Source organism: Rhododendron vialii, chromosome 2a (genome assembly GCF_030253575.1).
Source record: "Rhododendron vialii isolate Sample 1 chromosome 2a, ASM3025357v1".
NCBI lineage: Eukaryota > Viridiplantae > Streptophyta > Magnoliopsida > Ericales > Ericaceae > Rhododendron > Rhododendron vialii.
This window is the reverse complement of record NC_080558.1, coordinates 43,102,931-43,389,616: the sequence shown is the minus strand read 5'-3', so window position 1 is coordinate 43,389,616 and position 286,686 is coordinate 43,102,931. Positions and strand designations below refer to the sequence as shown.

General features: G+C 39.9%; 15 protein-coding genes, 4 long non-coding RNA genes and 1 other non-coding gene across 29 annotated transcripts; 9 read left to right on the top strand and 11 right to left on the bottom strand.

The window, feature by feature from the left end:
- Positions 1 to 10,870: 10,870 nt before the first annotated feature.
- Positions 10,871 to 13,773, top strand: LOC131317571 (uncharacterized). Its single transcript, XM_058347109.1, has 6 exons — positions 10,871 to 11,725; positions 11,792 to 11,986; positions 12,137 to 12,376; positions 12,461 to 12,708; positions 13,048 to 13,471; positions 13,618 to 13,773. Exons 1-6 carry the CDS (start codon positions 10,871 to 10,873, stop codon positions 13,771 to 13,773), a joined length of 2,118 nt encoding a protein of 705 aa, XP_058203092.1.
- A 6,686-nt stretch (positions 13,774 to 20,459) lies between these two features.
- On the bottom strand, positions 20,460 to 25,308 carry LOC131316148 (protein neprosin-like). The gene is made up of 8 exons (XM_058345424.1): positions 25,264 to 25,308; positions 24,780 to 24,943; positions 24,489 to 24,581; positions 24,209 to 24,406; positions 22,127 to 22,282; positions 21,904 to 21,957; positions 21,668 to 21,805; positions 20,460 to 20,941 (listed from the first exon to the last, which is right to left on the bottom strand). The coding sequence occupies exons 1-8, from the start codon at positions 25,268 to 25,270 to the stop codon at positions 20,564 to 20,566; spliced, it is 1,188 nt and encodes a 395-aa protein (XP_058201407.1). The 5' UTR covers positions 25,271 to 25,308; the 3' UTR covers positions 20,460 to 20,563.
- An 11,774-nt stretch (positions 25,309 to 37,082) lies between these two features.
- Positions 37,083 to 42,997, bottom strand: LOC131315560 (B3 domain-containing protein At4g34400-like). 3 transcript variants are annotated; one of them, XM_058344690.1, is made up of 5 exons: positions 42,049 to 42,997; positions 41,397 to 41,486; positions 39,755 to 40,211; positions 39,511 to 39,653; positions 37,083 to 37,627 (listed from the first exon to the last, which is right to left on the bottom strand). In XM_058344690.1, the coding sequence occupies exons 2-5, from the start codon at positions 41,454 to 41,456 to the stop codon at positions 37,331 to 37,333; spliced, it is 957 nt and encodes a 318-aa protein (XP_058200673.1). In that variant the 5' UTR covers positions 41,457 to 41,486; positions 42,049 to 42,997; the 3' UTR covers positions 37,083 to 37,330. The 3 variants fall into 3 exon arrangements, with proteins under 3 accessions (XP_058200673.1, XP_058200672.1, XP_058200674.1); XM_058344689.1 differs by lacking the exon at positions 41,397 to 41,486; XM_058344691.1 differs by lacking the exon at positions 41,397 to 41,486 and having other exon boundaries at positions 39,511 to 39,638.
- Positions 42,998 to 43,170: 173 nt separating this feature from the next.
- Positions 43,171 to 46,221, bottom strand: LOC131315559 (uncharacterized). The gene is made up of 4 exons (XM_058344688.1): positions 45,983 to 46,221; positions 43,795 to 44,761; positions 43,515 to 43,718; positions 43,171 to 43,306 (listed from the first exon to the last, which is right to left on the bottom strand). Exons 1-3 carry the CDS (start codon positions 46,034 to 46,036, stop codon positions 43,597 to 43,599), a joined length of 1,143 nt encoding a protein of 380 aa, XP_058200671.1. The 5' UTR covers positions 46,037 to 46,221; the 3' UTR covers positions 43,171 to 43,306; positions 43,515 to 43,596.
- A 1,906-nt stretch (positions 46,222 to 48,127) lies between these two features.
- On the bottom strand, positions 48,128 to 53,580 carry LOC131316189 (probable aquaporin SIP2-1). Its single transcript, XM_058345486.1, has 3 exons — positions 52,991 to 53,580; positions 48,576 to 48,833; positions 48,128 to 48,471 (listed from the first exon to the last, which is right to left on the bottom strand). Exons 1-3 carry the CDS (start codon positions 53,297 to 53,299, stop codon positions 48,304 to 48,306), a joined length of 735 nt encoding a protein of 244 aa, XP_058201469.1. The 5' UTR covers positions 53,300 to 53,580; the 3' UTR covers positions 48,128 to 48,303.
- A 173-nt stretch (positions 53,581 to 53,753) lies between these two features.
- LOC131316190 (uncharacterized) lies at positions 53,754 to 58,026 on the top strand. Its single transcript, XR_009197033.1, has 3 exons — positions 53,754 to 53,914; positions 54,022 to 54,118; positions 57,717 to 58,026. It is a non-coding gene; the product is annotated as an uncharacterized LOC131316190 (long non-coding RNA).
- Positions 58,027 to 66,039: 8,013 nt separating this feature from the next.
- Positions 66,040 to 67,538, top strand: LOC131315657 (protein ENHANCED DISEASE RESISTANCE 2-like). The gene has a single exon (XM_058344838.1). It carries the CDS (start codon positions 66,186 to 66,188, stop codon positions 67,167 to 67,169), a length of 984 nt encoding a protein of 327 aa, XP_058200821.1. The 5' UTR covers positions 66,040 to 66,185; the 3' UTR covers positions 67,170 to 67,538.
- Positions 67,539 to 93,435: 25,897 nt separating this feature from the next.
- LOC131318268 (small nucleolar RNA snoR100) lies at positions 93,436 to 93,540 on the bottom strand. Its single transcript, XR_009197596.1, has one exon. It is a non-coding gene; the product is annotated as a small nucleolar RNA snoR100 (small nucleolar RNA).
- A 1,275-nt stretch (positions 93,541 to 94,815) lies between these two features.
- LOC131316730 (uncharacterized) lies at positions 94,816 to 108,830 on the top strand. The gene is made up of 3 exons (XR_009197255.1): positions 94,816 to 94,884; positions 107,149 to 107,725; positions 108,301 to 108,830. It is a non-coding gene; the product is annotated as an uncharacterized LOC131316730 (long non-coding RNA).
- Positions 96,973 to 103,929, top strand: LOC131316726 (aspartyl protease family protein At5g10770-like). Its single transcript, XM_058346158.1, has 3 exons — positions 96,973 to 97,188; positions 97,756 to 98,083; positions 102,711 to 103,929. Exons 1-3 carry the CDS (start codon positions 97,005 to 97,007, stop codon positions 103,633 to 103,635), a joined length of 1,437 nt encoding a protein of 478 aa, XP_058202141.1. The 5' UTR covers positions 96,973 to 97,004; the 3' UTR covers positions 103,636 to 103,929.
- Positions 108,831 to 116,364: 7,534 nt separating the features above from the next.
- On the top strand, positions 116,365 to 119,774 carry LOC131316725 (aspartyl protease family protein At5g10770-like). Its single transcript, XM_058346157.1, has 3 exons — positions 116,365 to 116,706; positions 117,276 to 117,603; positions 118,546 to 119,774. Exons 1-3 carry the CDS (start codon positions 116,523 to 116,525, stop codon positions 119,468 to 119,470), a joined length of 1,437 nt encoding a protein of 478 aa, XP_058202140.1. The 5' UTR covers positions 116,365 to 116,522; the 3' UTR covers positions 119,471 to 119,774.
- An 18,156-nt stretch (positions 119,775 to 137,930) lies between these two features.
- Positions 137,931 to 206,322, top strand: LOC131316724 (aspartyl protease family protein At5g10770-like). 2 transcript variants are annotated; one of them, XM_058346156.1, is made up of 4 exons: positions 137,931 to 138,357; positions 138,884 to 139,211; positions 154,846 to 155,803; positions 206,274 to 206,322. In XM_058346156.1, exons 1-3 carry the CDS (start codon positions 138,174 to 138,176, stop codon positions 155,777 to 155,779), a joined length of 1,446 nt encoding a protein of 481 aa, XP_058202139.1. In that variant the 5' UTR covers positions 137,931 to 138,173; the 3' UTR covers positions 155,780 to 155,803; positions 206,274 to 206,322. The 2 variants fall into 2 exon arrangements, with proteins under 2 accessions (XP_058202139.1, XP_058202138.1); XM_058346155.1 differs by lacking the exons at positions 154,846 to 155,803; positions 206,274 to 206,322 and adding an exon at positions 140,161 to 141,317 and having other exon boundaries at positions 138,042 to 138,357.
- LOC131317570 (uncharacterized) lies at positions 158,938 to 161,938 on the bottom strand. The gene is made up of 3 exons (XM_058347107.1): positions 161,518 to 161,938; positions 161,062 to 161,414; positions 158,938 to 159,444 (listed from the first exon to the last, which is right to left on the bottom strand). The coding sequence occupies exons 1-3, from the start codon at positions 161,936 to 161,938 to the stop codon at positions 158,938 to 158,940; spliced, it is 1,281 nt and encodes a 426-aa protein (XP_058203090.1).
- LOC131316729 (uncharacterized) lies at positions 163,026 to 171,737 on the bottom strand. Its single transcript, XR_009197254.1, has 3 exons — positions 171,329 to 171,737; positions 166,081 to 168,406; positions 163,026 to 163,308 (listed from the first exon to the last, which is right to left on the bottom strand). It is a non-coding gene; the product is annotated as an uncharacterized LOC131316729 (long non-coding RNA).
- On the top strand, positions 176,451 to 177,755 carry LOC131317569 (aspartic proteinase nepenthesin-2-like). Its single transcript, XM_058347106.1, has 3 exons — positions 176,451 to 176,562; positions 176,895 to 177,105; positions 177,317 to 177,755. The coding sequence occupies exons 1-3, from the start codon at positions 176,451 to 176,453 to the stop codon at positions 177,753 to 177,755; spliced, it is 762 nt and encodes a 253-aa protein (XP_058203089.1).
- On the bottom strand, positions 199,928 to 205,284 carry LOC131316727 (uncharacterized). 4 transcript variants are annotated; one of them, XR_009197251.1, is made up of 7 exons: positions 204,591 to 205,284; positions 203,494 to 203,535; positions 203,361 to 203,404; positions 203,189 to 203,238; positions 203,010 to 203,091; positions 201,914 to 202,923; positions 199,928 to 200,183 (listed from the first exon to the last, which is right to left on the bottom strand). It is a non-coding gene; the product is annotated as an uncharacterized LOC131316727 (long non-coding RNA). The 4 variants fall into 4 exon arrangements; XR_009197252.1 differs by lacking the exon at positions 204,591 to 205,284 and having other exon boundaries at positions 203,189 to 203,404; positions 203,494 to 203,888; XR_009197250.1 differs by lacking the exon at positions 204,591 to 205,284 and having other exon boundaries at positions 203,189 to 203,888.
- A 2,268-nt stretch (positions 206,323 to 208,590) lies between the features above and the next one.
- On the bottom strand, positions 208,591 to 211,955 carry LOC131316320 (aspartyl protease family protein At5g10770-like). The gene is made up of 3 exons (XM_058345642.1): positions 211,747 to 211,955; positions 211,292 to 211,613; positions 208,591 to 210,001 (listed from the first exon to the last, which is right to left on the bottom strand). The coding sequence occupies exons 1-3, from the start codon at positions 211,925 to 211,927 to the stop codon at positions 209,062 to 209,064; spliced, it is 1,443 nt and encodes a 480-aa protein (XP_058201625.1). The 5' UTR covers positions 211,928 to 211,955; the 3' UTR covers positions 208,591 to 209,061.
- A 3,250-nt stretch (positions 211,956 to 215,205) lies between these two features.
- On the bottom strand, positions 215,206 to 219,008 carry LOC131315707 (aspartyl protease family protein At5g10770-like). The gene is made up of 3 exons (XM_058344910.1): positions 218,788 to 219,008; positions 218,086 to 218,413; positions 215,206 to 216,498 (listed from the first exon to the last, which is right to left on the bottom strand). Exons 1-3 carry the CDS (start codon positions 218,969 to 218,971, stop codon positions 215,568 to 215,570), a joined length of 1,443 nt encoding a protein of 480 aa, XP_058200893.1. The 5' UTR covers positions 218,972 to 219,008; the 3' UTR covers positions 215,206 to 215,567.
- Positions 219,009 to 223,846: 4,838 nt separating this feature from the next.
- LOC131317568 (uncharacterized) lies at positions 223,847 to 227,636 on the bottom strand. The gene is made up of 4 exons (XM_058347105.1): positions 227,597 to 227,636; positions 225,561 to 227,110; positions 224,501 to 225,460; positions 223,847 to 224,421 (listed from the first exon to the last, which is right to left on the bottom strand). The coding sequence occupies exons 1-4, from the start codon at positions 227,634 to 227,636 to the stop codon at positions 224,098 to 224,100; spliced, it is 2,874 nt and encodes a 957-aa protein (XP_058203088.1). The 3' UTR covers positions 223,847 to 224,097.
- Positions 227,637 to 269,434: 41,798 nt separating this feature from the next.
- LOC131315706 (UMP-CMP kinase 3-like) lies at positions 269,435 to 285,788 on the top strand. 4 transcript variants are annotated; one of them, XM_058344908.1, is made up of 8 exons: positions 269,435 to 269,468; positions 270,483 to 270,563; positions 282,720 to 282,768; positions 283,944 to 284,061; positions 284,190 to 284,346; positions 284,514 to 284,594; positions 285,175 to 285,285; positions 285,604 to 285,788. In XM_058344908.1, the coding sequence occupies exons 2-8, from the start codon at positions 270,501 to 270,503 to the stop codon at positions 285,703 to 285,705; spliced, it is 681 nt and encodes a 226-aa protein (XP_058200891.1). In that variant the 5' UTR covers positions 269,435 to 269,468; positions 270,483 to 270,500; the 3' UTR covers positions 285,706 to 285,788. The 4 variants fall into 4 exon arrangements, with proteins under 4 accessions (XP_058200891.1, XP_058200892.1, XP_058200890.1 ...); XM_058344909.1 differs by having other exon boundaries at positions 269,442 to 269,468; positions 285,178 to 285,285; XM_058344907.1 differs by lacking the exon at positions 269,435 to 269,468 and adding an exon at positions 282,304 to 282,324 and having other exon boundaries at positions 270,486 to 270,563; positions 285,178 to 285,285.
- The last annotated feature ends 898 nt before the right edge of the window (positions 285,789 to 286,686 follow it).

Below are 286,686 nucleotides of genomic sequence, written 5' to 3'. Positions count from 1 at the left end.
TTTATACGGACAGCGACTCCCTCTGGGCAAAGGTAGTCAAAAGCAAATATAATTTGGAGCACGGATGCTGGTTACCTAGCTTGCCTTCTTCTGGTAAGGTTTCTAACATTTGGAAGGACATTTGTTCGGTAGGGGATTTATCCTCTGGTATTGGGTTCATCATCCAGGAGGGATTTAGGATAGAGGTTCACTCTGGACAGGAGGTTTCTTTTTGGAATCAGGCTTGGTTAGGGGACACAACTCTTAAAGAGGAGTTCCCTCGCCTCTATCTTATCTCTACTCAAAAAGATATGGTGATTAGTCATTTAAAAAACTCAAACGGTGATGGCAATTGGAATCTGTTATTAATTCCAGAGAAGATTGTGGGTTTCGGAAGATCAACAACTTGATGATTTGCTATTGAGATTACAGCCGGTGATTTTGGATCAGTCCAAGCGTGATGCTTTAAGCTGGAGATGGTCTTCTGATAAATATTTTTTCGTGAAATCCGTCCATAATATATGGGAACAATTGAGCTTCACAAGCAATCGGGTGATGGGATCGATCTGGACAAGTGTTAGTCCACCCAAGGTGGAAATCTTTTTGTGGTTGGCACTTCAAGACAGAGTGGCAACGAGGTCGGTTCTCCTCCATAGAAATTTGATTCCCGAGGGCGAATCGAGTTTGTGTCCCTTCTGCTCTTTACACTTAGAAACGCCAGAGCATCTCTTTCTTCATTGTCAATTTTCTTGGGGTGTTTGGTCATTGCTTCTTGATTGGTGGCATCTCAATTGGGTCTGTCCTGCTTCACTATTAGATCTCTATACTTGGTGGCTGGATAGTTGTTTCAAAAATTTGGAGAAGTTTTTGTGGGAGACAACGTTCCAAGCAATAATTTGGTCCATATGGTTGGCTAGGAATGGTCTGGTGTTCAACAATGATTCTTGGCGAGAGGAGGATCTAGGGGAGCTGATTACGACCAGAGTAGCAATGTGGGTCAATGTGAAGTTTGTTATTAAAGTGCACTCGGTGGAAGATTTTAAGGGCTATCTCGATGGAATGAGAAAGGTGAAAGTGTAATTCTTTTTATTTTTATTTTTTTGGAGGAGTGGTGCGGTCCAATTATCTATTGGATGGTTTTTCTTTGTCATTCAGTTTTTGTTTCCTTTTCTCATTAAGCGTCTGTGCTTAGGGAGTTCCCCACTCGATGTACCCTTTTCGAGTCAATAAATCTTCGTTTTGCCGAGCAAAAAAAAAAAGTTACAACTGGGAAAAATTTTAAAATGAGAAAATTGCTTTCTCAACAACAGGTGTTTTGGAGAGAAAATAAATGTAGAATCAAATCCAGCCTAGCTGTGTTTTTTTTTGGATAAGTAAAGAAGATACTTTCTAGCTGTGTATTTATTTATAAATGATGTCAATCAATATCCGATTATGTCCACAATCTTATGCATGCTCAAAAAGGTACTCCCCTCTATCCCAAAATATTAGTCCACTATGAGAACAGATATAAGTTTTGGTACTAAAGTATTTTCGTGCATAATTTTTTAAAACTTTTTTCGCGCCAATTTAAAAAAGTAAAACAGATTTTTAATTTGGTGCAAAGGAAATCAAACAAAAAAGTGCTCTAAAGTACATATTTTTACCAGCCTTTCTGAGAGGAATTTTCTAGCGAGGATGTCTATTTCCTCACTAAAGGAAGAGTTTTGGCGAGGAAATTATTGTTTCCTCGCTAACGGTGTTTTTTGCGTGGAAGTTATATTTTCCTCGCTATTTACTTGTCGCTAAAGAGTATTTGCAACGAAGTTTCAAAAATCCTCGCTAATTGTTATCGCAAAAAATGTGGCGGGATTTTTTCATATAGGCGGGAAAAATGAATTTGCAAGGAAATACAGTATTTGTCGCCAAAAGCCTATAGTGATTTTTTGTGGCAAACTTATTGGGACGCTAAAATTGAAAACTTTTTGCGAAGAACTAGTTTTCTCGCAAAAACATTGGTTATTTGCGAGGAAATAAACAATTCATCGCTAAAGACTATGGTTACTTTTTGCGGGAAATTTTGTTCCTCGCAAAAAACCAATTTTTTGCGAGAAAATAATAAATTTGTTGCTATAAGTCTAAACTTCCTTTTAGTGGCTATGTTAGTCCATGCAACAATTAAAAGCATAGTTTGCGAGAAATCGGTGTTATTGCAAAAAAAAAAAATTAATGCTTCAAAGAAATTAAAGTCTTATAGTGCACGGCATGAGGCCTTCTTTTGCGATCGAAAATCGTCTATTTTTTACGTAATATGGACTAAATCACTTTGTACCAAGAATGAAGTTGATCATGTATCGAAAATCATCTATTTTTTTACGTAATATGGACTAAATCACTTTGTACCAAGAATGAAGTTGATCATGTATCGAAAATCATCTATTTTTTACGTAATATGGACTAAATCACTTTGTACCAAGAATGAAGTTAATCATGTATCGTTAAACACTTGATCAGACTTAAAATTTTCATTTTATTAACAATTTTGCATACCGATGAAGGGGGTTTTCTAAACCGATTGAGCCAAAAATTCATGTGAATGATGTAATCGACAAGCTCAAGGAAATCAACAGTATCGATCGTCATGATTGTGTTGTAGTTACGTGGCTATTGTACATTCACCTACAGCACATGACTAGTTTACTATCAAGTAAGTTAAACGTATAGATTCTAAAGGTCATTGTTGAGTCTATTATTATAATGGGCGATCTAAATCATTAGAATTTCATATTCTTCCAATTCAATAAGTGTCACCCAAATGGAAGATCATCGGATATCATGCAACTACTTGATCAGAAGACATTCAATGCATCCGGAGGTATTAAAGTCTCATAATACACCACCCAACACCACTCGAGGTATTTATTCGCGATCAGGTTCTGTATATATATTGGAAAATAGTACGGGTAGGGTTCAATAGCAGTACCTTCAAAGAAGCTTGTATGCAAACACACTCTGCGTTTTCTTTAACAGTTTGAAAGTGCGCGCAAACTTAAGAACAAAATTTAAAGTGGCCGCGAACATATCTTTTTTTGGGAGCTATATGAAAATGTCATTTGTAAAGCCTTGCAGATTTAACATGTGCTAATTAATATTCTGATTATAGATAAAAACATATGCTGTATGAAAATGGCATTTGTAAAGCCTTGCGTGGGTTACTTCCCTTTTAGCCATCTAGGTTTCCTAGCTTTTGTTTGAACCCACTTTGTGTTCAGTTAGAAATAATTTTCTCTTGCTTCTTGAAAATTAACTTTCTCCTTTTATAGTTATGTCACAACTGACAAGTTTATATACTGAAAAAGATAAATCATCTATTATACGTGGAAGAGTATCAATTACTGAAAGTTCATTTGCATCTCCACCATGTACCGACGCCACATCTCCACCATGCACCGGTGCTACATCTCCACCATGCAACACCACTCAGCACCAAAAGGGCTGACCAACAACGAACACCAATTACCAACACCGCCGAAGGGACCGCCCGCCCCCTTCCTGATTGGGGGTCACACTTTGAAGAAGGTACGCAGCACTAGCACATTAGCCCCCATAAGTTGGTATCGTTTCCACATGAAACAATAGATTACAATTTGGTAGGCAATGGCATAGAAAGTACCTGTAATCTCTCTTTTTTTAGTGTAAATAAATTTTTACGCAAAACTGGGGGTGGCACCCCATCTCCCATGTACGTTCGCCCTTGATCTTTTCGTGCACAATCATTTTTGAAACTGTTTTGTGTGGCTTTAAAATGTAGAACCTAACAAATTTGAATTAAAGACATGTACATATCTAGAAGTAGAACTTAGGGATAAATATGCAACCAATTAATGAAATAAATTATAAGCATAAGGTAAATTGCACTGACCTCTCGTCAGGTTTTTGACAAATGTATACTATGTTGCACCTTCCCTGTCGTTCTGAAAAATACTTTTTGTTTCCCTACTTTGCAAATTATTATCCTGACTTCCATGGTAGTCTTAATTATCAGTTTTCGAGGTTTTAATGAAAATATGAGACGAATTACACCCTCATTTTTGGAAGCATTTTTTTTTTTTTTTTTGAAACTTCGGAATATTTTTTGGAAGCATTTGACTTACCATCACTGTGAACTTCATTCCACGTTTCAGAAAAAAAAAAAAAAAAGAAGAGAGAGAACTTAATAGTACTCCTTCCGTCCCTTTTTAAGTATCCTGCTTCGTAATTCCAACTTATTAAAAAGACATCATCATTATACCTTTCACATCAACTTTTTCCTCCACTTTCCCTACTTACCCATCATCATTACACTTTTACTCACTTACTTTTTAAAAAGAAATCTACTTTTAGGGATAAAATAGGCAATACACCAACTTTTACCCACTAATTTTACAAAATGGACACTTATTAAGGGACAGCCCAAAATGGAATACTGGACTCTAAAAAAGGGACGGAGGGAGTAAATATTAACAATAACATTAGTAATAATAATCTGATAAAAAAAGAAGAAGTAACAATAACAGTGGTTGAAGTACCTTCAACGAAGCACCAAATTAATCTATATTCAGATTCTGCTGAGTTTGGAAAAAGAACACGAAAATATAAAGTTGCTTTGCGTAATTAATTACAATTGTCAAATTTATTATGTTCCAACTTCCAAGTAAACTGGTTGGTAGGGGGAGAGGAGAAGCTTCTTTTGCAATAAAGATAAAAAAAAAATCAGTACTAATTAACAAAAAGGAAGTTAACTTAAGAGAGAGAAGACTTATCTGCAGAGAAGTGCTGAAGTTAAAACTATATAAAATACAATGTTAAATAGTACTCCTCCGTCTCGATTTGTTTGTTCAATTTCGAATTTCCAACTTATTAAGAGAACCAAATCTAATTCATTGATTTAAAAATTTACATAATCTCATCTATTGATTTTAAAATTGGACAGTCAATTTGGGACGTGTACAAGTCAAAAAGGGGACAAACAAATCGGGACAGAGGGGGTAGTAACAAAGAGACAAATTAAACCCTGTAGTTATAGGGGGAAACGTGGGAACTCTCTGCTAAGCGGGAATTCGTTGTATTATTGCTTATCTACAATAATAATAGAACCCTTTATATAAAATGTAATAAAACAAAAGAAAGTACTACCAGTTGAGAACGAAGTACCAATTTATTGCTGATAAATAAATAAATAAATAACGTAGTCCCAATTTATTTCTAACACATACTTTGTTTTTTCCAATTTTCAATTCAAGTTCAACTTTATACACTTGTTCTGTGGGCCACAATATGCCTCTCAGACCATATATCAGTGCAAGCAAAGCAAGATAAAAACGATGATGTCCATTCGATAGATGCAGGTGATGCTAAAGGCTTAATAGTAATGGTTGTAGTGCTCGTCTCCCTAACAATTATTGTTTTATTGGTCGCATACTGTTATAGACGCATACGATCAAATATTAATCGGCGGTTAATTAACTCGTTTCACGTAGTTCACTACCCCACTGATGCTGGGGTTGGCTTTGGTGCCACCCTGTGTACCATATGTCTAGAAGATTTCATTGAGGGAGGTGGAGTGAGTATACTCCCGATTTGTAAACACAGTTACCACCATTATTGCCTTCGCAAGTTGATGACATCCAGCATCTTTAGATGTCCTGACTGTCGGCAAGAGTACACCGCAGCATGGCGACTGCGTGATTGTTTACCATGAGCTATTGTGCTCACTTATCTATTAGTACTACTAGTATGTTTTTTTCCGTTTCACTTGTAAAGAGTAAATGCAATAAAATTTTCATGATTTCCCGGTAGTTTGACAGATTTTTTTTTTTAGAACAAATACTTGTCGTTTTAAAGGTTTTTTTTTTTTTTTGATCGGCAAAGAGAATTTTATTAGAATCTCAATAAGGGATACATCGAGAAGGATAGGGCGAGAGCATCATAAAAACAATATATCATGTGCAAGCCACAATCCAGGGGGAGAGGAGAGAACCAACCAAGAGTTGGTAGAAAATTAAAAATACAATAAAAGTAAATCAAACTTCAAATGAAGGTCCAACCATGCCAAGCATTTAAATCTTGTGTCTTCTAATACCATCCAAGTGATTCCTCAAGTCTTCAATCGAATAGGAATCAAGCCTGCATCTTCCTTTTACCCAAAAAGCCACCTTGAGTTTGATTAAATCAACGATATTGCTTACCACAGGTTGAATATCCTTGAAGACAAGATCATTCCTAGCCTTCCACACTGACCAAAGAACTGCATATAAAGTGGTATTCCAGCAGGATTCTTCAAGATTTTGAAAAGGATTGGAGAACCAGAATTCAATCAACCCAGGAAGTGCAGAAGGGCAAATCCATGTTACCTGCCACCAAGAAAGAATAGCAAACCAGATATTTGAAGCAAACAGACACTGCAAAAGGAAATGGACAGGAGTCTCAGGGAAAAGAGCACAAAATGGACAGGAACCAGCAGTAGATGGGTGATATTCCTTCTAACAAGAACTGATCTAGTAGCAATTTTTTCCTGAATAGCTTGCCAAACGAAAGCATCGATTATTGCTGGCCCTAAATTTTTCCAAATAGAGTTGAGGCAATTGTTAAGTAGAAAGGTTTGTTTCTCCCAGGTTGTGTAAGCTGAATTTACAGAAAAGAGGCCAGATGTATTCCATTATCCCAAAATCTGGTAGCATTACCAGCATGAACAGAGATTTTGAGACCTTCATAAATTATCTTACCAATCGGGGAGTCTTCATTGCAGATAGAACAAATATCAGACCAAACCTTGGAAGCTCTAGAAGATATAGGCAAAGATGGCCACCATTGTGACTCACCCAAGTTGTATTTTTTAGAGACCAGTTTGACCCATAGAGACTGTTTTTCCGAGCTGAACCTCCACCACCATTTTGCTAAGAGAGCAATGTTATGCTCAATGAGTGTTTTTGTAGCAGGCCGAGCAGAATGGCTCGTTCCATTCCGAACGTGATCTAGTAACCGTGGCCGAAGGTCGGCTACCGTGGCCGAGGGTTCCTCTAATTACGTCTTCTTTTATACTCCATTCCCTCTACCTGCTCGGGAAGGAGGATACGATCGTTTCGATAGCCGCCGAAGGTCCCAGAACATGCTCGGTGCCGAGCATGGCTTGGCCGACGGTCCAGCTCATCCGCGTCAGAACAGCATCCATGGCTATGATGATGGTCGTGACGTCATCTGAACGGTTATGAGAACAATGATGGTGGCACGTGAAGGTGCCAGCTCATCATGAAAACGGTTGCAAAACCCTAAACGTGATGCAACAATGACATCAGCCGACGCGTGTCGAGCGTTGGTGCAATCTTGGGGACCAAGCGAAGGGTTTCCTATAAATATCCCATTATGCCTTCTTGGAAGAGGTACGCACAAAGAAAAACCCTAGCTCCCAATCTTTAACTCTTCCTTGCAAGAAAACTGACTCTTGCACCGGAGGGCCATCCCGGAGAACCTCCGGTGTGGTCTCTTAGTCGTGCTTCGTTTTGCAGGACTGGGAGAAGGAGACGAGAGCTAACCTCGAACCACCATTCAAAAAGGACGAACCACCTAACATGGAGCCCCACAATTTGGTGAACCCGACGTGAACCTTGATTTTCAGATCCACGGCGGCTCCTCCACCACCAGTCTCCTCCTAAGAAAAATGGGCGGAGCACCACCACCACCTCCTCTCTTTCAACCCCTCAGCTCCTCTTTGCACATCACCTCTGAAACCGGTATCAACGCTGCCTCCCCATCTCACCCTCCTGGATTTACTCCTCCAGGCGTAAGCTCTTCCATCCAGCGTCCAGTGGGCCTAAGTGAAGATGCTCTAGCATACGTACAAATGCTAGAACAACAACAAGAACAGACCAACGCCGATGTAGCCATCCTACGAATGGAGATCGAAAAGATTAAGGCCAAAGAACTTCCAACAGTTTCCCACTCTGGATCTCAGGGTCGGCGCCGGAAAGGAAATTTGCCGCCCCCTCCACCTTTGGGTACTGATGCACGGCCAAAAAGAATCTCAGTCCACGACCGCCTGGACCCACCATTGACAGACCATCGAACTGGGGACAGCGCTCGCCTTAGGCAGCAGCTCTCACCAGTTCATAAACGTCTCGGCAATGGTGCGGGACATACGGGCAGAGAAGGACGACGAGAGGGGAGCCCGCATACTGTCTTCTCCAGTTCATCGGCTGGAGACGAATACTCCCAGGGCTCCCAAAGCTACGATACCGTGGAATTCCAAGACAACGATCAGGCTCTCATCCCATACAAATTCGAACGACGAAGAAGCCGAACGCCGAGAAGAAACGGGAAAGGACCCCAGAGCCATCGGATCGAACAGAATGAAGTCCCTCGGGAAAAGGCCTATGAAGGACGAGCAACTAATTCAGTCAGCGCTCGGAGGCTAAACCGTGAAAGAAGCGTAAGTGTCGTCGTTCGGCAAGACGATCGCCCTAGCCGACGAAGAGTTTACCATACCGAAAATCTTCCAGAAGAAGACTACGGGAAGGTCACAATAGAAAAGAGGGAGAGGCGGCAGGATGAGAACGAACGAAAACAAAGAGAACAGGAATGCCGAGCATCAAAGAAGTCTCGAAACGCTCGGGAAGGTCTTCCCCCTCGGCCAACCCACGAGTACCAATTGAAAAAGCTGACAGAATCACCCTTCTCGGCAAAGATCCAAGCCACCTTGCCAAAGCCAGGTCTACATCTTCCAAAATTCCAGAAGTTCGATCCCAGCACGACCGAGGCATACACCCATCTCATCAGCTACAGAAGCACCATCTCATGCGTCACCGACGATGATGCCATCATGTGCAAAGCATTCCCCTCAAGTCTTGGGCGCCTCGGCTTGCTTTGGTTCAACCAATTGGAGGCTGGATCGATCCATAGTTTCAAAGAGCTTGAAAGAGCTTTTAACTATCGGTTCATCACTAGCAACAAGCAAGCTAAGGAAGAAGATGCCTTAGCCCAGATGAGAAAGAGGCCCGGCGAGACGCTTCGGAAGTATGCCGAACGTTACTGGCAGCTGTTTAACGAGATACCCGGTGTTGATCAATACTGGGCGGCAAGGAATTTTAAGAATGGTTTGGAAACTGGAAGCAAGATCTTGGATGAGCTGGCAATAAGGGCGCCTCATGGAATGAATGAGCTAATGAGGACGGTAGAGCAGTTCTGTTCCTACGAAGAGTTCCTCGCCGAGCGAGAACTCCAAGGAGGACAAAACTCAATTATACCTCAAAGCCTTCATGTCCCCACGCCCCAAATCGCACCACCGAAGCCTGTGGTCGCTGTCCAGCCAAAGAAGCAGGTCAACACAGTCAAGGTGGCAGACAAAAAGGGGCCGAAAGCTCATGACTATGTGGCTGAAACTACGGTTTTCAAAGAGCCAATTTATTTCCTCCTCCGTACGATAGAGAGGGAACCGTTCTTTGTCTGGCCGAACCCTCCCAAATTGAACACCGAAGAAGGAAACAATAACAATCGGAAGAGATGCTCGTACCATAATGAGCTCGGTCATTACACCACAGCTTGCGCTCCCTATAAGACACTTTTGGAAAATCTGGCGGCACAAGGACTTCTTGACGATCATATCGATTGGACAAAGACGCCGAGGAGACAGCCGAACGCTGTCGGACAAAACCTTATTCCGCGACCAGTCGGAGTAATCAACGTTATTCATGGATCAACAACAAAGGAGGCAGCAAGGCAGCTTCGGCAAGAGCTTGTCAAAGCTGAGAAAGTTACCCAAATTTTTTCCATCAATCGTGCTCCAAAAAGGGTCAAAATGCTTGAGCATCCTTGGTCAATCACATTCACCGAGCAAGATTTACAGCGTGTCCAAACACCCCATAGCGACGCTCTGGTGGTCACAATCCAAATCTCAACTCACTCTGTCAAAAGGGTGTTGATTGATCAAGGAAGCTCAGCAGAAGTAATGTACCTGTCTCTCTTTAAGGAACTCAAAATTCCTGAATCGTGCCTTCTCCCCGCTGAAGTTCCTCTGATCGGATTCAGTGGCACTCCCGTTTGGCCTCTTGGACGGATTACCCTCCCTGTTGTTACAGGCTCGGTTGCTTCTAATTTAGAGTTTGTCGTTGTGGACGCGCCGAGCCCATACAACGCGATCCTCGGCCGAAATTGGCTTCATTCAATAAAAGCCGTCGCCTCAACCTACCACCAGGTGGTCAGGTACATCGGCGCCAACGGTAGACAAGAAGACCTATTTGGAGATCAATTACAAGCCAGACAGTGTTACGTCTCGGCCATTGGAAGGTCATCATGCACCAGAAGAGTACATTGGGTTGAAGTCCCTGACAAACCTGTTCTTGAAGACGTCGGATCTCTTCCTGAAGAGAAATCAGTTGAGGATCTTACCAAATTCCCTCTTAACGAAGATGCATCACGTTATTTCATGCTCGGCGCTGGTCTATCCCAAGCCGAGAGTGAAGAAACCTTGCAGTTCCTAAAAAGTAACATCGAAGTTTTTGCATGGACCCCGTACGAAATGCCAGGCATTGACCCAAAGCTTATCCAGCACTCCCTCAAAGTTTCAAAATCAGCAAAACCTGTAATTCAGAAGCCTCGGCGGTCAGCCAGCATTCATGCCGACGCAGTTAATGAGGAAGTCGGCAAACTCCTCGAGGCGGGCGCCATCAAAGAAGTACAATACCCCACTTGGCTCGCAAACCCTGTGGTGGTGAAAAAGAAGAATGGAAAATGGAGAGTTTGCGTGGACTACACCAACTTGAATGATGCTTGTCCGAAAGACTGCCTTCCCCTTCCAAAAATTGATCAACTGGTAGATGCAACAGCGGGTCATGCTCGGCTGAGTTTCTTGGATGCTTACCGAGGTTACCACCAGATAGCCATGGATCCCGACGACATGGAGAAGACGGCATTCATCACACCCAGGGGCCTCTTCTGCTACCTAGTTATGCCGTTCGGCCTTAAGAATGCTGGTGCCACATTCCAAAGAATGGTATACTTGTTGTTCGGAATCCTCATCGGCGAAATCATGGAAGCTTATATCGACGATATGGTGGTGAAAAGTCTCAAGGCTGAGAATCACCTCTCTCATCTTGCCGAAGTCTTTGCAATCTTGAAGAAGCACAAGCTACGGCTTAACGCCGACAAATGTGCCTTCGGAGTCAGCTCAGGGAAGTTCCTCGGCTACTTGGTTACTCGGCGCGGTATCGAGGCAGATCCGAACCAGATCCTAGCTATTCAGCAATTAAAACCACCGTCCACTCCTCGGGAAATTCAGAAGCTCACTGGGATGGCAGCGGCTCTCAACAGGTTTATCAGCCGCTCGTCGGATAAGTGCCATGTCTTCTTTCAAACGCTTAAGAAGCAAAGCCGACGAAGTTTCAAGTGGACGGAAGATTGTGATGCAGCCCTTGCCGAGCTGAAGTCTTATCTCAGTTCGGCCCCTCTCCTTGTCAAGCCGGTAGCCTTCGAAACTCTTCATCTCTATCTAGCTGTCTCTCCACACGCTGTTAGCTCGGCACTTGTCCGAAGGGAAGGCCTTGAGGACCAACCAATCTACTTTTCTAGCCGAACCTTGCTCCCGGCACAAACTAGATATCTGCCACTGGAGAAGCTTCTTCTAGCATTGGTTACAGCAGCTCGGAAATTGCTCCCTTATTTTCAAGAGCACCCCATCATTGTTCTCACGGAGTTTCCACTTAAGAACCTCTTGAGGAAGGCTGATCTATCTAGCAGAGTATCTCAATGGGCGGTCGAATTAGCAAATTTTGATATCCACTTTGAGCCTCGAACTGCAATCAAGGCACAAGTATTGGCAGACTTTATTGCTGAATTCACCCCTGGAAGCCCGGACGAGGAAACACTGGTAAAGCCTAATTACGGGATGCTGGAACAACAAGAGGCTCGGAAAGTTTGGAACTTATTTAGCGGAGACGTTTGGAAGTTGCACGTGGACGGGGCATCCAACAGCAACGGCTCGGGCGCAGGGGTCGTTCTTGTAAACCCTTGTGGCGTCCTTCATGAAAGTGCTATCACAATCAACTTCCAAGCTACAAACAACGAAGCCGAATATGAAGCTCTGCTTGCTGGTCTCCGAGCCGCGGCTAGTTTACAAGTTGAAGATCTACAAGTATTCTGCGACTCTCAGCTGATCGTCAATCAAATAACAGGTGATTATGAAGCTCGGGACCCAAGAATGATTAAGTATCAGGCTACCGCTCTAGAGCTAATCCGAGGGTTCAAAGGATTCCGAATCGAACAGATCAACAGAGAGAACAACGCTCATGCCGATGCTCTTGCTAGTCTTGCCTCGGCAAGCAAAGCATCTGAATACCGACATATCAGCCTCGGCGAGATCCTTGAGCCGAGCTTTGAAGTATCGGAAGAAGTATACAACATTTCCCTCGGCCCAAGTTGGATGGATGAAATCATCTCATTTCTCAAAGATGATACTCTTCCCTCTGACAAAAAGGAGGCCCACCGTGTACGCAGCAAAGCAGCCTACTACTGGATCTCTGAGCTCGGCCAACTATACAGGAAAAGCTTCACTGGGCCATACCTTCGGGTAGTTCACCCAACCGAGGTCCCGATTATTTTAACCGAGCTCCACTCTGGCAGCTGCGGTTGTCACTCTGGCGGCCGTTCCCTATGTCAAAGAGCTCTAAGTCAAGGATACTTTTGGAAAGGAATGAAGAAGGATTGTGAAGAAGTGGTCAGAAGGTGCAAGCCTTGCCAACTTTTCTCCCCCATACCAAGGCAGCCCGCTCAGTCACTCCAACCTATCACTAGTCCATGGCCCTTTGCTCAGTGGGGCTTGGATATAGTAGGCAAACTTCCAACTGCCCCTGGGGGCTTCAAGTTCTTGATCACTGCAACGGATTACTTCTCCAAATGGGTGGAAGCCGAACCGTTAGTCACAACTACCGAAACTGACGTTCGGCGATTCGTTTGGAAGAACATTGTCACAAGGTTCGGCGTGCCTTATGCTATTGTATCGGATAACGGCTCACAATTCGTCGGTAAGGAATTAACTGGACTCTGTGCTGAATTTGGAATTAGATTCTTCAATTCAACCCCATCCTACCCCCAGGGCAACGGCCAGGCCGAAGCCACTAACAAGACTGTTTGCGCTGGCATCAAACGTCGGCTGGACTCTAAACGAGGAAAATGGGCCGAAGAACTTCCTAGGGTCCTCTGGGCCTACCGCTCCACCCCCAGACGCTCTACCGGCCAAACTCCCTTTGCAATGGCTTTCGGCATGGAGGCTGTCATACCACTGGAATCGAAGTTCCCGACCCTGCGCACCGAAACCTTTGATCTAGAATCTAACAATGATGCAGTGGCAACCGAGCTAATCTTAGCCGAAGAAAAACGAGACGATGCTCAGCTCAAGTTAGCCAACTATCAGCAAGAAGTCGCTCGGGGCTACAATCGAAGAGTAAGGCTTAAGAAGTTCAGAACCGATGACTGGGTCTGGAGGAAGGTTGTCCGAGCCAATCAAAAGACAAAATTCAAACCAAATTGGGAAGGACCCTACAGGGTGATTAAAGAGGTCGGCAATGGCTCGTACAAGTTAGAAGACAAAGATGGAAGGGAAATTGAAAATCCTTGGAATGCTCTGAACCTCAGGAAGGCCTACCTCTGAACACTCTCGTCGGTCGCACTCTATCACACCACCTATCAAGTCTATTACTTTTCCCTTACCAAAGTGCTGTACTTGTCTTGGCAGTCTTTTTAATGAAAAGTATCTCCTACTTCTGGAGTATCAGTGTTCTTCATATTTGATTACAATGATTCAAAATTTCAATCAGTACAAGCTCGGTATTCTAAACAGCTACAGCTACGTTCGGATTTCTTTACTGCAAACACGATTATGGCTCGGATAATTCGATTTCCAGCCACAACTCGATTAAACAAATTGGTTCGGCGATGACCACCCTTAGAACATTTACTTAACATATTGCCTTGGTACAAGGCTGGCATTTTGAGCCGAGCCTTATACCAGCATTGGGGCTGTTTCAAGTAAATCATAAACAACTCGGACAACTTAAAGTCCAAACAGAAAGCAATAGATGAACTCGAAAGTTTATCCTTAGTACGGCTATGTTCATAATTTGACTTGAACTAAATGGCCACATCAAACAATTACTCTACCTATTACCTTGGCATAAGACTGGCATTTTGAGCCGAGCCTTAAACCAAAGTAGGGGCTATCATGAGTAACTATCAAAACTTTCAAAGCAAGCCAAGGTTGCTTAACCTTCGGCAGCCAAAATCAGAAAATATTTCTAAGGCATGAAGAAATATTCAGTGCAATAACAAAGTTGAAAATTTTTCTAAGTCATTAAAACACAAACTTGAACTTGAAATTCAGAATCTCCTACCAAGAGGGCTCGGCTTAGTAAAACGTTCGATGCCGACCCCCTTTAAACTATTACATCTGGCATGGCAAAATCCCAAATGTTCGGTACCATCCAGTCCAAAAGCATAGTTCAAAATACTTTGAAAACAAAATAAAAACCTAGGGGAAATCCTAAACTGGGGTATCTTGAGCAGCCTTGTTTTGAACCTCGGCATGGCTCTCATCTCCTCCAGCCTTCTCCTGAGAATTTGCCACAGCCGCTTCAGCCATCTCTTCATCTTCATCGTCATCTTCAGGAGGCAACGGTAGGCACTCATCCTCGGTATACGGAAGCTCCAAATCAGGCACGGTCGGCTCCGGAAGTTGCTTTAGAAAGCCAGAATCGGCCTGAATGGCCATTACAGCAGCCATCGCCTCGGCTCCTGCAACATAACCCAGCTTGACGAAGTCAGGAAGCCGAGCCTCGAGCTCGTCATTCACCATCTTGTGAGCAATCTGGGTGTACTCCAGCGCGGCTCGGTTTATTCCGGCCTCATAGCCTTTGGCGTCGGCAGCCTTGAGCTTCTCTTTTTCTTCTGTCCTCATCCGAGCAACATTGGCCTCGGCAGCTGCCTTAATGTCGGCAAGCTCCTTCTTCAGCTTTTCCACCTCTGCTTCAGCATCCTTTGATTGCTGATCAGAGATCCTCCACTTGGTTCGGTAGGAATCTCGATCAGACCTGTATCGCTCTCGCTCGGCAGTAACTTTGGTGGCCTTGTCATATGCTTTCAAGGCAGCTTGCCCAGCCTGGCAATAATACAGAAGAAAAGACTTTCACTAAGAGGTTCCACTGTTAGTTGACAATAAACAAAGCAGAATGCAAATGATACCTGCACCAGATGAGAACACATCTCACCAAAACCCGGAAGAAGGTCGGTTGGAACTTGATCGTAATCCCTCGGCAAAGCCAGCCCTCTCAGAAGTGTGATAGCAAGGTTCGGCTCCTCCTTAACCGAGTCATTGTGAAGCAGAACCCTGCCATCAGGCATAGTGTATGAAGGGCTGAATTGGCGAAGGACAGCGGCCTCGGTGGCTGGATCAGTAAGATCAATGTGGGGTTCAACCAAATTCCCCTGATCCTTTGTTGAAGGGGCTTGAAGAGTGTCAAGAGGCACGGGTTGTGAGATGGTCGGCAGAACAACGTCCTCTGACGTCTTCTGTCTCTTCTCCCTCTGGCTTTGCTGCTCGGAAGAGCTTCGGCTTCGGCCAGGATTAGCCGTCTTCGTTGGAATCGCAGGCCTTGGAATGTTCCTTCTTGACATATCTTCGAAAGAGGGCTGGGGAAGTTCGGCAGAATCAAACGGAGTAAGCCACTCCTCTGCTGTAAATCCGATCTTCGGCAATCTCACCCCTCCTTGTTGCCTCTTCTTTCGGAGTCCGACAGAAAAGGAATCTCCTCTCTTCTTTTGAACAGCCTCGGCAGCGGGAGCACTGGATGTCTTCTTCTTGCTCTGAGCTACCTCCTTTCCTTTCTCCTTCCTCCTCAGCACACCTTTGTAGGAGGGTCGGTAATCAAGAAGGGTCGGAGCGTGTCGACAAACCTGGGCAAGCAGCGTCTCGTTTTCCTTCTCCCGAGAGTTGGTGTTGAGTACCTTGGAAATAGGGCCGAGCTCTGCAAAAAAACGTAGCAATTCAAGAAATACCCAAAGCAGAAGAGAAGAGAAAATAAAGCGTAATAGATAACTTAAGCACGTTCGGTCAAGTTACCTCTTGTATCAGCCACTTTTGGAACGGCGAACCGACGAAGTCCGTCGCCGAACTCAAAGTTTCCATGCACTTCAAGGTAAAAGTCAGCCCATTTGTCGGTGTCCGAGAGACCGTCTATCAGAGGCTGCTTTTTGGGACGCGTCGACAAATACCGACGGCCAGATTTCCCGTGTCTGGACATGGTATATGTGAAAAAGAGGTCCGTCGGGGTAAAGTCTAAATTGTGACTCTCGATCAAGGCAATCACCGACATAATGATTCGGTAACTGTTGATTGCAAGCTGGTGGGGTGCTAAACTAAATTTCCAAAGAATTTCCCTAAGGAAGGGGTGAATGGGGAACCGAAGCCCGGCCTCACAAATGGCCATTAAAGGCACGGTTATATGTTCGGGACGGTGATCCCTATGGTCTTTTATGTCTGTGCTTCTGACTCTATGAATCAGAACATCCTCGGGAATGTTGTATTTCGTTCGGAAAGCTGCATACTCTCCAGGGCTGCCGCTGAAATAATGAGCATAGGGACATAACAAGCCCTTGTCGAAAAGGTCGGCATCGCTTACAACCGATGTCGAAGCCTCGGCTCCTGACATAAGCCTTGACTTGGCTTCTTGACCCACTTGTGGGTCGGTTTCGGATTGGGTTTCTGGAGAGAAGCTTATCTCAGGCTCCGTAAGGAAGTCGTCGGCAGCGTACTCATAATTTCGCTCGGCGTTGGAATCGTCGGACACAGGAGAAGTTGCCGACATCCTTGTTGAAGAAGATACTACCGCTCGGCTATTCCTCAACCTACGCCACTCGATGAGTTCGCTGAGGAACTGACGATCGGATTCGGTTTCCGAGCAACCCGAGTCTGAAGACACGTCGATGACCTCGTGAGCCAGACCTAGGAAAAGAACAAAGGGGAGTTAAGCTATTGAAATATTCGTCGGCAAATGAAGCCGTTTGGAAGTTCGGTTCATCTTATCGGCTCACGAGTCATATTCTGATCTATACTGGGCTCGGTACTCCTACAAAGACTCCCTACGTTCGGCAAAATAAGAGTGTTGGGGAACGTTCGGTAATTTACCCCAACAAATAAATCGTTCGGCTGAGCCCCAGATGTCCTATGGGGGCTCGGAAGAACAGGATGAGTTCAGGGATGAACATCATCGTTCTCCCCAGAAATCCACTATTCACTAAGTACAAAAAACCCCAGAGTCATCCCAAAAACCCAGAAAATAAGCATGGAAAGCAAGAGAAAGAGTAAAACGATAAGAATCGATGACATACCTGGAGATTTCAGTTGATTTGGGGCTTGAAGTTGAGGATTTGGATTCAAGCTGAGCTCTGGAACGGAAACGAAGAGAGAGAAGGTCCAAGCGCTAGAGAGAGAAAGTGCAGAAGAACTTTCTCTCTCCTCCCTCACCGGTATTTATAGACAAAGCAGGCCTTTTCGAATTTCCCGCCCATCATTTCACCGCCGAACCCTTCGCCAACCTCTATGTGACACGTGGCGACTGGAGCCCTAACCCATGCCAGCCGTCTCCTCGTCTGCCTAGATGTCTTTTCAACTGACACACCCGTTCGAATACTCGACAGCTGTTACCCAATGTGGGGCTCGGATTCTTCTGCCGAAGGCTAAAGCTCGGCCAAGTTTTGAATCAACCCATACCGAGTGAAAAGCTTCGGCACGGGTTGAGGGGCTATTGTAGCAGGCCGAGCAGAATGGCTCGTTCCATTCCGAACGTGATCTAGTAACCGTGGCCGAAGGTCGGCTACCGTGGCCGAGGGTTCCTCTAATTACGTCTTCTTTTATACTCCATTCCCTCTACCTGCTCGGGAAGGAGGATACGATCGTTTCGATAGCCGCCGAAGGTCCCAGAACATGCTCGGTGCCGAGCATGGCTTGGCCGACGGTCCAGCTCATCCGCGTCAGAACAGCATCCATGGCTATGATGATGGTCGTGACGTCATCTGAACGGTTATGAGAACAATGATGGTGGCACGTGAAGGTGCCAGCTCATCATGAAAACGGTTGCAAAACCCTAAACGTGATGCAACAATGAGATCAGCCGACGCGTGTCGAGCGTTGGTGCAATCTTGGGGACCAAGCGAAGGGTTTCCTATAAATATCCCATTATGCCTTCTTGGAAGAGGTACGCACAAAGAAAAACCCTAGCTCCCAATCTTTAACTCTTCCTTGCAAGAAAACTGACTCTTGCACCGGAGGGCCATCCCGGAGAACCTCCGGTGTGGTCTCTTAGTCGTGCTTCGTTTTGCAGGACTGGGAGAAGGAGACGAGAGCTAACCTCGAACCACCATTCAAAAAGGACGAACCACCTAACATGGAGCCCCACAGTTTTGATACTCAAACCTCCAAATTTCTTGTTTCTTGTAATAGACTCCCATTTTACCAAATGAAGTTTCCTTTTATCCAAAAGAATCACCACAAAGGAATTGTCGTTGGATTCTCTCAATTGTTTTGGCAACAGAGGGAGGCATCTTGAAAAGGGACAAGTAATAAGTTGGGAGAGAAGAGAGTGATGAATTAATGAGTGAAATCCTGCAAGCAAATGCAATGTGCCTTCTCCTCCACACATATAAACGTTTTTTCATTTTGTCAATGATAGGTTGCCAAGTTTGAGCTTTCCTTGGATTAGCTCCTAGAGGTAGCCCAAGATACTTCATGGGCAGAGAACATTTTTTGCAGCCCAGGATTTGAGCAAGGGTTTCCACTTCCTGATCATTGATCTTGATACCACACAACATGCTTTTAGAGAAGTTGATTTTCAGACCTGATAATAGTTGAAAGTACCTCAGAATTCTTTTTACGTCGAGGATTTCATTTCTGTCATTATTACATAAGAGAATGGTGTCATCAGCAAATTGAAGGTGAGAAATAATCATGCCATTTCTGCCCACTTGAACCCCTCTGATCAGTCCACAGGATCTAGCTCTTTCCAAGAGAATGTTGAGAGCCTCAACCACAATGTCAAACAAAAATGGAGAGAGAGGGTCTCCTTGTCTAAGACCCCTAAAAGATCGATTTGAATTCAGATGATGGTGATCCATTGATAAGGACAGAAGGATAAGAAGATGAAATGTACTCAAGAATCCAGTCACACCTTTCTGACCAAAGCCCAGATTTTTCATCATTGATATTAAAAATTTCCAATTTACACAATCAAAAGCTTTCTCAAAGTCCAGTTTCAAAATGAGGCCTCCACCTTGTTGTCTCTTCCAGTGATCAATGATTTCATTAGCCATAAGGACACCATCAATAATTTGTTTTCCACCAATGAAGGCAGACTGTGATTCACCAATGATAGTGGGCAATGTAACTTTCAGTCTGTTAGATAAAACTTTGGAAAGAATTTTGTTCAAAAATCCAACAAGACTGATAGTTCTAAACTCGTTGAAGGAACTGATAGGTTTAAACTCGTTTTAATGTAATTTAATGTTCCACCACTTTTGCCCCGGTACGTAGTTATTAGCGTTTTGCCTGTTCGATTTCGATGCAAGGGCCGGGACATAAAAAATTAACAGTGGGATGAAAAAACCAACAGTGGAAACTTTTTCCTATTGTCCTGTACATTAGTGATTAAGAAATTTTCACAACAATAAAAAAGTAAAGAAATGAAGAAAAAGATAGGTTTCAAGGAGTATTTGACATGTTAAAAGATATGAAGAAAAAAGTTAGGAATGAAGGGGAAGAAATGCGCATTTATGTGTATATACATATATTTATACATGCATAGACCCTTGGAGAGAGGTCAATGCATGAAGGGAAAGAGAAGCACAATTATGTGTCGTTAACAAAAACCTGAGGGTGAGTTTTGTGGGTGTTTTGTGTGGAGTACTTCTATATCTCGGTAGGACTCTGCAAGGAGTTTGGAGGGTAGGTCATTCCATGTTAGAACCTCTTCGCCTGCTTCGCTATTCTCTCTTTCAAGAAGAATGTGCCTTCGATGTACTCTCGATCTTTATTATCAATGAAATCTATCCTAAACTTTGGCAAAAAACAAAAAAAAAACAAAAACCGGAGGGGACATTTTAGTTATTGTTGGAAAACTCAGGAGAGATAAGTAAAATTTACCCTAAATGTTTGCAGTTTGGGGCTCAAGGTTTAAAAGTATTTTGGCTTTTCAAAATTCTTAATTAATACAGAGAAATTTAGCACAAATTTCCAACTCAATTAGATTTATTTATAACCATATCTTTGAATGCTATATAGAAATGTATACGTAGCTTCCATGTTACACCTCCTAACTCCTAATATCATAAAACTAACAAAAGTTTCCACATGCATTTCTCCATGTTCATGTCAATATGAATTGCTTCATAACTACAATTTTCTTTTTGCATTTTTTTTGAAATGGAAAAAATATTATAATTTTCTTTTTGCTTTTTTCCATTCTGTCTTTCTTATTCATACGATGAAGTCAGATTACATGTTGTTATCCAAGTTGATAACTTCAAAAGTACTATATTAAACTTGAGTACTCTTCCCACCAGGACCCCCATAAACGAAATAATGTCCATATTGACCCCCTACGTTTCCTCTATCCACCACTTTATACAATTTATTGTTGTCAGAGAACTCTTCTGTGTTATCAACATCCACAGTCTGACCATATTCATTGAGCACATTAACTAGCCTGAAGAATGCATCAAATTTGGTGGTGCCTATCGGATAATAGCCCCCGCCCATTGGTGGTGTAGTTGAGCCCGGTGGACCAAATGCCTCGCCTCCCCATTCCACATGATTAGCCAAGTCTCCTAATCCGGTAAATATTCTCTTCGGCCAAAATCCAATCTCAGAATAGTTATCTCCATCTAAGAGCCACCAATTTCCATTAGCTTTGTCCTGATATGGGTAGTAGTGGTGGTATCAAGAAATTTGGTCAATGCATGTGAACAAAATGTAACTAAGAAATACAGAGAAAATATAATATTTTCTCTATTAACCACCATTCTATATACTGTTAAACAATTCAAAATCAAAATGGAATTAGATCTCCTACATAGAAAAGAAACGGGGACAAGTTAAGCAAATGAAATAGAAATATCAGTAAATGATGTAGATAGAAATATGAGGAAAAATTAAATAGAGTGACGAGCAAATTTTACTTTGAATTCTAAATTAGGGACTAACAATTTGCAACATCTTAAATGAAATCGCAAACAACTAACTTGAAATAGATGGAACAAGATTTTAAAATTTTTAACAGTGTGCCTTCAATGGAATGGAATGATTAAGTTAACCACTGGTGTGGATTGGCCGCAGACGCCTTAGTGTAGCTACACCCACGAATATAAGGTTCCAAAACTAATACTCCCTCCGTCCCTAAATAAGTGTCTGACGCGCAAATCTATGCCTTCAAAAAGATGCATTTGTTTCGTTAAAAGAATCAAATTTTTTTCACAAATCAATAGATAGCAATAAGTTCTATTAAATTGTGAAAAAAATTAAATTTTGTAATGAAAAATATGCATATTTTGTAAGACCTAGTTTTGCTCGCCGAACACTTATTTAGGGACGGAGGGAGTAACACAAAGAAAAATATGTCTGAAATGACATCATAACTTTTACCCTGGCGATGTAGGTTTGCATGATGAATCGTTGTCCACCAGGAACACTAACATTGTAAAAAACTGATTCAAGTGGTTCATCTGATTTCACTATAACAAATCCAGGACATCGAGTATTGAAACAATGAGATTGTCCAGCCTGCCAAATGTACAAATGGAGAATTAACAAGTGTAAGAAATGTTTGATACACAAATAATTAATGTCGACATGCCGCCTAAGTTGCACATATAACTTACATCCAAACGTATAAAGAATCGAGTGCGAGTATCACCATACAACGAAGGATCAACCTGAGACAAATAATAAAACAGTAACATCGAAGAAGTTGCTGATCCAAAAAAAGTCCAACGAAGAAGTTTTCATCACCGGATATGAATTGTTCAAATCTTAATTTACACAATAAGGGGAAAGGAATTAAAGTTGGTCAAGAAATGAAATGAGCAGAGGAGAAAGAATTACCCTCCACCCAGCTTCTATGCTATCAGGACCATTTTGAATCTTCACTTTTGCTGCACTATACTGCCTACCATCAACATGCGGATTGTGTAAACTAATTATTGCTCCAGCTCCAAAAAACTTCTTTTTTGAATCAGCTCTTGTTCGAATTACGGCATTCTGAGCAACAATATCAATACAAAAATTATGCAAATTAAATACTCCCTCCCTCCGTCCCAAATTGTTTGTCCGGTCCGCAAAACGATAACTTAAAAATAATACAACTTTTTAAAGAAAAAATTCAAACTTTTTTCACAAATTAATAGAACTCAGTGATATCTAGTAAGTTATTAAAAAACTTTTGAATTTTTCTTGCAAAAATCGTATTATTTTTAAGACTCCGTTTTGCGGACCGGACAAACATTTTGGGACGGAGGGAGAGTAACAATATATTCAGTATGACTGCCTTCCTTTTCGTCATTCCTGTTTGGTATTCTGCATAATGTGGGACAATGACTATGTATGTATGCATCAATGTATGCTAAGTACCTTAATACTATTACTTTTCAAGTATTATATGTTGAAGCTTCTAGAAGAAATACGGAGTAAGATTTTAAGAACAAGGTAAATATTGAGGGCAAGCACAACTCTAGTAGAATTGAGTCTATGAAGTACTAAAAAAATACCTCTCTTCTGAGGACAATTTTTCTCATTGGAAGGCTCCGGATCAGGGATGTTACAAGATCAATTGCGACGCAGCAGTTACAAGCCAAGGAGGGGATGCTGTGTTTGCCTCGGTTCTTAGGAATTGGAAAGGCAGTTTGGTGGATGGAAGAGTTGGTAGAGCAAAGGTAGCTAGTCCTTTACAAGGGGAGTTGCTAGCTATTCGATTGGCGTGTGAAATGGCCCGAGCTCTTGGGATCTCAAAGGCTTGCATCGAATCGGACAACCATCAAGCTATCAAGTTAAGTGTGAATGAGTTGGATCCGCCGTGGGAGGTGCTGGCTTTAGTCTCGGATATCAGGCAGCTTAGGGAGTTCATGGGGCTGAGCTTTTCCTGGGTTAGGAGAACTGGAAATCAGCTTGCTCATACTGTGGCCAACAAGGCTCATAGGAATTTGCTTCCATTAAGTTGGGTGGCTGCGCCCCCGTTTTTTATCTCTTCTGTTGTAAATAGAGAGTCTTCTTCTGTTTTGTAGCCCTGTGGGCATAGTTTTGACTATCAAAAAAAAAAAAAAAGTACTAAAAAACGGCTAAGTGGGCCATCGTGCCTGTGTCGTACACGCAAGGCACACACGACAAACCGGGGACATGGGTTGATATGTAGAAAGTCGTGTGAAACTAATTTTTGAATTCTAAGACTAGGACACCTCGGGGATGAGTGTCTCAAGTTAGAGGCGGGTGGGGACACGTAGAGGTCAAATCGGTCAATTTGTAATTTTAAGAACTTGTTTTTACTGTCAACTTATAAATAAAATCCTTGTTTGAATTATGATGGTCAAAAGTGATCAATAGGTAAGAATCGAAAAGCGTACGTAGTAGTATTACGTATGGTAACTTCTCTGGTACTCATATTTTGTTTTGATGAGATAATCATACCAATAACAAAGTATAGATGGCAAGAAATCCTTGTAGTTAGCAAGAAATGATATCTTATCTTCCATAATGTTTCAATGGAAGTGGAAGATCTGAGTGATTTGGTAAAAGACTACAATGGCCTTTTGGATTAAAGGAAGGCATGGCATGAAGGATTATTCTGTAGAGGACTTCAAGAGGAGCTTAGATGGCATCAGGGAGGATTAAAATTTAGAGCATGGATCTCTCTTTGTGATTGTTTTTTTATTTTGTCCAATACTTTATTGGATGTTTGTTTCCTTGGATCTGGGTGTGAGCATGATCATAGTCTCTAAGGCATAGGTGTCAATCTTGTTGGGATCGATGTATGTCTTTAGTGTTGATGCACCCTCGGATCTTGGCAGAATCTACGTCCCTTTCGAGTTTTAATAAACTTATCTATTGCCAAGCAAAAAAGAAAAGTATAAATAAAACCCTTGTCTTGAAACGCTTCTTGCAATTCTTACTGCAACATGATTAGGAATAACTTACGTGAGCACCAGGGGTGTGATATTCTAAAGGTGTGATTCTTGAAGCAACTCTTTCTCTGATGAGATCTTCTTTAGTGAGTCTTCTAATAGGGACTGTTCCAACAGGGCAGCCTCCGCCTTTTAGCTTTACACTTGCGGGTTTAGTAAACTTTGGTGATGCATGATATCTTGTTCCCCTATTTATTGAAATAGGTTTCATCTGCAATTAAAATCATTCTAATCGAATAAGTGATCGATCTAATAAAGGTATGCTAGATAGAGAATATATAGATATAACAAACCTGATAATGGAAAGTGTGATTCTTTAGCAAAGGGTGATCGAATGCGGGCTGTTTGTAGAAATCCACACAATCAATTATATCTCCATAATCAGTCTGTACAACATTACAATCCTTGATTAACTATAACTAGCAGCAAACCCATGCTATGTACGGCTAAATAAATTTGCAATTTATCAAAAGTTTTACTTTATCGATTGTGTAAAATATTAAAAAAAAACCATTTTAATAAGTTGTCAAACAACTAAAAAGAGAGATTTGTTCACAAAGTCTAAGTTATCAATTTGAGTTCACTTGTATAGTTTTGACTGCAGGCTTGTTTAGAAGCTCAAGTTGCTTTTCCAATTCCTTGTCTTCCTCTTCAGATACACTCGCGCCTTCTTTGACTCCGTTGTGGCCCACAAGAAGAGAGGACACAATGAGTAGTAGCAGAACGACATGGAAAACAACGGATTGGTCTTGCAAATGGAAATAAAACAGGTCTAATTAGTTTTAAAAGATCAAGATTAAAAAAAAAAAAAAAACAGACAAAAAAAAAAAACACATTGTAAAAATCAACATGAACCGAGGTCTATGATGTTCATGTTGGGAGTTCGACTTACCTCCCCTAAACCCTTAACATGAAATCTATGATGTTTTGTCCTAAAAATAAACAGAAAAAGAATCTCTACATATGGAGAAAATAGCCAATTCGAAAGGAAACCAAATTACGACTGGTAAAAATGTTAATTAGCATGAGAAAATAGCTTAATTGGATTATGAATGCATATAAATATACCTGACATTTGGGTAGAATTAATACTCAACACAGGTGTTCTGGGAGAAAAGGTTGTAGAATCAAATTCTGCCCAGCAATGTATTTATAAGTGTTGTCAATCAATACCTGATTATGCCAACAATCTTATGCATGCAGGAAAAGGTATTCTATCCGACCCAAAATGTTAGTCCACTTTGAGAACAGACACAACTTTTCAGTAAAAAGAAAAAACTAAATCATAATTTTGTAAGATTTTTTCACACCAATTTAAAGAAATAATTGAGCTATTTAATTGGTGCAAAGGAATTAAAATAAATTGGGCGTAGAAATACTTTGTTCTTTATCCAAAAATTGTACAATTTTTTGTAAGAGACAAAAGTTAATTATTAGTGCCACACAAAATGAAAAGAAATTGACACAAGGTAACAGTGCTAGTTGCATGGAAAGAAAAATCCAGAGGATTACGAAAAAATGGACAACAAATTCAAAAAGAAATCTGGATGGATTACGTATAACTACTTAACTAGATTTGGTCAAATTAGAAATAAATCATGTAAGCATGCATGCATTGCGAGGGAAATCTAGACATATAACAGTAGACATGGCCAAAGTACAAGTAAATTTTGTCAGACCATTTTGTTTTTTGTGCCAATAATGTATTTATCAGCGGAATGTTAGTACGTACGTTAGATCACAGAAAGTTCAGAGACTGTCCATAGCTCTGAACCCCGAACCGTCTCTCGCGGAGCTCGAACCATGCCTCCACTGAAGAAGGTGTACCAACTAAGCTAAGAGCTCATTAATTGGTTCACACCATTTTGTTGGCCATGGTGTAAACAGGTAACAAATCAAATTCCTTATTTTCCTGCCTTTTAATTAGGGTTGAAATGTCCAAGACCATGAATAAGTTCATGGTCAATGCAGGCTCCGTTCCGGAAACGGAAAAAAGCCCTTATTTTTTAAGAAGGCAATTTCAAGCTCAAAAATGAGAGGTTTATTGAAATCTAAAAATATACTCTATGGATCTTGTTTGAAAGATCTCATTGAGATCTTTTATACGATGCAAAAAAAATTAAAAATTTATTTTTCATTTACATTATTTTTGAGTTTGAAAATGTGAAATAAGCTGCTTATTTTTTAAGAAGATTTCTGGAACGGGGTCTGATCGATGCAGATTTAACTCATGTGAGAAAAAATGGACACAATGGAGCAATAAAGATGAATCTAGAGAAAAATTCGGGTAATTACAAAGATTTAATTATGTAAATTACTCTAGATTTCGAGGGATTACAAAATATTTGGATAGACTTGAAATACATTACTACGTAAGATGCATTCTGGAGGAAATTTAATTTAGGCATGTTTTGAATGACTATTTAATTGGGATTTCATACAAACTAGAATGACTATTTCTAAAATTTATCCAAACATATGGAGTATGATTTACTAGTAAAAGGGAATTTAAAAAACCCACAGATAGTGGCGGAGCCAGAATTCATAACGGGAGGTGGCACCTAAAAATATTAACATGCTTACCACTTAAAATAGTATAGTATTCTAAATTAACCATTCATAATACCAAAACACATGCACTACAAGAAAAAGAATATTTGATGACGAAATGAGTATATATATGCCATCGACGAAAAAATGCCAAGGTTCATCTAACCGAAAGAGATTAGTTATACTGAAATTGGGATTTCATACAAACTAGAATGATTATTTCTAAACTTTACCCAAACATTATTGAGTATGATTTACTGGTAATTAAATGGGAATTAAAAAACCTAGAGATAGTGGCGGAGCCAGTTAGGATTCAAAACCGGAGGTGGCATCTAAAAATATTAACATGCTTAATTACCACTTAAAATAGTATAATATTCAAAATTACCCATTCATAATACCAAAAAAATTACACATTTTCACATTTAGTTTAATTATTCCGTCATGTAGACGGAAGTAATTTAACGATCCATCAAAATGGAACTCAAATTTTCTTTTCAAATCCAAATATCGTCCGGAGTCATTCTAAACTAAACTTCGAAGGATTTTTTGAAAAGAATGATTTTTTTCTATGGAATTGGACTGAGACTTGCATAAATTCTATAGACCCAAGGTTTAAACCTATTTTGGCATTCAAAACTCATAATGATATAGAGAATTTAGTACATATTTCTGAATAATTTGAAATTGTATATATATTTGGGTGCCCAAATGATGGGTGCTGTGCCTAGTGGGCTTATACGTAGCTCTGGCTTTGCACTGGTCGGTGCGAACTTCATTTTAAAGATGGCTTATAGCATCTTCAATCCTTACCCGACATTTTTTTTTTATAGGCAACAAGATTTTATTAGAACTCGACAAAGGATACATCGAGGGCAGACCAAATGCGAACCACAGAGAATGCGGTACCATAAGAGGCTTACAAAAGAAAGAAAAAAAAAGAAGGGGAAAATGACGGCCTAGGACGTGTTTTGATAATTAATATCCGCCAAGAACATGCTGAGAACATTTGTTAAAACTGAAAATGTCCTTAACGGATATTAATTACTTAAACACGCCGTCATTTTCCCAAAAAGAAGAGAAAAAAACATTCAATAGATATTAAATGGGCCCAGAAACAAGATGGCCCAAATAACATCACTTTCAGTCCTTACCCGACATTTAGCATGCAAATAATTTGTGTCGCTTGATGAAAATTACTAATAATTTTCCTCTGAATCTATTTCACTTATCCTTTTCACTACCGAACACCGTAAAAGGTAAAACATTTTCACATCCAAACATAAAGAGGCTAAGGTAAATTTACACGAACATGGTGTGCGAAATACAGGTTTTGTATAGGTAAATTGGAAAATAGTACGGGTAGGGTTCATGTAGCCTTAGAATTAGTGCCCAATTGGGTGGGCTATTTGGAAGCAATAATTAGGTCCCGTTCACTATAATGATTAATTTATGCACCATAATTTTTTTGTTGTTCTTATTTAAATTTTTTTTGTGTTTATTAGTTTTAGGCTAAACTTTTATGTGATATGAGTGAATAAGGATGAGAGAAACAAAAAAAGTAAAAAAATTATGATTTTTATACAAATGTTTTGAAAAATATCAAAGAAAATGCCCAAAAACTGACTTTTCGAATTTTTATTTGAATATATCCCAAAATACTTATATAAAAGTGATAATTTTGCACAAAAATCCAAACCCCTCTTGCAAAAATCGAAAGCAAAAAAAATCGACCCCGTCAAATCCTCCCTCAAGGAGTCCTCCCGCGACCTCTCCCTCTTCAAGTTCAAGTCGGGCGCCGGCCTCCGCCGCCCCCTTACCCGCACCCCTCTCCACCTGGACCACCTCCACCTCCCTCGCTGACATGCTCATCACCCACCTCAAATCCTCCAGCATCCACGTCCAGCCCAGCGTCGGAGACGAGTTCAGCTCCGCCAGCCTCCCCCTCAGCCCCGACTGGCGCACCGCAACAAACTTCCCCTCCCGCCTCTGCCTCCTCTCCCAGATCACACTGCACAGAATCACAGTCGTAAGTCCACTTAATTCGCATTAAAAAGTTTTTAAAGTTTCTGAAAGAATAATTTGGTTTACTTAATTCAAATTAGAGATCGAGGTACACGCAAAGATTGTGCAAGTCAAATATTGATAAAAAAAATTAGAAAATACAAACTACACGGTAACAGTCAAAACATAACTAATGCTCATCCTTAGCATCTCCACCGTTCACAGAGGTTGGAATCGTTCTTCTCACCGACTCTCAAAAAATCTCGATCGACTTTCCGGCAACATACTACAACATCCAAAATAAATAAAAATAAATAAAAAGTGCCATTGGTGGTTTTTAAATTTTACTGGCTTAGCATTAGAGGTTTTCTGTGGGGATTGTGAAATTCGGCGTAACAATAAAGATTAGCATTAAAGGATTTCTCTGATGACTAATTACTTATCATTTTGGAAAATGCGTATAAAATTTCGTTGTATTTACACACACAGAGAGAGAGAGAGAGTTAGTAAAAAAGCAAAGCCTTTTCTACGAGTTTGATTATGGGTACAATTGTTTGCATGAAGAAGAGAAGAAAATAAAATTTTCTTCGCCGTTCAAAATAAAATTTTCTTCGCCGTTCAAAAAAAAGAAGAAGAGAAGGAATTTTTTGAGGTTTGGAGGAAACTTTTTTTTGGGGTTATCGTTTTTGAGTTGCACTGTGGGTGAGGAGTTGAATTGCTTCCTTATCATTACTATAATTTTCATTTTGCATTTTTCCATTCTGCCTTTCTTATTTCCATAAATATTCATACGATGAAGTCAGATTACATGTTGTTATCCAAGTTGTTAACTTCAAAAGTACTATATTAAACTTGAGTACTCTTCCCACCAGGACCCCATAAACGAAATAATGTCCAAAGTAACCCCCTACGTTTCCTCTATCCATCACTTTATATAATTTATTAATTGTTGTCAGATAACTCTTCTGTGTTATCAACATCCACAATCTGACCATGTTCATTGAGCACTGTTACTAGTCTGCAATATGCATCAAATTTGGTGGTCCCTATCGAAAAATAGCCCCCGTCCATTGGTGGTGTAGTTGAGCCCGGTGGACCAAATGCCTCGCCTCCCCATTCCACATGATTAGCCAAGTCTCCTAGTCCCGGTAAATAATCTCTTCGGCCAAAATCCAATCTCAGTATAGTCATCTCCATCTAAGAGCCACCAATTTGCATTAGCTTTGTCCTGATACAGGTAATGGTGGTATAAAGAAATTTGATCAATGCATGTGGACAAAATCTTAATAAGAAGTACAGAGAAAAAAATTATATTTTCTCTATTAACCACCATACTATACTGTAAACTATTCAAAATCAAAATGGAATTAGATCGCCTACACATAAAAGAAACATGGAGAAGTTAAGCAAATTGAGATAGAAATGTCAGTAAATGATGTAGATATAAATATGAGGGAAAATTAAATAGAGTGACAAGCAAAATTTTACTCTGAATTCTAAATAGGGACTAAACATTTGCGACATGTTAAAATGAAATCGCAAACAACTAACTTGAAATTGATGGAACTAGATTTTAAAATTAACTGTGTGCTTTCAGTGGAATGGAATGAATTGGCGAATACCATTCGTATCAGGCTGGTGAAGGCCGATGGGAGGGCACCTTATCGACTAGGTCAACCACTGGTGTGGATTGGCCGCAGATGCCCAAGTGTAGCTACACCCGCGAATATAAGGTTCCAAAAATAATAACATAAAAGGAAAATATGTCTGAAATGACATCATCTATAAGTTTTACCCTATCAATGTAGGTTTGCATGCTGAATATCGGTCCACCAGGAGCACTAACATTGTGAAAAATTGAGTCAAGTGTTTCATCTGATCTCGCTAAAATAAATCCATGGCATCTAGTTTTGAAACAATGAGACTGTCCAGCCTGCCGAATATACAAATGGAGAATTAATAAGTGTAAGAAATGTTTGGTACACAAATAAATGAACCCTGCTAATCATATAGACATCTGTGCACAGATTTTGTTGTGGGGCCCACTACGGATCCCACAACGATTCAAGCCGTTCTTTAAATGTAAAATATTTTTTCAGGGTTCCTGCGAAAAATCAGCTCAATTTAATACCTATAGGTGTTCGATTCAATCATCTAAATTTTCATTCAGATTTACGGATAATGAAAAGTTAAATGATTAGATCGAGCATCTATAAGTATTGGATTGAACTGATTTTTCGCGTAGACCCTTGAAAATATGTTTTACATTTAATGAACGGCTCGGATAATTTATGTGAGACTTATAGTGGGCTCCACAGTAAAATCTGTGCACAGATCCTACACATAACTTACATCCAAACGTATGCAGAATCGAGTGTGAGTATCACCATACAATGAAGGATCAACCTGAGACAAACAACAAAACACTATGATAACGAAGAAATTGTCGATCGATCCAAAAAAAAGAGTCAACGAAGAAAATTTTCATTACCGGATATAAATTGTTCAAAGGACATTAGTACCCTGCTAATCACACATACATCTGTGTACATATTTTGTTGTGGGGCCCACCATGGGTCTCACACAAATGATCCGAGCCATTCATTAGATGTAAAATATTTTTTCAAGGGTGTCTGTAAAAAATCAACTCAATCTAATACCTATAGATGCTCGATCCAATCATCTAAATTTTCATTCAAATTTTCGGGTAATGAAAAGTTAGATGATTAGATCAAACACTTATAGGTATTGGATTGAGCTTATTTTTTACGGAGACCCTTGAAAAAATGTTAAATTTAATGAACGGCTTAGATCGTTTGTGTGGGACCCGTGATGGGCCCCACAACAAAATCTGTGCACAGATTGTACGCAGGACATTAGATGTCGATGTCCCAACACCTTCCATGGTAATATATTATGTGGAGTCTACAACACAGTAAAAACCCACATAAATGTACAATTAAAAGAGGTGTAGGAGAACCAAGTGCGATGCAAAATCATCGTATATTGTTCTTTGGTAAGACTAAAACCGAGCTGGGGCTTATCAAAATGAGGCCTGGTACAGTATAGAAAACCCGGTCCATGAAAGTGTTCAAGAAAGAAAATGAATTCATGGTCTAGGTTTCCAGTATCCTAATACTTTTGTATCAAATAAATAAAACAGAGCTGGAAACTCCCAGCTGAATAAAATGGGTGTCCTAATTTCATTTCCTCACGGATAACTCGTCACTCACTAGAGTGGACGGCAACAGCATCATGTGCATCATTTGTTGGCATAATGGCATTGGTGTCTTGGCACATGTCTGTCCATGACTCTGTTCCTCAAAATTCTCCACAAATACATATAATAAAAGCATGATACTACAAAAAATTTAACAAAACCCTGCAATTCTAAAGTCAACCCTCCAACCCACTTCAGTTGATGGCTAAGTCGATTTCTTCTTCTTCTTGGTCTTCTGACAGAACACAGGCACATTTTTTTTTTTGGTACTTTAAGGGTGGAAGGAAGCGATCAGCGTAACAACCCTCCTTGGGTACGACTATAGGAGCTCTCGAACCACTAGTGAAATATTTGGTTGAGCCATTAGTTACAGTCTGGGAGAACACGCCGTCACCACGGCACCACCTAAGTACACGTTGGTAAGAGCACAAAATCTCCGATCTCATGCCACTTGCATGACTTGAGCTCGAGTCCTACCTGAAGAAAGAGGGAGGCCTTACCAACGCGGCAACCACCATCGGTGGTACACAGACACTTTTGAAATTCTAATCTTATTTTTCTTACTAATACTAAGAAGAAATGGCATTTTTGTTACTTCCACGGTCCATAGGAAAAAATTGTATAGTTTTTTTTTTAAAAGCCATTCATACATCACAAGCTCATTGGACAAACAGATTTCAGAACAGATACAGGAAAGAACCAAAGCAATCTGAACATTGATCTCAGGTATCTACTGCCGAAGCAGGCCCCACGATAATGCAGGTAAATAAGAACCAATCTCGGTCCAGATAACAGAGGATCTAAAGGGATCCACAGCTCAAACCCGTAAACAAATAAGCATCGTTGAAATCTGAAGGCAAAACAACAAATCAACTAAAATGAAATAGGTCTCCTGGACAAATCACCGGCCTGACCAGGAAGAGAAATGAAAACCACCGGACCACGGCGACCAAAAACGTATTTTCATCCAATCGAAATCTGCTGCAGCCCAAAACGACGCCACCAAACCACCACCAATCCCAAACAACGCCACCACCGGAACCCACCAGCCCAAAAAAAACAGCCATCCGAACACCACGACCACCAACACTGGACCATTCCTCAATAGGCGCCGGGTTATTTGCCCACCACCATCAGCACCCAAACTGGTACAGAACTGGACGGGGGAAACCCGCCGGTAGAAGAAAACGGAAAAAGAGATGCAAAAATGGAAAACCCCCTAACACCAACCACACACCTTATTAAGCACGCTGCCGGACCAGGAACAACAAATTTGGAGACAAAGGAAGAGGACCGGGCCAGAGGAGCCACCGGCCTGAAAAACCCCCGCCGTCCTAACGAACCGTCGCCCGCGACCTGGAGGCCATGAAGAACACGTCGACGAGAGACGGGCGGGCGGGCGGGCGGGGGGTGGGGGGGGTTGGGGGGAGAGGAGGCGGCGGCCTCCCCCCAAACTGCAGCCTGAGATGGGATTTTTCTGGAGAGAGGGCTTTTTCTAGAGAGAGAGAAAACGGGGAGAAAAAAAATTTTGTATAGTTCAAACACAGAAAAATGGCAACCTTATCCTTTTAAACCCTATTCTAGGTCTGTCAATAGACCGAATTGGATCCGAATCTGATCATATTCATCCGAGCATGAAGAAGGGCATTTATGTCATTTCAACATACCAAGAAGAAGTGCGGTTTTTTTTTTTTTTTTTGAATTTTTGTCTTTTGTGGCTCTTATCTGCTCGGAGCATGTATAAGAACTTCACAACTGCCTCCATTAGTCAACAAACTCAATACAAGTATACAAGCTCCTTCCCTCTGCTTCTGATCAGTGATCAGTCTTTTGAATAAATCTCAAAACCATTGATTCATGGGAATTCTACATCCTTTATTCCCAATTCTGATACTACTGATGTTCGCCCTCGGTAACGTTTCGAACGGCCGCCACCTTCGCCGAATCGCCGCAGTAGGAAGAGATGAAGGATTTACTAGGGAATTCAATTCCCAGTATTCACAACCTTTCTCGGAGGAACCCGGATTCATGGGATTTCCTGAGGAACCCGGAAATGATTCGGTCGACCCAGTTTATGGAGTCTCAGAGCGAACAGTTCCAGAGGGGCCGAACCCCCTACACAATTGATTGTTTTCTTGAAGGAAATGCCAGCCATACTGCCATAGTCATAACAGAGTTTTGCAGCTTCTAATTGTTTTTGTTTTTGTTTTTTTTTCTCTTTCTCAGTTTATTAGTTAAGGATGTATCATACATACAGCAGGATTCATATATAGAATGCCAGATTGCATCAAGATTGAATAATGAAGAGTGTATACATAGAGTTGCCAAAATAGATGCAAGCAAGTTATGTAAAAACACCGAAGTTTTTTATTTTCCGATAAAGTCGCAATCGGGATTCAGATATCTGGTGGTTGAAGACCCAAATGTCGTAGTGGCAAGAACAATAGACACAGTTTGTTAATGTGCAAATGATAAGAAGGGGATGAGGGAGAAGCAAGGAAACGGCTCCCGTGTATTGTTCACCTTGTTCATTCTCTATTAAAAAGAAGAATATTAAAATCTTGTTTGGGTATGGTGTTTGACTTGATCTAGGCAAACGAGAGGGGAGTCGAACCTAAGACTTTATATTTTCAATTATTTTGCAGGATGAGATTCCTTGGGCTATGCAGAAAAACCAAACCATATTGGCATTGCTTTCCTACCAGATCTCCTATCCTGGATGCGGTCCCCATGGCAAACTAAAACACCATTGACTAAAGAAAACAAGCAAATCCATCCTCCTTCCTTAAAAATCTCATATTTTTACCATTTCCTTTATTATTGTTTTGAAGGATGCAATTGATTAGTGTTTGGATCATTCAATCCATTTTTGCTCTCCCAATAAATCTCCCGTCCCATACGCGGTACCCACTACACCACCGTTGACCAGGGACGAAGCCAGAATTCTTAAAATCGGGGCCAACTGATCAGAATAATTTCAAAGAGCCGTCAACCGAAAAACTTTCATAGTTCAGCGGCTCTCATTGAAATACCCTCAAGATAAAGGACTTCTACAAATATGGAAAGGGTGGGGGTGACTAAAGAAGCACAAGCAAAGCCCACTTTCATACGTAATTAAGCCCATGTTTCTAAACAAGACGACATATAGATAACATAGTGCATAATTTTGTACTACCTGTGTATGCACAAAGAGTCACACACGAGTGACAAGTTTTTTTTTTTTTTTTTGATCAGACACGAGTGACAAGTTTGCTTATGCATTTTTCTAGCCACTAATGAAAAGCTCCAAGAAAAAATAACCAGTCTCCACTAGTTTATTTTATTTTTATAACTCGTGTTGGGGTCAGCTCATGCGCAACTCGACTATTCTTGAGAGCCCAATCCCCCGCCCACTTGTAGTGAGCCCAATGAAATGCTAGAGCAATTGCTCCGTAATCACATGCGCCTACTCGAATAGTGCTCTCCCCTCTTGGATTTGTCTCTCATTGTCTATCTCGTAATCAATCATTCGATTCTGCCCTACTCCGACTGACTCTTTGTCCCTTAAAAACAGACTAACCAAAAGCAGGAGTGCTTAATTTTGAAAACCACTGCCATCAATTCAGGAACATACAAGATGATTGTATCTCCATCAGACGTGCTTTAGATAACACATATGATGGAACATAAGAGTACATTTCCAGAGAAACTTGTGGAAAGATAATGGAATGCCCACATATAATGGCATTTTCTAATAGATAACACGAGCTTTATCAGTTCCGCAAATGGCAAATGTAACTGTCTCTAATGCGATTGCCAACCAGGTGAGAAATTTTAGTGTCCACATCCAAAACTTGCTCTGGATTTCGACGCATACTATCAATAAAATCGTTGACGTCAAACATGCATAGTATAGTATCGCATTAGCCCATAGGAAGTGAGGGTACGTATCTGGATAAGTATAACCCATGACAGCCTCCCCGGCTCTGTGTCCGTCGGTACTGTCTTGCCAAACACCACCCAGAGGGTTATTAGCAGCTTGGCATGCCATTCCCGCGAAAAGTGATGCCACAACCATTAGAGATCGAACCCCTTTGCTCCGTGAGCCAAGTGACCTACGAGATCCTTCGCTCGTTTAGCATTAGCTTGCCAGAGTAAGTCTTAGATATGATCCAAGTCTTCCTGATCCTAATCTGATTTAACATGCACTAAGAACAGAAGGTTCATTGTTGTGTGTCCCCTAGATGGGGGAATGAAAGAAACAAATTGCAGTGACCCATCTATTCCACACTGTCAATTTGCTATTTCATTGTACAGAGCTTTCGATGGAAATATCAGCAACAAAGAAAAACTAGAGTGCTGGAACAAAGAGGAGATTTGAAAACATACTGTTGAGGAACACCCAAAGCAAAAACAGTATGGTAAGAGGACTTGATATCGTAGTTGACAAATTGATCGTCAGCGAAAGAGAGGCTCGTGAAGATGAAACAAGATGACAGTGCCAGTGGCCATGGATTCAGAGCCAGCCCTGAGAGGCCTAAACCGATAATAAAAAATATGGCCTTTTACGAATTTCTAAGACAAGCATAAACTAAACAAATTACATTCCCAAAATAGAAGAGCATTGATCAATAAGAATCCCACCTGCATACAGAATAAGTGATCTATCATTTGGTTTATTGGCAGCGTGCATGCACAGATTTTTAATGATTTTCAAGTTGAAAACTCTTGTACTACGAAAAGGAGAAATTAGATTTTTCTTTTTTTTGTTAAGCACTCCTACTACACATTTGAGCCTAAAAAGGGAAGAAGAGAATTAGATTCCAATGAAGTGAGATTAAGGCATTTAGCCAGGGCAACCACCGAAACAAATCCTCCCCTTTCTCTAAACATTTCTCTCTATATGTTGGTGAATGTATTCTTTCCGAATCAAATTAATCAATCAAGTCAGTGAAAAACACGCGTCGCCAATTACTCAAGGTTGGTATGGTTGGTGTGTTATTTTGAAAAACGTAGCACATGCACGGCAATGGCACGAAAAAAGTACAAGCACAACAATGGTACAAAAAAAGCACGGACACGAAACGAAACTCCAGAAAAAATCATCTCATAAAACAATGCACGTCATGCAATATGGAAGGAAATTTCTCTGCAATAGACAATGGCAAATAACCCAAAAAAACACCTTGATCCAATACAAATGGCAACTTATTCTCTAGAAATAATAATACGCCTTGCAATTACTCTGTCAGTAGCAAAAATGTTTTTCACCTATAAAATCTCCAACCCAAACCAAAACAATACACAATACCCAAAAAATTCCAGGACGAACCAGCAACGGTCATACTTGCAGTAAAAACACCACCAACTCTTCCATATTTCTTAACTACTTTGACCGAGGTCTGTTTGGTTCTCTCCTTTCGGCAACCATGATCCTTCTCGAAGAATGTTCAACTTTAAGTAAATTTCCTGCCTTCCCTCTTCATGCACGAATTCACAAAGGCACCGGTCCTCCCTCTTGAGATTGTTCCACTTGCAAAATGCTCTCCACCCTAGCCATGTCCGACCATCCTTCCACATGTGAACCTTTGATGACCATTCCCTGCCTTCTTCATCAAGTAGGATTAGGTTTTCAGGAAGTTTAAGTCTGTGGTCTTTGATAACATCGACTGGAACGTACTGCAATAAGTGGTAAAGACAAATAAATTGTTGCTCAAAATGCTTAGCTGTCTAAAGAAGCCCGTTTCAGTTTAGAGAGTAATCTAATATTAGAGTTGGTGCAAAAGGAAAAATAAACTTTATAAAACATGGACACACCTAATAAACATGGTGACAAATCACCAAGAAAGGTAAGCAAACCAAGAAACAATCGTGACTTATGTGAACATTATGAAAGCCAGTTAGGCATCTAATCATGACATTTAAAGATTGCACCATCAGAAAATAAATGAACAAATCAAAATCATGGAAAGAATGAAACTAGTGCAGAGACTATACATATACAGCTTCAAAGAGTTCATGCATGAAAATTTCCGTAGTCTGAGTTTTTTTTTTTATCCTCATAGTCTGATTTTAGTAACGAACAATTATTAGTAGTGAAGACTAGGCAGTGTTCAACCAGGAGCGGATGGGAATTATGACAGAGTACCAAGAAGTAAGAAAGAACACCGAAAAGGATACCGCAGATTTGAGGTCAATAGAACACCGAGAAGGGATCTATCCTAGCCCCTAGGTCAACTATTGCAGATGTTAAGCCTGATATCTCGGGACTGATTGGGCTTAGGATCAATCCCCATGACTGTGGAATAGTTCCTAATTGGGCGCACCTCTACTATTAGCAGGTAGAAGGCGGTATCATAGCCATAGCTCGATCCATTAGAGTCTAGTTTTCCATATGCACCACCGTATCTGACTTAGGCGTCGGAGGGAAGTCAGCCGACATCACACTGTTGTTTCCCTTTCAGCCTTTTTCTTGTTTTCAAGTAATTTCCTATTTCAGAAAGCTGCTGTTATATATAGAGGTTAGATGATACTGAAAGAATCATCCAGCATGATTGTGGTTGTTTTATCGGGTTCTTTGTCTTCCAATAACTCCCGCTCAAGTAAAAGTACGAACTTCCTCTATGGAGAGCATTATGTCTCACAATCTGATTTCCAAATGGTGTACAATCTGCCATGTAATGCTTGATAAGGAGAAAAGCTAATGCCCCATATTTGTCACGCTCAGATCAACAAAATCAGCAGTTTTATTTAGCATTCATCCATAACGGAATCTAACTATACTATAAAAGAATGTCATAAGCTAAGTCAAAATTCTCTCAGATAAAAAAAAAGGGCCAAAATCCTCCAAACTCTTAATTCTCAATCCTCAATAAAAGTTAGGCTTCTCTTTCCTACGTGACACCCCTCCCTTTCTCAAACAAACCACTCAAAAAAGCTGAAAAAGCTACTAATTTTCCTCCCGCTCTTGCACGTCAGTACTAATCATCCATGGGTTCACACTCACCTTTTTTTTCTCCCTCTTTTTGTCTCACCTAAATGAAAAGATATAGAGATATATAAAGAATCGTTGAAACCGCTACTTAATTAAACTCTGCTGCCCTTGTACGTCATTCCCAATCCTCCTCTTTGGGTTCTTGCCTCTTGCAAAGTTTAAAAGAAACCACTTCTTGTAATTGAAAGTTGAATTTGGGTTGATTTTCCTCACAATAGACTAGTATCTACACTAATAGATAACATCTAATTCTTTATGTTCCCATGCATCAAATTGGGCATCCCCAACTGTAACATATTAATAGTATCTATATCTATAGTAACAGACAACATCTAATTCTTTACGATCCCATGCATCAAATTGGAAAAACCCTAGTTGTAACATATTTGCTCAGGTTTGACACCATGTGTCTATTCTGGTGCACGGAGCAGTATCTTCAAGAAGAATCTAGACTCCAAGGCTATCCTGAGTACCAAATGCAAATAAGAGTACATTTCCAGAGAAACTGGTGAAAGATAATGTAAGGCCCAAATATGAGAGCATTTCTAATAGATAACACAAGCCTTACCAGTTCATTCCGTCTCTTTTCTCGAAGTTTCGCCACAAAGTAAGGATTTTTGGGCCGGGCAACAATCCCATATTTGAATATATCGTCATCATCCTCAACTTTGATGGCAGCTTTTCGTTTATTGCCATCTAAATCAAGTAAACCTGTAGATTATATATTTAGACATTGATGAGAGGAAAAGACAACCAGAACAAAAGCCTATAGATGACTTTAATTGTCGGGGAAAAAGGAAATAACAACTTACTTCTCAAAGTGGTTGCTTCAAGTTCCTGCTCCTCCACGGCACACTCATTTTCCTCTCTGCATTCCTCAACCTCCAAGTCATCCTCTGCCTCCTCAACCTCCAAGTACTCCCCCTCCTCCTCCTCATCCTCAACCTCCAGGTCATCCTCCTCCTCCTCAACCTCCTCCTCCTCCTCATTATTAACAGTTAGGTGAGAAGATCCTATCACTTCCTTCTCACATCCAGTTCTTCCAAATATTTTGAAATGAAATACATCAGTGCCATCATAATCGAATACTAAGAAATCTCCAAACTCCAAAGAGCTATCTTCAGCAAATTTCACCCAGCCATCACTAAAATTGAGGTGATTTCCAACTTTGGTTACCTTTATGGGCCAAAGTTTTCCATGATGATTCCTCAAGAATACTTTGTCAGGTATTCTTCTTTTGACATGTCCAACAAAAGCCAAGGGAATGCGCTGCAAAGAAGGGTATGTAATACATTGTCAATCGCGAATAGTTAATGAAAACCAATATTGTGTGAGGAAGCATCAACCCATTAAATGATTTGTAATGACGGTTATTCATGTTTCCTTCTATATCTACTTCTATCGAAAACATAGTTTCTTTTGCCATGGAGAAATAATCCTGGATAGCAATTACGTATTTACGTGCCGCAATACTCACTAGAAATTCCCACCTAACAGATTTTGTCAACCTTCCCATAGTAAGTAAAAGATATCCTTGGAATGATGTTACGCTTCTCACAGATACTCCCTCTATCCCAATTTGTTTGTCCATTTTCGATGTTTGTGCTAGTTTCAATATGAATCTACAATAGTTCTCAATGAGATCCATTATACAAAGTTTTCAAAATCACGAACAAATTATAGATTGAAATATATATAAGCAATTGATAAATGGCACGAATGTCGAAAATGGACAAACAAATTGGGACGGAGGGAGTAAGACCTAAGTTTCGGAGATCAAATAGTCAAAGTAGCTAAGCAAGAAATATATAAGCAATTGATGGAGTGGAACAAGCTATCACTGTATTTTGCTAGCAGAGGCGACTCTAGGAATATTATTTTATGGGATCGGAAATTTTCTCAAGTTTGAATCACATTCAACCAACGTCTAACATCGTAGATATAGATCAATGCGATCTTTAAAGTTTTTCAAAAAAACCACTCTAAATTAGCTCTCAAACCACTACACACTCTAAATTGGCATTCATAGGTCTCCTCTGCCTTTGGTTCAAGAAGTTGATTGGTTCAGTGCTCATCAAGGAGGTGGAAGTATGCAGCACCTAGTTTCTAAACTCTCTTTTTCCTTTTTTGATGGGCTTCTAAACTCTTTTTTGCTGCTGTCCTTTATTCCATTTGGGTGAAAGGTCTGCTAGGATATTCAAACACCTAGCGACTGTTTCAGCTGGGGTGGTTTTAATTTCATACATCAGTGTGGAGGAATGTGAGGAAAACAGATTCAAATAGGCTTTGCTGTAGAGTTTGGAGGATTCATGCAGAAGCAAATTCAAACCAACTATATAAAATACCCTCAATGATGATACCGATTTTGTGGGGGCAAAAAAAAGAGTGAAGAAAAAGTCTAAGCACATCTATTAGACCGAAATCATAACAAGAAAAAGTCTTTGAGTTGCATACCAAACTTTCTGAGCTGTAAGATGGCATGAAGACCTTGAAGAAACTACGAAGGTCCTCCATCTTTGATGATGCAAGCTTGACTCAAAACCACTGTCGTGGGTACATGAAGCAAACTCTAGTCAGTGCAGATAAGATGTCTTCTGGTTTAAGGATGTTTTCTTGTGTCTCTGCCTATTTCAGTTGAGGTGAAATTTTGGGTTGAGGTGTGTGGGTGTGGCAGGGGAGGGTGTTGGATGAGGGTTTTCTGGTATTTGGGTTACTATTACTAAAGCCTTAGCAATGGGAGTTATGCTGTTACACACTTGATGCTGGATGCTACTATTGATGCTGCTTGTTGCTTGCTGCTGTTCTTTATCTGGTTTAGATGGCACTCACTGTCAAATCAAACCCTAGATTTTGAAGGCTATCAGAATCTCTGGTTTCTGATCCTAATAGCTGCTGGTGTTTAGGGCATGGTTTTTTCTACCCCAACCTCATTGAGATTTTTGTCCTCGGTTGTGATGCCACCATGTCCTTAATGCCTTTAATCTTTGCATACAAATGTTCAAGGATTAATAAAATCTTTCTTTTGTTGAGCCAAAAAAAAAAATTAAGAGAGAGGGGCTGCAAAGAAGACAAGGTGATTGATAAAAAGGGCATTGAAAAACCTCACCAACAAATGAATAAAGCATCTCTTCACTGTCATATCCAGGTTGGCCGATGACAAATGTGGCAAGCTCATTACACTCTCCAATCACTAAGACAATTAAACTTAGGTATAACAGAACAAGGAAAAAGTAGTTATAATTAATGACATTTAAGGATATACATTGAGTTGATTCTATTTTATTGCAAAAAAAAAAAGTGGAAAACTCTATATGTAGGGGATGTCAATGCCATGTCTGAATTTAATGGTTTCGCACTAAGACAGATCATCAAATGTATACGCATAATAAAAAAACCCCGTGATATACCATACATGTAAACTCATATATAATTGGGTGCATACAAATATGTATGTATGTAAGTTGGGAATTGGTGGCTTACGGCTGTGAACGACGTGGCCTCGTTTGCTATTTGTGGACATTCATGAACAGTGAATGGCAAGAAACATTGAACACGGTCGAGCAGATCAGGAATGTCACACCGGAAGCCCTTCTACAGCTATTTGCATTTGCAGGTTTAAAGATAGAGACAAGAGGATGTGATGAGCAATTAAGGTATGCGGCCAAGGATTCCTTGGCCAGTGTTTAGTTGTGGTCCTTCCTTTTTAGGGCAAACTAGCATGTTAACGTCTTTTCATATGTTGCAGAGCATAGAACCATGCAAAAAATGGAGGTAAAACTGAAAAGGTTCAGCCACACCCGAACTGCATAATATCAATAACTTCAAGATTCACGAAGAATTAAACACCCTACTTGAAACACTTGTATTGAGTCTATAGAAAAACTCCTGAAATCCATGGTTTCAGACTTTCAGTTGAAGTGAAAAGCTTTTTGTGACATATGAAGATTAAAAAGTTTGGCGTCAACACCACTTCACAAAACAATGCGGAAACAACAATGGAAAGTCACTGCATCACAACAAAGCAGCGACCGGGAACAAAAATAATCCTAAATCATCTATGGTAGATCCCTATCAGTTATCGGACGTTTTTAATTTGGAAGGTTGGTTTGCCTGGTATCTTCACTGACGCGAAATATGGACACTTTTAGCACAACATCCTCAACCTGGATCAATTCGAAGACACAAACATCACCTTCCCTTAAATTATCATCCTTTGTGAATCGACGCCATCCGCTGCCTAGGCATCGCGCAGGACCATTTATTCGAACGCAACGGACTGTCCACTTTTTTCCACCAGAAACCTCCAGTTGAATAGACTCTGAAACCCCATGCAGATACTTCTTCGCAAATCTGGCTGGTAGATTCTGCAGAGAAGCAATAACAATTGCGAATATCATTTATATAAGTAAAAGAAGAAAATGCATAAACAAATACAGGAGCAATTTGTTGCAAGAAATATTAGTAGTTGGCTTTAGTGGTACCGAACACATTATAGGACACTTTCACTCAAATGATCAAGGAAGCAACACAAATAGCTCTGGCAATGAATATTCCCTAAATTAAAGAGCTAACCAGAAAAAAAGACCGGTGGACATTGTATGGCTGCAGGATATTCCTAAAAAACGGATTATTCAGCTTGAACATCATGGAGGCATTAACAGCCTTCTCTCTCTCTCTCTTGTGTTTTTACTGGCCGCATCATTGAATCATTGCTAAAATCATTTAAACCAAGCAATTCTTCTTCCTCTTCACACTTTACCTTTAGCTGCTGTCCATCTGCATATAACATCATTGATAAGAAAAATTGTTTGATCCAGCAATTAAATGCAAAAAAATTGTCCCACTATCTTACTTGAATCAGTTCTTTGATTATTTGCTGCATTAGAAGAATTTAATTCGTCTGCGCTCTTCATATGCTTGGTTTCATTCAACTGATAACGAATACGTTTACTTTTTCGAGTTGCCTCTTGCACAAAAACTGAATCCAATTGTTTATGCCCCTCTTTATCTTGCCTATTGATGTGCCTCTTAAGTCTACCACCATTAGAAAGGCAACACTTTCGACCAAAAGGAACTGCTGCCGGTAAATTATCCACGTTCTTCATCACATTCCACTTCTCTTTTTCAGTTTTCTGCACTGACGGCCTATGTGAATTAGACATTTCACTAGCTTTCATTTTGCCTTTCCACGATAGGGTTACACTATCTACTTCAACTATCTTCCCGTGATCTTCCATTTTATATCTTTTATTTCTGGTGAAATACTGGAAATTACATCTCAAGCTCTCCAAGGAAGAAATACATCTTCCACGCTTGTTGATTCTGATAGCAAATTCAGGGGCAAACTCATACATGTCCTGAATCAATGAATGACAGCATCTTTTACCAGTTCTTCTTTTATCCTGACATCCATCAAGAATTCCTTTTTCCAAAGAAACAAGTGCTGGCCTTGATGGACGGCAACTCAATTTCTGAAGAGTGTCATTGCTTCCCCTTTCCCCTTTATGGGAGACTGGACGCTGCATTCCTTTATCTGGTTCATCAGAGATGCTGAGAGTTTTTCGTGGATTGTAAATCTCAGTAGCAGTAAAATCAAATATAAGTACCTTGAACTCCGAATTCCCTTCATAATTGAACACTACAAAAAATCCGCAACCAATAGAGTGGCTCTCGGAAAATTCTTTCCAACCATCAGTAAACCAAAGCATCTCATCAGCTTTTTCTACTCCCACACGCCAAACTTGACCACTGCAAACAGTGAACCTGACCGAGGTAGAGAGTTCATCCCCATATTTCTTTGAGAAATCCTCTGGGATTCTCTGCAGAAACCCGAAATATTACCATAAGTCTCCACCAATTGTGGTCAATGAAACAAGATATGGGTATGGAAGCAGGATGCAATTACAATCCGATATGTATATTACTATATGACAAACGGAGAAACCTAAAAAGCAGGATATGCATCAGCATCTGTTTTGGTTTCAGATCCTGTCCAGTTTTTCTCCTCTTATTCTCTTACTGTACAGCATAAATACCACATATACAGGGTAATTACCGGGTTTACGTATTGGTAGAATCAAATGGAAGTGAGTGCAACTTGTCGCACCGGTGTTAAGATCTTTTGTGTCTGTTTCTTAACCCACACTTGTTATTTTCTCCTATTCTCTGGGAGTTAACTTTTTTTGCGAAAAATGAATATCCAAATAGGCTACTCTAATTCATATATTTTCTGGGAATCATTCCCCTTGGCATCACATACCTATTTCCAGGATTCGTGCATGCACGTATATTGGGACCAATGTTTGAAATATCAGTCATTACGTATTGCATCAGCCAATACGTAGTGGTTTTTGGGATTTCAGAAACCGTCCAGTGAGATGGAAAATCGCATAGGTATCGCCCAATCCCTGTTACCTATGGGTCTGTTCCCGATTCACTGACCAGTTACTACCAATACTCAACCGTTATGGGTTATTAGTTCTTTTCTTTTTTTTTGGTAAAAACTGATTTTTAAGAATTCACGACCACTACAACCACGTATTGTTCAATACTTCTGATACCATTACACCAGGACCGTTATGTTATGTTATGTTACGTGTTCTGATATCATTATTTAAAACCCTGATTGGGACGACACCAAGGTTCCACGGCATGCTATGAGCGCCAAACAGCACCAAGCATACATGTGTCATCACATAACCATCGGCACAAATCTAAGTACTTTCAGATAGTTGGAAAACTTGGAGAGCACCAAGTGGCTACAGAGAGTTGAACTCAGGCATTGACCGAGAATCTAAGTAGTCTTAGATTGTTAGGATTATTCAACAGACCACTTGGAGTTACGTTTGGGCTTATTCCAACTTACTGTCTAACGGGAACCAAAACAAAACACAACTCATAATCATGGCCTTCTTCCTCTGTGTTTTTTTTCATGTCCTTGTTAGCAATTAATATAACCCTTTACTAATCTTTGTTTTTTTCCTGCACTTGACAGAAGAAAAAGGCAAAATCAAGAAAGACAGAGAGACGTATATAGTTACCAGCCTGTGGTAGAGCATGACGGAGGGGAGGATAATCTTATAGAAACTTCCCATTCTGCGGCGCCGGCGATCTTTAACTCTTCTGGGCACAGAGATTCTTTTGGTAATTGGATTTGTTAATGGATTCTCCCTAGTCCTATTGACGTGATGTTGGATTTACACCTTATTTAAGGCTGATTTCCTGGTTTTATTGGTTTTTGGTCCTGCTATTTTTAGGGTACGTTTGGTTTCTACGAGAAATTTTTCAGTGCGGAGCAGCCACCAGCCACGTAGCGCCAAGCACGCATCTCGACCATTCAAACGTGTTTTGGATAGCTCAAATCTATTTGGACTTGAGAAAATGTTTTGATAATTTCACACTCAAAATTTACCCAAACAGATTTGAACCGTCCTAGATAATCCTCGACACCACATGACCGATGCCCACCCGACACTGAAAAACTTCTCGGTTTCTACGTACCAAGAGAAAGGAGTATGAGAAGAAAAGCGTAAAAATCACCGACACCCATGATCAAAAAAATATATATATATATATCACCGACACCCCCAAAGGTTTTCCGTAAGTACAGATTTCCCCCTCCAGGTTTCGAAACCTGGAGAATGATTTCGAACCCCCTAAGATTTTGCGATGTATTTCAATTACACCCAATCGTTCGAAATACTTACACTAGATTGTGTCGGACCCATCTCAGAGTTTCACACAAGTGATCCGAGCCATTTAACTTTTGTATAAAACTTGTTTTTAAGGGTTGTCGTAAAAAATTGACTTAGTCGAATATATCAATAAAAGCTTAATTGACTCGTCAAATTTTTGGTCTCTAAATTCGTGGAACACTAAAAAACAAGTGTTAAACAAATTAAATGATTCTGATCATTTGTATGGGATTCTGAGGTGGGTCTAGCACAATCCAATGTAAGCCAAATTTTTGGTCTCTAAATTCGTGGAACACTAAAAAACAAGTGTTAAACAAATTAAATGATTCTGTTCATTTGTATGGGATTCCGAGGTGGGTCTAGCACAATCCAATGTAAGCCTTTTGAACAATTGGGTGTAATTGAAATGCATCACAACAAAATCTCAGGGGGCTCAAAATACAATAGCAGTTGCCATGTTGTACAGACAAAGTACATCACGCAAACTTGCAAAGAAAAGGAAAGAAAACTACTCCGATAAGGAAAGCGTAATTAAAAGAAAAGTAATACTTACTAAGGCTCCGTTTATTTTGATGTAAAAATCATTTAAAATATTTTTTTTAAAAACAAACTTTAAAATTTTATTTTCTAGCGTTTGATTGGCATTTAAAAAATATTTTCAAAAATTAACAAAATAATATAGAGAGAGAAGAGGGCTTAAACGATGGAGAGATCTGAAAATATTAAAATTGAACGTGAATCAGAACTGACGATCGAGGAACTGATTAACGATTTTTATCATTTTCCTCTTTAATATAATGGGTAGAGAGGAAACGTTCACTAAACCATCTGAATTGAACCAATATTGCCGTCTCCAGCTTTTTGAAAATAGAGCTTGTATTTAAGCTTTTCTATGAGCATTGCAACCAAAACATCATTTGGACTCTGGTTTGGCCCTTGTTTACTGACCTTAATTGCAAAAAAAAAAAAAAACACTTTGTGTACACCACCCTAAGTAAACTGATGCAGATGAATTAGTTTGAGCCGTTTCAGTTCAATGATCCCTGCACATGGCCGATGAGATACATGAACATATCACATTCGCAGCGACAAAATCCCTAGCCAGAAAGGAAATCACAACTTCGACAGGCATCAACACAAACACTAGATTCAGATTGTCCCATCTGCTATCATTGAAGTGTCTGTATGTTAGAGAGGCCCAAAAGGATGTGAAAACATTGACTTTCCCACACAAACGCCACGTGGCGATATCAAAACAAGCCCACATGCTAAGCCATGTTCCACCAAACTTTTTTTTTTTTTTCTTTTTTGGTCGAAATTATTAATGGAGCTGCCTATCAATTAATGTTATTAGCAAAGCAAACGGCTAATGCTAGAGGGGATTAGACTCGGGTTGGCCGAGAAAACCTAAAACTGCTGGCAACGTTTCGAACCTTTGCAAGTTAGCCAAATGCGAATGCTATGTTAAGTGTGCCCGTAGAGTGAGAGACAGAGAGAACCAGTTGCTTGTATCAATAACTCAATGCTTACATATTGGATGCGATGAAAACAATACAATTGCAGGAAGAGTGATTTCCTTCTGACCGATGTCCTGGTGGGTTTTTGGATACTGCAACCTGACTTTCTGCACATATATACAGATTTGAATTCCAAAGTAGGTATCCCCTTTAGTCCGACTTCTTGTTCTTCATGTTTGCCTTGTCTTCTTTGAGCGGCCGGAATAGCAACTTAAATACCCATACTGCCAATAGAGTTGCCTCAATAGGGGCAAGCCAGTAAACAAGTATGTGCTCCTTGGTCCAATGATCCCCTCGAGCATAAGCCCACCCCATTACCTACAAAAACCGAGAAAGCTTTAATCTGCTTTTGCTCAAAATTTTTGAATCCGAAGCAAAGTCAACAAGAAATGAAATCAAAGTTCAGTAGTTAAAGTACTTACAGAGGCTGGGTTCATAACACCACCAGTTAGATCAGAACCAAGTATATGAAGAGCAACCTTGGAGACACTGGAGATCCAAGTCTTCCTATAGAAACTTCCGGGGATATTTCTGTAAAGCCCAAGTGAGATGATCACAATGGCAAATGTCAGAAATCCTTCTGTCAGTGCACCTCGATGCAAGTCAACAGTCAGACGTGGCCCGTGTACCTCAGGAAAGGTCTCAATAATGAGCCTAACCCCAATAATAGATCCCAAGACCTAAAAACAAGTGAAAACAAAAAATGAGTTTTCAATATACGTAAGAACGATGGACAATCTCACCATTAAAAGCTGGACAGCAATTACACATTGCAGTAAAAAAAAACTTTGTAAATGCTCTATTCCCCATGATTGCAGTTTGTGATTCCAATATCTCCGTGTTGATACTGTTAGGCTAGTATTGGATGGCTATTTCGTAGGTTGTATGTGCACCCTTGGAAAGAAGCCAAGCCACTACCACAGAGAGTGCATTGGAAACACAAATAAAGAGTTTGAGAGCTTTAAGTAAGCACTGAGAGAGAAGTAAATATTATGGCACAGCTTTATTGGCAACAGAAACCATAGACCAATACGCACCAAGAAGACAGGAAGAGAACTCAAATGAATCCAGGTTTAGACAACTTGGTTGACCATGGCTTGAGCCTGATCGACTATGGGGCCATACTTAGACTGAATACATCCAGTCTAAGAGCCTGGTCAACTATCCTGGTGATGTGGTCGGCAAGGGTGAAGTACTGAGACTTGTAATTTCTAGCCTTACATACTCAAGTCTAGACACCAGATTGCAATTTGGTCGACCAACTTTCTCTAAAGATTGGATTGAACTGGAACCTATTAAAAATCCCCTGGTGGAAATTTGGGTAAACGTAGTGAAAAATTGGTTCTGGTATGGTGAAGAAATTCCACTAGGTAAGCCAAGAGCATATGCAGGCATAACGGGGACCCAAACAAGCATAATTCATCAGGTTCATCTTGCTTACATTCTAGCACTCAAGTCACAATTATAAATGGATGAATGCCTCTAAAATAAAACTCAATGGTATGCCCTTGCTCCACTCATAAGTTTGGCAATCCAAGTGTGCAATACAAGCATTGATCTTTAACCATTGAGAGATATTTGTTGATGCAAATTAAGAAACAGGACCAAAAGTACTGTGGTCCCATATCATCTAATTAAGCTGTTCCTGAAATCGCCCACATCATGCAATTAAGCTATCTGCCCATCACTTCTCCTCACTCCAATCTCTATGCTGCAAGAGTTCTATAGAAGGGCAACGATCATTTAATCTCGGCAACAGTTTTGGTAAAAAAGTAAAAGTCATTGCATCTAGGATTAGCACCTTATCTCCATTAAGGTAAGTAACCACCTTCTATAGGTTTCTACGTGGCAGGGAGGAGGAGGCAGGTTGCATATCGCAAACAGAGGCTTAGTTTTCTATCTTTCAGCCTTAAAGTTCACGAAACAGTCAGACTACAATACTCAAAGGACATACATACTTCCACTCAGAAATCACTACTTTACCCACTCCCTGTATACCACAAAAACAGTTCCAATCACAGCCTTCTACAGCAACCTCAAGAGAAAAGATTATTGTAAATCCAACAATGCCTACCCATAAACACCAAGGGCCGGCCCAACCACTTAGCAATTTAGGTCCTGACACCTCATTTTTTTGAAGGCCCTGAATTTCTATTACTTAGTCTAAAGGCCTAAGCCTAACCAGAAAGAAAAATAAAAATATTCTTCTAGTACAAAATGCCCTAAATCCTTAAAAGTACAACCTCCTTATCCTAAGACCCTGCAGAAAGATACACATTCCACTTTCCAAAGACTCATTGTTCAAGTCTCCGAAGGTGCCAAAATAAAACTAGAAACATAGTAAAGGTTATCTGGCAATAAGTAACAACATTACTTCCAAAGGCTTAGCATACAAATCCATAATTGAAAGGTCCGAGGAAAAAAAAAAAAAGGATGTTTTGTTTTGAAACGATGGCTCAACCTTCTAAAGCAAAATGTGAAGATAAAATTTGAATATGGCAAGAAAAAAGAGAAAATAAAACAAAACAAAAAAAATGTGCAACAAATTAGTATTACCAATTCTCGAACTCATGATATGATATTCAAATGCTATCAAAGCAGGGACTGGTATATCAATTTTTATTTTTTTTTGATAAGTAAGTAATTATATTAGAAACATGGCATTAAGGGAATGCCGCCCGTATACAAAAAGGCCACCAACACAAAAGGCCCTATACACCACCCCTATTTGACCAAAAAAAACTCAAACCAATCTTATATTCTTTAACTTTGAAACACGTAGCAAGTAGTATGTGTGGTAAAGGCATGTGCTAGTGTATAGTATATACACAAATGAAATGAAATGGAAAATGTTTTTAATATACAGAAAAAGAATGCAGACTGTCAAAATCGCAGAAAATAGACACACAACCCTAGCGCTGGGGTCCAGTGCCTAGCGCTGGGCTTCTGTTCCCATACCAGTTTTGAAAAATGTTTTTGACTGCCCAAACAGTGGATCAATTAGTACAAATGCATGAAAAATGGCTTTTTCAAGTTTGAGGATGTACTTCCAAATGGAACAGCAAGAGACAGTATTAAAAATGAATGAATAAATGCTAGAAATGAACGTTAAGACCCTTGAACTCCACTAATATTGAAAAGATTAGTAGGCCCAGGAGCACAACCTCAGTGTTGGGGAAGGGATGCCCAGCGCTGGACATAGCTTGGCTACATTTTTCCGTAACAGAGGCCAGTGAATACACTAGCCAGCTCGTATCACTGTTTTGAACTCCTGGTTTCCTCAGACGGGCAGAAACCAGAAATGTAGGTAGTTTTCTACCTTTTTGAATGCTTGGTCGAGACTTTGAGATTGATTCGAATGGTTTATGGAGTAGTTTTGGTTAGAGAACGGTGGGGACATATTTTCAGAGTGGACGAATGGAAGAATGAGGATTTTTGGAGTTAAAATGGGATTTTTCTCTCAAGAGAAAAGATAAAAGTAAATCCAACAATGCCTACCCATAAACACCAAGGGCTGGCCCAACCACTTAGCAATTTAGGTCCTAACATCTCTTTTTTTTTTTTGAAGGCCCTGAATTTCTATTTCTTAGTCTAAAGGACTAAGCCCAACCAGAAAGAAAAATAAAAATATTCTTCTTGTACAAAATGCCCTAAATCCTTAAAAGTATAACCTCCTTATCCGAAGACCTGCAGAAAGATACACGTTCCACTTTCCAAAGACTCATTGTTCAAGTTCTCTGAAGGTGCCAAAATAAAACTAGAAACATAGTAAAGGTTATAGAGTAATAAGTAACATCATTACTTCCAAAGGCGTAGAAAACAAAACCTTAATTGAAAGGTCCAAGAAAAAGAAAAAAAGTATGTTTTGTTTTGAAACGATGGCTCAACCGCCTAAAGCAAAATGTGAAGATAAACTTTGAATATGGCGAGAAAAAAGGGAAAATGAAACAAATAAAAAAAAATGTGCTACAAATTAGTATTACCAATCCTTGAACTCATGATATGACATTCAAATGCAATCAAGGCAGTAAGAGGACGTTTCAAAAAAAAAACAAAGGCAGTAAGAGACTGATAAATCAATACAAATATGTAAAGAAGGCCCAAATTTAAAATTTCCCTTACACCTCGAATAAGCTTGGGCCACCCCTAAAACACCTTTTCCTCCATGCAATGATAATCTTTGTAATTTGACTTCGTCTTTGTGAGAGTTAGCCAGCCTATCAGAGAATTCTGTACTCTAAATCTCCATTTATCATCCAATACAATCCAAGCTATAATAGAAAATTGGCGGATTGTAGAAGGTGTTAAAAAAAAGATAGTAGAGTTCACCAGGAAACTCTAACCAAACACCATCCACCAAATTAAAGGCCAAGAGGCCCAAGACAAATATAATAACTGATCTAAACCGAATCAAGCAATATAAGGTTCTCAAAGCAAATTGGACACAGAAAATGAAGATACCCAAAACCTAAAAAATAAATCTCATACTCCCTCCATCCCAAAATTCTGGTCCCAAAAGCGGCGCCTAGCACAGAGGCTCCAACTAATAGGCTGCCTAATCTAGGGTTCGACCATCCCCTAGTGCCTAGGTGGGGACTAGGTGGCCGAGTTTTAGGAAAATGATTTCAAAAAGAGGATAATCAAAGAAATTCATATGAATAAAAATGATGAATTTTCAAGAGGAGAGACAAAAATTGTGGTACAGAGGGGTTATTTCACAATTATAACTAAAAAGATAAAATTGAAGGAAGAATACCCCAAACCATAAAGATTCTAAAAAAATGTGGTTTGAAACCAGAATTAAGCATAAAATGGATTGGAGTATAAAAAAGCCAACCTGAGCAGGAATTCTGGCACCGAAAGAGAAGAGGAACTGAGAGAAATCCCCGGAGAGGGCGGTCGACAGGACGGTGAGGGGATTGTAGGTCCCACCCTTGGTAAGCTTACCCAGGTAGGCGAAGAAGAACATGTTGACGATGGAGAGAGCATACTTGACGGCCTCACCCGCGGCGTCGTGGTGGTGGAACCCTAGGACGTCGTACGCCAACATCTTGTACAGCACCCCCGACCATACCCACATGAAGGATATCGCGAAATCCGACACGATTAAACGCAGTCCCCCGCCATTACCGTTGCCGCCGGCCATTTTCTTGATCGAATCTTGATTGATGGTCGATCAATCTATAGCTGACTTTTTGGTTTGGCACCTGGGTTTTTCTTTTTCTTTTTTTTTTTTGGGTTTGTTCTTTCCACTGTATTCCACTGGTTCGTTGGAATTTCTCTCTCTGGTTCGTTGGAAATTTCTGTCTCTCTCTCTCTCCGCGGCCGTTAGGGAGGCATGGGTCTTTGTGTTTTCGTGGGTTTTTCCTCTTTCCCACAAGACCACCAATTGATGGAAGTTGGGTAAATGACGCTTCTGGTCTGTGTAGTTCTGGGAAATTTTCGGGTAAGATCTCTGTGAGCATGACGTCTTTCGCGGACACGACGTTGACTTGGATCTTCCTAAGATCGCATCTTGAAGGTGCTACGTTTACTTTGCCGCAACTCGCTCTTCGGAGACGCGTTTTTAAGCCCGGTTTAAAGTGTCATTTCGATTACACATGGAAAATCCCTCCTTCACTTTCAGTCACTCTGTGAAAACGAGTTCGCTGTCCCGAAAATGGCGAATCTGAATCAGAAACAAACATTGAGTCGGCCATGGTTCCTGGAAGTGATACCTCTCTTGGTAGTCTTGCTAATTGCAGCTCACGTCGCCGCCTTGGTACCCTCTTCCTTTTTGTTCCCACCGCTTATCAATTTCTCTGTACTAGTAACAGATCTCTGACCTAATCTATCTTCCATTGCATATGTATGAATACGCGCGTGTAGGTTTATTGGATTTACAGAGTAGCTACTGAGAAACAACCTCAAAGAAGGAAAGAGCACTAAAATTGAAGCACTTGATTTTGCACTTGCAGCAGACAAGGTAAAGCCCTAATTCACAGATTTTAGGGTTCAACAACATCTTAATTGTTGAATATATGAATAAAGAGAGAGAAATTGTATAACAGGTTCCGTACCCATGCAATCCCGATCGAGGTGTATGGGCGGGAAGGACCGGAGGCAAACCGTATCTCTAGCAATATATGTACAAATGTACAAAATGGCTGCTCTGAAAATAAAGTATCAGAGACGTAGTGCCCTTATACCTTAAAATATGGAGGAACTTAAGGGATTGCCCCAAATGAAGGCCGTAAGGCATCAGAGGGTAGGCCTAGAGACCCAATTCAATTTCTCTCTCTCTCTCTCTCTCTCTCTCTCTCTCTCTCTCTCTCTGTGTGTGTTGTGAATCTCTAGGAGTATTTGTTTTCATCCCACGTGTAGGAGTATTTGTTTTCACCAAAATTATTGTACTTACTTGAAGTTGGGGAAATAGAGGTGAGCCAAGCTTTATGATGAATGCCTGTTCTTTACTTGGTTTACATCCCATGTTTGTTAGCTGGAGTCTATTCCAATTATTTTGATAGGTTTTTTGCTTTGTTGGGACATGTTGGCTTGGGTGGAAATGCAGATAGAAAAACTTACATATACCGGATACTTTGTGGTTCTGTATGTACAAATGTATGTTTGGGTTAAATTGAGGATAGAAACATAGATATAACATACTTTATGGTTCTGTATGTACGAATGACGTGTGGGTGAATTTGAGGATAGAAACTTAGATATATCAGACTTTGTGATTCTGTATGTACGGATGGTGGTTTTGGTTTTAGGGTAACTTTTGGTATGGCTCTGGACTATGAGTGTATTAGATTTGATGGGTTACCAACAATGATTGTTTTTATTTGATCTCCCTTCTTATACAAACCCTGGGTTTGCACGTGGTGTATGATCATTTGTTGTTCGATGTCTCTATAAGAATGTGTAAAAGCTGTAAAATTGTGTCCGAGATTGTTCATGTTATTTGTTTTCTCTTTTCCTATACAAGTATGAGAATAGAGGTTATGTTGGAGGCTCTTGTGTTAATTGGCTATAGGCTCTAAGTTTACCGCTTAAGTAACTGTCATTTATGATATAGCTCAGTGTTGATGGGTCTTTGTGTTCATGTAGTTATAGTTTAATATATTATTAGTTACGAAAGACCACTCAATGTGCCCATAAGGAAGAGCGACCTGATTACTCTTAAAAGCAAAAAATATGTTGTGGAGAAGACAAAATTTGACATGGGATTTTGGTAAAAGAAGAAGATACTATGTTGTTACACTTAACTAAAGAGGTGGCGTAGCAGAAAATGGTTGGATTCTTGTATCTGACCTCAAATGTTTGATACGCGAAGCTTAGGTTCACTGTGGTTTGGAACGCAAAGCTTCAAGGCAATCAGACTTGATTTCACTTGGGCTCGTATTTCTTGCAGTTATCCTCACAAAAGGAGAGATTTCTTCAGGCTTATAAATGTATTTCACCACACGTTGGCGCGAACAATTTGCCAATTGAAGAGCTAGCATACTAGTTCTAGTTCTAGTTCTAGTTCTAGATCTCTCTCATTAAATATTGCAGCTATATTTCATCGGGAAAAGGATTACCAACATCAATAGAGGCCTGTCAACTGCAGGAGCTATGTAAAAAATCATGTTTAGACCAAAATTCCTTTGGAACATTACCAGAAAGGCCCATGAACCGATCTTAACAAATTTTTAGGGACAGTTTGGGATGCCATTTCCTATAATCATCTATGGACCCGTAGACTGGCAGGGTTCTCATTACATGTTGGTTTAAAAACTTCATAGTCCAGTGCACCTTCTTTAAGTCAACTGCACCTTCTTCATCAAATGGGAAGAAGCAGCAGTCAAAATAGACCGGATATCAACTATCCCAAATTGCGCTTGTAGAAATGTCCTTCACAGCTTGATACAGTAAATCATTTGCCCTAGGGTTTGATATCAACCAAGCATTCTTTGAGTTTCTGATATCCAAAGATCCGTAATTCTTTGGTTGGACTAACAAAAGCTCTGTCATCTTCAGTGGTTCGGTGGAAAGTACACGTGTGTCAGCTTGTCTGATTATTATTTTCTTGTACGAACAACGTTGTCAAAGATTTTAGATTTCTTCTGCTCTGTGTCATCACCTTTTCTCCCTTATAGCAATCCCCATTGGCCTCCCCTTGACGGATTTCAGATATAAGTTTCATTCTTTCCGAACTTATTACGAAACATCGATTGATGTTGGTCAAAAATGTCAGTGATTGAGGCTTTCTGTTCCATTCAAGCATCACTTCAGCATCACATTTGCTAACATGAGTGAATCCTAGGCTAGATATTTGTTGATGCACAGTGCACCTAAAAATGAATAGAAGGTTTTCCATGGCCAGTAAGATTATTAAATTTTGGTGTCTGTGAAGAGTTTCCGACCGATCTTAACCAATCCTAAGATTAACATATGTTGCCGCACAATGTATATTGTAATATTGCATTAGTTAGCCAACCCCAATTAATTGGAACTTAAGGCTCAATTTGCTTTGTATAGATGTTGCATTAGTCCAGTTTGGCCAATAATTTCTCTTTTAATGATTGATTCCTTGCTGTGAAGCACCAACACTCCTAGAAGTCACCATATACGTGTCCGATACACCGGGACACGGCAAAAGGTACGGGACAGACCACGTGACATGTCCATTAAATTATTTCATTGGGACATGGGCAGGCACACAGAAGGGACGTTTAATTTATAATTTTTTTATTTTTCATTTTTTTGGGGGTGGAGTAAATATGTATTACTTCTAGTATTTGGGTTACTAGTTTAATTTGATGTATATAGATATTGATGTTTCATGATTCCATATACATTTGTTTTTCTGAACGGCGAAGAAAATTTTCATTCATTGTAAACGATCTAAACATGAAATCAATACAATAGGAGAAGAAATGCATTGAGAGAGCTTCGAGGAGTACAATAAATCTCCTCATGTTGCCACTCGCAAAAACTTAACCTACCTCCAAGCCACACGATTTTGTTTTAAAACAAACAACAAAATAAAACACAACATTCATGATTCCATATATAACTATGTTTTCACTAGTTTAAATAATTTTTTGTATATATATTTTTTATTTTTGCCTTGTCCCCCGCCGTGTCCGTATACCCATTTTGTTAGAAATCCTGTGTTCTCTATCCATATCCGTATCCGTGCTACATAGATTCATTGGCATGAATGCTTCGACTTTGTTCTACACCCATAGAAACTGTTTCTGATTTGGACCTAACTTAGATAGAGACGGAATAATTATCGGGTTTTGATTTATTTATTTATTTGGTAAGGTAAATTTATTGAAGAAACCAAACAAGGTACAAAATCACTGGAGCATACCTGAGAAGCAACAAGGAAAACAAATCAACAGTCAGGCTTTGATTTGTTTAAGCTCTTTTCTTATTTAAACTTAGCTTGCCTATGTCCTTGTAGATTCCTTACAAGTTACAAACAGCACTTGGTTTACTACTGCAAGTCTCTCAATGCATATTGTTTTTGAGCCAACTGTAATTTATGCATTGTCTTCTTTTCTAAAATCAGGGCTAATTACCTTTCGCAGGGAATATTCAGTTGGGCAGTAGTTTTCCTCACGCACTTTGCAAGTTTCTTGGGCAATGTTGTTTAGAAGGGATCCCAGTTTTCTGTTCTTCAGCTTGTAAGTTCCTTATGTTAAATCTTTCCAATTTGTTCTTTTCTGTTTGATGGGTAGACACTAGCACTAGGTCCAAAGATAAAATGTGTATCTGTTGTGTGTACGTGTGGGAAAGTTATCCTCTGTGACAAACCTTTGTAACCTTAATTTTCTTTTGGTACCGGTGAAAGGCATAATTGTTGTGGCTTCAATAACATGCTGCAGTCTGTTGTGGGAACTGTAACGTCTCATGCATGTGAAATGTCCGAGGAAACTTTTTTTTGAGCTTATTATTTAATAAAAGTTGTAAAGAAATTGAAGAAATTTGCTGAATACCACATGGGAAACGAGTGAGAAGTGGATACGAAATATGCACTGCTTCACTTGAAACAGTTTTCTGCATGGTTATATTCTGAATAATTACTATTCTTATAATTTCGGTTACTCTCTTAACTAGAGACTTTGCACATTCAATGCTTGTGCTGTGAAAATCTTGTAAACATTAGAGCTTACTTGGTCTCCATCGAAACCTAAAGAAAGTGCGAGATGAGAAAACTATTCAATTGGAGTTGTAGTAACCAAAACCTGAGGAACTGAGAGGAGATAACACTGAAGCAGTTTGTACCAAATTCGACATAAAAGTAGTGTGGCACTGCTTCATTTTCGATTCTCTGTAGCTGGGTTATTCCCCTTAGATTTCCCATCAACTGGCCACACAATTTTGTAGGACTTCGGTGGGTGCTTTATCATGCTTTCTATGTGTATATAATCAATTTCTTTGATTTGATCATTTGTTTACAAAGGAAAATTGATTTTGCACTCCACCTTATTTAAAGGGGGTCGATACTCCCTGAAAAGGTTTTGTTCCTGCCTCAAATATCAGATATCGGTTACCCTCCTTTCTCATCTCACTCTTCTCTACTTTAGTAGGACACCGGTTCTGATACATCCTTTTGGAACCTCATTCTTTCGAGCACCAAACATTTTGATGAGTGGTGTTGCCATTTTTTTTTTTGTCAGAAACTTTGTTTGCTGAGCAGAAATCTAGAAATCGAAAGCAAAGTGATACCCTATACTGAGTGGTTAACTCATCCAATGCATGGAGGGAAACAACAATGAACGAGCAATTGCCCCGATTACTGATTTTCCATGGCAATCAAATTCAGATTATCGATGCAGTAGGACTCCAATTTGGCAAACCTTGATTCAATGAGCTTGTCTACGACAGTCATATATGACTGATTCAATAGAATTCAAGTAGAATATTTAGTGTGATCGGGGTGAGATCTGAAATGGTTTTTGGCGGTGGGTTCAGAAGGGCTACAAGCAAAGGTAACTGGGGGAAGGTTTATGCGAGGAATACGCAGAATCCTAACAAGGGTACATGTGATACGAATCCGGGAAAAAAAAAAAAGTCACAAGAAATACAAGATTGTGGCTCACCCGGTTAGGGGGGTTTCGCGGGTCTCTACCGCTGTTTCACTATGAAGAACATCACGGTTGCCCTAAATCAGCACATTGTGAAGCTCTAAGGATAAAGGGCTATTGATGAAGAAAAAGGAGGAGCAACGTTAGAATAAAGAATAGGGAAGATCTATAATTGTTCCTTGAAATACTCTTCAAAAGGCAATGCCCTTACCCCAAGTGCTTTTTTTAAGAAATGACAAAAACTCATGCAATATATAGGTTAAAATGTTAGTAAGATACTATTGGATAGCGGCACCATGTTGTGCACATTCGGGCTGTCCGTTCGGCAATTTAACGATCTAGATTTTATTTCGGCAATGAACGACTTAGATGCTCGGATGGTGGAGTCATAGATTTGGAGTGTTGGAGAAGCGAACGGACGGCTCAAATCACCATCTCCCGGTTGACTACCACGTCTCGAACTCGAGACTTTGGTGAATTTGGATCAAGCATCCAACCAACTAGACGAGCTCATCCCAACTGCTTTATCGACACAATTGTATTGCTGACATTTGCAATGACGTCGCCTATTTCTGCTCCTCTAATTTTCTCTCTACAAAAAGTATTACAGTATTCCTTTAATATTGCCTTTGTAAAAGTAAGATATTTGTTGCGTAATGATTTCTTCTTTTTTGTTTTTGGAATGTACAATACAGTCTTGGTTAGTACGCGTTGCGTTTTGGGGTCTTCAGGTTGGTACTGGGCAATGAGATATACAGAACCGTGCTGCCCACTTCTAAGTCGTCGGATGCATAATCCGATGGCTCGGATCTCATCTCGGCAACCAACGATCGAGAGCTGTTCATTGTCGAGATGAGATCCGAGCTGTCGGATGCACGATCACTGCACAGCACCATCCCCTAATTCATTTTTAATAGGGAATTGATTTTGCCACTTCCCTTTTTTATTAATGTCTCACATTCTCTTACAAAAACAAATCATCTTATATAAACACAAAGGAGAGTGACATTAACAAAGAGAAGAGTGACAAAATCACTCCCCTTTAAATAAGGCGAATAGCCCTTTCCAGCTCCTGTTATTCCCACCCATGCACGCCGGATCTGCCTTCTCCTTTATGCTATCTAAAGCTATCTAGATACGGCTAACTCGATAATAAGAACAGTACTCAAAAGTGAACTTGGGAGTTTTTTCAGGTTATTGGGTGATCGGCTAAATTTATCTATGCTAAAGGTTCTATTCTTGATCACCACTATCCCCTAACCCTCTTAGTATATGCTATACCTTTTTCTTTTCTTTTTTTGTAACTTAGTTTGAAATAAAAAAAAGACTAACCGAATATACAGCCTACAAGGGGCATACCTCTGGAGAAAAAAAAACAAAAAAGAAAAGGAGAAAATATAAAAAACCTAAAAAATACATAGCAGATATCCAATAACGCTCAAAGCACACTTCAAAAAAGCAACACAAATGACAAACAAGCCTTAACTCCTTGAAGCCTTCAACATCTTTATTTTCTCTCGAAGCTTCTTCCTGGTTTCACCTCTAGCGGGCGTAGGTGATGTGGAATCACCCACCACCTGATTCAAGCTCTGATGAGGTCCAATGAAATCGCCTTCCAAAGGGATCCTTTGCTTCTTTTGGTTGATTTAATTCGGGAAAGAACAGAGCAAAATTTCTAGTGAAAGTTTTTTTCTTTAATTTTAACCGCTGAACTCAAATTCTGGAGCCGTCCCGGGTGGGGTGATGGGCTAAATTTATCCACGTTAACTTGTTAAGGGTTCGATTCTTGATCACCACTTATCCCTAACATTCTTAACATATAGTCCAACACGAAATTAAGGAATTGGGAGATAATGCTGTGCAGTGGTGTGCGCAGCACCGTGCTACGTACCTCTGAGCTATTGGATCGTGCATCCAACGGCTCGGATCTCATCTCGGCAATAAATGGCCTTCGATCGTTGGTTGTCGAGATGAGATCCGAGTCGTCGGATCGTTGGTTGTTGAAGTCGAAATTAAGAAAGAGGAGGGTTTTCTTTGCTTCTTTTTGTTGGTTTTAATTTGGGAAAGTGCAGAACAACAATTATAGTGAAAGCAAGAGAGGGTTTTCTTAACTTCTACTTTGCTTTCATTCTCTCCTTTATCTCCTTTTTTCTTAATCTTTGTTACTTTATGTTGATTCCAAAGTACTTTTCGTTTACTCCCTTTTTCTCATAGTCTTACTCTTGTAATATTCTAAGTTTTGGGAGGCATGAAATAATTACTTTGCATTCAAACTAGGTTAACACTAATCTTCCAAATTAACTTGGAAGTCTTATATTTCAACAAATTTTAAAGGATTTAAAATGGTGTATTAGCAATTCTACGAATGGTGGAGTATCTCTAGCAGAAGTAACAAATGTCAAAAACTAAGAAATTTGAAGGTTCGATCATATTTTAGGAACTCCGGCTGAACTTCCAAAAGTTAACGTCCAACCCTTCGAATTTCTATCCTCTAGAATTTGAAGGTTGAGCAACACAACCTTCAAATATTAAAGAATAGTACAAATTTTATTTCATTTCATTTACTTTTGAATATAAATGTAATTTGAATGTGTATTTATTGCCCAGGTTGGGTGATTGCCTACAAATACTAATTATTCTTTCCTTACCAAAGTTTTGGAGAAAAAAAAAATTCGCTCTCCTAGATTTTTTTTAATCTTAACATGAGTTGTATAAATGTTCAAAAAATGGCTTCTATAATCCAGAAAATGTCTTTCTTAGATGATGGACAATTAATTTCCTTATCAATCCTCTGAACCACTTTGAAGAGACATTGGAAGTTTAGAACCGATGCTCGCCTATAATTAAAATTATCTTCCAATTTTGATTCTTTCCTCTTTTCTTTCTTTGGCTTTTAATAATCCCCTTTTTTAAGTAATTAAAATTAATCATTATTTCAGGAATCCTCTTTTTCAAGAGAGAGGAACGGGTTTTATCTCTTCAAAAATTTAAATCAAAAGTAAAAATTTAATGATTGCTCTTTTACATAAATAATTCCACAAACACAAACTCATATGGGTGGAAGGCTCCATACTGTGTAAAATTTCCAAATCGGAGTAATGTATTACTCCCTCCGTCCCTTATTTATAGTCTAGTATTTCATTTTGGGTTGTCCCTCAATAAGTGTCCATTTTGTAAAGTTAGTGGGTAAAAGTTGGTGAATTGTCTATTTTGTCCCTAAAAGTAGATTCCATTTTAAAAAGTAAGTGAGTAAAAGTGTAAGGATGATGGGCAAGTAGGGAAAGTAGAGAAAAAAGTTGATGTGATAGGTATAATGATGATGTCTTTTTAATAAGTTGAAATTATGAAGCAGGACACTTAAAAAGGGACGGAGGGAGTACTATTCATGTTACTTTTCTTCAAGGTCCGTTTGATTAGCGAGAAAAATATAATAGAAAGTGAAAATGAGAAAAAAAATTGAAGTAAAAGAAAAGAAAAAGAAAATTAATTTTTTCTCCTTGGATCTGTTTGATTAGGATGAAAGTTTTGCAAGAAAATAACAAAGCTAAAGTAAGTACTGTTGATTCTCGTAAGAAAATAAAATTTTTTCACATTTTTTGTGAAAAAAAGTAAGACAAACTCTCTAGCTTTAAAAGGTTGTACGAGAAAAAAAAAAATTTCTATCACTTTCTAGAATATTCTTACTTCAGTGAACACTAAAAATAACATTTCTCTTTATATTTTCAACCATTTTCTTGTTAATCAAATAGACCCAAGTGTTTTCTAAATGACATTGATTCTTTAATTATGATGTTAGAGATAAAAGTCAAAATTGTATTTTGATTCCGGTGACACTCATCAAGTATAGTTTCAAAAGCCACGTGGCCCAGTTTGCCGACGTCGGATGATTTAATTTTATATATTTAAAGCAAATGACCTAATCAAAACACTTTGGCCCTTTGCATCATAATACTAATAAATGCCTCCCAAATCCTCCTCATCTATTTGTCTGTATTTGAGTGAAAGAAAACTGTGGTACATCATCTGGTGGACACTAAATGTGCACCGGATCGTGCGGAACCCCGAGCTGAATCTCACACAAATAATCGGAGCCATTCAATTTTTCTAGATCATATTTTTAAAAGTTTCTTTAAAACATCAGCTCATTTAAATATTGAAAAGACCTATTTGGTTTTCATCCCTGAACTGGCAGAAAAAATAATTGAATGAATCGATTAAGATGAATGAGCTGAATCACGACCCTTAAGAATAATACTTCAAACAAACTAAACGGCTCTTTGATCATTCGTGTGATCTCGTGAAATGGGTCTCGGGCAATTCGGTGTACATCGAATGGTGTACCATAGGCTGTCTCATTGAAGTCACCGTCTTTGAACGTCGCCATCGATGAAGTTAACACACCGTATAAAGTCGTGAGTACGTCACAGCATAGTTTGTTTCCCTTTCACTCCTTGTCCTTCTTTCCAATATATCTTTCCCGTTGCCAGCCCGTAAATTTACAAACACTGCCATTCTTTTTCCCATTCTCTAAAATGCAATTTATCTTCCAACGAAAAACGTTCAAGTAGAATTAATTGATACATGCCCGGTCGCCCCCTCCTCCACCCATTTTTATTTAGCAAAATAAAAATAAGGGTGCTGACGGAGAGGGTACGAAAAATGTACTGACCTGATGTGTGGGCTCTCAATTTGAGTCTGCCACATAGATCCATAGATGATTGAAAACATTTATTTTGTAAAGTATATGTTAACTTAACATGTGAAAAATTACGTCAATCACATATCAATAAGTGCTTAATCAATTCTACTAATTTCCAATTCATAGTGTTGAGTCCAGAATTCTGACGAAGCTGCATTATGAGAAAATAATCAAGGAATGTAGAATGCAAAAACCACCACTAGATTAATTAACTTTTTGAATGTTAGTCAAAATTTTAAATTATATATTTTCTATAAAATTTATTAGCACATATTATCCAAACATTTTTACAAATTTTAATTGTAATTCAAAAAAATTTATATTTAACAATACACACTCCAGAATTTTTAAAATAAATTGATTCCTAGTGTTTGCCAAACACCCAATACACCGCCATGCACCACGCCCCATACATGATACACTCCCATACACCATGGGGCTGATCTAAGGTTTACATCATTGCTAACTTTCATCCTAGATTTGATTTTCGAATACTTTTTTTTGGCATGTAAGAAGTGTTAATTGTTAGTGAGATTTGATTATTGATCTTGTTCATGGGAGGTTTGTGGTGTCTACTGACCTGGCTATCACCCTACTTGTTTTCGAAATTTTTTATTTCATTAACGAAAAAGAAAAAAATTACAAGAATGGAGCTTAAATTGTCTAGGTGAGTAATCCTCTCTGTAACCAATCTATTTTTCTTTTTCCGCTTCGTTTCTCAATGCCTAATATTAAGGGTACAGACTTAGTGGGTGCAGACGGTGTACGTACGCTATGTGGGGCCCACTTTGGGGTTCCATACTATGATCAGATTTGGTGATAAATTTTAGATCCCAACTTCTGAATGAAAATTTGGAAGTTTTCATCAAATATTTACACATATATATTCTAACTTTTGAATGAAGAATAATGCGAGGGTATCCCCGTCTTGTCTGAGGGATACTGTATCATCCCTATGACATAACCATTCGAAAGTATAATATAATATTAAAACATTCAGAAAGGGATGATGCTATGGCGTCTCCGGTCATTTTGGGAACACCGTAATTTTTAGCATAACTTCATCATTATAAGCATAACTAAAACCCATTATAAGTATAACAAAATCCAAATAAGACGTAACCAAGAAATATCCAAAAGACCAACCAATGCACAACCAAACCCAACCAAGGCATAACAAGCAAGTTATGTCTTGCTATGATTCTGTTATACTTGTAATGATTTTTGGTTATACTCATAATGGTTTTATTATGTCAAAAGTTATGGTGTCCCCAAAATGACCGGAGACACCAAAGTCATTCCCTTCAGAAAGCATAACACTTTTCAAAAAATGGTATAATATTTTTAGGGAATGACTTCGGTGTCCCCAGTCATTTTGGGGACACCGTAACTTTTGGCATAACAAAACCACTATAAGCATAACCAAAATCTATTATGAGTATAACCAAAACCATTATAAGCATAACAGAATCATAACAAGACATAACTTGATTGTTATGCCTTGGTTAGGTTTGGTTATGCCTTGATTGATTTTTTGGATATTCCTTGGTTATGTATTGTTTGAGTTCTGTTATGTTTGTAATGAGTTTTAGTTATGCTCATAATGGTAAAGTTATGCCAAAAATTACGGTGTCTCCAAAATGACCGGGGACACCATAGCATCATCCATATTTTTATTATTGTGGTGTTCACCTAAAAAAATGTTATGCTATTATTACGGTGTCCTTTCAAAATAGCGTAACATAACCACATGAAGTCATAACTATTAACCATACATAAGCATAATTTGAGAACATCGTAAAAGAATACCGTATTCTCAAGTTAAAAGTTTGAATCAAATACTTATACATATATTTAATTAAACAGATTTTAATAAAATCAATTGAATAATATTTTAAAATTTATTAACGAATCAGACCATTTTAAAGGTTTCGGGAGTGGGCCACACAAGGCTACATAGAACGAGAACGTGTATGTATCCACTAGGTCCGTACCAATAGTGGAATGGTCTATTCTCAACAACCAATCTCTCACACCCACGTATCCCAACCGTGTCACCCCCAATAGTCTTTAAAAATTAAAAAATTACAAATACTGTAAAATTTGATGACAAAAGAGAGAAAATGACTCATCTCGTAGTTTTCTGGAAAAACGAGGGTACAGTCTCATTTAATCCTCGTATACTGTATCCTCAGAGCTGTAGTGTGAGATAGTTTCAACTTCCAACGTTATAGAGAGAGAGAGAGAAAGCACGAGAGAGAGAGAGAGAGATGTGCCCGACGAAGCCAAAGCAGAAACAAAAGCACCGGGGCGGCCACGTGGCCGACCACGGCGAATCCGACGGGGACGACTACGCCCACGCCGCCGCCGTCGTGGATTCATGCAGCTGGAGAGACGAAGCGATCAACGGCGGCTCCCTCAAGCTCGTCGACCTCGACACCGGAACCAACGGCTGGGCCTCCCCGCCCGGCGACCTCTTCCTCCTCCGCTCCAGAACCTACCTCTCCTCCAACAAGAAGACCAAGACGCCCTCCGGCCCGTGGCTCCTCAGCCCCGCCGGCTTCGACTGGCTCAAATCCCCGTCCAAACTCGACCACGTCCTCTCGCGCCCCGACAACCGCGTCATGCACGCGCTCAGAAAATCCCAGTCCCATGGCCACTCCCTCAAAACCTTTTTGCTCGCGGTGAACCTCCAAGTCCCCGGCCGCGACCACCACTCCGCGGTCTTTTACTTCTCGACCGACGAGCCGATCCAATCCGGCTCGCTGTTGCACCGGTTTATCGACGGAGACGATCATTTCCGTAACAGCCGGTTCAAGATAGTGAACCGGATCGTGAAGGGTCCGTGGATCGTGAAGGCGGCCGTGGGGAATTACGCGGCGTGTTTGCTGGGTAAGGCGCTGACTTGCCGGTACCACCGTGGGGAGAATTACTTGGAGATCGACGTGGATATTGGAAGCTCGGCGATCGCGAACGCAGTGTTGAAACTGGCGCTGGGGTACGTGACGGCGGTGACGGTGGACATGGGGTTCGTGGTGGAGGCGCAGGCGGAGGAGGAGTTGCCGGAGAGGTTGTTCGGGGCGGTTAGGGTTTGTCAGATGGAGATGTCGGCGGCGACGGTGGTGGATAGGGTGGATACGGCATCGTTGAGGAAAGTGAAGGGGGGTAGTGGGGGATGTTGTAATCAGCTGAGTCAGAGTAAGGTTGGGGTTGAGAGATCGGACGGTGGAGATGGTGATGATGATGATCATTGAGAGATGGTAATTTTTTGGCCCAAAAGTCTACGTCTACCGTTCAACATTCATCGCTCCTCCCACCCTCTCAATCTTACAGTCCAAAAGCATTTTAGACGGTCCAAATTGACGAGACGGATGGTAAGATGTTGAGCGATAGATGTAGCGCCGCTGATTTTTAATGGTGGTAAAAAGGTAAAGAATACGATTTTCTGGTTACCATAGGGCTGTTAGGGGGGGCGGGGGAACACAACATTGTTAGGGCTTGTTTGGGGGGGGGGGGGGGGGGAAGAACACAACATTGTTAGGGCTTGTTTGGTTCGGGCTTGTTTGGTTCGGGTTGTATATTTGCTTTATTTAATAAGCCATGAGAAAATAAGCTCAATTGTTGCAATGTTGCGTAGTTACTTATTTTTATTCTAAAAAAATGGTCGGTATTGACAAAGAATCCTGCTGCTACTAAACATTTGTTTTGAACACACTACATAATAATTACTTGTTCTTGAAGCACCACATTCTCCACGACACAATGGTTGGGGAACTCATGTTATTAGAGCTTGTTGAGAAGAGGGAGAGAGTTGTTTGAGAGGTCTTTAAAGTAAGAGCTACTCGGTCCATTTAGTAACCGTTACTTATTTTGTGGCTATAAGGAAAGAGAAAACCAATGGATCCTCGCACCAAAGACCAAACTTCCTAATTTTCTCATTGCTTAGTTTAAGCAAGTAAAATGTTGGAATTAATTTAGACTTGGTAAATACATTGTCGATAGAGATTCATGTGCGTGATTCTGATACATGAAGAGTCTGTGTAATCGATGTATGTTCAAGGCATATAAAATATAAATGTTGTATCATACTTGTATCTTGGTGTGTGTGTGTGGAGTTTAAGGATCAAGAGTCAATTGTTAGTTCAAGAGTAAAAAATATATGATTCATATACTTGCTCTAATGGTCATTTACCTAAATCTATTAATTATCTAAGTTTGCGTACCTGACTAGGTACGTGATAGGAGAGCCCTATAAATTCTAGAAGTGTTTGATTCAGTTTGTAACATCTCAGTTAACTTCAGAAAACATATAGAAAGTATATTGTTGAGTGTTTAGGGCGCGTGTGCTCTTTGGGAGCTACGTGCAATCTTCGGGTTGTACATTTTCATTTATGTTTCTCGTTATCTTCGATCTACACACACAATTTAGTTACTAGTATTCCAACGTATTTTCCATTTATGTTTCTTGTTATCTTTCTACGCACACGGCAACGTATTTTGCTGTGCTCCCGAAACATAGCAAATCATCGTTTGCTTTGCGTTTCTGGTTTTTTTCTACTTAAAATCAACACATGCGCGCAGGTACCCAAACAGGCCCTTAATTCCTTTTGACTCGTCTGCTTTTCTTTATGGGGTTGTATGTGATTCTGGCTCTCCTCTCCCCCATTTTTTCTGGGGATTGATCGGTAGTTGTAGACAGAGAGATAAATTACTGTTCCTGATGCCGTGGATTTTCAAACGCTCTAAGCAAAAATATATGTTACATACCAGAGTTGAATTCTAACCTGTGGATAAATTGGCATTTCGATATACGTATATATGTATCAAAATGCCATCATTCGATGAAGGATGAACAGACAATGTGCCACCGGTTCGAAAAGGAAAATGTTTTATTAGGCATTTCGTGACTCATGTTACACTTGACATAGCTGTATTATCATGTCGTCGTGTAAGCCTGTTTTTATTGGTTATGTTATAGTAAAGTCCACTTGTTGGTGTTAGAATGAGTCATCTGTCAAAATTTGACGTCGGATACGGCTACATGGTGGAGAATATCTTTCTCAAAAATATGCCAAAATATATGCGCCCAATGACAAAGCGAATGGGTATATTTCAAAATTTCGCTTAGAGAAATTGATTTAAATATGAGATAGCATGACCTGAAACCCATCCTGCGTTATGTTAAGAGAAAAAATTCTTTTCACCGTCGGTGTAAAATCTCACCTTTTCACAACCATTCATTTTGGGCCCCACTGAGCGTTTATTGTTGTAATCTGAACCGTTCATATTTTAAGACTCGTAGTCTAGTATTATCATGCAAAAAATCAGCTTAATCAGAAGTCGATAGATCTATCAAAATTTGAATTTTGGTTTATAAAATGGACGATTTGATTCTGTTAATAATACTGAAGATAAGCAGTCCATTTTGCAAAGCAAAATTCAATTTTTGATATTCCTATTGATGTTCGATCAAGTTCATTTTTTGTGTGGATACATTACTATGTGGGGTTTACAAGATGAACGGTTTAGATTAACAATTAACACACGGTAGGATAAAAAGGCTGCGGGTTTTCTACCGCCGGTGGAAAGAATTTATTCTCTTATGTTTATTCATTCCTTTTTCAGACACGTGTCTTGCGTTTGATGTATTGGAAGAAGTTGCAATACTTTCTGTGACAATGATGATCTTCTTTAGACGTTGAAAAAAAGAAAGATGATCTTTTTCAGGTTTACGTTAATGATCCAGATCGAAATCCCTTAAATCCATTCATCTCAAAACAAATTTATTTTGAAATCATCTCAAACGGTATTTAGTCAATTTTTTTTTTCCGAGTTTTGGCATAGTAAATGTTCTCGAAGTGTTCTAAAAAATGAATAGTTTAGATCGTTAACGCGGAACCAGAAAAGATTCATAAATGGCCGTAATTTGACCGTTCAGTCCATTTATAGGACTGAAGATGATCCAGATCTGTGGCGTTTAATATGTCGAATATGATTTAAGTTGTTAATAATATTCCATTGGTAGAAGACTAATAGCAGATGTATTATTTATTGATTGGAAACTTATTAGTACTTAATTTATATTGGCTGAATTGATTTCGATATATTTTCTTCTTCTACCGATGCATTAATAACAACTGATCACATTAATCTTATACGAGAAACTTGATTGCTTGGACATTTGGTTGGTTGGTTGGTTGGTGGGTGGGAGGATGGGCCACGTTGAGGACGGTGGAAACGGTGGCGTTTTGGATTGTGAATTCGAAAATTAGTCAAATAAATTACAAACTTCAATTTATATTTTGTAATAAAAAATAGTGTAGTAATACTGCAAACATTTTAGTTCTGTGTTGCAGCTTTGGTCCGACTTTAAACGGGCCACCAGTTAGTAGATTGTAAGATTGGTATCCAAAGTAAGTAGTACTTCCTCCGTTTCTAAATGTTTGGCACTTTCATACTTTTTATTGTCCCATATTATTTGTCCATTTTGAAAAGTCAAAAGCAAAATATGGTAAATTTCCTATGTTACCCTTTTCTTTTGGACACCAAATTTCAAATTCAAATTTTTAAGTACTATTCAAAGTACACTAGAAGGATAAGATTGGACACTTGATTTTTTCACAATATAATAATATTTGTTCCTTAAAAGTTAGAACTCTCAAAAGTGCCAAACATTTAGGGACGGAGGGAGTATTAATTATGTATGCTAGTCCGGACGACTTAAGTTACTCTGTACTAAAAAAGAAATTAAGGAAAATATTAGTACATAGAAACGAATTATTCTATGAACCCTATTTGTTTCTGTTTTTTTTCGGCTGGATTCTCATGTACTGATAGCTATACGATCGACGTGATTTCAATATTATTATAATTTTTGATGACTTTCAAGCGATGAATATTTTAATTATCAAAGTGGATTCGAGAAGAACCCATAAATATTTTCGCCATAACCGTTCAAAAAAATTACAGAATATCCTCTTCCTATACATTTAGAAGGATGCATAGAATAAATATTGATATTTTGACTGTTTTTCCTTATTTTTTTTGTGAAAAAGAGTAACAATAGTGGAAAACTAACGTAGTCCAATCAAGACCGAATTTTGGAGAAGTTAGATCTGCATTGAGTTGAAGTACCAATTCTGTCGCCGTTGTCGCTACGTTGTTGCCGAGAACCTACCACCGTCACCTTAGAGCTAGTTAGAGTGTGCACTTGTAGCAAGTGTTTCTTCAAATTAAGACATGTGTCACAAAAATTATATTTGGTGTGAAATTTTTTCTACGAAGATGCTCTAAAGTTTTATCTTTTCATGAACTTCAAAATTTATATAATTAATTGTTTTCATGAGACAAAAAAAATTATCTTTATTAGAGAATGATTTCTTTACTTTAGTGAAGTTTTAATTTTGATCATACTTTTGCTTATAAGTTCTTCACGTCAAGACGAATGTTTATTTCACTAAATTTAGAGCAAATACCATAAACGAAGCACCAAAAGAAAAAACAATACTAGTATAAATCAAGCCATTTTACTCAGCAGTCACAATTTTAGTAACATAATTCTTTAGTATAATCTGTCACATCCGCTCTCAATCATTGCTCTGCATTCGCGTTCTCAATCCTCGCGCTCATAAATTTTAGTAATATGATCATGTTATTGAAAAATGCTTACATCCACGCGCATTATGTAACTTAGGTCGTTGTTTTGGCATATTGTGCAGTATGTGTTTTTTTATTTTTTCCTTTTTCTTGAAGAATATCATAAGAATTAGAAGCTCGATTGCTATAAACAAAGATGCAAACTGATGTCTCGAGAAGCAAACCCAGCGGTAATTAATAAGAGCCCTGCTACACACACAGCAGTTTGTACACAAATTGTGCACAGATTTTGTTGTGGAGCCTACCACGGGTCCTACACAAATAATCCGAGTTGTTCATTAAATATAAAACAAGTTTTTGAGGGTTCCCGTAAAAATTAGCTCAATTTGATACCTATAGATGCTCGATCTAATTGTCTAGCTTTTCATTATTCTTAAATCTTAATGAAAAGTTTGATAATTGAATCGAGCATTTATAGATATCGGATTGAGCTAATTTTTTGTGAGAATCCTTAAAAAAATATTTTACATTTAATGAACAGTTTAAATCATTTGTGTGGGACCCATAGTGGACCCCACATTAAAATCTGTGCACAATTTGTGCACAGATTGTCTGTGTGTGTAGACTTTCTGAATTAATAATCAGAAATGCTAGGGACAAAGAAAATTTACCCCGAAAGTACCGTGAAAACAACAATCAATGGTTGAGATTCACTTTGATGTGTGTGACCCAATCATCAAAGTGATTCTCAACCATTGATTACTGTTTTCGGGGTGCTTTCGGGGTAAATTTTCTTTGCACGTAGCATTTCTTACAGTACATTTATTAATAATTAGCTGGGATTGTTGATCTTATTCCTTACAGTACATTTTACAGAAAAAAAAGCATAAAGTTCAATAAAGGACGGATTTAGTAAGGCTTTAGGGATTACATTCCTCAGAATTTTATTCGTAGTCTCTTTCATTTAACTTATCATGAAACTATACCAATGTTCTCAAGCAGTGACGGACACAAAGAGGTGCCGGAAGTGTCTGGGCCCCTCCCTGCACAATTCTAAATATATACATTTGATTGTACAGAATTTTCAGATTAATTTTGAAAATATTCTATAGGATTGGCCATGTAATTCTCTTGGGTGCATAAAAATTCTTATAGTTCCCGTACAAGTGTGGAAAAAAAATACCCTGAAATCTCAATTTATTAACTGGCATTTTTGGTCAGGCTTGTAAAATTAAATGACAATTACGTATGTATACACATTTTTGTCTCTTCGTTACAATTAATTAGCAAGTTTCAATATAAACTTTTGGGAAAGTCTACAATACACACCCCTTAAAAGAGTATACCATATGCACCTATTTTGTGGTTCATGCATAACGTTTTAGAGTGTTTCGTAACTTTTGTTTTAGAATTCATAACTTTTCAACAGTACGATTCGTAACATTTTCATTATGATTCATAACATTTTGGTGTATCTCGTAACTTTTATACGATTCGTAACTTTTTAGCAATACGATTCGTAACATTTTCTCTATAATTCATAACATTTTAGGGGTGCATATAATACGCACTCAAATAAGGGGTGTGCATTGTAGTCTTTCTCTAAACTTTTTTTTGTTGATAGACAACAAAATTTTATTAGAAACTCAACAAAGGGTACATCGAGAGAAAGCTCAATTACAAATCACAGAAATTGAGGCAAAAAAAAGGCAAGAGGGAAAAGAAAAAGAAAAATTACATCCAATGATAATTGAATGAGTCCAAAACCTGGACAGCCAATTGTATCACAAAGGGCAACCCAGTGGAAACACTCACAGGGGCAGAAGCCTGAAGTCATCCAAATCCACCATCGATCACCAAAAAAGGATTAATTCACATAGGAGTAGATCCTTAGCACTCAGTAATCAGCACCAATTAATAATGCAGCGGCAGTCATAGGAAGAGATTCTTTGCAAAGATAAGCACCCATCAATCAGCAGCACGTGGATATTTGGACTAATCCCAACGTCTATTAACAAGAGTCCGATTAAAGTCGAGACAAAAACTCATAAGGATTGTGTACGTGGTTTGTAAACAAGGTTTTGAAATCCATTTGCATGGCGTCCATTAGGGAAGTTAGACCACGTTGGATAATTTTGATGTATTTTTTTGTTATAATGAACGTAGACATGTACATGTGGTTCGGCCTCTTGCTTAGTCCAAATACTATGTCCGCCGCTGTTCTCACGTATTTCAATTCCTATAAGATGAAGTTGACTCTTGTTTGGTCGGTTGGGTGGGCATGGAGAAAGTATAAATTCTTCTAACATATGATTTTTGAACAAAAAGAGAACCAAACTTGATTCCATATGTATTGGGTGCCCATTGCTAGAGAACACTTTACTAGGTGAATCGCATTCCCACTCAAGTAGATTTTACAAGCTTGTTAACGGTTCTAATTATGCGCAAATCGCATTTCGAGAGTGTCCGTGGCATGTCCGTAAAGTTTGACTTCTTGTGCAATTTTGAGGATTGCGAAATTTTGCCGGAGGCGCATTAAAGCTGCAGAAGAAATCAAACTTTGCGGGCTTTCCCCAAACACTCCCGAACTCCATTTTACAAGTGATTTGAACCGTTGCAAAGCTTCTTAAATTTACTTTCTAACCCAAATAGTTTCGTTTCAAAATTATTTATACATCAGAAGAAGTGACCAATTTACCTTCAGTGAATCAAAATCAATTCATTTCAGTAAAATACTAGCATCTCTCTCATTTTAAATCGGATCAAGACCTATTTTATATAGATAAATAAAGTTTTCAAAGTATTAAAAGATAGTGGAATCCGATGATAAAAGTATTTCGGTTACGTTCATGAGAAATGGGTAAGCATACTAGTAGAGAAATTGACACATTTTTAAGTTTCATTCCGTATTCAATTCTCTTATTCTTAAAGTTTTAATTCTTTATTGCTTAAGTGTTTCATTGAGTTCACAGACCATCCACATTTCATGGAAGCGTATGGAAAATTAAATGATCATCATTGAGATTCGTTCATATATATATGACGCTTTAATTCCATGTCTGCTAAAATCACCTGAGTTTAGACTGATAATTAGATTCAACAATATACATGTTCAAGTGCTTTTAAAAAGCCGAAAGACAATTTGTTCTCATGCTTGAATCGAACATGCAGATTAGTTAATATTCATCTGATTTTCGTGGGATGGGAATACTAAACCTCAATAGGGTCGTTTCATGACAAATTTCGTTCGGAATCTAAATTCCATGATTGGCAATATGTAGTGGTTTTTAGAATCAAAATTGAAAATGCAATTGGCAGGTGGAATCTATATAAGTTTTTTTTTTTTTCATATTGTATGGTCTTATTCATTTTCATTCCAATCCCATGGGCATGGAGTCTAGTAACTCAAAAGTTTGAATGAGCTTAATGGTATCCTACTTTTGTTACTTGATAATTGTAGAACTCAGTCCGTAGAAATACACACATTCGTAGTTAATGGAATTGCAGGATTTAATATTGTGTGTGGTAATGGAATGGGTTGGGTGGCTTATAAGTATGAACGACTTGCCAGTTTTTGTTCCTACTATGGATGTTTGGATCATGACGGAGGCGAGGGCAATGTCAAGATAGAGGACAAGAAGACGGGTTGCCTGAAACCTCCGCAGTATGGATCAACCTTGGTTGCGTGCTAATGGTGGTGGCTGGCGGGAGAAGATGGCTTTTTCCCGCCTTCAGAATGATCCAGGGACAGGGGCGGATAGGCGTGGCTCCGTTTCACCTCCGCTCGATGGCGGCAGCAGGATGATCACGGCCAGGGAAAGCGATCAAGGAAAGCAAGATCTTGAATGGAAAGGAGATGAGGTAACGGGATTTGATTCAGAATTCCCATATTTCAAAACAGTCCGGTGGCGGCAATTTGACTGGGCCTGTTGGGCCCAAATTGATCGGCTTTGAGGTGCAAGTTAAGATAGGGCCTTCTTAGGGGTGTCAAACGTGCCTGTCGTGCCGTGCCGTGCCATTTTTTTCCGTGCCAACCGTGCTTCGTGTCGTGCCGTACCGTGCCCGTTTACTTCATCGTGCCATGGCGTGCCGTGCCGTACCGTGCTCGTGCCCGTGCCGTGGTGGGCCATTTTGCCTTGTCGGGCCGTGTCGGGCCGTGCCTTTATAAAATCGTGTCGTGTCGTGCCGTGCCCGATTAATTAATCGTGCCGCATCGTGTCGTGCCTTTTTTTGTCGAGTCAGATCGTGCCGTGCCTTTTTTGTCAGATTGTATCGTGCCGTGCCTTTTTTTTTGTCGTGTCGTGCCGTGCCTTTTTGTCGGGTTGTGTCGTGCCATGCTTTTTTTTGTCAGGTCGGGTCGTGTTGTGCCTTTTTTGTCGATTCGTATCGTGCCGTGCCGACCCTTAATTGTGTGTCGTGCCGTAACCGATTTTCGTCTAAAAAAAAATCTTTCCAAAAAACACACATTCCGGTACCCGGTGCCTCTAATGTTCTTAAGTTTGCATATTGCAGTATTCAATATTTCAATCCTAATGAGTAATGACTCTAATGTTCTTAAGTTTGCATATTGCGGTATTCAATATTTCAATCCTAATGAGTAATGATTATCCACAATCAAGTATTCAAGTGTCCTACGTTCAACAATGCAAGGTGCATCCCCATAGAGAATACATGCTCTCACAAATGTTATATTCAAAATTAACACAATAACATTAGTAACTAACGTTGTTGGCAATGGACAGGGTTCATGCCCGGGATGGACGTTTGGGATTCATTATGGATAGTTTTTGAAATCCATACTAACATGTTGCTAAGAGAGAGAGACAATAGCATCATTACTATCAAAGAATCACCATGAAATTCAATGTTGCTTTGGAGGTTCGGATAGGTGAGACCGTGAGACTAAGGACTAGAAAGCAGATTTTTCACATTCAGTAGAAAAGCTTGGTTCGGAATCTTCGGATGGGTGAGACTGTTAGACTTGGGACCAGAAAGCAGATTTTTCACATTCAATAGAAAAGCTTGGTTCGGAATCTTCGGATGGGTGAGACCGTGAGACTTGGGACCAGAAAGCAAAATTTTCACATTCAATAGAAAAGCTTGGTGCTCATTCTCGACCAAATCAAAAGCTATTTGAAATGCGAGCAGATCATCATCCTTATTTTCAGATTGTAGAAGTATTTTCAAGAAAGAGAGACACTAGTATAAACTATAAACCACAAAGCATACATATATCAGCCTATCAAGTTTGAATTAATCATGGAATTTAAGCATTTATGCCTCATTAACATGTTCAAACAAAAAAGGGGCCTCAATGAACCCAATAACCAAGCTGTCACAGAAACTTTGAATTCACACACTCCTGATAACTAAAGCACAGCCTCTTCAAAACAAATAATGAAGTACAAACACTTCCGCTTTAATCGCTATTACATAATTCCTTGAGTGCATTGCATAATCGCCCAACAAATAATCGCCAACAGCATCATGCACCCAATAGAAAAAGGCAGCATATCACAGATTCACAAATCACAATACCTATTAAGTTTCTGTTTTTAACATATCCAATCAATTTTGAGACAGTATAAATGGACTTCTTCGAAAGATATTTTCTTTGTTTTGTTCTCATTTTCTAGCTCAACTAAGAAAAAAGAAGCTTTACTTCATTTATTTGCTTTATTTTTTCTTCTCCCACAACCAATCCAAAACCCTAAAACCGTGGACACCGCCTAAATGAACAAAAAAAAAAGAAGAGAAGTAGATAAAACCAAAAGGTCCAAAACAGTTACTCTCTTGCTTATATTTTTAAGCATATTCTAGTGGAAACTACAATAAACGTTGTCCAAAACAGGTACAAGTATTTTCAGAAGAAGGTATCGATGGTTGACTACCAAAAACTACAATATCAAACTCATGAACCAAAAACTACAATAAAACTCATAAAGATTAGAAGAAACGAATAGAAACGACATTGGGGTCTTCTGATAACTGATAAGCATACATCAAGTGAATATATCAGTAATTTTAATTTTATGCATATTCTTGTAGTGCAAAAAATTAATGCTCATGCAATGCAATCAAATAAACAGCTAACATACTAACAAACTAACAGACCGGAGGGGCTAGGCCGCCACCTCAACTCAGCAAACAGAATATGCGAGGGGTTATGCCACCACCTCAGCTAAGCAATGCAATCAAATAAAACTAACTATACTAACTAAAAACAAACTCAATATTTAGCCTGGCTTCGTTACACCTCAAGTTTGGCATAAAACCAGGTTAGAGGTATCCACCAAGCCAAATACGAGCTAATAACACATCAAGATCAAGAAAAAAAGTTGAAATCTCAAAAAAATTTTGAAGAAAACTGAAATAGAATTCTGCTCAGATATAATCATCATAGCAGAAAATTGAAATGGATGCAACATTAAGTTGCCAATAAGGCCTTCATAAGTTGCAACACCATTTTGTAGAATTATAGTTCATAACAATACCACTACGGCACTACGGCTCAGACATTACCTCTTTTTTTTTATCATCATAGCCGGAAATTTAAATGGATGTGGCAACGTTATGTTGCCGTTAAGGCCTTCATAAGTTGCAACACAATCACACTTCGCTTAGCCAAAAATTGGGGTTGTGTCTGTGGCTTATTCATTTCAGACTAAAGGAGACACACACACACACACACACCAGTACACCACACTGCCCCACACACACACCACACTCCCCCCCCCCCCCCCCCCCCCCCCCCCGTTTGGCATAAAACCAGGTTAGAGGTATCCACCAAGCCAAATACGAGCTAATAACACATCAAGATCAAGAAAAAAAGTTGAAATCTCAACAAAATTTTGAAGAAAACTGAAATAGAATTCTGCTCAGATATAATCATCATAGCAGAAAATTGAAATGGATGCAACATTAAGTTGCCAATAAGGCCTTCATAAGTTGCAACACCATTTTGTAGAATTATAGTTCATAACAATACCACTACGGCACTACGGCTCAGACATTACCTCTTTTTTTTTATCATCATAGCCGGAAATTTAAATGGATGTGGCAACGTTATGTTGCCGTTAAGGCCTTCATAAGTTGCAACACAATCACACTTCGCTTAGCCAAAAATTGGGGTTGTGTCTGTGGCTTATTCATTTCAGACTAAAGGAGACACACACACACACACACACCAGTACACCACACTGCCCCACACACACACCACACTCCCCCCCCCCCCCCCCCCCGACCCCCACCCCCCCACACACACACACACACACCCCACAACGCATGCAGGCAACATCCATTTCAGTTAAGTGAAGCTAAACAGACCACAAGGCATGCAGCAAAACTTAGGCTCAGCATATTAGTTAAGAAAATACATCATAGCCAAAAACTAAAGCGGGGGCAACATCATGTTGCCATTTAAGGCCTTCATAAATTGCCACAACATCCACTTCAGTTCAGCCCACTTACTGAAATGAATAAGCCACAGAACACCACACTGCCACACACACACACACACACCCCACAACGCATGCAGGCAACATCCACTTCAGTTAAGTGAAGATAAACAGACCACAAGGCATGCAGCATAAAACTGAAGTGGGGGCAACATCATGTTGCCATTTAAGGCCTTCATAAGTTGCCACACCACAATACTGAAATGAATAAGCCACAGACACAACCCCAACAGAATAAATGAATAATAGAATCAAACCAAATGCCAGCAGCCAGCAGGTGAGCAGCACAGCAGGTCCCCTAATCACTGTCTATATCAGAATCTGCAAAATAGCCTCTGAATTCATCTTTAGCTGAGCGTTTTTGAATTCCAAGGCGTGCATCCTCCCAATCTTTCAAGCATATGAGACAATCCAAAATGTCTGGAGCAAGTCTGCTCCTTCTCTCATCCAACACTCTTTTACCTGCACTAAAAGCAGATTCGGATGCCACTGTAGACACAGGAGGGGTTAGTAGATCATGTGCCATGATTGAAAGAACAGGATATTTATCTTCATTTTTTTCCCACCAAGCTAAGACATCAAAATCACGCCTGTCATTCACGTTAATAGATTCTAGGTCCAAATATTTCTCAAGTTCAATGCGTGAAGTTCCAGTAGTACTTCCTATTCCTAAATTTGAACTAACAAAATCCCAAAATTCATCATTGGTACTTGTAGAAGATGTTAAAGGAGCAGCAGTACATGCAGCATTAGAACGAAACTTAGATTCATATTTGGCATACATGATAGTCAATAAATCATTCACATTAGCTGAAGAAGGTAAAGTGGTAATCCCCAAATTCGTACCAATCTCTCTTAAGAGCAAGCTAACACCTTGTAACTTCATCCTAGGGTCCATTACTGCAGCTAACATAAATATTGGTGGCATTTCTTCATAATATTTTCTGAATTTTTCTTCCATATCTATACAAGCATGTGCAAAATTTGGATGTTCCCTATGTTTACGAAAATTGACACTGATATTGAAAAGATGATGAAGCACAATACAAGAAGTAGGGTAACGAACACCCGAACAAGCTACGGTAGCAGCATAAAACACTTTCAAAAATTTCATGAACTCAAAACCAATTTCCCAATCAGCTACAGTTAAAGGATTACCACGACACTGTCTATACCTCTGATTAACATAACCAGATATTGCATCACTATATTTTCGACAAGACTTTAACATAAGGTAGGTCGAATTCCAACGATTTTGAACATCAGAGTTCATATTTTTGGGTTTAATATTGTAAAGTGATGAGCACAATTTATCAAATTCTTGTTGCCTAGATGGGGAAGTAGCAATATAAAGAACAGCATCTCTAATTTTTTTAATTTGTGGTGCTATATGTTTCAAACCATCTTGCACAACTAAATTAATGACATGACATACGCATCGCAAATGCAATAATTCACCAAAATAAGGAGTTATCAAATTTCTTATAAACAATGGAAGTGTAGCACTATTAGCGCTATGGTTGTCAAAAGTAATGCTATAAACTTTATCAACAACTTCAAAATCCCTAAAAACACCCATAATACTTTCATAAATCTGTTCAGCATCATGAGGAAACTCCACTAAACGAAAAGCAATAATTTTTTTTTGCAAAATCCAACTAGAGTCTATATAATGAGCAGTCACACAAATATAACCACGATTGTTTATACCAGACCACATATCAGAAGTAAAACCTATTGCACCAACAGTTGCAAGTTCAGTAATCAAATCTTTTTTAACTTCATTATGAGCTTTCTTCGTATCACTACGGGTTGAATTTCTAGAAACTTTAGCAAATGAAGGATTCAGACAATTTTTGACAAAATTTTCAAATCTAATATCATCACCAAAAGTAAATGGTTGTTCTGCTGCAGCTACATAAAGGGCCAGTCCATGTCTCATTTTTTCTTTTGAATAAATAAAATTACTACTATCAGATGCATCACCAATTTTATCAGCATGTTTACTTCTTAGATGTCTACCATGTGGCCCTACACCATTATTACTTTTGCATTTATAATTTTTGTCACAATAATGGCATACAGCCCTAGCTCCTATGTCAACACCATTTTCATTTTTGAAGTGTTCATTTATAGAGAAATGATTCCATACCCATGAGTGGCGTCGTGACCTTTTTGAACCACTAAGGCCTGAATTTGCAGCTGCATGAGTAGAATCTGTCGGAGTAGCAGTAGAACCTAGAGGTCCTGTTCCACTTGGACTACTTCCACCACCTGGACCACTTCCACCACCAACAATGTTGGAAGCAGCCTCCTCACCTACAGAACCCATACGCTGTGGTCCAATAGGGTTTTGTGGTAGTTCATCAGAACCTGAGTGGCCCGAGTGGGAGTCACGATCCTCCCCACTTCCAGCATCCATCTACAAAAACAACAGGATAAAAGGGGTTATTGGGAAAAGCCCTAATTTCAGAAATTAGCATCAAGAACCCTAATTACGTAACCCTAATTTCAGAAATTAGTAACAAAAGTGAAAAACCCTAATTTCTTGTTACTAATTTCAGAAATTAGCACCAAAAACCCTAATTTCATAACCCTAATTTCAGAAATTCGTAACAAAAGAGAAAAGCCCTAATTTCTTGTTACTAATTTCAGAAATTAGCAACAAAAACCCTAATTTCGTAACCCTAATTTCAGAAATTAGTAACAAAAGTGAAAAGCCCTAATTTCTTGTTACTAATTTCAGAAATTAGCAACAAAAACCCTAATTTCGTAACCCTAATTTCAGAAATTCGCAATAAAAGTTAAAAGCCCTAATTTCTTGTTACTAATTTCAGAAATTAGCAAGAAAACCCTTAATTTCGTAAGTTCGTAACCCTAATTTCAGAAATTTGTAACAATTAACAAAAACCCTAATTTCAAAAACCAGGTTAAAACTTAAAACCCTATTTTCAGAAACCCTATTTACAGACTTACAGTAGATAAGTGGAGACTGAAGAGGGAAGTGAGAGAGGTACCTGTGCAGCAGCTGCAGCTGTGCTCAGAGAGATATGGTGATCGGTGAGTGAGTCGGTGACTCGGTGTGCTCAGTACCTGAGCCTGAGGTGATGAGACAGAGAGAGGAGCAGCGAGACAGAGAGAGGACTGAGGAGCAGCGAGAGAGAGAGAGAGAGTCTGTGTGTGTGTATGAGTCTGATCTGAGTCTCTGAGAGAGTGAGAGAGTGAGAGACAGAGTCACAGAGAGAGGTGAATCACTCGGTGAACGGATCCAAAGAAATAAGGCGTGCCAGAAATCCGAACGTTGAAGCTCGTCGTCAGAGGTGAGATCGTGAGTCTGTGAGAGGACATAGAGACGTTGAGAGAGACAGAGAGACGTTGAGAACTTGAGAGTTGAGAGGAGTGAGGAGTCTGAGAGAGTGAGAGATCGAAGACTGAATGAGATGTCTGCTAGGGCAGCATCTCATTCTTTTTATATGATGTGTGTGATCATGTGCATACGATACACCATAATCCATACGCACCAACTTATCGAAAATTCTCGTAGAGTCTTATAATGCATCACTCGAGGGCCGCTTGAGCTGTTTATTGAAAATCCGAACCGTTTACCTTTTATGTGAGAGTGACTATATCATTCATGCAAAAAATGAAGCACATTGGCTATCGTTATATACTACATCACACCTGACAAAAAATTCCTATTAATGAATCTATGTTCCGATGAAAGGGCTTCCAAAGTCCGATAGACCCGATATTTGGCGAGAGTGATTAAAACACCAATAACTACGAAATGAACGGTATGGATCGTCATACTTGTGTCGCAATCATGTGGCTAGCGTACATTGAACTATAGCGGAATACATTGATTTAGAACTAAATAAGTTAGATGTATAGATTTAAACGGTAGCTGCAGACTCATTATTTCAAATATTCGATCTAAACCGTTACGATTTAAGATCTTATCAAATTTATCATCCTCCCCGAAATAGGTGATAATCGGATGTCCGAGACCATGTGATCAGAACAGATTCGGTGCTTCCAACGACGTAAAAGTCCTATAATGCACCACTTTAGGGCCACCCGAGTTGTTTTTTGAAAATCTGAGCTGTCTACCTTTTTTGTGGGACTATTTATATCATTTGTGCAAAAAATAAAGTAAATTGGTTATCATTATATACTCGATCGCACATAAAAAAAATCCCCTATCAATATATCTACGTCCCGATAAAAGGGTTTCAAAAACCCGATAGACCCTAAAATGTGCGAGAGCAATTAAAACACCAAAAACAATGAAATGAACGGTATGGATCGTCATACTTGTATTGCAATCGTGTGGCTAGCGACCTAGCGTACAAGAGGCCGTTTTTTAAAAATAGAATTATATAATATTAATATATATTATCATGTTTGAATTTGATTCAAAATTTCTTAATCATATAAAATATTTTAAAAGCTTATTTTACTTAAATAAAATGAAAAGATTAATAAATTATTGGATTATCAAAAAATACACACAAATAAAGTAAACTATAATCTTAAAACTCTTGTTTATTTAATAACATATTTTTTTTGGTTTTTCTATGCCTCGTGACTCGTGTCGTGCCCGTAGCCCGTAGGGCCCGCCCTGAGGTGAAGCCGCCTTAGGCCTCCAAAATTCGGGCGAAAACTGGGCCATGTTTTTCGTAAGACGAAAATATATTATATATGTAAGTTATTCCGAATTCTAGCACGAGTAGAGTTCCAAGCTTCAAGTATCAGTGGTTTGTCCATATTGCTTAAACCGAGAGGTCCCTGTTTCGAGCCCTTGTATTAGTTATGCTTCAGTTGTTTTAAATTTTAAATGTTACTCTGAGTCAAATCTTTTTTGCACACTACTATAAATGTTTGGATAAGTTTTCTTTTTAATTTAATTTTTAAATTTTAATATCTAGTTCACAGGAAAAAAAAATACTTTTGACTATCTCTTGACGCGTGTCCCCCGTTGAGGAATCGTGGGGCTCTGATTCCTTTGGCGTATTGCGCATTCGGCGCCCGTTAGCCCAGGTTTCAATATTGTGGGGCTCTATCTCTTCCAATATTGTCCCAACTTATGTAGGTTAAGTTGGGTAAACTTTATTTGTTTTTAGCTTTACAAAATTTATTAAGTATTTATACTAATAAGTCTTTTTTAGTTTTTCTTAGATTTAATTTTTTATTTTTTACTTCCTCTCATCAAGCTAAGTAAAAAATTTAAAAGAGTACAATGAAAATTTTAAAAAGTATCAAAAAAGACTTAAAAAGCCAAAATGAACAAGTTAGATCCCTCCTGTGGGCTTTCCTTTGTTGTTTTTTTTTTTTTCAAATTTTAAGTCAATTCAAAAAAAAATTATTCATCTTGACAAGAAGAATTTAAAAGCAAAAAAAATCATGACAAGAAATTCAAAAGAGTTCACTAAATAAAATAATAATCTAAATTTTATTGTTCGTTATATAGTTTTAATTATCCAAAATTATTTTTCTTCCTTAAACACAACTTTTATTTTTTATGCTTACAACTAGAGAGAAAAAGTCTAAACCTTTTCAAGGATCCATAAATTTTTTTCATTTTCTAGGTTATTCCCGTAGGGGAATAGTCTGAATAGATAAAAATATTTAATGCAAAATTAACAAAAGTTAAACACAATTTTTATTTTTTATGCATACAACTAGAGAGAAAATGAAAAAAATTTCCGTGCCCGTGCCGTGCCGTGCCAAGTCAACTTTCCGTGCCCGTGCCGTGTCGCATGCCCGTGCCGTGCCGTGCCGTGCCAAGTTAACTTTCCGTGCCTGTGCCGTGCCGTGCCGTGCCAAGTCAACTTTCCATGCCCGTGCCGTGTCGCGTGCCGTGCCGTGCCGTGCCGTGCTAGAACCGTGTCGTGCCATATCGTGACTCGTGCCCCATCCCACTTCTGTGCCGTGCCAGTGTCGTGCCTGTCTATGACCGTGCCGTGCCGTGCCGTGCCAAGTCAACTTCCGTGCCGTGCCCGTGTCGTTCCTGCTCACTTCCGTGCCCGTGCCGTGCCGCGTGCCCATTAAGACCGTGCCGTTCCCGTGCCGTGCCAGGATTATTCCGTGCCCGTGCCCGTGCCGTGCCGCCTTTAAACGTGCCGTGCCGTGCCGTGCCCGTGCCGACCCGGCCCATATTACACCTCTAGGCCTTCTAAGGGGAGTGGCCCAGTTGAGCATTTTCAAGGTCTTGCTAATGGGCTGGACTCTGGCATTGATTTGGGGATAATGGACCAGTGGGACCATCCGCCCGTCCCATTATCCTCAGCAAGGTAGATGGCGAAAATCCCATCCCATTACCACACACAATATTTTCAAAAATGATACTCATACAGATTTTTTGTGCACAAATCATACACAAATTGTGATATGGGGTCCATTCTGTGTCCCACACAAATGATTTGATTCGTTCATTAATTGTAAAACATATTTTTCAAGGGTCTCTTCTAGAAATCAACTCAATCCGATACTTATAGATGCTCGATCCAATCATCCAACTTTTTCTTATCCTGAAATCTAAATGAAAAGTTAGATGATTAGATCGAACACTTATAGGTATCAAAGTGAGCTAATTTTTTGCGAAGATCTTTGAAAAAATGTTTTACATTTAATAAACGGATCTAATTGTTTTAGCATGACTGATCCCTCCCCCCTCCCATTGCCCATCGAACTGCATCCCTTTGCCCCCGTCCGATCCGTGCCCTCTACATCACCATCAAATCCATTAAATTGATCGAATAACCATTTCAAATTTCTAATGAACAAATGTAGACCGAATAACCAGTTTTTTATCAACTGATTGAATAACCAATTAGCTTTTTCGATCTCAAAAAATAAAATATGTCATGTTCTCTGATGACGAAAAATAATCACGATTTAGATTAGTTTGAAGTGCGTTCAGTTGGCGAGGGATTTGGAAATTAACAAGACCGTCATAGAAGGCGACTGTCAACAGTCAACACGTATATATATGCTTGAACACCATAGGGAGGAGCATCGGACTATTGGAGTGATCGTGGCAGATGTTCTCTGGTTCATGACGGGCTTTCAAGAGGTCGAATTGTAGTTTGTGAAGAGGATTGGCAACAGAGTGGCTCATTGTGTTACTTATCAAACAGTGAGAGGTACCAGTTGTGGTACTTGGGAGTTTAATCATCTTTTGTGACTTCTATCCCCCTTCAAGGTGATGGGTGTCCAATTTGATGCATAGGTTACTTGGTTATCATTTACAAAATTTAGGGGTCTTTTGGCTAAATAAGCCAATTGGCTTTTTTTCTTTTGTCTTTATTGAATTTTTTTTCCCATTTGTTAATTTCACATCAAATTTTTATGGATATTGGTTCGACTTGACGAAAAGAATCAGAAAAAAAATTTATGGTCCACACCAATTTTTTTTGTCGACACCTAACTTTTTTTTAATAAAGACGAAAAAAATTGGCTTATTTTTGTGTTTATTCAGAAAACTTTTGGAATTCGATCGTAATTTTTGCATTTTATATTTCTCTCGTCGTGACAAAGTAATAATTCATAAAACATTTATAAAAATAAAATAAATAAATAAATAAGAACAAAAAATAATTCAAAAGGAGTTTTTATCCAAACAACCCCTTACACTACAAGAAAAATGAAAATTAGTGACGAAAAAGTGGCGACGAAATTTAATTTTGTCACTAAATGAGTATATTTGGCGACGAAAAAATAAATTCGTCACTATTTTGATAACTTTCGTGACGAAATAATTTTGCCACCAATTATGCCTGTTTAGCAACGAAAAAAATATTTTCGTCACTAAAGGTACCCTTTTGGCGATAAAATACATTTTTCGTCGCCAAAAGCTTAAAAAATGTGACAAAATTATTTTTTGTCGCCAAAGATAATCATTTGGTGACAAAAAATATATTTCGTCGCCAAATGTGAGCAATTTTGTAACGAAATATTTTTTTCGTCACCAAATGCTTAAACTTTGGTGACGAAATATTTTTTTCGTCACCAAATGCTTAAACTTTGGTGACGAAAAATAATTTCGTCACCATTTTAACGCTTTCAGCGACAAAAAATATATTTCGTTGTCAAATGGGTACCTTTCGTGACGAAATTTATGAATTGCGCTTTGTCACTAAATGTATTTCGGACATAACTCTTTACTAAAATCTCCGATTGAGATAAATCAAATTGGGTTTGAACAATAACTCAATTGCCTACGACTTTCATGTTTATCAAAATTGCTAATTTTAATGTTTAAAGGTCCAAAATTACATTCGAAATATATTTTCATTTTAAACATATGTGTTATATATTAGATATTTCAAATATTTACTGAAAAGTGTGTGTAGTGCAGTTGGTTGGAGCTTGCGCGAAAAACTCAAGGGACTCGGGTTCGAAACCCAGCAGGAGCAAGAAAGATGGATTTCTTTTCCCATATGAAAACATCTTTCGCAACGAAAAATTTAGTCACCGATTTCTTATATTAGTGACAAAAAATTTCGTCATCGATGTGACCCATCGGTGACAAATTTTTTCGTCGTAAAAAAACACAATAAGTGAGGAAAAAAATTTCGTCACCAATTATTCATTTTTTGGTGACGAAATATTTCGTTATCAAAAGGCACTATAGGTGACGAAAAATAAATTTTGTCACCAGGTAGGAATCCTCGACAACCTTTAGTCGACAAATTTTTTTTCGTCACCTATATTATTTGTGACGAAAAACATGCAATTTGTGACGATTTTCATTCGTCACCCAATTAAATTTTTCTTGTAGTGTTAGTCCTATCATTTGTCATAAAAAAGGTGCCTAGAAAATATCATGGTTTGGAGTGAAAAGGGAAGAAAGGAGCAAAGAGAAACAGAAAGTTTTCTGTGTGCTAAAACATTTGGCCTTTTAGTGTGGTGAATATTGTGATTGTAGGATCCTCCAATTATTACAGTATTGGATAGGAGCTGAACTCGTTTGGTAGCGGTGCCAAGTAGCTGATTCGGCTGTTCAATTCGGCAATCGACAGCTCAGATCTTAATCCGAGTAATGGATAGGTCAGATTTTATGCACTCAAATTAAATCTGTGCCGTTCATGCCGAGATGATTGACCAGATTGACCGTTTAGTATCGATGCCAAGGACCTTCGTTTGGCAGCATCTCCCAATCCACCTTTGCCTTTTAAGATGGATACGAATCACAAGGTTATATACATCTATGATTTGTAAGTTGTATACACTATATAGAATGATCGAACATATCTACGATAATTTTTGGGTTAATTCTTTTGAATCTATAATACAAATCGCGACGGTATAGTGGTCCACATATTTTTCCTCCACCATTGGATTTATAATACATTTTTCTGCATAAATCTTCACCCTTTATTCATTTTCATTCTAAGACCCCAGTAATCAATTGGCTCTCACAGCAATAATTTACGGTAAGGCATATCAAAGGCTATTGCTATTGCTATTCCTAATCCCACGGCAATAAAATGCACTTTATTTATGGAATCAAAGGCAACTCAATATACACGGCAAAATGGATATGGAAACAAAATGCACTTTATTTATGGTAAGAATGCAAAACAATATACATGGCAATAAACAAAATGCACTTTATTTATGGTAAGAATGCAAAATGACAATGCACAGCAAAATCAATATACACAGCAATAAATAAAATGCACTTTATTTATGGTAAGAATGCAAATCAAAGGCAAATCAATATACGGTTTTGTATTCCATTGTTTCCTCTCTCCCTCTCTCCTCCCCCATCCCCCGTCACTCTGCTTTCGAAACGCCATAACAAGAATTGAGGTGAGTGTATTTCATTGTTTTTTTTTTCAGTTTACACCCAACGCACGGTATTGTCTTGCTTCCCTGTTCATATATTTTTTTTGCTTAATACCGCGGTTAGTTTGGTTTTGTATTTCATTCTTTTTTTTTTTTTGTCATTCTTGTGTGTAGTTAATCCGTGGTTTCGGGGCATTGCCACACTCTTTTACATGGCAAAATGGATGGAAACAAAATGCACTTTATTTATGGTAAGAATGCAAATCAATACACACGACAATAATTAAACAAAATGCACTTCATTTATGGTAAGAATGCAAATCAATATACGGTTTTGTATTTCATTGTTTTCCTCTCTCCCTCTCTCCTCCCCATCCCCCGTCACTCTACTTCCGAAACACCATAACAAGAATTGAGGTGAGTGTATTTCATTATTTTTTTTCAGTTTACCCTCAACACATGGTATTGTCTTGCTTCCCCTTTTTAGATATTTTTTTTTTTGCTTAATACGGCCGTTAGTTTGGTTTTGTATTTCATTACTTCTTCTTTTTTTTTTTGTATTTCACAGTTTCTTTTTTTGTATAAGATTTTTTGTCGAATACGTATTGAGCATATATATAGTTTTGTATTTTACTCTGCTTCCGAAAGAATTGATCACACTAAACGGCTCGAATCATCGAAATTCGATTAGAAAATGGGAGAAATGAGAAGGTCCGCATTTTAACTAAAATAAGGACCCATTCATGTGAAACGGACTCTGTGTGTGTGTGTGTGTGTGTATATATATTGTATATACATACAAATAACACAAAACACATATACAGAGACAAAACTATGTACTATGTGGCTTATGGGGGCCAAGACCCCCGCATTGTTTCGGAAATTTTTATTTTCCAAATTTTAATATTAATATTAGTTATTTTTTAATTTTCTAAGAACACTTGAATATTGTATTTTTTATTGGATGTTATTAGACATTTAAATGAATGTTATTAGACACTTGGATATTAATAGTAGTTGTTTATTTTGTATTGGATGTTATTAGACATTTCGTAATGCATATACTCTCTTTGTCCCACAAAGTTTTTTTTGTCCACAACTCAGAACCTAAAAAAATGCATTTAAAAAAAAAATATATCAAACTCTCTTTTTGCAAATTAATAGAAATCCATGTGTTCTTTAAATTTTTGCAAAAAGTGAAAATTTAACTTTTGCCTACACAAAATTGTCATCACCGAATGATTTATCTTTTGGCAATGCACAGTGCACATTTCGTCGCTGGAAAAAAAATTCGTCGGCAAATATTTTGTGGGAGAATATTTCCTGCCAACCTTAATTTTACCAACAACATTGCTGATGCACTTACTTTCATCGCTAAAAAATCTACATTTACCGACACGAACTAGTTTTGCATGCATTGCGTCGGCAATCGGACCGCCTTTGATGCATTTTCTTGTAGTGCAAGTTTCTACCAGTTGTATGATTCTTATTTTATTATGTCTTTTTGTTATCTATAATACAAATCGCGATGGTGGGAGAAACTATAGTTAACTTGACATTTCTTTTTCCAGTTTACTTTTTTTTAGTTCAATTCTGGACTCAATGGGATGTATGTTAGGTTTTCTATTGTCTACTTTTTTATATGCAAGTCATCTCTTATTATTTTTTGGAACTGGCATCTATGCAAGACATGGTGCTGTTCCAGTGGTATGTGGAGTTGCCACGCTTGATGATATGGTTTTTACCTTTTTATTGCATAGAAACTTTTTGGGTAAAGTTTTTATAAACAAAGTTTATATAAACAAAGTTTGAGTAAAGTATTTACTTTTTTTATTCCATCTAAACAAAATTGGGATTCGCCTTCAGAAATTGGGATTTGCCAGCTCACCCGTAATGACACCTCTCAAAAACTTTTAACTACGCAACACAGATGAATTGGGATTTGGTAAGCATGCTTTTTCAATTTTGTATAATAGATGGTTGTAGTATGGTACGTAGAGTGATTGATTTTACTTTTCAATTTTGTATAATATTCTTCTTCTTAATGATGCTTTGAGGCCTAAAAGATTGAAACATACCCCTCAGGTATTATTGGATACTGCTCAGGTTAGCACGAAGACAAATATCTCCAAGAACAAAATGCTTGCCTAGACAGAATTAGAGCATTGGTTTGGGGTCCCGACCTGAAGCAACAAGAGATGCAAAGCATGGCCTTTTATCATGGTATTTCCATCCAGGTTTTAGCATTATATTTTCACACAGGTTTTAGTATTGTATTAATTTACCAGTTCTCATCTCATTTTGAATATGTTGAGTTCTAGGCACGTCTTTGGATTATTTCAGAGTTGAGGCCAAGTCATTGCGACATTTATCAGTTAAGGATTATCCTTTGATGCCTCCTCCAAAGTCAACCATTGTAGTAGCATTCAGTCCTGGTGGGAAAAACCTTGCAGTGGCCAACCTGGCAATGTCAAAAGCTATGTTGGGATGGAAGTGAAACCACCTCAAACTTCTTTCACATCAAGTTGATTAGGTAGAAGTGAAACCACCTCAATCTTCTTTCATTTCAAATTGATTAGTTAGATGTTGCTTTGTTGTATGGATAAAAAAAAGTTTTCGTATTTCGAACTTATAAAATGGATTTTGTGAAGACAATTGGGTTATTGGGATGTGATCAATATTATAATCGAGTGTTTAATATAGTGGGAAGTTAAATTTTGTTTGCAAGTGCTTTTAGGCATGGGCATTCTGCTAGCTAAGCTCACACCTAGCTAAGGTCACTCAAAATATACTGAATAACAAATTCATTGACCAGGCACGGGCAATTTCTAATGTGTTGTACAAATTGACACCTCTTATCATAAGTGACCTAAAAACATTTATGTTTACCCATTCAAAATTAGAATTTTGTGTCCCCCGAAAAACATTTAATGTTTACCCGTTCAATGTTAGAATTTTGTGCCCATCCAAGTAGAGAATTTATATTCGTGGTCCACGCATTTCAATCGCACATCATTCCAATAAATCACTTGATTGCGATGATTGGAAATTAAGAATAGACCTCGCGCCGGTCGTTCAAGTAGATATATAGTAATTTTCTTAGGATGACAACTCATTTTACAGTGACTCTTCAGCATTAAAATTTAAGTCCGCTTCTCCTAAAAAACATTTAATGTTTACCCAATCAAAATTAGAATTTTGTGCCCCCTAAAAAACAATTAATGTTTACCCGTTCAACATTGGAATTTTGTGTCCATCAAAGTAGAGAATTTATATTCATGGTCCACACATTTCAATTGCACATCATTCCCATAAATCACTTGATTGCAACAACTGGAAATTAAGAATATACCTCGCTCTAGTCGTTCAAGTAGATATATAATTTTCTTGGGATGACACTTATTTTACCATGACTCTTCAGCATTAAAAAGTCCACTTCCCCTAAAAACATTTAATGTTTACCCATTCAACGTTAGAATTTTGTGTCCGTCCCTGTAGAGAATTTATATTCGTGGTCCATACATTGCAATTGCACATCATTCTGGATAAAGATTTCCTCCAACTCAAGCAGGAGGAAATCCTTGCTGCCCCACTTTGTGTTAGCGTGGGAATGGTTCACTCCATTCATAAAGTGCACTTGACGGTGAGTTATTCCCGTTAGTTACTTTGAAAATTGTTCTAGGGCAAAATTAGATCTACAATACGCAGAAGTGCAGAACCAACTTAACAGAACCCTTTTGGATTTATACAACACCATTGCTGACGAAGTAATGCCTTTCGGATCCGAGAGAGAGAGATGACAATGATTCCCACGCCGGGCAGCAATCGGATTTAGTAAGGCTTTAGGGATTAACATTCCTCAGAATTTTATCCGTAGTCTCTTTCATTTAACTTATTAAGAAACTATACCAGTTTTCTCAAGCGGTGACGGACAGAAAGGGGTGCTGGAAGTGCCTGGGCCCTCCCTGCACAGCTCTAAATATTTACATATATCGATTGTACTAATTTTTTAGATTAATTCGAACTGTTCATTGATTTTTAAATATTTCTTCAAATGGCCCTGTAGAAAATCAACTCAAAAGTGAGTGATCAAATGTACCAATTTTTCATTCAGAAAAATTGGATCAACCACTCTTGTAGTTATTCGATTGAGTTAAATTTATCAGAGACCACTTGAAAAAATATTTTAAAATTAATGAACAGTTCAAATAATTTGTGTGGAACCCGAAAGCGAGCCCTGCACGCTAATCTGGTGCGCATCTCGTCGATTCCCATAGGATTTTCAGTGATTCACACGGTGGAGGAAACAAGATCCATGACGAATCTTGGACCATGAAAAGAGAAAAATAACGCCATGTGAGAAAAAGAAAGACAGAAACTGACGACGTTAGTGAAAATGTTATGTTACGTGAAACACATAAGACTACTTACGTGGGCATCCTCAATTGTTGACACATAATAAAGGCTGTAGGATTTCCTCCTCCATACAACAGCAACAACAATAACAACAACAACACATATCATAACTCATCTAGTCTCCAATCATTGGGGGTATGGGCGGGGGATGATTGGAGACAGACCTAACCTTTGGCAATATATGCACAAAGTGGCTGCTCTTAGAATACCACTGAAACAGTGGCCCCCCTAACCTTCAAGAATCGAGGAGCTACAGGGACGTTTTGTTGTAGAACCATGCCCCCAAATCAAATCCAAATGGCATCAGAGAGGGCAGGCCTAGAGACCCAAATCAATTTATGTACACATTACCATGTGCACATTTCCATAGGTTAGAGGAAATCTCTCCTCTTCCTATAAATCACTTGATTGCGACGACTAGAAATTAAGAATAGACCTTGCTCCGGTCATTCAAGCAGATATATAATTTTCTTAGGATGACGACCCATTTACAGTGACTCTTTAGCACTAAAAGTCCGCAACCTGTGACTATTCCTTTGAACTCTTGAGTCTTGACGAAGTAATGCCTTTACCAATCACACACTTTCGAGGGGTTCGTACACTTAACAATGTACCCCTACAAAAAATGTGTCGCGAATAAGAGTGTTGGGCCACTATGTGACGGTGCCCTAAAACCACCAAATATTTTTTTCGGGCGCTACTTTTTTTTTTTTTTACCTGACCAAGCAATGCATCTGGGCCTAAAACTTCATAAGTTAGCTAAACATGCAAGAATATTGTGCAGTCCAGTTCCTACGTTCGCCCAGCCTTGTAAATTGTTTGAGCTTTTATCAGCACAAACCACCAATGTTGGCTTACAATCTGTTTCGATTATTGGATGATTTGGAAAGAAAAATACTCTATATAGAAAGAAATAGGAATTCTATCTTTGCTAATGACTCGTTTGATTCGTGAAAGAAAAGAAAAGAAAAGAAAAAAGGATAGGAAGGGAGGGAAACGAAAAGAATAAATATTTTTTCTTGAAAACCCTATTTCCAATTTTCCATTCGCATGAGAAAACAAAATAAATGACCACGATAAGAACGAGGGACCCTTCTTTTCGATCTTTTTTCCAAATCACACTAAGGGTATATTTGGTTCGATGGATCAACATTGGAATGGAATGGTCATTCTATGGAATACTTATTCCTATGTTTGGTTCACCATTAAATGATGGAATGATCATTCTAAATTGAATCACTATTCACCTTAGTAAATAAATTGTATATCCATTAAAAAAAATAAAGAAATTGTCATTCCATTTTTTTGTTACACCAAAATTATTAGTGTCACTCCAAGATTCATTATTGCCACTTCGAAAATTACTATTGCCACACCAAAAATACTACTGTCACTCCAAAAATTACTACTGCCACTACAAAAATTACTATTGTCACACCATTCCAAAAATTATTATTATCACACTATTCCATTGAAGATGAGAATGGTTATTCCTAAGCACAGCCAAACTTGGGAATGAAAATAATATTCGAATCTTATTTCCTCCAATTCTATTCCAATTTCATTTCATTTCATTCTCAATTCCATTCCATCAAACCAAACATAACCTAATTTTTTTTTTTTTTTTTTGATGGCAGATGTTCAGGAGGCAACACCCAAGGTGGGAGCTCAGGAGCAAAACAAACGGAACCTAAACAATAGTAGCAAGGTATTGTTGATAATGTAAAACACTACCGTCAACACTTTTTTGTGTTCTCTAATCCATTGATCAATACATGGTGAAAAAACTGGTGTTACTCGTGAATTTAACCTATTAAAGAATCACATATATCTAAGTCTTGCTTTCTTCCGCTATTTTTTTGCTCGATTTTCTAACTTGCAATGAGTTAAATAAACTTCACTTGAAGTCGATGGATTCTCTCCCCGTGTCCCATTGTCCACATTTCACGTAGAAATTTCTTTTTTTAATAATACTCCATAATTTGGGGTAATCTCCATTTATCATATATGGACCAAATGAATGAACAATTCACGAGTGTGGTGTTAAATCACTCTTTGTGCATCTGAAATAAAGTGAAGAAAGTGCACTCTTTACCATTATAATTTGGGACCGGTTCCGTTCACACCCATTTTAATACCCATTTGACATCTAATCTCAACCACTCATTTCAATGGCCAAGATTAAAACACACACTCTAGATCCTCTCTCTCCATCTCGCCCCCCCAACCCCGCCCCCCAAAGAATGTTTGAGAACATGCTAATATTAGTAGTTTTGGTGTGATCATTGGGAAAAAATTTCAATATATATATTTGTAGGGTCAAATGCATATAATAAATAAGATAGTAAGTAGTAAGATCTACACTACACCTGTGTTTGAGAAATTTTGCTAATGAAATCAACTTCATCTTATATTGTACTCTCTCTCTCTCTCTCTCTCTCTCTCTCTCTCTCTTTTAGTCGTTGAACGTTCAAGTCCTCGATCGGGTGTGACGATTGCAATCTGGATTTGTTCATAACTTTGAATAGGAGTAATCTTTCTACTTAGAAATTAATGTGGTCTTATGCTCACGTACCCACTTAATTACTAGATCTGTATAGAATTAGATTGTGCCTATATAATTTAATGTCTCTTTCTTAGTGGATGGAGGATGGGATTGAATATCGAGGTCAATTGTCTTAAATTATCATCAAAGCAAATCTGGCAATCCAAAATAGTACAGTAGTAGAGTAATAATACAAAAGCCATCTCTACTCTACCAATTAATGCGACAGTTGCAAGTGTAGTAGTACTGTACTGTTTGACAAGGAAACCTGCAGATATAATCAAAGATGGTAACTAAATATAGGCTGCTATTTCTATTAAGGCGGTTAGTGTGAGCTTTCACCTCATGTGCGCTCATGATTATTTCGTTTGTGTAACCGCTCGAATGACGTCTTATCTGTCACTTTGGATAAGGCAGTTACGTGCACGTGGATGATTTGTCATGGGAGATATGGCCGAGCATCGTGGCCTAGCACCGGGCTGAACCGCAGAGAGAAGCATCGTGGCCTAGCACCGGGCCGAACCGTATAGAGGAGCCTCGTGGCCTAACACCGGGCCGAATCGTATAGAGGAGCCTCGTGGCCTAACACCGGGCAAAACAGGTAACATGAAGGGAGGAATGTGGGTATTTTGGTAATTGACCACAAAATGGGAAAAGTCAAAAATCCGAAAAACTCCTCCAGGCCTGATTTTGGTTTTTTGCTTCTAAACCCAAAAACCCAAAATCCATTCTTTCACAATCCATTCTCAAAATGGAATGCCAAACATCCAAAATGGAAAAATGAGAATCCGAAAATGCAAAAATTCAGTCGCCAAACACGCCCTATGACTTTCTCCTCCAGTCCAAAAATACAGACCGGAGATAATCTGATTCCTTGAAATTGACAAGGGTGCAAGGTGGGATTGGATGTAAACGAAGGGGTACAAAAGTACAATTTGCCCTGTTTTGGTGTCAACGTCTGGGAAGTTAAGGTTAAAATAGAATTATAGGCCTTACTTTACAAATTCCATTCCACGAAAGTAATGCTCACCACCGGCCACTCCACAATGAGAGGGAACGAAAGAGACAAAATTGAACTGGTCCTACTACACGTGATTAGAAATGACGTTTTAGTCTTGATTTTTTTCCGAGTCAAAGTCTATGTCGTTGGGTGCCATACTCACTTGCACTTTTCATTTTATGAACCAAAGAGATAATAATGCAGAAGCTAATTGCTATAAATATGACTCTTTAATAGCCTAATTTCTAACTGAGATAACCAGCCATTCTAGAGCACTAGTTTTATGGCTCTCTCCATTCCATTTTCTGCCAACAGCCATGCTTCATTCCTTTGTTTGCTTATGTTTGTATCAATCTATTTGAAGGTGGCACTGGTTTACGGAGCGAAAAGAGAACATGATAAGCCCTACCATGTTGTAAATGTGAAGTCCCTGGATCCAAATCCATATTGCATAGAATCCACAAAGGGTAATTCTCTAGCCCTATAACTTTCTGCAATTTTATTGCTTTCCTTCTTTATCAGCTAGGTTGAACAATTTCTCTCAATTTTCTTCAGGCTTATGTTTGAATATCTGTCATTTCTCTGTTTCATTCTCTGCACAAAACCAAGATGCAGCTATACAATCAACTCTCAAAAAATAAAAAGTTAATGGAATACTGACACGTGGTGCTCAAGAAGCCTTCTTGATCACATATTGGTGCCGGGACCACAAGCTTGGTATGAGCCCACGCCAATATTTTGCAGAAAAGGCTCCCTAGAGCACCACGTTTTTTTTATAGGCTTAAGGTTTTATTGAGAAACTTGACAAATGATATATCAAGTCGGGTGAGGGGGAGGAGAATCCAATCAAAAGTTGAATGCTGAAACAAACACAAAACAAGAACACCCAGACAAAATTGAAACCCAACAACAATAAATCCGTAGAGCACCACGTTGCAGTGCTAATTCACAAGCACTAATTAATAATCAATAATCCTATTTATATTACCACATTGAATTTTCAAATACTTATTTGTGAGATTGTAATTCACCAGATCAGAGCAAAAGGGAGTCACTAAAAGTTGTTCACAGGCATGGCCCATGCTCTCATATGAATGAGGCCCGAACCAGTGCTCCAACCCTCGCTGAAATCATGTCTTATGACCAGGCCCGAGTTAACTCACTTCAGCATCGACTCCGCGTTAAGTTAGACCGCAACAGTCTCGACGACTCCAAAGCCACCCTCCCGGCCAAGCCCGGGCAATCAATCGGGAGCTTCAATCACGTCGTTACGTTAGGACTCGGAACCCCCAAAAAGGACCTTACCCTTATATTCGACACCGGCAGCGACGTCACGTGGATTCAGTGCCAGCCATGCATTAGGTACTACCCAGATTTAAAATTAGTAGCTTGATTTTTTTGGTTATACAATATTGATTTTGATCCACTAATTTTATTATTTTTATTTGTTTGCTCAAATGTAAATTGAATTCGAGTTTTTTAATTGCCACTTTTAGTTTTAACATAGACCAATGCTAGAGACTTTTTGACCTACTGTGGTTCGTTTTGCAATAAGTCTAGCAACCCGGCAATTAGCTCACGCGTCAATCCATTACGCTGACGTGGCATAGATCCCACGTCCACTTTAACTTTAAAAAAAAAGGCAAAATCTATTGTCGGGGCTGGTTATAAGTGGGCCCAACAGCTTTAAAATTATGTGCGTGTACTTTGAAAATGTGGCAGGAAAAAGGTACATAGATTCATACATTCATTCACATATTCATACTTACAATAAGGGTTGGATCAACACATACTGGATGTGTAGTGTATGCGGGCTCCACTCTTGTTGTGTGTGAATGGATGTGTAAATGAATGTGGTAGTAGAAGGACTCATGAATGAAAATGACAAAAATAACCCCTCCCCTCCCTTTGATGACAGAACTAGCATGAGACTTTTACCACCACGTGACGGGACTCGGAGGGCCTGTGGTGACTTGGGTCACTATAGGGTTGTAGTGACTCAAAACGCCAATGTTTTGGGGTGCAAGGAAACGACAAAAGGCCTTGTTTGGTGGAAAGCCAAGAAAAAAAAGTTAAGTGCTCTACTTTTTAATTTGTTTGAATTATTGCGAAAATTTTATTTTTCTGATCATTTTATCCTAAAGAACTATAATTAATTTTTTTTACTCTATAACTTTCGTTAGTCAACCCTAATAAAGTCGTAGAATCAAATATCTCTTAGAGCTAACTAACAAGAGCATAAGAGTCAAAAATTAATTATGACCATTCAGAATAAAAATAATCAGAGAAATAAGATCTTCGCATTGGTTTAAACGAATTAAAAATTGGAGCACTTAATTTTTTAACCATATTTTTTAATATATAAACGGTCTATACATGGTTGAAAAATTAATTGCTTCAATTTTCAATTCGTTTGAACCAATGTGAAGATCTTATTTATCTGATCATTTTATTCTAAAGAGTCATAATTAATTTTTGACTCTAAGGCTCTTGTTAGTTAGTCCTAAGAGATATTTGATTCTACGACTTTTTTAGGGTTGACTAATGAGAGATTTATAGTCAAAAATTAATTATTGTTCTTTAAGATAAAATGATCAAAAAAATAAGATCTTCGCACTGATTCAAACGAATTAAAAATTAGAGCACCTAACTTTTTTTACTTGGCTTTTCATCAAACAGAGCCTTTTGCCTTTTCCCTTGCAGCCCCAAAACGATGATGTTTTGAGTCACTACAACCCTCTGGTGACTTGGGTCGCCACAGCCCCCGAGTCGCAAATGATGACCACTTTTTCCAAAGCAACTTTCCCTCTTTTTTCTTTTGTAAATAAGGCCCCATTTTTACTAGTAAAAACTATTAAAAATTTAAAGCATTTTACCTTCTTATTTTCATTAACAAAAAAGTTTCAGCATTTTACCATCTCGTTTTTACAAACAAAAAAGTTGTCAACAAATGCTATTTTTGCTGCAGTAACTCTTTTTTTTTAATAGCAAATTTTTTTTTTAATCTTGAAATTGTTATAGCCCCTCTTATTTTATGTTTGTGCATGAATGTAGCATTGTTGGACAGAAGACTAATGAGAGAAGGCACAGTTTTGCATGCGTCCACTTTTTTTTCTAACTTCTTCGAAAGAGCTTGGGTTAATTCGGTCATTTGTGGTTGAAAACAATCAATCAAATCATGTGGACTAACATTGCATAGAAGGACGTTAAGCGACTACAAAAGTATTTGCGTGTGGAGGGAAATTTTTAGTGTGTGCCATGCACTATAGTCAGCCCATAAGGCTGACAGTAGATGAACCAAAAAAAAAAAACAACCCTCTTTGCTTCTTCTACATTCAACCCAACTCCACAGCTCCACCCTTTCTTCCAAGCAGAGACCACCACTCCACTACCGAACTCCATAGATTCGCCTCCCACCCAAAGACTTCATTCTGCCCGCCGGATCGGTGCCCCACGGCGGCAAAGTTATTTGTTCATAGAGTTATTAGTTCTTCTACCGCTTTCCTTCCTTTGTTTGTAGCATTGTTCGGTACTTTGGGAATTTCTTAGGTGATAGAACAAGAGCAGGGTAACAAGAACCAGAACCAAACCCATAAAGCTATAGATGCCGACCTTTATTTTGCCATTTCGTTAAAAAAATCGGATACAAGTAAGGAACCTCTTCTCTTCAACTCTTAGATTGGAATCCATTGCACAGTCTCCATTTTGATTCGATTTAAAGCTTATTTTTCCAAATCTGTGAGTCGGCACATCCAAAACATGTGGTCGGAGTGTTAGATAAAATATTATTTTAGGGTTTTGTTTATTTTAAGATGGGAACCGAAATAGACAAAGAGAGATCCTTTATTGTAAATCTGTGGAGTTAGGTGGTGGAGTGGTGGGCCGTTGGTCAGAAGAGAGAGGGTGGAGGTGGGTTGAATCTGTGGAAGATGTGGACGTGGGGCACCGGTCCGGTGATTGGAATAAAGTCTAGAGAGGGAGGATGGGGGGCGGGAAATCTGTGGAGTTTGGTGGTGGAGTGGTGATCGTTGGTCGAAAGAGAGGGTGGAGCTGTGGAGATGGGTCGAAACCGTGGAAGTGGAAGAAGAAGATAGGGTTTTTTTTTTTAACTTAACACTGATGTGGGGCTCATGCCATTTCAGCTTCGGGGTTGGGGCGTGGGCTCGTTTCCTGGTTCGTAGACTTAGGCCCCGTTCCGAAAACAACCTTAAAAAATAAGTACTCATTTTGGAACTTCTCAAACAAAAATAAGAAGAGTCATTCCATAAAATCCAAATAAAAAGTTTATTTTACATTTTCAAACTCAAAAATAATGTTAATGTTAAAAATCTAAATGAGATTTATCAAACAAGATCCATATTGATAAGAAAATTATTTGCGTAAGTACATGACTTTTGAGCTTAAAATTACATTCTTTAAAAATAAGGAGTTGTGCTATGAGTAATGGGCGCCGGGGAGGAAAATTGTACCGACGGCCGCACCGGGCCGTCTCCGGCCACCGGACGGCCGATCCGAGCCGTCCAAAAATTCTAAAAAAAAAAACCGAGGGGGCTCGCGCGAGAATCAACGGCATCTGAGGTGTGTAGGGTGCTTGATCCGAGCACCCATTTTTCTTGTATATATGATGTACGATTTCCCTACCGGCGCCCATTGGTACCTATATAAATTCTGAAAAGGGTAGTATCTTCTTCTTATTTTTGTAAAACAACCCTTATTATTGAACAAAAAATAAGAACTTATTTGGGTTTTGAAACCAAGCCTTATTGTTCTTTTTAGTACGTAGTATTTTTTTTTATTAAACTAATAACATAGGAGCCCTGTGACTCATGTTCAAGAGAAATTTTTGGGTTTCGGGTGGGTGCCACGTGACCGTGCCCATGTGGTGCTCAAGTAGTCTATTCGGGCCGTTTAAAAATGTGTTGGACGACCCATATTAAAATACTCTCTCTCCTCTTGCCCAACAACTCTCTGTCCTCTTCCTCTCTCCAAATTCGAGCCGTTCAAAACCGAAATAAATGACCCAGATGCGTTACTCGGACACCACGTAGTATCCGCTCGGCACCCAAAAATTTCTCTATGTTCACATGCTTTTTCTTTGAAAATGATAGAGAAGATATTTGTCATACATGGCAAGTCTCTAATGGAAAAGGGGCTCTCGAACGTTTTCATATTTTTGTATCCATTTATCCGCGCATTCTCCTTCATTGGCCACACATTTTTTCCCTTGGCGAAAATCAAGTAATTATTAGAACATTTAGTGATATTTGAATCCAATCAAATACATAAGAGTACATAATTACTACCAAATTACCACTCTATTTACTTCTTTGGCCCAATATTACTCGTCATGTACACGAGATTTCATGTTTTAGGAACATTAATGTTCCAAGTTTCTTTATTTTGTTAAATCAAGTAATTTAAAATATAAGTTAAATTGGTCTTAATATTCCACTCAAATTCTCTGTACCAAAATTTTGATACACCCATGTTTTGGTGCGTTTTTGGCCATTGAATTATTGGAACTTTTACAGAATATGAAAATTTTAAATTGTTCCATCTACCGAAAATGAGTAAGAAAAAAGGTAGACGGAAATTTGAGTATGGAGGACTTGAACTCCTAAATTTCACCTGAATCTTAGATTCATATCTTTGAGAAATTTTTGGTTGCAAATCACGTGCAGCGCATTCGAGTCATCCAAGCCGAGTAGCTGACAGTCCGGATTGAAACAAGCTTTTTATTTTCATTAATTTCCTTTTCTTTTCTTTTTAAAACTTTTCCGTACCTTTATATTCGGACCGTCGGTTGCATTTTTGGACAGAGCGGATGCGCTGCGGCCCAGGTATCACGTCAACAGTTGCTCCAAAAGTTTCTCCATATCTTTACCCATTTCTTTGTTCATGCTTCCAACGTACATATTTTTCGAATGCTGCATGCAAATATAGTCTTAACTAATTTGCGGATTTTCTTATAATTCCACTCCAACAACAGTTGCTACCAACAACAAGAACCCATCTTCAACCCCTCCGCCTCCCAAACCTACAAAAACATCAGCTGCACAGCGCCACAGTGCTCCCAAGACCTCAAACTCGGCTGCACCAGATCCACCAACACCTGCGTCTACGAGGTCGACTACCTTGACAATTCTACCACCCTCGGACTCTACGCCACCGAAACCCTAACCCTAACCCCCTCTGACGCCTTCCGCGGCTTCGCCTTCGGCTGCGGCCTAAAAAACACCGGCGTCTTCCGCGGCGCAGCCGGCTTGCTCGGCCTTGGCCGTGGCCCTCCCTCCCTCGTCACGCAAACCGCTTCGAAATACGGAAGCTACTTCTCCTACTGTCTTCCTACATTATCTTCCTCATCAGGAACTCTGGTTTTTGGAAAAGAAGGAGGAACCACAAACTCCGCTGGTATAAAATACACACCCTTGTTGACCAACTCGAACGGCCCGTCGTATTACTTCATCGAAGTCACGGGGATCAAAGTCGCTGGAGAGTTGCTACCGATCTCTCAATCCGTGTTCAGTTCTCCCGGCACTATAATAGACTCTGGCACCGTCATTACGTGGCTGCAGCTGGAGGCGTACGATGCACTCCGGACGAGGTTCCGGCAATTGATGATGAACTACACGATGACTCAGGGCGTGTCGCCGTTCGACACGTGCTACGACTTCAGCGGTCGCGATACGGTGGAGGTCCCGATGATAAGCTTCGTATTCGGCGTCAATGTTGAGGTTCTGATCCCTTTCCCCGGGACACTAATCGGCAGCCAAGAGTTAGCTTGTCTTGCGTTCGCCGGAAACAGTGATGCCTCCGACGTTGGTATATTCGGGAATTGGCAGCAGCAGACTTTGGATGTGGTTTATGATGTTGCTGGTGGGAAGCTAGGGTTTGGGACTGGAGGGTGTTCGTAGTGTCATCGATAGATTCATGTAGGCTCGATGTGTGTGTAGATATCGAAGCCGAGCCGGCAAGATATAAATAGATCATTGACACTACGTCAGCGTGCTATGTTTCATAAAATAATTTATCATTCATAAATAAGATGTGTGCGAATTAATCAAGAAAATAAGACTTGATTCAGCTCTTGGTACGTAGCAAGAAGGAAATCAGGGTAACTATAAGGGAAATTAAATCCCCTTATCAAAGCCTGTTAATGAGATATTATTGTGAAATACTAGTAAGACTGAAAAAATAAGTTTTGTGTCTATGTGCTAAATCTACGCTTTTGTCTTTTGATTAACTAAATTTTAGAGGTGCTCATCAGGGATCATGGTCGATAAATTAAAAATCAGTTTTGTGTCTATGTTTCATAAATGCTTTTCGGCAGCAGCGGAAACCGCTGGTTTCCTACGGAACCATTGTGGTTCCGATCATGTGTTTGTTATAGTACTGTTGGTTTCCTACAGAACTATTGTGGGTCCGATCATGTGTTTGACAGTAATTTAAATCGCTCATCATGTAGGCTAGGCGAGTGGATCATATGCAAAAAAATCAGTTTGATTGGACGTTGATATGTATGTCAACTATATTGAATTTTGTTGTATAAAATTGATGTTTAATCGAACTAATTTTTTGCATGAATGATTTACTCGGCGAACTGTACAATATGAACGTTTAAGATCACTGGATTAATACACAGTGGAACCCACAATGATCGCGGCGGAAACCATGTGGTTTTTGTCGTCGCAAGACAGAATTTATACCCGAGTAATAATAACATTGAATAGAAGTTAATAATTGGGAAGACTTCTTATCTTATACTACTATCCAGACTCCAGGATGGATTTATTGAACTCGAAATCTCCACTTTTATTTAATTCAGTACAACGTTTTCGAATTAATAGTCAATGTAAGGAGGAACATGTAACGATAGGAATCCACCAACTCTTAATTCTGTTTTGGCTTTTCCCCCATACTATCCAATTTCCCAAAAGCACCTTGCACATTCAAGCACCACAAATTTGAAGAGGAAAAAAAAAAATTGCTAACACCAAAAACCTCCTTTAAAATTCAAACCAAACAGGGCGCAAGAGTGTGGTTATTTCACGTTATGGTAATCACGGGTGACAAAGATGGATCCACGTATGGGCGTATGGGAGCCACGGCCCCCCATTGTTTCGGGAATTATTATTTTTTTGTTAAGAATATCTAGAATTTGTTTGTTTTGAATCCCAAAACCGAAATTCTCTAAGCACAAGGTCTCTTATAAATTTGTCCTTTCTTAATTAATCTCATTTGTTTTTCTATCTATATATCTTCACTCAGTACTCAAAAAACTTCCCTCAAAATCTAAACCAAATAAACCATTAGTTTCCTGAGCCTTAAAGTTTCAAATTCTTGTTGTTTATAGTTCGGCTCCCACGTTTACGAAATCCTAATTCCGTCCCTAACGGTGACATAATTTCATCAAGAATGGTGCATGCATTATTTTACGTACCTAAACTACGACCACCAGGTCCTCCACCACCACCTCCTCCGGCTTTAACCACCGTCGTCATCCACACCATTTACCGCCACCAAAGCACAACCACAGACAGGTCCAACACCCCTCCCCCCACCCACCATTTGTTCTGCTCTGGCCCTTAATTTGCATAAGACGCGTCATATTTCATTAATTTTGACTTTCATTACAAAATTAAAAGGCTGAGTTTGGTCTGTCGTTTGAACTCAGGGTCTGCTCTTCTTAAATTTTTGCTTTGCTATTTCTTTAGCTTTTCTTTGTAATTTTTTTAGATTAATCACTCGTGTTGATGAGAGGAACACTTACACAAAATAATATCATTTGTGACGCAGTGGCGATAGGATGGATCCCGTGGTGAAAGATCGATGAGCATTAAGTTTGCTCTGGCCCTTATTTGTTTCGTTTGCCGAGCAAAAAAAAAAAGTTTGCCACGGCAAAAAACAGCCGATTTAAAAGAAAACTACTCCATTTGCAATATTGTTATAGTTTTTGATGACTTTCAAGCGATGAATATTTTAATTATCAAAGTGGATTCGGGAAGAACCCATAAATATCTTCGCCATAACCGTTCATAAAAATTACATAATATCATCTTCCTATACATTTAGAAGCGTGCATAGAATCAATATTAATATTTTGACTGTTTATCCTTTTTTTTTTTTTGAAAAAGAGTAACAATAGTGAAAAACTAACGTAGTCCAATTAAGACCGGATTTTGGAGAAGTTAGATCTGCATTGAGTTGAAGTACCATTTCTGTTGCCGTTGTCGCTACGTTGTTGCCAAGAACCTACCACCGTCACCTTAGAGCTAGTTAGAGTGTGCACTTGTAGCAAGTGTTTCTTCAAATTAAGCAAGTGTAACCGTATGGTTTCGGATGCTGTTGGGGCACAATCAAATAATGCCCGAGCACCTTTATCCATCACACATTTTCGAGGAGTTCGTACACTTAACAATGTACCCCTACAAAAAATGTGTCGCGGATAAGAGTGTTGGACCACCACATGGTGGTGCCCTAAAACCACCAAATATTTTTTTGGGGCGCTACTTTTTTTTACTTGACCAAGCAATGCATCTGGGCCTAAAACTACATAAGTTAGCTAACACATGCAAGAATATTGTGCAGTCCAGTTCCTTCCTACGTTCGCCCAGCCTTGTAAATTGTTTGGGCTTTTGTCAACACAAACCACCAATGTTGGCTTACAATCTGTTTCGATTATTGGATGATTTGGAAAGAAAAATACTCTATATAGAAAGAAATAGGAATTCTATCTTTGCTAATGACTTGTTTGATTCGTGAAAGAAAAGAAAAGAAAATAAAATAAAAAAGGTTAGGAAGGGAGGGAAACGAAAAGAATAATGTTTTTCCTTGAAAACCCTATTTCCAATTTTCCATTCGCGCGAGAAAACAAAATAAACAACCACGATAAGAACGAGAGACCCTTCTTTTCGATCTTTATTTCCAAATCACACTTAGGGTATGTTTGGTTCGATGAAATCAACATTGGAATGGAGGAATACTTATTCTCATGTTTGGTTCACCATTAAATGATGGAATGATTATTTCAAATGGAATCACTATTCACTTTAGTAAAAAAAATGTAAATCCATTAAAAAAATAAAGAAATTGTCATTCCATTTTTTTGTCACACCAAAATTATTAGTGTCACTCCAAGATTCATTATTGCCACTCCGAAAATTACTATTGCCACACCAAAAAATATTACTGCCACTACAAAATTACTACTGCCACTACAAAAATTACTGTTGTCACACCATTCCATTGGGGATGAAAATGTTTATTCCTAAGCACAACCAAACTTGGGAATGAAAATAATATTCCAATCTTTTTTCCTCCAATTCTATTCCAATTTCATTTCATTTCATTGTCAATTCCATTCCATTGTCAATTCCATTCCATTGAACCAAACATAACCTTATTTTTTTATTTTATTTTTATGGCAGGGGTTCAGGAGGCAACACCCAAGGTGGGAGCTCAGGAGCAAAACAAACGAAACCTAAACAATAGTAGCAAGGTATTGATAATGTAAAACGCTACCGTCAACACTTTGTGTTCTCTAATCCATTCAATACATGGTGACAAAACTAGTATTACTCGTGAATTTAACCAATTAAATAATCACATATATCTAAGTCATGCTTTTCTTCCGCTTTTTTTTTTGCTTGATTTTTATTAATATTCGTGAATATAATTGTGTGTGTGTGTTTCATGGATAATTTCGATCCAATTTCCCCACACCAAGGGATTTTGACTGAAGAAGAAGCAGGGGAGTTGCTTTTCAATTTCTAAGACCCATTCAGGAAGTCCCCATCAGGGACTCTTCGGTGCTTTCCCCACTGAGCAAAAGTCTATATAGCTCAACCGAAGACCGTGAGAAGTCGTGTAATGTGGACAAAGGCGGCTCCAAAATCTCCTTTATAAAATAAAAAAAGAAAAAAAGAAAACTTTAAATGGAAGTGCAAGTATGATAACCGTAACCTCTGCTGGAGTATTGCTCTGTCACATCACACCGCCGAAAAGGTAATATAATTTTTCATCGATTTTTCATGTAGCTGAATCACTTTTGTCTTACAAATAGACGAATCTAACATTTGATCTTGAGGAACTAGGGGTTGGTGCTGTCCGTGGTGTGTCGGGCGATCCCAGTTTGCTCCGGTCTCGTTTTGATGAGCGGAAACGTTTATTTCGTAGAGCTTGTTGAGTAGAAGACGTGTGCCAAAAATCAACTCAATCGAATATCATTAAGTGCATGATCGGTACACGTATAACTTGACAATAATGGGTTCTAGTGGGTTTGATCCAGTGTTTTGGAACCATTCTTTTCAGGATAAAAATGTTTAGTTAAGTTCTAGTAGATTTGATCCAGTATTTCGAATCCATTCTTTTCAACATAAAAATATTTCTTAATGATATTCGATCGAGCTAATTTTTAATACACTTCTTCTACTTGACGAGTTTTACAAAGTTAACGTTTTCAATCATTAAAACGAAACCGGAGCGGATCGGGATAGCTCAAGACAGCATGGTGCTGGGATAGCACCAACCCCAAGTTCGATTTTGAGCAGAGTCCGTTACTTTTTGTTTTCATATTGCAGCCACGTGATTATCGGGAGAAAATTTTGCGTAAATGATAGTACGTCGGACAAGTCTTAAAAAGCTGGCCGCGACGTTGGCAAGTTCCATCAAAGGGTCTTTGCACAGTGAGTCTTGGTGCTTTTGTCGGCAAAGTCCAGGACGAGAGCCTGAGAAAAAGTTGTCCACAAAGCGCAACGAAAGACCGAGTAATGCGATGTGGACCTCAGTTTAAATGTACACATCTAGAGGACTTGACTAGCTCGATCTCTTTTCCACATGATTAACGAGAGTAGAAATTTGTGAGTGATTAATACATTTAGAGATCCGACGTAGGCTTAGAGTCTCTATAATCACATATAAGGGATGGTAATTACGGCGGTAGCGGGTCTCCACCCAAGGTCGGCCGTGGTATTTTTGGGACCAAGACGAATTTAAGAAAGTGGGAATTTATGCATTTTTCTGCCCCAATAATATTATGAAAAAACGAAAGCAACTCCGAGAAGCGAAATTATATTAATTGATCAATAGGATAAAAGGTTGTAGTTACATATATCAGTGCAAGAATTCAGAATTAAAAATTTTGTTTGCCGAGAAAAAAAAAATTCAGAACAATCACTTAAAAGATCTCTCTTCTTTCATTTTTTGTTGCAAAAACGCCACTAATTTGCTCATGTAATCAATTTTCACTTATTTGTCATGCTCATTTGGAACAAAATTTTATGAACCAAAAAAATAATACTTTTCCGATTCGTTCATCGGTCCATGTTTTTATACTTTTCCGATTTATCTTGTCGAGCCAAATGATTTTTTTTTGAACGGCAAAGAAGAAGATTTTATTAAGAAGAGAAAGGAAGAGCAAGATAAAGAGCAAACAAAAGATGGCGAGACGAACGATTAACCTCAAAAATTACGACGAAAAGCTAAACAAAAAGCTACGAAAAATAAAAAAATCTCGAAATTAGTTTTAGGAGGTTGTTAAGTGGAAAGTTATCGTTGTATATATATGTTTCGTGAGTCAAGTAGAAGAAAAGTTGAATATTAATAAAAGTGTTTTATTGTGAAGAATATGTTAGATTCTCCTCTATCAGAGCCAATCAAAGGTCTCTTCCCTCAGAGTGAAACTCTTCTCTCCCTTTCTTCTATTTTTATATCTGTTTATGAGAAGATTTGTAACAGTAGTACTTAAGATTGATGATTTAATGGATTTGATCCAAACTCAATAGAAAAACAAAAACAGAAGACTTAAACTATAGTTTAATTTTCCAAATTATATTCCTTTCCATTCTCCACAGGTTTGGGATAAAGTAAAGTTTAACTAAACTTTAGAGTACTGTGGGGTTTCGATTAGCCTGATCTACTTCCTCCGAGCCTCTAGTTCGATTAGCCTGATCTACTTCCTCCGAGCCTCTAGTTAGTCCGGTTAGGATGGATGGTTCGCCTAGCTTGGACAAGGAAGTACGACTAAAAGACCATACTGGAGGAACTCCGAAATGGCCCTTAGGCATGAGGATGAGAATGTGCAGAGCATGTAGGAAAAGCACTAGGTTTTTGAAGGTAGGAGACCATGTACCTCTTAGGGTTGCATCCTTAGCTTTATATAGAGTGTCCTTACTTGCTCTCCAAGTACAAACATGTGCCTCGCACGTGTCGGCTGAAATCACCCATGACATAGCAGATAAGGCGGTTTGTGTGAGCTTTTGCCCCATGTCCGCTCATGATTACTTCGTTTGTGTAATCGCTTCGAATGACGTCGTATACGTCACTTTGGATAAGGTTGTTATGTGCATGTGGGAGACATGGCCGAGCCTTGTGGCCTAACAACGGGCCGAACCGTAGAGAGGAGCATCGTGGCCTAGCACCGGGTAGAACCGCAGAGAGGAGCATTGTGGCCGAGCACCGGGCCGAACCGGAGAGAGGAGCCTTGTGGCCTAACACCGAGCCGAGCCTTAGAGAGGAGCATTGACCTCAGCATAGGTCAATCGTACATACCCAATTGTTTGAACGTCGTTTGTGCCAAATCAAACTCGACCAAACTTAGCAAACACGCGTGATCAGTGCCTCGAGGAGTTTAACCCGCCCTTTTGCCGAACGTTGCGACTGTGGCCGAACTAGAATATTCGGCCCACTACCGGCTAGTACGAAGGAAAGGAAGTTGAATTGTACTTTTCATCCATGTACGTTACATTACTCAGTTCCAATTAATTTGCCTCCATAAGTTGCATGAAGTTCCGCTATTGTACATGGAGTCATTGATTGTACCATTTCAAATTAGGGATCGGATCTTCTTCGGTTCAAGTTTTGGACCGGAAGAAACAATTCAAGGACTCTTCGCTCGAGGAATTCCACTGCAGTATCGGACGGATCAGATTATTACTTTCTCCTCCAGTCCAAAAATATGGACCGGAGATAATCCGATTCCTTGAAATTGACAAGGGTGCAAGGTGGGATTGGATGTAAACGAAGGGGCACAAAAGTACAATTTGCCCTGTTTTGGTGTCAAAGTCTGAGAAGTTAAGGTTAAAATAGAATTATAGGCCTTACTTTACAAATTCCATTCCACGAAGGTAATGCTGGCCCTACAATGAGAGGGAACGAAAGAGACAAAATTAAACTGGTCCTACTACATGTGATTAAAAATGACGTTTTAGTCTTTGATTATTTTCCGAGTCAAGTCTATGTCGTTGGGTGCCATACTCACTTGCACTTTCATTTTATGAACCAAAGAGATAATAATGTACAAGCTAATTGCTATAAATATGACTCTTTAATAGCCTAATTTCTAACTGAGATAACCATTCTCGATCACTAGTTTTTCCAGGGCTTCCTATGGCTCACTCCATTCAATTTTCGGCAAACAGCCATGCTTCATTCTTTTGTTTGCTTATATTTGTATCAACCTATTTGAAGGGGGCACCGGTTTACGGAGCGAAAAGAGAACATGATATGCCCTATCATGTTGTAAATGTGAAGTCCCTGGATCCAAATCCATATTGCATAGAATCCACAAAGGGTATAACTCTCTAGCCCTATAACTCTCTAGCCCTATAAGTTTCTGCAATTTTATTGCTTTCCTTCTTTGTCAGCTTGGTTGAACTATCTCAATTTTCTTTAGGCTTATGTTTGATTATCTGTCATTTCTCTGTTTCATTCTCCGCACAAAACCAAGACGCAGCTACACAATCAACTCTCAAAAAACGGAAAGTTAATGGAATACTGACACGTGGTACTTAAGAAGCCTTCTTGATCACATATTGGTGCTGGGACGACACGCTTGGTATGGAGCCCATACCAATATTGTGCGGAAAAGGCTCCCTAGAGCAACCCGTTTCTTTTTTATTTTTGATTTTATAGGCAAAAGGTTTTAATGAAAAACTTGACAAATGGTACATCAAGTTGGATGGAGGGGAGGGGAATCCAACCAAAGGTTGAATGTAAAAACAAACTCAAAACAAGAAGACCCAAACAAAATTGAAAGCCAACAATAATAAATCCGTAGAGCACCATGTTGCGGTGCTAATTTTTGAATGCTTATTTGTGAGATTGTAATACATCGATCAAAGCAAAAGGGAGTCGCTAAAAGTTGTTCACAAGCATGGCCCATGCTCTCATATGAATGAGGCCCGAACCAGTGCTCCAACCCTCGCTGAAATCATGTCTCAGGACCAAGCTCGAGTCAACTCACTTCATCATCGACTCCGCGTTAAGTCGGACCGCAACAGTCTCGACGACTGCAAAGCCACCCTCCCGGCCGAGCCCGGGCAATCAATCGGCAGCGCCAATTACGTCGTCACGTTAGGACTCGGAACCCCCAAAAAGGACCTTGCCCTTGTGTTCGACACCGGCAGCGACGTCACTTGGATTCAGTGACAGCCATGCATTCGGTACGCTCCAGATTTAAAATTAGTAGCTTCAATTTGATTTTTTTGGTTGTAATACAATATTGATTTTGATCCACTAATTTTATTACTTTTATTTGTTTGTTCAAATGTAAATTGAATTCGAGTTTTTTAATTGCCACTTTTAGTTTTACGGAAAGTCTAAGCTTACCGATCCAAAATCCCGATCGGAATCCCGATGCCCCGCCGGGCACACTCTGTCCACCGGACGGCCGATCCGAGCCGTTCAAAAATTCTATAAAAAAAAAACCGAGTGGGCTATCGCAAGAATAAACGGCATCCGGTGTGTGTAGATGGCCGATCCAAACAATCCATTTTTATGTTTGGATCGGCCAAAAATGGAGTGTTTGGATTGGCCAAAAATTGAGTGCTTGGATCGGCCACCTACACACGTCAGATGCCATTTATTCTCGCTTGTGCCCACTCGATTTTTTTTTATAGAATTTTTGGACGGTTCGGATCGGCCATCTGGTGGCCGGAGTGTGCCCAACGGGGCGTCGGGATTCCGATCGTCGGGAACTGGAGCACCGCTCTTAGTTTTAACACATAGACCAATGCAAGAGACTTTTTGGCGAGATTTTCCAAAAGAATTGACGTGACCTATTGTGGTTCTTTTTAATACGTAGTATTTGTTTTTTTTATTTATTAAACTAATACTTCCTCCGTCCCATTTTTATTGTTCATTTTCGTTTTTCATGCCGTTCTTTCGGCCGAAAACGGGAGTCCTGTGACTCATGTTCACGAGAAATTTTTGGATTTCGGGTGGATACCACGTAACCATGCCCACGTGGTATTCGAGCAGTCCATTCGGACAATCTAAAAATATGTTAGACGATCCATATTGAAATGCTCTTTCTCCTCTTGCCCCACAACTCTCTATCCTCTTTCTTTCTTCCAATTCGAGCCGTTTGGAACCGAAATAAATGACCCGGATGACTTCACGTGGTACCCGCTCGGCACCCAAAAATTTCTCCATGTTCACATGCTTTTCCTTTTAAAATGATAGAGTTAATATTTGCGCAAGTCTCTAATGGAAAAGGGGCTCTCCAACGTTTTCATATTTTTGTATCCATTTATCCGTCTATTCTCCTTCATTGGCCCCACAATTTTTCCCTTGGCGAAAATTCAGTAATTATTAGAACATTTAGTGATATTTGAATCTAATCAAATACATGAGTACATAATCACTGCCATGAGATTACCACTCTACTTACTTCTTTGGCCCCATATTACTCGTCATGTCCAAGGGATTCCATGTTTTGGGAACATTAATGTTCCAAGTTTCTTTTATTTTGTTAAATCAAGTAACTTAAAATATAAGTTTAGTTGGTCTTAATATTCTACTCAAATTCTCTGTACCGAAAATTTGATACACCCATGTTTTGGTGCGTTTTTGGCCATTGGATTATTAGAACTTTTACAGAATATGAAAATTTTAACTTGATCCAACTGCCGAAAACACATAGGAACAGAGGTAGACAGAAATTTGAGCATGGAGGACTTGAGCTCCTAAATTTCACCTTATTCTTGATTCATATCTTCGAGAAATTTTTTGTTGCAAATCCCATGCAGCGCATCCGAGTCATCCAAGTAGAGCAGCTGACGGTCCGGATTGAAACAGCCTTTTCATTTTCATTTCCTTTTCTTTTTAAATCTGTTCAATACCTTTGTATCCGGACCGTCGGTTGCATTTTTGGACCGCGCAGATGCGATGCGGACCAAGTACGTAAATGATAGTACGTCGGACAAGTCTTAAAAAGCTGGCCGTGACGTTGGCAAGTTCCATCAAAGGGTCTTTGCACAGAGAGTCTTGGTGCTTTTGTCCGCAAAGTCCAGGACGAGAGCCTATGAAAAAGTTGTCCACAGAGCTCAACGAAAGACCGAGTAATGCAATGTGGACCTCAGTTTAAATGTACACATCTAGAGGACTTGACTAGCTCGATCTCTTTTCCACATGATTAATGAGAGTAGAAATTTGTGAGTGATTAATACATTTAGAGATCCGACGTAGGCTTAGAGTCTCTATAATCACATCTAATGGAAGGTAATTGCGGCGGTAGTGGGTCTCCTCCCAAGGTCGGCCGTGGTATTTTTTGGACCAAGACGAATTTAAGAAAGTGGGAATTTATGCATTTTTCTGCCCCAATAATATTATGAAAAAGCAAAGGCAACTCCAAGAAGCGAAATTATAGTAATTGATTGATAGGATAAAAGGTTGTAGTTACGTATACCAGTGCAAGAATTCAGAAAAATCACTTAAAAGATCACTCTTCTTTCATTTTTTTGTTGCAAAAATGCCACTAATTTGCTCATGTAATCAATTTTCACTTATTTGTCATACTCATTTGGAACAAAATTTTATGAACCAAAAAAATAATACTATTCCAATTCATTCACCGGTCTATGTTTTTATAATTTTTCGATTTATCTTGTCGAGCCGAATGATTTATTTATTTATTTAATGGCAAAGAAGAAGATTTTATTAGGAAGAGAAAGGAAGAACAAGATAAAGAGCAAACAAAAGATGGCGAGACGAATGATTAACCTCAAAAATTACGACCAAAAGCTAAATAAAGAGCTACAAAAAATAAAAAAGTCGCGAAATTAGTTTTAGGTAGTGGTTAAGTGGAAAGTTATCGTTGTATATATATATATTTCGTGAGTCAATTAGAAGAAAAGTTGAATATTAATAAAAGTGTCCTATTGTGAAGAATACGTTAGATTCTCCTCCATCAGAGCCAATCAAAGGTCTCCTCCCTCAGAGTGAAACTCTACTCTCCCTTTCTTCTATTTTTATATCTGTTTATGAGAAGATTTGTAACAGTAGTACTTAAGATTGATGATTTAATGGATTTGATCCAAACTCAATAGAAAAACAAAACAGAAGACTTAAACTATAGTTTAATTTTCCAAATTATATTCCTTTCCATTCTCCACAGGTTTGGGATAAAGTAAAGTTTAACTAAACTTTAGAGTACCGTGGGGTTCCGATTAACCTGATCTACTTCCTCTGAGCCTCTGGTTAGTCTGGTTAGGATGGATGGTTTGCCTAGCCTGCACAAAGAAGTACGACTAAAAGACCATATCGAAGGAGCTCTGGAATGGCCCTCTTGCGTGAGGATGAGAATGTGCAGAGCAAGTAGGAAAAGCACTAGGTTTTTGAAGGTAGGAGACCATGTACCTCTTAGGGTTGCATCCTTAGCTTTATATAGAGTGTCCTTACTTGCTCTCCAAGTACAAACATGTGCCTTGCACGTTTCGGCTAAAGTCACCCATGACATAGTGGATAAGGCGGTTAGTGTGAGCTTTCGCCCCATATGCACTCATGATTACTTTGTTTGTGCAACCATGTCGAATGACGTCTTATACGTCACTTTGGATAAGGCAGTTACGTGCACATGGATGAGCTGTCATGGGAGACATGGTTGAGTCTTGTGGCCTAACACCGGGCCGAACCGCAGAGAGGAGCATCGTGGCCTAGCACCGGGTCGAACCGTAGAGAGGAGCCTCGTGGCCTAACACCGGGCCGAACCTTAGAGTGGAGCATCGACCTCAGCATAGGTCAATCGTACGTACCCACTTGTCTGAACGTCATTTGCGCCAAATCAAACCCGACCGGACTTAGCAAACACGATCAGTGCCTCGAGAAGTTTAACCCCGTCTTTCGCCGAATGTAGTGACTGTGGCCGAACTAGAATATTCGGCCCACTACGAGTACAAAGGGAAGGAAGTTGAATTGTACTTTTCATCCATGTATGTTACATTACTCAGTTCCAATTAATTTGTCTCCGTAAGTTGCATGAAGTTCCACTATTGTACATGGAGTCATTGATTGTACCATTTCAAATTAGGGATCGGATCCTCTTTGGTTCAAGTTTTGGACCAGAGGAAACAATTCAAGGACTCTTCGCTCGAGGAAGTCCGCTGCGGTATTGGACGGTTCGGATTATGACGTTTTCCTCCAGTCCAAAAATATGGACCGGAGATAATCCGATTCCTTGAAATTGACAAGGGTGCAAGGTGGAATTCGATGAAAACGAAGGGGCACAAAAGTACAATTTGCCCTGTTTACAAATTGCTCACCCCCGGCCACCCCACAATGAGAGGGAACGAAAGAGACAAAATTGAACTGGTCCTACTACATGTGATTAAAAATGACGTTTTAGTCTTTTATTTGTTTCCGAGTCAAGTCTATGTCGTTGGGTGCCCTACTCATTTGCACTTTCATTTTATGAACCAAAGAGATAATGCACAAGCTAATTGCTATAAATATGACTCTTTAACAGCCTAATTTCTCACTTGAGATAACCAGCCATTCTAGAGCACTAGTTTTCCGGGGCTTCCTTATGGCTCGCTCCATTCCATTTTCTGCCAACAGCTATGCTTCATTCTTTTGTTTGCTTATGTTTGTATCAACCTATTTGAAGGGGGCACCAGTTTACGGAGCGAAAGGAGAACATGATAAGCTCTACCTTGTTGTAAATGTGAAGTCCCTGGATCCAAATCCATATTGCATAGAATCCACAAAGGGTAATTCTCTAGCCCTATAACTTTCTGCAATTTTATTGCTTTCCTTCTTTGTCAGCTAGGTTGAACTATCTCTCTCAATTTTCTTCAGGCTTATGTTTGAATATCTGTCATTTCTCTGCACAAAACCAAGATGCAGCTACACAATCAACTCTCAAAAAACGAAAAAGTTAATGGAATACTGACACGTGGTGCTCAAGAAGCCTTCTTGATCACATATTGGTGCCGGGATTACACACTTGGTATGGAGCCCACACCAATATTTTGCCGAAAAGGCTCCCTAGAGCACCACGTTTTTTTTGTTGTTTTTTTTTATAGGCAAAAGATTTTATTGAGAAACTTGACAAATGGTACATCAAGTCGGGTGGAGGAGAGGAGAATCTAACCAAAGGTTGAATACAGAAACAAACACAAAACAAGAACACCCAAGCAAAATTGAAACCCAACAATAATAAATCCGTAGAGACCATGTTGTGGTGCTAATTCACAAGCACTAATTAATAATCAATAATCTTATTTATATTACCACATTAAATTTTTGAATGCTTATTTATGAGATTGTAATTCACCAGATCAGAGCAAAAGGGAGTCACTAAAAGTAGTTCACAGGCATGGCCCATGCTCTCATATGAATGAGGCCCGAGCCAGTGCTCCAACCCTCGTTGAAATCATGTCTCATGACCAGGCCCGAGTCAACTCACTTCACCACCGACTCCGCATCAAGTCGGACCGCAACAGTCTCGACGACTCCAAAGCCACCCTCCCGGCCAAGTCCGGGCGATCAATCGGCACCGGCAATTACATCGTCACGTTAGGACTTGGAACCCCCAAAAAGGACCTTACCCTTACGTTTGACACCGGCAGCGACGTCACTTGGATTCAGTGCCAACCATGCATTAGGTACTCTCCAGATTTAAAATTAGTAGCTTCAATTTGATATTTTTGGCTGTTATACAATATTGATTTTAATTTTGATACACTAATTTTGTTACTTTTATTTGTTTGTTCAAATGTAAATTGAATTCGAGTTTTTTAATTGCCACTTTTAGTTTTAACATAGACCAATGCTTGAGACCTTTTTGCGAGATTTTCCAAAAGAATTGACGTGACCTGTTAAACTAATAACATAGGAGTCCTGTGACTCATGTTCACAAGAAAGTTTTGGGTTCCACATGGGTACTACGTGGCCGTGCCCATGTGATACTCGAGCAGTCCATTTGAGCTGTTTAAAAATGTGTTGAACTACTCAAATTTTAAATGCTCTCTCTTCTCACTCCACAACTCTCTGTCCTCTTTCTTACTCAAAGTTAAATGACCCGGATGCACTGCTCGGACACAACGTCGTGCCCTCTCGGCACCCAAAAATTTCTACATTCACATGCTTTTTCTTTGAAAATGATAGAGAAGATAATTGTCATACATGGCAAGTCTCTAATGGAAAAGGGGCTCTCGAACGATTTCATATTTTTGTATCTATTTATCTGCCTATTCTCCTTCATTGGTCCCACATTTTTTTCCTTGCCGAAAACGCGTAGGAACTGAGGTAGACAGAAATTTGAGTATAGGGACTTGAGCTCCTAAATTTCACCTTAATCTTGATTCATATCTTTGAGAAATTTTTGGTTGCAAATCTCGTGCAGCACATTCGAGTCATCCAAGCCGAGCAGCTGACGGTCCGGATCGAAACAGCCTTTTCATTTTCATTTCCTTTTTTTTTAAATCCGTTAGGTACCTTTGTATCCGGACCGTCGGTTGTATTTTTGGATAGCGCGAATGCGGTTTCACGTCAGCAAATATAGTCTTAACTAATTTGCTGATTTTCTTATAATTCCACTCCAACAGATGCTACCAACAGCAAGAACCCATCTTCAACCCCTCCGCCTCCCAAACCTACAAAAACCTCAGTTGCACCTCACCACAGTGCTCCCAACTCTACATCAGCGGCTGCACCAGAGCCACCAACACCTGCCTCTACGCAGTCCTCTACGGCGACAGGTCCTTCACCATCGGACTCTACGCCACCGAAACCCTAACCCTAACCCCCTCCGACGTCTTCCCCGGCTTCGCCTTCGGCTGCGGCCTAAACAACACCGGCCTCTTCCGCGGCGCAGCCGGCTTGCTCGGCCTTGGCCGTGGCCCTCCCTCCCTCGTCGCGCAAACTGCTTCGAAATACGGAAACTACTTCTCTTACTGTCTTCCTACATTATCTTCCTCATCAGGAACTCTGGTTTTTGGAAAAGATGGTGGAACCACAAACTCTGCTGGTATAAAATACACACCCTTGTTGACCAACTCAAACGGCCCATCGTTTTACTACATCGAAGTCATGGGGATCAAAGTCGCCGGCGAGTTGCTACCGATCTCTCAATCCGTGTTCAGTTCTCCCGGCACTATAATAGACTCCGGCACTGTCATTACGCGGCTGCAGCCGGAGGCGTACGATGCGCTCCGGACGAGGTTCCGGCAATTGATGATGAACTACACGATGACTCAGGGCGTGTCGCTGTTCGACACGTGCTACGACTTCAGCGGTCGTGATAAGGTGGATGTCCCGACGATAAGCTTCGTATTCGGCGGGAATGTTGAGGTTCCGATCCCTTCCCCCGGGATACTATACGGTAGCCAAAAGTTGGCTTGTCTTGCGTTCGCCGAAAACAGTGATGCCTCCGACGAGGGGATATTCGGGAATTGGCAGCAGCAGACTTTGGATGTGGTTTATGATGTTGCTGGTGAGAAGGTAGGGTTTGGGACTGGAGGGTGTTCGTAGTGTATGTCATCGATCGATTCATGTTCGGCTCGATCTTTGTGCGGGTACTGAGGCCGAGCCGGCAAGATATAAATAGATCATCGACACTCCGTCAGTGTGCTATCTTTCATAATAAAACAATTTATCATTCATAAATAAGATGTGTGCAAATTAATCAAGAAAATAAAGCTTGATTCAGCTCTTGGTACGTAGCAAGAAGGAAATCAGGGTAACTAAAAGGGAAACTAAATCCCCTTATCAAATCATGTTGATGAGATATTATTGTGAAATACTAGTAAGACTGAAAAAATCAGTTTTGTGTCTATGTGCTAAATCTACGCTTTTGTCTTCTGATTAACTAAATTTTCGCGGTGTTCGTCACGGATCGTGGTCGATAAAAAGCGACGGTGGAGGAGGATTAAATGCTTTTCGGCGGCAGCGGAAACCTCTGGTTTCTTACAGAACCATCGTGGATCTGATCGTGTGTTTGTTACAATAATCTAAATCATTCATCATGTAAGCTAGGTGAGTGGATCATATGCAAAAAAATCAGTTTGATGGGGCATTGATATGTATATCAACTATATTGAATTTTGTTGTATAAAATCGATGTCCAAACTAACTAATTTTTGCATAGATGATTTACTCGGCAAACTCTATAATATGAACGTTTCAGATCACCGGATTAATACACAGTGGAACCCACAATAATCACGGCGGAAACCGCGTGGTTTTTGTTGTCGCAGACAAAATTTACACCCCAGTAATAATAACATTGAATAGAAGTTAATAATTGGAAAGACTTCTTATCTTATACTACTATCCAGACTCCAGGATGGATTTGTTGAACTCGAAATCTCCACTTTTATTTAATTCAGTACAACGTTTTCGAATTAATAGTCAATGTAAGGAGGAACATGTAACGATAGGAATCCACCAACTCTTAATTCTGCTTTGGCTTTTCCCCAATACATATCCAATTTCCCAACAGCACCTTGCACATTCAAGCACCACAAATTTAAAGAAAAAAAATTTGCTAACACCAAAAACCTTCCTTAAAATTCAAACCGAACAGGCTGGGCGCAAGAATTTGGTCATTTCACGTTACGGTAATCACAGGTGACCAAGATGGATCCACGTATGGGGCCACGGCCCCAATGTCGTTTCGGAATTTTTTTTCCAAATTTTAATATTAAAATACATTACTCCCTCCGTCCCTTTTTAAGTGTCCTGCTTCATAATTCTAACTTATTAAAAAGACATCATCATTATACCTTTCACATCAATTTTTTCCTCCACTTTCCCTACTTACCCATCATCATTACACTTTTACTCACTTACCTTTTAAAAAAAAATATACTTTTAGGGATAAAATAGACAATACACCAACTTTTACCCACTAACTTTACAAAATGGACACTTATTAAGGGACAGTCCAAAATGAAATACTGAACTCTTAAAAAGGGACGGAGGGAGTAGTTTTTTTTTATTATTAAGAATACCTAAAATTTGTTTGTTTTGAATCTCAAAACCCAATTTCTCCCGGCACATGGTTTTCTATAAGTTTGTCATTTCTTAATTAATCTCAATTGTGTTTCTATCTAACTCCACTCATTACTCAAAAAACTTTCTTCAAAACCTAAACCAAACAAACCATTAGTTTCCCGAGCCTTGAAGTTTCAAATTCTTCTTGTTTATAGTTCGGGGTTCCCACGTTTACGAAATCCTGATTCTATCTCTAATGGTGACTGTAGGGGTTCGATTTAGGAGGAGGGACCTTGGCCTGAACTAGTACTTCTCTTCCGCTGCTCTGTTCCTCCGCCACTGAACCTGCAACAAGTCACTAAGGCTGGAATAGCCTAGTGACCCTCCGACGATCAAGTTAGATGTAAGGAGAGTTGCTTTTAGATCTAGGGTTAGGGAAAGATGGCATACCTCTTTAGGTTAGAATCCCTTTGTATTTATAGACCTAGGTTAACTTGGGCTCCAAGCTAGTGCGTGGAGGTCACGCTTAGGTAACCGCCTCGGGTGACGTCATAGATGACGCACCGGATAAGACGGTTACGAAGCACATGGCCAAACCTGGTCCTCATGATCCTTTCCGCCACGCGTCGCTCTTGGTCCCCTCTTGCTATGCAACACTCTTCCAAAAGGCTTTAACGGAATGCACACTTCGGTATCCGACCGAAGACTAAACAGGAGACTCGATGCCAACCGAGTAAACAGAAAGATATACACAGGCCCGTGATAATATGAGGCCTCGGTTAATGATGGTCCGGTCATATTACCGAGATGATGACCGAAGCCTCCACAATAGCCCCTCAAGTCCCTGGAGATTTGCTCCTCTGCTTCAGGGTCTTGATCCCATCGTATGAAATATCAGGCCTTGATCCCTTCTAGAGAATAACCGGAGAGTGAATTTGCTTCGGTAGATTTTCGTTCAACCCGCGCCAGAGAAGGGCCACGCGTCAGCAGTTGCCGAGGCCTCAGAATAAAAAGGCTGTCTCGGCACGTGCCATGTCAGTTGATTGGTACAAAACGTCGCTTCGGTGACACGCGTCATCACGCCTAAGGTCTGGATATCCGGCGCCTGTCCTCGGTGCAGACCCCTCGATTCTGGCCGTCCGATGGCGACACGCGTCGAAGATCTGACGGCTCGGTGCACGATGCTTCGTTTCCCGCGCCTCTCTCCGTCTCTCTTGTTATAAATAGGGAAGGCAGAGGGAAGATGGCTACGCTCTCGCTGCTTCTGAAGTCAAACCGCCGCCGCTGTCTGTTTCCAGCATTTGATCGAGATTTTGAGCATTTTTGGACGCGGATCTCGTCACGAAACTCAGGTATGACGATCTTCAGTCGCTGGTTTTCGCGTTTTGATCATTTCTTCAAGTTTTCTTCACTCCAATCCCCATTTCTTAAGCGTTGGGGCTGTTCCGCCGCTCGCCGTCGTTCGTCCCGCGGCGGCGCTGGGCATTTCCAGCGCTGTTCTTAGTTTTCCCGAGCTCCAGATTCAACCCGAGGCCCACATTCTTCCCGAGGCCAATCTTCAACCTGAGACCATAGAAACGACCACCGGCCTCGGGCACCTTTCTCGGGGAGAGGTGCCTAGAAACCTACCGAGGAGCGATGACCATTTCGCCCCATGCTTGCTAGGTCATGTTGCTTTTCCCTGAGCATATAGCTAACGGGTTTTTGCACGTCTTTTCTTGCTAGGTAGGGGCGAATGGTCATTGAAGTCTCCTCGGACAGTACCAGTAGCTCTCTTTCTGCCGATCTTGAGGAGATTTTTGAGGAGTGTCGTGCCCAGGCCGTCTACCGAATTCCGCTGGACGTCATTGAGCCCTCGGACTACCTTAGAGCTTCACACCCAGTTACAGCCCTCGCATCTTGGGAGATGAAAACCCCAAGCACTTCTGGCCGTGGACCGGGCCCATTCGCCGATGCCCCCGAGGAGGTTCGGGGACGAAGGAGGCCGATGTGGCCATGCCCTTACTTGAACCAATACTTTAATGGGACACCGGCTGCCCTCGCAGAGTTCAGAAGGGTTTAAGCATCCCTCCGGACGTGGAGGTCTGGCTACTTCCTGACAACAACCCAAAGACACTTCCTCACCGACCGGGGGAATTGATCTTTCCCTTGATGGCAATCACCGAGGGAGGGATCAGATTCCCCCTCCACCAATTTGTCCGACGAGTCCTGCGAACCGTTTCCCTTACCTCCTCCCAGCTTACAGTAAACTCCTACCGGATCATCACAAGCATTATTGAGCTGAGGAGGCAGTTCAATCTGACTTTTGGGGTCGAGGAGCTCTTCGGAGTATACCTCCTAGGAGTCAACCGGGAGAGCAACCGGTACTACCTCTCTTGCCGGACGGGATACGATACTTTCCTTGTCGATCATCTCCCCGACTCCGAGGAGTGGTTAAATATTTACCTCTCGGTAACCGGCAACTTCATGTTCGGGCCCGAGGAAAATGCCGATACGACTACCAGGGTGCAATTTGGGACCGGGGCTCCTGGTCGGTAGAATTTATTCTTCGGTAGAAGTTTTGTTTGTTTTCGTTATGCCCTGCGTACTTTGTAGTAATCCCTTGTTTTGATTTTGCCTTGCAGCCGAGGGAATCGTTCAGCAGCTTCAGGAGAAAGCCGACCGAGCCCGAATTACAGCGGCTTTTGCCATCCGGATCTCCAGTCGGTACGCTCCTGAGCTACTCGGGTACGTCCCAACCTATACGAGCTTTCTGAAGAAGAAGCCGAGGCAGTAAGGGGTACCGCGGGCAGGCTGAGGACGAGGCCGAGGAGGGAGAGCCGGAAGAGGAGCAGGAAGGGGGGAAAGGTGGGCAAGAGAAGAGGACGAAATCGAAGGCAGCACATCTGCGCCTCGGGGGGTTATACGAGAGGAAATCAATCGAAAGACGCCGGAGAGGACCGGTTTAAACGCGGAGATGGCGGGCACGGGAACCCGAGAGGTGCTGAACCTGAGGCGCCGAAGGCCTGCTGGCCGGGGCAGGGGGACAGTCCCCGGTACTCCTGGTGCCGGGACTTCAAGATCGACCCCAGTCTCACCGCAGGAGCCTCCGGAGAAAAGGACTCGGCGGGAGGGGGGAGACGGAGACGGTGGAGGTCAGGAGACGATCCTGATCGAGGAGGAGCGGGAAGAGGCTGGAGGGGGGACCGGAGGAGCGGAGGAGGGCACTTGGGTCAACCCGAGGGAACTCCCCCGGGCTCCGGAGTTCCGCCATTTTGCTGGCCGCCCGATCCACCATGCCGACAGTGTCAAAAACCTCGGCGTGGCCTTCGGGATGCTCCAAGGAAGCATTCTTCCTAGGGACGCCCGGGCTGTCACCGGCTTGACCGAGGACATTACGGCCGAGATAGCTCAGGCCCTTTTCAATGTAAGTTAATGGTTTGCGTCCCATTTTCTTCAGTCAGAAAGTTTGCACTTTGTTGAATTTCTTGTATTTTTCTGTTTGCAGGCTGGAGCTCGGGCATTGGCCATCAATGACCGATACAAAAAGCAGGAACAGAAAACTGATAAGCTTGCCCGGGAGTTGGCTCGGAAGGAGGAGGACCTCAAATTGGCTCGGGAGACTTGCGAGCTCTACCTGGCGGACTTCCGAAGGTGCAACAGGGAGAGAGTAGAGGCAGAGGCCAGAGCCGCCAAAGGCCGAGGAGGATGCCAACACAATGCGAGTCACCAGGACCACAGAGGTTGACTTCGCGAGGAAGGGAGGCTACGATGAAGGCTGGGATGCAGCCGGAGTAGAGTACAAAAAGCAGGTTCGGGAGATTGAGGCGGAGCTGCATCGGGACCGTTTCTTGGACGGCCTTCGGTATGGCCATGAAGCCTTGGTGAAGAGGCTCGACCTCCCCGAAGACTCTGATCTCCGAACCCTCCCCGAGGCGCCTCCCGAGGAGCTTGTCCTTCCAGAAGAAGAGGAGGAAGTGGTGGAGCCGACGTCCGAGGACCAAGGTCCTGGGAACCAAGCTGATCCAAATGCCCCAGCGTCCGAGGTCCAGCTCGACCACCCAGCTCGCTCTTAGGATAGTGTCTTCTTTTACTTTTGTCTTTGAATTCTGTAACTTTTGACTGGACGGCTCCGAACATTGGGAGTTTGCTGTTCCAGAGTTTGTAAATATTTGATATTGAAGCAGTAACTTTTTTGTTCATGGATTGTTGCTGAAACTTTATAATGCTTTGTTTTCTTGAATGTTAATCTTTGAAATGCTTGTATGATTGGTTTGCTCATTGGGTTAAGATGCCCCTGCTTCGGTGAGACTTGAAAAGTTTGTAGAAACAAGTATAAACCGAAGCATTAACCGAATCTATTTGCCAAGCATAAAAAAGATGTTTAATCAAGAAAAAGTGATTTGATCCGAAGCCCCTGCTAGTAGGAGGGTCGGTAGGGATCGAATCAGAAGCAACCGTTCAATGAATATTTGACTTGCACGCCCCTGCTTATTAATAGAAATGAGTCTATCGGGCAGACGCGAGATGGTTTTACTGCTAGGGACGTAGGCCGGGGTCACGAAGGGGTATGGCTTCTGCAATAGGTTCGTGACGCAGCGAGTCCGAACAGTTGGAAATTTCTGGTGGGTCGGTATAAGGGGCTCGGAGAGAAAGGCCGAGTATCCTTACAGCGAGTGACCAAAAATCCAGACGACCGAAGAGGCCTGGGCGACTTGGTGGGAATTTTGTCTAAGGGTATCACCTATGGGAGAACAATATCCCTGAAGTCGGTATAAAATGGTCCGGGTAAGAACAGACCAAGTATAAGTAATTTAAACAATCAGTGTACGAATAGTGCTAAAGAGGGAATTCTCATTAAAACTTGGAGTATTGTCAATACATAAGCAGATTGCCTTCAAAACTTTCTCAAAAGAAAATGCAACGTAATAAAGACCAAACGGGCTTCGGTAACCGAGCACTATCCGTAGAACTTTTTCAAGTTGTTTGCATTCCATGACTTAGCAATGGGGGAACCATCCGGCTTCTCCAATTTGTAGTTACCCGATCCGAGGTGCTTGAGAACTCGGTAAGGACCCTCCCAATTGGGCATTAGCTTTCGCTTTTTGGACTTCTCCACCACCTTTTTCCAAACGAGATCGTCAGGCTTAAACGACCGGAGGCGCACGCTTCGGTTGTAACCCTTTGCAACCTCCTGTTGGTATGAAGCGAGCTTGATCCTTGCGTTGTCCCGTTCTTCTTCGGCTAAATCAAGGTCCGAAGCAATGGTGGTGTTGTTGACCGACTCATCAAAATTTTCTGTTCTCATTGTTGGGAGTCCGACTTGGAGTGGGATGACTGCCTCCATTCCGAATGCCAAGGAGAAGGGAGTGCGATCGGTGGATCGCCGAGGCGTCGTACGGTAGCCCCAGAGTACCCTAGGTAGCTTTTCGGCCCACTTTCCTTGCCGTGACTCGAGTCGTCGCTTAAGTCCAGATGAAATTGCCTTGTTTGCAGCCTCGGCCTGTCCATTGCCCTGGGGGTAAGCCGGAGTGGATGTGTCCCATTTGATACCGTATTCGTCAAGAAGGGCCCGGTACTTCTGCCCTGTAAACTGCCTTCCATTGTCTGTAATTATGGCGAATAGTACACCGAAGCGAGAGATGATGTTGCGCCACACAAAGCGGATGACGTCTGTTTCTTTGATGGTTACCAGGGGCTCGGCCTCGACCCATTTCGAGAAATAATCGGTTGCGGTTAAGAGGAACTTGAATCCACCCGGAGCGATTGGGAGCTTTCCAACGATATTCATGCCCCATTGGGAGAAGGGCCAGGGGCTGGTGAGAGGGCTAAGGTCCCGGGCCGGCTGATGGATAATGGGAGCGAACATCTGAAATTTCTTGTAACGTTTGACGAACTCTTCAGAGTCCTTCTTCATTGTCGGCCACCAATATCCCTGAGTGAGGGCTCGGTGGGTGAGCGACCGTCCACCGGAGTGACAACCGCTGTCGGCTGCATGAAGCTCTTCAATGATGCCCGGAACTTGATGTGGGTGCGCAACCAATAAGTATGGCCCGGTAAATGATCTTCGGTAGAGCTTCCCGTTTGGATTGAGCCAGAAGAGAGCGGCCCTGTTTCGGAGTCGGTGAGCTTCCTTTTTGTCGGTGGGGAGGGTGTCATCTCACAGGTAGAGGACGATTTCATCCATCCAGCTCGGGCCAAGCTCTATGTTGAGTACTTCCATTTGTAGATCTTCGAGTTCAAAATTGGGCTTGTCAATAGAATTGAAGGAAATGGAACGGTGTCCAGAACATGAAAATGCCGAAGCGAGCCCTGCAAGGGCGTCGGCGTGGGCGCTTTGTTCCCTTGAGATATGCTCGACTCTGATTGCTTTAAAGCGTTGAATGAGCTGGACTGCGGCGCTGAGGTAGGTACGCATGCGATCATCCCGAGCTTCATATTCTTCAGAGAGTTGGTTAACCACCAATTGGGAGTCGCTATAAACGACAAGCTCTTCGATGCCAATGGCTTCGGCAGTCTTGAGTCCCGAGATCAAAGCTTCATATTCGGCCTCGTTGTTGGAGGCTGGGAAGTTGATGGAGAATGAGCTTTCGTGCAAGACACCGGAAGGTGAGAGAAGAACGACGCCTGCACCTGCGCCTCGGCTGTTGGAGGCACCATCGACGTACATTTTCCAAACATCTCCGTGAAAAATCTGCCATGCTATGCTAGGGTTGGCCTGGAGTACTACCTCGGTGCTCGGGGTGGGTTCCGAAGCGGATATGTTGGTCGGTGTAAGCTCGGCAATGAAGTCGGCCAGCACTTGAGCCTTTATTGCTGTTCGAGGTTGAAAGTGTATTTCAAAATTTGCAAGCTCGACGGCCCATTGCGAGATTCGATTGGAGAGGTCGGCCTTCCGGAGAAGAGATTTAAGGGGGAACTCGGTCAGTACGATGACGTGATGCGACTGAAAGTACGGGGCAAGCTTTCGGGAGGCTGAGATGAGGGCGAGCACGAGCTTCTCCAGGGGGAGGTAACGCGTCTCGGCGGGAGTCATGGTTTTGCTGGAATAATAGATTGGCTGGTGCTCTCGTTCCTCCTGTCGGACGAGCACCGAGCTCACAGCGTGTGGAGAGACAGCTAGGTAGAGGAACAGGTCCTCTTGGTTCTGAGGAGTGACGAGGAGTGGAGCCGTGGAAAGGTACTCCTTCAGTCGCTGGAGGGCTCGGTCACAGTCTTCTGTCCAGTTGAAGCTTCGTCGGCTGCCCTTTAGTAGTGCGAAAAATGGCTGACATTTGTCCGATGAGCGACTTATAAACCGATTCAGAACAGCAGCCATACCGGTTAGACGCTGAACATCGCGCTTGTTGTGGGGAGCCGAGAGTTGATCGATAGCGCGAATCTGGGAAGGATCGGCCTCAATACCGCGTCAGGAAACGAGGTGGCCAAGAAATTTGCCGGAGCGGACGCCGAAGACGCATTTCTCGGCATTGAGGCGGAGTTTGTGGTTCTTGAGAATTTCAAAGACTTCGGCGAGGTGAGTTAGATGATCACCGGCGCGAAGACTTTTAACCACCATGTCGTCAATGTACGCCAGCATAGTGTCGCCTAGTAATCGCTCGAACATCTTGGTTATCATTCGCTGGAAAGTTGCTCCGGCATTTTTTAAACCAACGGGCATGACAAGGTAACCGAAGATCCCGCGGGGGGTAATGAAGGCGGTGTTCTCAATATCGCCTTCGCTCATGGCGATCTGGTGGTAGCCCCGGTATGCATCCAAAAAGCTGAGTCGCTCGTGTCGGGAGGTGGCGTCGACGAGCTGGTCGATACGGGGAAGAGGAATGAAGTCCTTCGGGCAAGCGTCGTTGAGGTTGGAGTAGTCGACGCAGACACGCCATTTGCCATTCTTCTTCTTGACTACGACGGTGTTAGCCAACCACTTGGGGTACTGGACCTCTCTGATTGCCCCAGCGTTTAGGAGTCGGTTGACTTCTACAATGACGGCCTCGGAATGAATAGGAGAGGACCGTCGTGCCTTCTGTACGACCGGTCGCTTGGCTTTGTCGATGTTGAGCTCGTGGCAGATGAAAGAGGGGTCGAGCCCCGGCATCTCATAGGGGGTCCAGGCAAACACTTCAATGTTTCGGTTGAGAAAAGCTGCCGTCTCATTTCGATCAGTATCACTAAGTGAGGAACTGACAAAGAAGAAGCGGGAGCCGTCCTCAGTGATTGGGATGGTGACCACGTCTTCAACGATTTTTTCGTCGGGGGATCTACCGACGTCCTCCAAAACAGGGGCTTCGGGGGCTTCAATGAGATTCACCCGGGAGGTCTGTTTGGTGCTTCGGACGGCGTTGACGTAGCATTGCTTGGCAGCGGTCTGGTCTCCGTACAAGTCTTCCTGGTGCCCGTTAGTGCCAATGAAACGTACCACTTGGTGATAAGTTGAGGCAATCGCTTTAAGCCTATGCAGCCAAGTTCGACCGACAATGGCGTTGTAAGGGCCAGGGACGTCGACCACCATAAAGTCTATTTCATGCGTTACCGAGCCGGCACGGACAGGAAGAGTGATCATACCGATGGGCCAGACAGGAGCTCCGTTGAAGCCGATAAGGGGAACTTCGGAGGGACGGAGGTCAGTCTCGGGAATCTTCAGATCCTTGAAAAGAGAGTAGTACATGACTTCGGCCGAGCTACCCTGGTCTACGAGGACGCGACGGACGTTGAAATTTTCGATGCGTAGCGTGACCACGAGGGCGTCGTTGTGGGGAAGCTGGACGCGGTCGAAATCCTTCTCAGTAAACGTTATCGTCCATTTGGAGCCGTCATCGGTTCTGGGGCGCTTCGGTTCGGGACCGACTAGCATGACCTGCTTGGAGGAGGAGGCTTCATTCAACTCGGCCCGGATGACGCGAGCGGCCTCGGGGTTCAAGGGACCGTGTATGACATGGATTGTCTGTATTTCTTCCTCCGTATTTGCTTCAGTCCGTTGTGCCCGAGCCGTCGTCTTCTCGTGATCGATGAAATTGCCGAGGTGGCCACCAGCAACAAGCTGTTCCAAGTAGGCCTTAAAGGGCTTGCATGCTGTGGTGAAGTGACCTTGTTCGCTATGGTAACTGCATCGAACGATGGGATTCTTGATTTTCCCATTTTCGGTTCCGAGCTTTTGATTTGGGAAGGAGAAAAATGGCTGGTCCTTCACTTGGTCGATGATCCGGTAGATTGGAATGGTGAAGACGATTTTTTCTGCGTTGAAATCGCTTGGCTTCGGTCCCCTCCTCGGCGACTACTTGATTGTGTTGACCTGTTTCTTCGGTGTTGAGACAGGTGCGGGTGCCGGTATGGATACCGTGGTGTTTAATGTCTTTGAACTGGTGGGCTTCCCGATGCCTCTCTCTGCCTTGGATTCGATGAGCTGACACTAGCCCTCAATTCGAGTCATAAGGTCCTTCATAGAGTTTGGCTTATGGCGAGCGAGGTCGTCGTAGACTTGCTCGTCCTGGGAGGTGAGACCGAGCTTGAATCCTCGGGCAGAGATGACACCGTCGCAACCCTCTATCTCATTGAACAACTCCCAATAACGGCCGGCGTACTGCCGAAGCGTTTCGTCGTTCCTCTTGCGGAGGGCTAAGAGGGAGTCGATCTCCTTCTCGTGCTTGTTGCTCGTCACGAACCGGGCCATGAAGGCATCACAGAGGGAATCGAACGAGGAGATTGACTGAGCCGGGAGTTGATTGAACCAGGTGAGGCCCAGGTTGCCGAGGCTTGCAGGAAACACTTTGCACAGGAAGGCGTCGTCCGAGGGTTCATTCCGAAGAAACAGAGACATGACTGTTTTATACTGAACCAGATGAGTGTACGCCTCGGTCTTGCCGTCATATTTGTCAAACTTGGGCTGGGAGAATCCCTTGGGAGGGGTAACCGAGTCGATCTCTCTTGTGAAGGGAGAGGTCGTGAGTCGTGCAAGTCGTGCATCGCGATGAGGTCGGATCGAACGGTCGGGGCCGTCTGGACGCTAGGTCGCTGTACGCTTCCTGGGGACGAGTTTGTCCAATCGTTCATGCTCCTTTCTCTTTGGGTCAATACTAACCGATTTCCTGGGAAAACGCTCTTGGCGGTGATGTCGGTAGCTATCCCAAGCGGAAGGCTCGAGGCGCTCGGTGACCGGGCTCTTGCTGTTTGCGCCGCCGGGGTGCGAGACAATGGGACTTCTGGCTCGGGGGCCCTTCAGGCGCTCGCGGTATCCTCTAGTCTGGATCTCGACAAGGCCGTCATCTCCCCTGGATGCCCTTGTGAGGCTAGGGGTAGATTCCCGGCCTGTCTTGCCCACGAGGACCGAGTGGGTGGAGGAGGCAGAGACGCTCGCACCACCGAGCCTGTCAAAGGCCGATGGTCTCCTTCGAAGTTGCACAGGGGAACGAGAACGGTTCCTGCGCGATGTGTCTTTTGGGGCTCGAGCGTCCGCCGCCCTTGGAGACTCGAGACGATCCTTAGCTGAGGGGCGGGGTCTGTGTTCTAGCAGGTGACCGGCTTTGTGACTGCGTGGGGGGGGGGGGGGGGGGGGTGTGACGGTTTGTCCTTCCGGAGGAATGAGATGGGGAGATGAGGAGGTGCTTGATCTCCGCCAACTCGTCTCGGACATGTCTGTAGCGGTCCACGACCATCGTGAGGTCGTCGATTTTTCGCTCGAGATGGCGGATGTAGGAGTGGAGCTCGGAGGATGGGCCTGCGTCTGGAGCTGACACTCCGGCGCCAACTCCGATGGATATGTGGGTCTTCCCAAGGGCGGTTGCCCCGCCGGAAGCTGGGCTATGGTCCACGAGGGAACCGAGCCCGTGGGCGGCACCACCGCGATGGGCGTCGTCGATCTCCATCATGTTTGATTCTGGACGTTTGAACGGAGCGGAAAGGGGAAGGTGGAAGTTGAAAGGATGGCTAAGTCCCCAGCAGAGTCGCCAATTGTAGGGGTTCAATTTAGGAGGAGGGACCTTGGCCTGAACTAGTACTTCTCTTCCGCTGCTCTGTTCCTCCGCCGCTGAACCTGCAACAAGTCACTAAGGCTGGAATAGCCTAGTGACCCTCCGACGATCAAGTTAGATGTAAGGAGAGTTGCTTTTAGATCTAGGGTTAGGGAAATATGGCATACCTCTTTAGGTTAGAATCCCTTTGTATTTATAGACCTAGGTTAACTTGGGCTCCAAGCTAGTGCGTGGAGGTCACGCTTAGGTAACCGCCTCGGGTGACGTCATAGATGACGCACCGGATAAGACGGTTACGAAGCACATGGCCAAACCTGGTCCTCATGATCCTTTCCGCCACGCGTCGCTCTTGGTCCCCTCTTGCTATGCAGCACTCTTCCAAAAGGCTTTAACAGAATGCACACTTCGGTATCTGACCGAAGACTAAACAGGAGACTCGATGCCAACCGAGTAAACAGAAAGATATACACAGGCCCGTGATAATATGAGGCCTCGGTTAATGATGGTCCGGTCATATTACCGAGATGATGACCGAAGCCTCCACAGTGACATAATTTCATCGAGAATGGTGCATGCATTATTTTACGTACCTAAACTACGACCACCAGGTCCTCCACCACCACTTCCTCAGGCTTTAACCACCGTCGTCCTCCACACCATTTACCGCCACCAAAGCATAACCACAGACAGGTCCACAACCCCTCCCCCACCCACCATTTGTTCTGCTCTGGCCCTTAATAATTTGCTTAAGATCGACGCGTCATATTTCATTAATTTTGACTTTCATTACAAAATTAAAAGGCTGAGTTTGGTCTGTCGTTTGAACTCAAGGTCTGCTCTTCTTAATTTTTTGCTTTGCTATTTCTTTAGCTTTTTCATTGTAATTTTTTGAGATTAATCACTCGTGTTGATGAGAGGAACACTTACACAAAATAATACCATTTGCAACGCCACGCCAGACAGGATGGATCCCGTGGTGAAAGATCGATGAGCATTAAATTGGACCACGTGAATTCCTTTTTCCTAAATGTAGCTCTTGGTCTTGGCCCAGAACATGTTTTTATATTGGATCATGTTTTTTGTCGAAAGAAAGTCAGAACCTTTTTTGGCCCACTAAATTATTTCTTCACTTTTTATTTAATGAAATGTTATATGGCCCAAAAAACAAGTCAGTAGCCCAACTTATTTGATGAGTTAACAAGTGGACATCATGTGCTCTAATCTCCATCCACAGAGGTTGGAATTATGAGGAGAAACAAAAATAGAAAACAGATTGGAGGCTTTGCAGTTTTAAATTTTCAAGAGTGGTTTTAGGGATATAAATTAGCAAAGCAATTGATCATTGAGTTTGATTATTTTATATCTATAATGCAGGGTGTCCCGAACCAGCTAATTTTAGGAATATATTTTCTAGTGACATATATAATTACAAATTGCTTTGATGGAACAGGAGAAGAATCCTCGTTTTCGCTAGAGTGGAGACTCGATCTGATGATGATGAGGAAGACATCCGTAAGAGACGATCTTAGCTGATTTTAATCCCAGTTAATTGCCTTTGTATTTCAGCACCTATGGTTAGGCCTGTCAATGGGCCGGATCCGAATTCGATAAAACTCGGATTTGATAGTGATAATATGAACCCGAATCTGGAAAAATCAGACCCGATCCGAAATCCGAATCCGATCCATTTTTGTTTTGTTTTGTTTTTTTTTTAAATTCCAAAATTTTTTTAAGAAAGGAAAAAATTAAATTTTTTTCCCTCCAAAAAATGAGAGGAGAGAAGGGGAGATCCAGATTATACCATTACCATAATACAACAGTCATACAATAACTAGCCCTTCCTTGCACTGAGACTTTGCTAAAATTTACAATCGATATAGAGTTCAACCTATTACATAACCACTCATCTGGTTTAATATCTTTTCGCAAAAAATTAATAAGAAGCAAACTGTCCATGAGGATAAATGAAACTGTGAAAGGAATAGGGTGTGCTACTAGGCTTTTAGGGGTTTTTAAAAAAAAACAATCCGAATCAGATTTTTTCGGATTTAATCCGTCACGATCCGATCTGATCTGATCCATACTTTTCGGATTCGGATTACCGGATCACGGATTGCCATTATCGGATTCAGATTCGGATTTGAATCGGATTTTACGGATCAGATCTGGTCCATTGACAGACCTACCTATGGTTTAACAAATCCTGTTCAAATATAGTACTAGTAGACTAGTTGGGTATCATAGGTTGCAATCTTGCTACTAGAAAAGAGGAAAATTTTCACTATATGCCCGCTGCTGAATCATGCTACTAAAAGTGAGAGATTTTACTCTTTCATACCGTGCTGCTGGAAAATTACTTGGTAGTTTCGGACTTTCGGGGCACTGCGACGTGATATCTCAATGCCTTTAATGCTATACGTTCTTGTGGAGTTCGCAATTGTATGTTGAAGGGCATTGGGACACTATGTGATGGTGACCCAAGAACATTGAATCAAGAACTCACTTATATATGCTACTTAAATTCCTTTAATTAAATTCCTTTGAAGCCGTCTTCACTTGTATGAAAGTTGGGATCTGTAACTCAATATCTCTTTTCCCAATTAGGGTGTATGCACGCAAATTTCTTTGAATCAACTACTGTTCTAAGATTCTTGTGCATTGCTGTGTTGCTGTAGATTTTGAATTTGGAACAGGTTTCTAGGTTTGTCCTTTTTCCAGCTTGGATTTGGGGCCAAGTTTCACTGTATAATGTTCCAATAATTTCTCGAGTTTTAAGAGGTTACTATTATAACGACAAAACTTTTTGAGTGCCAATCATATTGTATATTTATTGTCAAAGGTCAAGTTCGTCTTCAATCCTTCCATGTTCATATTGCCATCGATTGGGCTTAACATGATCACTGGTAATAATATATTTTATTATTGTACTGACAATTGCGGTATGACGGATTGGATCTTGTAGTTTTGTTTCCCTTCTTTGTTATATATGGGAAATCAAAACTACCAAACATGACTGATCGAAGTTGCCATGAACACCACGCAACTTTAACTTACAAACACAAACACAAAAAAAAAAAACAAAAACATGAATTATATATGTGTACATATTTGCTTGCCAAACCTTAATATAGAACCACACATAACCCCACAGACTGGTCTTATTATTTCTTACCATCTTATTTCACATTCTACCATACTTGCTTCACCAAAGGGAATTCATGTACCCTTTTAGCCCTTATCTCATTATTCCCCCTGCTAACAACAAGCTTTTTTTTTAAGGGAAAGTCTTCAATACACACCCCTTTAAGGTATGTACCATATGCACCTATTGTGTGGTTCATATTGTGCCACCTCATAAAAAATTACTTGTAGGACCGGTCATTCATAACATTTTATCGTAACTTTTATACTAAAAATTCGTAACTTTTCAACAATATGATTCGTAACTTTTTAGCAATAGATTCGTAACATTTTAGGATTCATAACATTTTGGTGTATTTTAATAAGGGTGCATATGATACACACCCAAATAAGGGGTGTGTATTGTAGCACTTTCCTTTTTTTAAAATTTATTTACGATCAAGCTGATTGTTAATACACTTCTACTCGATAGCTCTCCAAAGTTAACGTTTCCGATCATCAGAACGAAACCGGAGTGGACCAGGATCGCTCGAGATACCATGGTGCTGGGATAGCACCAACCCCAAGTTCAATTTTGAGCATAGTCCGTTACTTTTTTCTTCTTCTTTTTCTTTTTTTCTTTTCATATTGCAGCAACGTGATTATCGGGAGAAAACTGTGCGTAAATGATCCGTCGGACAAGTCTTAAAAAGCTGGCCGCAGCATTGGTAATTTCCATCAAAGGGTCTTTGCACCGAGAGTCTTGGTGCTTTTGTCCGCAAAGACTAGGACAAGAGCTTGAGAAAAAGTTTTCCACAAACCGCAACGAAAGACCGAGAGGAGTCGTGCAATGTGGACCATAGTTTGAATGTACATTTCTAGTGGAAATTAATAAGTGATTCCTAGCTGCACGGACTTGACTGGCCTTGCTTGATCTCTTTTCCTCATGATTAACACAGGTGTCTTGACGAGAGTACAAATTTGTGAGTGATTAATACCTTTTGAGATCCGGCGTAGGTCTAAAGTCTCTATAATTACATCTAGGGAAAGGTAAGTGTGATGGTAGCGGGCCTCCTCCCAAGGTCAGCCATGGTATTTTTTGGGACCATGACGAATTTAAGAAAGTGGGCATTTTATGCGATTTTTCGCCCCAAATTACGAAAAGTGAAGGCAGTTTCCAAGAAGCGAAATTATAGTTATTGATCAATAGGATAAATTTTTTAGTTATGTATATTAGTACAAGAATTCAGAACAATCACTTAATAACAGAGGATTCATCAAAAAGAGTGGATGGTTAGGAACACGAAGTTACAAAAAGGATTAGTAATGAAAATTTGGAAAGTTAGCCAATTGGATATTTCTACATAAAAAGAATTCGCATTGGGGCTAACAATTAGTAGAAATGATCAAGCAATACTCCCTATGATTTCGATCCAGAGTATGCTACTATCTACCGATGTTGTAAATAATTATCAGGAACGAAAGAATCTTTCCCCTTTTTGAAGTCTCCCCTTTTCTGAGAAAGGAGAATAGGAACGAAAGAAGAAAGACGAAAGAATGGAATAGAAAAAAGGTTCTAGAGCCGTCCCCAAGAAAGTGCAAAGGTGAAAAGGTTCCGTTCAAGTGGAAAGGAACGAAAGGACTCCTTGTTGCTGCCTAATGCTGCCTCTGTCTCGTCTTTGCTTGTATTCCTCCTTGCTGGAAACCCAAGGAATGGAATTGCTCTTATTAGGAAGTTCAAGATAAAGATCGATTTGCAGGCTGTTTAAGAAAATCAGACATCTTTCGTGTCAAGCAGGATCACTAGTCTAGTAGAAATCAGATGGCAACAATGGTCCTACAAAGGGCAAAGACCCCTAACAATTCTTTTAATTGCTTTAGAACGAGAAATTCGAATCAAACTTTGTTCTAGATTATCAAATTCCTTTCTCTTCCATTCTATTTGAATTCATGTCTAAAATCAAAATGTTTTTAGTTCAATCTATTACCAATCTATTCTTTTGTTCTGTTCTTATTCTATTTTAGTTAATTTTAGTCAATGTAATCAGTTGAATTGTTGTTCATATTAAAATGAATTGAGATTAATAAAGAGTTGGTTAATGATGCCGGAACATGTACTTGTTTTGAGTGCCCATTTATTTACTATCGGCATTTATGGATTGATCATGAGTCGAAATATGGTTTTAGCTCTTATGTGTCTTGAACTTTTATTGAATGCAGTTAACATCAATTTTGTAACATTTTTTGATTTTTTTATAATCGTCAATTAAAAGGAGTACTTGGAGAATTCCATAGGTGAAATGACTTATTCAGGGGTACTTTTAAGAATTCGTCGCTTTGGAGGTCGGCTTCTTTCATTTTTTGTTGAAAAAATGATAATTTTCTGATGTAATCAATTTTCGCTTATTTGTCATGCTCATTTGGAATGAAATTTTATGAATCAAAAAAATAATACTTTTTCGATTCGTGTTGTTGAGCCGAATGATTAATTTTTTTCTGAACAACAAACAAGAAGATTTTATTAAGAAGAGACGAAAGGAAGAACAAGATAAAGAACAAATAAAAGATGGCGAGACGAACGAAGAAAATTTTAAAGTTAAAATAGAATCGGTTGGAGAAAATTTCTATGTAACGGTTATTTATAGCATACATGAGTTCACATCATATGAGAGGGCGTTATAAATAACTGTTGCATTGAAGATTTTTTCTTACTTTACAAAGTCCATTTCACGAATGTACGTAATGTTCACCACCCCGCAATGAGAGGGAACAAAGAGACAAAATTGAAGTGGTTCTACATGTGAATAAAATGACCTTTTAGTCTTTGATTTTTTCCTAGTCAAGTCTATGTCCTTTTGCCACCGCCTTACATATTACTGTATAACACAAATTAATTGGGACTAGCTAAACATACTCTTAAACATCATCATTCATACGTACGTGGTGGGACTTAGCTTCTGTCCTGACATAAAAGCGGCGAGGTCCTCAACATATAGTGGTGTACGTGGTGTGACGTGGCAATACTACTTCTCTGGTGAAGGTGACGGGGTGCCATACTTGCACTTCCATTTTATGAACCAAAGAGATAATGCCTCAAGCTAATTGCTATAAATATGACTCTTTGATAGCCTAATTTCTAACTGATATAACCATTCTAGAGCACTAGTTTTCCAGGGCTTCCTATGGCTCTCTCCATTCCATTTTCTGGCAGCAGCCATGCTTCATTCCTTTGTTTGCTCATGTTTGTATTAATGTACTTGAAGGGGGCACCGGTTTACGGAGCGAAAAAAGAACATGATAAGCCCTACCATGTTGTAAATGTGAAGTCCCTGGATCCAAATCCATATTGCATAGAATCCACAAAGGGTAACTCTCTAGCCCTATAACTTTCTGCAATTTTATTGCTTTCCTTCTTTGTCAAACTTCTCTAGGTTGAACTATTTCTCTCAATTTTCTTCAGGCTTATGTTTGAATATCTGTCATTTCTCTATTTCATTCTCTGCACAAAACCAACATGTAGCTACACAATGAACTCAATCAAACAACATATTGCGACCACACGCTTGGTATGGAACCGACACCAATATCTGGCGGAAAAGGTCCCTAGAGCACCACGTTTTTTTGTTTTTTATAGGTAAAAGGTTTATTGAGAAACTCGACAAATGGTAAATCAAATTGGACGGAGGGGAGTAGAATCCAACCAAAGGTTGAATGCACAAACAAACACAAAACAAGAACACCTAAACAAAATTGAAACCCGACAACAATAAATGGGTAGAGCACCACGTTGCGGTGCTAATTCACAAGCACTAATTAATAATCAATAATCATGTATATTTATACAACCACATTAAATTATCGAATGCTTATTTGTAAGATTGTAATTCACCAGATCAGAGGAAAAGGGAGTCGCTAAAAGTTGTTCAAAGGCATGGCCCATGCTCTCGTATGAACGAAGCCCGAACCAGTGCTCCAACCCTTGTTGAAATCATGTCTCATGACCAGGCTCGGGTTGACTCACTTCAACATCGCCTCCATGTCAACTCGGACCGGAACAATCTCAACGACTCCAAAGCCACCCTCCCGGCCAAGCCCGGGCGATCAATCGGCAGCGCCAATTACGTCGTCACATTAGGACTTGGAACCCCCAAAAAAGACCTTACCCTTATATTTGACACCGGTAGCGACGTTACATGGATTCAATGCCAGCCGTGCATGAGGTATTTAAATGCGAGACCAATAACTTTTCCATACAAGTCATTTGTTTTTTGAACTAACATAGGAGTCCTGTGACTCATGTTCACAGGCATTTTCTTTAAAGTTGATAGAGATATTTGTCATTTATAATATTACATGACAAGTCTCTATAGGAAAAGAGGCTATCGATCGTTAATTTTCATATTTTTTTATTTATCCGCGTATTCTTCGTCATTGGCCCCACATTTTTTCCATTGACAAAAATTAAGTAGTATGTAAATAATGACTATCAAGACACTACCACTACTCCACTCACTTCATTGGCCCCATATTACTCGTCCTGTACAAGAAATTCCATGTTTTAGGAACGTTGCATGTTTCTTTATTTTGTTAAATCTAAGTAACAGAAACCTTTTTAAAAAATAAGCAGCTTATTTCATATTTTCAAACTCAAAAATAATGTAGATGAAAAATAATTTTTCAATTTTTTTTTGCATCGTATAAAAGAAATCAATGAGATCTTTCAAACAAGATCCATAGTGCATATTTTTAGATTTCAATAAACCTCTCATTTTTTAGCTTGAAATTGCCTTCTTAAAAAATAAGGGCTTTTTTTGAGTCCTAGAACCCACCCTTAAAATACAAGTTAAGTTGGTCTGAATTTTTCTCTCTAATCCTCTGCATAGGAAAGTTGGTGCACCCATGTTTTGGTGTGTTTTTAGCCATTGAATTTTTGGAACTTTTAAGGAATGTACAAATTTTAACTTGATCCAACTATCGAAAATGCGTGGGAACAGAGGTAGCTAGAGAGAAATTTGAGCATGGAGGACTTGAGCTCTGAAATTTCACCGTAATCTTGATTCATATCTTTACACATTTCTTTGTTCATGCTTCCAACGTACATAGTTTTCGAATGCTGCAAATATATTCTTAACTAATTTGTTGATTTTTCTAATAATTCCACTCCAACAGTTGCTACGAACAGCAAGAACCCATCTTCAACCCCTCCGACTCCCAAACCTACAAAAACGTCAGTTGCACCTCACCACAGTGCTCCCCAGACCTCAAACTTGGCTGCACAAGATCCACCAAAACCTGCGTCTATGCGGTCGTCTACGGCGACGGGTCCTTCACCCTCGGACTCTACGCCACCGAAACCTTAACCCTAACCCCCTCCGACGTCTTCCCCGGCTTCGCCTTCGGCTGCGGCCTAAACAACACCGGCCTCTTCAGTGGCGCAGCCGGCTTGCTCGGCCTCGGCCGCGGCCCCGCCTCCCTCATCACGCAAACCGCCTCGAAGTACGGAAGCTATTTCTCCTACTGTCTTCCCACATCATCTTCCTCATCAGGAACTCTGGTATTTGGAAAAGACGGCGGAAGTGGAACAACAAACTCCGCTGGTATAAACTACACAACCTTATCGGCCAACTCGAACGGCCCGTCGTTTTACTTCATCGAAGTCACGGGGATCAAAGTCGCCGGAGAGCTGCTACCGATCTCTCAATCCGTGTTCAGTTCTGCCGGCACTATAATAGACTCCGGAACCGTCATTACACGGCTGCAGCCGGCGGCGTACGATGCCCTCCGGACGGGGTTCCGGCAACTGATGATGAACTACACGATGACCCAGGGCGTGTCGCTGTTCGACACGTGCTACGACTTCAGCGGTCGCGACAAGGTGGTGGTTCCGAAGATAAGCTTCTTGTTCGCCGGAGACATCGAGGTTCCGATCGAGTTAGTGGGGATACTCTACAAAGTTGGTCCGTCAAGGTTTTGTCTTGCGTTCGCAGGAAACAGTGATGCCTCGGACGTGGGCATATTCGGGAACGTGCAGCAGCAGACTTTGGATGTGGTTTATGATGTTGCTGGTGGAAAGCTAGGGTTTGGGAGTGGAGGGTGTTCGTAGTTACAGAAAAAAGATTTCGGCTTTGTGTGCGGCTATCGAGGCCGAGCTGGGTGGTTGCCCCAACTCAGTCTCTGGCACACGTGGCAAGATATAAATAGATGGTTGACACTACGTCAGCGTGCTATGTTTCATAAAACAATTATTAAGAAAATAAGACTTGATTCAGCTTTTGGTAGCAAGAACGAAATCAAGGTTAAAAGGGCAATTAAATCCCCTTATAAAAGCATGTTGTTGAGATATTAAGTAAAGAGGAATTTTCAAGTGAGGGATTCTTCACTTTGTTAAAATGAGGGACTTTCATTTTCCGATCAAATTTTGAAAATTCGAACCGTTCAATGTGTGCAGAACGTAATTTTAAGGGTCCCCGCGAGAAATCAGCAAAAAAAATGACCGGGAAGGGCGTCATCCGAGCAGGTTTTTTTGAACCGTTCAATGAAAACTGCTCGGATGAAGCCCTTCCCGGTCATTTTTTTTGCTGATTTCTCGCGGGGACCCTTGAAATCACGTTCTGATCACTTTGAGCGACTCGGATCATCGAAATTCAATCGGGAAAGGGAGTCCCGCATTTTAATAAAATGAGGGATCCCTCACCGGAACCTAACTCATTAAGTAAAATATAGTAAAACTGAAAAATCAGTTTTGTGTCTCTGTGCTAAATCTATATTTTTGTCTCTTTTGTGTTTATTATCTACATTTTTTTAATTTAGATCTCAAAAAATATATACTTCCTCCGTCCCTTTTTAAATGTTCCAGTTTGAAAAATATGTAGTTTTAGGAGTCAACTTTCACATCTACTTTACACTTTTTCCGTTAACTTCTCTCTCTATTTTACACTTTCTATATCAACTTTTACCTCTACTTTTCAAAATTATCCATCACTTTATACTTTCCATATTAACTTTTACCTCCAATTTCCAAAATTATCCGCCACTTTACCCATTAACTTTTCAAAGAGTACACTTATTTCGGGACAGTCCAAAATGAAATACTGGTCATTTAAATAGGGACGAATGGAGTAATAAGATTGTATTTGATAGATTTTAATTTATTCTATAATACAATCGATTGGAAGATATAGTCAATATACACAAAAGTGACAAAAGGAATAATGAACAATGAAAATGGGACGGAGGGAGTAAAAATTAAAAGCAAATTCTCCCACTCTTAGGTTATGTTTTGTTTGGTGGGATAGGGTGTGGAATGAAATGGTTATTTCTTGGGCAAATTACAAAGACCTTCCTTTAAATTTCTGACTACTACAGCTTCCCCCCTCGCGTTTTAGAAATTACACTATCCTATCTTGTGGTTTACAACCATACATCCCAAACCTCTAGCAATTAATGACCCGTTATGTCCGCGGAATGTTATGAGTAAAAGTAACAATTATGAGACCAAATTGCCTTTAAACCAAGTGGAGAGAGATCCCAAGTGGGGCATGATGATTGATGATTTTGCAAGGCCCATTTCAAGTCCCAAAAAAATGATTCAAACATTGAGTTATATATTCTTAAAATAATTTTTATGATTTTTTGTAAGCAATTAGCTCAATCCAATATTTATAAGGGCTTTTTCAGCATTCGTAAGGGCCTCTACGAATTTTGAAAAATCTCATACGATTATCGAATTAAATTAAATTTTTACAATAACCCATAACAAATATTTAAGAATAACTTGCAGCATGAATTATATTTTTAGGACTTGAAATGGGCCCTACAAATTATCATTAAATTCTTAATCTATTATTTTATCGGCATAAATCATATAATCTTTGCTTGTGCGACCAAACACTTCATTTTTAGATTATTGATTGATTATTTTTATGGGACCCATGCATTTCGGGTCCCACAAAGATGATTCAAACCACTCATTAGTTTCAAATTACTTTTCATTGGTTTCTAAAAACAAAATTAGCTCAGTTCAATTGGTAATGACTTTTTCAAAATTCGTAGAACCCCTACGAATGTTGAAGAAGCCCTTACAAATATTAGATTGAGATAAGTTTTTACAAGAACCCATATAAAATATTTTAAGAATAAGTTGTAGTTTGAGTTATTTTTTTGGACCCAAAAAGGGCCCCACAAAATCATCAATCATCATTCCCATTTATTGGGTACCGAACATGACCATTTGTGCTACAATAACAGCGTTTTGTATGAGCGGTGAGTGGAGTGGTGAATTGGTGCTGTGGGGGTAGCAGCACTGAAGAAGATTGGCCCCACAAGCAACCAAATGTGTGTGGGGATTGATATAGAGGGGTAATGTAACGATCCTAATTTTTGCCCTAATTTTTTTTTCTGATTAAAAAAAATTACATTTTGAATTTTAAACTAACTAGTATCTATCAATAATTTTTTTTAACCCAAATGATCCAAAAATTTTGATAAGTTAAACAATGATTTTATACAAAAAATTATTTCTTTATAAAGTTAGTTAATTAATTATATATTGTACTCTATGTTGGTTTAAATTGAATTATCAAAATTCCTTATAGGTGAGTGGTGTGCCACATACACCATATATATATTTTTTTCTCCCTCTTATCAAAAAAAGTCCGGCTCTCTCCCATCTCCCTGCCGACTCTCTCTCTCCCTCTCTCTCTCTCTCTCTCTCTTGCTTGCTCCCCACACCAAGCCATACATCCCCCCCTATTCCTCCTCTTTTTAGGCTAATCTTTTTATCTTTTCCCAACCATTAAATACGACCTTATCCCCTTCCTCCTTGCACCCCACTCCACCCCACGTCTATAAATACCTCTCTCTCCTCTCTCACAATACAACACCCCTAGTCCACTACATAAACAGAAACAAGAAAAGAGGGATCACACCCTTTTAATTTTCGTCTATATCACGTCCCTCTGTTCTAGGCCTGTTTCTTCCTAGTTGCTGTCGTTTTTAGGCCTAAGTTACTTGACGAATGTTGTAGAGGGCTTCGAGAGCTTCAATTTCGACCCAAGAATCACCCAAAGTGGTCAAGGATTGATAGAGTTATCGCTGTCCAAAAATCAGTGAAATTCTCGAATTTCTATTTCCAGACAGCAAACAGGATTTATGAAAACCCCCACTTTTCTCCTAGTTCAAATGGTTTTCGGGCTTCGACTTCTTCACAAAAGTTGTAGAGCGTTTCAAGATCTTCGCGTTAGACACAAGAATCGTCCAAAACGGCAGAGGTTTGGTCAAGTTATTCTAGTCCAAAGTTGCTGCTAGAATACCGATCTTTCGCCGCCAAACGAAAACCCACCGGACTCCACCAAATCATTTTTTCCGGATTAAAAGTATTATAATCCCTCCCTTGCCTTCCCTAAGTATATTAAGATTTTATGATTAGAATCGAAAAGAATCGAGATTGGAATCGAACGAATAAAATCCAGTTTTTCCGAGAATGCACTGTTCACTGTTGGTGGGCGTGAATACTGGTCACGTTTTCTTGGTACTGTTCATACCCACTGGAAGTAAAAAAATGGCTAAACAATTACACTTATCCCCCTGCTCTTTTGATTGTAATGTTTCGGCCCAGATATTAAGATTTTGAGTGGTTATATTATTGCAGTTAAGCCCTAAAGTCATTAGAGTCTATAGTTAGGCCCAATGAAATCTTTTATTTTATAATTGAACAACGGTTTTATAATAGTAATAATAAATGATAAACATTTTACGATAATGTTACCGTACTAAGTACAATAGACCATTTTTTTTAAACAAATTTTATTATTATTATTAATAAGGATTTTCGCTAATAAAAAAAATTACTTCTTGGTCATACGAGATTAAGGGCAACGGCCCGCTCATAAAAAGATATGTGATTGCCTCGTTTGTTATTTGTTTCAATTATTATTTTGATTATGTTTATATTGCTCTAATTCTTGAATTGATATGCTAGATTGGACCCTAGAGACATGGGGTGGTGTGCAAAATAGAATTCACTTAGACGGTGCTAGGTAATTGATGAATTGGAAAGTTTTATTTTTTTTAGATTGCCTGCAGGCGTGATTTTGAGATGTGATGAGATTGAAACTGGCAGGAGTCCAGTGATGAATTGATAGACTGGCGGGAGTCCAGTGATGAATGTGAAGTAATTTGTGAAGTAGTATATAAGATAGGCGAACCCTAGTCGTGATTCAGGCATGATAAGCTTTCCCCTTATTGTAGTTATTTGGGTGCACACTCGGTATATAACTTAGATGTATCTGCGACAGGAAAGGGAAGTGATCTCATGGGACCGAGTATGGCTAGTGGTTGGGGGAGGAAAGATCTCGCGGAGAGATCTTAGATTTCACATTAGAATAATGAATAGTAACAAATTGGTGTTTGTAAATTCTTATTGTGCTTTTCGCATCTTTATTATCCTATTACTTGTTAGCTGTAAAGTAAGAGGGGTGGTTGGGTTGGATTATTCTACTGGATCACTCACGGATACGTTTGTATCCTGGCAAATCGTTTGCTTCGGCGATCAATTTGCCAATAAGCGCAGGATTCAATGGAGGTGATTCAACGATGATGCAGTTCGACAGGAAAAGAATATCAGGAACGGAGATCGAGTATGCTCGGGATTCGTATCAAGCCTAGAGTCAGCTCTGAAGTTAATGTATTTTGAATCAGTAAATTTTCTTGAGATTGTATTAGCTAAACTTTAATTTAGAAAATTTTATTTATTTAGCAAATTTTTTTAAGAAAATTATTTTATTTTGCTCCCAAAAAATCAGGGTGTTACAGGCATTGACCACTTTCCATACATTTCGTCGATGGACAAACGCTGACAAAGGAGAATAGTGTAATTTCTAAAATGTGAAGGGGGAATCTGTAGTAGCTAGAAACCTCAGGGGTGGTCTTTGTAATATGCCCTTATTTCTATAGAATGTTTACTCATATATTTGGTTCACTTAAAATTGAAGGAATAGCCATTTCACATGGAATTATTATTTCTTCAAATAAAGGAATAACAATTTCATTTGAAAGGTAAAGAATTACAAATTCATTCCAACATTTCAACTTAGATTGTTAACTTCACTCGCATAATTACTAATGCCACTTCAAAATTTGTTATTGTCACAATAAATTTTACGAAATCCATTTTCAAAATTATTATTGCCACTCCAAATTCCATTGAAATAAGATTATAGTATATATAGCAAGCAACACATGAATTGAAAATGGCAAATTCCATTTTTGCTATTGATTCCAAGTCACAATCAAACATGAGAATGAGAATGATTATTTTAGTCTCAATTCCTCCAATTCTATTTCATTCCATTCCGCCCAACTAAACGCAATTCTATTTTGGGTTTTCCCCATATTAACCACCCCAACAGCACCTTGCACATTCAAGCACCACAAATTCAAAAGAAAAAGAAAATTGCAACACTAAGACCATGTTCGTTTTGGTATTTTGAGTAATGAGTGCAGAGATAAATGAGAGTAATGATTGAGAGAAAATTTATTGAAAACCGTACACAGAATGAAATACATGATTTATTTTTCCCCGAGGAATGAAATACAATTTACCCCATGAGGTTATATATTGTTACAATATAGTATCACATTAAGATAAAATTGCTAAAAAAAATTATAACAATTGGTAAAACTTATAATTATTTACTAAATATTATATATATATATATATATATATATATATATTTACTTTTATTTATTATTTTTAAATATTTCACGGTCCGGTTCGGTTAATCCATTGTTTCATAATGAAAATCCATGGACCGAATCATATCTTACGGGTTTTTAATTTTCGAATTTGTGTCCGGACCATTAATCCACGAATCCAATCCAAAAGTCACGGATTAGTTCGGTCCGATCCGGTTTCACGATTTTCGATTTTTCTTGAACAACCCTAATCGTCGTCCTCCGCACAGATGTGCCCTCGATCCCCTCTCCAGAATCGAATCCCGTACAGTCGAACACCACATAGTCCTCTAGCCTCCCAGTGTTTGGTTGGGAAAAAACGGTAAATTGTTTTCCCAGGTAATATATTTTTGGTCATATAGATGAAAAATGTTTTTCATTTGGAAAGGGCGTAAGTAATTTTTGGTTTCCAATTCATTCCACGCGTATGCGCTCGATCATCCTTATCATTCACAGTCTTGTCTCTTCTACCAAGGCCCCAACCTTTTCGTTCCCAATATGTTTGCAATGTCCAAGCACTCTCACTTCACAATCAAACCTTAATTACAGATCGATGAAACCCCTATTTTGAGGGGGTTTTTTTTTCGGCACCTATTTTGATTGTTTTGAGACATTCTTCTAAAAAATTCTTTTCCACTATCAACCAAATACCCCAAAACACAAAAATAAATTTTCTTTTCGGAAAAAATGTTTTTCATGAAGAATATTTTACACCGAAAAACATTTTACGTTGAAACAAACGAAGCTTGACGGATCATTTGTTTGGCAGGAGATAAATGAAGAGATAAAGAATCCATGGGGATATAATACCCCTGGGATATAGCTCAGCAGATACGTGACTTGATCAGATGAAAGAAGCGATACAGAATCGATGGCATGCATATATTTCAGCCTTTCCAATCACTTTTTGAGTTCGTTTGCTAAAGTGTGTGTGAAACACAGCCATGTACCGACAACCTTATCGGAGGAGCAATGTCTGTATTCAGTCGTTACTCTACCTTTAAGTCGAAGCCGCGGTGACTTCTATTTGAACTTGTCTTCCAACTGTTCGATGAAATGCATCAACCATGACTTCTTTTTGAATTATTTTTGCAGCAAAACTTGGTTATGTTTTGAACTGGTCCGCCAATAGTTCGATGGAATGCAACTTTTTAGTTACAATCATGTCAAGTAAAATAGTAGAGATTAAATTGTACACGGAGGGTCCGTGTACAATTCAAATTCTTCCCAACCAATGAGAACAAGACATCTCAGTCAAAAGTGGGGCAACTCACTTTTATTCTTACTATGCAAACCGACACCCCCACCACCGCCACCCCGAAAAATAACCCAACCCCATTTTCTCTTATTTCTCCTTTATTTATTAATAATTTTTATATCTTTTTTCTCTTTTATTTATTTAATATTATTTAAGTGTTTTGATTTTCAATCCGGTTGAATCAGTGCAAAGATCTTGTTTTATTTATCATTTTATCTTCAATGATCATAATAAATTTTTGGCTCTAAAGCCTTTCAACGAGAACCCTAAGTCTCTTTATTTAGTTTCAGGTTTCTCTTAGGATGCCCATTGAAAGGTCTTAGAGCCAAAAATTCATTACGACCATTTAGGTTGAAATGATAAGAAAAATAAGATTTTCGCACAGATTTAAACGAATTGAAAATTGAAACACTTAATTTTTTAACTATATTTTTTAATATATAAACGGTGTAAAAAAATAAGTTTTCCAATTTTCAATTCGTTTAAATCTGTGCGAAGATCTTATTTTTCTTATCATTTCATCCTAAATGGTCGTAATGAATTTTTGGCTCTAAGATCTTATTTAACCTATCTATGTACTATTTTTTTTTTTTTTGTGTGTGTGGGTATTTTAGAATGGGGTGGCACGTGCCACCTCCCCTACTACTAGCTACCTCCGGCGTCCTTGCAGTCATGCATCGTTCCCGCTGTTGGGTTCAACACTAATGCTATCAATATGTGGATCGTAATCACTTTGAGTTTTTAGGCAAGAGGTCTCCAAACTGCTGTGAAAAAAAATTGAAGTACAAATTGTGAGATTCGTCAATATATTTTTTGAAGATGTCAAGCTAAAGAAAAAACCTGTAATAGTTGCATATATTTTTAATACTTTGGAATATTATAAAACTTAGACAAACAGAGAAAACAACGACATCTGTGCCAACATGGTTAAAAGATTACAAACCCAATTACTAGGCAATACAACAGCTGAGTCCAAAGTTCTGTCATCACGTATCCAAAGTTCTGTCATCAATAATGGTTTCTCCACTGAAACCACCAACTCCTCGTTCTGCTCCGCACCAATTATCACTAAATGGTCAACACGTTGGTTACCTTCCCTATAGATATGGGTAAGCACTGATGTTGCATATAGCTGAGTCCTTGTTCAATTTGGTAGCCGGAATTGAAGGATGTCCAAACGACTCTGTCTTCTATATATATTGGCAACTTTACAATTGATTAGTACAGTGAAATTGAGATTTCCAAGATCTTCATCTACAAGGAAGGGGCTGAAATAAATCAAATCCTTCGGTTCTGGCTTCTTGCAATGTCTTAATACATAGAATTTGTGTAAATTTCCCTCAACTGTCCTTAAAGCATTTGTAGTCATGACCAAAGGCAAATTTGTGTTAAAATTAAGAATGAAAATCTGCTTTTATTAGGTTCCTTCTCAATTTTCTTTTTCGAAGCCTTCTCATATTACATGCTCAACAAAAATGTTAGTATAAATACATATACAAAATAATATCACGATCAAATCGTGATCTTGAGATTGTTATTTAATTGTAATTAGGATGATTTTTTTCCATAGTTAATCAGTATGATTTTATTTCCATAGTTAGGCTCTCTCCTCTTGTATAAATAGAGGCATCATTGTATGATTTCAAGAATCGAATTCAATATTTCTTCTCTCATATTTAACAAAAAAACTGCTAGGAATTAAGAAGTTTTTGAATGAACGAAATCATCAAAAAGTAAATTCATAGTCTCACTATGTTGTGATGGAGATACCCGCTAAAAAGAGCAAATTTCAGCCATCCTCATTCATATCAGAATTGCATGCAATGTTCAGGGATCTTCATTGTCAAATGGGCAACATGAAATGTAGTTTTGCTAGACTAATGAATATGTTGAAAATGTGATGCAATAGAATGCACCAACCTCATGCATTGTTATTGCTGTTGGGTTCAACACTACTGATATCTAGAGCCGGATAATGGGCACAAAACACGATAACAAGAAACAAACCGGACACGAAGTTAACGGGTTATGGTTGAACATTTCTGACACGAAACACGAAAATAACACGACTCGAGAACACGAATTCTAAATGGGTCGGGGTCGGGTTGAACACGCGAGACACGAAATTGACACGACCAACACGGTAACCAATGACGGAGCTACTTGTGGGCATATGGGGGCCACGGCCCCCCACGTTGTTTCGGGGTTTTTTTTTTAAATTTAAATTTAAATTTTAGTTATTTTTTATTTGTTAAGAATTATATTTGTATTGAATGTTATTTAGACATTTAAATGCTTAAGAATGTGTTCGTTTTGGGTCCCAAAATCCAATTTCTCTCTCTGCTAATGGTCTCCCATAAGTTTTTTCTTTAATTATTAATCTCATTTATCTTTCTATCTCTCTTCACTGATTATCCAAAAAACCTTCCTCAAAATCTAAACCAAACAAACTATTAAATTGCTGAATCTTGAACTTTCAAAATCTTGTTGTTCATAGTCTGGCCCCCACGTTTATGAAATACTGGCTCCGTCCCTGACGGTAACTAATATGTGTCACCCATTAACACGAACATATATATATATATATATATATATATGGTATATCTGTAATTTTATATAGAGTTGGGCAATGGACACGATAACACGACACGAACTGGACACGAAGTTAACGGGTTAGGGTTGAGCATTTCTGGCACGAAATACGAAAATGACACGATTCAAGAAACACGAATTCTAAATGGGTTAGATTCGGGTTGGGTGGTTTGTGACACAAATCCGACTGACACGACACGAACACGACCTGTTACCCAGGTCTACTGATAACAATAAGTGGATCGTTGTCAACGGCGATTACGTAGATAAATAAATATATGCTTCTGTCTTTTGAAAAATACTTTGTCTATCTTTGGGTTTCGATAAAAAAAAAAGGGTGTGAAGCTAGCTAGTAGATTAAATTCTTTTCGGTGGGACGTCCCACCGTGTGTTTGTTATAGTAACTGAATTGTTTATCTTGTACGGCTCGCCGAGTGGATCATCCATGGAAAAAGTCAGCTTATTGCAAAAAGTTATTAAATTTTATTTTATAAAATAGACGGTTATGGACAATTAATGATTTCAGAAGTTAATCTGTTCATTATTATCCATTTTATAAAATATATTTCAAATTTTGATATAATGATTGTTGTTCTATCTGGCTGATTTTTTGCATGGATAATTTACTCGGCAAGCTCAATAATATGAACGATTCAGATTACTGGATTAATGCACGGTGGAGCCCACAATGGTCGCAGTGGAAACTGTGCGATTTCTGCCTCCTTCGGACAATATTTACACTCCAATTAAAAACTTTTAAATGAGCGCAAATAGTTAGAGTAATAGATAGTTCCGTTTACAAAGTAATAATAGAACCAAATTCCCAAGTCTTAAATGTATTGGTAATTTCGTACGATAAAACTCATATTTTATATCGAATTATAATTTTATTATTTTTTATAGACTAATGAGTCTGTATAGAATTATGGTTAACAAATGATAATATATATATATATATATATATATATATATATATATATAGTAGGACAAAGTTATAAACAGTTATTGGTCCAACATCCAAAGTAGGTGCTTATTGGGCCATTAGTGGGTTTCAATAGAAAATTATCTGTGGATCTAGAAAATCAAGACTTAATTTCCACTAAGGAAGAACTCAATTTTTATTTACCTTTAAGGATAATCTTACATGAATATTACCCTTTTACCCTCCATTAAATGCAACAATCCCCACCCATCTCAATTGCACAACCACTTCCAACCGGCAAACACCTCCGGTCGGCAACTTTTTCAGCCATCCTCATTCATATCAGAATTGAGATACCCGCTAAAAGGAGCAAATTTCAGCCATCCTCATTCATATCAGAATTGCATGCAATGTTCAGGGATCTTCATTGTCAAATGGGCAACATGAAATGTAGTTTTGCTAGACTAATGAATATGTTGAAAATGTGATGCAATAAAATGCACCAACCTCATGCATTGTTATTGCTGTTGGGTTCAACACTACTGATAACTAGAGCCAGATAACGGACACAAAACGCGATAACAAGAAACAAATCGGACATGAAGTTAACGGGCTAGGGTTAAACATTTCTGACACGAAACACGAAAATAACACGACTCAAGAACACGAATTCTAAACGGGTCGGGTTCGGGTTGAACACGCGAGACACGAAATTGACACGACCAACACAGTGACCAATGACGGAGCTACTTGTGGGCATATGAGGGCCACGGCCCCCACGTTGTTTCGGGGGGTTTTTTTAAAAAATTTATATTTATATTTATATTTTAGTTATTTTTTATTTGTTAAGAATTATATTTGTATTGAATGTTATTTAGACATTTAAATGCTTAAGAATGTGTTCGTTTTGGGTCCCAAAACCCAATTTCTCTCTCTGCTAATGGTCTCCCATAAGTTTTTTCTTTAATTATTAATCTCATTTATCTTTCTATATCAGCATTTGTCTGTTCCTGTTGTTTTGAGTACCTATTTATTTTCTATCGGCATTTATGGATTGATCACGAGTCGAAATATGGTTCGAGCCCTTATGTGTCTTGAACTTATGTTGAATGCAGTTAATTTCAATTTTGTAACATTTTATGTTTTTTTTAATAATCGTCAATTAAAAGGAGTACTTGGAGAATTCCATGGGTGAAATGACTTATTTAGGGGGTGCTTTTAAGAATTCGTCGCTTTTGGAGGTCGGCTTCTTTCATTTTTTGTTGAAAAAATGCTAATTTTCTGATGTAATCAATTTTCTCTTATTTTTCAAGCTCATTTGGAATGAAATTTTATGAACCAAAAAATAATACCTTTTCGATTAGTGTTGTTGAGCATAATGATTAATTTTCTTCTGAACAGCAAACAAGAAGATTTTATTAAGAAGAGAGGAAAGGATGAAGAAGATAAAGAACAAAAAAAGACGGCAAGACGAACAAAGAAAATTTTAAGGTTAAAATAGAATCGGTCGGAGAAAATTTCAATGTAACGGCTATTTATAACATGTATAGGTCCACATCATATGAAAGGGCGTTATAAATAACTGTTGCATTGAAGATTTTTTCTTACTTTACAAAGTCCATTCCACGAAGGTACGTAATGTTCACCACCCCGCAATGAAAATGAACAAAGAGACAAAATTGAAGTGGTTCTACATGTGAATAAAATGACCTTTTAGTCTTTGATTTTTTCCTAGTCAAGTCTATGTCCTTTTGCCACTGCCTTACATATTACTGTATAACACAAATTAATTGGGACTAGCTAAACATACTCTTAAACATCATCATTCATACGTACATGGTGGGACTTAGCTTTTGTCCTGACATAAAAGCGGCGAGGTCCTCAACATATAGTGGAGTACGTGGTGTGACGTGGCAATACTACTCCTCTGGTGAAGGTGACGGGGTGCCATACTTGCACTTCCATTTTATGAACCAAAGAGATAATGCACAAGCTAATTGCTATAAATAGGACTCTTTGATAGCCTAATTTTTCTAACTGAGATAACCATTCTAGAGCACTAGTTTTCCAGGGCTTCCTATGGCTCTCTCCATTCCATTTTCTGGCAGCAGCCAAGCTTCATTCCTTTGTTTGCTCATGTTTGTATTAATGTACTTGAAGGGGGCACCGGTTTATGGAGTGAAAAAAGAACATGATAAGCCCTACCATGTTGTAAATGTGAAGTCCCTGGATCCAAATTCATATTGCATAGAATCCACAAAGGGTAACTCTCTAGCCCTATAACTTTCTGCAATTTTATTGCTTTTCTTCTTTGTCAGCTAGGTTGAACTATTTCTCTCAATTTTCTTCAGGCTTATGTTTGAATATCTTTCATTTCTCTATTTCATTCTCTGCACAAAACCAACATGCAGCTACAAAATGAACTCTCAAAAACGAAAAGTTTATGGAGTACTGATACGTTGTGCTCAAGACGCCTTTCTGATCACATATTGGTATTGCGACCACACGCTTGGTATGGAACCGACACCAATATCTGGCGGAAAAAGTCCCTAGAGCACCACGTATTTTTTTTATAGGCAAAAGGTTTATTGAGAAACTCGACATATGGTACATCAAGTCGGGCGGAGGGGAGTAGAATCCAACCAAAGGTTGAATGCAAAAACAAACACAAAACAAGAACACCTAAACAAAATTGAAACCCAACAACAATAAATCAGTAGAGCACCACGTTTTTCTATTTATCCGCGTATTCTCCTTCATTGGTCCCACATTTTGTCCCTCGACAAAAACTAAATAGTACGGAGTATTATTAGTGCATTCAGTGATATCTAAACCCAATCAAATATATGGAAGTATACAATGACTATCAAGACAGTACCAGTGGAGCTTCATTGGCCCCATATTACTCGTCATGTACAAGAAATTCCATGTTTTAGGAACATTAATGTTGCATGTTTCTTTATTTTGTTAAATCTAAGTAACTTAAAATACAAGTTAAGTTGGTCTGAATTTTTCCCTCTAATCCGCTGTACAGGAAAGTTGGTGCACACATGTTTTGGTGCGTTTTTAGCCATTGAATTATTGGAACTTTTAAAGAATATATAAAATTTTAACTTGATCAACTATCGAAAATGCTTGGGAACAAAGGTAGCTAGAGAGAAATTTGAGCATGGAGGACTTGAGCTCCGAAATTTCACCATAATCTTTTTTTTATAAGTAATTTCACCGTAATCTTGATTCATAACTTTACACATTTCTTTGTTCATGCTTCCAACGTACATATTTTTCGAATGCTGCAAATATATTCTTAACTAATTTGTTGATTTTTCTTATAATTTCACTCCAACAGTTGCTACGAACAGCAAGAACCCATCTTCAACCCCTCTGACTCCCAAACCTACAAAAACGTCAGTTGCACCTCACCACAGTGCTCCCCAGACCTCCAACTTGGCTGCACGAGATCCACCAACACCTGCGTCTATGCGGTTGTCTACGGCGACGGGTCCTTCACCCTCGGACTCTACGCCACCGAAACCCTAACCCTAACCCCCTCTGACATCTTCCCCGGCTTCGCCTTCGGCTGCGGCCTAAACAACACCGGCCTCTTCAGTGGCGCAGCTGGCTTGCTCGGCCTCGGCCGCGGCCCCGCCTCCCTCGTCGCGCAAACCGCCTCGAAGTACGGAAGCTACTTCTCCTACTGTCTTCCCACATCATCTTCCTCATCAGGAACTCTAGTATTTGGAAAAGACGGTGGAAGTGGAACAACAAACTCCGCTGGTATAAAGTACACAACCTTATCGGCCAACTCAAACGGCCCGTCGTTTTACTTCATTGAAGTCACGGGGATCAAAGTCTCCGGAGAGCTGCTACCGATCGATCAATCCGTGTTCAGTTCTGCCGGCACTATAATAGACTCCGGCACCGTCATTACGCGGCTGCAGTCGGCGGCATATGACGCCCTTCGGATGAGGTTCCGGCAACTGATGATGAACTACACGATGACCCAGGGCGTGTCGCTGTTCGACACGTGCTACGACTTCAGTGGCCACGATACGGTGGTGGTTCCGAAGATAAGCTTCTTGTTCGCCGGAGACATTGAGGTTCCGATCGAGTTAGTGGGGATACTCTACAAAGTCGGTCCGTCGAGGTTTTGTCTTGCGTTCGCCGGAAACAGTGATGCCTCCGACGCGGGCATATTCGGAAATGTGCAGCAGCAGACTTTGGATGTGGTTTATGATGTTGCTGGTGGAAAGCTAGGGTTTGGGAGTGGAGGGTGTTCGTAGTTACAGAAAAGAGATTTCGGCTTTGTGGGCGGCTATCGAGGCCAAGCTGAGTGGTTGCCCAACTCAGTCTTTGGCACACGTGGCAATATATAAATAGATGGTTGACACTATATCAGCATGCTATGTTTCATAAAACAATTATCAAGAAAATAAGATTTTATTTAGCTCTTGGTAGCAAGAACGAAATCAGGGTTAAAAGCGTGTTGTTGAGATATTAAGTGAATTATAGTAAAACTGAAAAAAAATCAGTTTTGTGTCTCTGGGCTAAATCTATGCTTTTGTCTATTTTGTGTCTATTATCTATATTTTTTAATATAGATCTCGAAAAATATATACTCTCTCCGTCCCTTTTAAATGTCACAGTTTGAAAAATATGCAATTTTAGGGATCAACTTTCACCTGTACTTTACACTTTCCCGTTAACTTTTCTCTCTTATGTGGACCTTATATTATCTGATGTGGACCTTAGTAGACCTTTGGGTGTTATGGGCTTTACCTTGTGGTGTATTATCTAACTGTTTGTTGGATTCCCTTCCCCTTTTCTCGTTTTTTAATAGAATTTATCTTTTGCCGATAAAAAAAAAAAACTTTTCTCTCTACTTTACATTTTTCATATCAACATTTACCCCACTTTCCAAAATTTATCCGCCACTTTAGCAATTAACTTTTCAAAGTGTACACTTATTTTGGGACAGCCCAAAATGAAATACTGGTTATTTAAATAGGGACGGAAGGAGTAATAAGATTGTATTAATTTGATAGATTTTAATTTGTTCTATAATATAATCGATTGGAAGATATAGTCAATATACACAAAAGTGACAAAATGAATAATAGACGATGAAAATGGGACGGAGGGAGTAAAAATTAAAAAAAAAATTTGGCAACTCTTGGGTTATGTTTTGTTTGGTGGGACAGGGGTGGAATGAAATGGTTATTTCTTGGGCAAATTACAAAGACCTCCTGTAGACACCCCAATCTGGGCTTCCAGATTAGTTTACTTACGGTTTTTGATTCCTCGATGATGAAATGGATCAAGAACACCCTGGGAATGATAGCGTGTTTGAGCTTTGAGTGTTTGCAAAATCCTTGAACCTAACTTAGCCTAAGTCACTTCAAAAACCAAAAACCCTACTGATGTGCGCCAGGGCGCAACCATCCCGCGCCAGGGCGCACCATCGCGCGCCTGACTCACTCCATCGCGCGACAATGCGCCAGGGCGCACCATCGCGCGACAGACTCACTATGTCGCGCGATGGTCAAAGCTGTCCCCATCACCTTTATCAGCTGGGATGCTTAGCCACCAAGCAAACCTCAACCAGCCTCGTGGACTGGTTGAGCTCCTCTCATTACACCAACCAGATTCACCTCCATCCTTCTCTATAAATACCCCCATTCTTCTTCCATTAAAAGGGTTCAAGAATTTCAAAAGAATACACTTTGGGTCACCATTCCCCATTTTCACACCTCAACCTTCCAAGAACAAAGCTTGTTCTTTGCTTCTACCACTCAAACTCCTCAATCAAGCCTTCAAACATCAAAGTTCAAACACCTTTCAAACTCAAAACCGAAGGTATAGCTTACCTTTGTTCTGTTTTCTGTTCTGATCTCTGAGGGGGGCCGGCAGGGCCAAGGCTGGTAATCAATACCAGTTCTGGTCCTAAAGCTGGCAAGGTTTCAAAAACCGTCATGGTAGGAACCAGCGCGCGATGGTCCCACTCTCTCGCGCGACACTCCGGTGCTGCATGAGATGGACCGCATGGGAATTGGTGTCCTACTGTTTTGTGCTTTATTTTGTGTATAGATCACTCTGTTGAGCATGTAATAACCAGTTTACTGCTTTCCTTTGTTAGAAATTGCTAGCCGTAGTTCAATTTGCATGTCTTCTGTTTTGGAGTACCCCTGGGATCATTCTGGACATGTCCCAGAACCCAGAAATGTGTAAACCAAATACTGGTCCGCGCCAGGGCGTACCATCGCGCGCCTGACTGGCTCCATCGCGCGACAATGCGCCAAGGCGCATCCTCGCGCGCCAGACTGGCTCCGTCGCGCGACAGTATGTCTCTGACCAGTGAGTGGCCTTGCACGGGTAGCTTAGTTTTAGATTATTATTTTGTCCCCACACTGTTTATGGGGTGTTTTATTAATTTATAGGGCTTTACAACCTTTAAAATTGTATATTATGCTGCCTATAAACTGCGTGGTTTGTCCTGGGTGTGCACTGGTCCTTCCAGAGCCCAGATGGTTTGAGAATAAGAGCTGTGGGTTTGAGCTCACCGGTGCGCACGTGTCTTGGAGTTGTGCGCGCATGAGTAAACAGCATGCAGTGACTTGTTTAGTGCATGCTGGTTTCTTCCTGCGCACGTCACTCCAAAACAGGGGCCTCCCAGTTTGTTTAAACTCCCACACCAATCTGTTCTCATCCTATACTAACTGCTCATCCATGCTATCCATCACATCCTGCAAACTGTTACAGTTTTAATCCCCGATTAACTGTTCCCCCGCCCTAATTGGCTAAAAAATTGATTAATCAAACAGAATCGCAAACAAATATTTTCGCAAATGCCTAAGTAGAGACCGATCTCCGGATTGGGCGAGAGGGGTGCCATAAAACCCTTCCCCTCTCGTAACCTGGCTCCCGAACCCAGATATGGTTATGACGGACTGGTTCCTTAAACTTTTTCAAATCAATCAGCGCGGCGAGTGCTTCTCGAAATACGGTTCCTTGGGTGTCGGACCTTCAAAACCCGAATGGCGACTCTGTATTTTGCAAGCGCTTGCTTCCCCGCTCGCGCTCCCTCGACCCGGGCATCTCGCGTCTCGGAATCCGAAAATTCCGAGGGGCACGCATGCCCACACCTCCCCTGAAATTTCTAACTACTACAGATTCCCCCCTCACGTTTCAGAAATTACACTGTCCTATCTTGTGGTTTACAACCATACATCACAAATCTCCTAGCCATTAAAGAGCCGTTATGTCCGTGGAATGTTTTTTTTTTTTTTTTTCAGCAAACGAAACAAATTTATTAAATTTCGAAAGGGGTACATCGAGGATAGAAAGGGATGAGCAAACTAGCTCAAACCGAAAATAGGAAAAACAAAAGAAGAAATGAAAACTCAAACATCCAGCCGGAGGTTGAATGCGCAACTCCTCCAAGCTAAAGCTTCAGCTTACGGATACCTCCTAGAAAACATTTAAAATCCTCGACTGAGTACACCTTGATTACAAACTTGGCTTTCATCCACATAGCCACCCTTGTCTTAATCTGGTCCCCCACCTCGCAAGCTGACCGTAACACATTGTTGAAAACGAGGTCGTTCCTTGCAAGCCACAAAGACCATAAGGTAGCAAAAAAAGTCACCTCCCAAATGTGCCTTTCCAAACTCTTAAACCTGTTGTCAAACCACCAATTCGTTAGGTCCACCAAAGAAGGGGGACAGACCCAGAGCATTTGCCACCACCTTAGAATAAGAGACCAAGTATTCCATGAAAACTGATAATGCAAGAATAGGTGTTCCGGGGTTTCCTCAAAGGTAACACAAAATGGGCATTTGGACAATGGACCCTCCTGAATCACATTTTTGCTCATGAGAAGAGATCTAGTTGCTACTCTCCCTTGTACAGCCAACCAAGAGAAGATCTCCACCTTAGGTGGACTAAGGTTCTTCCATAAAGACCCCAAAACCTCATTTTTAACTTAGACTAATAAGCACCCAATAATGCATATTTTTGGTGCTTAAGTCCTCTAGTATGTTGTGTTTGTACATATATGTTGTCATTTTTATCCCATAATGCAGTAAGGTATTTTTGTGTGTGTTTCAGGTAAAACGTGCTAATAAGGCAATTTTGTACGCCAAGGGACATTCCGGGATGTAGCCAAGTGTCCAAGTGCCTGACTACATATGTTTCATTGTCACTGGAACCTAATGGCACTCTAAGAAGCCTTGTAGGACGTTCGGTGGTCGAGATGGCAAGGAGTATGCCAAAGTGTTTCAAGCAAGGCATATGCATCGAGGATATCCGAGACTCTAAGGCCACTAGGGACACCTCCGCCAAGTCCCGTTGATCATGTAATGAAGCATTGGAAGGCCGTCGGGGCACGACTAGGCATGATGGCCCAAGCTGACCCAGTTCTGCAATTTTCACACAGAGGTACCAATACCTCATTTTTTAGGTATTGGTACCATCATGCCGAATTGGAAGACCGTTCAGTTGGTACCAATACCTCATTTTTTAGGTATTGGTACCAGAGCCCGTAGTGCAGATTTTTGTTAACTTTTTCAACCTTCCATATATGGAAAGTTTCTACTTCTAGTATGTTTTTGAGAATTTTGAAGACCTTTTGGTCCATTTTATGGCCGATTTGTAAGGCCTATAAATAGCTTTGTAAGCCATTAATGGCCATAGATAGATAGATAGTTAGTTTAGGCCAAAGTCTTTTTCTTGCTTTCTAGGATTTCCATATTGTGTTCTTAGTTTTTCAAGCTTTCAATCTTCAACAACTCAAGTAAGTTTAAGTGTTTTGATGTTTTCTCATGTATTAATGTTGTAGCTATGGTTTGGATCTTCTATTAAATCTAGTTTATTTTCGTTTTCATCGGTGAATCATTTTTTTCATGCTTAACTCTTTTTCTAATCTTTTTGCTATGAGTGAGTAGTAAATAGGTTTGGTCATGGGGTGAGGTTCACTCTATGACTTAATCGTTTAAATGGTTTCTCTTAATTTTAGCTTAATTTTAAGGTTTTGAATGAATTAAATCCATGATGTCTAGATTTGATCATGGGGTTGGTGGCTTCTTTGATCAATAAAGTTTATCGCCTTGTGCTACGAGCTTGATAATCCTACGCGTGCGAACGATCCTTTTTCGTCTCTCACTTGCGTTAAATGAGTTCAATTTGAATTAGAGCTTTGAATTAAGTTATAAGTAGTCTTCAGCTTTTAATTCTTCTAGTGGAATCCGGACGGTTTCGGTCCACTCATGAGTTAGATGAATGAACCGTTTGACGGCTAAGTCGTGGATAATCGATCCCTTTGACTTGACCATCTCTAATCTAGTTCAATTTCAAGTTTAAATTCCGTTATTCAAATCAAATACCAAAGTTGGCCGCCTGAATGCCACAACTCTCTGCACAACATCTAATCCAAATTCGCTAAAGAAGATTTCTCTATGGGAACGATTCCGGTCTTACCGGTTATTATGCTTTCAACGACTTAGCCCTACGCTTGGGGTGTGAACCTTTCCAAGAGGTTAGGTTACAACTGCTCCCACTGATCATATACAGATTTCACCGAGAAGCACTTGTTTGAAGACCAAATCCATTGCAGTGTATCCTTTTTAGAATAGTCCAGAGCTACATTTTGAAGCCTTTGTTGTAACTCCACTTTTTGGAGTTCTTCCCAATCATATAAACGTCTTCCGAAATGTAAATTCCAACTGCCTTCACCAGCCCCTTCCTTAACCACACTGATCACTTGGTCCTTCTGAGTGGAAATTCGGAATAACCTCAGGTAAACATCCTTGAGAGCCACCTCCCCCAACCAAATATGATCCCATAACAATGTTTCTTGGCCTGACCCCACTTGAACTTTGAACCCCGCTTGAATTATAGAACCGGTGCCTGAAGACGCATTCCCTACGGAGCATATATCACTCCATATATCACTTCAAATGTCTCAACTTTTTCCCCATTCTATTCAAGACAGGTTCCCATGTCTTCGCTCTTTTCGGATTTGCACCCAATGGAAGCCCCAAGTATTTAATTGGAAGGGTCTCTACTTTACACCCCATCACCCTTGCCAGATTAGAAACATCTAGATGACAAATCCTAACACCACAAAGAGAGCTTTCTGAGAAATTAATCTTCAAGCCCGACATAAGCTGAAAATATCTCAGAATTCTTTTTATATTGGCCATCTCCGCACCATCATTGTTGCAAAATAGAATCGTATCATCTGCAAATTGTAAGTGGGATAGAATAACTCCGTTTGCCCCTATCTTTGTACCCTTGATAATATTTAACTCTCTTGCTCTAACCAACAAAATATTCAGAGCTTCCACCACAATATTGAAAAGGAAAGGGGATAGAGGGTCCCCTTGCCTAAGACCTTTCTGGTTATGACATTCCGAAGTAGCAGAACCATTAATAAGAATAGACATTGCTACAGACGAAATACATTCTTTAATCCATCCAAGCCATTTTTGCCCAAAGCCCAAATTTGAAAGCATATCTAATAAGAATCCCTAATTAACACAATCATAAGCTCTCTCAAAGTCTATTTTGAGAATGAGGCCCCCAGAGCGACTATTTTTCCAGCTATGAATCACTTCATTTGCTATAAGAACACCATCCAGAATCTGTTTTCCCCCTATAAAAGTAGCTTGGGACTCTCCAATTATAGAGGGGAGAAGCACTTTAAATCTATTAGCCAAGACCTTGGAAAGTAACTTGTAGACCCACCCCACCATGCTAATAGGTCTAAACTCTTTGAAAGAAAAAGGGCAGTCAACCTTAGGAATCAAAGACACAAAAGTAGAATTGATACCTTTAGTAAGCTTTCCATTGGCATGAAAATCAGAGAAGAACTGGAGAATCAACGCCTTCAAAAAATCCCAACCTCTCTTAACAAAAGAAAAGTTGAAACCATCTGGGCCTGGCGCTTTGAAATTACTGCACTGCTTTAGAGCTGCATGTATCTCTTCCTCCCCAAACTGGTTTTCCAAAGAAAATGATACCAATGCACTGAGTTTCCTGCTAAACTCCCCCCTCAGCACTGGCCTGACCGAAACCTCCTCTTTAAAATTGGAGCTAAAATAATCAACAGCTGCATCTTTAATCTCCTTTGGATTCTCCAGAATTCTTCCATTGACCTTAATCGATCCTACCATGTTCCTTCTGAACTTGTTATTAGCCATGACTTGAAAAAACCTCGTATTTTTATCCCCCAGATTCAGCCATTTGATTCTTGATTTCTGTCTCCACAAAGATTCAGATAAGAGAGATAGCCTCCAAAATTCAGATTTGGTTCTGCATTTTGCTGCCCTTTCATCCTCATTCAAATGTCTCTCTTCCTCTAGGAGCTCAAACTGGTGGAGATCAGACTCAATTTTTTGTAAGGCTAGGGTGACATCACCAAAAACTTCTTTTGTCACGCCCTCGATTTTCAGCTAAAATAATAATATATTTTCCATAACAAAAGTCTTCCTCTCAAACTATATTTACCCTTAACTGTCATGCCAAACCAACTAAAGAATCAAAGTCTCTCCTCCTCTAAATTTTTTTTTTTTTTTTTAAACGAAAAGTCTCCAAAACGTCTTCCATTAAAAGGGCTTCACAATAATCAAAAAGATGAGTTTATACATAGCTTTACATACGTTCAAACCAAAAGTTACTACATTCAATTGCAGGTGAAGTACACAGCATGAATTAGACTAGATGATAAGCAACTCCTTAATAATTCCAATGAAGCTCCCAAGAGACGTCTCAATGTGCACTCCATGCAATCCAAGCTAGGTGCCATGGCGAGTACCTGAAAGGATAGGGTGAGCTACACTAGCTCGTAGAGATATCCATACCTAAATTACATGCAGAAGTGAAGACAGATCACAAGGGAAAACATTTTCCAAAAGCATACGTGTTTTGTCAAAAGTGAAGCTCAAAATGTCATACTCACGCTGGAAAATATTTAACTCCATTTCTTAAACACCAACACTCTCACCCACACACACACCAATATTCTTAAAAATCTCAGCTTACCGTTACGGCGTTATCCAAATCAATCATTGCTTTTTCATTTCCATTTCAATGACCTAAAGATTAATCTTAGTTCTTTAACGAAATGTTTTCACTTTCTTTTCTCATACAACTAGCCAACCTCACCCCAAAATATACACGCTAGGCATGTGGAGTTAGAACATAAGGTAAGCAATGACAAGTCAAACAATACCGCACCTCAACAACAAGGAAATTCACCCGTCAACTCCAAATCAATCTTCAAATCTCAAGTTTAACATCTAGTAAAAATCTCTTCACAATAAGATTTCTTTTATGAAACTCTCGCAATGCATAGCACCACAAGGTACCAAATATGCATTCACACAAAACAAGTTGACCACCACATATCAGGAAAACAAGCCACAATGATTTGGAGGTCTAAAAGAAGGAATCTAAAACATGTATTGACATACTGGACAATCCAAGTTATCAACTCAAACTGACATTTCAATCTTAGTATGATGCTAAATACTATGAAGATTCTCCGTTTTCACTGTCACATGTTTCGATTTCATTTCCGGGCATTAAGGACCCCCGTGCGTCCACTAAAATCCTTTGGATTCAATTCCGGGCTTTTAGGACACCCGTGCGTCCTCTAAAATCCTTTCATTCAATTCCGGGCTTTTGGGACCCCCGTGCGTCCACTAAAATCCTTTGGATTAAATTCCGGGCTTTTAGGACCCCCGTGCGTCCACTAAAATCCTTTCATTCAATTCCGGGCTTTTGGGACCCCCGTGCGTCCACTAAAATCCTTTGGATTCAATTCCGGGCTTTTCGGACCCCCGTGCGTCCACTAAAATCCTTTGGATTCAATTCCGGGCTTTTAGGACCCCCGTGCGTCCACTAAAATCCTTTGGATTCAATTCCGGGCTTTTGGGACCCCCGTGCGTCCACTAAAATCCTTTGGTAGATCCGTGGCTTTCTTGTTACCATTCAATTATCCACCATGCCACTCATATAGTGTCACATATTCTCGTTGAGCAAGCAATTTCATTATCCAACATTTCTCTACTTCCAACACATAGCAAAAGACGCAAACTAAACCAACCCATGGATACAACACATAAAGAGGAAAAACTGTTCATTTTTCTGTAAGTATCAATTATCATCAAAATCAGATCATTTTCTCGCATATCCATACACCAATATTGTATATCCCTTATACACCACAAGTTCTCACGTGTTATTGTTTCAATATACTTATCTACATAGCACTTCTCATTTTCTATTTCATTAACAAACTAATCATTAGTCAATACGTACCCAACATGTCAATCAATCCTATAAGATCTCAATCTCATGAAAGTAAGTCAAAACAATCAAACCTAAGCAGACCATTCATTTCACTACTCATATTCCATTTTATTCCCACACCTTTCCTTGAAATCCATATATCCTACCACATCATCACATCTCAAATGATAACATCAACTTTTATACTTACTGGTTCTCTTTAACCAACACTTAGTCACCTAGATCAACTCATCCTATCCCCACATATCAAATTGGCAAAATTAATCATTTACATTTGACCATATCCAATTAAACAACATGAATTCCAGGGCGACACTTAAACCATTGAAAAGTAGACTTCTTCTTCTTTGAATCCATAGGTCATACATCAAAAACAAAGTTCGAGTAACCTAACCACGGCCTTGCAATTATAGCTTCAACATAACAGTAAAAACTGGTGCAAAGGCAGAATTTAGGTCAACTTTGGATGCAAATCTGTTATCGCTCAGACATACCCATGATGCATGGGATGTATCGTTGGAAAGCCCTATGTGTCTAGTTTCTAACAAAACAGACGGTGCGTCATTTCAAGTCCCGAGCTAGGAGTTATGGCCATTTTACCAAAGTCCACCGGTGCTGTCAGATTCTACGCGGAAATAAGTAAAATTGATTGAAAAATCATAACTCTTCCAACTTAAACCCAAAAATATTGAAACCAACGCCAAAAGTCGCACCACTACAAGCCCTACACTCAGTAAAAATCCCAGGTTCAGAAACAAGAGGAGATTAACCCAACAATCAAAAGAAATACAGATTCGCAACCATTTTCGCCCTAGTCGACCAACCCTACTTAAGAAATTCACCAAAAATTGTATACTTGACCAAATTACTTGATTCCAACACCAATCTCTTCTTAACTTGAATATGCAACTCCTGTAAAAGACCCAAAGCCACCCAAAGTGTTCATCATGCCCAGAAATTTAAAAGAAGACAGCCTCGCACAGATTCGTACATCCAGCAAACAGTCAGCATTCAAAAATTCATAACTAATTGTGTGACTATCGGTTTTGCATGATCTTGGTACCGAAATCTTCGTATTGAAACGTACTTTAACTGTTATGAAGATACCAAAAATTGATTCCTAGCAGAAGGGCTCCCAAAAGACAGATTACCAAAACCCACGAAATTTTCAGCATGCTCAAGATTTATTCAAGACTCAAAATAGATGATCAAACTTGATTCTTGTACATCCAACTAACACTTAAACATGTAAAGAAAGGTAGGAGATCCCTACCTCGAAGGTTAGAAGCCAGCCCGAACATGGAGGAAACTTCGAAGTGCTCCAATCACGAATTTTCTTGGATGAATAGAAAGCTCTCGTCGCGTAGAACAACTTTAGTGCTTGGGATTTTTCAAAAATCTCACTCGTAGGAGATGAAATTGAAGAGAAAGGGTGAGAGGGGTGAGAGCCGAGAGAGAGAGACGCCGGAGAAGAGAAAAAAAGAAAAGGGAAAGTGATAGTGGTTTCCTGCCCCATTTTTTGACTTATATAGCACAAATAACATTTACACCCTTTCACTCCAATTGTATTACGTCAACTCCCACAACTTACAAGTCATCTCACATTGACCCAACTCATATCTACATTGTTATCCCCACTTTGATAATCCAAATACATATTAAACATTTAAAATTTGAAAAAAATAATTATGAGTCTCTACATCCTATCCTCCTTAAAGGAATTTCGTCCTCGAAATTAGAATAAACCAAATCAACCATGTCATGTAACACCTTAAACACATAACACAACCATTACCACAGGTAACACAACATCCGAGAGAGTTCAACAAGTCAACAACCACGAAACCTAGATCCAAGAGACCTACATCGATCACAAGAAAGAAAAATAAGTCCAAACACTTTCTTCTATCTCATCATTCATTACTCATATGGATTCCTCTTTTCCTTTTCTTTGTAACTCAAAATCCTTACACCAGAATAACCCCATCATGTTCTACATATCCGAACTTTCCTTTCAAGGCCTAATCTTTCATTTCAACATTTCCTTCCGTGTAGAATCAACATGAAACTAACATTAATCGCAGGTTCACACTAGAGTTCGAATTAATCAAACAACATCACCAAATCATACTCTACCATCACTTAATTTCGGGGACACCTATACCAACTTAATCTCATGAGAGTAATAGAAAGCGTTTCAATTCCAAAAGGGTTTAACAATTTTACTCCATTTTTCTCAATTCTTAATAAGATACAAGGACACGTACTTACAAAAGACAAAGCAAGTTGAGTTACTTAGACATGCATACCCTTCACAACCGAATAATGCCATATTTGAAAGCATAAAATCGACAAAGAGATACAACTCTTTAACTATAGCGTCACATGATCTATCCTTATCCAGTTCCATAGCAGAAGATAAATCCCCTTATTTTTTTTTTTAATTTATTTTTATAAAAGCAAATAAAATTGATAACCAACCACATGCTTATATCATTCATAGGGAAACACCAAAAGTACTTCAAACCTTTAAGTTTTCTTTGTCAACCAAACTTCATGAACCCATATACAAAATCGCTAAAATAGCGTAACTCCAAGACCCAAATTAACCCCACAATTCTCACCTTAACTTTCTTGTAATGATTTGTCTATCACTCACCAGGTCCATAAATGACCGATTAATCCAACACTTCACATTCCATTTGTATTTCATCTAAAGGAAAAGATCATGCTCAGTCATCGACCCCACAAGATTTCACAAACTCATATCCGAATCAAACGCTATATAATTATAACAACCCAAACCAATCCCATAGCTAAGCCCACAATTCTAGAGCACGCAACACACCAAAGATACAAACATACAACTTTCAAGCGGGTAAGATCACCTAAGCATATATTCCACATAGCACAAAGTACATGAGCAAGTAGTCGGCAAACAAGTGATCACCTAAACACTTTATTCACATAAACCACACACTGGTCAAGCATTGAACAGGGCATAAAATATAGGTCAGGTTCTCTTATTTCCCATACAAGGGTCAACATGACTACGCCAATCACGTAAAGATATATGCAAAAAAATCACTTAGAGAATGAACGTCATTCACCCCTACACACTTGAGTGGTGTCTTAAATGCAAACGCTAGACCCATGAGACCTAGTGTCTCCCCACGGTCTCAAAGTTTTCTAACCTAAATGCTTTGATACCAAGTTGTCACGCCCTCGATTTTCAGCTAAAATAATAATATATTTTCCATAACAAAAGTCTTCCTCTCAAACTATATTTACCCTTAACTGTCATGCCAAACCAACTAAAGAATCAAAGTCTCTCCTCCTCTAAATTTTTTTTTTTTTTTTTTAAACGAAAAGTCTCCAAAACGTCTTCCATTAAAAGGGCTTCACAATAATCAAAAAGATGAGTTTATACATAGCTTTACATACGTTCAAACCAAAAGTTACTACATTCAATTGCAGGTGAAGTACACAGCATGAATTAGACTAGATGATAAGCAACTCCTTAATAATTCCAATGAAGCTCCCAAGAGACGTCTCAATGTGCACTCCATGCAATCCAAGCTAGGTGCCATGGCGAGTACCTGAAAGGATAGGGTGAGCTACACTAGCTCGTAGAGATATCCATACCTAAATTACATGCAGAAGTGAAGACAGATCACAAGGGAAAACATTTTCCAAAAGCATACGTGTTTTGTCAAAAGTGAAGCTCAAAATGTCATACTCACGCTGGAAAATATTTAACTCCATTTCTCAAACACCAACACTCTCACCCACACACACACCAATATTCTTAAAAATCTCAGCTTACCGTTACGGCGTTATCCAAATCAATCATTGCTTTTTCATTTCCATTTCAATGACCTAAAGATTAATCTTAGTTCTTTAACGAAATGTTTTCACTTTCTTTTCTCATACAACTAGCCAACCTCACCCCAAAATATACACGCTAGGCATGTGGAGTTAGAACATAAGGTAAGCAATGACAAGTCAAACAATACCGCACCTCAACAACAAGGAAATTCACCCGTCAACCCCAAATCAATCTTCAAATCTCAAGTTTAACATCTAGTAAAAATCTCTTCACAATAAGATTTCTTTTATGAAACTCTCGCAATGCATAGCACCACAAGGTACCAAATATGCATTCACACAAAACAAGTTGACCACCACATATCAGGAAAACAAGCCACAATGATTTGGAGGTCTAAAAGAAGGAATCTAAAACATGTATTGACATACTGGACAATCCAAGTTATCAACTCAAACTGACATTTCAATCTTAGTATGATGCTAAATACTATGAAGATTCTCCGTTTTCACTGTCACATGTTTCGATTTCATTTCCGGGCATTAAGGACCCCCGTGCGTCCACTAAAATCCTTTGGATTCAATTCCGGGCTTTTAGGACACCCGTGCGTCCTCTAAAATCCTTTCATTCAATTCCGGGCTTTTGGGACCCCCGTGCGTCCACTAAAATCCTTTGGATTAAATTCCGGGCTTTTAGGACCCCCGTGCGTCCACTAAAATCCTTTCATTCAATTCCGGGCTTTTGGGACCCCCGTGCGTCCACTAAAATCCTTTGGATTCAATTCCGGGCTTTTAGGACCCCCGTGCGTCCACTAAAATCCTTTGGATTCAATTCCGGGCTTTTCGGACCCCCGTGCGTCCACTAAAATCCTTTGGATTCAATTCCGGGCTTTTCGGACCCCCGTGCGTCCACTAAAATCCTTTGGATTCAATTCCGGGCTTTTAGGACCCCCGTGCGTCCACTAAAATCCTTTGGATTCAATTCCGGGCTTTTGGGACCCCCGTGCGTCCACTAAAATCCTTTGGATTCAATTCCGGGCTTTTGGGACCCCCGTGCGTCCACTAAAATCCTTTGGTAGATCCGTGGCTTTCTTGTTACCATTCAATTATCCACCATGCCACTCATATAGTGTCACATATTCTCGTTGAGCAAGCAATTTCATTATCCAACATTTCTCTACTTCCAACACATAGCAAAAGACGCAAACTAAACCAACCCATGGATACAACACATAAAGAGGAAAAACTGTTCATTTTTCTGTAAGTATCAATTATCATCAAAATCAGATCATTTTCTCGCATATCCATACACCAATATTGTATATCCCTTATACACCACAAGTTCTCACGTGTTATTGTTTCAATATACTTATCTACATAGCACTTCTCATTTTCTATTTCATTAACAAACTAATCATTAGTCAATACGTACCCAACATGTCAATCAATCCTATAAGATCTCAATCTCATGAAAGTAAGTCAAAACAATCAAACCTAAGCAGACCATTCATTTCACTACTCATATTCCATTTTATTCCCACACCTTTCCTTGAAATCCATATATCCTACCACATCATCACATCTCAAATGATAACATCAACTTTTATACTTACTGGTTCTCTTTAACCAACACTTAGTCACCTAGATCAACTCATCCTATCCCCACATATCAAATTGGCAAAATTAATCATTTACATTTGACCATATCCAATTAAACAACATGAATTCCAGGGCGACACTTAAACCATTGAAAAGTAGACTTCTTCTTCTTTGAATCCATAGGTCATACATCAAAAACAAAGTTCGAGTAACCTAACCACGGCCTTGCAATTATAGCTTCAACATAACAGTAAAAACTGGTGCAAAGGCAGAATTTAGGTCAACTTTGGATGCAAATCTGTTATCGCTCAGACATACCCATGATGCATGGGATGTATCGTTGGAAAGCCCTATGTGTCTAGTTTCTAACAAAACAGACGGTGCGTCATTTCAAGTCCCGAGCTAGGAGTTATGGCCATTTTACCAAAGTCCACCGGTGCTGTCAGATTCTACGCGGAAATAAGTAAAATTGATTGAAAAATCATAACTCTTCCAACTTAAACCCAAAAATATTGAAACCAACGCCAAAAGTCGCACCACTACAAGCCCTACACTCAGTAAAAATCCCAGGTTCAGAAACAAGAGGAGATTAACCCAACAATCAAAAGAAATACAGATTCGCAACCATTTTCGCCCTAGTCGACCAACCCTACTTAAGAAATTCACCAAAAATTGTATACTTGACCAAATTACTTGATTCCAACACCAATCTCTTCTTAACTTGAATATGCAACTCCTGTAAAAGACCCAAAGCCACCCAAAGTGTTCATCATGCCCAGAAATTTAAAAGAAGACAGCCTCGCACAGATTCGTACATCCAGCAAACAGTCAGCATTCAAAAATTCATAACTAATTGTGTGACTATCGGTTTTGCATGATCTTGGTACCGAAATCTTCGTATTGAAACGTACTTTAACTGTTATGAAGATACCAAAAATTGATTCCTAGCAGAAGGGCTCCCAAAAGACAGATTACCAAAACCCACGAAATTTTCAGCATGCTCAAGATTTATTCAAGACTCAAAATAGATGATCAAACTTGATTCTTGTACATCCAACTAACACTTAAACATGTAAAGAAAGGTAGGAGATCCCTACCTCGAAGGTTAGAAGCCAGCCCGAACATGGAGGAAACTTCGAAGTGCTCCAATCACGAATTTTCTTGGATGAATAGAAAGCTCTCGTCGCGTAGAACAACTTTAGTGCTTGGGATTTTTCAAAAATCTCACTCGTAGGAGATGAAATTGAAGAGAAAGGGTGAGAGGGGTGAGAGCCGAGAGAGAGAGACGCCGGAGAAGAGAAAAAAAGAAAAGGGAAAGTGATAGTGGTTTCCTGCCCCATTTTTTGACTTATATAGCACAAATAACATTTACACCCTTTCACTCCAATTGTATTACGTCAACTCCCACAACTTACAAGTCATCTCACATTGACCCAACTCATATCTACATTGTTATCCCCACTTTGATAATCCAAATACATATTAAACATTTAAAATTTGAAAAAAATAATTATGAGTCTCTACATCTTTATTCCACCATTTAAGTTTATCTTTTACTGCCTTCAACTTTTGTAAGATCATAAAGCCTGCCCATCCACTCACCTGACATTCATTCCACATTGTTTTCGCTAACTTCATGCAACTTGGATTTGAAAGGCAAATATCCAAAAATTTGAAAGGTCTAGGACCCCAATCCCTCCCATCGTCAAGAAGCACAATGGGACAATGATTAGAAATAGGCCTAGGCAATCCCCAATAAAGCAATTTAAACTTATCCGTCCATTAGATAGAGACCAGAAATCTGTCCAACCGACTATGAATAGCGTGATCTTGAAAGTTAGTCCAAGTAAATTTTCTCCCCTGCATAGGGAGATCTATGAGTTCCATAGAATTGCAAAACTCAATGAAGTCCCTCATACCCCTATCAATCCTTAAACACCCTACCCTCTCATTCACGTCTTTAATCTCGTTGAAATCACCCCCCACGCACCAAGGAAAAGCTGAACTAGCTTTAAGGTTCAGAAGATCCTCCCATACAAGTCTACGACTTACCTCCTCATTCGGAGCATAACTATTCACCACCACACAAGGAAAGCTATTATTAATCACCCCTTGCATTAATGTAAACAACCTCTGTAGGATAATATTGTCTACTTTAAAAAAGTCTCTGTTCCAAACACAAAGCAAACCCCCAGAGGACCCAACAGCACTAGAGCAAACATACTCAAAATCAGTATTACCCCACATCCTTTGCACTGATATTCTATCCATGGACTCCAATTTTGTTTCTTGAATGAAAACCACATCAGGATTCTGTCTTTTGATAAGCTTTGACAAAAACTTTTTTTTTGTAAAGCTCCCTAAACCTCTAATATTCCAGGATAACAACTGCATTAAAACTAAAACAGCCTCAAAGATACACCAAATCAAGATGATTGACCTAGACCTCCGCTTCTCTCTCAAGCATGAGAAAGTATTCCCGAGCCTCCATCTCAATCATAGATCGCAAAATAATCTCATCATTAGGTTGAAAGTCAATACCCAACTCACCTCCGACCGCCATCGTAGCTCTGACCTCACGCATCACTTGAGAATCGCTTTGAGGAGAACACTCAGTAGACGAAATAGAGTTTTCCAATTGAGTGTGATCTCTGTTTACCATCTCACGAGAAAGCACCAGGTTGGAGAGCTGGCGTCTTCTCCTTCTTCGACACCCGGCGTCATTGAGATCGACCAGCAGATTGATGCCCGGCACCTGGGAGCATCGAACTACGTGGGGTTGTTCCTCAGAGAAATCCCCTCCCAGCTTGAGCTCTGGAACACCCTCACAATTAGGCCCCTTCTTTGAATCTGGAGAATCGGCTACCACCTTACATGGACCACCAATTTGAGAGCCCACAGCCCCCGTTGGGCTATAAGGTACTAACGGCCCATTATTGACCAGGCCCTTTGAATCCACTAAATGGGCTTCCTTAATGGGCAGATAGGTCTGGCCCACAAGAGCTAAATTGGCGAGTTCACTCTCGTGCAAACCCAACGAATCCTTAACCAAGGATTCAAAATCCCCTGATGTGGCTTGAGTACCAGCTTGCTTAAGCATTAAATGCTTGCCTGCCCCCTCATACTTAGCTCCCAGCTCCCTATTATGCCCTTTGTCTGTCCCATGTGACCTTGCAGAAATATCAGCACTGTCACCTACCCCCTCTTTTCTATTGGTGGATGTGTCTGCAAAGGGTGCCACGTCATTATCTTCTACCTTTCTGCCACTGGTTTGAGGTTCCAATCCCTTGCCCAACCAAAATTTCTGTGGCTGCCAGAAGGCACCACAGGTGGCTTCAACCGCGGGGATACGATTTTCCACCTTATCTGGGTTGACAAATGAGAATACCTCTGTAATTCTCACCTCATACACCACCCCATGGACCACCATTGATATCCCCCTGTCAATTTTTTGGCTCTCCTTAGTGGCTGTTAACACCCTCCCCTATATAAAGGATAATTCCTTCAAAGTTTCCTCATCCACCGAGATAAAATCGCCCCAAATCCCCCCAATCTATTTGAACGTTTGAGCATTCCATGCATTTAAAGGAACGCCTTGACAACTCAACCATACAAATCTTTCAAGGCTGGCTGGTTCCCCACTCCACGGTTTAACCTCTTCGAACCAAAGGTGCATCCACGGATCCTCAATAAGAGAGTCCCTAACTGCTCGGCTCTGAAACGTTATTAGGACTGATCTTCCCCCCTATGGCCTTAAATTGGGTATCTCTATCAGTCTCACAACTGAAGCTATCTTTCAGAGTCTTCATGGAAACGACTCTGTGCATAATAGCCACAGCACTTCTAAGTAAACCTCCATTACCCACAGCTTTGACTTGGAGAGATATACTTTGATCAGGAAGGGATTTTGAAGATTCCTCTTTTAGTACATGCATATATGATCTTGATCTTGACAACCCAAGCTGACCCATATTTGGCTTCTTTGGCTCATTGAATCTGGATACCTGCTCCTTGGCCTTTGGTTCAGAGGATAACTTGAAAGCGTGCTCATTGGCCTTGTGGAAAGTGGGAACCCTCTGTTTCAAGGCAGTATTACAGTGATCAAAGTAGGCCTCCTTAACAAAAAGTCTGCTGTGCTCCATCCAAACTCCATTCATCCGAGCCACTGCCATCCCTGCAAACACATGGCATTCATATCTAACAAAACCAAATTTATGGCCAGTACGTTTGCTCCTCTTTCTTGGTATAAAGGCATCCTTAACAACTCCGAATTTATTGAAAGTTCTCTGCAACCATATCTGGTCCCGATCTTCTGGAATGTTATCCACAAACAAAGTGAATCTCTCATTTATCCCTGATTCCATATTCTTCGACAGCTTTACCGCCTGACTCCTATGGTTGTTGATCACCGGAATCCAGCCACCACCCTCTCGCTCTTTCTCACTCACTCTCTCTCTAGACATAGTTTTCCTTTCAGAGATTGGATTTGTCCGTGGAATGTTATGAGTAATAGTAACAACTATGAGACCAAATTGCCCTTAAACCAAGTGGAAGGAGATCCCAAGTAGGGCATGATGATTGATGATTTTGCGGGTCCCATTTCAGGTCCCAGAAAAATGATTCAAATTGCGAGTTATATATTCTTAAAATAATTTTTATGATTTTTTGTAAGAAATTAGCTCAATCCGATATTCGTAAGATTTTTCCTAGTATCCTAAGACTAATAAGATGAGAGGAGAAGCTTCCTAGTCAAGGTCATGGGTGTAATTAATAGAATACCAAAACATCATCCCAAATTGTGCCTTTTTACTGCAACTCCATCAAGATGAGTGCGAGCTGCAATACTTCTCTCCATATATAATGGAGACATCATTTTCTTGTAGAAAATTAATCAACATTCAATCACTACCTCTCTTTTTTTTTTCCTCAGCGAAAGATATAGTATATATAATTAAAATAGTTAAAATAGCACCTTATAAAAAATTGAATTCTTGATCTCCTTAGCCCAATTAATCACCTAAGTGTTCCCACTGATGCCGTTAAGCGCCGAAGGCCTCATCACTAATTTAGTGACATTTATTAACTCACGTTAGTGTACGAACAGATCTAGCGTATGAGCCTTTTCAATCTTGCTACCAGAAGCAACGACACATTTCTCTTTATATTGTACTGTTGTTTTCAAGTGGGCTGAGAATGGGGACTCGGTGAGCTTCTTGAATTAGTATACGTGGGTCGGTCTGGGGGGACATCCATCTCGATCTCCCCGAGACCTTTTTAAGGTCCGGTTGTCCTCCTTGTCGGTCATCTCTTCGTCCCGACGCTGATATGTTCTCTCCCTTTTCCCGGTAGGAACTTTTTGCCGATCCTCTTCGGGAAAGTTCTCTGTTCGGTAGACTCTGCGGTGGCCTGACTAATCATCGTGCCAAACGACCACGCTTCTTTCCCGAGTGATCGATCTTGAGTGCGTTTCTTGAGTCAGTTGTGCGTCTGGGGTTGGGTTTTCACGAGGGACGTCCTCATGCTCAGGAGGATATCCTTTGAGATCTTTGCCGTGCCACCGGGACGTTCGGCTCTCACGCCCTCCTGTCTCATAAGGGATTATACCCTGGTGGTTATCATATAGCTCCAGGGTGTCGTAACTCTGCGAGCTCTATGAGTACTTGTCTCCAGCCGACGAGCCCGAGTAAAAGGTGTGTGGGCTGCCATCGCGTCTTCCTCCGCCCATACCACTGCCGAAACACAGATGGACCAGAGAATGTTACTGCCTAAAGCGAGCGCTATCCCCGACCTGGTCGTCCGTCAGTGGTTTGTCTAGCCGATCGTGGACAGAAACGCGCCGTGGATCTCCATTTCCAGTCAGGGGTGGCAATGGCCCATTTCTTCGTCGACACCTTCCCTGAGAATCGGAGTGGGAGGTCGTTGGATGGTCTTTTGCCTTTATTCTGGCAATTTTCATTTTAAAGATCGCAATATTAACATTTGTCTGTTCCTGTTGCTGCTCCAGCATTTGAACATAAACCAAAGTGTCTTCACCCATGCCCGTCGGTCACTGAGCGGAGACGCTGGGATCAGGTGGAGTGAATCTGGGAGGGTGAAAGGGAGAGGCAGTGTTGACATCGGTTTTGGAGAGAATTTGTAAGGAGGGATTTAGGGGTTGAAAGGGAGGTGGTGGGCCGCCCATTTTGTCAAGCGGAGATTTGAGAGAAAGAGGTTGCAAGAATGAGTGATTCAAAGAATGAAGAAGGAGCCGCCGTGGATCTAAAAGACTTCATGTCGGGTTCACCAAATTGTGGGGCTCCGATGAATTTGGTTCGTTCCTTCCTTGACCGTGGTTCGAGAGTGGCTATTGACTTTCACCTAGCCTGCACAATGAAGCATGACTAAAAGACCACATCGGAGGATCTCCGAAATGACCCTCCGGTGCGAGGAAGAGTACAGTTGCTTAGAGATGAAAGCCAAGAACTAGAGTTTTTTAAGTGTAAGAGCATGTACCTTTCTAGGGTTGGCATAATGGGGTATTTATAGGGCACTCCTTAGTTTGGCTTCCAAGATTGTGCATGTGCATGTCACGCATCGGTTGACGTCACCCCTCCATCACGCTAGGGTTTCGTAACCGTTTATAGGGTGAACTGGCACCTTCACGTGCCCTTGTTCTTATCCAAGCTTGTAACAGCCCAGGTGACATCATGATCGTCATCACATCTACGGTTATCGTTCCCACGTGGGTGAGCTGGCAACATGGCCCCCACCTCCGTTCAAAGCAGAACGTGGGGTCCGACCGTCAAAGGGTCGCATGCTTGGCCGATGGTCCATTCAGACTTCTGGGGAGGTTCAGCCGAATCATCGGAATGAGCCGAGGCATACCATCAACAAGGTTCTGACTAGCGCGGATTGTTCGCATGGGGTTCGATATACGCTCGGCATGGACACGAGCTGTTATTTCAGCCTACTACTGAAGCTACTTCTTTTATTGTCTTCCTACATTATCTTTCTCATAAGGAACTCTGGTATTTGGAAAACATGGCAGAACAACCAACTCCGCTGGTATAAAGTACACATGCACCCTTATTGACCAACTCAAACAGCCCATGGTTGTACTTCATCGAAGTCTTGGGGATTAAAGTCGCCGGAGAGTTGCTACCGATCTCTCAATCCGTGTTTAGTTCTTCCGGCACTATAATAGACTCTGGAACCATCACTACATCGCTGCAGCCGAAGGCGTACAATGCTCTCCGGACGAAGTTCCAGCAATTGATGATGAACTACACGATGACTCAGGGCGGTTCAACATTCGACACGTGCTACAACTTCAGCGATGGTGTTATGGTGGAGGTCCCAAAGATAAGCTTCCAATTCGGCGGCGATGTTAAGGTCCCGATCCCCTTCCCCGGGATTCTAATCGGCAGCAAAGAGCTAAGCTATCTAGTTTTTATTGGGAATAGCGATTCATTTGACATGGGTATTTTTGGAATTGGCAGCAGCAAACTTTGCACTACAACAAAAAACACATTTGGTGACACGTAAAAATGTCACCAAAAGTCCAAATTTTGTCACATATTATCTTTGGTGACATAAGAAGAGGTGTCATTGTATCCATGACACTGAAAATCAAGGATGACAAAATTGTGGAGTTGTCACGGAATGTTATTAACAGTGACAAAAATTTGGTGTCACAGAAGATAGATTTTCCGTGACACGGTTGTCACCGAAAGTAATAGTGACAGCAATATGGTGTCACGAAAGAGAGATTTTCTACGACAAAAGTGATTATGTCACGGAAAGTAACGATGACAACACCATGCTGTCACAGAAGAGAGATTTTTTTGTGACAAAAGTTATCACAAAAAGTACCTACCATGACAACCAATTGTATGTCACCAATAACCTATCGTAGTGGTAGTACACACAACCGTGACAATCTCTTTTGTCACCAAAAATAGGACTATGTGGGCACGCGCCCCAAAAATGCTAGATTTTTGTGTTCCTTTAAGAGATTGGGTGCGGCCCTCTTTGAAAAGCGCAGCGAAACACTTCGATTCAGAGTCACCACTCGGGTTTTAGCGGTGAAAGCACCCAAGGAACCGAACTCGAAAACGTTTGCCACCTTTGTTTGATTTTGAAAAAGGCATAGACCGGTCCGTCGTCACCTTCGATATTTGAGGTTCGGGAGCTAGGTTACGAGAGGGTAAGGGTTTTATGGCACCCCCTCTCGCCCAATCCGGAGATCGGTCTCCACTCAGGCATTTTTGTAAAACTTTTGCATTTTTTTATCATTTGATCATTTTTAGCCAATTAGGGTGGGGGAGCAGTTAATGGGGATTAAAGCTGTAACAAATTGTAGTTATGTGATAAAATGCTTGTGGATGTTTTGCTTGCAATAATAAACATAGATTGAGAACAAGCACTGAGAGCAGCCTGGACAAGTTGGGGTACGCTGCCCTGAAGGGACGTGAACAGGCCTCGCACCAGCAAGCAATGGCCAAACCACTGCATGCTGATGAGACCTGCGCATGCCACAACTAAACTGGCGTACTCCACCTATCTAGTCTCACAGTCTTTGTTTGCAATCCTCTGGGCTCTGGAAAGGGGCCAGCGCACACCCAAAACAAACCACGCAGTTTAATAGAACAGAATATATACAGCTACAGAAATATGAAATGGCTTCAAGCCACGAAAAGCAGCAGAATACCCCAAAAACAGTGTGGGGGACAGGAGATAGGCCAAAATTAAGCTAGGATGCAAGGGCCAGCCACTGAATCTTGGGACAAACTGCCGTACGCCAGTAATAACGTGCCGTACGCATGTCTGACCCTAATCCAGTGTTTGGCTTTACATCATCTGGGCTCTGGAACATGACCAGAAGGATCCCAGAGGCCTTTTGAGCAGATAAAAGGTGAACAAAAACAACTACGTCTAAGCAATTCTGAATATACAGAAAGCAGTAAACTGGTTATTAGCATGCAAGGGTGATTGACAGAAAGATAAAATAACAGAAACGATAATCCATGATCCCCACGCCAGTAGTGCTCGTACTGCCATGACTGGCGTACGACATAGGTGTACTAGCGTGCGCCATGTCTCATCTCATACGATTGTTGCATTTTGCCAGATTAAGGCCAGGACTAGTATTGCTTACTAGCCTGGGCCTTACTGGTCTCCCTCAGAAGTTGAAAACAAAAAAGGACACAAAGGTGGTATACCTTTTTGTGTTGAGGTTGGAAGGTGGTATTGAGCTTAAGAGTTGTAGATGGAGGTTTAGAATGTGACTGGATATCAGTAGGGTATATGGAAGTGAGTTGCCCTTCTTTCTCTTTCAATGGAAGAAGAGAGATAGAGAGCAAGGAAAAGGGAAGAAGAGAGCTTTTTCTTCTTAATTGGCTAACCCCTTGCAAATGAATGCGAGGGGGGTATTTATAAAGGAGAGATGGACTGAGATCAGTTGGGGCTAAGGGCTGTTTGGCTGGTTGGTTGAGAAAGGGAGCCTCCTATGCATTAAATGCATGGGACTTGGCTTGATGGGGGGTGTAGGAGAGAGAGGGAATGCCTTTGCCAAGAGTAATCATCAGGGAGACTGTAGCAGACGTCAGGGTGGCACAAAAGTCTCGTCCATGTGGCTGAATAAAGTTGATTTGACTGGATTTGACTGGCGTGCGCCACATATGGACCGGCGTGCGCCAGTGATAAATAGGTCAACGGTCGATGACCGACACGTGGTAGTTAACTGGCGTACGTCACCAAGGTACTGGCGTAAGCCAGTTGGGTTTTGCTGGGGTTGTTTGACTCTGGTTTGAAAGGTTTGAAGTGGGTTCGAAAGAGGTTCGGGACGCTCCAAGCTCAAACACACCGTCATCCTCAGACTGTTCTCGACTATAATCATCATTGGGAAAATAAAAGATCGGAAAATAACATTATCTGGACAGTCCAGAATGGGGTGTCTACAGTAGCCCCCCTTTAACAGCACTTGAGGTACCATTGATTGGAGACAAGTAACGTCAAAGGTTTTCTAGACACCCTCTTCGAGGCTATCCAGAATGCATGAATTTTGAAGAACCTGTTTGATTTGAAGTCGAAACGGATAGATCGTCGTTGATTTGAAAATGGACGAGTGAATCGTCGTTGAGTTGAAATTGGACGAGCGGATCGTCGTTGATTTGAAATTGGACGGATAGATCGTCGTTGATTTCAAAATGGACGAGTGGATCGTCGTTGATTTGAAACTGGACGGATAGATCGTCGTTGATTTGAAATTGACGAGCAAAACGTTGTTGATTTGAAATTGGACGGATAGATCGTCGTTGATTTGAAATTGGACGAGCGGATCGTCGTTGATTTGAAATTGGACGAGTGGATCGTCGTTGATTTGAAACTGGACGGATAGATCGTCGTTGATTTGAAATTGACAGGTGAAACGTCGTTGATTTGAAATTGGACGGATAGATCGTCATTGATTTGAAATTGGACGGACCTTTGCCTGGGGATGGGTCCAAAACTTTCCAGAACAAGTCGAGCTTTCATTTGAGAATGACATCCGGCACAGGGCATGAATTGGGCCTGAGGCCCAAAACTTACTGGCGTACGGCACGACGATACTGGTGTGCACCACTTTTCACAAAGACCCGAGCCCAGATCCGGCCTAATTGCCCTCTACGTCGAATAAACTGCTGCAGATGGTAGGAAACCGCCATTCCTTCGGTTTTGAACTCCAGAAACCCAAAAACTCTCTCAAAATCCCAATCTCTTCCTCAATCTTTCATCCTTCTCTCACAACACACATACCCACGTTCACCCATGGGCGACTCCGGTGAAGGCGGCAGCAATGGCGGTGGTAGAGTTGGTGGTGACGAGGTTCGGTTGAGTGGGGAGACCGAGGGCCCTCAAATCGATGATCAGTTGGTGGGCGATGCTCCCGTGGTGATCGGTGCAGGCGTTTCAGGCAGTGACAGAGGCGGCGACGGCCATGCAGCAGGGGTGATTGGTGGTGATGAAGGGCGTACGCCAGGAGCGGTGGGGCGTACGCCAGGTTCTGTTGGTATAGTAGGCCCACGGGTTCGACGATTGGACCCAAGGAGTGGTGTGGAAGGTTTGGTGATCACAGGTTTGGGCTCGTCCGGGGCCGGCAGCAGCGGCAGTGGTGGTGGTGACGGTGATGGCCGACCGAGGACACCACCGAGGGATCCAGCGAAGGGCAAGGGTCCCGTGGTTGAGGAGGGGGTATCCGGAGAGGTACTCATGGAGGAGGTTGAGTTCAGGCCTGCAGTGGAGTCCTCGGCACACGTACCCATCACTCGGGGGGATTTTGCAGAGTTTGTGTCTGAGGAGGAACTTGGCCGTTTGCTCCGGGAGAATCCGGGGGTGGTGGCTGCAGTGTTGGCAGCACGAGAGGATAGGCTCCGGCAAGTTGAAAGGGCTCAGGAGGAGGAGCGCTTGAGAGAGGAGGCCGAGAGGGCCAGGGCCGAGGAGGAGGCCTTTGTGAGCGAGACCGAGGCAGCCGAGGAGGCTCAGGGGGAGGTGTGGTCCTTTGAGCGGGTAGTGACGCTCGCAGAGTCCATACGGCTGGCACCCCGTGCTAGGTTCGACGCGGCCACGTATGTTTTGCCCGAGCCACACTTGTTTATCCCGTCTGAGGTTAAAAGCCTTGCACCTTTGCGGGAGAGCTATGATGCAGAGCTTATACTGAGAGACCCACAGAGACACCTGTTCGTGGATTGGGCGCAGGTATACTTCGGAACTTGCTTCAATATTTATGCTTTGTCATTTATAACGATACGTAGCTTGCATTGGCATAGTATAGCTTGTAACGTACGTAGGCCAAAACCCAGAACTGTAGCTTGACTGAGAGAATAGAGTTTGAATAGTATGCCTCGACTTTGAAACTTGACTTGAATGATAGAATACTTGACGTAACTGAAACGACTTGCAGAATGCCCATGACTTTGATAAAACCGTCGTGCCAATCTTGAACCAATCATAGGCTGCCTTGGTTAATAAGATAGTCCTTTGAACTTGAATTCAACTAGGTAGATTGCCATGGCACAACGAACGCCCGAATGGCGTGTCCCATAGTTTGAATCGACCATATTGATAAACAGAACACTTGTGAAATCGACTGAGAGGTGTACCTCGGGAGAAATAAGGCCTCGTGGTTCGGAATTCGACTGAGAAGTGCCTTTGAGTTGATTCGACCGATAGCAGAACTGAACAAAGTAACACGGGTGCCCGGTAGCATTGTTCGACCCTTATGACGCTTGTTTCGACCGTAGAGCTACTTTCAACGTTCTGAATTCGATTGACTGCTTGAATTGCTACTACTGATGAAACTCTTTTTGTTGCCTGTCTTTGTTATGCATAGGGGGGTAGCCAGCACTCGGGGTCATGGAGGTCCCGCGAGCTCACTCGAGTTGTACCAGGGGTTGCCAGAGCGGGTCAGGGCTTTGGTTGATGCTGCAGGGTTCCGGCTGTTCATCCTCACGTTGACGGCCGTGAAGAGCGATCACGCTCTGCTTACAGCGCTGGCCGAGAGGTGGTGGGATTCCTCGAATACCTTCCACTTGCCAATCAGGGAGATGACGGTGACTCTGTCGGACTTTGCAGCTCTCACCGGCTTGGGGTAGGAGGGGAGCCTATCCCGTTTGACTCGGAGATTTATAGGGATCCTAGGGCTCTGGAGTGGTTCTTAAGGCAGGCGCCAGCAGGCAAGGCAGAGACCGTCCATTATGACCAGTTCAAACGGTATTTGCATGGGAGGGAGCCGGACTCGGAGTTGGAGGCGGAGCAGATGGCGAGGGCCAATTTGTTGTACTTGTTTGGGGCTACATTGTACCCGAACAAACGATCCACGGTGCACCTGTCCTATTTACCGGCCCTCTATGACTTGAGCACAGCCTCACCGTTCGACTGGGGAGGAGCAGCTCTGGGTACGTGCTTACGGTTTCATGGGAGAGTTCTCTCACGGGAAGAAGGCGACTGCCGGCTACTGGAGGGTGTGGGAGGTAATAGACACAACTTGGCATTCATTTCCTGTTTCCCTTTCTTGTACTTGTCTTTGATTTGCATATAAACTGTATTCTGATACTTTGATTGTCTGAACATTTGCAGCTGTGGGCCTATGAAGTGCTGAAAATGTACCCACCGGAGAACAAGTGCCCAAACCTGAGGATGCTCCCACGTGCCATGATCTAGGGCCCCATGTACAGTGGCAAGAAGAAGTCAAGAGGGAGCCTTCTAGCCTTCAGGTCGTACCTTGACGAGCTGTTAAGTACTCAGGTAAACAACGCATCAAATTGATTATTCAGCCCTTAGAATTGCTTTAATGCTGTCGCAGATGCCTTTGAATCTGTGCAATTGTCTTGCAGGTAGAGTGGAACCCATGGAGCAATGCCGAACCCGAGCCTGAGTACCTAGCGCGGAGCAGGGTGGTGACAGCGAGCCGAGTGTTGTTGGAGTCGGCCTTTGGGTGGCGGTGGTACTTAGGCGACCAGGTGACGCGACAGTCGCTGGGCTCTCTTGAGTTCCAGGTTCCCGGGCCACTTCCTCCTCACGCTTCTCACACATACAAGTATACTCTGGCTGAGCTGTGGCGCTTCATTGTTCCGGCCGGCCTTGCTGCTTTTCTGAGGCCTGAGCGTGACTATGCTGTTTACCGGAGGCAGCGCTTGGCGAGGCCGCTTGGAGTGTTGGAGCACATTGCCATGCAGGGCGAGGCACTGGAGGCTGGCGAGGAGAGACGGAGCCAGGAGAGCAGGGCAGCTCGGCCGAGAGAGAGGAGCGACTATGCCACAGCGACCGGGTTGCCTCGGCTTTCTTGGACTCTAGCAGTGCGGGACGCGCAAGGAGAGGAGGCCGTAGTTTGGTTTTAGCCTGCCAGGACAGATCTAGCAGAGATCACAGGGCCGGTATAACACTCTTCATCCATTCTAGTTTTCGTACTTTGCTTTCAGCATGTATATTTGGCTTGTATTCTTATTTTGCCCAAAATTGTATCACAAGCTCCGATGGAATGGGTGCGGGAGGCAGCTCGCCTGATGAAGGCTATGGAGAAGGAGTTTCACAAGATAGCCGGCAGCGCCTCTTTGCAGTTGCACTACCCTCCGCCAGCTCCAGCCCCTGCTGTGCAGCCTCAGGTATAACTGTCCATTCTGCTTTTAGATAAGATTGCTCCCAAAATGTCATGCACTTAGCATTTCAATATATACAATATGCACAATGTATGTTAAATGACTTGAACGACCATGCAGGGACATGCTAGGGCGGCTCCTAGGAGGAAGAGTGTGCGGCCTCTTCCAACAAAGAAGGTAGCACCGAGCTCCTCTCGGCCAGCGGTGAGGGTAGAACGGGGAGCGCAGATCACTCCGGCTTGCGAGGAGCTCCAGTTCCGCCGAGAGCTGAGGAAGAGGCCTGCGGAGAAGAGGCTTGCCGAGGGACCCTCACAGAAGAAAAGGAGAGAGGAGGAAGAAGAAGAGGAGCAGACGTCCCTCAGCAGCGGCTCTGACTCGGCGAGCGACCCCAGGTTCCGGATGGACCCTCGAGAGATGGAGGATAGCGAGGAGGATGACGACGACGAGGACCTTTTTGATGACTGAGGGCTATCACCGAGCCTTAGTTTATTTTGCTGCTATTTTGACACTTTTGATATGGATACTTTGATACTCTGGATAGGGCTTGCGTGCCTTTTAACTCTTGAGCGAGTGTGCCTTGACATTTTAGTTCTGCCTGGGCCGTTGTGCCATTTTGATGCTTGATACATTTCCACCCTTTACGCTTTGACACAGTAGTATAAAATTTCTGCACTTTCTGTTTATCAATTTCCCTTGCTTTTGATGAGATTTGGTAAAGGAAAATAACAAACCATCCGCTAATATCTATTATGCATTGACGAATGCTCTGAATCGACAAAAGACACTTGCATACGCATACGATCGACTTAGCTCGAAGAAAAGATGGACAGAAAAGCCCTAGGATATGACACATATCCCAGACACGCGGAGGATATGAGAAATTTGTGCATTAGCAGGCCAAAACCCGACATTCTCCTAAACGAAGAAAACTGACCCTTTTGAAAGATAATATAGGTGCACGATGACTTGCACGAACCATCAAAACTGGTACAATTGTCTTGGTGCAAGGAAAATACCGAAGAAAAGCTAAAAATGTCACCAAAACGGACTTTAGACGCAAAAGATGACTCGATATGGTCCCGGACTGAAACCGACACCCCCACATAGTCACATAAGTCTTCTGCAACACGTATGGTATGACAACACTTGGCAAAAACCCTTGAAACGAGATTTGACTTCCCGTATCCTTGATTTTGGCTTGAAACGGGCCATCGGGGGCCCGGAATCTTCATCGGGCGTGGTTTTGGAATCCGACACCTTGCCATAGTCTCAAATGACATTTGTGACTTGTAGGGATCAACAAACGGCCGAAGCCAGCCCCGGAAACAAAAATGACCATACGGAGGCAGTAGCTGCTGCAAACTGGTTTCTGGTGAACCTTACTGGCGTACGCCAGGAAGTAGGCCCCGTACGCCAGTAAGTGGGGGACACGCATACGCCAGTTATAAACTGGCGTACGCCAGGTTTCTGAGTGCCAGATCCACTTGACTAACCAACTGTCCTTTTTCAGGGGCTACTTTGTTTTTACCCTCACACGGTTTGCACACGGTTTCTGAGCTCCCAGAAGGCAGTGTCCTTTGCAGGGGGGTTTGGAGGCTAGCATGATGTTTGAATGGTTCATTGGGAATGGAAACGATGGCTAAGGCCTATAAAATAGAGGCATATGCATTGTGGCCTCCACGGCTGCACTACTTCCTCTTTTTCTCAGTATATTTCAGCATTCACCATGGACAACCCCCTCCCAACTTTACTTAGGCCCTGGTTGGCGCAATTTCTAAGCGTCGACTGGCTCAATTTCCAATATCACGGCCTTGCTTCATTCCGTTTTCTTCGACATGTGCCGCTCCGCCCAGCGCTCCTACGGGCTGCCCTCAGATTCTGGGATCCTGACGTACATGTCTTTCGCTTCGGCAATGACGAGATGTGTCCGACCGTTGAGGAATTCCAGGCGTACCTTCGGACCTACTCATCCCCTACACTTGTTGTTCCGCCTTATCAAGCAAGCATGCCCAAACTGCTGGCCAGCTCACTCAATATTTCCCGGGGTTTGGCGAACACTATCCTTGAGGGTGGCCAAATGAACATCATGCGGTTGATTGAGATGTACAGTCCAGACGGCGGTTTGGATAGCGACGAAGCTCAAGCACACCGCCGCTTTGCCTTGGTAATCTGCCTGCTTGCCGCTTATCTGCTCGTGCCGGCCCACGGGCAGGTCAGCCCTTCACTTGTGAGCGTTGCTGCCCAGATGGGGGCACGAAAGAACATGATCCTTTTGGTCCTGGTTGAGACACTCTTGGGTTTGGATCTGGTATACACGGGCCAGTCGACCGTTTTCAGCGGCAGCCCGCTTTTGCTTCAGGTGACCTCACTCAGCTCACCTTTTTCCGACTTTTCACACGTTCTCATTTTACCTCGACCCTCGGCTTAGGCTGCTCCCTAACTCCTAACTTGTCTTTTCACTCAGGCTTTATCTGACTTCTTACTTGTCTTTTCGCTCATGCAGTTATGGTTGTCGGACAAATTTCTACTGCACCCACCGGTGGCGGGCTGGAATCTCTTTCCAAAGAGGATTCATCAAAGGGAGATGCGGTATCCCGACATGGATATAAAAGGCTGGTACGAGTTCATGCAGCAAATGCAGCCTGATGAGATCGCCTGGAGGTGCCCTTGGTTGGACCTCCCGGATATGGCTATTCACTCTGATGGATTCGACAGGATGGTGATTGCAGGACTTTCGAGCTTCACTTTCTACATTCCCGGCCGTGTCCTTCGACAGCTGGGCGCTTCTCAGGAGAACCACCGCATCAGCATTGGGGACTTCCGTGTCCCGAATTTCAACGCTCAAACACTCAACGGTTACCAAAGGCGCTGAGGCCTCAGAGCCCTTCAAGCTGAGATGCCAAAATTTACCACAGGGCTAAGGAGCCGCTACAGGCAGTGGCTGAGAATAGATGTAAACACAAGGGAAGACATTAACTGACTCCGGGCCACTTTGCTATACTTAGAATAAACTGCGAGCCGTTAGGCTTCTTAAGCATTTTGTTCTGTTTTTCATGCTTCAACTGTTTTTAAGGCTTTCTATGCTCAGCTTATGTATTAGAAGTAGTAATTTGCAATAAAGTTGAAAGACGATGGGTTTCCCCTTTTCTGACTCTCTTCAATGCAGCCTTTGACTTGTGCTCGACCTTCCCAAACTACGGCGTGGACCCGAAAATGTCGAACCTGGATCAAAATTTTGATGGAATGTGACCGAATCTCAAAGTGAGATTGCCTACGTATCCTTTTTCAAGGAATCAGGTCAGAACGTAGTTCAGGCTAAGGTTCACTCGTGTATTTCACCCTTCCTTTTACGCTCTAACTTTTGCCTAGGACCGCCCTTTTCAGGTTTTCGGCCTAGCGAGCTTTTGACTTTTGCCTAGCACCGCCTCCTTAGGTTTTCGGTCTAGCAGGCTGCTCTAACTTTTGCTTGGAATCGCCCACCCTTGTGGTTTTTGACCCAACGAGCATCTCTCAGGGATAGTAACGCTTGAGTTGATCCAGGTTGACCAGGGTGCTGAATTCGTTGCCGTCGAGGTCGATGAGCTTAGCAGCACCCTCGGATAGGATGGTCTTGATAATGTAAGGCCCGGATCTCTTCGGCCTGAATTTCCCGCGGGGATCAAACACTGGGGCTCGGATTTCCTTGGTGACCATGTCTCCTTCGACTAAGCCCCTGGACTTCACCTTTTTGTTGAACACACGAGCGATTCGACGCTGATACCCCTGAACATGATACAAAGCCCGGAGCCTTCTTTCATCAAACAACATCAGCTCGACAAACCTCCCGCTTAACCACTCAAATTCTTCGAGGCCACTTTCGACCATGATTCTCAGCGACGGTACCTCAAGTTCGATGGGAAGTACTGCCTCCATCCCATAGACCAAAGAGAAAGGAGTTGCACCCGTTGAAGTGCGAATTGACGTTCGATACCCCCAAAGGGCGAGAGGTAGCTGCTCGTGCCAATCCCTTGCAGACTCGGCCGTTTTCTTGATGATCATCTCGACATTCTTGTTCGTAGCCTCGACCGCTCCATTTGTTTGTGGGCGGTAGGTCGTCGAGTGATGGATTTCGATGCCGAATTCCTCAAAGAGCTCTAGAACCCTTCCTTTGAAATGACTTTCATTATCCGACACAAATGCCTGAGGAACCCCGTACCGATAGATGATGTTCTTTCGAATGAACTGAGTGACCTGCACCATTGTCAGTGTCTTGTAGGATTCAGCCTCGACCCATTTGGTGAAATAGTCTATTGCCACCAGTATGAACTTATGGCCATTCGAGGCAGACGGCCTGATCATCCCAATGACATCGATGCCCCAAACAGAGAAAGGCCATGGTGAAGTCATGCCATACAATTTCGACGGAGGGACATGTTGCAGGTTCGCATGGATTTGACATTTGTAACAGCGCCGTACGTAATCGATGCATTGCGATTCCATTGTAGACCACTAATAACCCTGCCTGAGGATTTTTCTAGCGAGCATGACGCCGCTCATGTGAGGCCCGCAGACTCCCTCGTGAACCTCTTCCATTATCCTTGTTGCTTCGACACCGTTGACACAGAGCTTGTGCATCCCGCAGTGAGACCTTCGATATAACTTCCCTCCACAGATGATGTACTGAGAAGCTAACCTCTGTAAGGCAATCCGATCCTTCTTCGTGGCCTCGGCAGGAAGTTCCCCGCGCTCCACAAAGTTCCAAATGTCATGGTACTAGGGTAGGCCATCATCGACATCATCAATGGCGTTGATATACTCATAAGCAGGCAAGTCCCTCTGTTCAATCACAATCGGCCGCAGCTTAACGCCTATTGGAAGTTCGATCATTGAAGCCAAAGTTGCCAAAGCATCGGCGAACTGATTCTTCAAACGTGGGACATGGGTGAAAGTCACCTTATTGAAACGAGGAATCAGTTCTTCCAAATCTTGGTGATAAGGCTTCAGCTTTTCCTCACGAACTTTCCAATCCCCGTTGGCCTGGGAAACCACCAAGTTTGAATCTCCAATTATTTCGAGTTTCTCGACCCCTAAAGCAATAGCAGCTTCCATCCCAACGATGCAGGCCTCGTACTCAGCTTGATTATTGGTAACATCGAAATTCAGCTTGAAAGCGAGCGGAATGTGAGTGCCGGCGGGCATGATCAACAACACTCCGATCCCAAATCCCTTTTGGTTAGCAGCCCCGTCAAAATAGAGCGTCCATACTTCCTCGACCACTGTCAACACCTCCTCGTCAGGGAAAGTGAAATCCACGTCTTCCGGGCCGTCGATCGGGTGATCAGCCAAAAACTCAGCCACGGCACGCCCCTTTACAGACTTCCTTGTGACGTGTTGGAGTTCGAACTCAGCCAGCAGAAGCAATCAACGTGCTAGCTTATGGGTGAGCGAGGGCTTCTCGAACAAATACTTGATAGGATCCATCCGAGAAATCAGTCTCACCGAATAAGCTAGCATGTAGTGTCTAAGCTTTTTGGTAGCCCAAACCAGCGCCCAACATGTCTTCTCCAGAGGGGTATAGCGCTCTTCGAACCCCACCATCTTCTTGCTCAGATAGTAAACAGCCTTTTCGACCCCATTGTTTCCTTTCTGTGCTAGTAGACATCCCATGGCTGTCGGAGAAACGGACAGATAGAGAATCAAAGGTCGGCCCGGCGTTGGCGGCATCAGTACAAGCGGGTTCTGCAAATACCTTTGAATAGACTCGAAGGTGGCCTGGCATTTTTCTGTCCATTCGAACGGGACCCCTTTTTTGAGCAAACGGAATAACGGCTCGCAGGTTAGAGTTAACTTAGAGATGAACCTGCTGATGAACTGGACCTTCCCTAGAAAACTTCGCATGCCTTTCTCAGACTTTGGCGGCTCCATTTCGAGAATCGCTTTGATTTTGGAAGGGTCCACTTCAATTCCCCTTACGGTGATCAGAAATCCCAACATCTTGCCTGACGTGACTCCAAATGTGTACTTTTGTGGATTCAGCCGCATGTTGTACTTGCGAAGCCGTTCAAGAAACTGCCTGAGCGAAGGAAGGTAGTCCTTTTCCTCCTTTGCCTTCACAATCATGTCATCGACGTAGATCTCAACGGTCTTATGGATAAAGTCATGAAACAAAGTCGTCTGGGCCCTTTGGAAAGTACACCCGGTGTTCTTTAGCCCAAATGGCATCTTCACATAGCAATAAGTGCCCCATTCCGTGACAAACATCGTTTTCTCTTGGTCCTCGGGCGCCACAGAGATCTGGTTGTATCCGGAGAATCCGTCGACAAAAGAGAGCAAGGCATGTCCCGCCGTGTTGTCCACAAGCACGTCAATGTGTGGCTTGCTAATGCAGTCGTGAATTCATGAAAAATATAGTAATTATTTAATTAGCTCTTGATTAGGAAATTTTGTGATTTCATATTCTTAGTGTAGAATTATTTGTTTCCGTACTTAGGTAGGTTGATGTGATTTTCCTTTTATTTAGTATCTTAGTTAACAAGGAAGTAGTTTCTTAATTTCAATTTACCTTTTTAGTATTACTAGGATTGATTATAAGTAGAGTTGTAAGTCTTAGGATTATGGAGTTTTTTGATGATTAATAAAATTATAAAGAGTGTTCTCTTTTATGCCAAATTCTTTGGTATTCTACGGAATCAACAAAGTGTTTGATGCCTTTATTCCTGGGTATTCTTTGACTAAACAGGTTTAGAGAAGGATTTCGATCTCCGGGTATTCGTTACGAATCAACGGATTCGGACTTAATTTAGTAGTTCCGTTCTTCATTAGCTTCCGCTGCATCAGTTGGTATCAAAGCCTGCGCTCGATTCCGGATCATGGTGCGACAAGCAGTTCGTGATGATCGTTATGTTGTTGTCGAAGATATGAACGAAGGTGATGAGGCTGCACGGGGTGCACAACTAGGGGAACGATTTCAACAGATCAAGGATACGCATAAAGCATTGGTTAAGAGGGCCACCTTGATCATTGACAATCAACCTCACTACTACCCACTGAATTTGTGCTCCTTTATGGAGGAGAGTACAATTCGGTGGCCATTCACGTCCAATATTGTTCCGGATCCAATCGTGGATTGGAACAAACTACCGGTTTTTGATACAGACCCCTTCATTGTTGAAGGCTTTAAGAAGACAAATGACTCCGACACATTGCTCTCGGATTCTTTTTTAATTCTTGGTGTTCCTAATGATGTTCTAGCCGTTGGTACAGTTGATGTTCCAGAGTTTGTTCAAGTGAGTGATTTGCTCAATGAACTTACAATTGTAGATTTCATGGTTAAAATTGGCTTGGGAAAAGAGGTCACTGTCAGATTATTCAAAGAAGAAAAAGAATCACCAAAAACCTCTTTTTATGGAAAGTTTGAATCTGTTTATGTCCTGGTAGTTTTTCATGGCACTTATTTACAATGTCAATTCGAGAAAACCAATTTGAAGTTCAAGACCAATGCAGACAAGCTTAGGCGCTCGAAATTATTTGAAGCAATGGAAACTCGAGGACGAGTTTTCTCAAGCCAGAGAGAATGATGCAGTCGTGAATTCATGAAGAATATAGTAATTATTTAATTAGCTCTTGATTAGGAAATTTTGTGATTTCATATTCTTAGTCTAGAATTATTTGTTTCCGTACTTAGGTAGGTTGATGTGATTTTCCTTTTATTTAGTATCTTAGTTAACAAGGAAGTAGTTTCTTAATTTCAATTTACCTTTTTAGTATTACTAGGATTGATTATAAGTAGAGTTGTAAGTCTTAGGATTATGGAGTTTTTTGATGATTAATAAAATTATAAAGAGTGTTCTCTTTTATGCCAAATTCTTTGGTATTCTACGGAATCAACAAAGTGTTTGATGCCTTTATCCCTGGGTATTCTTTGACTAAACAGGTTTAGAGAAGGATTTCGATCTCCGGGTATTCGTTACGAATCAACGGATTCGGACTTAATTTAGTAGTTCCGTTCTTCATTAGCTTCCGCTGCATCACTTGCCTTGTTTAAGTCCCTGAAGTCGACGCAGACTCAGATCCTTCCATCCTTCTTGGGGACAGGCACGATGTTGGCCACCCATTTGGGGTACTCTGCAACCCTTATGAATCCTGCGTCAATCTGCTTGGTAACCTCCTCCTTGATCTTCTGAACCCAATCCGGCCTCATCCTGCGAAGTTTCTGTTTGACAGGGACAGCCCCAGGCTCCAACGGGATTCGATGCTGTACTATTTCAGGGTCAATGCCGGGCATATCCTTGTGAGACCAAGCAAAAACCTCGGGAAAATTCTTTGAGAAGCTCGATTGTTTCGGCGTGGTTCTCCGGGGACAGATTCGCACCAATTTGCATCATGTGGTGGTCGTCCTCGTCTTTCAAATTTACAAAAATTACTTCTTCTTTTAGAGGCTGAGCACGCCTTTCGTCTTCCTTTTCGATGAGGGAACGCAACTCAGCCGGGATGTCCCCGTCGAAGTCTGTTCCTTCATCGTCAGGGTCGACACAGTTTATATAGAAGCTAGCAAAGTAGTCGGAAGTAGGATCATGCATTTCATAAAGCCCAACAGGGTTGCCAAGTACAAAAGACTCGAACTCAAAGTAAAAGCTATGACGTGGAGGGCCAAGAGGCACAAACTCCGACTCTGAGCTAGACTTAGACTCGACAGACTCTGTGTCAGATTCAGATACATCGTCAATGCATGTCAAACGCGGAGTGAAAATGCAGTTATTGATACGTCCCTGTGCCTTCACGATGAGGGAGGTAAGATCCTCGGGAGCATTTGACGAGTCGAGCCCAAGCATCAGCACTTCAGCTTCCTTGCCCTTGCCAACCAAACCTATTTGGGAGAACAGCATCTCCAGACCCCCTTGATCAAAAGCCTTCAGCCAGTCAAACTTCTCCTTGGTCCGACCCAGCTGTTTCTCGAATTCCCCCTTAGCACGATTCTCTTCGGCTGTTTCCTCTTCACCATCGGACCAGGTGTCCGCAGCAAAGATCTCGAATCCTGGCAACCAAGTGGAAGTCTCTGGATCCCAAAACGGCTCTATCTGTCCCAAGTAAGCAAAGCCTCATCCTTTCCGAACAAAATAGCTGTCAGGGTTACCAAAAAGGGTTCGAGGTTTTCCCGTGTCTTTCCTCTTTTTGGCGTCTTTGGCCGACGGAGTGTAATCCAGACCAAAGCGGCCTTCGGTGAAAGGAAAGACAGGGAATGCAGCGATCCCTTGTTGGTTGATCCCGAGTCCTAGGCCAGGCATGAATGACATTTTCCTCATCATTTCGAGGACAGTTGAGCTTATGGTGAAATCATCATCCATGACAATGGCGAGGACTGAGCCAGATGTGTCGAAAGAAAAACCTCCAAAGTCTGAGTCTTCTTCCCCGTGCATGATTCCCAAGACAGGCGTTCCATCATCCGAGAGCGGGCGGATTCCAGAATCCCCGCAGATTGTCAAAGTCCCGGTAGGGAGCCCCAGCATGACCTTCTGATGCAGAGTTGAAGGTACTGCCATGATGTCGGCCCTATGAAGCCATGGCCTACCCAGCAGCAGGTTGAAGGTAGCAAGAACGTCGACGACATGGAATTCTACGTCCATTTCAAAGCTCTCAGCATCGAGTTTCAGAGTCAGAGTTCCCTCCACCGCACGGCGAGTGCTGTCGTATGCCTTGACGGCCAGATTGAAAGGTGTTAAGTCACTCTTTGTGAGCCCCAAATGGTAGGCAACTCTCATCGGGCAAACATTGATGGCGGAGCCATTGTCGATTAGCACGGTTGGCACCCAATGTCCCCGGCACTTGACGGTGATGTGCAACGGGCGGTTGTGAGCGGTTCCCTCAACGGGTAGATCCCTCTCGGTGAATGTGACAGAGTGTTTAGAGAGGAGTGGCAGTACAAGAGCAATCATGGCCTCGGGGGTGATGTCAATTGGTACTGTGAGTCGGGCCAAAGCGGAGGACAGCTTTTCACGATGCTCCTTTAATGATGATATCAAACCCCAGATAGACACGGCGACCGGAATCCATTCGAGTTGTTTCAGAATGGCGTCTTCTTTGGGAACCCCACTCGAAAAGATCGGGTCATTCCTCTGAGCAGCGGGAGCGGTGGTTTTCTGAGCAAGCGGATTGGACGAGCTTCCAGCCTGGAGATTAGATGGCTGGAATACTCGGCCGCTCCTTGTGACGTTGGCAACATCCCACCAAGAAGACGAGTCAATAGAATCCCACAGATCGACGGGCACTTCTTCCAGCTTGCGCTTTCCTTTGTCTGTCGACGCCACCGTTGCGGACGAGTCTGGCCCAGAGCTGTGTCCCATTCCAAATCCTCCATCACTAGTCCTTCCCAAAAGGTAGCTACCTATGCAGCATCCTCCTCAAAGGGCGCCCCGGGTTAGTGACAAACGGAACGTCCCAGAATCCTCCATCGACAAGAGCAGTGTTGACGGTCCACACTTCGTTCCCCATGTTCAGATCGACAATGTTGTCCACATCCCAAATATCGGCAGGCGGCGGAGCCTTAACGGTTTCTTCTGTATCCCAAAGGTCGGCGGGAGGTGCATCCAGGACCATGATCGAGCAGTCATCTCCGGGAGCCGAAACAAAAGGGCGAGGCTGCTCCGCAGAGACAATGTCAAGCGTAGGGTCAAATTCATGGGCGCAATAGCCGACCCTATCAGCAATCGTATTCACCAAAGGCAACATGGCGCCAAGCGGGCAACGGACATCAGATATGATCTCCCCTTCTTGATAGTGATCCCAGTATTCCCCACTGATGTCGTCCTGGTCCAAATCAGCGTTGAGACCCTGACCTATTTGCCATCCATCGGGTTGTGGATCCCACACGTATTCCTCGGCTTCTTCCTCAACTTGGTTTAGCTCAGGCTGGTAAAAGAGTGCGAACAAAGAGAGTCCGTCCAGAGGGTCAGCCTGCGCCGCATTCCACTCTCCTTCCCACCGGTCTAGCCATATCTGATTGACTTGAGGGTGTGCGGGAAACCCCATGTTATACTGCTCGAACCAGTCGGTGCAAAGCTCTTCCCATTTCTTAGCTTTGTCTTCCATGGCCCAACCGGCTGCCATCATGTTAATGCTCGGTTCAGAAGGAAAAGGTACGATTGGCTTAGGGTTGCTGGCTGAGGCAATATGGTCGGTAGGGTTGAATATGGTGGAGCTGAGGGTTATCTGGTTTACTTGCGGATTAGGGTCGTGTTTAGGCAAGAAGTTGGAAATAACATTGGGTTTAGTAAGGGGAGTTGGAAGGGTACCATTGTCCACTAAATCTTGTATCGCATGGCGAAGGCGATAGCAAGAGTCGGTGTAATGGCCGGGCATTTGGTGGTATGCACAGAAAGCATTGGGGTTATGGCTTGGGGGTGGATTTTGAGGAAGTGGAGTTGGGGCTAGAAGCCTAAGGTGTCCGGTTTTGACTAACTTCTCTAATACCGAGGAAAGTGGTGCCTCGAAATTGGCGAAGTTATGGGGTTGGTTGCAGTTTCGGGGTCTTTGAGGGGTTTGAACTTGGTTGACATCAACAATGTGATTGGAGCTTTGGGCGGAGACATTGTTAGCAGAGGTTGTGTTGGCATAGCTGTTGCCACCAAACAGAGCAGTGCTGATTCCGGTATACGCACGGGGCTTTGATTTTGAGGTTGAGGTAGAGGAGGAATTGTCACTTCTAGGTAGGACACCAGTTTGGAGGGCTTCTTCGATGGCCAGCCCGGAGTCGTAGAAAGTCTCGAAGTTTGCACCCTGAACCAACACAAGGTTTTTGGCAAAGTTTGGCTGCAGATTGCGGGAGATGATGCGGATCTGGTCCTTCTCGCTCGGGCGATCGGGCATGAGAGCGGCCTTGGCCCTCCATCTCTGGATAAAGTCTGCAAAGGACTCCTTTGCGTTCATCTTAGTTGACTCCAACTCCCGGGTGGTCATTTTGAGCTGGGCGTTGTAGCTGTACTGAGCATTGAAGGCCGTGCCAATGTCTTCCCATGTCCGTCTCTTGGAGATGTCGAGTGATAAAAACCATTGGAAAGCGGGACCGGTAAGGGTTTGTGGAAACAGCTGAGCCATTGCGCCTTCCCCAACGCCATGTAACTTCATTGCACCATGATAGGCCAACAGGTGAGTTTTCGGATCTCTGGTTCCGTTAAACTTCGCAAAGTCGGGCATTTTGAAACGATCGGGCAACCTGGCGTTCAAGAACGGGCAAAGGTGATCCATGTCTAGCACTCCTGCCCCTTTTCTTTCGGACTTAGCAACTGCCTCTTCCAACTTGGCCATTTTGGCGACCAAAGCTGCCATTTCTGAGCTTGGAGCAGGATTCTCGATCAAAGGGTCCTCTTCGGCAACGACATCCCGTTCTCGCCTTTCACCGCCTTCCCCTCCTGCTACAAGGGGAAGTCGTTCTTCGATTAGGGTTCGGAGATTGGCCATGGAGGCGTCGGCCTGGTCGGCCCTTTGCTGCATGATGGCTAGGTTGTGCTGTAGATTGGCCAATATGGTAGCGAGATTCGGAGGTGGGACATCTGCCATGGCTAGAACCTCTGTTTTAACAAGCTTTGGAGATGCTGGCGGAGACGGAGTGGACGGAGGGGACTCGTGCGAAGTAGTCGGCGGCGAATCCTCCCGTGACACAGTGCAGGCCAGAGCTTCCGTTGCGGTCGACTGAGAGACAAACCCCAAATCAAACCCTCAAACGGACTCGACGGACGGCCCCAAGTAGGTTTGGCTCTTGATTTTGGAACCCTACTTTGACATCGACATGACTAGACAGCAAGGCATAAGAGCTCAGTGACAGTCTGCAATCATTTTATTCGAAAGAATTGAAAAGAATGGAAAAAATGATCATGCCAACGTCGTCGGTGTCCTCCTAGACTCTAGAGCTAGAGAGAGACTGCCTTACGACACTCGGACAATTGCCATAGAATCGTCGGATTTTCTTTTCGACGGTGTATCCTTGATTGAATCGAATGTCGCTAAGGGATGCCAAAAACAGCCTAAGCCTTCGGCTTTTCCACTCTTTGAAGTTTCAAGGTTTGATTTCGGAACAACTCGTTGTAGATGGCGTGATACTATAACCGAAGTGGCATAAGCAGCACTGTGCCGAAGCCTGAGCGGTGTAAGTGATTAGCACTTTTAACCTGGGTGGTGTAAGTATCACGACATTCCCTCCGTTGTTCCTAGTTCTTAAGTTTGAAACCTCGATCGGGCGTTAGATAAAGACTTAGAAAGTATCGATTTCTCGAAGCCTTATTGATTAAGGACTTGAAAATTTTTGGTAACGTGCAATGTCGAGATGCACGACTCGTCATCGGTCCAAGGCAACGTCGAATGGGCGCAAGACAGACTCGACGAAAGACATCCTAACAGCCGCCCTAGCATGCTCCTACGCAAAACGGTCATGAGTGTATGTACAGACATGCGATAAGAAAAGCGGTAACACATAGACAGGATATAGGGGTTAGATGCAAATAATCCTACCCTACGGGTTCCTGTCTTAGGTTGAAAGGTTCCAGTGCTTTGTAAGCGCTGTAGAGGCCGGAAATGCTCAATTTTTGTGTTCCTTTAAGAGATTGGGTGCGGCCCTCTTTGAAAAGCGCGGCGAAACGCCTCGATTCAGAGTCGCCACTCGGGTTTTAGCGGTGAAAGCACCCAAGGAACCGAACTCGAAAACGTTTGCCACCTTTGTTTGATTTTGAAAAAGGCATAGACCGGTCCGTCGTCACCTTCGATATCTGAGGTTCGGGAGCCAGGTTACGAGAGGGGAAGGGTTTTATGGCACCCCCTCTCGCCCAATCCGGAGATCGATATCTACTCAGGCATTTTTGTAAAACTTTTACATTTTTCTCTCATTTGATCATTTTTAGCCAATTAAGGCGGGGGAGCAGTTAACGAGGATTAAAGCTGTAACAAATTGCAGTTATGTGATAAAATGCTTATGGATGTTTTGCTTGCAATAATAAACGTAGATTGAGAACAAGCACTGGGAGCAGCCTGGACAAGTTGGGGTACGCTGCCCTGAAGGGACGTGAACAGGCCTCGCACCAGCATGCAATGGCCGAACCACTGCATGCTGATGAGACCTGCGCATGCCACAACTAAACTGGCGTACTCCACCTATCTAGTCTCACAGTCTTTATTTGCAATCCTCTGGGCTCTGGAAAGGGACCAGCGCACACCCAGAACAAACCACGCAGTTTAATAGAACAAAATATATACAGCTACAGAAATATGAAATGGCTTCAAGCCACGAAAAGCAGCAAAATACCCCAAAAACAGTGTGGGGACAGGAGATAGGCCAAAATTAAGCTAGGATGCAAGGGCCAGCCACTGGATCTTGGGACAAAACTGGCGTATGCATGTCTGACCCTAATCCAGTATTTGGCTTTACATCATCTGGGCTCTGGAACATGACCAGAAGGATCCCAGAGACCTTTTGAGCAGATAAAAGGTAAACAAAAACAACTACGTCTAAGCAATTCCGAATATACAGAAAGCAGTAAACTGGTTATTAGCATGCAAGGGTGATTGACAGAAAGATAAAATAACAGAAACGATAATCCATGATCCCTACGCCAGTAGTGCTCGTACTGCCATGACTGGCGTACGGCATAAGTGTACTGGCGTGCGCCATGTCTCATCTCATACGATTGTTGTATTTTGCCAGATTAAGGCCAGGACTAGTATTGCTTACTAGCCTGGGCCTTACTGGTCTCCCTTAGAAGTTGAAAATAGAAAAGGACACAAAGGTGGTATACCTTTTTGTGTTGAGGTTGGAAGGTGGTATTGAGCTTAAGAGTTGTAGATGGAGGTTTAGAAAGTGACTGGATATCAGTAGGGTATATGGAAGTGAGTTGCCCTTCTTTCTCTTTTAATGGAAGAAGAGAGATAGAGAGCAAGGAAAAGGGAAGAAGAGAGCTTTTTCTTCTTAATGTGGCTAACCTCTTGCAAATGAATGCAAATGGGGTATTTATAGAGGAGAGATGGACTGAGATCAGTTGGGGCTAAGGGCTGTTTGGCTGGTTGGTTGAGAAAAGGAGCCTTCAATGCATTAAATGCATGGGACTTGGCTTGATGGGGGGTGTAGGAGAGAGAGGGAATGCCTCTGCCGAGAGTAATCATCAGGGAGACTGTAGCCGACGTCAGGATGGCACAAAAGTCTCGTCCATGTGGCTGAATAAAGTTGATTTGACTGGATTTGACTGGCGTGCGCCACATATGGACCGGCGTGCGCTAGTGATAAATAGGTCAACTGTCGATGACCGACACGTGGTAGTTAACTGGCGTATGTCACCGAGGTACTGGCGTAAGCCAGTTGGGTTTTGTTGGGGTTGTTTGACTCTGGTTTGAAAGGTTTGAAGTGAGTTCGAAAGAGGTTCGGGACGCTCCAAGCTCAAACACACCGTCATCCTCAAACTGTTCTCGACTATAATCATCATTGAAAAAATAAAAGATCGGAAAATAACATTATCTGGACAGGCCAGAATGGGATGTCTACAGACTATAGTAGCAAATATTGTTTTCACCTGCTTACAAGGTTCCAGTTTTTTTTTGTATCTTATTATTCAACTTAAAAAACTTAAATTGCGAAGAAGCAAAATATTATTCAAATCAAATATCCAATAAATCAACATTCATTATCCAACTTTACAACCCTTCAAAACATTCATCCTACAACAATAACCACTTCAAGCTTAACAGTATTACCGAAACTACAAAACATCCATATCCATGATGTGTCCAATGACAAAAAGAACTCAAAACAAGTGTTCTATTTAACTACCAAAAAGTCTTCAACTCCATCTTGGTAAACTTCCAAAAAGCAACTCCATCTCTTTACCTATACAAAAAAAGAAAAAGAAAAAACAATTATGTAACATGTCAAGCCTACGAAAGGTTCTGAAAAAGAAAGAGATTTTGCTCCAAATTGTTATATAACGAATAATGGCATGACTCATGAGTGACTAAGTGAGCTACTCAACCCAAATTTTGATGTGTCATTCTACATAATATCGATGATATGCAACCTACGTACCAGAGAAACTTCACCAAAATCGAAGTGTCGATGTCGAAAACGTGTAAGACATGGACAAGCTCCGCACACGCTTCAGACACATGTCCGACACATGAACAACATTAATTCAAGCTTTATCACACTTTTAACTATCAAAAGATTCAGATGAAGTAACAAAATTGGAAAGTAGAAGCATATCATTATTTTTGTATGCGTACGTCCATTATCTTGATGTGGACACCTACTTAATGTTGCTTACTACCAGTTCAGATGACTTTTATCATCTTAAAAAATTGCAGTTCAGAAATCCATGGTAGATGGTGGTATGCGCGTTGAGGATTTACCCGTTGATCCATCTCCTCGTTCTGGATTTTCATCACCTCATTTAAGTCTATCCACACTTGCGACAGACTAACTGGATAGATACCGAGAAGCATTTGTTGGTATTGGTGGTCCAGCTGGACTTTGGCATTTCATATACCATAGTATTTTCCTGGACCAGTATGTTTCTTCCGAGTTTGCATCACCAATCAACAGTTTGCAACAGCAAAAAAAAGATTGTATAGAGCTTACGAAAAGCTATATGCTTCTATGCATGATAAAAGATTGTATAGAGATTGTATTCTCCATAGCAGTTGTTTGACCTTCTCAGATGGCAGTCTTATGCCCGGTTGAAAATTATTCATTTTCGTTCAAATCAATGTATGAAGGTATGCATTCTCTTGGCACTTCTGTCAACAAAAAAAAACTTACAGAAGATGACAATTTACAAGAATAAGGCAAGAATAAGGTAATTAAGGCATTGATATACTCACCGTGGTTGCTAGAATTTATATGCATTTCAGCTTGCGAGGAAGCTTTCACGGCCTCAATTCAAGCCCTATGAATTTACCATGATAAAAACAACCGTCAACAAGCTATATCTAGTATCAACGTGCTCTAAGTGTAAGCTTAACTATCGCTATTGAACTCAATCGCCCGCCTGTGATAACTAACCATCAATCAAAGGTATTCTAGTCTAGTATAAGTTAAGATTCTTAAGAGAGTGGAAAACCCCATCAACAAAAAATGATAAGTAAAAAATGGAAGTTTGTAGAGAGATTCAAGAAGGGACTGGTTCAAGCACATAAACTATTCAACAAACAACTCATGTACCTTCCCTCTGGAAAAGCAAACCAAGAGCATCCATTGTTAGTTAATCCAATGACCGATTTCTCAACGTCAACACTAGACAAAAACCAAAATTTCCATTAAACCAACATTCTGATCAGCCATCAGGCATGAAGTTCCAGTAAAAATTGGAAAAATTGCTTTACTCTATTCCCAAGGACAAACGTCAAACGTGAAAACAAGAATCCTAACTTGTCAACATATGCAACCTAGAGTAACCCTTGAAAAATACGAGTTCTTCTAACCATACTAACATTACTGACAACCATATAGGAACTTCAGATTGTGAATCCATGTGTACATTAACATCGTAATGAATAACCTAATGGGCACATGCTTCTCAATGAAGAAAGTAAGAAACCACGAGTCCCAAGCACAACCCTCACCTATTGGAAGCCTGCAGAGATGGCACCATCATTCTCTGAAGCAGTGAGTTCCTGCTCAACCTTTTCCAGACCTTTACTCACAGCTTGCATTTCTTCAGCTAAAGATTTCAATTGAATCTGGCCATTTGTAGATGGAAGAACCAATATATTGTCCATATTACTATAGACACCCTAATTATGCAATAGTAAATCTTAGTAAAAATCTTGCACTTATACCATGTTGAACATAACTTGGAGGCCACTTCTAAATGACTGAGATCCTTATCAAAATCCAGCAACTCCGGTAACTTCTCGGCAAGGATCTAATAAAGAAAAGAAAGAAAATCGACTATAGCATCACACAAGCATGAAGTACCCAAAAAAAACTTTAAAAGAAGCAAAAGAACAACATACTCACAATTAAATGGAAATATTGTTAAACCATATATTGTGAACTAGCAAGGAAGAAGCAAGAGTCAAAGGAGTAACAAGCATGGAATGATGGAAAGCAAATTGAAGAATCTATATAAATACGATCACAAAATTTATAAATACGATCACAAAATTTCCTCACATGAAATAAATTGGGTCATACAATCTGCTCAATTGAAATTAATGATTTCCAGATAAACAAATTTGGACTGGCAAAGAGGACTCAAATGTTACGCTTTATAAAATATCTAGTAACCAAAAAATTCTAGTAAGATCCTTTACAAAAGAAGACAGGTGCACATGCATCCTTTCAGGCATATGCAGACTTCTCCAGGGTATTACTTAAAACTCTCAAGGTCCTTATGAACAACAGATTAATGAAATAAACGAAGGTGAGCTTAGCAAGACAAGTTCTCATCAACCGAAACCACCCAAGAGTAAACCACACATGTATCAGATCACTACTCAACAAAGCCTTCCAAGTGAGACTCTAAACTGGTCTGCCTTGCATAAATAATGCATCAATGTCATTTTATTGTTCCTTGCCCGGGTATCAGATAGCTTGAGTAGGCTGTCCAATTTGAATCCTACAGCAGATCCTGCAATATGAAAGAGGACATCAATGTTAAAAGGCTTCCACCAAAAAAGGAACCGTAGATCATGACACGCTAGTCCTACAGAATACCTCGAGCAGTGCCTTGGTTCAATGCATTTCCCAAAGTGAGAATCGTCTGCATTACTTGACGCAATTTCGCTGATTCTTTAACCTACAAAAAAGCGGATGGTATATTTATTAGTTTTCGAAATCTTTTGGTGTAACTTGCAAGAGCTAACTTTACAAACTCAAAAAATGAGAGGATGTACCTCTCTCGCAGCACCGTTTATTGTGTCCAGGTTACATAATTTTCATTCACCTGAACAAAGTCGTATAAGCACGTACAGCAAGAATTGATGATAGCATTCGGCATATGAGAAACAAAAAGCACCAGAACACTCTACCTGACTGGAAAAAGAAATGCTAAATGCAAATACTCACAATTTTGATTCTACTCGTGGGACCTTCATCAGCTCCAGGAAAAACTGAAATTTGTTCATTAAGCACAATATTTGTTAGCAATTCATACGCAAGATGCTTTCGCTTCCCATCATGATCAAGACAAGAAGAGAACCTGCTCACACTTTCCAAGCATATCCTTGTTCCCATCGTAGTTCTGAAAAAATAATAATACCATTAAGAAACAAATAAATTAGTTAAACATGGCTTTGAAATTATCTTAAGGCATAAAAGAACAGGTTATACCGGATAAACGTCTACCACAACCTGAAACAAAAATATGAGTGTTTCAAACTGATAAAAAAACCTTTTCCATTTTCAGCAAAGGTCCAAGTTAGTTTCATGAAGCATTTCTCCTGCTTCAGCTCTCGTCCTTGTAGCACCTTAAAGTTGAGTTTTTTAACCGATTAAACACTTCTTAACCCTTCCCCTACATTTTGAGCTTCCACTCAAAACCCATGAAAGTAATTTGGAGAAACCAAACAATTAAACAATCAAGATACCAATTTAATCAACTAGAAAAGGCATCGCAATTCTTTCCCTTGCATTGAACCAAAATAAGCAATCCCAGAATATTATCAGTCAATTACAACAGGTATTGCACATAGGCAAGGGGTAAGATTTTAATATTTGCATATTCAAAGCTTCAAAAGAGACCCAAAATGAAATTGACGCTTATACTTCCAACTCTGAAACTGAAGGTGGGAGAATGAGGCCAATCTTTTTACCTAACCATGGTTTCTTAAGAGATGCCCCAAAATTGAATCGTGTTGTGTTTTCAACCAACCCTTCGAGGGATCTCAAGTAGGATATTAAGAGAAATAACTCTGTTAAAGAAAGATATTGAATTCATTAAGGAACCTAAAGGTGAGCAATGGGTATCAATTTCGTACATCAATCTTCACATACACTCAATGACAATAATAATACGCGCACGAAATTTATATGGAAATAATAAAAGACACAATAAAAAGCTGAGATTACTAAAAGTCCAAGTGAAATCACAGAATACAATATGCTTATTGGAGAATCAATGGGTGGGCCACAAACATCGTGGCTTAGAATCCTTTCCCAAATCTCTCAAATGCCAAATAAAAAACTCTAGGGGAACAATTGAAATTAGAGAACCCAAATATACATATAATACAAGGGTTGAACACAGATTCCCCAAAAATGAAATATGCGGCAATGAGCTAGAGTAGGTAAGGATACCTTAGCATGAGAAGATTGCCTTTGATCTCCTTGATGTCCAAAATTGGTTACATTGAAACTCTAGTGCCACTGCTCATTTTTTCTGAGATTAAGCGATTTAGGGCTTAGAAAAGGGGGATTGAGATTAAACAATACTGTTTACAGAGGACATGTATGTACGCATACACGCACGCATGTGTAGAGATGAGATTAAGAGAGAGGGAGGGAGGGGAACAAACCTGGTGGAGAGAGGCAGAGTTGTCCGCCCCAAATTCCAATCGTTGGAACACACACACACACACACAGAGGAAAGAGAAATAAATCGAGCAAGGGTTAAGAAATTAGACCTTACTACAACAGAGAATCAATCCTGAATGTTGTGACGCGACGATACCATGAAATTTTTTCGTGCGGACTTCGAAGTAGTCGTTATGGTGGTTGTCACCCTTATCACCGGAGGCAACTGATGGTAGTCCGTGGTGACGGCGGTGGCTGGAGATGGATTCTCCATGGTCACACAGGTGCTATTGGTTGAAGTTGGAGGGGCAGAACGTGGAGAGAGGAGGAAGGGAGAGGGAGAGAGAGGCGGCAGAGAGAATAGATCGTGAATTTCGATCTGATTTTAGAAAAATAGGGCAGGGCATTTTTCATGACAAAACATTTGTCTATGAAACGACGTCGTTTCAAATTACCTCGCCTTTGGTGACACCTTTAAAATATTTCATGACACCCCAAAATTTCGAACGAGAGCCAAATTAGTCCTCACCCGCCAGGAAGTAAACCCTTGTCGCCCAACTTTAATTTTCGGTGACCCAAAACTTGTCACCCAAAGCAAAAACATGTGTCACCGTTAGTTTCTCCCTTTGGCCCTCGCATAATCCAAACACTTTCGGTGACATGGTTGAAATTTCTTGTCACTGTTAGTAACATTTTAGTGACAAGTGTACGATTTTGGGGCCCATATCGGCCTCTCACAAAATAATCCGAAAGGTTTTTGTAAATAATCAACTCCAACAAATATCGGTAAGGGATTTCTCAGAAATCGTAGGGCAAAACAGAATGATTCGTGCTACGATTTCTGAAAAAGCCCTCACCGATATCTGTTGGAGCTGATTTCTTATACAAACCCTCCTAAAAATATTTTCAAAAAGATTAGTGGTTCAGATCATTTTGTGGGACCCCGATATGAGTCCCACAAAAATATATGCGCGTAATACATGAAAAACATTTGTACAAGTAGCATGGTTGCTTGTTTTTGGAGACAAGAAAAACTGACGTCGTTTTGAATGAAAAAAAAATTATTTAACTTTTTATTAGCGCACCAAGTTATTACCAACCCGGGAGGCGCAAAAATTCGGATATTTCAGTAACAACGAAACTTGTCTTTGGTGACAAATTTTTAGACCTTTCAGTGACAATTTTACGCTTGTCACCGAAACTTGTCTTCAGTGACAAACTTTCTGTCACCAAATCCCCTCATTATTTGGCCCCCCAGGATCTGGTTATCCAAAGGTTTTCAATGACAAGTAGTCAAATTTTTTGTCACCATTGAGTATATTCAGTGTCAACACCATTTTTTTGTCACCAAATGGTGTCAAAAGGTGTCACTATTGGTGTTTTTTGTTGTAGTGTTGGATGTGGTTTATGATGTTGCTGGTGGGAAGCTAGGGTTTGGGACTGGGGGTTGTTCATAGTTACAGGAAGGCATGCTCATGTAGTGTCATCGATCAATTCATGTTTGGCTCTATGTGTACAAGTTTGGTACTGAGGCCGCGAGTACGCAGTAACTCAGTCTCTGACAAACTTGGCAAGATATAAATAGATCGTTGACACTATGTCAGCGTGCTATGTTTCGTAAAGCGTACAATTTATCATTCATAAATAAGCTCTCACTACAAGAAAATAAGACTTGATTCAGTACTTTTGGGTGTTTCTTTTTCTTTTTTCAAAAACTTGTGATGTAAATCGTAGTGATAGATTGAACATGCTATCTCGCTCCCTGATGTGTTACTACGGGGTTTCTCTTTTGTATCGTTATTCTTAATGACATGGAAACTCATCTTTTTGCTGATAATAAAGAAGAAGGAGGAGGAGGAAATTAGAGTTAAAAGGGAAATTAAATCTGCTTTTAAAAGCATGTTGTTGAGATATCAAGTGAAATAGCAAGATTGGAAAAAGAGATTTTACCTCTAAGTTCAGAAAAGTGAAATTTAATTTCTATTAAGAAGAGATGAAATATTTAATTACCATTAGGCCCATGTATACAAAAATATATTTAGCATTAATGGAAGTGCATGTCACCCATGGGTTTTAGGGTACCCTGGGATTTTAGGGTACCATGGGATTTTAGGGTTTAGGATACCTTAGTGTTTAGATTTAGGCGCTTTTTAGGTTTAGGCACTTTCATATGGGTGCACGTCCATGTCTTTTTATCAACTAAATTTGCATGGTGTTCATTAGGGAACAACACCTTGTACATTCAAGCACCACAAAATTAAATTCGAAGGAAAAAAAAAAAATTGCCACACCAAGGGTTTGGCATCTCTGATTAATCAAAGTCATGGTCAATTCACATAGTGGTAATTACGGGTGACATAGGGTTTGTTTGGCAAAATAAGGATGAATCTCAAAAGTATAAAATTACAACCAAAATCCAATTTTTTTGAATAAGAACGAAAAAATTGGCTTATTTTTTTCTTTATTCAAAAAAATTGAGTTTTAATCATAATTTTTTACTTTTTAGATTTGTTGTTATGGAAAAGTAATAATCCTAAAAAAATTACGATATGCGATTTTTTTTTTTTGAATAATGGCAAACAAAAACGCGGTTTGGCAAATTTTGTTAAAGAACTCAAGAGCACTATGTGATGGTGACCCCAAGAGCATTGAATCAAGAACTCACTTTTGCTACTTAAATTCCTCTAATTAATGCCGTCTTCACTTGTATGAAAGTCGAGATCTGTAATTCAATATTCCTCTTCCCAATTAGAGTGTATGCATAGAAAATTCTTTTAGTCACTACCTAAGGGCTCGATTGGATGGTGTTTACGATGAGTGTAATACACAATACACCCAGATGAAGGGCAAATGGGATTGGTTTTGCACCATTTGAAATCCCTTTTTTCCACTATATTAACTTATCTCCCTTATTCTCTAATACACCAACCAGCCATAAACTATTGCTACCTCTCGATAGCTAACTCGGTTTAAATGAAGAAACACTACTACAATATTGTTAAAAGATGACGCTTCAAAAAGTGAAAAGATGTAAGTTTTTGAAAAAATCGTAATTAAAAAGATTGCAATAGATAAATAATGTCAGTCATCTAAAAAACTGTGATGTAATATATTTATGATGTCACTTTCTAAAATATTGACATAACTATTCTTTCTTTTTACTGTCAGTTTCTCATAAATTGTGATCTAATATATTTATAATATCACTTTGTAAAATAATGACATAACTATACTTTCTTTTTAATGTCAGTTTCTCCTAAACTGTGATCTAATATATTTATAATGTCACTTTGTAAAATATTGACACAACTATTCTTTCTTTTTAATGTCAGTTTCCTATAAACTGTGATCTAATATATTTATGATGTCACTTTGTAAAATAGTGACATAACTATTATTTCTTTTTAATATCAGTTTCCTATAAACTGTGATATAATATATTTATGATGTCACTTTGTAAAATAGTGACATAACTATTATTTCTTTTTAATTTCGGTTTCTCCTTATAAATGACATTGAAGAAAAAAAATTTGTTTTTGGAGAAAACGGTGCCATTTATGAGCGTCGTTGCTTTGAAGTCTCAAATCAAAAGCGGGTCAATCGTCACATATGGTATTAGAGCCTGTACCAACCGGAAATGTGAGACAACATGAGTTTTAAGAGGTAACAATTTTAACGATTAAATTTTCTGAGTGCTATCACATTGTGCATTTATTATCAAAAGTTAGGTTCATATTGATATTGATTTGACTTAACATGATGACTAGTAATAATATATTTTAACTATCGTACCAACAACTGTGATATGATTGATTGGATCTTGTAGTTATATTTATTCCCTTCTTTGTTATGGGAAATCCAAACTACCAAACATGACTTAAGTTGCCTCATGAACACCATGCAACTTTTAACTTACAAACACAAACACAAACATGAATTGCATGTGTACATATTTGCTTGCCAAACCTTAATATAAAAACCACACATAAACCCACAGACTGCTCTGATTATTTCTGACCGTCTTATTTCACATTCTACCAAACAAGTTCTTTTTTTTTTTTTGATCCGCTACCAAACATGTTCATTCTTGTAGTTTTTAGAAATGCTGGGGACACGTCTCTCAACCATTTTACAGACATTTCTCTCCCACAAGCAGTGGGCTCCACACATCTGCAAGCTCCACTGCTTGTGAGGGGGGAGCGTCTAGAGAGTGACTAAGAAGCGGTGTCTGTAGCATGATTGGCTTAACACATATTTAGGAACACCCTCCAGTCCCAAACCCTATCTGCTCACCCTCAATATCATAAACCACATCCAAAGTTTCCTGATGCAAACTCCCCAAAATACTCACATCGGAGGCATTGCTGTTTTCGGCGAACGCAAGGCAAACCGTCTTCCAATCGTGGAAGTAGAGAATCCCCACTTCATTGATCGGGACCTCGATATTCCCACCGAATAAGAAGCTTATCTTCGGAATCTTCACTACATCGTACATTGTATAATCATAGCACGTGTCTAAAAATGAAAAATATCCACTCCGGAAGCCGCTACCCTTCGTCGCTTCCAGAAAACTTGTACGGAGAGCAGCGTAAGCCACGGATGGAAGTCTTGTGATGACGGTGCCGGTGTCGATTATGGTGCCGGGAGTTTTGAACACTGATTCGGAGACCGGTAACCTACTTCCGCCGACTTTAATCCCGATGAGGTCGACGAAGTAAAACGACGGCGCTTTTGGATTCACGGGTGACGGAGTGAATTTGATATTCTTGGAATTCGTTCCCCCCTCTCCGAAAGTTAGGGTTCCGGTGCTAATCGGTGTTGGAAGACAGTAGAAGTAATTTCCGTATTTCGAAGCAGTTTGGGAGACGGCGGATAAGGGGTCGCGGCTGAGGCCGATCAGTCCGTCAGCAGCGTAGAAGGGGTTTTGGTTGTTTCTACCGCAGCCGAAGATGAAATTGGGGAAAACATCAGAGGGAGTTATGGTAAGTTTTTCGTAGCCGAGGAATCCAACAGAGGAGGAGTCTCCCTCGATATCTCCTCCGTCTTGAATGCCATAGGCGCAGGTGGCGGTGGAGCAATCGGTTGAGACTCCGGTGGCGGAGGTGAGTTGGGAGCATTGCGGTGCGTCGCAAGTTATGTTTCTGTATGATTCCGACGCGGACGGGTTGAATATGGGCTCTTTTTGATTGTAGCACCTGTATATTGGCATGAGTTTATCATATAGAAGGAAAAAACTTCAGTGCTGGGTGGGTATCTCATGGTGCCCGTTTGGACAATTTGAGTCGTCCATTGCGTTTTTGAGCTGCTCGGAGTTGGAGAGAGAAAAAGTAGAAAGAAAGGAGAAAAAGTAGAGAGAAAGTGTTAGGATGAGAGGAGAGAAAGAGTTTCAATCCGAGCGATCCAAAAGTGTATTGGACTGTATAGATTTGCCGTGCGGGTACCACATGAGATACACTCACCCGGCACCGAAAAATTTCTCCATATAGAAACAATACATTTGAGATGGGTATAACTTATGTACAGGCCGTGCAATATCAGTCGTCTATTTCGGCAATCAATGGTTAAGATATATTTATAAACTATTACCGGCAATAAAAATCTATTATCGATAATAGTTTGTTTTTAATCGGGATCGTCCAAAATACTTTTGAACGTATGGGATTGGGTCTCCGTGAGCCTCCAAAAAAATGTTATTTTCTACATTAGATATGGCCTAGTAGTCGAAAAACTAGTGTAAAAGAACAAAAATGATAAGAGTCATGACACTGAATCCATGAAACTGTATATAAAACTATCTGGACCTTTGAAAGTGAATCTTACCGGGCCTCATAAAAGAATCTTACCTTTTGTCCTCAATTGTTGGTTCATTTTCGGTATTTATGTATCCAACAAAATAATTAATATATATATATATATATATATATATATATATATATATATATATATATATATATTTGTATCGTTTATAGATTGTTCTTGAATTAAAAACACCGTTTAAGTGTTCTAAATAAGATTGTTTGGGTGGCACAAACAAGTTTAAGAAAATTGACTGCCATAGTGTAGCATTTTTTTTCATCGGCAAAAGAAATTTATTAATCATTAAAATAAGTTACAATGATTAAAATGATAGATTAGCATTTTTTATCCGATTATGAAAACGCCAACCGAAGAAAAACCAAGAATGAAGACGGAAAGAGCATTTTCAATATAGCAATTAGGTGTGTAAATTTGGCCCAGTGGCCCGAAGTCTTTCCTAGCCGATTAAAATCTAGCACTGCCCGGGCCTGATTTTAGCCCAGCCCTAGGCTCCACCCGATTTTAATCTAAAGGTTGCAATTAAAAACATATATCCCGGTTCAACATATGCAAATGAAAATTGAAGTAATTATTCTAGTTGGCCCTGCAAAATATAATGCAATATGCACCAAAGAGAAAAAAGAGAGCTATATGAACGTTTAGAATCTTAAAGCTCAAGTAATATATACTTTGTGCATGGCTCACACTGAGTCCAACTGAGACTGCTGGCAGTGTCGAAGACGAGAGATAGATCCTTTTTGGGAGTTCCAAGTCCAACCGTCACGTAGAATTTATCGAATCGATGAATGGGATTGGCCGGGAGGGTGGCTCTCAATCCCTGGGTTCTGTTTTGGGCCTTCTTCCAGCCAAGTCGGCGGTGAATTGACGCGACTCGGGATTGGTCATGAGAGAGGATCTGGGTCATTGTTGGAGCACTGGCTTGGTCTTGATTTAAGTGAGAGCATGGTCCATGTCGATGAACAACTTTAAGTGATCCCCTCTTGCTTTGATCTAGGAATAACGAAGTTTTTCACACTTATATACAGAGAGAGAGAGAGAGAGAGAGAGAGAGAGAGAGAGAGAGAGAGAGAGAGAGAGAGAGAGAGAGAGAGAGAGAGAGAGAGAGAGTCATGCATGTAATTACCTTTGGTGGAAGGGCTGCAAACAGAAGATGGCATGAGAGAGCTGATTTTAACCATATGGTAGTTTAAAGTCTCTCCACCAGCCAAAGCAAATCCTTTATTTGGGGAGCAGAGAGTTAGGGAGAAAGAAACCAAAAAAGCATAGACGAGGAAGCTAATGGATCCATTAATGGGACTGGCCATCGAACCGATTTCCTCCCTAGTTTCTCTCTGAAATACAGGGCACTTCTGCTACACACACATATATATATTTGGATAACTGGCCTCGGGTCAGTTTGCGCGCATATTCTACTAATCTTGAGGGATCACCCCATCGCCCACTTGCGTGAATCCGAATTAAAGTTATGAACTAACTCCATAAGAGTTGATAAAGTTTGAGAGGTGTCAAACATAAGACCTTAGGAGGGAGAAAAGTAATGTAACGACCGATATGTAACGGTTTTTTAGCACGCCGATACGTTACACCCCAGTATATTGGTGAGAGGGAAAAGTGGCCAATTCCCATTACTTAATGGTGCCTTTACAATTCACGTACAGATCGAATCATGGCCTTTACGGCCGTTACTGTTGTGGCATTTAAATTTTTTTCTATTTTTTTTAAAAAGATTCACAACCGATTCAATCGGCTGCTAGCTTCTCGTTATGTATCATTCCTTACTTCTGATACCGTTACACCTCGAACGTTATCATTACGACTTACGTGTCCCAATACCACTATGTAAAACCACCGAGATTTATATGCTGGATTTTATAATGGACTTTGATTCAACCTTTTAGGTCAAGCACTAAGAGAAAAATTATCCTTAATTTCTTATGGGCAAATTAGGGACCAATCTCCACTATCCCACTTTGAAAAACTCTGGTGGTACTCCATGGAGGGTCTCATAATTGGTTGCTGTAAAATGAGTGGGACAAAAGGAAAATGGAACTCAACAAATAAAGAAAGAAAAAAAGGAAAATTGTTGATAAAAACAAAGAAAGAAAAATTGATTTTGTTTGTGTGTTGTGCTTAGCTTTCAAAGTAGTGGAAAATAGGAAAAGATGTATTACTCCCCCTTTCAATTTTTTAGTCTTTTAATTTGGGAGTAGTAATTTACAATGTTTTAGGTGATTTTGAAAGTTTTGTTTAATAAAATTAATAAAGATCTATCAAACAAAATTCATGTTGAAAATAAAAAAATTATCAGTTGAAAAAAATAAATAATTTTTTATCCGGTTGAAATTAAACGAGAGACAAAACAATGAAAAGTAATAATTACATAAGGAGACCAAATGGTGCATGCCCGGCTCACATTCAACGCATGTGGTGATTTGAAACCACCTCCAGAATAAATCTGAATCACACGATATTGATTGATACATTAGTGACCAACTATAGCCACTTTCGTTACACAAATAGGCAATCATGTAAATTAATGATAAGACGTACTTGAGTAAATATAAGCTTTTTCCTAGTATCCTAGGACTAACAAGATAAGAGGAGAAGCTTCCTAGTCAAGGTCATGGGTGTAATAGAATACCAAAACATCATCCCAAATTGTGCCTTTTAACTGCAGCTCCATTTGGATGAGTGCTAGCTGCAATACTTCTCTTCATATATAATGGAGACATCATTTTATTGTAGAAAATTAATCAACATTCAATCACAACCTTTTTTTTCTCGGCGAAAGTTATAGTATATATAGTTAATATATATAGTTAAATTAAGACCTTATAAAAATTGAATTCCTTTTGTTGCCGGCCGATCATCTATATCTGGGAGTGATCGGATATGTTTAACGGCGAGGCAGTTGGGTGATGGTGCTGTCTGGGTGGTGATGCATACGGTGTTTTGTGTTGCAGCGATTATGAATCGGGTTAGGGTTTTGTGGGGTTAATCTACCGAGCTGTTCCCTTTGGGCATGTTTGTTTATTTGGGATTTGTTATTTATCTGGGTAACGGGTGTGCTTAATTGTTTTATTTTTAGGCTAATGTTTTAGACCTTTGGGGCTAGGCTTCGACTCATGTGAATACTGTCCAATTTTTTTTTGAATTTCCCTTATCCTTCTCCCGATTTTGAATAAATTTTTACCTATCAAAAAAAAAAAATTGAATTCCTAATCTCCTTACTCCTATAACCTCTTATAATCACGTTTCTATTTCATAGGATTGCAAACAGAAAATCTAAAAAAAAATTTCATCGAAAACGGTACCTTTTGAGGTGTCGATAAGGGGTACTGTGACTCATGTCACAGCAGAGCCCCTGCATCCCACCTTAGTGCATCCGTTGATATTGTTAAGTGGGAAATTAAGCCTCATCACTAGTGACGTTAGTGTACGGACAGACCTGGCATAGGAGCCTTTTCAATCTTGCTACCAGAATTAACTGACAAATTGCTCTTTATATTGTACTGTTGTTTTCATCTGGGGTTCAACGAATAGGTTATAGGAAGGTGTTTGTATTTAATTTGCAAAAATGATATTGGTACCTACGGTTCCGTAGGAAAAATGCATCGACGGCCGCATCGGGTTGTCTCCAGCTACCGAACAGTCGATTTGAGCCGTCCAAAATTTTTTTAAAAAAAAACGGAGTTGGCTTACGGGAGAATCAACGGCATTCGACGTGCGTAGGTGCTCGATCCAAACACCCCATTTTTTCGTGTATACATGTATGTACAAAAATGGTATATTTGGATCGAGCTCCTACGCACGTCGTATGCCAATAATTTTTGCGTAGGCACACTCGGTTTTTTTTTTAAAATTTTTGGACAGCTCGGATCAACTGTCCGGTAGTCGGAGACAGCCCGATGCGGCCATCAGTTCATTTTTCCTGCGCTATTGGTCGGTACCAATAGCAGGACCTTTTAATTTGCAAATAAGATTTATGAATTTGGGACGTCTATGGCTCCCGAAGCATGGGCACGTGATATTTCGGTCACTTTTGGGGCCTCTGACCAAGTATATGGATTTTACACAAATATGTGGTATTGGAGCATCTCGGAGCATCATCACTTGGCATATGAGACTTCATAATTACTCAACGTGTCTAGTAATAGCAAAATCCATTATTTACAGGTAGATGGAGCCATAATTTTTGCGTAGGTGGCAAATTTTAATGATAATTTTAATATTTTTAAAAATTGGAGGGGGACAACAGCCTATACTAACCCTCCTGGCTCCATCCTTGCTTATAAGATATGTTTGAAGGTACTTTTGCCATTTTAATTCTTCTAATGCCTCGATTGTTTTAAAGTTGAGATAGGTTAGATCAGTCCAATTTCCAATTATGGCATGTGTAATTCTTCCAATCTGTTTCCAGTTATGGCATATGGGTTATGTGTGAGAATATTCTATCCCCTTCTTTCTTTTCTTTCTTTTTTTGCCCTGCAAAAGATATTTACAAATCATTCAAGATGATAAACAAAAATTAAACGGATTAACGGCACAAATGCAAATGTCATCCAAGATCCAAGACACCAGGAAAGCAAAACATCAACCAAAACATTAAGGACCAAAAGGAAAACCCATTGTATCCCCTTCTTTCAGTCTATGTGCTTACACATTCAAACATACTGCTTCTCAAAAGGGTATTCAAGCGCCCTCTTGACCCTTATTTCATTCTTATTCTTACCTACGTACACAATCTTTTTATTTAATAGAGTAATGCCCGACACTATCATTCTTATATTATTTGCTCTCACCGGTGACGATGAGGATACGAGATTCATGTCATCAGGTGTGAAATATCCTCGTCTTCGTCGTCACTTGTGAGAGAACGTAAGAGTAGATGTGAAGTTACAATTGTGCCTGGCATTTCTTTTCTCAAATTAGCTTTTAACATAATTAAGAACACCCTCTAGTCCCAAACCCTATCTTCCCACCAGCAACATCATGAACCACATCCAAAGTCTGCTGCTGCACATTTCCAAAAATACCCACGTTGGAGGCATCGCTGTTACCGGCGAACGCAAGACAAAACCTCGATGAACCAACATAGATGAGTATCCCCGATACGTCAATGGGAACCTCGATGTTTCCGGCGAACAAGAAGCTTATCGTCGGAACCCTAACCGTATCGTAGCCGGTGAAATCGTAGCACGTGTCGAAAATCAACCCCCCTGCGGTCCTGTTGTAATCCTTGGTCGCTTCCAGGAAACTTGTCCGGAGAGCGGCGTATGCACCCGGCTGAAGCCGGGTGAAGGTGGTGCCGGAGTCGATTATCGTCCCGGGAGTCTTGAACACCGATTCGGAGATGGGTAACTTCTCTCCGCCGACTTTAATCCCGATGATGCCGACAAAATAATACATTGTCGCCTGTGGATTAACCAGCAAAGGAGTAAACTTTAAGTCAGTGGACTTTGTTCCTCCTTTCCCAAACGTTAGGGTTCCAGTTGAGCTCGAATCTGATGGGAGACAATAGGAGAAGTAGTTTCCGTATTTGAAAGCGGTTTGCGAGACGGTGGAGAAAGGGCCGCGGTCAAGGCCGAGTAGTCCAGCCGCGCCGTAGAAGAGGCCTTGGTTGTTCTTGCCGCAGCCGAAGATGAAATGAGGGAAGACGTCGGAGGGAGTCAGCGTCAGTTTTTCGGAGCCGAGGAGGCCGACAGAGAAGGAGGAGTCGCTGTACCGGATGCCGTAGACGCAGGTGGTGGTGGCGCAACCCGGCGAGTTTCCGGTGGCGGAGGTGAGTTGGGAGCACCGTGGTGAGTCGCAAGTTATGTTTCTGTAGGATTGGGACGAGGAAGGGTTGAAGGTGGGCTCTTCTTGATGGTAGCACCTATTGGTGTGGATTTATCATGAAAATACATAGTGCATTAGTAATGGTGAAATTATACAATGAGTACCATCATGTGGTACGTACTCTAGTTTCTTTTACAATTATACATTTTTTGATGTCTATCACTAAATATATAGATCTCATAAAAACATGTGATTGTAAAATACTCCTTCCGTCCCAATTTGTTTGTCCAATTGTCGAAATTCGTGTCTTTCAAAAATATACTTATATCTTATATTTTATAATATTTTTTATGATTTTGAAGATTTTATATAATAAAACTAATTGAGACCTATCAAACAAGATCCATATTGCATATTAAAAACATTACGAATTGAAAATTATAGCCAATTCTTTGAGAGGTCAAACACTCTCAAAAAGTCAAAAATGAGACAAACAAATCGGGACGGAGGAAGTAGTTTACAATACCACGTGAAGATACTCTTGAATTATTAAATAATTACTCATAATAATGACCATGTAGTAGTGAACAACTATAATAAAATCAGTAAAACCTTATCCTTTATGTCCTCAATTGTTGGTTCAATTACGTTGGTTAATAAATTTCTTTTTGCGATGGAAAAAAAATATTTCGGTTCATTATCGGTGATTGTAGATAATGTTCATATATATAGTATGCATTCAAGAACTATATATAACAATATCACAAAATCCTAACCTTTGTTGCCTCAATTGTTTGTTCGTTATTGGTATGGTAAAAATGTGAAATTATGTACTCCGGAAACACAGCTACATGGCATTTCATACTATTCCACAATCACACATTTTCGTACGGTCCATGACTAAGTACATGGATCTTCTCACATAAATACGTGGTGGCGAGCAGATCGACTTAGAATAATTACTCCAAAAAATCATGTTTTATCAATTAGGATTAGTAATGTAGGGTTCATGTTTTGAAACTACTGGACCACAATATGTCACATTTTTACACCGGTCTTTTATGATTATTATTTTCTTCGCACAGACTCAATTTAAACTAAAAAGTTGCTATTTAACTTGAATCCTACTCCAATATTCAAAATAAAACAAAATAAATGATTATTCTAGTGGGCCCTGCAAAATATACGTATCAAAAAAAGTAAACAGAGTAAATTACTAAAATCACCCCAAGGTTTCTACAAATTACACATTGCCCCTCATCTATGAGAAATTACAAAATACCCCTGTCTATAAACAAATTATTCTATTTTCGTGATGTAACCGCTAGAAAATTTGACAAAATCTGTCTGACATTATCAAATTCTAACACAATGGACCACATTAACCTTTTGGGGCTTGTGATCAAAAAATGCAAAGGGGTGAAAATAGCCTTCACAGGCCAAAAAAAGGTAAGTTGGTCAATTGTAAGTAGAATTTGATGTTATCAGACAAATTACATCAAACTTTCTAGCGGCTATATACGTCACGAGAAGAGATTAATTAGTTACAAGAGTGGAGTTTTTCTTTTGTAATTTTCCAAAGATGAGGGGCATGAAATAATTTTTAAAAATTTTGGAGGTGATTTTGGTCGTTTGTCCAAAAAATTTAAAATGGAAGTCTAGAATCTTAAATCTCAAGTAATACTTTACGCATGGCTCGCATTGAGTCCAGGTGAGGCCGCTACCGGTGTCAATTACGAGAGATAAGTCCTTTTTGGGAGTCCCGAGTCCGACCATTACGATGTAGTTACCCGAGCCGATTGAGTCACCAGACTTGTCTGGAAGGGTGGCTCGCGACCCCGGGAACCTGTTTTGGGCCTTGCTAAAGCCAAGTCGATGTTGAATTGATTCGACTCGGGATTGGTCATGAGAGAGGATCTCGGTCATAGTTGGAGTATTGGCTTGGTCTTGGTTGAGTTGAGAGCATGGTCCATGTCTATGAACAACTTTCAGCGATCCGATTTTGTTGTGATCTAGCAAAGAAAGAAAAGAAGTTTTCTTACACAATTAAGAATTCGTTTGTTTGACATCCAGGAATAATTATATATATTAAGCAAGTGTATTTTCTAAGCAAGGCCTATAAATAGCAAAACAAAACAAAAAAAAAGGGGGTTCACTAAAGGGGAAAAAAAATTTGAGAATGATAGTTTTACCGTGATTTTGTTCGTTTTTATGAACTTTTTCAATTTCGGTCCAAATTTTTGCACTCTACCACACTGTCATGTCAGGACGAATACTTAACCAAAAATTTTCACCAAGAACGGGCACGTGTACACACACATATAAGAGAGAGAGAGAGAGAGAGAGAGAGAGAGAGAGAGAGAGAGAGAGAATCATGCATGTTAACCTTTGGTAGAAGGGCTGCAAACAGAAGATGGCAGGAGAGAGGTAACTTGAATTGTATGAAAAGTTTGTCCACCACCAACAGCAAAGACCTTATTTGAGGAGGAGATCAGAAGTATCGAAAGAGAAACAAGAAAAGCATACAAGACATGGCCAATGGAGACAGTAGTGATGGGAATACTGGCCATCGGTCCTATTTCCTCCTTAGTCTCTCAATTAGCACTTGTGCTAGATATATACATAGATAGACACTTTAATTCAACCTTTCAAGTCAACCACTAAGAGAAGAATCTATGCACCAATCTCCACCATATCGACTTCAAAAACCACTGGTAGTCGTCCTTGGAGGAAAAATTTTTCAGTGCCGAGCGGGTATCACGTGGTGCCCGCTCGCGCATCCGAACCTTCCATTACGTGTTTGGACGGCTCAGAAAAGGAGAGAGAAGATGTTGGGATGAGAGGAGAGAGAGTGTTTTAATCCAAGCTGTCCAAAAATGCATCGGACGGCTCTGATGCACCGAGCGGCTGCCAAGTCGGCAATACCCGCTCAGCACTGAAAAATTCCTCTCCTTCGAGGCTCTCTTAGTGGCCTTTGAGCACGATGAATTGGGAGAGCCTGTTGTGCTTGTGCACAACATGCATGGTGTGCACGATCTGAGCCGTCGGATCATGCAACCGAGATGAGTTCATTGCCGTTGACTCTCGGTCGTCCATTGCCGAGATGAGTTTCGAGCAGTTGTTGGATGCACGACATGTTATGCACATCACACTTCGACAAATAGGTGTTCGGACCGTCAATGAGACATACAAGAATATGCATGAACTTTTTTTCTATTATTCTATGACAAGAAGTAGAAGCTTCTTAGTCATGTTCATAGAATCATGGGTGTAATGGAATATCAAAGTATCTATCATCTCAAATGGTGCTTTTATTGCATGTCCACTATGATGAGAGCTACTTGCAATATTTCCCTCTACATAAAAAAACAACAATTTTTAGTGACTTCTAGAACAATCCCAGTGGCTTCAGCCATTGCCATTTTCTAGCCATGAACAGTATAAAATTTTAAATTAGTGCCTTTTTGGCATTTTTAAACTAACTTTCATCAACTGTCATTCTTTAATCTTCATCCTCTATTCCTTGCTCGTCAGTGTAAGTTGTGTCCCTTCTAACAAATACTATGGACTTCGCAATGATCATATTAAACACAATTGAACTCAAAGGGCATGCATGAGTAATATCTTTCTCCCTCATATAGGTAGCTAAGTGTATGCCAATTGCTCTGATTTCCACTAAGGATATATGAGTAAATCTGTTCAAAGGGCATGAGTAATCTCCACTAAGGATGAGAGCTAGCTGCACTTCAATTCCATTGTGACATGCATTATGTTCTTTGTATGAATATATAAACATATATCCATCAAATCAGTGGAACTTTGGTTCCTTGACCTAACATAACTAGTGAAGCACGAGCCAATGGAAAAAGAGTAGCAAAACTATATATAATTACAAAAGCGGTTGCAATAAAATAAAATATTTAATGAAAAACTGCACTATCTACACATAGGCATTATTTTAAGTTGTCGGAGTAAAATCATGGGAAACCGACTAAGATGGTTTGGTGGCTGAATTGGATTGTTGGATGCCTTACCTGATGATCTCTCTGGAAAATTGGAAGGCAGATGGCCCCAAATAAATTTGTTGCGGAAGTTATCGATCAATTGGACCGATTTGGTACGAAAATTAAATTTGAAAGTTAAAAGAATTGCAATTGATACTTGGAGGACGAAAATGAGACTCGAAAAAACATAGGAGGACCATTTCTATAAATTTTCATTTTCTTTATATGTCTGTCCGTGCACAATTCCCTCCTCTCCACTCTCCCTTCGGGTACACACGAACTTCCTTCCTTTCTCAAATTCTATCTGTATATAGGTATGCATAGGTCTGCTTATATATGGGCTTACGTGCATCTATATTACATCTTCGCTTGAGTTGTTTTGCTGCTTCTTTCACAGTGTACTTGTAATGATTCCCAATCCGAAATCGACTTTTCTTGATTTATTATCCACTTACGCTTACGTTCTTGCAATTTGTATTATAGTTTCGCTTATAGACCCGTTCAAGATCTTTAGTCTTGGATTCTCCAATGATACCGAGCTATGGCGGCCTTTATTTGGGTTGCATTTTTGATTGGTTTGGATTAGACGCGCAATTGTATTGTCACGGTCTTTAAATGTTATATCCGACTCCAAAATAGAGGAATCTGCATGTTCTGTGAATTGTACATTTTCGTGTTATACTGTTGAGAACAAATAAATATGCCTCATTTCAAATCATATTGAAAGGGCATTCGTAAAGCCATCTTGTCTGATTGTTGCATAGGGTTTGTGCATAATTTTCATACACGTACTCTAGCTGTATTTCATTACTGAACACTCAGTGAAGTACAAGATGCTACTCGCCGCTATCTAAGTGCTCGCGGCTCGCCCCTCTTGGTTTTTGTCTCTTTGTCTATCTCTCTTAATAATTCGATTCCGAAAATCAAAATCAATGGTTTAGATTGATTTTCAGACTTTATTAGTTCGGTCTGGTTTGAGATTTTAAGAACCTGAAAAAATAGGTCCGGTGTGGTTTTCAACCTTCAAATCCGAAGTAAGCCGGACCAAATTGGAAAATGTGTGTGTATTTATATGTTGTGTTGTCTCTCGAAGTGTGTATTCTAAGGCCATCCACAGTGGTATAATAAAAAATGGATAACCAAAAGTTGACACATCAGCTTTTGATTATTCACTTAAGAGATTGCTAAGCTTAACAATGTTGAGGTTCACAATGGTCACTTCTAGTCCATAACCAAAATAAGGGGTCCACTACAATTTCACACAATCTCTCTCTCCCTTTTTGTTTCCCGCCATTCACTTCCCTCCATTACGTTTTTTTTGGGCAAAAATATATCGAATATATGGTGTTCTTCCTAGTGTTATCTATCAAAACAACACCGATTTTTTTTCTTCCTATTCCTATAGCCTATATCACAAATCCGCCACTCTCTTAATCTTTCAAAAAAAAAAGATCAGATGTGTTCTTAAATTTGAAAAAGAATGCAAGGTTCTTCCTCTTTTTTTTTTTGCAAGGTTCTTTGTTTACTCAACCATAGGGGGAGGAACAAAAAATTGAATAACCACTTTTTAGTCGAAAAAATCAAAATTTTTTTTGCTAAAAAGTGATTATTTATCAAAATACTGGGGTAAAAATAAAAAAAAAAAAACACTTTTCCCAATTCCTCTCGTTGAGATCAATAACCTATAAAAGTTTGGCGCAAAACTAAAAAAGGAGAAAAAAATTCAAATAAAAACAATTTTCAGATTTAAGTTAAGTTTAGGGAAATTTTTAGAAATCGTCTTCCAAGTTTCAACCGAGTCTCATTTTCGTCCTCCAAGTATCAATTGCTACTATTTTGACCTTCAAGTTTTTTTTTTGCTCCAATTTGGTCCAATCATAAACGTCTGTTAACAAAGATGACGGAAATTGGCAAATTGAGGATATTGTGGACATTTCTCTCTCTTTTCTTTGGACAAAATGGACATTTTGCCCAGTTTCCCACCCAAATCAGGGCAAGGTATGATAAAACCCCAAAACTGGTACCCAAATCCATTATCTTTCAATGGGGCTAGGGTACAATTGTACAAGTCAGTGAGGGGATCGTAAAAGACAAGGGAAAGACCACAAAGCTCTCTGCGAAGATTCCATGGATGTGCACAATATGGGGTAAGTTCGAAGCCCTACCACTGGCCCAACCATCTCTGATAAACCCACAAATTGTCCACTTTCATTCACCTGAAATTTCAAGAAGACAGAGTGCAGAAAAATGGTTATCCGACCATAGAACTAGAGTAGCAAAAAGTAAGCATGCGTAGGAATTATCTTTTGCTGAATAATTCTTCTTAGTTTATCAAAACTAATCATTCAAGTTTTCAACCAAACCACTTTTTCCTTTCTGAGAAATCGTTTCTGAAAATTAATAACCATATAGAACCTAAGTTATCAAAAGCAAACAATAAACTTACTAAAAAAAAGAGGAAAATTGGACATTTGGTGCCCGTCTCAATCATTTTTTCCTTCAGAATTTTTTTTACTAAAGTTTGATTTTTTAATGGATTTTGCAGAGTAGGGATGCTTGTGCATTTTTTATGTGGGTGGATTGGCCAATGCGTGCTCGGTCAATAGAAGACATCCTTGGGTTGCTTAGAAAAACCACCCAGCTTGAGGAGGAAGTCCGGCTGTGCAAACAAAGAGAGAAGAAGGTGATGGCATATGGGGTGGTGTTTTTGGTCTTCTGGCCGTGGAACCTCTCCTCTGGTGATGAGAAATGCAAATGTGATCAAGGGTTTTAAGCAACTGAGTTGCAAAAAATAGTGATCTAGGTTATGCTAGGTTATTGTAGGTTAAGTTATTAGGTTATTTTATGGTTGGTTACGGCAGCCTAGGTAAGGTTTTGGTGGCTTTTTGGTTGGGGAATGTATTACAGGTGGTGTTGTAAGTAGTTGTGTAACCCATGTAACAACCCATTTTGTGAAATTGAAGTAAATGAAGTCGGTTTATTTGGCTGCTAACCTGTTTTTATCATTTCTTCTTATCATTGATTGCAAGCAACTTTCAAATTTAGCAGCATAAGAATGGGACCAATGAAACTTTGAATGACAAATAAGTTTTGCCTTTGAAATTGGGTGCCAGTATGTGGAACAACTTTGAATGAGATGTGCATTTAGGAGCATTTAAAAAAAACCAGCTTTGACAGCATGCCATTGTTACTAACTAGATTTGCTAGCTTTAGCACAACAGATTTGCTAGCTTTAGCATCACAAAACCTTGACACATCTTTACACCATTCAATTTGTTGCAATTGCATGAGCAGAGCACAAAAAATACAGCAGAAACATATTACAAACAGCAATATAGATGCCTTTGAAACCAATCTGCTATATACAGCAGAAGGCAGATTAGAAACTAGCTTGGAACTTGCCTAATACTGCATAAGAAAGAAAACCAATACACAAAACAATTCAAAGAAGCCACCTTTGGCATTCATAAACCATTACAATATGTCCATAACCAAAAGCCATTACACAGTAGCCATATCAAGCTAGTCCATAATATCAACCATATCAAGCTCTCTCAGTTGAAGAACTGGTCCAAATATTACATAAAGAACAGGTCCAAACATTACATAAACCATGACCCCATAATAACAAAAATAACTTCTCCAAAAGTAGATGTTTCCAACAAAAGAGCACAACAAACACAGTGGCCATATCAAGCTCTTTTGGTCGAAGCTTTTGGCAATCCAGAATAGTTGATGAACTTCCTTTGATTGGCCCTTGTATTGACACCATGGTTTGGTTGTGGTGGTGCCCTTATATTGACACCATGGGTTGCTTGTGGTGGTGCCCTTATATTGCCAGCCTTTGTTGCTTGTGTTGCCCTCATATTGAATGGCCTATTGGTCCCCATTGCTGCTTGTGGTTGGCTGAAACTGGTCCACATGGTTGGTTGGCTGCCACTGGTCCCCATGGTTGGTTGGCTTGCATTTTGTTGTTGTCCATTGGCAGTGGTGTGCTTCTTTCTAACCTGTATGCACTAAACACCTTTTCACCACTCACCACATATATGTAAATAAGCTAAAACAAAATCTGAAATCAATAGAAATTAAACTCACTAGTAGCTTTGCCCTAGTTGTACCCTGGTTTTCAGTGACTGGTTGTCCTTTGCAAGTTCTCTTATTATGCCCAAGGTTACCACATTGGGCACATGTTGTTGTGGTGTTTCTTCTCTTCAACTTGGTGCCAATCTGTGGTTCATCAGGTCCCCTCTTCCTCAGTTTCTTTGGTCTTCCTGATTGAATCTTAACATTCGGTGGCAATGGTCCAATGACACCTGTTTTGGGCCACATATCTGCACCATTCATTGGATAGATTATTGGCTCATAGCTAGCCATGTAAGTCTGTTTTGTGAACCAATGGTCAACATATTCATCTACATTCTCATGATTGTACTCAATGGCTGCAATTGCATGAGCACATGGAAAGCCAGTGAGGTCCCATTTCCTACATGTACAGGTGTGGTCAGTAAGATCAACTGTGACTTGTTCACCACTAAAGCAGTGAACTTGGTATATCCTCTCTCCTGACCAATAAGCCAAACAATTCGCGCTTGCATAATCTGACCTCTTATTAAGCCTACACCTGATGTTGGGACATAGAACACCAGTGTACTCCCTCATTTTCTCTCTTCTTTTTTGCATTCTCTCCATCAAAATCAATCTTATCTCCTCTAACATTGGTATGATTGTTTTTGACCTTGCATCTAAAATGGTATCGTTAAAGCTTTCACATCTATTGTTGTCCAAAACATCACATTTGCTCATGGTCTTAAAATGGGATCTTGACCAATGCATAGGTGGGTGATCAGCTAACCAATTGATGGCTCCCTCATCAGCTGCATTCAGTTCTTCCATATGAAAATTGAACCGAGCCACATAACTAGCCTTAGCTGCACTGAATAGTAGCTCCTTCAAGTGTAAGCCCTTGTGAAATTCCTTGAAGTTATTGTAGAAGTGCCTTATACAGAATCTGTGTTCCGCATATGGGGTTACCTCTCCACAAGCAGCAATTAAACCCTGTACAATTAAACCCAATAATGGAAAACTAAAACATACATGAAAGAGAATTAAACTAAAAACTAAAACAATGGCTGAAAGGGAAACAACTAAAATTTACCTTTTGTTTGTCTGAAATGAAAGTGAAATTGGGGTTGTTGTATATATTAAGATCTTCAGATAGGATCTCAAGAAACCATTTCCAGGATGCCTTGTTCTCAGCTTCAACTACTGCATATGCAACTGCATATGTCTGGTTGTTACCATCAATCCCAACAGCAACTAACAACTGCCCTTTGTAAGGGCCTTTAAGATGGCACCCATCTAAGCCAATGAATGGCCTGCAACCAGCCATGAAACCCTCTTTGCAAGCCCCTAAAGCAATGTACAATCTTTCAAACCTTGATTTCTCTCCACCTTCTTCATCTTCAATGGTTTTCATTATAACAGTACTGCCAGGGTTTGTCCTTCTAAGCTCTTCACAATAGTCTGGAAGCTTGGCATATTGCTCCACATGGCTACCCTCAATCATTTCCTTGGCCTTTGACTTTGCTCTATACAGTTGAGACCTTGATACCCCCACCTTGTGATCTTTCTGAACTTGGTCTTTCATGCATTTAACTTGCCAGCTAGGATTAGATCTAAGGGTCTCCACATACTTGTTTGACAACCATGTAGAAGTCACTTGTCTATTGTGAAAAATCCTTTTACAGTTGTGTGTATAAATGTAGGTCCTTACTTGAAAACTGTCCAGACCTTGCATCTTAGATGCAAGCAAAGACCATGGACATGGTTTTTTGCAGGCAGCCCTAACCCTTTTGGAATCATTCTTGACAAACTTTATGGCTTTTGCAGTCTTTATGGCATGCTCTTTCACTGCAGCTTTGAACAACTTTCTTGTAGAAAAAATCATCCCAACCTTGAACTTTGGGTTTGCCATGTCTGAGGTAGGATTAAAAACAATAGGTTCTTCTCTACCTTCCTCACCATCAGAGCCATTGAGGCTGATAAGCTCATCAGATTGAGCCTCTATATCTGATTCTTCATTGTCATTTGCTTGGGTACTACTAATAGTCATTGGCTCTTTTCCCTTTCCCATGGACAACCCTCCCCACTCAACATTTTTGTCCACATGGATATCAAACAGTCTATCATCTTCATCATCATCAGCTTCACTATCTACGAAATCCTCCAAGTCTGTTTTATCATCACTTGAGTTTGTGTAATCTTGATCTTCATCACCCTCATACACATCTCTATCTCCATTCCCGTCCTGCTCCTCATCAGCTACTCCAGTAGTTAAGTGCTCCTCAACAGCTACTCCGGTAGTTAGGTGGTGGTTTTCATTAGAAAAGATTTCATGGTGTTCTACGTACACTTCAATGGTCTTGCTTAATTTGATCCACCTAACCATTTCTACACAGTCACTATCATCTTCTAAGTTCCTAAACCCATGGTATAGATCCCTCGCAGGAACTTTATAGTGATAAGTCATAGAGCCAAATAAATTCAACTCCCTAACCATGTCTTTCAATTCTATCATTCCCATGTAGTCACTATCAACCCAGTCAAAGAAACATACTTTACCCCCAACATATCTCCTACTATTTACACCAACCACAAGCTTTCCATCATAATGCAGCTTTATGGAGAAGTGTACATCACCTTTTTCTGTGCAAACAGGTGCAAACAAAGTAAAAAATGGTCATGCACATGGAAATAACATACAGACGAGGTGGGGACCGAAATAAAGCCTTTCCAAAGAGTAAAGAATTCATACATGCATAAAAAATGCCGATCAAACAAGGCATATACAAAAAAGCATATAAATCCAAAAGAAGAGTAAAGAATTCAGAATCACCAAAATCGAGCCTTTCCAAACAATATTAAATGCACACCAAACTTTAAATGGTTGTCCGAAAAATTAAATACCTAAACTTACCATAAAGTGGTCCATCTTTTCCAACCCTTAAAATGCCCATTGGTTTGAAAAAGCCTTTGTCGAAATGAATTTTCCTGCCTTTAACACCACCTTTTGCAGAGAGCTTTGTGGTCCTTCCCCTGTCTTTTACAATCCCTTCATTGACTTGTACAGTTGTACCCTAGCCCCATTGAAAGATAATGGATTTAGGTACCTGTTTTAGGGTTTTATCATACCTTGCCCTGATTTGGGCGGGAAACTAGGCAAAATGTCCATTTTGTCCAAGGAAAAGAGAGGGAAATGTCCACACTACCCTCAATCTGCCAATTTCCGTCATCTTTGTTGACAGACGTTTACGATTGGACCAAATTGGAGCAAAAAACAAACTTGAAGGTCAAAATAATAGCAATTGATATTTGGAGGACGAAAATGAGACTCGATTGAAACTTGGGGGACGATTTCTAAAAATTTCCCTTAAGTTTAAGTTAAATTCATAAGAATGCAACCTAAAATAGAAACGTAAAAGAAGAGTAAAATACCTTAATCTAACAACGATGAGTTAAATTATAGATGATCGAGAAATATAAGCTTCACTTTTGGAGGAAAAGAAAGAGAAACAGTTTGTGGTTGAAGTGAAAAAGATATAAAGCAAGTGAAGAAGAGAAGAATAAAATAGTAGTTGAAATACGTGTGTATATAAATTTTGGAACTAGTTAACTTATGTAGTGTGGGGCTCACAAATTTTGATTATTGAAAAATGTTGCTAGTTTTGGTTATCCAAAGCCCAAAATTTGATTATTTCTAAGGATGTTGCTAAGTTTGATTATACCATTGTGAGCCATTTTTTGCACAAATATTGTTAACTTTAACAACAATTGTCTTTTGGTTATACTACTGTGGATGGCCTAAGTTTCTAACCATTATGTTGTTTGCCTTAATCTCTTAATAGAATATAGAACTTACCGTTAATGATTTTACATGCCGAACCGCAAACATGCCCCAAACAACCCTCGAGACGTCAACCCACAATCAACACAACAAACACTTAACTGTAAAACCGTTGTTCCGATTGCGCCTATAAATTAACGACGGCCGACACAGATCAATCAACCAAAAGTTAGTGCTTGTGTGCGATAAAGAAAGAATGTGTGTACAACCATATATGAAGATGACCAAACCGCTGACCGGATCACGCCCATTATCAAATATATAAACTCATTAGCGATAAAATAAAAAAACTACCGTTAATACTTTTAGCACATTTGAAAAACTAGGCCTTATATCCATCCTCCTAAATAATAAGAACGGGATTGAGGGATGCCAATTTTTGGCTCGATTTTTCCAATTAAGTCCCTTGATTGGGCAACCTCAAGGCTAGAGGTTGGGGGTAATTGCGTCCATTTGCGTGCTTCTATTTCGGTAATTACAAGTGTCTTGGAGGGCAATTGAAAATGTGTCATTCCTGTGGGAGTACACGCGTTCTCTTCCCGTTCAACTATTCCTCTCCACCACTTTACTCTCCCTCCCTTCCAGAAGTTTTACACACCGCTGCAACATCTCTCTCTCTCTCTCCTTCGTGCTTTCAACTTTGAAGAACGAAGATTGTCAACGTTTTGATCGCCGATATTCATGGGTAATCTCTCTTGACCTCTCAACCTCCTGTTCAGAGTGTTTTTAAGGGTTATCTCGATTTCGATTTTGTTTTTTCTCTCACCTCTATGTTTCCCTCTGTCTTATGGAGGCGCCAGCGTCGGAGTCACTCATCGGCTGTAAGAGGTAGGTTTTACACGTACAACTCCAAGATCGCACTTTTCCTGCTTTTCGATTTTGTTTTTTTCTCTCACCTCTATGTTTCCCTCTGTCTCATGGAGGTGGCGGCGTCGGAGTCACTCATCGGCTGCAAGAGGTAGGTTTTACACGTACAACTCCAAGATCGCACTTTTCCTGCTCCAAAATCTGTCGCTGCCATAGATCTGGTACACACACACACACACTCTCTCTCTCCATGGTAGGTGTTAAGAACACCAAATAATATACCTATTAGTTCTTGATTCTGGGTCTCTCGATTTGGTAAAGAAAGCCCAATAACTTACATGGAGTTTCTAAATTTTTTTATTTGTGAGACGTTGGTTTCTTGATGTAATTCAGATGCCCAATAATAAATTAATGAGGCTTGAGTTTTGTAGCACCTATAGCAGAAGAGTACAGGATCCAGATTTGCTTGACTAAACTTTTCTCTGATTTATAAATTGTCATGTTACTTGATGGATGATAAGATTTGCACCTGGGGTTGGAATATTGAAAATTTTAGTGTAGTGTGGTGTGGTGAACAACACTTGCAGCCCTCATTTCTTTGTGTTCCCTCTCTGTCGTTACTTTCCTTCTCCGTTCAGCAACATATTCAGGATTCTGTTGATAGGGCTACTTGATTGAGTTAAAAGCTTTTGATTTTCTTTTTCATTAGTAGGGAATATCATTGATTCGATGAGTACAAATGGAGGGCCCATGACCCCATTGTTCATTATATATATTCATCATATCCATATTACTGCAGAAAAGTATCCCAAATTATCTCCCAGATCGTCTCAACTAAAAGATCTAAACTTGACTCTCAATCTGAGCTTCAAGTGCTTCTACTCTCTCCCTCAAATAAACTACTATAGACAAAGAAGAGCTGTGTTCTTAACTTTGCCTTTTTCATTGTACAAACTTCCCATCCTATGCAACTAGCCGTCATTTTAGGCCTGTAATTTTCTAAAATCCAACTTGTTGAGTGAATGAGTCTGTGTAATTCTTGGCATTTGGCCCAAGCTATTCTCACTCTCTCATCAGATTGTTGTATGGCTAGAAATGGATTGATGGAGAAGCATCAAGTGTCCTCCAATAGAACTGCCTTTATGTCATTGTTTTGGCTGTGAATGGTTAAATTATTTATGTAGTTATCTAATTATTATTCATGCCTGCATACTATATATATGCCTACATATAAATTATTTTAACTTTATATATATATATACGAAGGCATCATGTACGCTTTGGGACAGGATTAGCAATAATACCCCACACTTGGGTTTGCTAATCCCATCAGTTGGGGGGATTGGGCAACACATGGGATTCCTAATCCATCTGATGAAATCACTCCAAGCATGGTTTTTGGTTTGCAGATCACTTTGGTAATCCTACCCAATCCTGCTATCAAATAGGTCCTAAAAGTAGGTTTCACGGAACTTAGTTCTCAGCATTTGTTTTAAACCCCGTTTATTGGACTCTCTTTCAATTAGACAGACTTTGATGTATCCTAATTTCGTTTACTTCTTAAGAAATATTGGACTCTCTTTCCTTATTGTCTTCCTTTATTTTAATGTTTGTTTATAGAATAGAACTAGGGCTCTTCCTTTATAAAAGGTTCTTTTTCGCTGACTTGTGCAGTTCATTGAAGGAAAAGTTGAGAAGGATTTAGATTCTGATGGTCAAGTAACTGGAGATGAAGGACATTCTTGAGGCCTCACCAGATGCCAATATCAAGCATTTTGATTTCTGTGCTTAGTGGAGCAGGTAGGTTTCAACAAGTATTTTACTGACTTAAAATTGTCATTTTACCATTGTGAGTCATCAATTTGACATTGTGCTGAAAGGGTATAACAGTTGGATTGCTAATGCTTGAATTGCAATTTTGAGATTGAAGTTTAATATCCTAAGTTCAACCTTTTAGTATTGGAATCTGGACCTGTTTTCCTACAAATATACAAGTCTTGCTAGAAGATAGAATAGAAATGTTGGGCTTACATACGAACAACAAAAATGGCCACTTTTCTATCACTGATAGCTGCCTGCTATTGCTGCTTGCATGCAGGAGAGTGGTAGTTCTAGGAATCTTACTACATTTTTTTTCCAGCTTTTGGTGCACAAAAATGACATGGCAAACTATTTTCTTCTCTGATACCTGTCATCATCTCTCTTACATTGCACAAATAAGAATTCTATAGTATCGTGCTCTATTCTAGCCACAAGCATGTAAAAATACCTCCACAACTCTGAAGGTGCTTCTGTTTCGTTCCCCCTTGCAGGCAGATCTTTGTTAATTTACTGTAATGTTACTGAACTAGAATTGCTTGAATTGAATTTGGCAACAGTTGGGATGCCAAGCATTGAGTACATGTTGGTTTAATGTCTTAGCTTCTGTCTTTAGTCCAATTTGTTCCCAATTTGATGCTGTATCTTCTATTTCTGATGCATATATTCCTTGTTGCTGCCAAGGATGATATTTAAATGCTTCTACAGGAAGGTGCTACTATTTGGTTTTCAGTGATGCTTTGATGTAGTGCTCTTCATTTCTTGAAGACCTCATCAGTACAAGAACAATTCAGAAAGCATTTTTTTATTTGTTGAGTAGTGTACTCTCAATGTATAATTATGAGACATTGTATGTGGTTTGATAGAAAATATTGTCAATTTTTTTGGACAATATGTTTTTCATTTAGAATTATGATAGACAGATTTGTATGATATTATGAATTGTTTGTATGTGTGTATTTCTTACTTTATTACTTATTATATGTTTGTTAATGAATTATGAACAAGTGAAAATAATAGCAAATGGGTAAAAAAAAGTATTAGTAAGACTATTCCCGGTGTTTAGTAAATGCGGGGAATTCCCTTGCTGGAGGCGGTATGGGTTCTAGCTGGAAAAAACGCGGGGATTATTCCCAGCGTTTTGTAAACACCGGCAATCACAGTGTTCATGAAAAACGCTGAACACCGGCAGTCACAGTGTTCATGGAAAATGCTGGGATAAACTCCTGGAAGATTTTTACCAGCGTAAAAGTCAGCGTTTATTTCACTTTTGCTGGTGTTTAAAAAATACCGGGAAAATCATGATTTCTTATAGTGCGTAAACCATCTAAGGTTTTGCTACTTTGATCAATCTATATAGGAACAAGTTTTAATGCTCTTCTATTGCATCATGCTCTTCTAATCTCTATCAAAATTTGTTTCCTTCAACAGGTATGCATTCGTGCTGTGCACGAAGGTGCACCTAGTAATATATAAAAATCAACCTTTACCGTCATCGCATTTTCAGATTTTTTTTCTCCAATATTTAGTGGCTTGGTAATTTTCCCTGCTAGTGTAGTGGCTTTGTTGGTGGAATTTCTCCGTTCTAAATTATTGGTCCATCTTTCCTTTTATGGATGTTCCAAAATGAATCTCCATTTTGAAAAGTCGGCATAAAAAGTTGTGCAAAGCTCTTTCATAGTTTCTTTTCTACGTTAAGGCTCCGTTTGTTTCAATGTAAAATGTTTTTCATGTAAAATATTTTTTCAGAAAACAAACTTCATACTTTTATTTTCCAGTGTTTGGTTGGCACTAGAAAAATATATTCAAAAAGGAGACAAAATAGTGTAGAAAGAGAGGGGGTTTAAATGGTGAAGAGATCTGAACATAACTTACGGAAGGTTTCAGGGCAAGTCATTTTCATCCAATTCATGAAAAATGTTTTACATGTAAAATATTTTTCTCATTTTTTATACAACCAAACACCAAAAAATAGGTAAAACATTTTATCGGAAAATATTTTACGTCCAAACAAACGAAGCCTAAGTGTCATGTCAATGAAGCATACAGTAGAGGCAAATAGAGACAATCAATATCAATTAGTATATTTTCATCATTCTATCCATAAAAACTCGCTTCTCCAAATGGAACAAGCAAATTGGGACGGTGAGAGTACTAAATATGGCCATTTATTTATGCCATATTGTAGGAGAATGTTAATGTTAAATGTTCCGGGTGTGCTGTAGTGCACCCCTGTGTAGTGCGCATGTAGGGCGGCACATAACTGTCGATCTCATCAACTAACAGTTCAGATTAAAAACAAACCTTGAAGAGTTTATTTTTAATTTGACCTGTTGAAAACACTTTTGGATGACTACAATGTCGCACTACACAGCGCATTAAACAGAATGCACTAAAACGTTTCTCTTTTTGAGGGCTTGAACCCTGCCCTCATGCATGGAGTATAGCTGCCCTACTAACACTCACTTGCATATGTGGGCAGATTGCTGCACACAATTTCCTGAGAAACCCCTAATTTCTGATTCCAACATGGAGTATAGGGTTCCCAAAGGAAAGTCTCTCTTCCCACCTCCCCCTATTTTATTTTATTTTGTTAGGTAATGGTGAAATTGCTCACATATAATGCCCCACTTCGATTTCTTCTCTATAATTAGCGCGTGAAATTAATCGAAATCTGTTTCCAGCCTCTTCAATTTCTGAAAGGGAAGTGCTTTTGGCACTCTCCAAATTGATAACTGCACTCCCAAAGTGGAGTGTCGAAATCAATTTGGGAGGTGTCGAAATGAATCCCTACATGGAATTGATTTTGGCACTCCCCTAGAGACTGTGGATATCAATTTAGGAAGTGCCACATTTCTAAGGAGAGTACCAAAATCAATTCTCATTCTGAAATTGCTCCCATCGAAAATGAGCTCTGCGATGGCCTATATATGGATCTGTTTATTTCAACCAAAGATGCTTTCGCAAGACAAATTGCAGCTCTTTTTGGTTGCTGAGAAAATCCTAAGTAGAAATATATCTTCTCTTGTTTCTGAACCTCGAAGAGTAGTTCCCAATTGGAGTATCTTGATTCAATGTGGTACATACCACTAACTTACTTGATCAGTTCCATTATTAAATGAAAATTGGAAGCTTTATAGTTTGTTATTCTCGGAAAACTTCAAGATTGGGCCTCTGACGTAAGTTCACGATCGAACAAAATAAGTAGTAAATCATTCTAAAAATGGGGAAAAAAAATTACACATAAAGAGGTAGTTTGAATTTTCGAAAGCAATAATCATTAGTCATAAGAAGAATCTATCTGATAAAACAGAAGGGTGTTTGTCCTACATGGCACCTTTGTCCTATGTTGCACCTATTATGCATATGCACACATGTTCACACACGCCGGTACACAAGTTCGCAAATGAAAAATGTTATTAAAAAATTAAGTGCTCTATTTTTTAATCCGGTTGAACTGGTGCGAAGATTTTATTATCCTACTTGGTCATACTAAAATTTTGTTTCTAAGGCCTTTCAACGAGTATCCTAAGATTCTTTATTTAGTTTCATGACTCTCTTAAGGTGCCCATTAAAATCCCTTCGAGCCAAAATTCAATTATGACTATTTAAGATAAAATTATCAGAAAAATAAGATTTTCGCACTGGTTCAAACGGATTGAAAATTGGAACACTTAATATTTGAACTATATTTTTTTAATATATAGTATATTAAAAATATGATTAAAAATTTAAGTGCTCCACTTTTCAATTTGGTTGAACCGGTGCGAAGATTTTGTTTTTATGATCATTTTATCCTATTTGGTCATAATAAATTTGTCTCTAAAGCCTTCCAATAAGTATCATAAGACTTTTTATTTAATTTCGTGACTTTCTTAGGATGCCCATTGAAAGCCCTTCAAGCCAAAATTCCATTATGATTATTTAAGATAAAATTATCAAAAAAATAAGATTTTCGCACGGGTTCAAACGGATTAAAAATTTGAACCTCACCCATCCCCATGCGTATTCTTTTCTCTTGAACACCGCCCCGCCCCCAAACCCCCCCCCCCCCCCCCCCCCACACACACACACCCCTCCGACGAAGCAACCCGGACTCTCCCTAATGTGCGACGACTACCTATCGGTCTCCGGCGACACCACCGTAAGGAAAAATAATGTAGAACAATATGAGGATGAATGTAACAAGAGAGCATGAATTTTTCTGAAGTAAGTTGGAACAATGTAAGGGGTTGTTTATATAGGCAACGAAGAGGCACGACGAAGCGGTGCCATCCAAAGGGATACCTATTTTCCGAAATGACTGTTATACCCGAAAAGGTATTAATTTGTTCTTAAATAGCCGAGTGGCTACCCGAGACCGAGTACATGCATATTTAATTTATGGATAGTGTCATGCCAAAAATTCTTATCAGGTCACGGTCCAACTATGTTCCAGATACAGTTGAACCGCAGTTAAAACCATTGACGCGAGGAGAGGTAAAGCGAGAAAGAGACGACGTACTGAAGGAGAGAGAGAGAGAGAGCTTACCTGCTTTTTTAATCTTTGCCAGAGACGCCGGTCGCTGCTGAGCTTTGCTGCATTTATATGGAGTAATAGGAGTATTATTTTTTTGGCAGAAAGGCTGCACAGATTGTATACACAGAATCTTTGCATATATTACGGTATGAGGCGTATTATGGGTCTTACACAAACAATCCGAACCGTCTATCAAATAGTATAAAACACTTTTTTAAGGATTTCTTCAAAAAAATCAGTCCTATCCAACACCTATAGATGTTGAATCCAATTAACTAACTTTTTACTGAGATTTTGGGATAATAAAAAATTAGTTAAGTGGATCGAGAATTTATAGGAATTCGATTGAACTTATATTTCGCGTGAACTTTTAAAAAATAGGAGTATTTTATATTTAGTGAACGGTCCGGATCATTTTCGGGAGATCCGAAATGGCCCCACATTGTAATTTGTGCAGTTAGCACAATGACTTTCTATATTCTTTGATTTCTACTACACTGTCTATACATAGATTTTTTTTGTGGGGCCTATTTGAAATCCCACAAAGATGATTTAAACCGATATCGGATTGAGCTGATATTTTACAGGGAAAAAATGATTGTGCTCCCTTAAAACGTTAATTTCAAGCAAGGCCAACAATTTTGGGATTGATGGAGTATATTTTAATCAACTCAACCACGAGCATAGATCCACAATGCACAGTTTTTTAGAATTTCACACAAATAATACAAACCGTTCAATAATTATTTGGGTGGTTTTATAAGATTACTAGCTCAATGGGATAACTATAAATGTTTGATCAAATCTTTTAATTATTCGTCCAAAATTCAAGATCCTGTATTTTGAAGAAATTTCGCAGAAAGTTAAGACATTTAGATCAAACACTTATAATTATTTGATTGAGCTATTATTAACATAGGAAATTTAAAAATTATTTTAAGATTAATAAATGATTCAGATGATTTTTATATATGTTTTGTTTTGCCGAGCAAAAAAAAAATTGATTCAGATGATTTATGTGAGACTCTTAAGGAAGTCCTGCAGACCCATATATGCATTACCATTGCACTATGGGTTGGTACCCATATTTTTTTGAATTCTATTTTCATCATTTTTATTCTCTGAGTGAAGGTTTTCTTGGAACGACGAAAAAAAAGGAGAGAAATTATTTTCATTTACCTGACTTGAAAGGAAATATACATAAAAGAAATTAACAAAACACACACTCCTCAAAGCATTCCTTTTTTTGGGCAAGTCTCAAGCATTCCTTTCTTCCAAGTTTCAAACAAATTCTGCGATCTGAACCCCTTCAACTGCTTTCCGCTCACAACCCTGCAGCCGCATCGCACACGAGGCCACAGCCGCTCAATGTAAGGTATCTTCCATGTCTTGATCGAGCGTTTGCATAGTACTTAGTCGATTTTTTTTGGGTATTTTCTGCTAAAACTTTGCAATTTGTCATAGTTTTATTCTGTCAAAACTTTTTTCTTGTTGATTTCGGGGTTTCGATCTGCCTTGATCTCTATTTAATCTGTGTACTTATTTTTCGTTCCGTTTTGCCTTTTGTATTCTGGGACATCTTCAGCTATACCGTATTGTGTAGCCGGTTGTCTCTCCGGCGTTTACATGCACAAGCTCTGAATACAACTTGTCTAAAGTTTCCGTAAAAATGGGACTCGGGAAAGCACAGCCGGCTGTGCTGTGACCAGGGGCGACGTCGTTTTGGGCCTAACACCTAATAGTTTCTTGGATCTCTCCCTCGACTTTCTTTCTTGTTTTGTGAGTACTTTGTCCCCTTCGTGAATCAGCAGTCCACCGCCCGAGTTTAAATTGCCATTTTTAGCCAGAGATGTGGGAGCTCTAGTCTTTCTTCTTATTTTGTTTCTGTTTATATTTGGATATTCCAAAAAAAGAAAAAAAAGATGGAGGATTGCAACTTTCAATGCACCAAGAAAAGAGCTCCAATGAATCTACAGCCTTCCAGGCTTCCCTTTCATCAAAACTGGGTTTCCAAATTCATCAAAATCTAGTTTCTTAGGTAGCCCCTCAATTATATTTTTAAAAAATCAAAATCGAGCTCGGTGGCAGCGAATTTTGCTCGAAATAGATGTGGGGTTAATAATCATGTAGTGGCGGCTGCGTTATTGCGTTCATCTTATTTTTCAACTTATTTTGGTTTTCTTCATCTTTTTATACTTTTTTTTTGGTTTTTCGCCGTAATTTTTCAGATTAATTGTTCGTCTCAAGAATCGAAAAAGTATAAAAATATGGCGCGATGTTGAAAAAAATTAAAATAAGACGCTGGTCAAAATATTTAGGAGAAAAAGATTGAAGAGAGATAGAGAAAGAAAGTTACGAGAGTTGTTCTGCGTGCCCCAAACAAAGTCCTACTCAAGGACAGCTGGCTTCCAATTTGGCACCCAACAATAAACCGTTTGACGCGCAGCAGGCCCCCGGACCTGTAAAAATCGTGGTTGTGCCATCATTCAGCTAAAGGAAACAGTTTCTTTAACTGAGAGAAAACCTTGATCCTCATACAAAAACATGGATACTGGCTTGGAGTTACTTTCGCATCTGTGAAATCACGTTACTATTCGCTAGGGCTCCAAACAGTGTTATTTATGTACAATGATCTTGCCTAAAAACGTTTGTTTTAATTTTGTTTTATGGGGTTTAGTTGCACTTGGAAAAATTTTTACATGAACAAATTTTTTTTTGAATTTCAGATTTTGTTCTTCTCCTACTCTGTTGTCCAGCATTAGTTTTATTCTTTTTTTTTTTTCCTTTGTTCTTATTCATTAACCAAGAATACGTGTATCAATTACATGCATATATGTATGGATATGCATATGCCTATATGTGTGTGTGTATATATATATATATATATATTTTCCTGGCTCAAATCGTTTTTGATGGAATCCGTTTGGAGCATATACAAACGACTTCTTGGAATTGTAGAGACCTCATGCTTGCAAACTGTATAGACATACTGGAATTGACTTGCAGATATTTCATGTCGACGAGAAAGACTTTATGAAAATAACTTATGGCCGTTTCCGATGTAAGTAATTTTATGCCATATCATGGAAAATACATTACCCTAAAGAAAATGGGAAGTGATTTTTGCACTCCCCTTTTTGTCTTTTTAGCTATGTAAAAATACAACCTTGCCCTTCAATATGCCCAAAAGTGAGACAATTAAAGGGCACTGTTGTAACTTCACATGAATAAAAACAAAAAGGAGAGTTCGAAAATCACTCCCTCCCAAAACATATTACTTTCCAATTACTGGAAATAGGTAAAATATTTTTGAGGAAAACATTTTACGCTGAAACAAATGGATCCTAGATTCAAGCTTTTCAGTAATACATGACGAGTGTAGATGTAGGGGTTGATGATCAAGCACAACCTTATCCTAGGCCACGCAAACTTGTTAAGAGTATTAGGATCATAGGTCTTGTACTAAATGACATGACTAGATCAAAGATTGGGTTTGATAAGCCATAACAGATGTTCCCTCTGTGGAGTGAACATCCCCTTAGAAGCTACCTCCTCCTTGGCCAAAATCATGGTTGTAAAGTGGAGCAGCTACCTATCAAGTATCTTGGCTTGCCTTTAGGTGCTAATCCAAGGAGGATCAAAACTTGGGACTCTGTCATTGAAAGAACTGAGAAGGTGTTGAGTATTTGGCGTTCTCGTTGTATTTCTACGGGGGGAAGGTTGACTCTCTTGAATTCAAATACTACAAACATTCCCATATATTTTATGTCTTTGTTTAAAATGCCAGCAGCTGTTGCGAGAAAATTGGAGAAGATGCAGAGACAATTTTTTTGGGGTGATACGAACGACAAAAAGAAAATGCACATGGTAAAGTGGGATGAGATTACACGGAAGAAATCCAATTGAGGGTTAGGGGTCAAGAAAATGGTACAACAAAACCTAGCTCTTTTGGGAAAATGGTGGTGGAGATTTGGTAAGGATAAAGAAGCTTTATGGGTGAAAGTGATTAGAGGAAAATATGGTCTGGATGCTCAATGCTGGCTGCCCTATGTTCACAGGTCTGGTTCTTCATCAAGAATATGGTCAGATATTTGTTCTTTGGACAATCCCTCATCTCAATTAGGTTATTCCATTCGAGACAGCTTTCGAGTCCAAGTAAACTCAGGCGATGCAACCGTGTTTTGGGAACATGTGTGGTTAGGTGAGTCCTCATTGAAAGAAGACCATCCCCGACTTTTTTCTTTATCTACTAAAAAAGAGGAGCTAATCAGTAATTTGAGAACTGAGAGATCATGGGACCTATTATTTAGAAGAGACATGTTTGGGCGAGAGAAGCAGGAGATGGATAACTTGAAGCAAAGACTCCAACGAGTTAGCCTAAACCCTTCGAAGCCTGATGGTTTACAGTGGAGATGGACGAATGACGGAATCTTCTCTGTCAAGTCAGCTTATGGACAATGGGAATTGCTAACCCACTCGAGCAATGCGCTGTTAGGTTCTCTATGGAAGAATTTGGGCCCTCCTAAGGTGGAAATCTTTGCTTGGATGGCTGTTATGGAAAGAACAGCAAAAAGGTCAGTCCTTCTCAGCAGAAACTTGATCAGTAAGATACAACTAGCTTTGTGCCCCCTTTGTTCTTTGCATCTTGAAACTCACCAGCATCTGTTTCTCCATTGTCATTTCTCGTGGACTGTCTGGTCGATAATCTTAGACTGGTGGAACATTAAATGGGTCTGCCCATTCTCTGTACCAGAATTAGCAAATTGGTGGTTTGCTAATGGATTTTACAACCTAGAGAAACATGTTTGGGAAGCTTGCTTCTATGCTACATTATGGTCCCTTTGGTTGGTGAGGAACGACACTATTTTCAACAATTTAACGAAACAAGCTGGGATGGTGGGGAATTTAGTTAAAACAAGAGTTGCGATGTGGATGAAGGCGAAATTCGACATCAAGGTTTACACTATTGAGGGGTTCAAGATTTTCTTAAATGGTGTCTGAAAATTGAGATTGTAATCTAGTTTTCAGGTGTGCTTCCAACTGCCGGTTGGAGGTAGCTGTAAATTTGGGTTGAGCCAAGCTCTGTCTTTGGCTCTCTCTTTTTTCTCTCTCGATGTACCCCTTTCGAGTTGTATAAAATGTTTCTTTTGCCGAGCAAAAAAAAAAAACAAGGTACAAACTTTTTGAAATGAACGCTATGTGACAGACTGTGTGAACCTGTACAAAATTACAAATATTATTTCAACATTGCAACATATATGTCATAGCTTTCACAGTTTAGGGTCACTAGTCACTACTCATCTTTCATCCATCTAACTCATAGATAGGAAACAGGAAGGATCACCCTACAGGATATTTACTTTCTTAAAAAAAAAAAAAAAAACTCTTTACTGCATGCAGTTCATATCTCTCTCTCTCTCTCTTTGGGGGGTCGGGTGGGGGCTTTTGTTGGTACGCGTAGATTCTATGAGATTTAACCAATGGCTTTCCATTTTGAGAAATCAGAGTGTGTAGAGAGGTAGGAGGAGAAGAACACTTAAAGAGAGTGAACTAGACAAAACATAATCTCTAAATTATGGAACAAAGAGATGTAGGATCTGAAATGTAAATGTTCTGCTATATAGGTATGAGCGTTACACCAGTCAAAACTTCCATGAGCATAGCTATAAATCCTTGGATTTCTCATCCTGAGATGGGACACAATAAAGACAAAAGATGAATACTTCCGTCTTTAGCCTAAATCGCTCCTAACCTTTCTCTTTCCTTCCTTTCGAAGTTATGACCTTGCGGACGGAGACGGTTTGTCAAGACCAGTAAACACTCAGAGGAGAATAAATTGTTCTATTTGATATTCGCTACTCTCTTTGTTATTTTTGCCCCTGGTTTTAGAAGCTTATGTTATTTGGATAGGCCTAATTAGGCATGCATTTTTTTATAATCCACACTTTTTTTAAATATGCCGTCTCTGAGGTAATATATAATATTCAATTTGAGGATTGGTCTGTTATTGTGAAGGGGACAAAAAAGGTAATTGACCTAGGGTGCTTATAGCCTTCCTCCAGTGTCTACCTTCACAATGTGTATACCAACATGGCACCAAATTGAAGTTACTTGTAGAGTACGAGAAAATAGTAACTAGCTCTATCTCAAATAACTCTTTTTTTTCCCGAGGAAAAAACAAAAATTACAAAGCACTAAAAGCATAGAAATATATCCAACCAAAGTTGGATAAAACACCTCAATTATCCAATCTACACTTTCACTTTTCGAATCCCATCCAAATACCCTTTGAAATCCTCCACTGTGTAGATCTTGATGTTAAACTTAGCCTTCATCCACAGAGCTACTTTTGTTTTAACCATATCCGCCACTTCCGAAGCTTGGGTGGTTGCCCTATTGAATATATACCCATTCTTCATTAATCAGATGGACCAGATCGTTGCAAAAAAGCATACTCGGTATTTTTTCCAGGTAGAATTCTAGCTCACAAACTAATGTATATTGATGAGCAAAATGAATTCCTAGTCATAAGTGATTAGTAAAAAGTGGCTATGTATGGAATAGTGCATTTTGAATAGTAATAACATCACGTAGTATTTTTGCGCAGTAATGGAAACCATGCCAACAAATCTTGCTATTGAAGGAGAAATGAGTGTTCAGAATGTGCATGCCAGCAATCCAAATTCGAAAAAGGTCGGGCAAGATGCTAACCTGGAAAAGTTAACCTCGGTCAGTTTATTTTCTTTGAGAGATGTTAGCTATCTTCTTAAGAGATGTTAGTTATCTTCTTAAGGTTCTATAGTTGCATTGATGTTCTTTAGTCCCCAAGTCCATGCTGACATGCCCAGTCCTTTCGTGATGCTTATTTAGTCCTTAGTTGAATGCTTGATATATGGTTACATATGCATGCATGGTCTTGCTTGTTCTAGTAATCTAGTTATCTCTTTGCAAAGGGCATGCTTGATATATTGCATTTCTACCATCAATCTTGATACCCACTATAAGCCTCTTGGCCGCCTCGGTATACTAGAGGTGATGTGCTTTTCATAGGTTGCTAGAAAACAATAAACAAATTCTCAATATTTTGAATATAAACCGCTATCTTAAGCTCCGGGAATCAAGAAGCTCAGGATAAAAATGTAGATTGATCTTCTTATCTTATTATTATAGGTCCGAAACTGCTTATATAGTTGTGCCTTATCTTGTTGATCCTAACATCAAATGACAGGGGAAGTAGAAAAAAGAATAACCAACTTGGTAAAATCGATCTACCTTGGAAGGATATGGTAAAAGGTCAAACTCTATAGAATTTTACCTTCCAGACTCTCAGTTTTTGGAGACGTTGAGGGGTCAGATCTTTCCTCCATATCCGGCCTGCCTCCATCTCCGGCCTCAACTCCTTCAGCCAAACACGCCATGGTAGGAGTAGTACTATATAGACTCCTATATCTATTTTTTTTAGAAGACATTGGATGCATTGGATGCCACTTTCCTCGGGCAATGTAAAAGAAGCCAAAAGGCCTGAAGTTCTCAAACTGTGCAATGGCATTTACTACTACGAGAAATACATTAATCTACTACCCCCAACTACCTCCCCTATACCACCATTACTGTACTCATACTCCATTTTCGAACCCAATGGGCAATAAAAAGGGGGAGCTGTTGTGCACAGCGGCAGCCAGATCTCATCTGGGCTACTTTACATCCGGACCGTTGGTTGGTGAAGTGATCGAGATGAGATCTGAGTCACAACACAGTGCACGGCAGCCAACCACCCCCCCCCCCCCCCCCCCCCCCCCCCCCCCCCAATTCCGATTAAGGTTGCTATCTCTTCTTACTTTCTCTATTTCTCCTTTCTACACAAAAAAGGTTGCTATTGTTCCAGTTTACCAAAACAGAGAAGAGTCCGGGAAGCAATTTCTCCTTCCTTCCTCCCCAGGCGCAACTAATTCCACTCCAAATATGGTATTCTTGCATTTTCTTTTTAAATCCCCTTCCCCAGGGTTTTTTAGTCTTTCTTTTATTGTAGAACAAGGAAAGACATATTTGCATAATAGTGTATACATACAATGATAAAGGATAATATAGTAGAAATTACAAATAAACACTACAAGAAAAATTGCATTGGGTGACGAATGAATATCGTCACAAATTGCTTGTTTTTCGTCACAAATAATATAGGTGACGAAAAAAAATTTGTCGACTAAAGGTTGTCGAGGATTCCTACTGGGTGACGAAATCTATTTTTCGTCACCTATAGTGTCTTTTGATGACGAAATATTTCGTCATCAAAAAGTGAATAATTGGTGACGAAATTTTTTTTCTCACTTATTGTGATTTTTGATGACGAAATTTTTTGTCATAAATTATTCTTTTTGGCAACGAAAAAATTCGTCACTGATGAGTCTCATCGGTGACGAAAATTTTCGTTGCAAAAGACATTTTCATATGGGAAAAAAATCCTTCTTTCTTACTCTTGCTGGGTTTCGAACCCGAGTCTCTTGAGATTTTCATGCAAGCTCTAACCAACTGCACCACACACACTTTTCAGTAAATATTTGAAATATCTAATATATAACATATATGTTTAACATAAAAATATATTTCAAATGTAATTTTGAACATTTAAACATTAAAATTAGTAATTTTGATAAACATGAAAGTTGTAGGCAATTGAGTTATTGTTCAAACCCAATTTGAATTATCTCAATCGGAGTTTTTAGTAAAGAGTTATGTTCGAAATACATTTAGTGACAAAGCGCAATTCATAAATTTCGTCACGAAAGGTACCCATTTGATGACGAAATATATTTTTCGTCACTAAAAGCGTTAAAATGGTGACGAAATTATTTTTCGTCACCAAAGTTAAGCATTTGGTGACAAAAAAAATATTTCGTTACTAAATTGGACTCATTTAGCGACGAAATTATTTTTTTGTCACCAAATGATTATCTTTGGCGACAAAAAATAATTTCGTCACCTTTTTTAAAGCTTTTGGTGACGAAAAATGTATTTCGTCTCCAAATGGGTACTTTTGGTGACGAAAATATTTTTTTCGTCGCTAAACAAGTATATTTGATGACAAAATTATTTCGTCACGAAAGTTGTCAAAACGGTGACGAATTTATTTTTTTGTCGCCAAATATACTCATTTAGTGACAAAATTAAATTTCGTCACCACTTTTTCGTCACCAATTTCCATTTTTCTTGTAGTGAAAGAGTATGATTTTTTTTTGCAAATCGATAGTGTATATTTTAACATCGGAAGTCATTTTCTTCAAGTCTTTGTTATTTCCATTTCTATGTCTCTTTCTTGAAGGCATCTCGGGGATGCAAGGAGATCATCAACATGGGCCTCCTGCAGCTGCCCTGTTGTTTCTCTCCCTCTACAACCTCTCTCTCTCTCTCTCTCTCTGCATTTCATTTTCAACATTCATTTTTTCTTCTTATGGTTATTTTGAGTGTGATGTATTCATTTGATCCTAGTTTCGTAATCTTCCAACCCAAACTAATATAAATTTAGTTTAATAAATCGTTTGATTTTACGTACTCACAACCAAACCAACTACACTACACTTGTCTTCAAAAATACTCCCAACCAAAACAACAATGTCTTCCCCTTCCTCTGTTGTCATTCTGGAGAAAACAAGCATCGCTGCTCCGGGCAACAAAGACACCTACGTGAAGCTGAAGGCTCCGAACGCTAATGCCCTAGCCTGCTCAAGTATCAGCCTTCACGTGACGAGGTCTCGAATGTCTTGGCCAAGAGCGCTTGCTCTGCGGAGGAAATCACTGCCATAAAGGGGGTGTGCCTGAACCTAGGCTACACCTTTGCTGGTGTCCAGGCTGATCCGGCTCCGAAAACTACGGTGGAGTCCGACTCTCATGGTCAGAGATGGAACTAGGGAGAGGCCAGTAAGGGCGGTCGCCCCTGTAAAAAGAAAAAAAAAACTTTACTTATTATATGTAAAATAAAAAATTTCTATTAAAGTATAGAGGCTCGCCCCCCTCTAATATTTTGGGGGAAAAGAATCAAATGGTAGTAAGTAGTTAGTAACCTTTGAAATGCAAGGATACCAACGTTAACTTTGTAAACGCTACTGGTTAAATAAAACAAAACATAGTGAGGGTTAACATAGTAAGTACTTAAATATTTAACTCCCAGTTTTTACCCACAAAAATCCCTAATCTTTAAGAGGGTTTCATACATTTTCTTCTATCTGCCAAAAAAATCTCCATGGCACACCAGACCTCTCTCCCTCTTTCTTGGCACAAGAATCTCACATCGTTAAAACTTTGAATACAGTTTCGAGAAATTTTGAGAACTCTGAGTAATCTTGGTGAAATCTAAATTGTAACTATGAAATGAGTGAATACTAGACTCTGCAACACAATGGGGGATGAACTTTAGGAAGTTTCTAAATCACTTACATGGAGAGGGATAATGCGAAAATGTTTGATGCCGATTCTATCATCGATATTTTTAATGATATGAAATACCGGAATGCAATTGAAGATGCCTCGTTTTACTAGATAAGCTAAGGTAAGTCATTAATACTTTTGCAATATATATCAACTCCCGTGGTGGCACTGTTGATAACGATTATCATTTTGTTCTCAGTAGTAATCTTAGCTTTATAACTTGTGATTTTTGTGTTACATTGTTTGGAAGGGGGAAAACATGATAATAGAACTTGCCAATGTATAATCAATTTTCTTTTATATGCTTGCCCCGTTATCTTTTTTAATGTTGTTTGATTTTCTATCTTGAAGGTATGGTGGTGCAAAAGTCGTCGCTGCAGCAGGCATCCCGCATAGGCATGACACGTTTAAGAGTGCCACCCCACGATACATGCATAACAAGAGCACGAAAAGAGCACGAAAAAAGCACGGGCACAACACATACACATGCACAGCACGAGCACGAAAAAAGCACGAGCACGACACATGCACAGCATAAGCACGAAAAAAGCACGGGCACGACACAACATGATTAAAAAATTAAACACATAAAATAATTAAACACAAAAGTAGATGTAAGCGACGTGTACACTATTTGCCCTTTAATTGATGTGTCATAATGTTGATGATTACAAATAAAAAAATATAACATTTATTTTTAAATTTGCAATTGATTGTCGATTGATAGTTGAGTAGGAGCTAACTTAGTTAAAATGTACTCAAACTATAGTGATGCAACTCTTACCTATTTACATTCATTGTATTACGAAATTGCAATTTTCCAGATCATCAACATGGGCCTCCTACAGGTGTCCTGTTGTTTCTCTCCCTCTACAACCTCTCTCTCTCTCTCTCTCTCTCTCTCTCTCTCTCTCTGCATTTCATTTTCAACATTCATTTTTTCTTCTTATGGTTGTTTTGAGTGTGATGTATTCATTTGATCCTAGTTTCCTAATCTTTCAACCCAAACTAATATAAATTTAGTTTAATAAATCGTTTGATTTTATGTACTGACAACCAAACCAACTACACTACACTTGTCTTCAAAAATACTCCCAACCAAAACAACAATGTCTTCCCCTTCCTCTGTTGTCATTCTGGAGAAAACAAGCATCGCTGTTCCGGGCAACACAGACACCTACGTGAAGCTGAAGGCTCCCAACGCTAATGCCCTAGCCTGCTCAAGTATCAGCCTTCACGTGACGAGGTCTCGAATGTCTTGGCCAAGAGCCCTTGCTCTGCGGAGGAAATCACTGCCATAAAGGGGGTGTGCCTGAACCTAGGCTACACCTTTGCTGGTGTCCAGGCTGATCCGGCTCCGGAAATTACGGTGGAGTCCGACTCTCATGGTCAGAGATGGAGCTAGGGAGAGGCCAGTAGGGGCGGTCGCCCCTGTAAAAAGAAAAAAAAAACTTTACTTATTATATGTAAAATAAAAAAATTCTATGAAAGTATAGAGGCTCGCCCCCCTCTAATATTTTGGGGGAAAAGAATCAAATGGTAATAAGTAGTTAGTAACTTTTGAAATGCAAGGATACCAACGTTAACTTTGTAAACGCTACGGGTTAAATAAAACAAAACATAGTGAGGGTTAACATAGTAAGTATTCAAATATTTAACTCGCAATTTTTACCCACAAAAATCCCTAATCTTTAAGAGGGTTTCATACATTTTCTTTTATCTGCCAAAAAAATTTCCATGGCACACCAGACCTCTCTCCCTCTTTCTTGGCAAAAGAATCTCACATCGTTAAAACTTTGAATACAGTTTCGAGAAATTTTGAGAACTCTGAGTAATCTTGGTGAAATCTAAATTGTAACTATGAAATGTGTGAATACTAGACTCTGCAACACAATGGGAGATGAACTTTAGGAAGTTTCTAAATCACTTACATGGAGAGGGATAATGCGAAAATGTTTGATGCCGATTCTATCATCGATATTTTTAATGATATGAAATACCGGAATGCAATTGAAGATGCCTCATTTTACTAGATAAACTAAGGTAAGTCATTAATACTTTTATAATACATATCAACTCCCGTGGTGGCACTATTGATAACGATTATCATTTTGTTCTCAGTAGTAATCTTAGCTTTATCACTTGTGATTTTTGTGTTACATTGTTTGGAAAGGGGAAAACATGATAATAGAACTTCCCAATGTATAATCAATTTTCTTTTATATGCTTGCCTTGTTATCTTTTTTAATGTTGTTTGATTTTCTATCTTGAAGGTATGGTGGTGTAAAGGTTGTCGCTGTAGCACGCATCCCGCATAGGCATGAAACGTTTAAGAGTGTCACGCCACGATACATGCATAACACGAGCACGAAAAGAGCACGACAAAAACACGGGCACAACACATACACATGCGCAGCACGAACACGAAAAAAGAACGGGCACGACACATGCACAACATAAGCACGAAAAAAGCACGGGCACGACACAACATGATTAAAAATTTAAACACATAAAATAATTAAACACAAAAGTAGATGTAAGCGACGTGTACACTATTTTTCCTATAATTGATGTGTCATAATGTTGATGATTACAAATAAAAAAATATAACATTTATTTTTAAATTTGCAATTGATTGTCGATTGATAGTTGAGTAGGAGCTAACTTAGTTAAAATGTACTCAAACTATAGTGATGCAACTCTTACCTATTTAAATTCATTGTATTACGAAATTGCAATTTTCCAGATCATGAACACGGGCCTCCCGCAGCAGTCCTGTTGTTTCTCTCCTCTACAACCTCTCTCTCTCTCTCTCTCTCTCTCTCTCTCTCTCTCTGCATTTCATTTTCAACATTCATTTTTTCTTCTTATGGTTATTTTGAGTGTGATGTATTCATTTGATCCTAGTTTCCTAATCTTTCAACCCAAACTAATATAAATTTAGTTTAATAAATCGTTTGATTTTACGTACTGACAACCAAACCAACTACATTACACTTGTCTTCAAAAATACTCCCAATCAAAACAACAATGTCTTCCCCTTCTTCTGTTGTCATTCTGGAGAAAACAAGCATCGCTGTTCCGGGCAACACAGACACCTACGTGAAGCTGGAGGCTCCCAACGCTAATGCCCTAGCCTGCTCAAGTATCAGCCTTCACGTGACGAGGTCTCGAATGTCTTGGCCATGAGCGCTTGCTCTGCGGAGGAAATCACTGCCATAAAGGGCGTGTGCCTGAACCTAGGCTACACCTTTGCTGGTGTCCAGGCTGATCCAGCTCCGGAAACTACGTTGGAGCCCGACTCTCATGGTCAGAGATGGAGCTAGGAAGAGGCCAGTAGGGGCGGTCGCCCCTGTAAAAAGAAAAAAAAACTTTACTTATTATATGTAAAATAAAATTTTTTTATGAAAGTATAGAGGCTCGCCCCCCTCTAATATTTTGGGAGAAAAGAATCAAATGGTAGTAAGTAGTTAGTAACCTTTGAAATGCAAGGATACCAACGTTAACTTTGTAAACGCTACGGGTTAAAAAAAACAAAACATAGTGAGGGTTAACATAGTAAGTACTCAAATATTTAACTCCCAGTTTTTACCCACAAAAATCCCTAACCGTTAAGAGGGTTTCATACATTTTCTTCTATCTACCAAAAAAATCTCCATGGCACACCAGACCTCTCTCCCTCTTTCTTGGCACAAGAATCTCTCATCGTAAAAACTTTGAATACAGTTTCGAGAAATTTTAAGAACTCTGAGTAATCTTGGTGAAATCTAAATTGTAACTATGAAATGAGTGAATACTAGACTCTGCAACATAATGGGGGATGAACTTTAGGAAGTTTTCTTAATCACTTACATGGAGAGGGATAATGCGAAAATATTTGATGCCGATTCTATCATCGATATTTTTAATGATATGAAATAGCGGAATGCAATTGAAGATGCCTCATTTTACTAGATAAGTTAAGGTAAGTCATTAATACTTTTGCAATACATATCAACTCCCGTGGTGGCACTATTGATAACGATTATCATTTTGTTGTCAGTAGTAATCTTAGCTTTATCACTTGTGATTTTTGTGTTACATTGTTTGGAAGGGGGAAAATATGATAATAGAACTTCCCAATGTATAATCAATTTCTTTTATATGCTTGCCCCGTTATCTTTTTTAATGTTGTTTGATTTTCTATCTTGAAGGTATGGTGGTGCAAAGGTCGTCGCCGCAGCAGGCATCCCACATAGGCATGACACGTTTAAGAGTGCCACGCTATGATACATGCATAACACGAGCACGAAAAATGCACGGGCACAACACATACACATGCACATCACGTGCACGAAAAAAGCACGGGCACGACACATGCATGCACAGCATAAGCACGAAAAAAGCACGGGCGTGACACAACATGATTAAAAATTTAAACACATAAAATAATTAAACACAAAAGTAGATGTAAGCGACGTGTACACTATTTGTCCTATAATTGATGTGTCGTAATGTTGATGATTACAAATAAAAAAGTATAACATTTATTTTTAAATTTGCAATTGATTGTCGATTGATAGTTGAGTAAAAGCTAACTTAGTTAAAATGTACTCAAACTATAGTAATGCAACTCTTACCTATTTACATTCATTGTATTACGAAATTGTAATTTTCCAGATCATCAACATGGGCCTCCTGCAGCTGCCCTGTTGTTTCTCTCCCTATACAACCTCTCTCTCTCCCTCTCTCTTTGCATTTCATTTTCAACATTCATTTTTTTTTCTTATGGTTGTTTTGAGTGTGATGTATTCATTTGATCCTAGTTTCCTAATCTTTCAACCCAAACTAATATAAATTTAGTTTATTAAATCGTTTGATTTTACGTACCCACAACCAAACCAACTACACTACACTTGTCTTCAAAAATACTCCCAACCAAAACAACAATGTCTTCCACTTCCTCTGTTGTCATTCTGGAGAAAACAAGCATCGCTGCTCCGGGCAACACAGACACATACGTGAAGCTGGAGGCTCCCAATGCTAATGCCCTAGCCCGCTCAAGTATCAGCCTTCACGTGACGAGGTCTCGAATGTCTTGGCCAAGAGCGCTTGCTCTGCGGAGGAAATCACTGCCGTAAAGGGGGTGTGCCTGAACCTAGGCTACACCTTTGCTGGTGTCCAGGCTGATCCGGCTTCGGAAACTACGGTGGAGTCCGACTCTCATGGTCGCAAATGGAGCTAGGGAGAGGCCAGTAGGGGCGGTCGCCCCTATAAAAAGAAAAAAAAACTTTACTTATGACATGTAAAATAAAAAAATTCTATTAAAGTATAGAGGCTCGCCCCCCTCTAATATTTTGGGGGAAAAGAATCAAATGGTAGTAAGTAGTTAGTAACCTTTGAAATGCAAGGATACTAACGTTAACTTTGTAAACGCTACTGGTTAAATAAAAGAAAACATAGTGAGGGTTAACATAGTAAGTACTCAAATATTTAACTCCCAGTTTTTACCCACAAAAATCCCTAATCGTTAAGAGGGTTTCATACATTTTCTTCTATCTACCAAAAAAATCTCCATGGCACACCAGACCTCTCTCCCCCTTTCTTGGCACAAGAATCTCACATAGTAAAAACTTTGAATACAGTTTCGAGAAATTTTGAGAACTCTGAGTAATCTTGGTGAAATCTTAATTGTAACTATGAAATGAATGAATACTAGACTCTGCAACACAATGGGGGATGAACTTTAGGAAGTTTCTAAATCACTTAGATGGAAAGGGATAATGCGAAAATGTTTGATGCCGATTCTATCATCGATATTTTTAATGATATGAAATACCGGAATGCAATTGAAGATGCCTCGTTTTACTAGATAAGCTAAGGTAAGTCATTAATACTTTTGCATTATATATCATCTCCCGTGGTGGCACTGTTGATAACGATTATCATTTTGTTGTCAGTAGTAATCTTAGCTTTATCACTTTGGATTTTTGTGTTACATTGTTTGGAAGGAGGAAAACATGATAATAGAACTTCCCAATGTAAAATCAATTTCTTTTATATGCTTGCCCCGTTATCTTTTTTAATGTTGTTTGATTTTCTATCTTGAATGTATGGTGGTGCAAAGGTCATCGCCGCAGCAGGCATCCCGCATAGGCATGACACGTTTAAGAGTGCCACGCCACGATACATGCATAACCCGAGCACGAAAAAAGCACGGGCACAACACATACACATGCACAACACGAGCACGAAAAAAGCACGGGCACGACACATGCACAGCATAAGCACGAAAAAAGCACGGGCACGACACAACATAATTAAAAATTTAAACACATAAAATAATTAATCACAAAAGTAGATGTAAGCGACGTGTACACTATTTGTCCTATAATTGATGTGTCATAATATTGATGATTACAAATAAAAAAGTATAACATTTATTTTTAAATTTGCAATTGATTGTCGATTGATAGTTGAGTAGGAGCTAACTTAGTTAAAATGTACTCAAACTATAGTGATGCAACTCTTACCTATTTACATTCATTGTATTACGAAATTGCAATTTTTCATAATATTTTGTATTTTTAGTTTAATTGTTTTATTTTAGTATTTTTATGTAGAATTGGTCGCATATTTTATTTAAATTCTTTTGGGAGCATAATTTATGAAAAACATAATTAAGTATGGAGTAGTAATGTTGCTATTTTTTACATTTTTGTGTTTTAATGTATTCACGTTGTTATGCACTTTTTTTGTTTTTTTGTTTTTTGTCTCGCATATATGGTCGCTCCTGTGTAGTGAAATTTCTGGCTCCGTCCCTACTCATGGTGAAGGCTCCGAGTCGGAGTAGGAGAACCGAGGAGAGGAGAAAATAGCGTTAGTTCACTGTTTAGGCTGTCTTTTTCATTTTCTTTGTTTGATATTATGATCCTTGTTAGGATCTATATCTTTTTCTTTTTTTCTTTTTCATTTTAGGTGTGTGTGTTCTATCACCACCTGTGGAATAAAATGAACTAATGCTCTCCATTCTCTCTTTAGTGTTTCATTTCATGGACTTTAACACCATGCATAATATTTACTCTTCAAAATGATTCAGTATTAGAACCCATGAAAATTTTCGTTGTAGTAAGAAAAATAAAAGAAGAAAGAAATACGAACTTTGCGAGATGGGCTTTAGTCAAATTAAAAGCAAATTGTTAAACAAAAATAAAAGTAGAAACAAAGGATAGTTTTTTGTTTTTTTTTTTGTCAAGAAAAAAAGAATAGTCCAAAATTTGTTGATGATGCATTGATGCTCTTAGTTGTTCACCAACCAAAAGAACTCAGGGCTGGTCCCGAGAATCCGTTGGGGTTTCACGAGAAGCCTTAACAAGGACGCAACAATTCATGCATGTAGAAGAAGAAGAAAAGCCCACAGAAACATGTTAGCAAATTTCAGTCTCGTGGCTAAAACACGGGCTTCGCGAGATGGGCTTGTCTTTGCAATGGAGGAGCACGTTTTAGAAATAGATGCACTGGGTGTTCTCCAACTAATTAAACATTTAATGATCATAATATGGCAAATTATTTCCTTAATAATATATTGCTTTGGCTGCAGATCCCTCTTGGAGGAGATTGAAACGGTGTCCATCAAACCTATTTATTGAGAACAAAATCGACGTGCGAATATGCTAGCAACTTAGCAAATGATTTATCAAAATAATATTTTTTGATTAGAGCATCTTCAACCCAATGCTCCATTGGAAAGTATCAAAATAATATTTTTTACTTAGAGAAAATTACTATTCATCTTCTGGGTTGCGGTGAAAATCTATGTTCTCCCTTCCCTTCCCCCTCGATATATTCTCTTTGAGTTCTATAAAATATTTTTTTGCAGGGAAAAAAATATATATTATTCATCTTTACCCCAACCACAAATTGTCTTTTTTTCTCTGAACAAAAAATTCTTATTTTGATACTCTCATGGGGTATATATTGCTAGTATAAAAGTTTATTAGTACAAGCTCATGAGAACATATTAAAAATGTCATTTAAAAAGGTGAACAGTACGTATTATAAGAGATGATTATATTTTCTCTCATCTTCTAAATACAGTGAAGTAAAATGTTATACTCTAAAATAGAGAAGGGTTGAGATGATGAGGATGGGTTGGAGGGGCTTTGATATGTATCAAATGGAGATGGAGAGTATGCATGGTCTTGTACACTTGGAAACACCAGGCCACTTGCAAAAGAGGGGCCCGGCCCTATTTCCTCGTATCGATATTTTTTTCTATGTTGGGCCATTTTGAGCTTGTAAAAATGATTAAACGCAGCATTAAAAAAAAAAAAAAAAACGTCAACGAAAAAATGGATACCCATTCTTTGAAAATTAAAGTACTCTAAATATAGGATTTGTTCGTATTGGTTTTGTCATTTGTGATACCATTTTTTCGAGAATCATGCTATGATGAACATATATGCTGACCACATCTTAGATATCATGTGATGTGTCAATACTACATTGATAAAATTCATGACAAAGGAGTCGTACTCTACCAATATGGTAATTAAAAGGATCACATGGTATCTATGTCTATACTGTGGCCATTAGAGATGGTTACCAAAGTATTAGTGGTTTTTCAATTAGCCCTTATTGTTCTAGGTTCAAATCCCCCAAAGCTGAAGTCTGTGAGGAAGGTTTCTTTCCCAACTATTAAGCATCAAAAACCAAGCATGAGTAGCAAGTTTTGAACTCAAAACCACTTGCTTGGAGGCCCAGGTTCAATCGTAGGTATAAGATGGACTGGTCATTAAAATGCAAGTTTACTTAAAAAGTTAGGGCCCTACATTGGGCTAGAAAAATGGTGGTTCTTTATTAATTGGGTGCCCTTGCTCTAGGGCCGGGCTTGAGGGTAGGAGTTGGAGATTTTCTTGACCAATAACTCTACAAGTACACCCACACACATTAGATGTGTGGTTTGTGTGAAGACCACATACTTGATTCGAGTGGGTGTGTGATTTGAATGTGGTTGTAGCATTTTTGTTTTTTGACTGAATACTGTTGGGGAAAAACAAATCGGATCGTCACACACAATCTCGATCTCGCACAGCAAAAGGACTGAACTATGCGCTCAGCTCACCCAACAAACAAAAAACTCCTAAACAGGATCTTGGAATGCTATGAATCACAGAAAAGTAAACAAACTAGAGAAATGAAGAGAGAGGAAACAGAAACACTCTTTTGGGCTGTGAGCGGCGGCTAGGGTTTAGAGACAGAGGGTGTGAAGTTAGAGAGAGATTTTGTTCAAATTCCATCCGTCTTATTTTTGAGTCCCTCATTCCATCCCAACCGGATATTAAATTGGTTAAAACTTATACTTAATAATACTTTTTATATGCAATTTGAATTTTATTTGATAAACCTTGATTAGTACTATTAAACAAAGTTTTCAAAGTTACCTAAAACCTTATAGATGACAAGATAATGAATTGAAAAATAGCACAAACTCAAAAAAAAAAAGAGAGAGATTTGTTACCCAAATTATGCAACCTAGAGGGGGGGTGAATAGGATTGCTAGTAATAATTACCAATAAAAATTTATCTCTAACAATATATGCAAACAATAAGTATGCAATCAAAATAGAGAGATAGAGAGATAGAACCCGTTTATAGTGGTTCGGTCCGAATTTGTCCACGGTCCGGCCCTACTCCACTTCTCCTCAAGCAATTACTTGAAGGTTAGACTAATCTTTAAAAGATTACAACTTGTAAGTCTTGCGGGTGCTTACAAGAACCGAATGCCTCTAGCTTTCCCGAGGAGCTAGCACAACCGCAAGAATTTTCTCCGAAAACTTCTCAAAAACAATAACACCCAAATTCCAACCCGAATTTGGTCTTCTAAGCTTTCAAGTGTTTGACTCAAACACTCACTTAGGAAATACAAGTATGTGAAGAAGGTATGAAAATTATCGCTCACGACTTGTACAAATTTTCTCTCAAGAATAATATGAAAGTGGAAGAACAATGAGAATTTTTGGCTTTGATCTTTTGAGAATTTGCTCTTGCAATAATATGGAATGTTGTAGCTTGTGTATATACTCATTAATGAGTTCTTGATGCCTTATATAGCCATCCATATGCTTCCTAGCCGTTGGAAACTAGCCGTTGGAACTAGCCGTTGGAAACTAGCCGTTGGAAACTAGCCGTTTGAAACTAGCCGTTGGAAACTAGCCGTTTGAAACTAGCCGTTGGAAACTAGCCGTTTGAAACTAGCCGTTTGAAACTAGCCGTTGGAAACTAGCCGTTGGAAACTAGCCGTTGGAAACTAGCCGTTTGATAGAGTGGTCATCCGGGTGGTCGTCCGGTTGTCACAGCTTTCTGTTCAGACAGCCGGCTTGTCAGCCGGTTCGTCAACCTGTGGCTCACAATTTCATCTAAATAAACCGTTAAAGCATGTATTGAGCTCAATAAAGTCTTTGTAAATATAAATCATGAATCCAAGAGACTTTATGCTATATTTCAAGGTCACGAAAATATTTAATTCGGGAATCGACTTTTCGATAATTTTGTATTTGCCGAATAAAAATATCATTGAATTAATCATCAAAATAATTAATAGAGATGCATATAAATTTTCACAAGTTATAATGCATACATTTTTCAACAATCTCCCCCTTTTTGATGATGACACAAAATGATAGTTTTTATTCAAGTAGGAGTTATGCCAATCTCCCCCTTAATACATGCACCAAAGCAGTTATCTATGATCAATTAAAACTTGGCTTTTTCTCCCCCTGTGACATCATAAAAAAAAAACTAAAAAGAGAAAAACAATAGGGCCATGGTTCCAGCACCATGCCGCTCTTGCCCTGTAGCACTCTATCTTCGTTCATTGAGAGCTTGGCGTCCTTGATTTTCGTATTCTCGAATAATGGCTGCTACAACGGCAGCTATAATGCCAATCCAATACCACAGAGTATCCACATTTACATTCCATCCGAACCATGGTGGTATTCTCATGGTAAGTAACGCACACAGCAGAATGAAGATAAAGAGTTGCATCCAAATGGTTTGGATAAACAACCTGAACTCTGCTCGTTCGGCATCTCTTTCGTAAAACTCAAACGGTAACCCTTGCGGTATGTTTGCCATTGCTTGATGAGAGATTTAGGCCGAGAGAGAAGGAGAGATAGATAGATGAAGAGATAGAGAGAGTGTTGTTGAATTTATAGAGTATGAGAGAAGTGTTTGAGGATAAGGAATGCCGCGCCGAATTGTTTGAAAGTTGAGATTGAGGATATCCGAATTGTTTGAAATTTGAGATTGAGGATAGCCGAATTGTTTGAAATTTGAGATTGAGGATATCCGAATTGTTTGAAATTTGAGATAGGGGATGCGGTAGGCGCCGAAAGAGATATATATGAAGAGATAGAGATAGGATAGGGGATGCGGTAGAGATGCGGCGCCGAAAGAGATATAGAATAGGGGAAGAAAATTGTGTTCGGGTGTTTATTGTTGTGTCCCCTTAATACATGCTCCCCCTAAAAGAGAGCTTTTTAAAGAATGCGAGGGGTATTACCGAGAATGATTATCCCTGCAAGCTTAGAGACAAGAAATTTATATCGGCGAAGTATATAAGAGACAATTTAAGCACTAAGCCATGAAGATCATACAAACTAAGTGTAACAGACTTAATAAATCAGAGTTAGCAACGCAAAAGCTTGAATAAGTCTCAACCTCACGGTTGTCCGGTTGGACATCCGGTTGGACATCCGCTTGGACATCCGACTGACAAATGCAGGTTAAGTCCAGAAATCGTTTAAGAGGAGTAACATTAAAGACCATAAAACTGATTTTCTTCATACCAAACACAGGAAAATGAAACATATGATAAAATGTTTGGAGGGTGATTTCTTTATCAAGATCATTTGTACTCTCCATCAAGTATGATATTTACGAATTCAATCAACTCAACATTGAATCCAAAAAAAAAAACTTTTGACATCAAGAACACAACTTTTTCATAAATGATTAGACATGCCGAGTTCTCGTCGAATGAAACAAAATTGTTCTTCACCAAGGGGTTTTGTGAAAATGTCCGCCAATTGCTTGTCGGTACTAATAAAGTTAAGTTCAATATCCCCTTTTTGAACATGATCTCTTATAAAATGATGTCTAATCTCAATATGTTTTGTTCGAGAATGTTGAATTGGATTCTTGGTTAAGCTAATTGCACTAGTATTATCACATTTAATAGGAATATGATCATATTGCAAATTGAAATCCTCCATTTGTTGTTTGATCCACAATATTTGGGCACAACAACTTCCGGCCGCTACATATTCCGCCTCGGCGGTAGATAGAGCTACGGAATTTTGTTTCTTGCTATGCCAAGACACTAGAGAGTGCCCTAGAAATTGGCAAGTCCCACTTGTACTTTTACGATCAACTTTGAAACCTCCAAAATCCGCATCCGAATAACCAATTAAATCAAATGCAACTCCACGTGGATAAAACAATCCTAAGTCATGAGAACCGCCAACATATTTAAAGATACGTTTAATAGCTTTTAAATGCGATTCTTTAGGACATGATTGAAATCTAGCACACATGCAAACACTAAACATTATATCCGGTCTACTTGCAGTGAGATAAAGTAATGAGCCGATCATACCTCGATACATCTTTTCATTGACGGCCTTACCATTCTCATCTTTGTCTAGCTTAGTTGATGTGCTCATTGGTGTGCTTGTTGGCTTTGATCCTTCCATGCCAAACTTCTTAATAAGTTCTTTCGCATACTTGGCTTGGTTGATTAGGATCCCCTCATTAGTTTGCTTGATTTGAAGTCCGAGGAAGAAGTTAAGCTCCCCCATCATATTCATTTCAAATTCACCTTGCATACACTTAGCAAACTCTTTGCACATATTATCATTAGTGGCACCAAAGACAATATCATCAACATATATTTGAATAATGAGCATATCTTTACCTTTGGCTTTAATGAAAAGAGTAGTATCAATTTTTCACGAGTAAAGCCATTGTCAAGCAAGAATGAACTAAGTCTATCATACCATGCACGTGGTGCTTGCTTCAAACCATATAAAGCTTTTGAGAGTTTAAAAACATGATCGGGGTATACATGATCTTTAAAGCCGGGAGGTTGTTTGACATAAACTTCCTCATTTATGAACCCATTCAAAAATGCACTTTTCACATCCATTTGATAAAGCTTGAAATTTTTGAAAGATGCAAAGGCAAGTAATATGCGAATAGCCTCTAATCTAGCTACCGGTGCAAAAGTTTCTTCAAAATCAATACCTTCTTCTTGATTATAACCTTGAGCAACAAGTCTAGCTTTATTCCTAACAATATTTCCGGATTCATCTAGCTTGTTACGAAAAACCCATTTAGTACCTATAATAGTGTGATCAAGAGGCTTAGGTACTAATGCCCAAACTTTATTCCTTTCAAATTGATTTAACTCATCTTGCATGGCCAAAATCCAATTTTCATCATCTTGAGCTTCCGGAAAGTTTTTAGGCTCAATTTGAGAAACAAAAGCTTGATTTTCACAAAAATTTCTATGAGACGAGCGAGTGGTTACCCCTTTCGAAACTTCTCCAAGAATCAAGTCCTTTGGATGGTTTTGCACGAATCTCCAATCCTTGGAAAGATCTTGGTTGTCTCCCATGGCATCTTGAGGTTGATTAATAACTTCATCTTCTTTGATTTGAGAGCTTTCTACTTGAGTATCACCATCAACTTTTTCTTGAATTTTCAAGTCATGAATCTTATGTGTAATCTCTAAGTCATCATTATCAACAACATCCTTAGTAGCACAAGGATTAGATTCATCAAAGGAAACGTGAATAGATTCTTCAACAAGATTAGTGCGCTTATTATAAATTCTATATGCTTTGCTAGTAAGAGAGTAACCAATAAAGATGCCTTCATCCGATTTTGAATCAAATTTACCCAAGTTATCTTTTCCATTGTTTAATACATAACATTTACAACCGAAGGCATGAAAGTAATTAATGTTGGGTATTCTACCATTCCAAAGCTCATAAGGAGTTTTCTTGAGGATAGGCCTAATTAAAACTCGATTCAAAATATAGCATGAGGTATTAACGGCTTCCGCCCAAAAATATTTTGGCAAAGAGTTTTCACAAAGCATAGTGCGGGCCATTTCTTCCAGAGTACGATTTTTTCTCTCTACTACTCCATTTTGTTGAGGAGTACGAGGTACGGAAAAGTTATGACCAATACCATGTTCATCACAAAACTTTTCATATAAAGAATTGTCAAGTTCTTTTCCATGATCCGTACGAATGTTAGAAATAACAAAGCCTTTTTCATTTTGAACTCTTCTACAAAGTTTAGTGAAATTAGGATAAGCCTCATTCTTATGAGCTAGGAACATCACCCATGTATATCTAGAGAAATCATCAACAACAACAAGACAATAATAGTTTCCACAAAGACTTGGAGAGCGAGTTGGTCCAAACAAATCCATATGAAGTAATTGCAAAGGTCTAGTAGTTGAAACAACATTTTTGGACTTAAAAGAAACCTTGGTTTGTTTTCCTTGTTGGCAAGGACCACAAAGTCTATCTTTTTCAAATTTGATTTTAGGAAGACCTTTTACCAAATTTTTTCTAGAGAGTTTTGAAATAGCATCCATACTTGCATGTCCTAGGCGCCTATGCCAAAGCCAACTATTTTCACTCAAAGCGGAAAAACATTTTATATCACAATTACTTAAATCATTGAGATTAAAAACATATACATTTTCAAATCTTTGTCCAACGAAGAGTGTCTTGTTGCTTTTGTCATTTTCAATGATACATTTGGATTTTTCAAAGATAACACGATTTCCTCTATCACATAATTGACTTATGCTAAGAAGATTGTGTTTTAAACCATTAACAAGTAAAACATCTTCAATAATAGGAGAATTACCTATATTGCCGATTCCTATGATTTTACCTTTGTTGTTGTCTCCAAATGTGACATGTCCACCATCTTTAGACGAAAGAGAATTGAAAGCCCTCTTGTCACCGGTCATGTGTCTTGAACATCCACTATCAAGGTACCAACTTCCTTCCTTGAGAGAACTTTTGAAGCATACCTACAATAGCACATCAATTCTTGACTTTTGGTACCCAAATCATCTTGGGTCCTTGAAGGTTAGCATTGATACGGTTCTTAGGAACCCAAACCTTTTTTGCATTAGAAGATGAGTATCCTTTCATAGGACATGTAGGAGAAATATGACCAATTTTACCACAATAATGACATGTCAATTTAGAATGGCTAGAAGGAGGAACATCTTTTTCAAAAAGATTTTTGTGTTGAGTGGGATTATAACCAATTCCGGCCTTGTGAAAAGAAACCATTTGTTTTCCAAGAAGAATGTCTAAACTTTCTTTTCCATTAGTGAGTTTTGAAAGAGAATTAGTTAAATCATCAATTTGTTTTTCTAAAGATTCGTTTTTGGAAGTATCCTTCAAATACTCTTTTTCTTTTTCCAAAGAGGTTCTTAAACTTTCATTTTCTTCCTCCAAAATATCTTTCTCTTCAATTAAATCATCTATTTCTAGTGAAAGATCTTTAGCAACCTTTTTAAGAAATTTGTTTTTAGAAACAACCTTTTCAAATTCTACTTTCAACTCTTTATAGGCAATAAATAATTCATCAAAGGAATAGGATGAGTCGAGATCCACCTCGTTTTCTTCGATGGCCATGAAACACAAGTTAGCGACCTCTTGTTGCTCATCGTCCTCATCGGAGCTACTATCGTCACTATTGTCCCATGCGGCTATCATAGCTCTCTTTTTGTCCTTCTTTGAATATTTTTTTGCATATGGACATTCACTTTTGATGTGGCCGGGCTTCTTGCACTCGTAGCAAATGATTGGATCCTTTTTACTATTTTCTTCTTTGCCTCCATCTTTTCTTGAAAATCCTCTGCCTTTGTGAGATGCTCTATTTTTGAGGAGTTTCTTGAACGTTTTTGTGATGAGCGCCATTTCATCATCCTCACTTTCGTTGCTTGAATCCTCCTTGCTTTTTGATTTGCTTGTTGTACTTTTGAAGGCAAGATCCTTAACTTTCTTCTCTTTTTCACCCTTGAGGTTGTGATGCATTTCCTCCGTCATGAGAGATCCCATGAGCTTGTCCATCGTGTATGTTGAGAAATCTTTGGATTGTAGGATGATGGAGGTGGTAGTGTCCCAATTGGTTGGCATGGAACGGAGCACCTTCCTTGTCATTTCGGATTGACTGTAAATCTTTCCAAGAGCTTTTAAACCGTTAGTAATACTAGCAAATCTAGCAAACATTTGAGATATAGATTCATCCGGTTTCATTTTGAAGAGCTCATAGCTATGCACAAGAATATCAATTTTGGACTCCTTAACTTGACTATCTCCTTCATGTGACATTTCTAACTTATCCCATATTTCTTTAGCCGATTCACATGCGGAAACACAATCATATTCATTGGGAGTAATAGCACAAAAAAGAAGGTTCATAGCTCTATAGTTCTTTTCTATTGAAGCCTTTTCCAAATGACTCCACTCATAATCTGGTTTAGGCATAGTCTCTTCTCCAACTTTCTTAGTAGGAATAATGGGACCATTTTTGATAATTTTCCATAGATCATAATCCGTGGATTGAATAAAGATCATCATTCTATTTTTCCAATGAGAGTAATTTTCTCCGGTGAACAAGGGAGGTCTATTGGACGATTGACCTTCGATACAAGAAACATTACTAGTGGTTGCCATGGATCTTAACTCTTAGATGGTTAAATCTACAAACAAGAGCCGAGGCTCTGATACCAATTGTTACCCAAATTATGCAACCTAGAGGGGGGGTGAATAGGATTGCTAGTAATAATTACCAATAAAAATTTATCTCTAACAATATATGCAAACAATAAGTATGCAATCAAAATAGAGAGATAGAGAGATAGAACCCGTTTATAGTGGTTCGGTCCGAATTTGTCCACGGTCCGGCCCTACTCCACTTCTCCTCAAGCAATTACTTGAAGGTTAGACTAATCTTTAAAAGATTACAACTTGTAAGTCTTGCGGGTGCTTACAAGAACCGAATGCCTCTAGCTTTCCCGAGGAGCTAGCACAACCGCAAGAATTTTCTCCGAAAACTTCTCAAAAACAATAACACCCAAATTCCAACCCGAATTTGGTCTTCTAAGCTTTCAAGTGTTTGACTCAAACACTCACTTAGGAAATACAAGTATGTGAAGAAGGTATGAAAATTATCGCTCACGACTTGTACAAATTTTCTCTCAAGAATAATATGAAAGTGGAAGAACAATGAGAATTTTTGGCTTTGATCTTTTGAGAATTTGCTCTTGCAATAATATGGAATGTTGTAGCTTGTGTATATACTCATTAATGAGTTCTTGATGCCTTATATAGCCATCCATATGCTTCCTAGCCGTTGGAAACTAGCCGTTGGAACTAGCCGTTGGAAACTAGCCGTTGGAAACTAGCCGTTTGAAACTAGCCGTTGGAAACTAGCCGTTTGAAACTAGCCGTTGGAAACTAGCCGTTTGAAACTAGCCGTTTGAAACTAGCCGTTGGAAACTAGCCGTTGGAAACTAGCCGTTTGATAGAGTGGTCATCCGGGTGGTCGTCCGGTTGTCACAGCTTTCTGTTCAGACAGCCGGCTTGTCAGCCGGTTCGTCAACCTGTGGCTCACAATTTCATCTAAATAAACCGTTAAAGCATGTATTGAGCTCAATAAAGTCTTTGTAAATATAAATCATGAATCCAAGAGACTTTATGCTATATTTCAAGGTCACGAAAATATTTAATTCGGGAATCGACTTTTCGATAATTTTGTATTTGCCGAATAAAAATATCATTGAATTAATCATCAAAATAATTAATAGAGATGCATATAAATTTTCACAAGTTATAATGCATACATTTTTCAACAAGATTAAAAATAGGGACGAGCTATAGGGAGTATTTTTCGTACAACAAACTTAGCAGGAAAAAACAAAAGCATAAAATTATATCACGAAAGGCACGTTTTAGATAATTAATGGGAGTGGACAGGAATTAATCACTATTCAACCAAAGAGTAAAATTAACTCATGATGATTGACAAATGACAATGACAAAAAATAACCTCCTTTATACATTGCCGAAGATGATTGACAATGACAAAAAAAGAAAAAAAAAAAACCTCCTTTATAACCATTGCCAATTGCGTGATCGGCACTAGACTTAGAAGTCTAGAACAACAGTAAATTAAAAAAAAAATAAAAGGAAAAGGAAAGGAGATATACTCTCAAGAATAAACTCGAAAACTGAGTACTCTAATGATATAGGTTTGAATATAGAGTGCTGCTAGAGGTACAGAAAATTGGGGACCGAATTCGGACCGACGGCCGCCGGCGAGCCATCTCCGGCCACCGGACGGCCGATCCGAGTAATACATATACACACGAAAAGGGGTGCTCCGATCAAGCACCCTACACACCTCGGATGACGTTGATTCCCGCGTGGGGCCCCTCGGTTTTTTTTTTTAGAATTTTTGGACGGCTCGGATCGGCCGTCCGGTGGCCGGAGATGGCTCGCCGGCGGCCGTCGGTCCGGATTCGGTCCCCAATTTTCTGTACCTCTATCATTTTTGTTGAATATATAGAGAGGTATTTGCGTAAGTATCTTGTAGTTCGTCACGATTCGGTTTTTGGTAGGGTTATCACATGAAACCCAACCGATTTTTAAAATAAAATATAAGACCATGATTAAAAACTGCACTCATCAATTGGATACAACTCGGGTAATCGACGGTTTCGGACGAGATTCTTCCGGGAACATTTTTCGCGCACAGTTATGCAGCACATGGCCATTAAGTCAAATGGCCTTCAAACCCTCCTGATTACCGCCTTAACCTAAAGGCCTAAACTCGGTCAGGCTGAAGATTGGGCTCCTTGGGCCGTTTGGCCTGTTTCCTCCCTGGGCTAAATTTTCATGGCTTTGGTAATTTATTTTCTTTGGGCCCAAATGACCATTGGGCCATCATAGGGGCAACACGGCCCACTTCCTTAGCCCAGAAAGTCTTCAGTAATTGGCCCAATTTAATTAATTTTAAATTAAATGGGCTTTCAATGCTTATTTTGCGAAAAATGCCAAAAACAGGTGTAAACACCAGGGTTTCACAAGTCTTATAGACAATGAACTATGATGCCTAGGTTGTCTTTTAGATCTTCTATATATGTACCTAGCTTCCACCAAATCTAGGTCAACGTTGCTGTTCCCGTAATATCACATTAATCACGACATGTTTACACCAGGATTTTTTTGTTGAAGTGTGTTTAAAAAGTGCTCCCACTATCGTTAATTCCTGGCTACGCCACTGAATATCATCGTGTTCACATGCTTCTCAATTTCGTGTGATTTCTGAAGCTCTGAAAACGTCTTCCTTGTACGTATCCACTAACAAGTGAGTTGGTTTTAGAAACATTATCTGGAATTCAGTTATCAGAAACAAGTCGAAATAATTTTTCATTGTTCCTCGGAAAAATGATACAAATTTATCCCCTGCTGCTGTGTTTTTTTTTTACAGCCATTTATGGTTTATGATATATATATATATATATAATCTAAGCTTGTTCAAAAGCAGAGAGTACAGCGTTGGTTCAGTGGAAGAGTCCTTGGCTCACTAACTCGCATGCCAGTGTTCAAACCCCTACTCGCACAGAGCAATCCTTTTATCTTTTTTGCTTCCTTTTTCTTTTTAGCCCATTGAGGAGTGCCCTATTTTTCCTTTTTTCCCACATAGGAAAAAAAAAAGGGATTACATTCATACTAATTTTGAAATAGAAAATAAATCTAAATCATCTCTATTACATTTGATTTAATTCTTTCACTTTTTTTTTTCTATATATATTTTAAAGTGATTTTCAATTTACTGTGACCAAAAGGTGCTCCCCTGAATGGGATTCCTGGTTCCGCCACTACTTATAGTCACTTTTAGCTCAGTAAGCTCACCATATTACCATGTCCTAGACAATAAGAGTAAAAATTTGAAGAACCTTAATTTGCAGCATAAATAGCATTGGCAAAAGTAACAAATTGTTCAAGAGAGACAGATCTTTACACCCACCGGCTATTGAAGGTGTGTGAAGTGATCCAGACCAATATCCCCACTTCGTTAATTTTCGAGTGTGACAAGCTTCTAATGCTTCTGATTTCCTTTCCTATTCCTCCCTTTCTTAAAGCATTTAGTACATTACTTGTCTCTCCACACATAGGAAGAACATACTATTCAAATCCAAATTAAATATTATCAGTTTATGCGATGATCTCCACCATCTTTTTTACGAGGATCCACTGCCCAAAAGATTGTGGAGATCATCACAAAAACCGAAAAATATTAAAGAAAAAACTGTTGTTTCAAATGAGTACACTACGGAGTATTATTTTTGTTAAGGTAAGCATGTCTTATGGTCTTACAACCAAAAGTTAAAAAAAAAAAAACCACTAAATATGAAAAATATAGTGTCATTTTATATAAACTTTTCTCACATTCCCCATTACCTTTCGCTTCCTCTCATCAAGAAGTCCTTTAATTCAAAAAATAACAACGAAAAGCTAATTAAAAATTCTGAAAAAAACTTTTAGTAAAAATACCACTCCCTCCGTCTCATAAAGTTGTCCCGCATGGAGTCTAAGGACTCAAAAAAAAAAAAAAGGCTTTTGTTGACAAAAAAATTCTTTTTTGCATAAATTAATAGATCAATATTTGTTTTATTATTTTTGTAGAAAAAAATCAACTTTCAATATTTGTTTTATTATTTTTGTAGAAAAAAATCAACTTTTTTTTTTTGACAAAGAACTAATTTTTTTTGAGTCTTTGAATTCCGTACTTGACAAACTTTGCGAAACGGATGGAGTATAAAAAATAAAAAATACAGTATATAACTTGAACTCACCTTCGATTTTTGTCCACGAATATAGATCATGCAAAGGGCCAATTGCAAAGGTACAAAAGGGACAGTTGGTTTACAAGCACGAACTTCTTTTTTTGAACATCGAAATAGAAAGCTAGAACAAACCTTTGAATGCATGCATTGCCATTCAAAAGACAAAATCGTTTGGATGCCTTGCATGCCACCTGATCGGACGATGCAAACAGAAAATGCAGTTGATGGGCCACACTCTCTTTTCGCCTAATTTCTGTCGCCCTACTTACATACCCTGGTAACCCAACCTAACCGCAATTACTCTTCCCATATGGTAGTAAGTACCTTTTGTTATTTTTTTTTAAAACACCTCTTCCCTCCAGATGTTGAAGGGTGTTTGGGCTTTGAGCCTTTGATAATGGGGAGTGTTTTTTGTACTTTCCCTTTTAATAATCACATTCCCCTCTTTGTTTTTAGTGTGTGAATATCTTTTAAACTTTGTGCAAAAAATGTCATTTGGATAACCCCCAAAAAAAAAAATGTATATATATATATATATATATATATATGAAAAAGTGGAAGGATGTTTTAGTAACTTCACACACTAAAAACAAAAAGGGGAGTGTGGTTAGTAAAAATAGGAGTGCAGAAATCACCCCATGATAATTTCGAGGAACTATATTTTGTTTTTATTAAAAAAATTCATATTTGTTAGTTTTACATTAAATGTTTAAAAAAGTTGTCTTTTTTAGAATTCAAGTTATAGAGCAATTAATGAAAGAATTTTTGGATAGTGAGTTCACCCAAAGAAAAAAAATATTATTTTGACTTGAATGAGATTCCTAATTAAAAGAAAAATGTTTTACAATTTGAATAAGATGTATTACTTTCCAATGAGAATGCAAAAGAAATTGGAAAGTATTTGTGAATAGGGTAGACATTTAATTACATGCTAAAATAGTAGAGTAAGTATCTCTTATTTTAGATTGTTGTTGATTTTTTTTTAGAAAATCAAATTAAATGTTAGAGAAAATTCTAAATTTATTTCACCTTAACTTGTGAACCATTTCAAAAAACAGCAAATTGGTCCTAAGTCCAAATGGAATCGCCCAATTCAAGTTAAGGTTCATCTTCTTTTTTCATCCATTGTTTGGTCCATTAATAGATAAGATTTAAGGTCTAAGGTCGATGAAATAACAAGACTATCCTCTGATCATTGACCTTTTGACTATTGACCGTTGACCCTTGACCATCATTGAACGACATTGACCAGCGTTTACTGAAGAGTTGGCCGGTGTATCTGTTCATATTTGGGGTGTCTGTTGGTTTTATGTTCATCAATCTTTTGTGTATTTGTTGGTTTTCTATTTATCTTTGGTGTATATGTTCATCTTTGATGTATTTTTAGTGTATCTATTCATCTTTTATGTATTGTTGATCTCTTGGAATAGAAAAATGCATGAAGCAACCCCACTTTTTTCCATGGAATGGAAACGACATTCATTTTTTTTATGAACAAAACATTTTTTTTAATCTTGAATCGTGACTATATTGTTTTTATACTAAATTTTCTATTTTTTAATCTCTAAATTTGGGCCGTCCAAAACAATTTTGTGTTGGAGAAATTATATGCAATAGGAATTTCTAAAAGAATAATAATTCTAAATAATATGCATCAAACAAATTCGCAAAATAAATAGATAGAGAAAGAAAAAGAATAGCCTGTGGGGTGATCGAAGCACGTGATAGCGCTCTCCTAAGAAACGATATACCCCCTCCTGCACTGGGTTGAATGGTATTCCTTCTCCAAGATACAACGCCCTTCAAGTTCTCTTCTGTGCAGTAAATTGAATTCATGAACCATGTAGTTTCCCGACACTCAAAACAATATGAAATTCAACGGCAAATAGACACTGAAATTATAATAGAAACCGAGCCAAACATAAAACGGAGCGAAGTGGATGTTGAGGAGTAAACTCTGAAGTCAGTATATGGGATACACTTTATTGAGGAGAGTTACGTTGAAATCGTGTAAAACCAAGAGTAGGAGTAATCCCATTCTATTTTAGCATTATTCCCATTTCATTCCCTGAAAGACATAAGTGTGGAGAATGAGTTTAAGACACCACGTGGTGATGTTCCAGATGTATAGAATAATTTTTCCTCCTTTCAATTTTGCTTACCCACCTAAAAAGAGAATGAACATTACCTACCATCTTATTGGTTGATATTAACTCATGAAACCTACTTTACTTAACTATGGTTATGTTTTTAAAATAGTAACAATGATAAGATCTCAAGCTTACCTATTTACACTGTTTTTAAAGGAAAGGTTTCTTATTTACTTTGAAATAATTATTCACTCAACTTTCAGAGTAAAAACTTTGACACACAAAATCTGGTACACATGTAGTATTCAACAAGCACTAATCAGTTTTAAAAGTTTGTAAAGAAAATGAATTAAACAAAAGTGGTAAAAAGTCAAGTTATTTATCAAAAGTAGCCTGAATTTTTTTTTTTAAATTAGTTAGGCTTTTTTTTGTTTATGAAAAAGCTCGAACTTATTTTAGGAAATTACCCGTAAGAATAATAGGAAATCAGCCCTCATGTCATTACTCCATCTATAAATGCAGCAAAGCTTAGCAGCGACCGGCGTCTCTGTCAAAGATAAGAAAAACAGGTAAGCTCTCTGTCTCTCTCTCCTCTCTTTCCTTCTGTCCGTCGTCTCTCTCATGCTTTCTGCCTCCTCGCTCTGTGTTCGTATAGCTCTCTGTGTTTGTTACTCCTATTTTTCATGTGGGATCGATTAAGATGCCTAAACACAGATGCACCATTGGTTTTAACTTCGGTACGGTTCAACTGTAGCTGAATCGCAGTTGGACTACAGTTGGACCGTACCGTGACGTGATTGATCAGCTATACGGGTTCTAGCTCCAAACGGTTTTTGAGAGATATCCAGACTGGATACTTGATCAGTCGATGTTTCAACAAATCGGACTGGCCGGTTTTCAAAACATTAATGAAAAAAGAGAGAGAGAGAGAGAGAAAAGAGTGTGAAAATTTTCACTATGCTTAATGCTTTTGTTTGCTACTTTTTCCTCTCCTTCCTCTTAAAGCTTGCTTTTATTTTAATTTTATCCTCTCTTAAACCAACAAAACAATGGAAGAGATTTATTAAAGTAAAATTTACCCTTCTATTTAGTTCTTTTTCCTCTCCTTCCTCTTAAAGCTTGCTTTTTTTTTAATTTAATCCTCTCTTAAACCAACAAAACAATGGAAGAGATTTATTAAAGTAAAATTTACCCTTCTATTTAGTTCTTTTTCCTACCATTCAAACCCCTAAATATAATACTGGGTCTAGTAAATATACGTACGTGTTAAACTTTTTTTTTTTGTGTGTGGCCCTTCTCAAAGCGGTGGCTCAGCTCTCTGGCTTCTGCCCAGTGCCGGAGCTAAATGACATCGATTCACTTAATTGTACGGTATGGTATGTGATACGGCACAGCTGACACAATTAGATCTTGTTGATACTTTGGCGCAAGGCCATGGACGATGTTCTTAAAAACTAACTAGGATCGTAGATCAAACTAGGTAAGATTCAATCTTGTTTGGTTTGAATTTTGAGTGAGATTTTTTTGGGTAATTAACGAGACCCAATTGAGTTTAGTAGTAATTCCTTATATTATTTTGACAGACAGCAACAGTGATAGGCATGGGAACCATTGAAACAGAAGCCAATCCGAACTTGGTTGGTGTCAATGTCACTCCAAATGAGGTTAGCGTCATCTTTTATTCGTTTCTTCTTGTATGAAGATATCTATTCAACCTTATAACTCTCTAGCTGCATCCAAAGCTGTCAACATGCCTATATATATCTTCTCTCTCTCATGCCTATGCGTGGTAATTGTTACTTGGTTAATTACCATGTTAATGCTAACTAATCTTTCCTTTGATGGAGTACCCCCCCAAAAAAAAAAGGGAATTTCCTTTGGTGCATTTACTCCTAAGTCCTAGCAGGTAACCATCCATACTGGAAATAGCACGAGATTGACAATAAGGTTGTGTTTGGATGTCCGAAATCCTCAGTATGAATGGGAATATGATTACTAGGAATCAAATTTTCAGAAATTTTATTGAGTAGGAATATGAATGCGATTACTGGGAATCAAATTCCCAGGAATACAATGCCTAGAGTAATTATATTTTGGTATTTGGAGCAATTCAGTAATCTTTTGCAGGATTAATTATTTTGGAAATTTATTTAGGTCAACATTACCTCTTTTTATTGATTGAGGCAGGGATCAAGGATTCCCATGGAGTAAGGGAGGAATTAAATCCCCACTCAATCTGGAAATGTGATTCTTGGTTGGATGTGTCATCAGGAAACAATCATATCCCCGACTCTCCCAAACGTGGGAATCCGTAAAGTATGGAATCTCATTCCTATTCATGTCCCTTCCAAACGTGGAAATCCTGCAAGTTAGGCATCACATTCCCATTCCATCTCAAAATTTCTGTCATCCAAACTGAGCTTAACATAAAACAGAAAATGTGAAGGTGTATGGACTGTGTAATATATATACTAATATGTTCCCTAAAACTTGTAACTTTTTTTATGATCAAATGTCCGAGCTAGTTTGCGCGCGCTTCTAGTAATTCTGGGACTCTTAAAGTAACGACCGGGCATAATATCTTAATGACCCCAAAATTTGGGATGATTGGCCTTCATAAAATTCGAACATGCATACTTATTGATTTCTCATATCCACTTGGCGAGCCCCTCGGGATTTATCTTCTTAACACTATTTGTGGCTTAACTAGTGCTTTAAGAGCATCTCTAACCCTCTTCTATAATTTTATTTAAGAGTGTGAATGTGACATTTTGATGGGAGATTTATAATTTATTTTCTCTTCTTTTCGACTTTTTGTACTTTATGAACAAATCTTGGACGGTTCATCGTCTTTTTTAGAGATTTAGTCTCGAAATTTTCTTTTGGTCCAATTTTCTAAAAACATTTTTAGAGAACCAAATTGGTAAAATTGACGATGAGTCCATCCAAAATTCTTTCATAAAGTACAAAAAAATTGAAAATAAATTACAAAGTTAAGGTGGCGTATACATGTGTCACATCCACACTCTCAAATAGAGATATACTACTAGATAAGACTGGAAAGAATATGAACAAAGTTAAGGTGGCGTATTACTCTACTGAATTCAACTCTTCAATTGTGGGGTGGAAAACATATGTGCGACTTCCTATTGGGACGTACCAGTATGCGATTAATACAACTTGAGAGGATTATTTGACTTATTATATATTATCTTGTTTAAAAAATTAAGAGGATCGATCATATTTTAAATTTTTTAATTTTTCTTGTCGAGATGAATCAATAATTCACAAAATTTTGACACAAAACTAACAAATATGATATTTTTTGAATAAAAAGAAACAAAAAAACAACCTTTATATATACTTTCTAATCCAAAACCACCCCAAGCTTTTTCTCTTCCAACTGTAACTCGAATTCATTCAAGTGTAAGATTATCTAATGTTGAAGAATCATTATCTAGTGGACGAAAATATACAATTCAGGTCGGCTTTGAGCTAATCCGGATAAAATCGCTGACTTAAGCCCCCGAATTTTGGCTCAAAATTAGGGTTCCGTATTCCAGTGGCGGCTCCAGGAATTCTTCTAAGGGGTTCAAGAATATATACATTATATTACCTCTAAAAATCACAACGATATATAGACAAAAATTTATCCATTCATAATGCCATAAAAAACATCAAAGTATAAAAAATATTTTTACAATTGTCCACGACGAGTTTTCATATTTTAAAACCGTTGTAGATAGCCTCATTATCAACGGTATCAAATACTCAATCTTTATTCATATTCTTCAAAGTTGGAGCTCTAAACCCTGAACAATTGGAAGGGAAATCAATTAAATCCAAATAGAAATTAAAAATACAAAACTTACTAACTATAGGGTTTAGAGAAAAATTGTCAAGAGGGAGAGGGAGAGAGGCGAAGAACTGAACCAGTGGAATTCGTCCTTCCTCGTTCACAATACCCGTTCCGTCGACCGTCGTTTCCCAGAGCCAGAGAGCCTTTTCAATTTCTATAGGTTCAACTCTCGTTAAGTGCTCGGCGCACACCACCTCCCAGAACTTGGCCCCGATCTGGTTGCTGCATTGGCCCCCCTGGATGTGCAGGATCTCACGCATTTTTGGAGAGAGAGCTGAGGATGTGATGAGACAGAGAGAGAGAGAGAGAGTTGGTGAGGATGTGATGAGGGAACGAGTGCCAACTAATGGTCAGGCTGGAGAGGATCATGGGGGATGGATACCGGTGATTAGAAATCACAGAGGGTTGAAAACGAACAGGGTTAGAAGTCAGGGTACCTTCACTCTGTTTGTGGACAACATACCCGACTACAAAGACCTGTCCTGGTTAAGGTGTGCCTTTAGCAAGTTTGGGGAAGTTAAGGATGCATTTATACCGCGGAAGAGAAGCAAGCATACAGGCAATAAATTCGGTTTTGTCAGGTTCGACTGCTACGCAGCAGCTAGTATGGCGGTCTCCAGATTGAATGGTGTCTGGGTGGATAATGAGAAGCTCTTTGTTAAAGAGGCAAGCTTTGGCTTCAATGAAGAGAAGCCCAGGGTGAAACATCTCAGGACTACCCCGATGAATGAGGCAGGCATATTTCAGGATGAGAACCCAATACAGAGACATGGTAAAAAGGTGGATCAGATGAATAGAAGAGAGGTGGGTCTGTTGAACAGAAGGGGCGAGCCTTTTGACAGAGCTGCTGGAATTAACAAGTCTTTTGCCCAAGTTCTAAAGGGAGAATCTTCAAAAGCAAGGGCTATCTCGAAGAGCTCCTTAAAGATCAAACCGAGTGGAAATGGATGGCTCCACAGGAGTGTAGTAGCAGTGCTGAACAGGGTGGTGCCCATGATCAAGCTAAAAGTGAGCTTCAGCCTGGAAACGGATCGTGTGGCCCAGTTTAGATCTCTGGGTGGAAGGTCTGTTCTGATTACATTTCAGAACCAGGAGTTGAGGGACGAGATGATTCAGAATCCATGGATGAAGATGTGGTTTGTTAGTGTGAAACCATGGAGTGGTGAACCAGCATGCCTAGAGAGATTCGTTTGGTTAAGTTGTAAAGGAGTCCCATTAAATATCTGGAATGCCGTAACTTTTAAGTTGATAGCGGAGTTGTATGGTTCTTTCATTATGTTAGATGATTCAACACTCAAAGAACTCTCCTTTGCAGAAGGGAAAGTTTTGGTAGCCTCGGAGGAAACCATTCCTATTGATTCGTGGATCAATATTGAGGTTCAAGGTGTGAGTTATGATGTAAAAATCTCAGAAACTTCATCTTTCGTCTCTCCAGATGAGATTGAAGCTTTCTGTCCTTCGGCTATGGCAAAAGATGGTGGGGGTGAAACCATGGTGAAGGCAACAAGAAATTTCAGTTTCAACAGAGAGAAGGCAGTAGATGCTGACGTCGTTACTAAACTGGTGGCCAATAGAAATAGCTTGGTTGGTGAAGGATGGGACTTGTCCACTGGTAAAGCTGTTGGAGGAGGCGGGGGCTCGAAGCAAACCGGGGCAGAAGAGCATTTAATGCTTGTCAATGCATGCCATCAAGCCAGCTCAGAGTTGTTTGAATCTAGAGTTGAAGACTCGGTGGAAAAGGTAGAAAATGGAGGAACAGAAGTGGACTCTGGGGCCCACATTACTCTTTTATCCAAAGAAAATTATTTGGCCCACCAAGGGGTATTGGACTTTATTAATGTTGCTGGGCCCAAGTTCCCCCTTACCCCAGTGAATGATGTGGGCCATTTTCTTGGGGCTAAATCTACCTCTACTGGTGCTGATGGAGGAGTTCAAGTTGGGTGCATCTCTGATGCAGGAAGTCAGGAATTACGGGAAGCGATGCTTGCCGAAGCTGAAGATAATCAAGGGGGTAATGGGGCTGAAACTCCAACTGAGCTGGTGAGGGTTTCCCAGATTCCGAGCATTAACCTGTTGGTGGACCTTAATGATGCCGGGTGCCGAAGGAGGAGACGCAGACAAATGTCCAATCTGGTGTGTATTAGTGGGGAGGATGATCCGAATCCTGAGCAGCAAGAGACAATTTCATCCTTCTCCTCAGAAGATCCTAATCCAAACGATTCAGTCGTCCTCAGGGAGATCAGAGCCACTATGGCAGTGGGAGGTCAGTTGGGTATTACCTTCCGGCCCAGTGATGATGTGATTCTGGGCAAGATGATTGAAATGGAGGCTCAGGAGTCCTCGGCTGTGCTAGAGAGAGAAGCGCGCAGGTAGCTTGTCTATCCCTCTGGTGTCTTTTGCTTTGGATTATCTAGTCTTATGTTGATTTTATCTTGGAACATTAGGGGTTTGGGGAGTTTTGTTAAAAAAAGATTCGTGTCTAAGCTTATTAAAAAAAGAAAGCCTGATCTAATGTTTATTCAAGAAACGAAACTGGAGAGTTTTGATAGAATCGCTGTCCAGAAATTGTGGGGCAGTGGAGATTTCGAGTTTGCTACCTCGAATGCTATTGGGACTTTTGGGGGACTATTGTCCATTTGGAATAAAGATTTTTTCAAAGTAGACAATATTGTCTCCCACAGATCTTTCATTATTTTACATGGTGTGATTTATAACTCTTTCCCTTGTTGTGTGGTGAACGTATATGCTCCTAATGAGGTGGGTAGTAGGAGAATCCTGTGGGATGAACTATTAGGATTGAAGAGGAACTCTTCGGTACCGTGGTGTATGGGGGGTGATTTTAACGAAATTACTTCTATCAGTGAAAGGAAAGGGTGTCAAAGGTTAGAGAGAGGAATGAAGGATTTTTTGGACTTCTGTAATTCTATGGAGGTAATAGATATCCCAATGATTGGGAGGAAGTTTCCTTGGACTAACTACCAAGACCAGGCCATCCTTAGTAGATTGGATAGATTTTTGCTCTCCCAACATTGGTTGGATAGCTTCAAAGTTCTTCAATGGGGGCTACATAGGCCTATTTCTGATCATTGTCCTATTATGCTGATAGATGATGGAAGAGATTGGGGCCCCAGACCTTTTAAGTTCATGGATATATGGCTATCAAATCCGAAATGTATGGCTCTTGCTAAGGAAACATGGGAGAATACGCAGGTGAGTGGATGGGCTGGCTATGTTATCTTGCAGAAACTGAGAGCAATCAAAGATCAGCTTAAGGTATGGAACAAAGAGGAATTTGGGGATGTCAACACGGCTTTACAAGATAAGGAAACAAAGATTCATCAATATGATCTTCTGTTGGAAGAGAGAACACTCAACTCTGAGGAGAAAGCTTTGAGATGTAATGCTAAAACAGAATTTTGGAGGCTATCTCGACTGGTTGAGACTCTGTGGAAACAAAAATCACGGCTGAATTGGATGAAATTGGGGGATAAAAATACGAGGTACTTCCAAGCTATTGCAAATAATAGGTTTCGGAGGAACATGGTGGGCTCGGTAAAGGTGAATGACAGAGTGCTAGAAGATCCTTTGGAAATAAAGGCTGCAGCTGTTGATTTTTTTCGTGATAACTTTAAAGAGGAGAGAAAGCATAGACCACTACTGGGGGGAGCGTTTCCTAGACTTCTAAATCTGGCCACTTCTAGTCAATTGGATAAATTTTTTGAGGAAGGGGAGATTCTTGCGGCTTTGAAGGACTGCAGCAGTATCAAGGCTCCGGGCCCTGATGGTTTCAACTTCTCGTTTGTCAAAAAAGGGTGGGATTTTATCAAGGAGCTGCTGGTGCAATTCTTTATTGAGTTCCATTCTAATTGCAAGCTCACTAGAGGTATCAACTCAACTTTTGTAGCTCTAATTCAGAAGGTTGATTGCCCCAGGTCTTTTAAAGAATTTCGACCCATAAGTATGGTAGGTTGGGTTTATAAGGTGCTAGCTAAAGTTTTAGCTAATAGAATCAAACGCCACTTACCTTCCCTTATTGGTGAATCTCAAGCTGCGTTTATTGAGGGCAAGCAAATTTTGGATGGTGTTCTTATAGCAAACGAGGTTATTCATGGTTGGAAAAACAGCGCTCAGGGAGGTTTAATTTTGAAAATTGATTTTGAGAGAGCCTATGATTGTGTCAATTGGGGATTTTTACTTGACTTATTTGCGAAATTGGGCTTCGGGGTGAAATGGTGTGCTTGGATTAAGGAGTGTCTGTCCTCGGTTTCTATGTCGTTATTGATAAACGGTTCTGCTTCAAAGGAATTCCAAATTCAGAAGGGAATTCGACAGGGGGATCCCCTATCTCCCTTTCTTTTCAATATTGTGGTTGAAGGGCTTAACATTTTACTTGAAAGAGCAAAAGAATTGAACATCATTACAGGGGCTTCAATTGGACCGAATGGATCAAATCGGGTCGTGGTTTCTCATCTCCAATTTGCTGACGACACAATTATTTTCTGCAATAACGACAAGGAAGAGTTGACTAATATCAAAAGAATTCTTCGATGTTTTCAACTTATGTCAGGGTTAAAGATAAACTTCTCCAAAAGTTCCTTGAGTGGGATTAGAGTGAGTCATCAGGATGTTACCTCCCTTGCAATGGTTATGGGCTGCAAAATTGATCATTTGCCAATCAAGTACTTGGGGCTACCGTTGGGAGCTAATCCGAATAGAATCAAAACATGGGATCCGGTGGTTGAAAGAATGGAAAAAAGGCTAAGTTTATGGCGTAGAAGGTTTAACTCATCTGGGGGTAGACTTACCTTGATGAACTCATCCCTTGGAAGTTTGCCTATATACTTTATGTCTTTATTCAAAATGCCGTTGTCAGTTGCCAAGGTGTTGGCTAAAATCCAGAGGCAATTTTTCTGGGGTGATACAATGGATAAGAGAAAGATACATCTGGTCAAGTGGGATGTGATTTCCAAAAAGAAAGAGTATGGAGGATTAGGGGTCAAGAATCTGATGATCCAAAATCATGCTCTCTTGGCCAAGTGGTGGTGGAGATTTCATAAGGACAATGACTCCCTCTGGGTGAAGGTAATCAAATGCAAATACAATCTGGAACCAAGATGTTGGTTACCTCGAATGCCCTCTTCAGGTAAGGTTTCCAATATTTGGAAAGACATCTGTTCGGTTGGGGAGACCACTTCTAGTATTGGATCCATCCTTCAGGAAGGGTTTCAATTAGAGGTCCACTCGGGGCAGGAGATATTGTTCTGGAATCAAGTTTGGCTGGGGAACACTACTCTTAAAGAGGAATTTCCTCGCCTCTACCTCATCTCTACTCAAAAAGAGATGGTGATCAGTGATCTCAAAGTTGGTAGTTGGAATCTATTGTTCCAGAGAGGGCTTCGGGATTGGGAAGTCCCACAATATGAGGACTTACTTTTGAGACTTCAATCGGTGCATCTGAACCCTTCTAAACGTGATCAGTTGAGGTGGAAATGGGCTCCTGATAATTGCTTCTCTGTCAAATCCATGTATAACAGATGGGAACAAACGGGCTTCGCAAAGGATCGAGTGTTGGGCTCAATTTGGAAGGGCATCTCCCCACCTAAGGTGGAAATTTTTTCATGGCTGGCACTCCAGGACAGAGTGGCTACGAAGTCGGTTCTCCTGTCCAGGAATATGATACATGAGGGCCAATCGGTGTTGTGTCCTTTTTGCTCCTTGTTCGTCGAAACGCCGGAGCATCTCTTTCTTCACTGTCAATTTTCTTGGGATGTGTGGTCTTTGATTTTGGATTGGTGGCATGTCACTTGGGTATGTCCGGCCTCCCTGTTAGACCTCTTTACAGTGTGGCTAGGTTCCGGCTTCAAAAATCTAGAGAAATTCTTGTGGGAAACAACCTTCCATGCTACAATTTGGTCCATTTGGTTGGTACGGAATGATCTGGTCTTCAACAATGCTTCTTGGCGAGTGGAGGACCTTGGGGAGCTAATCAAAACCAGAGTTGCAATGTGGGTTAAAGTGAAGTTCGATATTAAGGTTCACTCGGTAGAGGACTTTAAAGGGTATCTTGATGGAATGAGGAAGGTCAAAGTGTAAGTTGCTCTGTGAGGGTGGAAGCGATCCAATTCTCTGTTGGATGATCCTTCTCTTTCTATCCTGGTTTATGTTTTATTTTGGTTCTTGCTTTTCTACTTTATAAGCGTGTGTGCTTATTGAGTGATCTCTCGATCACTACAAGAAAAATTGCATTGGGTGACGAATGAAAATCGTCGCAAATTGTATGTTTTTCGTCACAAATAATATAGGTGACGAAAAAAAATTTGTCGACTAAAGGTTGTCGAGGATTCCTACCTGGTGACGAAATCTATTTTTTGTCACCTATAGTGCTTTTTGGTGACGAAAAATTTCGTCACGGAAAAATGACTTGGTGACGAAATTTTCTTCGTCACCTATTGTGCTTTTTTGATGACAAAAAATTTCGTCACAAATTATTCCCTTTGGCTCGTCAAAGGTGATCCATTGGTGACGAAATTTTTCGTCACAAAAGACATTCTTATATGTGAAAAAAATCTCACTTTTTTGCTCCTGCGGGGTTTCGAACCCGAGTCTCCTACATTTTGCATGCATGCTTTAACCAACTACACCACACAAACTTTTCAGCATATGTTTGAAACATCTAATATATAACACATACATTGAACATTAAAATATATTTTGAACGCCATTTTGAACTATTAAACATTAAAATTAGCAATTTTAATAAACATGAAAGTCGTAGCTCTTTATGTTATTGTTCAAACCCAATTTAGATTATCTCAATCGGAGTTCTGAGCAAAGAGTTATGCCCGAAATATACTTGGTGACAAAGCGTAATTCATAAATTTCGTCACCAAAGGATAAATTTTTCGTCACTGAAAACGTAAAAAGAAGACGAAAATATTTTTCGTCACCAAATTGGTTCATTTGGCGACAAAATATTTTTTCCGTCACCGAATAGTTATCTTTGGTGACAAAAAATAATTTCGTCTCCTTTTTTACTCTTTTGGTGACGAAAATTTTATTTCGTCGCCAAATAGGAGCCTTTGGTGACAAAAATATCTTTTTCGTCACTAAATAGTTATAATTGGTGACAAAATAATTTCGTCAAGGAAGTTATCAAAACAGTGACAAATTTATTTTTTTGTCGCCAAATATACTCATTTAGCGACGAAATTAAATTTTGTCGCCACTTTTTCGTCACTAAACATACTTTTTCTTGTAGTGGATGTACCCCTTTCGAGCTAATAAATTCTTCTTTTTGCCGAGCAAAAAAAAAAAAACTCTCGTTAAGTGGTCTGATAAAAAAAAAAACTCTCATTAAGTGGAGTAGTGGATGGGCTGAATTAGGAATTTAGGAGACTTTTTTTTTCATTTTTTTTATATTTGAAATTTAAGTTAAGTAGTCTAAAATTTGGGTTTTTTTGTGGGTTTTTTTTTGGGATGGGTGTTCATTTTCAATGACACTTGGGTTTAGGTGTTCAGTGACACTTGGGTTGGGGTTCAGTGACACTTGACTTGTGGGTTCAAGCTAAGATTAATCCAAAAAATTTACATATATTATAACTATTTTTTTTTTTTTGTGTGGGTTCACTTGACCCCCCAAGCCTTAGAGTGGAGCCGCCCGTGTCCGTATAGGTATAGCAAGATATGTAATATATATTTAATCTAGCGCTTGTATAACAAATAAGATAGTCCAAAGAAAAAGCTTAATTTTTCCATCCAATAAACTCGTGGTTCAAGTCTTAGGGGCCACTTTTTCCTTCCATTTAAAATATTTTCCCCCCTCACAATTTTGTCTTAGGTCATGAGAATCTTAAAGCTGGACCTGCATGTATTTGCTTTGGTTTTTTCAAGAGGAATACTCAATTTGGGGTTTGTTATTTTGGGTTAGTCTCTTTTGGTGGTAGCTGTCTTTTGGGTCGGTTTTTTGTGCTTTTTGAATTGTCTTTTTTTTTTGCATTTGCTAGTTTTGTGCTAAATTTTTGTGAATTATTGATCATTCTCGACGAGTGGAATTAGAAAAGAATTTTTTTTTAAATTTTATTCAAATATTTTTAAAAATATCTAAGATAAAGTCCTAAAATTGCCAAATTGACACTTTTTGAGTTAAATCTTGAACATTTTTAAAAACATTTAGATAAAAGTTATATATATATTTTTTTGATTCGGCTCGACAAGAAGAACATTGATAATCTTCAAAATTTTAATACACAAAACTAATCAGAAACTACCAATAAACACGAATTTTTTTTAAATGTAGACAAAATTTCAAAAAGTGCAAGATGCCCCAAAATTAAGCACTTCGCACATGTTAAAGTTTAAAACCATAACTCTAAGCCGTCCAAAACCACCCAAATACACCCAAATTTCTGTTAATCAACCCCTCCTTGTCTCTCCAGTCTCCACACCCTCCCTCAAACCCTCTACGGCCTCTTCCTCCTCACCTTCTCCCCCACTCTCGCTGAGATCGCTGCCTCCTCCGGTTACTACTTCGTCGTCGTCTACCACAGCGGCACCACCGTCGCCCTCGCCGCCGCCAGCGCTCCCGCCATCCTCCGCCTCCCTGAATCCAACCCAAAAAAGCCCTCGATCGGGGCCACAGGGGATCATGTCTCCAATGATCGAAGGCCCAAAGATGGCCCCCCGTAAAGCCTTCTCGTACTTTTGGTTTGGTCTATTAAGGAGGTTTTCATTTTGTTACTATAACCGTTGCACTCAGTTGGTTTTGTTAAGATTTTAGGCTGTTTGGTTTGTGTCAGAAATGGTAATCAAGCAATTTTGGAGCTCTCTTCTGGACAATTTAAATACTCCATAAGACCGAAATTTGGGGTGGGCGAAATGACAAGGATGCCCCTTATTTTGACAGATAAGGCAGACGGCTTTAGAAATGGAGATTAGATTGGTACAAAATTGAAACGTCAAAGTCTTCAATGTTTATCTTGGGGTCCGCAAATGAGATGCAGTCAATACTTTGGGGACGAGAAAGGTAAATAAGTTGTGTGGAGTTGCATTAGATGGTTTATTTGTGATGAGGATTTTAACTTAAAAAGTACCCAAATAATTATTCTGATCCATCAATGTTCACTAAAATGCTACTATTTCTTGCTGAGCCCAGCTTGTGTAATTTGAACCATCTGCTCAAAATAAATAAATACTACCAAAATTCTGGATTCACATTATGTGATCTTAGGCAGAATCTACTCTCGTTGTGTATTTGTTTTTTTTGGGCAAGTTTCGTTAGTAGTATTGGTTAGGCTCTGCTACATCCTCATTTTTTACCAATTAGAACATTGTATGTGTGGAAAAATTAAAAGTTAAATTGCTTGTTACAACACTCATTTGGATGAAGCCAGGCTAGCTAGGTAGATGATCGAGTGACCAGCCTGTAGTGGGCATTGTTCACTTCTAAACATGGTCACTTTTGACTTCATCATTGCGTAAATTCGACAACTTAGATTGTTTTAGTATTCTAAACAGTGCATGTCTGGTCTACTTTTTTGGAATTGCAGGTCCAACAACCGGTTCAACTGGTAGTTGTCATTTACATGTGGAAAATGTCCTATTGCTTGAAATGGTTTTTAGTGTATGAAGTTATTTGAAAAATACCGGTTAGAATGCAACTGCTTGTCTTTTGTTTCACCTTGATTACCATGACCTGAGCAACCATATACTAAGACGTTTAGTCGTTTGACATCTCATACACTTAACCCAACCAAACCTAATCGAGCTTTAAGTCCTGTCAGGTATGATACACTTATTTACACTTAGTTAGGGATGTAGTTTGTTTCCTTTTGCCAAACACTTTAGATGTGTGTTCAGTGGACTGGACGCACTGCATTTTTTCTTCTACTACTTTTTAACTATGTACATGTAATGGCATTATGTAAGTGGCTGTGTAGTAGTTGACACAACCTTTGTTTTGCAGGATTCGAATGCAACCCTTCCAAACAAGGAAGTGATGATATTTGTTTTAGGTGAGCATTTTTCCATTTGATTTTCGGCATTTTCTATCATACCTATTCATTCCTGGGAGTCAAAAATGTTTAGTTGGTGAGAAAACATCTACTTACTAGTTTCTATTGAAGTTGGCAAGGTAGATTCCTAAACCCCCCGCCCACCTCACTTTTTTGTCAATTTATCTCTGTAATTATTTCTTTATATGATTTAAATGAAACAGTTATTATTTGATAATTATATTATTTATTTAAGAAAGATTTATATGCAGAGAGATAATAGTTTTGGGTTATATCACCAAGCTGACTTAACTTAATTAGCTAGACTTGGTAATTAAATCTGCATCAGCAGCATGTGATTGGCCCGTTCATATAGCTTTGAACTATTGACCTGTTAGACACCGGGCAACCTTTGAATGGCCAATTGTTGTGCCTCATTTGTTAGGTCTTGCAACAGTGCCGATTTGTGAGAAGCTGAAAATTTACATCCCTACACTTTTATTTCGTTTCTTTTTAGATTTATATGCTTGAGAAGTTCTATTTAGTTGGGAGCAACCTTTTTATCTCGATGGGAGAAAGGTTCCTAGGAGAGAGTTTGACTTGGTTGCGCGGCAGTGGAGTTCCGAGGTTCTTGGGCGATCGAAGGATCTTGCTACTAATATTCCGCCACACAGAATAATGGTATTGTCTAACATGAGTAACAAACTCTCAGGGTTCTAGGGTTGGTTTGGAAGGAGGGAGGGATGGAGCTAGCTTTTCGCAAATTAGATAGGGTTGGTGAAGTGTAGGAGCCTGAGCTGGCGGTACTGGTGCTAGTGGTGGATTGTGCAATGGAAGGAGCTATCACGACATTTGGATCTCAACGGAAGGAACGGAATTGTAATTTTAAGGCCTCCCTATATGGCAGTAGTTATGTGCAGCATGTTAGGTCATTTGAACTTGCTTGATCACTATCCCTATCTTCCCATCGGGTGTCTGATGCTGACTCTTGGGGCTTGCTATCTGATTATACAGTGGAGAAGTGCCAGCGAAAAGAGAATCTAGAAGAATTTAGGTGCTTGTGCAATCACTTTTACGATGCAGAGATAATGAGATCTGCATGCAATATGGACTCTTTAATCCAAAGTAGTATGCAAATGGTTTTACTTTTTCACAAAAATTGAGGCATGCTCTATGATCTTCACTTCTTGTAACAGGTGGTCCAGGCAGCGGAAAAGGCACTCAATGCTCCATGATTGTTGAACAATTGGGGTTTTGTCATATTAGCACTGGTGATCTTCTTGACACAGAAATAAAGTCCGGATCTGAAAATGGGTATGTCTTCGGGAAATTATCTTATATTCCAAATTTGGGCTAGAGGTTTCCTTGATTTTTGTGGGAGGTCACATTTCGTATAGCATTGCTCTAGCAGTGATGTTCGCCAGTTGATAATTTTGTTGCAGAACAATGATCCAGAATTTGAAGAGCAAAGGTGAGCTTGTGCCCACTGGCATAGTTGTCAAGCTTCTGATGGAGGCAATGAAGAACAGCACAAACAAGAAATTTATCATTGATGGTTTCCCACGCAACATGGAAAATCTTGCCGCTGCTCAGAAAATTGTAGGCTCCTTTATTTTTTTAATATAATTTTTGAGTCATTTAATTGGTTATTTAACTAAGCCAAGGAATTCTTTACAACTATTGTCTCGTTCTCCTATATCATCATTTAAGCTAGTAATAGTTTTCCTTCTTAGTGACAATATTTTGCCTCAATATATTTGTTGCAGATGAAACTAGAACCAGTTTTGGTACTATTCCTCGAATGTTCTCAAGAGGTGATGATAGAACGCATTTTGGGCAGAAAACAGGTATATTATTTTCAGCTGCCAAGATGCATACGTATTGCATATTGTAAGATTCATGAACAAGTATTATAATATACATTAAAAGAAAAACAGTTTTATATGATATGAAGTTAATTTTGAACGGTAGAAATATAGAAGTCATTGCACAAAATGAGTAAAAATTTCACTTTTTCAACTATATGACATTATCGGATAAGAAAAAGTTTCATTTAGCGCATCAAGAATCATTTGGGTACCACAAGAATATATTTTTAAAAATACATTTAGACATGGTATCAGTTTCACCTTTAAACATATACAATTGTAAGATAAGTATGGTACTATGATATGCATGTGGGTATTGTAAGATCATTTTTAAATATAGGATAAGATACATTTTCGATTACTCATTGATTCTATTTCTAAACATGTCGAATCATATAGTACCGTAGTGTTTTTATTACAACGGAAACAATCACATCTGACACCAATACCCTTGTTGGCGTAACACAGGGCTGTAAATAGATCGATCTGTCTCTCCACCTCATCTCTTCTTAATTTATTGGAATTGATGTTTTCTCCTCCATTTTTTCCTGTGTATCTGAAGGGAAGAGTTGACGATAACAGTGAAACCATTAAGAGGCGTATTGAAGTTTATTGTGAATCTACTCTGCCTGTGATTTCCTACTACAGATCAAAGGGCATGGTTGAAATGGTAGATATCTGTGTTCTTGAAACTCTTCTTCCTAATAGCTAAGCATTTGTTTGGATCATCAAATTGGAGCAAAAAAAGAAAAGTAGAAGGAAGCTATTGTTTATTTTTCTTCTCAAGGGCAATGGAGAAAATGAATACCGTCTAATTTTTCCCAGAAAGTTTTATTACCAATTGCTTGCTTAGTTTTTTTTTCCCCTTCTCTTTTACTTTATAATATCATCATAATTTCGGGAAATGGAATGTTTCTTAAATTCGAGTTGCTGCACTAGTTTTAAATGGCCTTGTGTGTTGACATATCTCCCTCTTTGGTTGTCTTAGATTAACGGTGAGAAACCTGTTGAAGAAGTGTTTGACGCTGTCAAGGCAGCCGTCTCCAAGCTCAAACTCGGAATCAGCAGGAAAAACTCACAGGAGTTTTAAGTATGGAACTGCATGGCCTTAAACTATGTGTTGAGGTGATTCTGCTTCGTAGCTAATTATATTGGAATATGTATTTACCCTAAGTTATGCAGTCCTATCTAATTGAGTACACATCAAAAGCTGCGATAATTTTTTGTTTTTTGCTCGGCAAAAGGAATTTTTATTAAACTCGAAGGGGTACATCGAGAGGAAAAAAAACATTACAAAGGACTAATACCGTAGAAGATATCCAACCAAAGTTGGATAGAACACCAAACTACACCTTCACTTTTCGAATCCCATCCAAATAACCTTTGAAATCCTCCACCGTGTAGATCTTGATGTCAAACTTAACCTTTATCCACATAGCTACTCTCGTTTTAATTAAATCCGCCACTTCTGAAACTTGAGTTGTTGCCCCATTGAATATATACCCATTCCTCGTTAACCAGATGGACCAAAGTGTTGCAAAAAAACATACTTCCCAGATAGCTTTCTCCAAGTTTCGGAACCTGCTCCTAAACCACCAAGGTGCTAACTCTGCTAGAGAAGATGGACATACCCATTGAATATTCCACCACGCCAGAATTTGTGATCACACTCCCCACGAAAATCGACAATGTAAGAACAAGTGTTGAGGTGTTTCCACATGCAGATCACATAAGGGGCACATTGCCAGTTGAAACTCAAAGATTAAATTTCTATCAAAAAGAACCGACCTCGTGGCAACTCTATCTTGGATGGCCATCCATGAAAAGATTTCTACTTTAGGGGGGCTCAGATTCTTCCATAAGGAACCAAGTAGAGCATTTCGTGACTGTGTCTAGGCTTCCCACTGTCTATAAACCGATTTTTCAGAGAAGATTTTATCGGTTGTCCAAATCCACTGTAACAGATCAGGCTTTGAAGGATCTAGTGTCACACCATCCAGTCTACGCATCAAAGCATCATATTGCTGATTTTCCCGAGATCTTAGTGTGCCCCTAAACAGCAGATTCCAAT

What these genes read in the sequence shown, in the direction of transcription:
- LOC131315707 (XM_058344910.1), bottom strand. Translation starts at nt 218,971, where the DNA reads ATGGCCAGTATTCCCATCACTACTGTCTCCATTGGCCATGTCTTGTAT. An exon ending in TTGCAGCCCTTCTACCAAAG is followed by an intron (nt 218,414 to 218,787) that starts GTTAACATGCAT and finishes TTTCTTTGCTAG; the next exon opens with ATCACAACAAAATCGGATCG. An exon ending in CAATGCGAGCCATGCGTAAA is followed by an intron (nt 216,499 to 218,085) that starts GTATTACTTGAG and finishes CCACACCAATAG; the next exon opens with GTGCTACCATCAAGAAGAGC.
- LOC131316726 (XM_058346158.1), top strand. Translation starts at nt 97,005, where the DNA reads ATGGCTCTCTCCATTCCATTTTCTGCCAACAGCCATGCTTCATTCCTT. An exon ending in TTGCATAGAATCCACAAAGG is followed by an intron (nt 97,189 to 97,755) that starts GTAATTCTCTAG and finishes GTAATTCACCAG; the next exon opens with ATCAGAGCAAAAGGGAGTCA. An exon ending in CAGTGCCAGCCATGCATTAG is followed by an intron (nt 98,084 to 102,710) that starts GTACTACCCAGA and finishes CTCCAACAACAG; the next exon opens with TTGCTACCAACAACAAGAAC.
- LOC131316189 (XM_058345486.1), bottom strand. Translation starts at nt 53,299, where the DNA reads ATGGCCGGCGGCAACGGTAATGGCGGGGGACTGCGTTTAATCGTGTCG. An exon ending in GTGCCAGAATTCCTGCTCAG is followed by an intron (nt 48,834 to 52,990) that starts GTTGGCTTTTTT and finishes ACTTGTTTTTAG; the next exon opens with GTCTTGGGATCTATTATTGG. An exon ending in GTGTTATGAACCCAGCCTCT is followed by an intron (nt 48,472 to 48,575) that starts GTAAGTACTTTA and finishes CGGTTTTTGTAG; the next exon opens with GTAATGGGGTGGGCTTATGC.
- LOC131316724 (XM_058346156.1), top strand. Translation starts at nt 138,174, where the DNA reads ATGGCTCTCTCCATTCCATTTTCTGGCAGCAGCCATGCTTCATTCCTT. An exon ending in TTGCATAGAATCCACAAAGG is followed by an intron (nt 138,358 to 138,883) that starts GTAACTCTCTAG and finishes GTAATTCACCAG; the next exon opens with ATCAGAGGAAAAGGGAGTCG. An exon ending in CAATGCCAGCCGTGCATGAG is followed by an intron (nt 139,212 to 154,845) that starts GTATTTAAATGC and finishes TCACTCCAACAG; the next exon opens with TTGCTACGAACAGCAAGAAC.
- LOC131317569 (XM_058347106.1), top strand. Translation starts at nt 176,451, where the DNA reads ATGAGTGATTCAAAGAATGAAGAAGGAGCCGCCGTGGATCTAAAAGAC. An exon ending in TCGTTCCTTCCTTGACCGTG is followed by an intron (nt 176,563 to 176,894) that starts GTTCGAGAGTGG and finishes TTCTTATCCAAG; the next exon opens with CTTGTAACAGCCCAGGTGAC. An exon ending in CGAGGCATACCATCAACAAG is followed by an intron (nt 177,106 to 177,316) that starts GTTCTGACTAGC and finishes CAACTCAAACAG; the next exon opens with CCCATGGTTGTACTTCATCG.
- LOC131315657 (XM_058344838.1), top strand. Translation starts at nt 66,186, where the DNA reads ATGTGCCCGACGAAGCCAAAGCAGAAACAAAAGCACCGGGGCGGCCAC.
- LOC131316148 (XM_058345424.1), bottom strand. An exon ending in CTGCAGTCAAAACTATACAA is followed by an intron (nt 24,582 to 24,779) that starts GTGAACTCAAAT and finishes AATGTTGTACAG; the next exon opens with ACTGATTATGGAGATATAAT. An exon ending in ATCACACTTTCCATTATCAG is followed by an intron (nt 24,407 to 24,488) that starts GTTTGTTATATC and finishes TTTTAATTGCAG; the next exon opens with ATGAAACCTATTTCAATAAA.
- LOC131317570 (XM_058347107.1), bottom strand. Translation starts at nt 161,938, where the DNA reads ATGTCTATTCTTATTAATGGTTCTGCTACTTCGGAATGTCATAACCAG. An exon ending in ATACTTGGGGCTTCCATTGG is followed by an intron (nt 161,415 to 161,517) that starts GTGCAAATCCGA and finishes TATGCTCCGTAG; the next exon opens with GGAATGCGTCTTCAGGCACC. An exon ending in AGTGCTTCTCGGTGAAATCT is followed by an intron (nt 159,445 to 161,061) that starts GTATATGATCAG and finishes TCTTTATGGAAG; the next exon opens with AACCTTAGTCCACCTAAGGT.
- LOC131317568 (XM_058347105.1), bottom strand. Translation starts at nt 227,636, where the DNA reads ATGGACATTTTGCCTAGTTTCCCGCCCAAATCAGGGCAAG. An exon ending in CCCGCCCAAATCAGGGCAAG is followed by an intron (nt 227,111 to 227,596) that starts GTATGATAAAAC and finishes CTGTTTGCACAG; the next exon opens with AAAAAGGTGATGTACACTTC. An exon ending in CAACTAGGGCAAAGCTACTA is followed by an intron (nt 224,422 to 224,500) that starts GTGAGTTTAATT and finishes AAAGGTGTTTAG; the next exon opens with TGCATACAGGTTAGAAAGAA.
- LOC131315560 (XM_058344689.1), bottom strand. Translation starts at nt 42,117, where the DNA reads ATGAGCTTGCCACATTTGTCATCGGCCAACCTGGATATGACAGTGAAG. An exon ending in GATGCTTTATTCATTTGTTG is followed by an intron (nt 40,212 to 42,048) that starts GTGAGGTTTTTC and finishes CCTTCTTTGCAG; the next exon opens with CGCATTCCCTTGGCTTTTGT. An exon ending in AAAAGAGACGGAATGAACTG is followed by an intron (nt 37,628 to 39,510) that starts GTAAGGCTTGTG and finishes CACTTATTGCAG; the next exon opens with TACGTTCCAGTCGATGTTAT.
- LOC131317571 (XM_058347109.1), top strand. Translation starts at nt 10,871, where the DNA reads ATGGATCCCGACGACATGGAGAAGACGGCATTCATCACACCCAGGGGC. An exon ending in CGGGCGCAGGGGTCGTTCTT is followed by an intron (nt 11,987 to 12,136) that starts GTAAACCCTTGT and finishes TGCGACTCTCAG; the next exon opens with CTGATCGTCAATCAAATAAC. An exon ending in TGTGAAGAAGTGGTCAGAAG is followed by an intron (nt 12,709 to 13,047) that starts GTGCAAGCCTTG and finishes ATTTGGAATTAG; the next exon opens with ATTCTTCAATTCAACCCCAT.
- LOC131316725 (XM_058346157.1), top strand. Translation starts at nt 116,523, where the DNA reads ATGGCTCGCTCCATTCCATTTTCTGCCAACAGCTATGCTTCATTCTTT. An exon ending in TTGCATAGAATCCACAAAGG is followed by an intron (nt 116,707 to 117,275) that starts GTAATTCTCTAG and finishes GTAATTCACCAG; the next exon opens with ATCAGAGCAAAAGGGAGTCA. An exon ending in CAGTGCCAACCATGCATTAG is followed by an intron (nt 117,604 to 118,545) that starts GTACTCTCCAGA and finishes CCACTCCAACAG; the next exon opens with ATGCTACCAACAGCAAGAAC.
- LOC131315559 (XM_058344688.1), bottom strand. Translation starts at nt 46,036, where the DNA reads ATGGGAAGTTTCTATAAGATTATCCTCCCCTCCGTCATGCTCTACCAC. An exon ending in TCATGCTCTACCACAGGCTG is followed by an intron (nt 44,762 to 45,982) that starts GTAACTATATAC and finishes GGGTTTCTGCAG; the next exon opens with AGAATCCCAGAGGATTTCTC. An exon ending in TAATCAAAGAACTGATTCAA is followed by an intron (nt 43,719 to 43,794) that starts GTAAGATAGTGG and finishes TGTTATATGCAG; the next exon opens with ATGGACAGCAGCTAAAGGTA.
- LOC131316320 (XM_058345642.1), bottom strand. Translation starts at nt 211,927, where the DNA reads ATGGCCAGTCCCATTAATGGATCCATTAGCTTCCTCGTCTATGCTTTT. An exon ending in TTGCAGCCCTTCCACCAAAG is followed by an intron (nt 211,614 to 211,746) that starts GTAATTACATGC and finishes CGTTATTCCTAG; the next exon opens with ATCAAAGCAAGAGGGGATCA. An exon ending in CAGTGTGAGCCATGCACAAA is followed by an intron (nt 210,002 to 211,291) that starts GTATATATTACT and finishes GCCAATATACAG; the next exon opens with GTGCTACAATCAAAAAGAGC.
- LOC131315706 (XM_058344906.1), top strand. Translation starts at nt 270,501, where the DNA reads ATGGGAACCATTGAAACAGAAGCCAATCCGAACTTGGTTGGTGTCAAT. An exon ending in AAGTCCGGATCTGAAAATGG is followed by an intron (nt 284,062 to 284,189) that starts GTATGTCTTCGG and finishes ATTTTGTTGCAG; the next exon opens with AACAATGATCCAGAATTTGA. An exon ending in GCATTTTGGGCAGAAAACAG is followed by an intron (nt 284,595 to 285,174) that starts GTATATTATTTT and finishes CCTGTGTATCTG; the next exon opens with AAGGGAAGAGTTGACGATAA.